General features: G+C 38.8%; 3 protein-coding genes across 5 annotated transcripts; 1 reads left to right on the top strand and 2 right to left on the bottom strand.

Annotated features, from left to right (window-relative positions):
- Window positions 1-36,015: 36,015 nt before the first annotated feature.
- On the bottom strand, window positions 36,016-150,122 carry RASA2 (RAS p21 protein activator 2; the record flags this gene model as incomplete). Of its 3 annotated transcripts, none has more annotated exons than XM_084231170.1 (24): window positions 36,016-36,046; window positions 37,541-37,730; window positions 38,080-38,183; window positions 38,824-39,032; window positions 39,685-39,767; window positions 51,078-51,190; window positions 51,990-52,063; window positions 56,011-56,088; window positions 56,797-56,880; window positions 61,294-61,400; window positions 63,535-63,658; window positions 64,317-64,391; window positions 64,814-64,928; window positions 65,613-65,761; window positions 66,352-66,508; window positions 73,917-74,018; window positions 74,948-75,024; window positions 79,065-79,137; window positions 81,062-81,145; window positions 94,994-95,070; window positions 105,238-105,332; window positions 120,136-120,239; window positions 125,183-125,300; window positions 149,990-150,122. In XM_084231170.1, 24 exons carry the CDS (start codon window positions 150,120-150,122, stop codon window positions 36,016-36,018), a joined length of 2,556 nt encoding a protein of 851 aa, XP_084087296.1. The 3 variants fall into 3 exon arrangements, with proteins under 3 accessions (XP_084087296.1, XP_084087297.1, XP_084087298.1); XM_084231171.1 differs by having other exon boundaries at window positions 51,081-51,190; XM_084231172.1 differs by having other exon boundaries at window positions 51,084-51,190.
- A 19,923-nt stretch (window positions 150,123-170,045) lies between these two features.
- On the top strand, window positions 170,046-170,261 carry LOC311169335 (SNRPN upstream reading frame protein-like; the record flags this gene model as incomplete). Its single annotated transcript, XM_084231169.1, has 1 exon — window positions 170,046-170,261. One exon carries the CDS (start codon window positions 170,046-170,048, stop codon window positions 170,259-170,261), a length of 216 nt encoding a protein of 71 aa, XP_084087295.1.
- A 13,385-nt stretch (window positions 170,262-183,646) lies between these two features.
- ZBTB38 (zinc finger and BTB domain containing 38) lies at window positions 183,647-201,206 on the bottom strand (the record flags this gene model as incomplete). The annotated part of the gene is made up of 5 exons (XM_084232614.1): window positions 183,647-183,860; window positions 187,944-188,179; window positions 188,371-188,502; window positions 193,444-193,491; window positions 197,628-201,206. 5 exons carry the CDS (start codon window positions 201,204-201,206, stop codon window positions 183,647-183,649), a joined length of 4,209 nt encoding a protein of 1,402 aa, XP_084088740.1.
- Between the last annotated feature and the right edge of the window lie 47,608 nt (window positions 201,207-248,814).

Below are 248,814 nucleotides of genomic sequence, written 5' to 3'. Positions count from 1 at the left end.
GGCGCTCCTCCGCCCTCCGCCCGCCCCGCCTGCGCCCCGCACTCACTGGGGCGCGCGGTGCCGCGTCCTGCGCCGGCGACTTCTCGCGTCCTCTGCACCTTGGAGACCGCAGCCCACGCGGCCGCAGCTCCGGGCGGAGACGGGAAGGGGTCAGTGACCTGCAGGAGGCCGGGGTGAGGGAGGGAGCAGAGCCGAGGGCTGGAAGAGGAGAAGATGGAGGCTGGAAATACTACAATTCTAGGGTCCCTGGGCTCTTCGGATGGGCTTTGAGGAATCCCAGTGTCCTCGCTGCGGGCAGCCAAAGGCGCTGCCAGAGCCGAGGTCTCGCAGAGGACTGAAGGTGGGGAAGGAGGACTCTCCCTGCCTTTGGACAGGCGTGACTTTCCAGTGAGCTTGCCCTCATGAGTCACTGCTCCTGGGTTATGTCTGCTTTATGCAGACTCTTTTTTGTTTCCCCTGCTGGGCCCTCCAGGCCTAGCTTTCCTGAGACATAACCAGAGAAAGACAGCGCTGGAGAAGTCTGGACTAGACTGAGAAATTATACTTACAGGTCACTGACTGGCTCAGAGCAGATGATTGGGAAGCAGAGAATGATCAGGAAAGCGAGCTTCCAAGAGGATCAGAGCGTGAGGGTGAGAAACTAGATGGAGTATCAGAGATGAGACTAGGAGTCCTTTTTGTGCATAGCGAACATGTTCATAAACAAACCCTATAGTAGTAGCAGGAATGGGTTCAGCTGAGAGAGACAGAAACAAATGGACACTGGCTGAAACAATACAGAAGTTTTTTTCCCTCTCATGCAAATGAAGTTCAGGGGTAGGCAGTCCAGAGTGCTCCAGAAGCTCCAGGATCATGAGGAGTCCAAGCTCTGTCTTTTTTATTAATCTGCCATCCTCAGTGTGTGACTTCTGCCTCTTGGCCCAAAGTGGTTGCTGAACTCCAGCCATTTTTGTTCCCATTTCAGAAAGAAGGAAGGAGAACTGGACAAAAAAGTGCATATTCTCTCCTTTTAAGGACTTATTCCAGAAACCACACCTGACAATTTAACTCAGGTTTCAGGGGCCAGACCTCTAGACATGATGACATCTAGCTGCAAGGAGCCTGGGAATAGTTTTATTCCAGGCAGGCATGTGCCCAGCTGAAAGTGGAAGCTTCTATTAGTTATAGAAGAAAGATGAATATTAGGAGGTAACTAGCAACCTGAGCCTCAGCAGCTACTACCTGCCAAGACCAAAGGCTGGCTGGCGTTTATAAATGCAGTATGAGTTCTTTCTACATTGACACTTGTAAGTCAGGGTAGCCTGGAGCTCATTTCACAGTGGCGATCATTTTAGATGTGACTCACTAGGCTGGATTTTTAGAGACTGGGCATGTGTTTGGTGCAAAGCTGGGAAACAAACCACTAATGACAAACAAAAAACGTATAGAAAGAATTTTTATTCCATATTTATTTTTAAAACCTAGCAAAGTAGGGGAAACTTCGTTGTCCCACAGGGGTTAAAATCTTAGTTCTACCAAGCTGTTGCCAGTCACTGCAGCATGCCTGGCCAGGGAGCTAAACCACGCGGTGCAGCAGACCTTTCCTGTCTCGCCAGTGTATTTCCTGTCTTGCCAGTGTATTTCCTGTCTCGCCTGTCTCAGCAGTGTATTTCAGTCAATCAGCCTGTTCTGCTCCCCACTCTGTCTCTGGTGGATCCTCTCACCCCCACACCTTTGACGTGTACCCCAGGTGTTCTATGCATAAATAAATAAATTTTTAAAAAACTAGCAAAGTAGTTGGGGAAAAGTCAGAACTTAGTGGGACTTCATTATCAGTATTTTGCAGTGCGATGGTGTTTGTGGCTTTGATTCTCAAACAGAAGGGCGGTGGTTGTGCTCTGGCCCTCAGGAGCAATGTCAGCCCTCCCCACTAGAGGGACTTTGCTCCCAGTGCGCTCTGACCAGCAGGACTCTTAAAAGGCTTGGAGGTGAATATGATTTTAGGGGAGGGGTGCAGTTCTGCTACAAGAGATACAGGAAATTATTCACCAGGGGGTTGGAAATCTGGGAGAACTCCTGAGGAGGAAGAAAAAGAAAGAAGAAAGAAATAGGGAGAGTAGAAATAGGAGGGAGGCGCTACAATGGAAGATGTGAGGACAGAGGGGCTGGATTACTGGTGTCACAAATAGATGCTCTTCTTTCTTCAAAAACCAGAGACTAATTCTTAATTTCTCGAGTACAGGTTTTCCTTGAGTGGACTTAGTGACTCACTTCTAACAAACAAAATATGGTGGAGGTGATGGTGTGGATTGGGTATGAAGGGACAGCCCGTGTCCTCCTTGCTCAAGCTCTGGGATCACTCCCTCCAGGAGAGGCCAGCTTCTGTGGTAGCCGGCTCTTGGGTGTTTCTGCTTTAAAAAATTATCCCCATGTATTTTCTGTCCTCAAAGTCAAGTTCTCTGTGTAAGTATTTGAAGAGAAAAGATCCAGAAACCTGATTGATCTGCCACCTTGAAGATCACCTTAAGAGACAGAGAGGCCTGAGGGCTGATCCAACATCTTACTGCTGTAGCTGCACAGCTTTTAGATCCTATTCAACCTGCCGAGCTGTTCCTTTTTCAGAGTCATCGATAACCATGCCCCCTTTTTCAAATATCTGTATTTTTAACGGAATCAGAGCAACTGAATTTGATACAAGTTCATAGTCATTTCCTTCAAGAATTGACTTCTTTTTGGGATTGAGATACCTGACAAGCAAAATCCTTACTCAGACCTCATCATGTAAGCAGCAGCCAATGGCTGCTTTATATTTCCCCACCATCTGTCAGCCCAAAGCCTCTTCCTCTTTCCAAGGAGATGAGTTCTGCATTGATGTGGTCAAGTTCCTCTGTGAGTTTCCTCTGGGGCCCTCCGTTCTAACTGCATCCTTCCAGAGAGAAATAGACATTTTCTGGAATGTTGTCATTCTGATTGCTAAGATTGGTCTTTTTTTCACCAGAGATGTGGCAAAGAGAACCCTCTGTTTCTTTCTTTAGGCTTCCCCAGCATCTTTCTTCCCATTTGCTCTTCCAGTCCTTCTAACCCCTTTATAGAAAATCTCCCTGTAGGCCCAGCAGACCTCTCCTGACTTGCCCGCTGCTTCCCTCAGCAGTGTATTTCAGTCAATCTGCCTGTTCTGTTCCCCACTCTGTCTCTGGTGAATCCTTTCACCCCCCACACCTCTAGCCTATACCCCAGTTCTTGCATGCATAAATAAATAAATCTTTTTTTTTTAAAAAAGAATCCCTCCTGTATTAAATTCCCTCTGTTTAAAACAACTCGAATATTTTAGTTTGTGTTAGTTATGAGTTTTAATGTAAGGAAATGTAATTCCCATAATTAAATTTTGAACATTACAGTTTATGGTAGTGATAATTAGATCATTTTCATTCTGGATTTTATTCAAGACAAGCCCAGGTTAAATAGTGTCATTAAGACCATTTCTGGGAGGGGCGGAGCAACATGGCGGTGAGGAGACGCTGCGAGTAAGATCTCCCATTAAAAAAAGTTAATAGGGAGGAAAAGCGGCAGGTCCCAGTGAGAACTGGGACACGGAAGGTAAACGGACGACTCCAGCAAACTGCCCGAAGAAGAAAGTTGCCATAAAAGAGGACCAGAAGGGAGGGAAGCGCAGAACCCTGCTCCCCTCCCCCGCCCACAGAGGCGGCACTCTCCGACCGGCAGAGAGGAGGGAAACAACAAACCAAAACGGCCAACAAGAAAAACAGACGCAGCAAGTGGGACTGTGAGTGGAAAGGAACTATTTCAGCCACCACACCCCGTGAACGGGAGCTGTGGAGAACCCTGCAGGATCCGCCACGGAGGTGAGCTCCAGGCAACATTAAAGAGAGCCCCGCCCCCCAGGAGGAGACCAGCACCAGCACACAGCCCCGGCCGCCCGGTAAGCTTGCGCAGAAAGCGGCGCGCTGATCCAGATGGGATCGCAGCTGCCCAGGTCCCCGCGCCTGTGACCTAGGCTTGCAGGGAGACCGCGGAGGCCCTCCCTGAGTGAGCAGGAACAAGGCGCCCAGGCAGGGAAGCGGGATTCAAAAGGCGCCATTCCCGCGCCACTGATCTGGGCTACAGCCCGCGTCCTGGAACTGAGGGCTTTGGAACTGAGACCCGGGGCACGAAATTAGGGGCGTGGGTTCCCCACGACGGTGGGGCACAAGGCAGACACAGCACCCCAAAGCCGTTGAGGTGTACCCTACCATCCCCGCTCTGCTCCCTGACCCACGGGGTGGAAAATCAGCTCCCCAAGGGCTCTAGGAGAGATCTCTGGCGCCACCTAGCGACTTGAAGCCAGCAGAGGCTCCTGAAGGAGCTAGTGGCCAGCTGGGGAGTTAGCCCACACTGGGCCCCTTCCGAACAAGTAGTCTGAGCCCACAGGGAGAGCGAGCACCCACAGCCGGGGCAGACCAGGTGCGCAGAAGACTGTGCCTGAGACCAGACGCGCAGGGAGTGTGTCCCACATCACCATTTTAGAACAGGGACATTTCTTCAGTAAAGACTACCTGCAGAAAGCTTCCTCAGGAGCCAGAGGTGAGCGGGGGAAGTTCGCCCACGCCAGACCCCCTCTGGCCTGCAGTCCAAGCCCAGAGGGGGAGCAGGAACCCACCGCCGGGGCAGACCAGGCGCACAGGGGAGTGTGTCCCCACATCGGCATTTTAGAACAGGGACCTTTCTCCAGTAAAGACTGCTTGAAACTGACAGATGACTCCTGGAGGAACCAGAGGGGAGCAGAGAAGCCCACCCAAGATGCCGGCCAGTCCCAACAACACAGTGTCCCAACGCATACGGCAAATTAGAAAACAGACAGTAGGGAGGAGAAGAACCACACACAACCTAGCAACTCTCCAGAGAAAAAGCACACCACAAAAAGAAAACCAGCCCCCAGATTGCAACGACAATAACTTGGAAGAATTTCTGAGCCTTCCAGAAAGAGAATTTAAAATTGCCGTGATTAAAAAAACTGACAGAAGTCATAAAGGAAAACAATGATAAGGGAAAAATAATCAACGATCAGAAGAATGCAATTGAGTCCCTAGAGAGGGAAAACAATGGTCAGAAGAAAGAAATTGAGTCCCTAAAGAGGGAAGTAAAAGAAATGCAGGAGATCAAAGAATTAATGGAAGAACTAAAGAATTCTGGGAAAAGCAATGAAAGCAGAATAGATGAAATGGAAGAACGAATAAGTAATCTTGAAGACACAGAAATAAAAAGAACCAAAACAGAAAAGGAAAGAGAAGTACGAAGGAAAAAGAACGAAGAAAGACTTCGGGAACTATCTGACTCCATGAGGAAAGGAAATATAAGAGTTATAGGAATACCAGAAGGAGAGGAGAGACATGTAGGAACAGAGAAAATATTCACGACGAAAGGAAAAATACAGCAAGACACATAATAGTAAAGCTCCCAAGAATCCAGGACAAGGAAAAAATAATGAAGCTGGCAAGAGGGAAGAAACAGATAACATTCAAAGGAAAACCAATCAGGCTGACATCAGACTTCTCCGAAGAAACACTACGGGCAAGGAGAGAGTGGAGAGACATAGTCAACAGACTCCAAGAAAACAGATGCCAACCAAGAATACTCTATCCCGCAAAGCTCTCCTTCCTCTTTGAAGAAAGAATATGGACCTTCCCAGACAAACAGAAACTCTGGAATTTCATTGCAACTAAACCCCCACTCCAAAAAATACTACAAGGAGTCCTAAAGCCAGAACCTCAGAGGGACGAATAACAATGAAAGAAGGCCAAAAAAAAAAAAAAGCTATTAAAAGAATAAATAATTAAAATCAAAGGAAAGACAATCACAATGGCAAATACAGATGCTAACATATCAATATTATCTCTAAATGTAAATGGACTAAACTCTTCAATAAAAAGACATAGAGTTGCAGCCTGGATTAAGAAACAAAACCCAACCTTTTGCTGTCTCCAGGAAACACATTTAGCTACAAAAGATAAAAATAGGCTCAAAGTTAAAGGATGGAAAACAATCCTACAAGCAAATGGACCAAAAAAGAAAGCAGGAACAGCTATACTTATATCAGATAAAACAGATTTCAAACTCAAAAAGATAAAAAGAGACCCCAATGGTCACTACATTATGATCAAGGGGACAATACTTCAAGAAGAAATAACACTCATTAACATATACTCACCAAATGAAGGAGCACCAAAATATATCAGACAACTGTTGTCCTCTCTGAAAACAGACATCGGAGAAAACACATACGTAGCGGGAGACTTCAACACACCACTATCAACAATGGATAGATCAACAAGACAAAAAATAAGTAAAGAAACCAAAGCTCTAAATAAGGACCTAGAGCAATTGGGCTTAACAGACATCTATAGAACACTAAACCCCAAAAAAACGGAGTACACATTTTTCTCAAGCGCACACGGATCATTCTCCAGGATCGATCACATACTGGGGCACAAGACAAACATCAACAGATACACCAAGATTGAAATCATATCAACCATCTTTTCTGACCATGAAGGCATCAAACTAGAAATAAACCATTAAAAGAAGGCAAGGAACTTTCCTACCTCATGGAGATTAAAAACCACACTACTGGAAGACCATTGGACTAATGAGGAGATCAAAGAAGAAATTAAAAAAATTTTTGAATTGAATGACAAGGAGGACACCAATATCCTAAATGTATGGGATGCAGCAAAAGCAGTAATAAGAGGAAAATATATAGCAATAGAAGCTCACATCAAGAAACAAGAAAGAACGCAAAGAAACAACCTAATCTCGAAGCTCAAAGATCTAGAAAAAGAACAACAAAAAAACCCCAAAACCAGTAGAAGAAAAGAAATAATAAAAAGCAAAGCAGAAATAAATGAAATTGAAACTAAAAAAACAATCCAAAAGATCAATGAAACCAAGAGCTGGTTCTTTGAAAAAATCAATAAAATAGACAAACCCCTAGCCAGGCTCACAAAGGAAAAAAGGGAGAAAGCACAAATAAACAGGATCATCAATGAAAGAGGAGAAATCACAACGGACACAGCAGAAATCAAAAGAATAATCAGTAACTACTATGAACAGTTATATGGAAACAAGTTTAACAATCTAGAGGAGATGGACAAATTCCTACAACTCTACAATCACCCAAAGCTAGATAAAGAAGAAATAGAACACCTAAACAGACCAATTACAATTAGCGAAATTGAAATGGTAATCAAAAACCTCCCCAAAAACAAAAGCCCAGGACCTGATGGATTTACAAATGAATTCTACCAAACATTCAGAGACGAATTAGTGCCTATCCTTCACAAACTCTTCCAAAAAATTGAGAAGGAAGGGACAATACCAAACATGTTCTATGAAGCCAACATTACACTAATACCAAAACCGAACAAGGACAACACAAAAAAGGAAAACTACAGGCCAATCTCCTTAATGAACACTGATGCAAAAATCCTCAATAAAATTTTAGCTATCAGAATCCAACAATGTATCCATAAGATAATTCACCACGACCAAGTAGGATTCATTCCAGGGGCACAAGGATGGTTTAACATCCGAAAATCAATCAACGTTATCCAACACATAAACAAAAAGAAATATAAAAACCATATGATAATATCAATAGATGCTGAGAAAGCTTTCGACAAAGTGCAACACCCATTCATGATAAAAGCCCTTGAAATTCTTGGGATACAAGGAACATACCTCAACATCATAAAGGCCATCTATGACAAGCCAACAGCCAGTATCATTCTCAATGGTGAAAAGCTGAAAGCAATTCCATTAAGATCTGGAACAAGACAAGGATGTCCACTCTCACCACTGCTTTTCAATATAATACTGGAAGTCCTAGCCAGAGCAATAAGACAAGAGAAAGACATCCAAGGAATCCAAATAGGAAAAGAAGAAGTCAAACTATCACTATTTGCAGACGATATGATATTATACATAGAGAACCCCAAAAACTCCACAGAAAAGCTAATTCAACTCATCAATCAGTTCAGTAAAGTGGCAGGATACAAAATCAACACGCAAAAGTCAGTAGCCTTCCTATACACAAACAATAAATCTGAAGAAGAAGAAATAAGAAAAAAATCCCTTTTGTTATTGAAACAAAAAAAATCAAATATTTGGGAATAAATCTAACAAAAGAGGTAAAGGACCTATACAAAGAAAACTATAAAACACTGATAAAAGAAATAGAAGAAGACACAAAGAAATGGAGAGACATCCCCTGCTCATGGATTGGAAGAATAAACATTATTAAAATGGCCATCCTTCCAAAAGCAATATACAGATTCAATGCTATTCCAATCAAAATTTCAATGTCATTCTTCAAAGAAATAGAACAATTATTGATGAAATTCATATGGAATCACAAAAAACCCCGAATAGCCAAAGCTCTCCTGAAAAAAAAAGAAGGGAATGGAGGCATCAGACTCCCAGACTTCAAACTATACTACAAAGCCATAATCATCAAAACTGCATGGTATTGGAACAAGAACAGACATACAGACCAATGGAATCGAATAGAAAATCCAGAAATAAACCCACAGATTTATGGTCAACTAATCTTTGACAAAGGAGCAAAGAATATGCATTGGAGCAAAGAAAGTTTGTTCAATAAATGGTGCTGGGAAAACTGGGTCGCTACATGCCAAAGAATGAAGCTTGACCACTACCTCACACCATACACAAAAATCAACTCAAAATGGATTAAAGAACTAGACATAAGACCTGAAACCATAAAATATATAGAAGGAAATATAGGCAAAACACTACGTGATTTGCACATCAAAGACATCTTTATAGACACATCACCCAAAGCAGTGATAGTGAAGGCAAAGATAAACAGCTGGGACTACATCAAATTAAAGAGCTTTTGCACAGCAAAAGAGACAATAACAAAAACAAAGAGAAACCCCACCGACTGGGAGAACATTTTTGCACCCAACACTAATGATAAAGGACTGATCACAAAAATCTGCAAAGAGCTGATGAGACTCAACAACAACAAAGAAAATAATCCAGTCAAAAAATGGGCAGAAGAGCTAAAAAGAAACTTCTCTGAAGAGGAAATGCAAATGGCCAACAGGCATATGAAAAAATGTTCAACATCACTTGCCATCAGGGAAATGCAAATCAAAACTACCATGAGATACCATCTTACACCAGTGAGAATGGCACATATTAAAAAAACTAGCAACAACAAATGCTGGCGAGGGTGTGGAGAAAAGGAACTCTTCTGCACTGTTGGTGGGAGTGCAAACTGGTCCAACCACTGTGGAGAGCTGTGTGGAGATTTCTGGACCTACTAAACATAGAGCTTTCATATGATCCAGCAATTCCACTCCTAGGTATTTACCCAAAGGACACAGAAACATCAATTCCAAAGAACACCTGCACCACTATGTTTATAGCAGCACTGTTTACAATAGCTAAGCTTTGGAAACAACCCAAATGCCCAAAAATAGATGACTGGATCAAGAAGATGTGGTACATATATACCATGGAATATTACTCAGCATTCAAAAAAGATAAACACATGCAATTTGCAGCAACATGGATGGCGCTGGAAGGGATCATGCTCAGCGAAATAAGCCAAAAAGAAAAAGAAAAATACCAGATGGTCTCACTCATAGCAGGAATCTAGAAAACTTAAATAAGGGACCAGGAAAATGAATATAAGAAAGTGAAAATCAAAATCAACAAAAAACTATGAACCAGAGACACTTTTAGGGGGGCGGGGGCGGGAGGGGAGGGATTGGGGTCAGAATGGGGGGGCTGCAATTGTATGGGGAATATAACAATAAAATTTATAAAAAAAAAAAAAAGACCATTTCTGGTGGGAAGCAAACAGAGCAGAAGTGTGACTCTTGCCAAAAAGGCACAGACCTTTAGTGTACATCACGGGGCCACGCTGCCCTGCCTGGCCCTTGGTCACTTCCTGCAGGCTCTGCCTACTTGTATGCACATGGCTTTTGCATTTCTTTTTTTTTTTTAATTTCTTTTTTTATTTATATCCTTTACATCACTGTGTAGTCCCTGTAAAATTCCCATGACCAGTTCACAAATGAACCTTCACCATAGTCCCTTGTGCTCTTCCCTCCCCTGTTTTGATCCCTTTCCCTCCTCCTCCTCCCTTGCAGAATGTCTCTTATTTATGGTTGCCTGCTAGGGGTTTTTTTTGTTTTTTGTTTTTGGCTTTTGCATTTCTGACCTTGCCTAGAGATGTTCTTGGTCTCTCCCTTCTATGCCCAGTGCAGAACCTTACATTTCTGTAATTTAGATCCTTAACCAGGAAGATAATAAAGCACCAGGAAGTGTAAGTGTGTAAATGTGTACGTTGGAACTTGTCTGGATCAAGATTTGTGTGCATCTGCCAGTGCAGATGTAGATGTTCCAAGCCAGGGATTGCAGAGTGAGAGTTAGAATGCTTTTTGTGCCAGAGGCAGAAAACTCAGCTAATGTGGCAGCGGTCAGCAGATATTTATTGCTCTTCTAATAAGAGGTAGTGAGAAGTCCCAGAATTGGTTTAGTGTCTCCACAAAGGAATTTTTCCCCCCATTCTGCCATCCACGTCTTTGTGGGGGGGGGGTGTTGAGGAGGAGGTTTTCTTCCCTGGTGGTGGTATTGTCAGCTGTTGCAGCTCAAAGCATCCTGTTCTCATTGGACATTGTACAGCAGAAAAGAAGGGAGCAGGGGCAAAACAAACCTCCAAAAATGTTTGTCCAGAAACCTTGGACCACCTCCTGTCTCATTTCACGGTTCAGAATGGAGCCACAAACCTGGGCATGTCAGTAGCAAAGAAGAGGGAGATGGGGTGATGGGCTCAGGGCATCCCTGGCTCGCCACGGTGTGCCTGGTGAATGATGCCATTCTCCAAGAAAGAGAGTACATGTACAACAAGGAGAGTACAAATAGCCAACACTGTCTGCACCAGGGAACCAAGATTTTCTACCAAAGGTGATTGATATAGTGTTGTTCATAAATATGAGAAAATTGAAATGATGTGGTTACAAAATTATAGTACATTTGCTTGATGAGGGAACTACTAGAACTAATAAGATGCAGAAATTGGCTTCCCATTAGGTTGGTCTGACTCCAAACTCACTGTGTCACTGGAGCTTGGTTTCAACAAAAGAATTGACAACAATAAGCAAAAACTTATGTTACTTAATAAAAAAAGCCATTGCATTGAAATGCCCACATTCTCTGAGCAGTAGGGTTAGCTGAGTGGAAGGGATTCCTGATAGCTTTATTCCACTTTTGAGAAATTAGTAGACTCTTCTGAAATTCTTTGCCTGATTCCTGCTGAGACACCAAAACAGCTAAAAGTTAAAACAACATCACTTTGTTTCCATGGATTCTGCCTACTTTACTGGGTCAGTCAAAATGTCATTAAAACACCTAACCCTTTCAAGCAAACCCAGGATATATGAAAATGACCACTAAAAGAAAGGCAATTATTGGATAATTTGGATAATAGTGATAGGATTGTCTAACAACAGTGGAAGATAATTTTGGAAATTAAAGGGAATTTAATTTTGGAAATTAAAGGGAATAGTGTTGCAAGTCATTGTCTCAGTGCTCCATCCTGGTGCTCCTGCCAATCCCAATCTGTAAGAACTGGTGGGCTCTGCAGGTTGCAAACCATATTGGCCTGTTACTTTTCTCAGGATACTTGGCTTCCACAAATGTATTACCCACCCCCCTCTCTTTTGGTTTTTCCATCAGGGAGCAAGAGAGGTGTAGAGAAAGAGCTGGATTCCAAATTAGTCGTTTTATTAATTGGTGGGTCTGGCTAACAGTTTGCTGGGAGAGGAAACAGTCCACCTTTCTTTGGGACTGTAAGGATTAGATATAAGATATCTAATGTTTAGACAGATCTCAAAATTTTTAATTTATTTTTCTCCCCACGTCGTGCTTATGTTTAATCAAAATAACCACAACATTTTTCTTGGGCTTTGCAAGCACCTTCACAAGAACACTCTATTTACTTTGTGAGAAGGTGCACAATGCAGCCTTCTTCACCTACTGGCCTGGGGAGGCACCGCCTTGCCTTGAGGATGAATGAATCTGCAGTTGTGTCTACCTGACCCTTCCACACTTCCACCACAATCTAAGTGCTGTAGAGATTCAGCTCTGCTTATCTGGGCTCATGTCTGTGGGGTGGCCTGAACAACAGCAACAAGAGCCACCAACACTACTATCTTGCCTTCTGTTTAATAAAGAAGCAAAAGTATGATACATGGGTGAGAGCTCAGAGTTCTGCAGTCTCTACAGGTGGTCTGTGATGACATCTGGCTTCAGACATCTAATCTTACCAATGTGGAAAGCCCTGTCAGGAAAACTACTCATTCTTCAAAACACAGCTCAAGAGTTTCCATTGCTCCACTGGGCCTACCCAACTTGCTCAGGTAGACCTAGTGTTTCTTTCCCCTCGGCTCTAGAACACTATAAACACCCTCATTATATTGGGATGACTGGATTTCAAACTCATGTGGGTTTACATGATATTTATAGCCTAATTTTTTAAATTATAAAATATTTTATATATACAATAGAACGTTATATGTATGTAATATATGTAAAAAGACATATAAGGTATAAATAAAGACAACATTAATAATATAAATATCTGTATAACCAACTTTCACTTAGATATAGAGGCTAGGATACCCTCTCATTTCACCTGGAATGGAATTGTGTGTGTGTCCTCAAGTCAACTTGGGGATAATTCATGCTTGTGTGATATTGAGTCTTTCTGTCAATCAACATTTATTTAGATCTCATGTCTGTGGCCAAGAACTCTCTAGTGGTTCACCAACCTCACTTCCCTATCCTTTGCTCATGATGGGAGTACATCTCCCAGCCCCCCTAGAAGCTGGTGTGGCCAACACGTGTTCTGAACAACAGAACAGAGCTAGGGTGGTACAGCAACTCCCAGCCTTGTCCTCCTCTGAGATCCTGTTCTTGTCTGCTCTTCCCCCGACTGTAGATTGGTGCAGGGAGTCAAGAAGAGTATTTTGAGACCCCCAAAATGAAACCACAACCTGGAAGAATCTTGGGTCCCCCAGTCCCTGAGTAGAAGTCTTTCCACTAAACACCTCCACTGAATTGTTGGATTGTTGGGAGACTAATTATTCTATTGAGCTATACCATTGAGAGTTTGTTAGAACCTTTTATACCAATGAATCTTTCAATTATATTTCCAATTTTCCTCCATAAATGTCTTGAGTGTCTTTTGTTAAATTTCCCCCTAGGTACATTATCTGATTTGTTGCTGTCCTATATTGTATTTTGTAAAAAAAAAAAACAAAAAAACAAACCATTGTTGCTGGAAAAGACAAATGCAATTAGTGTGTATGTCATCTGTGACAAGCAACCTTGATCAAATATCTAGTTAATTTTATTAGACTGTAGATTGTGGTTTTCTTTTTCTTTTTTTTAAGATTTATTTATTTATGTATACAAGAACTGGGGTGTAAGCCAGAGGTGTGGGAGGTGAGAGGATTTACCAGAGAGAGTGGGGAGTAGAAGAGGCAGACTGACTGAAATTCACTGCTGAGGGGAACAGCAGGCGAGGCAGGAGAGTTCTGCTGTGCCGTGTGGGTAGCTCCCTGGCTGGCTGGGGATTTGAACTTGTGCTGCAGTGGCTGACAATAGCTTGATAGCGCTTTCTTTAACCCCTGGGCCACCAGGGAGCCCTAGATTGTGGTTTTCTAAGTAGATTATCAACTAACTTACTGTCAGTTTGCTTTCTTCCTTTGCAACCTTTAAATCTTTTATTTTGTACTCTTTCTTGCATGTGCTAGCCCAGGACCACTCCTACAATAGAGAGTTATAAGACTAGGGTTTTTTTTAATATTCCTGTGACCTATTTTATAGCTGGAAATATGTACCTCTTAATCCACTTTATCCATTTTGTCCCCCTCCCCCTCAACCCTCCTCCCTTCTGATAGCCACCAATCTGTTCGTTCCACATATAAGTAAAATGATAGGGTGTTTGTCCTTCTCTTCTTTATTTTACTTAGCATGATATCCTCAAGGTCTATCCATGCTGTTGCAAATGGCAAGACTTCATTCTTTCATATGACTGTGTGGCATTTCATTGTATAGTTAATCCTGTGCAAACTAATGATATTTCAGCCAACTGTGGACTGAATATGCCATCATGGTCCTGATATATAACCTCGTAGTATAATAGAACATGCCATCTAAGTTGGTGTATGCATACTCTGTGATGTCCGCACAATGACTAAATTGTCTAACAATGTTCTTCTTGGGGCTGCATGATGATGGGGACTGCATCCCAATCATTAAGCAATGCGTGATTGTACGTATCACATCTTCTTTATCCATCCATTGATGAACACTTAGGTTGTTTCTATATATTCGCTTTTGTAAATAATGCTGCAATGAACATGGAGCTGGTTTGCATATATCTTTTTTAAATTAGGAATTTTCTTTTTCTTTCTTTTCTTTCTTTTATTATTTTTTTTTTTCATTTATACAAGAACCATGGTACAGGCCAGATGCACGGGAGGGTGAGAGGATTCGCCAGAGACAGAGCAGGGAACAGAACAGGCAGACTGACGAAATACACTGCTGAGGGGAGCAGTGGGAGAGCCAGGAGAGGCCTGCTTGCCATGTGGGTCGCTCCGAGGCTGATGGGGATCAAACCGGCACTGCAGAGACTGAGGACAGCTTCACAGCGTTGCGCTCAACCGCCTGCGGCTGGGGAACGAACCGGCAGCGCAGAGGCTGTGGGCAGCCTTGCAGCCCAGCTCTCAACCACTGGGCCACCAGGGGAGTCCCCCTAATTAGCATTTTCCTTGGATAGATACCCAGAAGCAGGAAAGCTGGATCATATAGTAGTTCTATTTTTAATTTTTCGAGGACACTCCATACTGTTCTTCATAGTGGCTATGCCAGTGTATGTTTTCACTAACAGTGGTCAAGTGTTGCTTTTTGTCCATATTCTCATCTGCACTTGTTTTTTGATAATAGCCACACTGACAAGTGTGAGGTGATACCTCATTGAGGATTTGATTTGCATCTTGATGATGGGTGATGCTCAATACCTTTTCATGTGGCTGGTAGCATTTCTTCTTTTCAATTGGATTGTTTCTTTGTGCTGTTTAGTTGTATGACTGATTTATATATCTTGGATTTTATCCCTTGTCAGACACATGATTTGGATCTGTCTTCTCCCATAGAGAAGGTTCCCTTTCATTTTGTTGGTGGTTTTCTTTGCTTTGCAGAACTTTTAATTAGATGCAGTTCCATTTATTTATGCTTAAAGTTTATTTATGTTTAAAGTTTACTTATTTATGTTCCATTTATTTATGTTTAAAGTTTTTTTTGTGTCCAGTTTTCTAAACTTATCTAGTTTTCCCAACATCTTTTATTGAAGATCGCTTAACTACAAATTTTAGGTTGGTTTGTTCTATTTATCTAAAAAAATGCCTTTGGAATTTTTTTTTTAAAGATTTATTTATGCATACAAGAACTGGGGTACAGGCCAGAGGAGCAGGAGTGAGAGGATTCACCAGAGGCAGAGTGGGGAACAGAACAGGCAGACTGACTGAAATACACTGCTGAAGGGAGCAGCGGGCGAGTCAGGAGAGGTCTGCTGTGCCATGTGGATAGCTCCACAGCTGGGGATTGAACTCATGCTGCAGTGACTGCGGATAGCTTCATAGATTGCATCTTAACCCCTGTGCCACCAGGAAGTCCCCACCTTTGGAATTTTAATAGGAATTATATTCAATCTGTAGATTACTTTGGATAGTACGCATATTTTGACTATACTATTTATTCCAATTCATGAGCATGGAATGGCTTTCTATGCTCATGGAAATACTTTATTTGTGTCTCCTTTAATTTTTTGCATTGATGTTTTAGTTTTCAGTGTACAGATCTTTCACTTCAAGTGATATTTATTGTTTTTGGTACAGTTTTTTTTTTTTTTTAAGATTTATTTATTTATGCATCCAAGACCTGGGGTACAGGCCAGAGGTTCGGGGGGTGGGGGAGTAAGAGGACTCACTAGAGACAGAGTGGGGAAGAGAACAGGCAGACTGACTGAAATACACTGCTGAGGGGAGCAGCAACTCAGGAGAGGTTTGCTGTGCCATGTGGATATTTCCATGGCTGGGAATTGAACTCGTGCTGCAGAGGTTCCAGATTGCTTCATAGTGCTGTGCTTAACCTCTTGTGCCACCAGGGAGGCCCTGTTTTTTGTACAGTTGAACATGGGTTTGTTTTACTAATTCCTCTTTCTGATATTTCATTGTTAGTGTATAAAGGTGCAATAGATTTTTGGATGTTGATTTTGTATTCTACAACTTTTTCTTTCTTTTTTTTTTTTTTTTAAAGATTTATTTATACAAGCACTGGGTACAGTCAGAAGCGTGGGAGGGTGAGAGAATTCACCAGAGCCAGAGCGAGGAGCAGAGCAGGCAGAAGGACCGAAGTACACTGCTGAGGGGAGCAGCGGGCGGCAGGAGAGGTCTGCGCGCCATGCGAGACCCTCCTCTGGTGGCCGGGGAGCAGCCGGGGATCCAACCGGCGCCACGGAGGCTGAGGGCAGCGCTCAACCACTGCGCCACCAGGGAGGCCCAATTCTACAACTTTTTAAATTCATTTATCAGTTCTCATAGTTTTAAAGTAGAGCCTAGTATTTTCTATATATAAAACATGTCATCTGCAAATAGTGACAGTTTTACTTCTTTCTCTCCAATTCAATGTCTTTTATTTCTCTTTGCTGACTAATTGCTCTGGCTAGGACTTCCAATATTATGTTCAATAAAAGCGGCAAGAGTGGGCTTCCTTGTCTTACTCCTGATCTTAGCGGGATGGTGGTCAGCTTTTCACCATTCAGTATGGGCAACTTTATTATGTAGCAGTATGTACCTTCAAAACCCATATTGGTTGAGAATTTTTTTTTAAAATAATAAATAAATGTTGAATTTTGTGAATTTTTTTTTGCCTCCATTGAAATGATCTTACAATTTTTAGTCTACCTTTCCTTGATGTGATGTATCTTGCTGATTGTTTTGTGACTGTTGAACAGTCCTTGCAACCCTGGAATTAATCCTTTTTGATCATGGGGTTGATAATTTTAATATATTGTTGAATTTGGCTTGCTAATATTTTATTGAGGATTTTTGCATCTATGTTCGTGTGAGATACTGATCTGTAATTTTCTTTTTTCCCAGTGCTTTTGTTTTGGTATCAATGTGATGCTGGTCTTGTTAAATGAGTTTGAAGTGTTACCTTCTCTTCAATTTTGTTAAAGTTTGAGAGGGAATAGGTATTAAATCTTCAAATATTTGGTAGAATTCTCCATTGAAGCAATCTAGTCTGGGATTTAATTTGGGGGGAAATTTTGGATTACTGATATAGTCTCTTACTACTAATTAATCTATTCAGATTTTCTACTTCCTCATGATTCACTCTTGGAAGATTGTATATTTCTAGACATTTATTCATTTCTTCTAGGTTGTTCAATTTGGTGGTATAAAATTGCTCATAGCAGTCTTCCATGAACATTTGTATTTCTGTGATATTGGTTGCAACTTCTCTTTAATATCCAATTTATTTATTTTTATACTCTCTTTCTTGGTGGCCTAGATAATTTTTTAGTTCTCATATGAATGTAATGACACTTCTTGACTAGATCTATTAAATGTTTAAGATGTCTACAGTCTTTCACCATTTCAGACAGTTTCAAAGAATAACCTCCTGCATATAGGAGTTCTGCATGTTATGTAAAAATATGATGTAAAAAATAATGAAAGTTGAGGGCCTCCCCTGGTGGTGCAGTGGGTTGAGCTCCATGCTGTGAAGCTGTTGCAGCCTCTGCAGCGCTGGTTTGATCCTGGCTGGCCAGCAAGGGGCCCACATGGCATAGCAGACCTCTTCTGTCGTGCCCACTGCTCCCTTCAGCAGTGTATTTTGTCAGTCTGCCTGTTCTGTTCCCTGCTCTGTCTCTGGTGAATCCTCTCACCCTCCCGCGAATCTGGCCTATACCCTGGTTTTGTATAAATAAATAATTCAGTATTAAAAAAAATGAAAGTGGAAGTGCTTACCTTTTTAATTTGGTTGACATTGCTAAATTGCCATATGTAGGCATATATTCCTCATAGCAATTTATTTATTTATTTATTTTATTTTTATATTCCCCATACAATTGCAACCCCCTTATTTTGACCCCAACCCCTCCTTTCCCCATCTCCCACCCCCCATAGAGTGTCTCTGGTTCATAGCTGTTTGTTCATTTTGTTATTTTCCTTCTTATAGTTATTCTTTTTCCTGGCCCCTTATTTAAGTTTTCTAGATTCCTGCTATGAGTGAGACCATCCGGTATTTTTCTTTTTCTTTCTGGCCTATTTCGCTGAGCATGATCCCTTCCAGCGCCATCCATGTTGCTGCAAATTGCATGTGTTTATCTTTTTTGATTGCTGAGTAATATTCCATGGTGTATATGTACCACACATTCTTGATCCAGTCTTCTATTTTTGGGCATTTGGGTTGTTTCCAAAGCTTAGCTCCTAATAGCAATTTCTAAAAGTAAGTATTTATTTACACTCTAGTTAATATTGTATAAAACTTTTTTATTGCCAAGCTGAGAGGTAAAAATTGGTATTTTTTGGATTTAATTTGAATTTTTATAACATTTAAGATTGAGCACTTTCTCGTGTGTAAAGAAAGTTGTAGTTGCCCTTCTGGGAGCCTATAGGTTGTGTGTATTCTTTGCTTATTCTTCTTTGCTTTTTTCTTGTTTTGGTTTTCATTTTTTATTTCTAGAAGTTCATTATATGTTAGAGGGAACACAATATTTATATTCTATGTAATTAGAAAAATTCTTGTCACATGTCATCTAGTCCCCCAAATGTGTACTATATTTAATTTTTTTTAATTACGAAAAAGGAACATTTAATCCAGGATTAAGATGACTAGGGAAAGCTTCCTGTAGGAGATGGTTATGCATTTATTTTTAACATTTATTTATTTTATTTATACATACAAGAACTAGGGTGTAGGCCAGAGGTTGGGGGGTGTGTGTGTGAGAGAGGATTCACCGGAGACAGAGTGGGGAACACAACAGGCAGACTGACTGAAATACACTGCTGAGGGAATCGAACACTGGCCAGGGATTGAACTCAAGCTGCAGTGGCTACCGATAGCTTCAGAGGTTGCATCTTAACCCCTTGTGCCAAAAGGGAGGCCCATATAAAATACTACTTTCAAATACATACAGTCATGCCTTTGAGGTTGGCTAACAGTAAATCTTGCCATTCATTGAGAAAAATTACTGTATCATGCAAAGGACTTTTACAGGTATCAGAACCTAGTTACCTTAAAAAACAAAGTCTAAACGAACAAGAGTGAGGGGGAAAGCCCAGAAAGATGAAAAAAAAAAAAAAAAGCAAAACGGCACATTTCTGAGCTGGCCATTGTGAGGCAGGTGTTTATCGCCAAGCGGATGGTGCCACTGAGGTGAAAGCAGTCAGGGAGGAGACCAGAGTTCACCTGGCAGCTCCCACTTGACTCCTTCTCTCAGGGGTCCATTTGAAGTCACCTGCACTTGCTGATTGATTGTGCAGGTTGACACTCACGGCAACCACCAGGAAAGCAGATCCCAGGCTCTGAAGCCAGTATTTCATCTGAGTCAGGTGCGGTGGAGGTACAGGACTTGGTGGGTTTTGGCATGATGGATGTTTATGAAGCCAAACTGGGAACTAGGGAAAGCTGAGAGGAGGAGACAGGAGTGTGAGCCAGCAACTGAGGGCCCAGGAGGCAGGTGAGAGGCACATGGAGTGCACAGATTTATAGATGTGTAGCCACTGGTGTACTAGTCTGTGTCTTTCAAATCTTCAGAACAGTTTAGCCAGTTTAGCCAGCTTCATTCCTCAGGGAAGCTTCAGGCCCCAGAGCAAGGGATGCCAAACTTTTTCCATAAAGAGGCAATCGTCTTCATTGAAACTACTCAACTTTGCCATGGCTGCCATTGATAATATGTAAATGAATGAATTTGGATGGGTTCCAAGATTTCTTTCTCTACGGACGCTGACAGTCAAATGTCATGTAATTTTCACGTATCAGAGAGATTATTTTTCTTTTAATTTTTTCCAAGTATTTAAAAATGTGCAGCATATAACTTAGCTACTATCAACAAAGCCAGAAAATAAACACCCTCAAACTTACAAATGCACCCACCATTTGCCCTAGGGTAGCCTTATCTCACTCTTGATGTCGGAGTGTGCCACAAAAGCCTGTATGATTCCAGTTCAGCCAGGAAAAAGAGGGGACTCTAGCAGAAATATAAGCAATTTCTCCAAGAAGCAGTCAGAAGTGCCAATCCATATTTTAACAAACTTCATTGGTGTGTTTTTGACATACAATAAACTGGACATCATTATGTGTGTAATTGGACAAGTTTTGATATTGCTCATGGAGTCACAATCAGGGTGATCCTATCTAGCAGCCCCCACATTTCCTTGTGTCTTCGTAACCCTCCCCACCGCCCTTACTGCCCCTCCCCCCCAATGCTTAGATGCTTCCTGTCATGGTGGATTAGTTGGTATTTTCTAGAATTTTATACAAATGAGCCACACAACATACTCCTTTTTTGCCTGACTTCTTTAACTCAAAATAGGCACTTAAAGATTCACTCATATTGTTGGTGTGTAATTCATCTCTTTAAGTTGCTGATTAATTTCCATTGTTTAGATAGGATCACAGTTTATCCATTTACCTTTTAATGGACATTTGGGTTGCTTCCCTCTTTTGACTGTTACAAATAACGCTTCCACAAACCTTCCCATGGAAGTGCAAGGTTTTGTGTGGCTATGTTTTTGTTTCTCCCAAACCAGTTTTTTAAAATCGCTGTTACCTCCACATGCCTATTGTGTCCAACCCTTTTCTCAAGAACACAGAGCCAGGGGATGCATTCCGTTTTAGGGTTAGACCCGTGTCAGCTGGGTTTCTCCCTATACCCTATCATCATGGGACATAGAATGCCTCCTTTTCTCTTATATTAAGTTCAAAAGCCTTATATGTCAGCAGGGTTTTTTAGTTAGAAGGTGTATGGTGGCCACATCAGGGATCTCCAGTTGTGGATTCTTCCCCAGGGTCTGACCCTAGATACAATCAAAGGCCTGAGTCTACCTGGCATCTCAGCAACCAAGCCTGATCTGAGCAATCAAGCCTGAGCCAAAGACCATGACATGACCCTGCCTTAACATTTAGTCTAGCAGTTGATTCTAACCACTGCATTCCTCAGGACCATGGCAGTGGGCTGCTTAATGCTTAACAAGATGGTTTTTTCCCAAGGATGCTGATAATATCCAGGCCTAATGAATAGCCAAGGGCCATTTTAAAAAGAAAACACAGAAAAGAGCAAGGAAGTTTATCGATAATCCTGTGACTAACTGCCCCTAGAAATGCTGGTTCTTCCCGGACTGAAGAAATCATGTCCTGGCATTCCTTCCTTAGATATATAGTCTTCCTTTACTCTAGGGTACTAACTGCCATTCTCCTGTGGTGATGCCACATAAAAACAAAGGGTTTCCTTTTTGGGAAACAATCCATGGTTCAGAGTTTGACTTTCTGAGCAGCCAGTGATATGACCCAGTAGGTCAGTAACACCATGGGCTGAGAAGCAAAGGGAAACTGAGGCTCGGAAAAAGCAGTATAATTTGACATTCTTGGGCACGGCACTTTCTATCAGCACTGCTTTCCCTCCATCACCACTGGCTGCAACTTGTATTTTATGGAGAAGCAAATGCCCTGAGTGATGTCACTTAAAAAACAAAGATTGACACCTTGCGGTCTTTAATTCCAAGGGAATGTCTGCATTATTTACCAATTGACTCCTCGATCCTCCTCAGGGACAGTGCTTTAGCCCCAGGGTTCTATAATCATGTTAGAAATATTTCCACTATCACGATGCTCATCCAAAAATAAATAAATATCAGCACCTTCACAGATGTTTCCTTATTTGCCAAAGGAGAAAGAAGATAAACACAGTTATTGTGACTCACAATATTTGTGTAAAAGGCACCACACTCGAGTCTTCCTGAGTACTCCCAACAATAATATTTTGGGAACTTTAATTTTTTTACCTCCGATGGCTTCAGGCCACTTTGATTTAGCTTGGGGCTTTTCCCCCAATATTAACACGGAAGGTAAGTCAGAAGAGTGTTGGGGATGATCTAGTGCTTCCAGGAATAGCCTTCTCCTTCAGCCATGGAGACCAGTGGCGTCCGGGAGAGCGCCATGGAGGCATCTGGCCACCATCTCACCAACCAGTGACTAACTCAGATCCTGGAAGTCTCTTTGATGTCCCCCCACCTCCCAGCTGTGTCTCAGAAGGTCTGGATTGGGGCCTGAACATTTGCATTTCTGCCAAGTTCCCAGGTGATGCTGATACTACCAGTCCTGGGACCTCACTTTGAGAACCACTAGTCTAATGTTCCTCTGTCTTTTCACAGCTCCCTAAAATATTGGCACACAGTTGCAGAATTGACTTGCAGAGGCATGAGAAGAGACACTTCCTTGGAAATTTGCACTTAAACAGGGATGCCCTTAAAAATCCCTTGTGAAATTTGCACCCAAGTATAGAGCAATAAGAAAGACCTTTTTGCTGGTTCTTAGGCAAGGGTTAAAGGAGAAAATCTCAAGGACTCAGGAGTTTGGCAACATTCTGGAAGGTACCCAGATCTGGTCACTTCCTGGACATCACTCTGCTTGGAGAAGTTTATTCTGGATCCTCAGTGTCTGCCTGAAACTTAGGGTGTCTGAACCCAGTTCACAGGACTAAGAGAGAACAGGGCCTTATCCTGAGACCTGAGCTTTTGGGCCTGAATCTTTCTGGACTGTTTGAGAGAGCATTTACCATCTCACTGGAAAGCTCTATCAGTGAACTAGGCCTATGCAACAAGTGTAACCTTGGGATGTTCAGTGAGCCTGAGACCTGGACCTGTGCAAGCAGACTTGACTGGTGGCTTCCCGAGGAGCTGAGGTAGACAGAGTGCAGAGAAGACTTCAGGCTCAATAGGGTAGGGGTGACTGAGACCCTGTGACAGCTCAGCTCAGTGCCCAGTGTCTGGCTCCAGCAGACAAGGCACCGTGCAGCTCTCAGGGCATGTGGAGGTTGACTTATAGGCTGCAGACCCTGGTGCTGCCTCCTGGACTGTCCTTGGACAGGAAAGAATGAGTGGGGGCATTCTCCTACTGGGAAGTGGAGCTAAGTCTGGGATACTGAAAGCAGATCATCCTCTCTGTTGCAAAAATTTAAAGGGACCCTGGACCTCTCCTCAGCTAACCTGGTACCTCATACTATGCCTATTCTTTTCTCCACGATAGGAACTTGGATTTGAGGACCTAGAGATTAGAAATCTTCCATGAAAAGTGCCATCCTTTACCTTTGACCAAATATTTTTGATTCCACACAACCTAATGAAGGAAGCAGGGGCCTTTGTTAGCAATTCAGAGGATTGGAGATTGTTGCTGGCGGAGAACTTGCTTTAAGCTGATGTGATAGCAAGGAAAGGAGCCAGGACACCTGATTCCCTTGTCCTGTCTGAGACACACCTACACCAGCCTGGATTTTGGATTTCATTGATGGAACATATAGGCAGAAAGTCTCCTCAGAGATGCTCAGGGGGCCAAGTCCTCACTTAGCCAGAGCTTACCCAGGGGGAAGGGACCTGAGCTGAAGCCGTGTCTGCTGAGGGGAGGAGTGGTCTGTAGCAGAGGGAAGCCTCTGGAAGGGCGGTTGGGCCCCCTTGGGCCTGCTTGTCAAAGTACCTTCCAGGGTCTGACAGTTGCTGAAGTGAAAGCCTACATCATCCCCAACATTCTCCTCACTTACCTTTGGTGTTAATACTGGGGGGAAAAGCCCAAGCTAAATCCAAGTGGCCTGGAGCCCTTAGAGAGTAAAAAATCTTGACTCCAATACAGCCCCTTCCCCCAGCTCTTCTCCACACCCCATTTACTGCAGGGATGAGAAACAAAAATCAGTGAATTTTGGCACTGTACTAACAGCGGTATAGAATTTAAGATATGCAAGTCACACAGCTTATGTCCCTCCTACGGTTTAGTTCTCTATTTGTAAGTTTTCACATATTTCTCAATATGCAAATAAAATGCTTGCAGAGTGATTAGATTTAAGCATTATGATCTCTTAACAAGTCTCTAATTCTAGACATTGAAGTAAAATAAAATGTGCTAAACATTGCAAAGAAGTAAGTAAATTGTAAATACGAGTAAGTTGTGAAAACTAATTTGAGATGGTAAAGACTTTGCTTCATTTTCTCACCACAAATTAAGCATTTTGGGTTTTCTTATAAACCACCACCCAAAACATGCAGTTGAGTCCTCACATGTTCATGACACTATTGATGGTTACAGGTTTTAATTTTTTCTATGTTCCCCATAATTATGATGAGAGGGGCTGGGGAGAGGCTTGCTGTATGAAATAAAGCCAGTACCCCAGACGTGGTGGAAATGCCTGGACCTGGCCTCATCTTCTTTGATCACTAGAAGGGCTGACATCACCCAAAATGTCCTCTGACATAACATGACTGTACGTCCCTCAGCTCCTAGTTTGAGTCCAAATAAGGATCATTTTCACACCATCTTCACTGCCAGCATCACTGTTTTCAGGCTTTTTTGTCTGTGAACTGCAAAAAGACAAACTGAAGCATATTAAAAGTTGGAGTAAAAACCTATTTGAATCAGGCAGTACCAAGCCAGAAATGGTTAGGAGTGCCCTGCTGACAGGAGCCAACGAGATTTTTTTTTAAAGATTTATTTATTTATACAAGCACTGGGTACAGTCAGAAGCACAGGAGGGTGAGAGAATTCACCAGAGTCAGAGCGGGGAACAGAACAGGCAGACTGAAGAAATACACTGCTGAGTGGAGCAGCAGGCGCAGCAGGAGAGGTCTGCGTGCCATGTGGGACCCTCGCCCGGTGGTCAGGGATCAAACCGGCGGTGTTGCACCACCAGGGGAGGCCCCCAGTGAGAGATTTTTAAAGGGAAAGGATAGAAGCAAAATAAAGAAGAGGACAATGATGACGATTTGTTCTACTCTGACTCCATAATACAGTTTGACTAGGTTTTAAGCAGATGAATAAACCAATGACTAGAAAAAATATTCTAAACTTTCATTTGCAGTGACTCTTCATGCTTAGCTTAAGCCTAAGGAGACTTTGCAGCAGACCTCAGAGCACAGCTTTTGGGCTGACTCCAGTGCTTTACCACACAGAGCACAAGGGGAGTCATGTGTTAGGATGATTGTTTAGTCGTTCCTTCATCCCACAGCATTTCTTGAGCCTACTATGTGCTCTTCTCACAGTCAGATGAATCCAAAGGTGACTGATTTGGTGTTCATTATACCCATGGTGATTTATTGAATAAGTGTTTTCGTTGCTCAAGTAGATTTTCTGGTTTCCCAGTTTTCCTATGCCACTCTTGTATCATGGTTACAGATTCTATACTTCCAGTTTCTTACTGTTTCACTTTAGTAAATCAAATTTTATTATTATTTGTTTACATAATTAGGTAATTTGGGGGGCACCTCTTTGCACTCAACATGCACGATTCACTCTTTGCCACCTCAGCTCCCGAGACACTGCCACTACACTCTCACCTGCTCTCCCGTGATCCCTGCACCTTCTCTCCTAAGACCTACCTCTCGTAACCACCCCGCTGTGTCCTCTCTACCACTTCAGGCCTCTCTACATGTGTGTGTATGGCCTCTCTATGTACCTGTGTGTGTATGAAAGAATTGGGTAAGGCAGGCCTGGACGCTTGGCCCCTATCACAAGGCGGCCTGGTACGCTTCGGTAGCCGTTGACTGTATGGCCATCCATGGTCTGAGGTGGTCTGGGAGTAGCTTGGAAATTATACCAAATTATACCAAGTACCTGCACAGAAAGTCCTCCCTGTATGGCCAACATGTCCCTTCCTGTTCACCATAAAAACTAATTACCCTTTGTCTTCCCTGGACCACGCTTCTCCTGTCATTGTCACATATCAATCATACTTGTTCATTGCTGACAATAAAAAGTGAGAGGGCTGCTCACTGGGCAGTAGAGTCTTGTCTCGCAAACCTGCTCCACGACTTCCCCTCAAACATGTCCCTGGGAGTCTGCTGGAGTGTTCCTGACCACTAGAGCCCATTTCTCTCAGAGGTTTACAGTTATATTTGTTGCATTTTGCTAGTTTGTTTTCTTTGGGTATTCATAACCCAAAACTATCCAGTAACTGCCTCTTACTTTCTGATTTATTTCACTGAGCTTATCACCCAATGTTCCATCCACATTGTTGAAAAACACATCATCTTTTGAAAAATTTGAGTGGTATTGTAAGGACATTCATTGTTGACTAAACTTAAAGCCTGGTTGACTATTTGTGATCATTGGTTTGTTTTGTAACCTTGAGGCATTCACAGGTTTAGATTTTGGTTGGTTTACCCAGGTTACCATGGCACTAGAGGCCCTTTCAGTCTAAGGGACCTCCTTTTCAAATTAATATCTAGGCAGAATATGCTGGGTTCTTTGTCTACACTAGCCTGTTTCATATAGAAATCATTAATCTCATTAATGGCCAGGACTCTCTTCTATTAATTCCTCAGATGATGGAAGGTGGATAATGCAATCTACAGGATTAAGGGAGCTAAATTGGCCCATGGTTGTATAGCACTGGGGTAGGGCCGGGAACATTCTATTAGGAAGGGTCCACTGAAGTAAATTATCTACACAAATAGATGGCACAGGGGTGGGATTAGGAGGTGGGGGCGGTAAGTGGAAAAGATGTTAGCTTTGTCTGGTATTGAACCTGTAGAAGAATCCTCAGATTACCCTGATCTAGTCTCCAGCTTGAACATGAGCAATCTGACAATGAATTAAACATGGATGTCACAGAGGCAAAGAGAACACCCAAAATTTTGAATATAAAAAGATGTACATCCAGACTTCATTGTCAAATTGTCAAAAAACAAAGATAATGAAAAACTTACATAGTAAGCAAGGAAAAAACAAATTACAAAGGTTCCCAAATTAGGATTTCCCAGAACTTCAGCCGAGACACTCTTCATACTCTTCATGCAAAAAGAGAGTGGAAGGAAGTGTTCACAATCCTATAAAACTAGAACTGCCACCATAGAATACTCTAACCTGCAAAATTACCAAGTATGAAGGTGAAATAAAGGTTTTCCCAGACATACAGAAGTTAATCAAGTTTATCACCACTAGACCTGTCCTTCAAGAAATACTGAAAGGAATACTTCTACACAAAAAAGAAACACAAATTCCTGAGCAAAATAATAGCACCATTGTTGCAACAAAATAAGATAAGCAAGAGCAAGGAGTCAACAGCAAACCTTTGAGTACTGAAGAAATGGACAGAACCAGTATAGTTAAATATCAGAGAACCGATACCAGCTCATAAAGAACTTAAGACATAGGAATTTAAGTAAAACCCCATGGTAACCACTATACGAAACTTGAAAATCAAGACCCACAAAGAAACAAAGAAATTGATACAGAAATACTAAGGAAAGCCATCCAGAAAGAGCAGAGAGAAAATAATAGAAACAACAGAAAAGTAAAACAATCAAATATCAAACACAAAATGACTGATGATAAATTGAAATAGTTCAATCATCACTGTAAATGTGACTAGTCTGAATTTACCAATAAAATACAGATTAACAATGCAGTGAATAAGTTTCAGCCACCGCTACTATGTTTGTAAGAGACCCATTTAAAACCAAAAGACAAAAACAAACTAAAAAGTTGGAGCAAGTTTATATATGCTAACAATTTAAAAAGAAAAGAAGACACTGCTATTCTCATATCAGACAAACTAGACTTTGAACAGAGACAAAGATGGATATTATATAGTGTCCAAGGGAAAAATTCACCAAGAAGATATAACTGTTATTAATATTTATGCACACAAGACAGGAGCACCTAGTTACACAAGGCAACTATTAGCATCTAAAACATATCAACATAAATAGTTGTTTTTTAAAAAAGATTTATTTATTTATGCATACAAGAGCTGGGGTACAGGCCAGAGATGCAGGGGGTGAGAGGATTCACCAGAGACAGAGTGGGGAGCAGAACAGGCGGATTGACTGAAATACACAGCTGAGGGGAGCAGCAGGCGAGTCGGGAGTGGTCTGCTGCGCCATGTGGGTAGCTCCCTGACTGGCCGGGGATTGAACTCATGCTGCAGAGGCTGCAGATTGCTTCATAGTGCGGTGCTTAACCCCTGGTGCCACCAGGGAGGCACAACATAAATAGTAATTATCATAGACACTAACATACCACTGACATGAAGGGGTAGATCATTCAGACAGAAAAATTAACAAAGAAATTAAAGGCCTTAAATGAAATGTTTAACAGATGGATTTAAAACAGATGGACAGTGAAAAGAGATTTCCATCCCAAAATAATAGAAAACACTTCTCTAGTGCACATGGAACTCTAGATCATATGCTAGGACATAAAACATGTCTCAGAAAATATATGAAAATAGAAATTATAGCAAGCATCCTCACAGACCATAATGCTATAAAACTAGAAAATAACCACAAAAAAGAACTGGAATAAACCAAAACATGTGGAAACTAAACAAAATGCTTCTGAACAACTCCTGGGTCAATGAAGAAATCAAAGAGCACAAAAAGTATCCAGAGACAAGTTACCAGACTCTTTGGGATGCTCTAAAAGCAATACTAGATGGGAAGTTTATAGCAATGAAGTCCCACTTAAAAAAAAACAAAAACAAAAACAAAGAAAAATCTCAAACAATCTAACTCTGCAGCTGAAGGAACTAGAAGAAGAACAAAAGCACCCAATGCCAGTAGAAGGAAAGGAATAAAAATCTGAGCAGAAATAATTGAAATAGAAAAAAAGTCCAAAAGGCCAGTGAAACCACAAGTTGGTTCTTTGAAAAAATAAACAAAATTAACAACCATGAGGTAAGCTTATAAAGAGCGAAAACACAAATAAATATAATCAGAAATGAAAGAGGTAACATTATAAAAGATACAGCAGAAATACATAGGATTATAAGGAACTATTACAAAAGTCTCTAGAAAAACTGGATGACCTAGGAGAAATGGGCAAATTTTAAGACTGATACAACTTCTCAAGAATGAATTAGGATGAAACAGACAGCTTAAAGAGTACAATCACAAGCTCTCGAACTAAAAGAGTAATAAAAAATTTCCCCAAGAACAAAAGGTCAGGACCAGATTGTTTTCTCCACCAAATTCAACCAAACCTTCAAAGATGATCTACTATCTATCTTATTACAACTCTTCAAAAAATCAGAGTGGGGGAATATCCCAGTACATTCTATGAGACCAACATTACCATGATACCAAAACAAAACAAAGGCAGTAGAAAAAAAGAAAATTACAGACCAATATCTGTGATGAACATAGATGCAAAAATCCTGAACAAAGTCCTAGCAAACCAAATACAGCAACATATCAAGAGAATTGTCCACCACCATCAAGTAGGCTTCATCCTAGAGAAACAAGGTTGTTTCAACATATGCAAATCAGTGTCATTCATCATATCTACTAAAAGGAAGTAAAAACGACACGGCCATCTCAACAGATGCCATACAAGATTTGACAAGATTCAACACCTATGTATGAGGGGAAAAAAAAAAAACACTCAATAAAATGGAAATAAATGGAATTTATCTAAACATTATAAAAGCAAAACCTGCAGCATATGTCCTACTCAATGGTGAAAAGCAAAGCTGAAAGCATTCAAACTATCAGGTACAAGACAAGGATGTCCACTAACAACATTACTATTCAACACAGTATTCTAAGTCCTACCTGAAGCAATTAAGCAAGAAAAAGACATAAAAGGAATCCAAATTGGAAAAGAAGTAAACTGTAGCTATTTTCAGATGACATGTTAATATACTTATAGAAAGCAAAAGAGTCTACCAAAAAAAACTAAGAAGTAATAATGAATACAGTAAAGTGACAGGATACAAAATAAGTACACAAAATCAGTTGCATTTCTATATACAATGTATCAAAAGAAAAGGAAATAAAGAATACAATCCCATTTACAATCATCCCAAAAAAGAATGAAATTCCTGGAAGTAAACCTAACAAATGAGGTACATGACTTGCATATGGAAAACAACAACACTCTGTTAAAGGAAATAAAAAATGACACATAGAAATGGAAAGATATTCCATGCACATGGACTGGAAGAATTAACATTATTAAAGAATTAACATTATTAAAATGGCCACATTACCCAAAGCAATTTGCAGATTCAATGCAATAGCTAATCAAAATACTGATGACTTTTTTCCAAGGAAATGGAACAATTATAAAATTTATATGGAACCACAATGGGCCGCAAATAGCTAAAGCAATCCTGAGAGGAAAAAAAAAATGGAGATATCAACTTCCTAACTTCAAACTATTATTATACAGCAAGCAACAACAATGACAACAGTATGTTTCTGGAACAAAACAGAAACTCAGACCAGTGAAGAATAATTAAAAGCCCAGAAATAAACCCACACAAAAATGGACAGCTAATCTTTGACAAAAAGAGCTATGACCATACAACGGAGAAAAAATAGCCACTTTAAAATAAACAGTGTAGGGAACCATGGATAGATACACACACAAAAATGAAATAAGATGCATACTTAACTCCATACACAAATATTAATTCAAAAGGTAATAAAGATGTGAATATAAGAACCAAAACCATATTGTACTTGAAAGAAAATAAAGGGGACATAATACATCTACCACAAAGATGTAATTGGGACTCAACTCCAAGGGCAAGGGAAACAAAAGCAAAAACACAAAACACACACACACACAAAAAAAAAAACAATTGGGACTAAAGGAAATTAAAAAGGGTTTTCAAAAGAAAACCATCACTAAAACCAAAAGGCAACATACAGAATTAGGAAAAAATATTGCACATCATACATCTGACAAGGGGCTTATCTTCAAAATGTACAAAGTTCTTACACAATCCAACAACAAAAAAACCAATCTGATCAAAAAATAGCAAAGGACCTAAATAGACACTCTTCTAAAAAAGACATTCAGAAAGACTAGACATGAAAAATTGTTCAACATCACTATTACAAGGGAAATGCCAATCAAAACCACAATGAGATGTCACATTAGCCCTGTGAGAATGGCCCATATAAAAAACAATGGAATCAAAAACGGTTGGCAAGGTTTTGGTGAAAAAGGAACTCTTACTCACTGTTGGTGGAAATACAAGTTGTTAGAGTCCCTGTGGAAAACGTTATGATTTCTTGGGAAAATAAAAATGGAAATTTTGTATAATCCAGCAATACCTCTATTAGATATTTCCCAAATATAATGAAAACTCTAATAAAAACTATTTATGCCTACATACATAACATCATTGTCCACAATCGCCAAACTATGGAATCAACCTAAGTGCCCTTCTACAACTGATAAAGTTGTGGAATATATACTCAATGGAATACTACAGTGAAGAAAGAATAAATAATGGCATCTGGGACAAAATGGATAAATCTTAAGCTGATTAAATACGTAAAAAATGAACGACAGCTATCAGTGGCATATATATAACCAAAAACATACACAGGCAAAATATAGCAGTAATAAATCTTGAACTCAGTGACAGAATATAATGGTTACCAGAGAGAACAGGTGGTTTGGTGTAGGGTGAATGGAGGTTATGCACATATGGAAGAGCAAAAATATAACCACAGAAATTAAAAAAAGTTTATATAGGCATAAGATTACAATGTAATAGCAAATGCTGTCACCAAACTAGAGTCAAAGGGCAAAGTGAAAGTCAAAGAATGAATCTTTAGGTTACAGAAGATGAAACCTTAGGAGAGGATGTATATGACAAATCAAGACCAAAAGTCTCTGAACACTGGTCAGTTTATTTTAAAGCCTGTCATGTCTGCCCAAGAGAGACTATTCTCCGAAGGGTCAGCAGTAGTCATTGACTTGGAGTAGGAGAAAATTCATACCAGCAGTTACACATTATGTCCTGCTTCTTAATCTTGTGTACACATAAAGGGACTGTTTGGCATCTGATATCTCTTTGATTTGGAATCACACAACATGGTAAGGGAAATCCAGCTAAAGTATGGCTCCCTCTATTCTTAAACAACCAGCATGTTTATATCATAGAACAGAACCCTATGTCTTTGATGTTTCTGACAAGTTCTGTTCTAATACTTGGGCCAATATGAGAGGTTTCTGGTATTGCAGTGAAAATTAGATCCTCTGAAATTCCATTTTATTTATCATAAACTCTTCTGGAGTCTTAGGGGTTAAGTTTTATGGAGGTTTACTTAGGAATGCTATGAGGGCTGCTTAGGCACTAATGGAGAAGGATTTTGATTCACTAGACAATTCAGCAAAATAGCACAAGGTCCACTAATAACATCCAGAAGGGAGCAATGAAGATCAAGTCACAGGTAGTCAAGTCTTCAGAAGTTAAAGAGGCTCTGATGTGGACTTTTCTGAGAAGAATAGAATGAGGGCTCTAAACTGTTTACCCAGATAGGAGTGGAACATGTTTTTGTATACTGGATGTGCCTGGCTCTAGGGAATGACAGACTCTTACATGGCATCTACTCACTGTAGGTCCTCAAAACAAGTCTGGTGAGTTAATAAAGACCACAATCCATCAAAAGATCAGCTTAGTTACATGCAAGAAAAGAACACCAAGCCTTTTCCAGGTTGCTTTATTCTTCTTTGTTACTGAGGAATTCTCACTTCTACTATTCCCTTACTAAGAAGCATGTTGCATTCATTTAATTTTTTATATTTTTAAATTTTTTTAACTTTTATATTCTCCATACAATTGCACCCCCCTTATTTTGACCCCATTCCCTCCTTTCCCTGCCCCCCTCCATAGTGTGTCTCTGGGTCATAGTTGTTTGTTGATTTTGATTTTTGCTTTCTTATAGTTATTCTTTTGCATTATTTTAAACAAGAAGAAATTCCTAGATTAGTTAAAAAAAAAAAAGGTCTCAGAATGGACAGACTTGTAATTTATTTCAGTTATTTCCAAGCGGCAGTTACAAAAGTTTTTAATTTTTATAATACTCTTGATAAGAAAATAAAATTTAAATAAAAATACATTCTCAACAATACAACATGGTTACACAAATTCACTACATTAAGTTTTGATAACTTAAAATTTCAAACTGGACAATGTAAAAACCAATATTTACTAGTACCAGGATGAGTCCCAAGTTAATAAAAATGGAAGCAGAAAACAGCAAGCCAAACTAGTAGTTTAACTCTAGAATGAGTCCTGTACATTTCACATTGTGTAAGATGCTGAAAATTTTCTTGTCTTCAGTTTTATTAGGGTGTACCATTAGAGCAAATTATAGGTGCTTTTACTTTAAAAAAAGTTTTCTAAAGCCATTGTGTGAGGGAATCTGCTAAATGAGAAAGACTTGGTTTTAAAAACAGAAACTCAAAATCCCCTGCGTCACCTATTTTTTTGTATAATAAGAAATAATAAGAAAAGCCTCGTATGATACTTAAACATTACCTGTGGTATTATAAACATATTTCTTTGGCAAATAAAATAGTTAAAATTTGAGAAATTATATTTCTGGGAGTAAAAATTTTGCTATTGCCCATCATTTTATTAAATGAATTATCAAAAAAACAATGCTAAGCAAAAAACGGAAACAACAAAAGTCACAGATGACTGTCATTTCAACTGATGGAAATGGCTAAAATAAAAAGAACTGGCATTTATGAGTTTCTCCATATTAAGCTTATCTTTCCCTCTTGGGGTTTTCAGGTTTTTAGGGAAAAGTAGTAAAAATCAAAGTATTCAAAAGGAAGGAGGAAGTATTCAAAATTCTAGGAGGAAGGCCCCTAGAAAAACCTGATTATCTTATGGTCATACTGACACAGACTGTTGTTTCAAAAGTCTTTCAAAGAAAATTAAACTTAATTTCACAATACTCCTTTTCGATGTGCTAAGTTGGTTAATTTTGGTCAAACTGGCAGTTTAAAAGTGTCAAAGTGAGAAAATAACTACATAAATAAACCCTTTCTTTAAATTCAGTTATGTACTCACACAGCATTAGTCCTCTTAGTAACGCAGTAATCTTTAAAAGCAATAGGGGATCTGATAGGAGAAAAATTATAAGAAGTCTTTCTTTTGCCTAAAAAAAAAAAAAGCCACCTAAGAGTAATGAGTGGTACCTGCAATGCTCCATATTCCTTTCCCTCTTAGAGGGAAATTTCAATCTTAATGAAATTGATGAAAAATTTACTTAATGGCTAAATTCTTTCACATTTGTAACTCTGTGTAGTTCATGGAATCTATAATGGTCATAAAATTTAAGACTCTTTCAAACGTGTCCTCAAAAATGGGCCAGGAATACTTATCAAACTGTAGACTAGGGTTGATTCTTGAATAAAATCAATTGATTTTACAAGTCATTTAAAGAAATACATTGTTCAGTTTTATTTATTTATGGAATAACTTTGGTTTTTAAAAATAATTACCTGATAATAATATAACTTAAAAATAATTACAAATAATATAATTGGTAAAGTTATCTTGAAATGTAGCTTATGCTGAGGGAAACAAAAGAACTACTAGGTAGACTTACATTAATAAGTCACAGTTTTAAACAGAAATATGTGTAAATACTCCAAGGTTCAAAGTACCACATTTAGAAAATGTTTTCAATTTAAAAAGATAAAATAAGAGTACCATAGTTTTTAATACTGATGAAGCAAAGTGTATCCCTCTTAACTTCAAGGTGGCAACTTGCTTCGAATGCCTATTTACAATGATAGTTTTTAGAATGAAAGTAATTACAGAAAAACAATATTCAAACAGTTGCTTGTCCAAATTCCATTTGGATAGCAGGCAAAAAGGAAACAGCAGTGAAATATAAACATTTTCAGGAAAGCACTATTTCTAGTCTTAAACACTGATCATTCAACTGATCATAGAGATTAGATACTATGGAGTATCTAAAATATAATCTGGCGGCCAGATTATTAAAGTGCGCCAAGTGACTGTTTTGCAGTTAGTTCTTAACCTCATGCTAGGAGGAAGGGGTCCTTATAGTGGCCCTTATAATAGCATGGAATAACAGGTGGAGTCAAGTGAGTTTCCTCCCACTTTCTTTCACTGTTTACTTTCTCTTCTTTTTCAAAAGAGATGTTCTTAGATGTCAAGAACTTTTAAATCAAGAAAGCGAGTACCTACTATTTAAAACAATAAAAATTTAGTGGTCTCAGTTTATTTCATCTGCCATCACTCATCCCAAATGTAAACAAGATGCACGCAATAGTACATGTTCCCTGATTCCTTCTACTGAGTTCTGTTTACATCTTTAAGTAGACAAAAGAATCTACCAACATTCAAGGATGCTTTTGGCAGTAGTTTGACAGCTTCTGTCATTCCTAATATAGTCTGCAATGACTAATGGACCAATAGGGAAAAAAAAAACGCTTTTCTTTTGCTGAAGAGGGTATAGATAAACTAAACAGGAAGCTCTGAATTATCATGGATTGGGATTTTCTAGGAAAACACAATGTTGGCAGTGTAGAGCAGGCACTAATGGTAGTGAAAAGTCCATAGAACATGGAGTGTTACAAGAAAAAATGGTTTCCTGCTATGAATTCTCCTTTTGTTACAAAGCTTCTTTAGGAAGATTTCTTTCTATTAAAAAGAAGTTGTAGAAACATGGCTTTTAACACATTCTCTAGTAATCCATCAAATTCTCTAGTAATACATCAATACCAGGATTCCCAAACAATTTCAATTATTAAATATTCAATACAATGTGAATACAGGTGACACTGAAGCCAATGTTCATTCTTAAATACTATTAACGAAATAGATTATGATTGAAAACTCCAACAAAAATATTTTCCAGTTCCTCTGAATCAATTGGTCAAACTCTAAGATGTTTTTCCAACAATTGGGTTTTCCCTAGAAATAAAAGAAAATCATTAAATGCCTGGCACTATTTGAGAAGCTACTAATGCAACAGTGAACAAAATAGGAAAAAACGCTTGCTCTCAGAGATCTTACACTCTGATAGAGGAGAAGTAAAATGAACAAATAAAATATTTAGTACAAGAGATTTGTATTTTTTAATAGAGAAAAAGCTGGAAAGGGGTGTACTGTATGTGGCTCAATGGGAAGGTACTATTTAAGATGGTTGGTCATGCATTAGCTAGGGACTCATATGGGAACTCCCTGGAGTTCTAAGAAAATGGAATCACTACATTGGAGGAGAACCAATTACACTAATGTAGAATGGACAGGCTCAGGATGTTTACAATAATCTTTCTAATGTATTGATCTACCCAGACAGAAGATGACTATTTATACCTGTGAAACAGATTTTTATTATTCATTAATCACAAAGACAATCCACATAATTTTTAAAGAAAATTAAAATGGTGGGGCAGGATTCAAAGTCTCCTCACTAATCAGTTGTATGATCTTGGGCAAGACAGTTAACTTCATTTCAGATTTTCTAGTTGCAAAATGGGCATGAAACCATGTTGGGCTGATGAGGAATCAATGAGAGAGTGTACATTACAGCAAAAACTTAACTGCTGGTTCAAGAACCATCCTCTCCCTATTGACTTTTGTGCAAACAAAACCTTGATTCTGTGCTAACTGGGCAGCTCTGTTATTTCAGAGGAAGAGCTGGAGGTAATTTAGACATGTTGTTTTTTTCTCTGAGCAAGGAAGAAACAGCTCTTTCTGCATCTGGATCATACTATGTAAAACTGTATAATCCACATGTGCCCCCATGAGGGGAGAAGCCTGAGGAAGACATAAATTATCTTGCCATGTTGAAATGCTGAATTAACCAACTATAGAAGCTGGGACTTAATTTGAGATAAGAAATGAATATTAATTTGTAATAAAAAATATTACAGATATTTCTTATTGTTTATGCCACTTCAATTGGGCCTTTCTGTTACTTGCTGCTAGTAAGCAATCTTAGTGATATGAGGAAAAGTACAGCGCCTGGTATAGAGTAAGCACCTAATATATGTTAGCAGTTGCTATTACTATTTACCATAGTATCTGAGATAGATCTAAAAAAATCAACTATAAAATGATCTTAGCACTTTTACTGGTGATATAGAAGATCTTACTGTAAAAACAACCCAAAACCAAAAAGCTACTAAGTACTCAATTCAATGAGTTACAATGAATTTAAGATCAAACAAGGTGGTAAAGTATGGCACCAACACAATGAAATGACACCAAAACTGAAAAAGGAAAAGAACACTGTGTGGGTGACCAAGGACAGATATACCTGCACAAGAGAAAGCTTCTGATTTGGGTCTTGAAAGGTGAAGCTAAGCAGGAGGCCTGGATTTCAGGTGTGAGTACAAAGTAGTTGAGGCCATCTCAAACTAAGTTTTAAAGTATGTTTAAAGTAGCTCTGAAAATACTTACTTGCTCCCATATTTTGCACTACTTGATCTTTTCTTCCTATACTTTTCATGAGGTTCATCTAGCTTCTCTATGGTGCTTTTTATTTGCTGAATTGTCTTAAAGGTTGTTACAGAATCCTCAATTACAAAGTTAGAATAATCATCAGGCTCTTTCTGTGGTCCTTGATAGACAGCTATAGTTCCACAAGCCTCTATAAGAAGCAGTAAAATTTTTGATTAGAAAACTAAATTGCAAAATGTAATTTGTAGCACAAATATGAATTTCTCAAGTGTCTCAAACTGAGGAGATGTCCTCTGGCAAAGCATACATAACTAAAATACATACATTTTATTAGTTATGATCATCACACTTAGGTAAAAAAAGTAGTATTTTTACCTCATCAAATCTATGGAAAAAACCCCTTCTGGGAGTCTGTTAGATGAATAACATTTTGGTAAACTTAGGAGTATTTTCAAATTTTAAGATAATGCCAAAGCAATACTTCAGGAATTGGTAATGAAGGATCATTGTTACAAAAAATACTTTAATTATATATTTACCTTCCATTTTTTGCAGCTTAAGTAAACTGAGGGTAAAAAGGGAATAAATTCTTTCTGTTTCTCTGTCTTCATCAATATCTATTTGGATATCGGCAGGGATACCTCTATGATAAAAATGAAATTAAAGACATTGGAATATTTTTACTTTGTTAACATGTGAAAGACTTCCGATGGTCTGAGACTAAAAATAGAACAACAGAATTTTGCAGAAAGAAATTCAGAATGGAATAAAATGAAGTCAAAGAGGTTTGGTTGTTACGTGACTAATCAAAGGGAAGGGAATTTTCAAGTGAAATCATTTTAACAGCCTGTATGGTTAATCACAAAAGTCATGGTTCCATACACAGAAAGAGAATGCTAAACTCTTCTTCCTTGATACCACGCTTAACATAGCATATCTAGTTACACATTGCTCCCTTTTTTTAACTTTTGCAACCATTATTTTTATCATTCCAGAAAGAAACCCTGTGTCCATTAGCACTCCTCATTCTGCTCTCTTTCCAGCTCCCCACCAACCAATAAGCTACTTTCTGTATTTATGGATTCACCTATTCTGAACATGTAATATAAAGGTTATATAGTAAAGGGCCTTTGTGGCTGGTTTCTTTCACTTAGCGTTATTTTCAGGGTTCATCTGTGATGTAGTATGTGTCAGTGTGTCATTCTACTTTATAACCAAGTAATACTGCATTGTATGGATAGATCACATTTGAAACGCTGCTTTTTATTCAGAAAAAAACTTACGCGGTACATGGCTTGCAGCCGAGAGTGTTTTCACTGGTTTCCTGACAGCAGAGCCAGTTTCCATTGAGATATGCAGAAGGATGATAAACACTGAGCCTGTTCTGATTGCATCGGCTCACCCTGCAGAGCACGTCTATCCATTCATTAGCTTCTACACAATTATTTGCCTGGACATACAGTGGTTTCTCCGTGTGTATTACTTGGAACATCTTCACAGGCAATTAAGATAAAAAAGTTAGAGAGACATTCTAAACATCAATGCACAGTATGAAATATAAATAGGTGCATAACAGAAATGGAGTGCATAACTGCTGCTCAGGTATCCTATGATTGTTATTTTTCAAATAAGTTAGTCCCAAGGACAATTTCAATCACACGGTATGAATCAGTAAAACAGAATGTAACTTTTAGAAGTCACAAATGTCTAAAGAAAAGGCTATCATATACATAGCACTATAGGAAGGTAAGTTGAGATGGAGGAAAATGTTTGAGCAAAGGCAAAGAAGTGGAAAATACCAAGAAAAAAGGAAATCATTTTAGTTGTTATTAGTATATGGTAAGTACAGAATGATAGCAGAAGATAAGGTTGTACAGAATGGTTGGGATTATATTATCTAATAGCTTGAGTGTCCCGTTGAGAAATTTGATAATAAGGAAGTAATGAGAAAGTACCTTTAACTTAATAGGCTAAGCAGAGTATATAAGGCATCAATAATAATGGACAATTTTAAAACACAGTTCTCATCAGCAATTTAGAAACAAAATTAATGATTAATGGCTAACAATAAAATAAACAACCACTTAAAATATTCAACTAAGTAACATGTAGTTTTAAAAGCTCTAAATAGTTATGTAACTTACATTTTTCTTGTTGAAAGAGCTCTCTTCCAGTTTTTCCACAGCAAGAATGTTTTTCACTGGAATTGTATAAATTGCATCTTTGCCTAAACAACAAAAGAGGCAGGAAAAAATTAACTTCAATCAGAATTATAAAGGTGAGAGGTTAACTGTGTAAGAGTTAAGCTCATCCTTGATGGTAGGAGTATAAATAACCTACAGATTCCAAATGGCACATATATAAAATTCTTGGTTTTATGGAACAGATGAATTTTCACTGTTTTCTGTATAATGACTTCCTCTTTACCTTTTCCATATGAAATTAAAATATTTTGAAGGAATAATACAGGGAAAAATTTTATCTCTATATAGAAAATAAAAATGTCATATTTTATAACTATATGGGGACCAAAAGAACCAATATACTTAGTAACAGAGGCCTACTTTTAAAACTTAGTAGAACATAAGTTTTCTTTCATGGAGTTATTACATGAGCAGTGAATCTGACTTACCAAAGTGGGTTTTTCTGCTTTTCTAATCTAGTATTTAATTAAGGCATTAACTCAAAACACTGATTTTATTTTTTTAAAAAGATTTATTTATTTATGCATACAAGAACTGGGATACAGGCCAGAGGTGTGTGTGTGGGGGAGGGTGAGAGGATTCACCAGAGACAGAGTGGGGAACAGAGCAGGCAGACTGACTGAAATACACTGCTGAAGGGAGGAGGGGGCGAGTCAGGAGAGGTCTGCTGCGCCATGTGGGTAGCTCCCTGGCTGGGGATGGAACTCGTGCTACAGTGGCTGCCGACAGCTTTATAGGTTGCTTCTTAACCCCTTGCGCCACCAGGGAGGCCCTCAAAACACTGATTTTAAATATGAGAATTGCTCACTACTTTCACATGTTGGCTAGCCAGCTGACTAGAGCTACCAAATTTACTCTGAGAGATATGAGAACAAAATAAAAAACTTTATTTGGTAGAATGAATCCTTACTCTAAGATTCTGGAAATTTGGTTAAGGAAAATTTAGCTAGCTAAAGCAGCTCCATATTAATATGGCACAAGTATATGATGCATTTCAACTAGGAATTTACTAGAGGGTAAATATATAAACTATTATCAAATACAATTATGGTTTCTGATCATTTTGTAATGATATTCTTAGAAAATTCAAAGCTTTCCCATTCCCTACCCTCTCAAATTTCCTTTTAGTTAAGATTTTAAGTTAGTCCATGGATTAATATTTTTGGTCAAAGACAATTATTTTGTTAATAAAGAGTTTCTGTACTAAACAGAGACGTTAACATAGAATATTTGCTAAGTCTATTTCCTGGTATAAAATAGAAAATAATTCAAGTAGAAATTTTTTTTTAAAAAGATAAAATCATTGCATTCTGTCATAAAACTGAATGTCTACTATATAATAGGCTCTATTTTAACCACTTACAAAACAGTAGTAAATAGAACATTAAGAGGCTCAAAATGCAGTTTACATTTAGGTCTAGAAACTGATAAAAGACAAATAGTAGAGGGAAAAATAACCCCAGGTGATATGATAGAAGGTAGACAGTAAATTAGATTGTTTGGGAAGGTTTTTCTGAGAAATTGATGTTTAAATTCAACAAATACAAATCAGATATACAGTGAAAATAAGAAAAGACTATCAGGAGTTTCCTGGAAGCAAACCAAACCACATTTATGGGGGTAGAGAGGGAATAAAATGAAGGGAGCCAAAGACGAAGCCACATGTAGGAAAAGACATCTATAAAAGTAGTAGTTAGAACTTCAAGCCATAGTCAGTGGACACACACAGCTGAAGGGGGATGCATTCAGACATGTATGAAGATGATTAATGGCTAAGCTGCATGTGTAACAACTGGGCCAATCAGGTCCTCATCCCCAACTCCTACTTGCAATAAGCAGCATCAAAAGAGGCATGTAGACTAAAGCAGTAAGGATGTGTTGTATTTGGCTGTAGAGCAGTGCTACTTCTCAGGTGGGTAGGTGCTGATTCTAGCGAGATAAGAAAGGCCAGAAGACCAACACCAGCATCCTTGCCCCACAGCAGCTTTTTCTGTACCTCCTTCACAACCATAGGCAGTAAACTACTGAACAACGAAGCAGGTCAATGAACTATAAAACTGAAAGATTAGCAAACGACCAAAAAACAGAAACAAAAATGACCACACAGATGGATGAGGGAAATCAACACTCTGACAGAGATACACATATAAGAAAGAGAGTAACATTTGAAGCAATCAAGGCAGAGGTGACATGTCTATTGATACTGATCTGCATGAGGTACCACAGAAATCCCAGAGAATTAAAATTTTGCAGGAGCTTCTATCTTTACGTATATGTTTAAATATACAAAGCATATTGCTATTACTTGTTCATTTCTGGACAAATTTTAGCACAACATATGTAGGGGAAGTATATCACTCCCAGGCACACATACTGTTGTAACGCCACTGGTGTTAGGGTGTAGGCCAGAAGTGCAGGGTTGTGAGAGGATTCACCAGAGACAGAGTGGGGATCAGAACAGTCAGATTGACTGAAATAAACTGCTGAGGGGAACAGTGGGCGAGGCAGGAGAGGTCTGCTGCACCATTTGGGTTAGCAACCTGGCTGGGCAGGGATCGAACTTGGGTGGTGCTGCAGTGGCTGTGGATAGCTTCATAGTCCTGCAACTTAACCCCTTGTGCTACCAGGGAGGCCCTACACTTAGAAATTTTAATATCTGTCCAAAAAAAAATTTTTGAAACAGAAAAGAATGAATGTTGAGGTAAAAATTACCGTTGAGAACATCCCATATTTGAAAGGATCCACTAAATGCTGAGCAGGATGGAAGAAAACAGACAATACCTAAATACCATCAGTAAAATAAAAGTACCTGAAGGTTTCAGAAAGTCCTAAGAGTTTCTATGGAGCAAAGTGAAGACTGGGAATCAGATGGACATCAAGATTCTTACCAGCAATAAGAGAAACTAGTGAACACCAGAGTAGTATCTTCAATGTTCTGAGGGAAAATGATTTAAACCCAATCTAGCTATCATTCAAGAATAGGGCTTAAAGTACTTTTTTTTTTAACTATCCAAGTCTTAGAAAATTTATCAGCCATAAAGCCTAACTGAAATAATTCAATGAGGAAGAACTGCGAAAGAAATAATGAATACAGGAAAAAGACAAATATGTTATTTAAGAAATAGTGCTAGGCAAAGAAATTAGAAAAACTGATGAGTACAAATAGAAAATCAGAACATAATATAAAAAAGGTAAAATAAACATGAGAATCTAATATTAAAATTCCGGTGACTTAGCGAGGTGCTAGCAAAAGAACTGAAAGCATGTTAATGTTTTTTCTCAGCTTGTAGACATTGACTGTAGACATTAAGATAAACACAGATGTGTATATCTGCCAATGATTTAAAAACAGAAAAAGAATACACAAATTCTCTTACTAGAGAGAACACAGTGCACTTGATTATTCCAAAAAGGTATTCCAGTAAAGTCAACTAAACAGGAAACACAAGGAAGTAATCACAATAAATGTGAACACATTAAATTTCCTTATTAAATAACTGGAACCCAGTTTCAATTAAAATCATTATTTCCTCAAAGTAAGTTAAACAGAATTTCCAAGTGATTCAACAATTCCATTCCTTGTATATACCTTTGAGAATTAAAAATATATGTTCATACAAAAAGTTGTAATGAATGAAAGTTCACAGCAGCATTAGTCATAATAGTCAAAAAGTGGAAACAGCTGATGAATATCCATCAGCTGATGAATGAATGTGATATCTATCCATACAATCGGATATTATTCAGCCATAAAAGTACCAATACATGATCAAGGATGAATTTTGAAAACATTATGCTAAGTGAAAGAAGCCAGCTAAGTGAAAGGTTATACTGCAGTTCCCAATTTACATCAAATGTTCATAGAAACAGCAAGATTAGTAGCTGCCAGGTGCTAGAAGAATGGAGAAATAGGGAGTGACGTAGTAGATACAGGGTTTCTTTTTTTGAGTGATGAAAACTTATTGGAATTAGTGATAATTGTACAACTTCATGAATATAATGAAAATCAAGAAATTATATACTTTAAAAGAGTGAACTTAATGATATGTGAATTGTATCTCCATCAAGAAAAACTACCATCTCAAGAAAAATAGAAGTCTAGTTACATATGACCCCAGGGGACACAGGTGAAATTAAATAACTGTCACTCCATTTGTTGATAATAGTGTTAGAGGTTGAGCAATTACATTCCTCAGAAAACAAGTGTAAAACTCGGCAAATTAATAAAAGTAGTCACTTCAGGGCACTGGAAACCAAAGGTAGGTAAAAATATGAGACAGGCTTACTCATGAAAAACTGCTACAGTTCTACAGCATAGGGTAATAACTGAGCTTTTGGTCTTCCTGGGATGTTTCCATCTCCGCTAGTTCTGAGGGTCAAACTTCAAAGTTTTGTTGACAGAAGCTACAGATTTGGTTTCAGGGTGAGATTTCAGACATAAAAGAGCTATAGAAAGATCAAGATAAGGGGACCTTGGGCCTCCCCTGGTGGTGCAGCGGTTGAGCGCTGGGCTGCGAAGCTGCCCGCAGCTTCTGCAGCACCAGTTCGATTCCCGGCTGCCGGCGAGGGTCCCACATGGCGCGACAGACCTCTCCTGCCATGCCCGCTGCTCCCCTCAGCAGTGTATTTCTTCATCAGTCTGCCTGTTCTGTTCCCCACTCTGGCTCTGGTGAATTCTCTCATCCTCCCGCGCTTCTGACTGTACCCAGTGCTTGTATAAACAAATAAATAAATCTTCAAAAAAAAAAAAAAAAAAAAAGATAAGGGGACCTCCCCTGGTGGCGCAGCGGTTGAATGCTGGGCTGTGAAGCTGCCGGCACCTCTCCTCTGCAGCGCAGGTTCGATCCCCCACCACCGGCAAGTGTTTCACATGGCACGCAAACCTCTCCTGCTGCGCCTGCTGCTCCACTCAGCAGTGTACTTCATCCATCTGCCTGTTCTGTTCCCCGTTCTGGCTCTGGTGAATTCTCTCACCCTCCTGCGCTCTGCCTGTATCCAGTGCTTGTATAAAATAAATAAATAAATCTTTTCTTTCTTTTTTTTTTTTTTTCAAAAAAAGAAAGATCACGATAAAGAACTCTCTACATCCCTGAGTGTGACAAAAGCCTGGGAAGATTCATGAATTTGTGGTGTTTTTGATATGTGTTCCTTAATTTATCTACAGTTCAAGCAATAGAGGCTGGAAGTCTTATTGGCTTAAGGTACTTGAACTCTCTGCTCAAATCACTGGTTGATTACTAAACCAAGCAAGTTCAGGAAAGACCCTAGAAAGCTAGCTACATTTAGGTTAAAAAACATAAGCAAAGACATCAGCAGCTATACACTAACCAAAAAAGCAAGCATGAGCATAAGCAATTTGAATCTAGACAAGATTTCAGAAGTAACAAACAGAACCCCAGGTAATACATTGCCAGGTCACTACAATACATTATTTGCAATATTCGGATTTTAACTAAAAAATAAAATGTGGAAAGAAAAAGGAGAGTATGATCCATAATTGAGAAAAAGAAGTCACTTGAACTCACTCTGTGTGAGCTGAGATGTCTAATTTATTACCAACCATAGACTTCAAAAGTAGCTACTCATGTATGTTCAAACAATTCAAGGAAAACATGCTAATAGCCTTCACAAATTCACAAATATGATAATGTATCGTTTAAAACAGCCTCTTGAAAAATTTGTTCAATATGGGATCCCAAAAGTGGAAGCTTTAAAAAGAAACAAGTGGAAAATCTAGAGCCTAAAACTATGATCAGTAAAATGAAAATTTCAGCATATGAGCTGAAGAGAAAACTTGAAATAGTAAAAGAGGAAGTGAACTTAAATAGAAATGACCTAATCTAAAGACCAGAGGGGAAAAAAATAAAAAAAAAAATAATGAAGAGAGATATGTGAGACAATATCAAGCATGTGAGGATAGCATAATTGGAATGCTAGGACAGAAAAGAGGCAGGAAAAAAGTATCTGCATAAGTAAAAAAATTGTCAAATTTGGCAAAAACATTAGCTTATGGTTTAAAGAAACTCAGTAAATTCCTGCCTCTTGAAAAATTCCAATTGCCAGGTAATACATTTTATGCTTGTTATAATAACAAAAAAAGAAAAAGGAGTGGAAATAAAAATGGGAAAAATATAGGACCATTTTTATTATAATAAAATACAATTTATCTTTAAAAAAATGTTTAATGCTTTTAATGTTCTAAGAAATACCTGCATACTCCATGGTTACAAAGACATTTTTTCTCATGCCAAATTACATTTCTGTACAACATGAAGTGAGTGATACTCATTTTCCTTTCATGTTTATCCATTTGTTCCAGCAAGTCTTTTCTTTCACTATTTGCCTTGACCACTTAAAGCAACTTGTGTATGTGTCTTCCTGGGCTCTTCTTTGTTGACTGCTCTTTAACTCTTAAGCAAAACTACAGTTTTGAATACTGTTTACATGTGTTACCTATGAATATTTGTTTTGAAAACTGTAGCTTTATTGTAAGTCTTAAAATTAGTCTTTCAACTTTGTTCTACCTTTTCAACATCATTTTCATTTTTAATTAAGTCCTTTGCTTTTCTAGCCACATAAATTTTAGAGTCAAGTTATCAGTTAAAAAAAAAGACTTGTTAAGATTTGGAGTAGGACTGTGCTAAGAGCAAGATGAATTTGAGAAGAGGTATCTCAAAAATATTGATCAAATTCACAAATACGATAATGTATCTTTTAAATGGATTCTCATCCCAGCAATATTTTGTACTTTTCAGTGCAGAGGTCTTGTACTTCTTTTGTTAAAGTCATTTTTAGTATTTTAAGGTTATTTTGGAGGAGCTGCTATTGTAAATGTTATTATTTAAAAATTTTTGTTTTCTGTTTGCTTTGTATATATGAATCTAGTATAGATTTGTATATATGAATCTTGTATTCCAAGGCATTGCTGAATTCACTGTTTTGAAGATTTCTCCCTCTTCCCCCTCTCTTTCTCCCTCCTTCTCCCTCCCATTATTTCCCCCTTTCCTGTTTTAGTTATCAAAAAAAAAAAAAAAAAGTGCAGAGCCTATTTGTGAAAATATAAACTGGTAATAAAACCAAGTCAACTTATGTGTTAAGATTTTTTTCATTAATTCAAAAGGATACCTGCACCCCTGTTAAACTGTAGCACTATTTACAATAGATAAGCTATGGAAACAACCCAAATGCCCCCAAATAGATGACTAGATCAAGAAGATGTGATAGATATACACAGTGGAATATTACTCAGCAATCAAAAAAAGATAAACTCATGCCATTCACAGCAAAATGGATGGAGCTAGAAGGGATCATGCTCAGTGAAATAAGCCAGAAAGTAAAAGAAAAATACCAGATGGTTTCACTTATCGGAGAGGAATGTAGAGGATCCAAATAAGGGAAGAGGGGGAAAAAAGCTATAATAAAGTGAAAATCAAAATCAACAAGCAACTATAAACCAGAGACATTCTGCAGTGGGGGGAGAAGGGAGTAGGATGGGTGGGAAGAGCACAAGGGACTATGGCGATGGTTCACGGGTGAATTAGTGGTGGGAATTTCACGGGGACTGTAACTGAGATGAGAAAGCATACACTGTTAAAAAAAAGAACAATGTAAAAAATATGTAAAAGAAAAAAAAAACTTAAAAGAATTCCAATGTTGCTACTCCAAAAAAAAAAATTTATATATTTTTTAAGATTTATTTATTCATGCATACAAGAACTGGGGTGTATGCCAGAGGTGTGGGGGTTCGGTGAGAGGATTCACCAGACAAGAGTGGGAGCAGAACAGGCAGAAATACTGCTGAGGGGAGCAATGGGCGAGACAAGAGAGGTCTGCTGCACCATGTGGGTTGCTCCCTGGCTGGCTAGGGATCGAACTCATGCTGCAATGGCTGGCGATAGCTTGATAGTCCTGTCTACCAAGGATGCCCCAAGATTTATTTTCAAAACACCATGAAAGTTTCTTTTCTTTTCTTTTTTTTTTTAAGATTTATTTATTTATGCATACAAGAACTGGGGTATAGGCCAGAGATGCGGGGGGTGAGAGGATCCACCAAAGACAGAGTGGGGAACAGAACAGGTAGACTGACTGAAATACACTGCTGAGGGGAGCAGTGGGTGAGACAGAAGAGGTTTGCCTTGACATGTAGGTTGCTCCCTGGCTGGCCGGGAATCAAACTTGTGCTGCAGAAGCTGTGGATTGCTTCGTAGTGCAGTGCTTTAACCCCTTGCGCCACCAGGGAGGCCCCGAAAGTTTCTTTTAGATACAGGTTTATTAGCTAGTTTATTTGACATATGGAATTGTGTAAGCTGTGCACACACCTGTGTAACAGGTCTCCCCAAAGTAGATAATATCTAATCAAGTTTGGAGAACATAGAATGGAATTTCAAAGATAATTTTGTTAAATTTTAGTATGCTTGGTGAAAGTGCTAGCAACCTAGCTTTGGTTGTTAAAAGCAATTCATATAACATATTTGGAAGACATGGTGCTCTTTGAAGAGCACCATTTATTAAAAACACGTACTAAGTTCCTTAATATAAGGAAGTTCCTTAATATAAGTTCCTTAATATAAGTAGTAAAAACATGTCTCCTACCACTGAGGATCTTAAAGGTTAAGGGAAAAGACCAAAGTAACGACCAATGAGTATGACAGAAGTTATCACCAAGGTGTTAAAGAAACATAGCAAGAGAATACTGAATTATTAACAGTCAGGAGCTTATAAACGACTCCCATAAGAGCTGACATTTAATTTGGTGCTTAAGGAACAAAAATTACAGGGATAGAGAAGGAAAGAAAGGGATTTCTAGGTAGAGTATATGCAAAAGCATGAATATAAAGGAGCACAAGTTAAAGGAGCTACAAGAGATAGTGAAGGAAGCAACATATGAAGATGCAAAATGACGATGAGGTTGGGTGAGACTGGAAGAAACTGGAAAATCAATAACTGACTCAAGCATACAACTAGAATTTTATTTTGTGGAAAATGTCTATATTTCAGTATAGCTGTTCAGAATTAATCACAAACACTGGCCCCTAAAAAACTGTAAAAGCAATGATGACTGAGAGCTGACTGAGGGACATATGATACTCATATGCAATAAGCTTATTTCGTGTAATGAAGATTAGTTACTTATTAACAATTACCTAAGTAGACATCAAAAATATTTGAGAAAAACCCTCAAGATGGAGAAAATTCCAGTAAACTGGCAAAAGACCATAGCATTTGATTTTAAGTGATAGAAACACTTGATTCAGAATACTAGTGTCCAGCAAGAGGACAGAGTGAGACTCAATTATTTAGAGCTATATTACAAAAACTGTGCAAGGCACTCTTTCAAACACCAGAAGTAACACAGTAAATAAAGCAAGAGTCTATTTAATTAGTAGTCTTGGCTATCCAAAAAATACTAAGGAAACAAGAAGTATGCAAAACATTTGCAGAACGACCAGACTCTAGAGCCCATGCATCTTCAAAATCTCTTAATCTTATGTACAATTTTAACAAACATAGTACCTGCATCCTCACTAATAGTACATTAGCAGTAAGTAAAATGGAGGTGGGTTGACAGGGGTGGGAATGAGATATTACTTTATTCATTGACAGCATAAAAAATTTACAGTGACAGCCTGAACATAAAGAGGGTAGAGAAAAACTGTATAAAGCAAACAAAGGAACACAAAAAAGCACAGCAGTCCAAGGCATTTAGCTAAGGAATAAACAACTGAACACAACCATAGCAGTTCTGAACACATTATTAAATCAGCACACTATATAATAATTACTATTATCAATGCCAGCCCGAGTCATCTAGAAAATGTTAACTTACGTTCAATGAACTCTTTTTTAGAAGGCAGGGAAGCATGTAACACATTTTGGAAAAATCCATCAAAATAGTTAAAATAGAAAGCATATATGCTTAAAACTGTAGGCTTTGGTAAACAATCTCAAAACTTCATACAAAAATAGAGCTTATTCTTTTAAACATGTTAAATTTCTTAAGGACTGAAAACAACATTGCTTCCACTGTATCTCTATTATATTTGGAACAGCTTATTTCTAAATTCTTCCAGATTTTTATACTCATAAGATCACGGGATAAGACAGAGTTATTGAGAACTGTGGAAGGACTTTGGGTCTATAAACTCTGAAAATTGCATGTAAAATTTTGTGTCTAAGTTTGTATGTACATTTTTCTGGAGGATAAGGTCCAAAGTTATCATGTGATTCTTTTTTTAAAAAAAGATTTATTTATTTATGCATACAAGAACTGGGGTGTAGACCAGAGTTGTGGAGGGCAAAAGGATTCCTCAGAGAGAGTGGGGAGCAGAACAGGCAGATCTGCTGAAATACACCACTGATGGGAACAGCGGGCAAGACAGGAGAGGTCTGCTGCGCCACATGGGTTGCTCCCTGGCAGGCCGGGGATCGAACCTGTGTTGCAGTGGCTGGGGATAGCTTCAAAGCTATCCCCTGCACCACCAGGGAGGCCCATCATCTAATTCTTAAGTCTTAACCCAAAATAAGACCCCAGAATATCAATGTAAAGATCTCTCTCTTTAGCAAAGACTGGTAACAAACAAACAAATATGTAATACCTGAATGTATCCTGTTGCTTGTTTTTTGTTTAAAAAAGATTTATTTATTTATGCATACAAGAACTGGGGCACAGGCCAGAGGCATGGAGGGGAGGCGTGAGGAGATTTACCAGAGTGGGGAACAGAACAGGCAGACTGACTGAAATACACTGCTGAGAGAAGCAGCGGGCAAGACAGGAGAGGTCTGCTGCGCATGTGGGTAGCTCCGTGGCCAGATAGCTTCATAGGTTGTGTCTTAACCCCTTGCGCCACCAGGGAGACCCCGTTGCTTGTTTTTTAATGATTCTTGCCTCAAGCAATGATTTTGATTCTGTGAACACCTTTGGATCCTGACTGACCACTTTGAATAAAAAGAATCCCCTGTACTGGACCTGTGAGCTAGATACTAAACTCTTGCTAAGGTACCAAAAGCTAATAAAATTCAGCTGATATCACATTACCCCAAAGGAACAAACTTAAATAAGTTCAAGAAAACAGAGCATACTGTAGAAAAACAATTTTTAATAACATAATGTGTAACAAGACTAATGTATAACAAAAAATAGTTTATATGGTTATATTCTTATTATAAAATTATAAAATTAATAAAATAAATTATAAAATATTATATTCTTTGTATGCATCACTGTAGGAAAATAAACTACAGTATTAGTAAAAAGACTCACCAGAGCAACATTAAGCAGCAAAAAATAGTTTCACTGAAAACCAGGAAAAGACCCCACAAAAAAGAATAAACACAACTACCTGGCTGTTTGTGGTAGGTGAGTTCTCTGCTTGTTAAGCAGAACCACCGTTTCTTGAAATTCTTTTTTCCAATCCGAGTTCTTCCCTGAGCTCTTTTATACATCTCACTGTCAAAACAACAGATATAAGCATTTAGCTAGAAATGTTAAAACCATTAATCCAAAAAAAGAATAGTCCTTAATTTTGAGTGAAATGAATAGTTGTAGAAGATTATGTTAATTATATTAAAATGCCTTTGCCATCTATGACTCTTTGCATTTATTTTGCCCATACTAAGGGAATATCTTTTTTTTTTTTTAATTTAAAGAGCAGGTTTATTAGAAAAGGGATAGGATAGCAAAATACACTTGCATAAACACAAGCGGGCAGGAAGAGCTGCCCTGTAGGAAGAGATTTGCTAAGAGGCCTGTATGGTTGCAGGTTGGCGGCCTTGAGAGGAGCAACCTCCGCTGAGGGAGGTCAGTGATGGGAAGCCCCGGCATGGTACAGGCAGAAAGGCTGCTGCCCTGCAGAAGGAGAGAGTTGGTGAAAAGCAGCACCTGTATAGTCACAGGTGGGCAGTGGGAGTGCTGCTAGGAATAGTTTTTAATTAATTTAATATTTGTAACTGTGCTGTCCAGAAGAAAAAGAGCCAAGTAAATGAAATTCCTCTGTAACTTCCAACAATACTACTACTTTAAGACTGAATAGTGCTGTTACCTTTTCAAAGTACTCTAATGACCATAATCTCATTATATTCGCAAGCTTATAGGACAGTGAGGTTAACTTGCCTGATTGATGTTACTTAGGCAGTTCCAGAACAGAACAAAACCCCGTATTTCCTCACTCCAGACACATGCTCTTCATACTTACTTAATGTCTATACTGAAACATGACTTTAATTCATGCCTAATTTCATTAAATTACCCTTCTTTCAGGTGCACAGGTTCACTTGTACCACTGGACTCTTTAGTTTCAGTAGATGAAATTTCATCCAAGAACTAAATGGAGAAATGGAGAAACAGTATACTTTGTGATAAGGGACATCATAAATTCAGTTTATCTTAAATGTCACTGATAATATTGTGAAGTTCTTCATTATTAAAGAACACATGTAACTAATTTATAAAGGATAACACATTTAACTGTAGATGAGTCTCCATAGATGAGTCATTCTAAAAAGACTGTTCTTCAGTTATTTAAAATACAGACTTTATTTCTCTGTGGAAATAATTCAATTCATAACCCCTAAATGCAATTCTGAAATCCATAAATCTCTGAATACAGAGCTCTAGAGAAAGTTTTGTCTTTCATTTACAATAAACTTTTTTACAGGTATAGCATAACCTGAACTGGCATAAGGCAATTTATAGTGTCTGTATTTATCCTACTTAATGTGAGTATTCATACATTGTACATGTCACATAAACAGTGTGCTTGATTGTTGGATGCTACCTCAGGCCCCACTGGGAGTATTCCATAATATATAGCATATATCTGTAACTTTTCAAATTTCTGAAAAACTGAATTCTGGAATACTCCTGGTCCCTAAGATTTTAATGTAGGTTGTGAACCTACATTATAGGACAGGGTACTATGGCTTGGTCGCCAAATTCAACTAGCAGTCTGTTTTTTGTAAGGCCCATGAGTTAAGAATAGCTTTTATATTTTTAAATGTTGTAAGAACAAAAAAAGAATATGTAGCACAGTCCTCAATGGCCAGGATAGTTTAAAACACTTACTCACTGATACTTCACTGAAAAGAGTTGCTGACTTCTATTACATATCACTGACTTGAACCCTAAGATACAGTCTACCACAGTTATGGCTGAAGTGTAATTGGGTTCCCTGGAATAACCTGGAAACCTAATCACCACTTAGGAACTTTCATAGAAAATGTGGGAATGTGCCACTCCTAGGTATTTACCCAAAGGACACAGAAACATCAATTCCAAAGAACACCTGCACCCCTATGTTTATAGCAGCACTGTTTACAATAGCTAAGCTTTGGAAACAACCCAAATGCCCAAAAATAGATGACTGGATCAAGAAGATGTGGTACATATATACCATGGAATATTACTCAGCATTCAAAAAAGATAAACACATGCAATTTGCAGCAACATGGATGGCGCTGGAAGGGATCATGCTCAGCGAAATAAGCCAAAAAGAAAAAGAAAAATACCGGATGGTCTCACTCATAGCAGGAATCTAGAAAACTTAAATAAGGGACCAGGAAAATGAATATAAGAAAGTGAAAATCAAAATCAACAAAAAACTATGAACCAGAGACACTTTTAGGGGGGCGGGGGCGGGAGGGGAGGGATTGGGGTCAGAATGGGGGGGCTGCAATTGTATGGGGAATATAACAATAAAATTTATAAAAAAAAAAAAAAGAAAAGAAAATGTGGGAATGTGGTCCCTCAAGAAAATCTGAAATAACCATCACACTAGGGAGGAGCAATCTAGCTTCATGAGCAATCTAGCTTCTAGCTTCTAACCTCAACTGGTCAAGAGCTTCCTGGCATGTGGATGTCTCTTCAAATTAGTAGTTCAAGGAATAATTCTTGTTCTTAGAGAGGAAACCTATTTTGCTCCATAGATGATTGTATTTCTTTAGTCCTTGCTATTTCCTTTATAACTGTCTACACTGTTTGGTTTAGGACTTAAAAAAAATTACACACCAAAACAAAGCACTTTCCAACAAGGATGGTGTTGAGGTACCAGTGTCTGATCTAAAGTACAATTTGTGGGAACAACCATTTTCTCCTAAGATTGATTGCAGATTGCCCACCCAAACCCACACTGTGGGGTTCCCCAATGGAATGTTTACTTGTAGATTGCCAGAAGGAAGTCTTGGTAAGTGAAAGAATAAGAACAATGTTTCTTTTTGCATTATATGTGATGATACAGAACAAGTATTTAAGGAAACTGAAGAAACATCTTAGTAAAAAATGACCAGAAGAACCATCCAATAATGGAGTATAATGGTTACTTGAATATTTTATTTCTTACTATTTTCCTTAAGGCATCGATTTGACAAGTATTTACTGCTTATTTATGATAAATATAACATTTGTTGTTTATTTTATTTATAACGAACTATGGGATAAATATAGTTATATAGAATGAAAGAAAAATCAATAACTAAAACAGACTATATGGAGGGTAAATGTAGGTCCTAGTTTGCTCAGGGCAAACTTATTCCAGTGTTCTCAATAGTACTCCAGAAAGAGTAAAAACACTCTTGCTAAGTGGCATGTTTGGACACTAAAACTTATTATGGTCACCCTGTTGATAGACCAATTCAGGTTATCCTTCTTAAACTCTGTGAGAATAGTATAGGATGCAGAAGTTATAATCTATTTTCTTCTGGAGCAGCTGTCATTGTAGAGTACTACTACAAAATGAGAAATGATCTTCATAATAAGCTTTTGAGGTTTCTAGCACTGCTCATATCCAGACTTAGCTAATAAACTATAAAGAAAACCAGTACATTAGAGCAAAATATCTTATGTCTATTTAAGACTCTAAAATCAAATCTAAAGACAGTAAACATAATATGGTTGATAGGCCATGAGAATGTGAGTGGGTGACTCAGAGCAGAATAGGAATGGAGAAACTCCTGGCACACTAATCTTTACTCCATTGACATTTTCAATTCCACATTCTGATTATATCAAGGAAAGAAAAATCAGATGCTACCACAGTCTAGGTTATAAAAAATGGAAAAACAATACCAGACAAAAGACAGAACACTACAATCTTGCCAGTGAAAGTCTGCCTACACTAGCCCAAAAATGTTTCAACTATGTCCTAAAAATAAAAGGACAGCTTTTTCTTCCCCTATTCTTTTGAAAGACTTTCTCCTCAAAAGCTTTCAATGGTTACTTAAAATTTTGGATGAAGTCGCACTATTCTACACCAAAAAACTTCAACGGGCTTTAATTTTTTAAATCATTTTCATTTATTGAGTCCTTAAAAAAAAGCAAAGACAAATACTTCAATAAAATATATTGTGGAAATCAACTGAATCATGCTACAAAAACTCAATGAAATCTCTAAAATTTGGTCTTGTTAATTTGAATTAAGTTATAATTGTGATGATAAGATACAGTATTTTCTTCAAGCCAAGTTTAGATGTAATTCAAAATAATTTTTATTTAAAGTTTTAGGGTTTTACAATAATGCTACATTTTGTTTAGGAAGATTTAGAACTAAAGAGTCAAGTTAAAGATCTTTGCAAAACATTCTTAACTTCTAAGTATAGTGATTTTCACATATGCTAGGCCTCGTATTAGTATAGTACATACTGTAAATTTTTATTCATTTGAACTTACAGTAACTCTCTTCAGGTTATTACCATAAACTCTCATTATTTATATGATGATCAATAATTCATATATTCTTTTATTATGGGCAATTAAGTGCACATTATATGAAAAAATTCCAAGTGGCACCATACTAAGTTTTTTCCGTTAGAGCATAGGTTCACAATTTTGTCCTTCAGGGGACAATTGGCAATACTTGGAAACTTTTAGTGGTCAAAACTGAGGCATACTACTGGCATCTAATTGATAGATGCTAGGGATGCTGCTAAACAGTCTATAGTCTATCAGACAGCCTCTCACAATCAAACTGCAACCAAATTGTCAATGATGCCAGTGTTAAGAAACCCCAATCCTAGATATTTATAATTTGTGTGACTAAGACACTGGCAATAGCAGCTATTGCCAAAACTCATTTAGGTATTTTCACAGCTAAAAAAGCTCCCATGGTATGGTAGAGAAGAAAAAGGAGGGAAAAAGACAACCTGTTACTATCTGATGGAAAGTTTAACATTACTGTATTTTTTTAAACAGGGGATTGACTGCAATAAATAATAAGAATGCTATTTACCCAATACTATATAAGAAATGCTACTGGTTCCAGAATAAAACAATCATACCTTTTTAACTGCTGTAATATATCCTTCTTCTTGAAACATTTTGAAAAATTCACACATGAATGTCTCTTTGAAACTTGACTGAGGGGAAAAAAAAACACAGGATTTTAATATATTTAATAGAGAAATAAGAATATAATGGACTGTATTTTTAAGTTGAGGATTAGGCCTAAAAGGATTCAATTATATATTTCAATACAGCTATAGGGCCTGCAGATTTCTCGCAACAGTTCTTAGATGATTATGGCACAGATATTTAGAAGGCTTTTACATCTTTTTTTTTTTTAAGATTTATTTATTTATGCATATAAGAACTGGGGTACAGGCCAGAAGTGTGTGTGTGTGGGGGCGGCGGGGAGTGAGAGGATTCACCAGAGACAGAGTAGAGAACAAAACAGGTATATCTACTGAAATACACTGCTGAGGGGAGCAGTAAGTGAGACAGGAGAGGTCTGTTGCGCCATGTGGGTAGCTCCTTGGCTGGCCGGGGATTGAACTAGTGCTGCAGAGGCTGTGGATAGCTTTATAGTGCGATGCTTAACCCCTTGCACCACCAGGGAGGCTCTTAGAAGGCTTTTACATCTGCTTACTGGACTCTCTCCCTTGTGACTAAGAAACAACAATCTATCTAAAAAGATAGTTATTGTATGTGTGTATATAACTGTGTGTGTGTGTGTCTGTTTTTATCGAGCTTTGTTTTGAATCAGGAAAGGAGTGAGCAAGAAGAGATTTATAGGGTATAACAATACTTAGAAGTGTGAATATCAAACAAAAACTGTAAAGACTTACCTTGCTTTTGGACAGGCTCCCCCAGCTTCCCAACGTTTGAATGGTTTTTGAGATGAGAGTTAATGTCCTAATTGTCTGTGCATCCTAGAAAAAGAGTAAAGAAACAAAACTATTAAGTTTTCAAAAAATAGAATTTGTATAAAAAGTAAAGTCAGATGAATGGATACATTGCTCTAAAACAGTGATTCAAAAATATTCACTCAGGGGCCTCCCCTGGTGGCACAGCGGTTGAGCGCTGGGCTGCAAGGCTGCCCACAGCTTCTGCAGTGCCGGTTGGTTCCCTGGCCGCCGCGAGGGTCCCACAAAAAAAAAAAAAAATCACTCAGGGCTTCCCCAGTGGCACAGTGGGTTGAGGGCAGCGCTGTGAAGCTGTCTGCAACCTCTGATTCCCACATGACCCAGCAGACCTCTCCTGTCTCGCCCCCTGCTCCCTTTAGCAGTGCTTTCGCTCCATCTGCCTGTTCTGCTCCCAGCTCTGACTCTGGTGAATCCTCTCACCCTCCCACGCCTCTGGCCTGTACCCCAGCTCTTGTATAAATAAATAAACCTTTAAAAAAAATTCATTCAAACAACCAATGTACATTTAAAAAATCTAACTAAAGGTAGGCATGACTCACTGTATTCAGTATTGAAGAGACTAAAGATACATATAATTGATAATTCCTTCCAAAGTAATTATATTTAATAACATGTTACTTTGGAAACCCATGACTTAATTAATATTATATATAAGTTGTTTTTACACATGGCAGCTTGCGTCACCTACACAAACTGTATTCATTTTTAGAATGTCAATGTCTACTTTTTTATACCTTATAACCTAAAATGGCAGTTTCCAAATATGCTGTATTCAACCCACCTCCAAATAAATCCAATAATTTATATGACTTCTGTAATCAACCCTTTTCACCATGGAAGCAAATATCTAAATCCAACTTAGGAAATGAGAATTCACCCAGTTTATATAGGATCTTAGTAGAGACTAATCATTTAGGTCTATTACCCAAGGCATTTTTTAGGTATACTAGAAAATATAAATAAAACTGACATTTAAAATAAGTCCTCGCTCCTTTTTTTAAATTGAGATATAATTGATATTCGTGAACAGATTTTAAATGCTGAAATGAGTTTTCACCAATTCAACATTTATATAGCCAATTTCCCTATTGATATAGAACGTCTTTTTTTGTGTTGGGGGTTCAAATAAATAGTATCTTCCATCAAAAGACAAACTCAAGAAAATTTAGATGCAGAAATGATGTAGTTTAGTTTTTAATTGAAATTACTTAATACTTTAATATCCTCACATTGAAAAAAGGCAGTTAACATGAAGGAAAAAAGATACCAGGAAAAAAAAGGATAATCTTGGATATGGTCATTATGATACACCTTTGAAAAGAGTTACACACCTTAATTAAGACTATTCAGAAAACATTTTAGCTAGAACATCCAGGATCACATTATATGTATAAAAGGTCCCTACAATTCTCTGACTTTAAAGAGTATCAAATTCTTAATAATATGCTAAAAAACAGAATTTGAACTGAATTTCACCAAGATTTTCTTGTTCAATTTGGTTTTAAAATCAGCATTTAGGTCACTATTCCCTGAGGGGAAAAGCACATTTTATACAATTTTAGCATATCAGAGGTTTGGTTACATCTTCACTGTTATTTGACAATCACGTCACTTAGCTACTGCGGATCCCCTGCTATACTCTATATACAAGCTATTCTAATCACTCCCCTGCTGTCATCTAAGATCATAATTTTTCACAGATGTCCAGTACCCTAAACATCTGGCACGCAGTAAAAGCCTGGCATAGGCATAAAGTAGATGGTATCTTCTTTCAAAGAAGGAACTGGTTCTTTCCTCTAATGTTTACCCTATCACATTTTCTTTTATGGACATTCACTCTGAATCCTCCAGGATTACTGATCTGATATCCTTCTTTTTTTAATTTCTCCCTTTCTGTTGGTCTTGTATCTTCTATTTAAACCACATATAGGCTTCCCCATTTTGAAAGGCTCATCATTTGACAGTCTCCCTCTCTGGGCTATACTTATCAAACATTTACTGAGCATCTATCTACTTTTCCTTGAAACTCTTCCATGACCTTGGAACACTCAAATTTGAAAAAATATCCAGCCCCTGCTCCTAAGGTATTAACAGTCACATGCAGAAGACTATAAACAGATGATTATACAACACGACAAATGCCATGACAGAGAGAAGCAGACAGTGCTATATGCACACATAAGAGAGATACCTAACCCAGACTGAAGGGTTAGAAAAGTCTATCATGGCTGAGTTTTAAAAGGAGTGCTCAATGGGAAAATAGAGGATATAGTAAGAAGGAAGTTACAGTCTTTTTTGTTTGTCATCATGAAACTTGTCAAAAAGAATGGTCAATCATGTTAATGTTAACATAACCCATATTTTAATTAGTTTTTAAAAGTAATTCATTCAAGTGTGCATGCACACATGTGTGTACATGCTTGAATTTTCCTAGCCCTCCCAGCAGCAGGGCAAGCACAATTTTGACATATTACCTAGGTAAAACTGCACTGACCTATTCTTCAGTCTTCTGCAATCTGATTTTCTTCTCCACAAAAACTGGCTTCTCAAAATTCAAAGAACTTCTAAAAGTAAATTCCAACAGCCTTTTAATTGATTCTTTCCCCCAACTACCCTGTAATTTTCAACACTGGTCTTGACAATTGATAATGTCATCACCCCCAAGTCACTGGGATTGGTTTTTGTTCTCAATTTCTAGTGTAAGAATTGTCTATACATCTTACATAATATTAATCAGATGCTAATTTTAGATTTAAGCATATATTGGGTTGTTGGAAAAGTCACGGCCTATTAAAAAATGTATCATGACTTTTCTGACAACCCAATAGCTTTAGATAATCCATCTTACATATTTGCTCTGTTTTCCCTAATTAGTACAAAAGATTCTTAAAAAGAAGGCATATGGTTACATTTAAAAGCAAACAATACACATATAATAGTCTGAGCAGTCCACCTGGCATACTGATTGGAAAAAATGACCTAAAATACAGAGTTTGTATTAGAAGGACTTTATTGCAACATCTTTTACAGGAAAATGCAGATCTAACTCTAACTACAAGGGTCACAGGCTCGGAGGTAGGAGTTCTGTTTATGCCCAGAATGCTGCTACCAAGCTTTTGCTGCCAGAGTGCTATACAGCATGTGAACAAAAGAACACTGGCCCACTCACTGCTGTACTATTCACAGACCATTTGTCCTTTGGCAAGAAAGGATGTACTGCTACCACAGAAGTGTGGTTCTAATTCAGTTCTCAAAGTTAAATGGGAGGGTAATGTCACACAGCTGTCAAGAGGAGGCGTGGCCTTCAGAGCCTACATCCAACTGTAGAACCCATGCAGCTTCCCTACATTGAATTAGGCGGTGATTTTCCTAAGGGCAGGGAGAATCTTCCTCAACACTGCTTTCTTCAGTGCTGAGCACAGTGTTTGATACATTGTGGTGCTCAAACACCTGTCTGCATGAGAGGCAGGGTGGAGCAGAGGTAAGCTCACAAACTGTAAAGACTGAATGAATCAGAATCCTGGCTTAATTCAATTCAAATTGATTAAGATTTAATCATAATTTCTCAGCTATAACTTTGGAAAATTCCTAAATTGTGATTTCCTTATCTGTAAATAGGAATGACAATAATAAAATTTACCTCATGGGATCACTGGTTAGACTAAAAAATATAAAATACTAAGAACAAAGCCCAGTACAAAGTAAGCACTAAATGTTGACTATTATGTTATACAAATCAGCAACAAAAGCAATTAGATAAGATTATAAAGTATATGGGTAACAAAAGATAAAAAGTCAGCAAAAAAAGTCAGCAAAAATATATGAGAAGGTAACAGAAACAGCAAAACTGAGTCTTAAAATGTTAAGAAATAAGTAAATCTATGCAGTGCAGATTCAACTACAGTAATTAAATAGGACTTCAGAACAAAATGATTATATGCTTTTTAAAAATATTTAAATCTCACCATATGTACAATATTATCTTAGGTGAAGAAAAGGCAAAAATAGATACACCAAACAAATTATACTTCAGTAAAAGTTTACATCTTTCAGAAAAAAGCCTCTTTAAATTTCTGTGAGATTTAAAAATATCTGCTATGTTAAACCTATAATAAAAAAAGAAACTTTTATGGAAATTTACAAACAACAGCAAAAGGAAAATGTAATGAATCCTTTTTGTATTTTTTACCATTTATCAATATTTTATTACTCTTGTGTAATATCTTTTAACTACAATTTTAAAAAATAGAATTTGCAGCCTTTTGAAAAACTGAAATGGCACCAAAAAATTCCCAGTAAATTTAACTATCGGCTATCAGACAATACTGCAAAATGAAAGTGGCTTGTTGCTTTATCCTTTCTTCATTGTAATAAAAATAAATAAAAGTGGAATAAAGTTTTGAGAAGAACAACACTTACTGGATGATGAGGTCGCAAATGAAAAGTATGAGGTGAGACTACGGCTACAGCAAAGAAACGAAGAAACACAAAGCTGCTCACTGCAGAATACTGAACATGAGGGTCATCTGCAGGAAAAAATGGTGAAATGTCATGCACAAAAACACTGAATTAAAACACACTGATGACAAAGTAAAAAAATATTGAAAAAACATGTAAACTAAATAGGAGGTCTATATAATTTGTCTAGTAAAGATTGAGCAGATGCAGTCATAGCAATGACTGACTAAATTAAAAGGGAAAATCCTATGTCTAAAAATCATCCGAAAGAAATAATAAAGAAAATGAAAAGCAAAACTGCTGGGTTTTCAGAAATATTTTAATTTGGAAATATACTTCTCATTTGCAATAACACTTTTGAAATTACAACAGAAAATAAAAGTGGCACCTAGCATTAGCTAGTGGTAATACACAACATTTTAAGGTAGGAAATTGTTTCAGTTTTATGATATTTCAATTTCCCCCTCAAAAATCTTGGTAACATCAAAGGTGATACAATAAAGAAATTAGGCAGAAATCTTTATTCTTAAAATTTTATCAATATTCCACAAAAAATACTAGTGGCTGGTAGACAACTTGTGACTCTGATCATGTTATCTAAAACTTTCATTTCACACTGGAGTCAACATTTAACCCAACAATCTGATGCTGGAGAAGCAGGTGATAAGGGAAAGAATGTCTGAATTTGGCTTGAATTTCATCTCTTTTGTTATTCAAGTCATTCACTGGGGTAGTCATCAGCAAGTCATTTAACTAGCAGTTTTTTGTATGATATGCTTCCTATTCATGGTATCCCATACCCTCCATGATCTTCCCAGGTAGTAAGAAGCATAAATGAGAAAATACAAAAATACTTTATCACAACCAAACTATCACTACAATAGTGATGAGGACAAGAAGACAAACTAACAAAGTCAACAAAAGATAGTTTGCTTTTATAAAAAATCAAAAGAGGTTTTAGATCATTTAGATAAATAGGAATTAAACAGTTAATGTATGCTTAAGGCCAAGATCACTGGGTAGAATACAATGATTAGTGTCTGCCTTGCAGTAGGCCACATCCAGGTCTGAGGACTTCTTTGTCTCTGGCCAAAGCAGGGACAATGGGCAAGTAACTTTTCTAAGCCAATTTATTGTCCACTTCATGCTGTTATCAGACAGGAGATAATGCAGGTTAGCATTGTGCCTGTACATAATTATTCAATGTGGTTATCATGACCTAACACACTATTTAGAAACATAATTTCAGTCATTATTTCATGTCTTTCCCCCTCATTTTGTTACAAAGACTAGATTCAGTGTATTTATTTGAAGTTAACTGTTTGTCTTTACTAAAAGTAACAAAAACATCTAGGTCTGAATTTAACTACATGTTAGTTCCATCACTTTAATACTGGGTAAATTAGTGAAGGGTGAGACAATTTACATACATGGGCATGCATACACATGCACAAACATGGTAAAATAGTAGAATCTCTTCAGAAAGTCACAAATAAGGTTACAGTTTCACACAGCTGGGAACAAACTGATAATTTAAGAGCTTACCTCCTTGTACCCTCCCCCCACCCCATTATAGACAGATCTGGAAAGACAGCTACGGCAAGTTTACTTATTAAATATACATTTAATTAGAATAATTCTGAGATTAACAATCAGAGATAGCAACACTTAATTTTATGAAATATTTTCAAGGAAAGCCTTTATATAGCTACTCTCGCAAAATTAAATTCTATATATGCAACAGAGATGTTTCTAATGCCTTACACCATTTCTGTAAAAACTTTTCACCACCAAAACCTTTCTATGCCCAAACTTCAAATACGGTCAGCTTGTATAGAAAAATTTTCACTATTTAAATGCATACAAGTAGAAATGTAGAAGTATACAAATAACAACTGTTCTTGTTTATTATATTTAACAATCTTATAAGCACATGGTATAAATGTTTACTTATATGATACAGGTCTAAATTTTTACCTTTTTAAAAATAATGATGATTTTCAATTGCTCTTTGTATAAAGCTGCCATTGTACTAGAATATGTTTTGAGATTATAAGAAAATAAATGTTTCATGAAAAGGTCAGAATTACTTTGAGAACCTAAAGATTACCTATATGCATTAAATATTTCACAGAAATCAAAATACAAGAAATATTAAATACAGAAAAAGAAAAGGTATGTTTTAATAAACAAGGTACTTACTAGGAAATCTCTGAGTAGCCATCTGCCTTAGCGAGTAAAAGATATCACACATTACAGTGGGGCAGCTCATACTTGATTTTACAATAGTACTGAATAACTTGTCTACATAGTAGCGCAGATTCTCCTGTAGGATTTTGGAGGTAAATATTAAGATGCTGACATCATCAATAGCCTTTATGGAAAAATTGCAATGAAAATGAGATCTATTACATCGTCACTATCAGTATTCTAAAGGCTTGCACCCCGTCTCCAAACTCATTCAGGTACAAGAGCATTTATATTCTGACCTAAATTTAACAGATGGGTTTTAGACTAGCTTGATATAAGAGGTGAATATATGGAATAAACTTCACAAGAAGCAACAGAAAATAAGACAAAAAGAAAACAGGGAAATAATTCAAATATGCAGGAACATGGGCATCAATGACCCTAAAACTCATTGTTTCTCCAGAGCCAACTAAGAGTATAAACTGATCAAATCATTTTGCAACAGCTTGACCAACCTGACCCCAATGGAATGGCCAGAATGGGAGATGTAATTGGAGATAGCCTTAATCCATTATTGTTACTACAGCAAAAAACACACACAAAAACACAGTGAAACTCAATGAGAAAATAACATTCTAAAAACTAGACACAGGAAATGCTACAAGTAGAATGGACATTATGTAAAGAATAAAAAGCACTGATTCCCTCCATGTAACACTATTACAACATAAATGGGAGATAGTTACATCATTAAGGCCAATTTTAATGCCATTATACTGATAACAAGGACTTACCTTATTATTCTCTACATTATCTCCCTCTTTTAATTTAATAGGATCGATTTCACAGGATTTAGAAGAGTCACATATCTGGAAAGTAGATTAACCTTTTATTTAAATTCCAATTCTTAAAAAATTGGCTAAGTAAAAAATATTATTGTTCTGATGATACAATCATAAAAATGAAAACTGTAATGAAGTTTAAAACCTCCAGAGATAAAATATGCAATATCCCCAAAGAACTACATTAAAAAAAAAGGATTCTTACATATTTGAAATTCTAGCTAAAATAGAAATGTACAAACAAAGAAATAATTATGTGTAACATATTACAATGTACCCTTTGAGCAAAAATCCACTGATGGATAAGTTGTTTATTCTACTTCTAATGTGTTTAGCCTTATTCCTTTAGTAATATATGAATGCATGTATCATTCCAGTCAATAGATCACTTGAATAGAGATGCTACAGTAAAGTCACATAAGCAATCATATCAGAGGTATATACTGTACCTCATCTAGAATAGGTTTTAATGTTACTTTCAGGTAGTGCCCTCCCACTATTTTCATCATCTCATCCAAACAACGGGTAGCCAAGGAATTTCCTCTAAAAATTGTGTTTGCATCTCTGAAATATAAAAATAAATAAGGTGAAACCAAGTGCAGTAAACAAAGACTGTGAAATCAATTACTGATATTTAACTTTGGTCATATTTTTAGTAATTTTTATGATGCATTTAAAAGATTGCTGCCATTAGGATTTTCAAAAATAGCAAAATTACACTCAAAATAAGTTGTAGGGGGAAAAAAGCATATTTATGAACTATAAAACTAGGCTCTGTGTGTGTGTGTGTGTGTGTGTGTGTGTGTGAGAGAGAGAGAGAGAGAGAGAGAGAGAGAGAGGGTATATGTGTACAATGGGCATGTCAGACCATGACAAGGAATGGGAAGCCATGTGATTGCTTTTTATAATGTCATGCATGTACATGTAAGGATGACACATACTGCATATGGAAAAAAACCTTCTGACTTGGTGTTTCATTTGTGACCATTGAAAAGCAAAGATTAGTAAAAGGAAATTTTGACAGTGAGCTAGAAAAAATAATCTTTAACTTTATTGTTGGTGGACACTGTTTGCTAACTTACAAAATTCTTATATTACTTGCCAAGTAACAAATTTTTCAGACTATTTCACAATAAAGCTGCTCAACACAAAGGAACGGTGATTATAAAACAAACTGGCAAACTAGGGTTCAATTTCAACAATACATAGGTAATACTGAATAAAATATAAAAAAAATATAACTCTTACTGTGTATCCTTCAAGTCTAATTCAGCCACTGCTGTGGCAAAAGGAACAAGTTTATCATGGTGTAGCAGCAGTCGCACAAGAGGCAAGACAGCATCATTTTTATCTCTACATATTTCACCCAAAATATAAGCAGCTGAGGCAGAGATTGGCTAGAATAAAAAAGGCAGAAAGCATAAAATTAAGGGAACATGATTAAATGTTCAATCCCTAACCTGAAAAAGAAACTCAAATATGTTCACTATAACTGTTGCATAGAAGAATATTTAATTTTATAATTTTTATCAGAAATGAAATTGTGAATACATATTGGAATCACAGTTTTCTGGTTCAGGTAAATTAAACATAGCTATGTATTTGCTGTTTTAATAAAATTTGATACTCTGAAATCTTTTCCTCATCATTAACTGAGGTTTTTTTTTTTAAAGATTTACTTATTCATGCATACAAGAACCGGGGTGCAGGCCAGATGTGCGGGAAGGTGAGAGGATTCACCAGAGACAGAGTGGGAAACAGAACAGGCAGACTGACCAAAATACACTGCTGAAGGGAGCAGCGGGCACAACAGGAGAGGTCTGCCATGTTATGCGGGATTCTCTCTGGCCAGCAGGGATCGAACCCATGCTGCAGAGGCCGCGGACAGCTTCACAGCACTGTGCTCAACTGCCTGCGCAAGCAGGGGAGGCCCATTAACAGAGTTATTTTAAGTCTTTTCATCAAACACTTAAGATTTTTAAAGTACCTGGACATCTGGTGATTTTAGCAGCAATGTTTTCAAAGGAACATAGTACTCTGAGGGAAGCACATAGTCTTCTGTATAACAAATATTTAACCGAAGAGACCCCAGGTCATCAGTTTTAGATGACTTGTTTCCATTGTCTCTTGGCTGTAGCAAGTACCTAAAGTAAAAAATACAATCATACAATCATTACCAAGTTATGGTAATGGGCATCCAAGCCAGGGAGGTAAGTGAACAACTAAGTGGTTATGAAAAATGAAACCAAAGAACTCAATTTAATACTTAAGGTTAGGACACTTTCAAAGTACCAGACTATTAAACTTAAGAGGCTTTTTATTAAATAAAAAAGTATAGCTATAAAAAATTAAGATCTCAAAGAAAGAGGATTAGCTTTAAAGGTTGGATAAAAAAAGTAAAATATTTAAAATCCAACTTAATTTAAGAAAGATATATGTAGTTGTAAGTAAAGACAGAAAATACACATATAAAGAGGCAGCTTTACATATTCAAGAAAAGAGAAATGCCTAAAAATCAAGGGAAGTTTATAAAATCCAAACCAGAAATCTGAAAGTTATAAGACTTATTATGGAAATTTAAAAATACATATAAAAGTAAAGACAGTAGTATACTGAAACCTCATGAACTTATCACCTAGCTCCTGTAATTATCAATACAGGTCTATTCTTATTTCAGTCATACCTCTATTTATCCCTTGCATTATTTTTTTCCCCAAAGATTTATTTATTCATGCATACAAGAGCTGGGGTATAGGCCAGAGATGAGGGGGGTGGGTGCGAGGACTCACCAGAGACAGAGTGGGGAACAGAACAGGCAGATTGACTGAAATACACTGCTGAGGGGAGTAGCAGGAGAGACAGGAGAGGTTTGCTTTGCCATGTGGGTTTTTCCCTGGCCGGCCAGGGATCGAACTCATGCTGCAGAGGCTGTGGATTGCTTCACAGTGCTGTGCTTAACCCCTTGCCCCACCAGGGAGACCCACCCCTTGCATTATTTTAAAGCCATGGCAGGTGTCGGAATTTCATCTATAAATATTTCAGCAGATATATAACTATATATAACTGGAATGTATACGTAGTTATTTACAATATATACTTACAAATATATACTTGAAGACAAACACCATCCAGAATTTTCCTTTAATCTATAAAGCCCCCCATTCCCTAAGAAATCAGGTAGTTTGTCCTATAGAATTTTCACATTGGGGGTTGTGTTAACGTCTATCTCCATAATGGCATTTAATATGTTCCTTTGTATTTTGGATAGTTAGATGCAGAGGCTTGGTTAGATTAATATTTGATATTACAGCAAGAACATTTCATTGACAGTGTTGTATAGTTCTACTAAGAGGCACTAATACCTGATTGTTTCTTTTTGTGATATTGGCAGTCACTGCTTAATCATTAATCTTCATCATTACGCAAAATGGTAATTCTACAATTCTATCATTTCACCTTCACTTACTAGCTACGAAATGATAGTTCTACAATTCTATCATTTCTCCTCCATTTATTAGCTAGAATGTTCTTTATAAAGTCAGTAGTTTGGGTATTTACTTTTGATATTTATCATGTATGACTTTCCCTAACAGACTAACTTGTTTGAAAACAGAAGAGTGGAAGGAGGTTTAATAAGATTTTTATTACTTTGGGAAACATGATAAAAATATAAATTAGAACCAGAGAATTTAAGCAAAATTTAAATGATGAGGGGATGGTAATAGAGGGAAAAGAAATTACATAGAAATTGCATTGCTACTCCCAAAAGGAGATTTTCTGTCTTGGAACAACAACCTTTAGAACTTCTGCTCTCTGATTTGAGATACAATGGTTTAAAGTTCTGTGCAAGGAAATAACTGGAAATAAACCTATTAGCAAAGGTGACTCAGAAGTACCTCTAAGGGAAGTATAGTTGGCTGATCCAGAAAAGGGCATTACTTTGGTTAATTTCCTACAGTCTTTTTTTGAATGCTGAGTAATATTCCATTGTGTATATGCACCACATCTTCTTGATCCAGTCATCTATTTTTGGGCATTTGGGTTGTTTCCAAAGCTTAGCTATTGTAAATAGTGCTGCTATAAACATAGGGGTGCAGGTCAGCATTCAAAAAAGATAAACACATGCAATTTGCAGCAACATGGATGGAGCTGGAAGGGATCATGCTCAGCGAAATAAGCCAGAAAGAAAAAGAAAAATACCGGATGGTCTCACTCATAGCAGGAATCTAGAAAACCTAAATAAGAGACCAGGAAAAAGAATAGCTATAAGAAAGACAAAATCAAAATCAACAAACAACTATGAACCAGAGACATACTATGGGGGAGGCGGGGAAAGGAGGAAATGGGGTCAAAATAAGGGGACTGCAATTGAATGGGGAATATAAAAATAAAATTAAAAAAAAATCCCTACAATCAGTGTATTCTCTAGTCTCACAAATTTAGATACATAGTTTTATCAGCATAACTAAAAGTGAACCTGAATTACAATAACCAGGCAGAGACTAGTGTATTTAAAATAGAAGACAAATCACTAAATTTATGAAAAGAAAAAACAGTAGTCAAGTGGCAAAGATATATGCACTATTTTGTCACTGACAAGTTTTATTAGGGAAACGTTCATTCAGAAAAGTGATTAACAATTAAGAATTCCATCATTACCCTCATATCTCAATATTTATCACTTGGTTTCAACAATTATCATCACTTTCCATAGTGTTTCATCTACATCCCTCACTTTGACTAATACATTTTTTTTTACCTGTTAATAGAATTTTAAAATCTGTTTAACTAATATTTTACCTATTGGTAAGCTATTACAATGTCAAATTATAAAAAGGCACTCTGGTGAATATAGACACACAGAGTTCTAAGTGGTCTTAAGAATCTCCCATCTAAGACAATAGTGTTACAAGGAAACAATAATGTTTCTACAGCAGAATCCCTTACCCTTGATTATGTTCGAGTAGGAAGGACCCATGTGCCTCCTTGGGATGTTTTTTTATTTAGATTAATCTTCCGTGTCTAGTTTCATTAGTTTTCCATATATGGTAGAATAAAATCAGTTGAATTATGTTTACAACCTGGTTCTGCCTCCCCATCCATCTTAAAACAGTGTCCCAAACTAGTCAGATTTACAGTGTGTTTTGGATTGTTCTATAGGAATTTTAGTCAGAAAGCAACTTTCCCTTATCTTCAAATTAGTAAGGGATAAAGTATACATTCTCTCTCTGTTACTCTTATAAATTACAAAATATCAGCCAAAATAGGTCTACAATCCTGGCATGGAAGGATTAGGTCAGTGCTAAGCCAGTTACTGATTTTTATGGATACAAGGTGTTAGGATGGTTTGGATTCTACAAATTTTCCTTGACTTTGAGGCCTTTCTTTTTCCTTGAATATTTAAAGCTGCCTTTGTTTTTACATACATATTTTGTCTTATCCACATAATCCTTCACATAACAATTAAGGAACATTTTGATTTTCTTTCTAATAATATTTTTATAAGTAAGAGCATTCAAATCTTTGCTGACAGCTTAAAACAAAGTATTTTTTTAATTTTAATTTTTGAGTTAAAATTTTTATACCAAAGTAGAAATTGTTATAGTACACTTCTTAAGAGCACAGATTTTGGAGTCAGAGCTTGTCCAGCTGTGTGACCTTAGGCAAATCACTGCATCTTTGTGCTTGTTTCCTTATCTGTTAAATAAGTAGTAATAGTATCTGATTTAATTGTTAATCTTAAAATATCCTCAAAGAGACTATATAGTACTTAACTTACTTGGCCTAGTACATAGTAAACACTATGTAAATATAACTATGACACATTGTTTATATAATTTTGTAAATATTATTTATTATTTTAAAATTTGGTTACAAAGGCTCAGTTTAAACTATCTGAAGGATCCCTTGTGAATTAAGTAATTTTAATTAGAGATAAAATAAAAAATCCTTAAGGTTTATTAAATGAGGGTAATCTGGTGTGCCTAAGATTTAGAAATACAAAAGAAATCAAGTATATTTTCTTCAGTTTTTGAACGATGTCTGTTAGCATGAAAGAATATGAAATGGAAATAGAGAAATTATTAACTAAATTTAACATTAGCTGCTCTATACATACTTTTCTCATTTATGAGTAGAGGCATAAAAGTAATCCACATGTTCTCAAGAATCAGCAGTTTTGATAGCCTTTTACTAGAAAAAAATTATTATTTGAAAAAATTTAACCACAAGATTTGTATAATTACAATTGTGCTAGGCAGACAAAGATTATAATCATTTGTACACAATGTTACAGAGGCTGGAAAGGAGCTTTTCTCAAAGGCAGCTCTACTACTATTTAAAGGTTATTTCTGGCTCCAGAAATATTATAATTCAGTTCCAAAAATGCATCAATAGATATTTACTAAAGTTAAGGACCACAATTAGCCAACTAGAAAACCAATTCATCTCAAATAAAATATTATTTTAGTTTTAAATATATGTAAAGTGCTTATGTAGGGGAAAAAAAAATCAACCACTTGTTTTAATTACCATTTATTTACTTAGAGCTTTATATTTATCTTCTTCGATTGATGTCTAGTTTTACATTACAGATCATTGTGTGTGGGGAGAATTATTGTACCAATTTGTATTATATATTCACACAAAAGTTTTACACACATTAAGTTCTCTGACATTGACTGTAGAAATGAGACTGAACTAGATTATCTCTAAGGCTTTCTTTACTTACAACATTCCAAACAATGGAATACTGTCCAAAAAGAAAAAAGTGGAAATTCTCTATGTATTGATGTTAAATAATAGTGATGACAGCACAACTATTAAGAATGAGAGCACTGAGGTATACTCAGAGTCATAGAACTTGTGGCTTACTGGATAAAATACATTTCATCTCTAACAACATTAGAAAGCAACTACTTGTATTATTACATCCATTTTTTTTTTAAAGATTTATTTTTATACAAGAACCACGTTACAGGCCAGATGCTCGGGAGGGTGAGAGAATTCACAGGAGACAGAAGAGGTCTGCTGCGCCATGTGGGATTCTAGCCGGCCGGCCGGCCGGGATTAAACCTGCGGACAGAGGCTGCGGACAGCTTCACAGTGTGGCGCTCAACCACCTGCGCCACCAGGGAGGCCCCTGTAGTATATCTATTTTATAGTCAAAAAAAGCAAAGACAAACAGGTGGTGTAACTTGTCCCGGGTCACACAGGTAGTTAATGGCAGCAGTGGGATTTGAACCAAGGCAGTTTGGTTCCAGAGTCCATACTATTAATCACCATCTAGTCAACAAATACTTACTGAAGTTCTACTAACCATTAAAAGAAAAAAACAAGTTGTGGAGCAGGATACAGTATGTGTACATGTGTGAAGAAGAGAAAAGAAGAACACACACAAGCGCGCATACACACAAAATTTGCCTACATATACCTAAAATAATCCAGAAACTCAAAACAGTAAGTGCCTCAAAAGAGAGAAAAGGATTAGCAGAGGGATAGGCATATGAAACAGATTTTTACCTTTTGACCTGTGAACCATGTGAGTATATTACTAATTTAAAAAAATAAAAGTCTATTATCTACAAAGATTAAAGCTAAAGCTAGTTAATATTAGCAATAACAAGCTAATCCAAACATTTAACAGATATTCCAGAATAAAGAATACACATCATTACTAAGGAATCCAAGAAAGGAATGGGAAAATGACTGGGTTGTTATAATTTGAGAACAAAATTAAATTGGAACCATTAAAAATCTGTTTTCAGGAAGACTACAATAGACAAATACTAGGTATAAATTGTGTGAAAAAGAAAAGCAAATTGAGGTTTTTCAAACAACAGAATTATATTACTGAAAATTATTCTTTTCTGATATCAAGATTAGAAAGAATATGACTAAAATCCTGAAGGTTAATACAGATTTTTCTCAAGTTTCATGTAGTTACCATGAATCCCACAAGGGGATGCTACAGCTCTATAAATGACAAAGGCGGCAAAGAGTTTAATTTCTGACTTAAAAGGAAATGACATTCATGTTTTTTATTTTTTTATATATGTAAGTATAAATGAATTAACAGATGTTTCTATTTCATACTATAAATGTTAGCACTTATATAAATATTTGGCACATTACTTTAAAATATTTTAAAATACTACCAACAAAAGAAAATATAGGAATAAAATTAATTTCTGTTAATGTATTTACATTCTGCCAAAGTAGCTGGATCATTCTGCCAAAATTGGAGGGCCTGTCTGAAGACAGTCTTACTTAAAATACAGGGCATGCAGCACATTTGAGTTCACTTTGAGGGGACCTGAGAAGCACAACTGATTTTATATTTTGTATGGAGTAGCATGGAATATAATTTAAGATCTGATGAACTGAGTTTAGAAATTTTTATTTTAAAATGTATGCTACTTTTACAAAGGTAGAAAAGACACTAGAGGGTTAGAATGTGTGTTTCGTGAGAATGTGTGTGTGTTGGGGGGAGGTGAAAGGCCTCAAATGTTCATCAATTTGTCATCATTACTAAATTTAGTTATAATCTTAGATATATATTTGCAAGGGATAAAAAATTTTGAGAGTCTAAAAAAATTAGCCTACAGGGTAGGATAACTGCTTGAGGATAGCTGAGTCCAAAGTGAATGTCAGTGGGGCCAATCAGGAGAGGCAGCCTCACTTCAGGCAAATGAGACTAATGCCCAGTAAGTAATATCAAATAACTCAGTTTCAACTCCTCTGCCAGGCAACTGAAACAGAGATCCAAAAAAATGGGACTAAAAATGCAAATGAGAAAGGCTGAAACTCAAGGGTAGCATGACAGCTGGCCACTGGGCAATCTATGGGAAGGGACAGGATATACATGCTTTTAAGTGCTAGAAACAGAAAAAAAAAGTTTTACAGTGATTCTGTTTGGGAAACTAACATCAATCTAATACCTGAACACTAAATTCAATGTCAATTTAATGTCACCTTTGCTGTCATGAAAAAGGTAAAACAATATTGCAGCCATGAGTGAGTGACCAGCACTCCGGAAAAGTATATTAACTGAATCAGCTTAACAACATCTAATAGACATTTAGAGAATAACATCAGGGCTATCCACAATGCATTTCAATGGGGTGTGGTGTGTTTATTGCTTAGATCCCATAAATAGCTTATTCCCTACAATAAACCCTTTGCTTCTCAAATGTCCACAGTTACCATGACCATTAAGATAACTCCTGAAATGCAAATGCTGATTTGTGATCACGCCTCTTCTCAAATGAGCAACTCTTACATAAAAGTTTTTAATGTAATTTCTCCTTAGAGATAAGATTTAGTTTTTGAATAGAAAAATATTCAGAGAGAATTCAGATGTTATATCTCAGTACTATATCAAAATGTACTTACATTTCTGTAATAGTAACGACCAAATGAATTAAATGTTAATGACTTTGGTTTGTGTCATTGCAAATTTAAAATGTGCTTATAGTAAGCATTTATTTGCATGTACAGGGTATTAGAGGTGATGATTTACTATGGCATTCACTAGAATGTTTGTTTTCTTACCAGGCTTGATGAGAAGAATCATTTCTTAAGACATTCACAGGAACCTTAATCTCACCTAGGAAAACATCTTGGACCAGGTTTCCATTGTTCCACAAATCAATCCTGAAAATTTAAAACTGATTTTATATTTTGCAAACATTTTAAGAAAACATACATTGCCAACAGCTTTAACTACTGTGATGTGTATTATAACAGTAATCTTACATGCTTAAGAGATGCCAGCATTATCATATACCTCACTATCTAAACTAAGAAAGCAAAATACTGCACAGAAAGTAACTATTTTAAATAGTCTAAAAGAAAGCACTTAAGTTTCTTACAGAGACTATTTTAACCGGTAGCATTAAGGACTACAGAGTTACTCTGTTGACTCTGAGAGAAGAAACCAACACAAGACTATAGTTTCTTTCTCAATTAGAACCAGTTAATAAGTAATAGATAGGTGATTTTAGAAAATACATTACCTGATCATTCCAAACATGTGATTAATACACCCTTTAGATAAACACACCGTTAACACCACACCTACACATGCATTTATAAAACTTACCCTCCCAAACAATACATATATTTAAGACCTAGGAAATAGCACAAACTTCAAACACATGCACCTGTTTGTTGAATCATCTTACAGGACTTCTTACCTCACTGAAATTTCTGTTAGACAGCAGATATGTTAAGAAGAATAAAGAAATTATTTCTAATTTGCTAATACATAATACTTTTCTACACATTCTCTGTATCCATTATGTTATGATTCAGAAATTTAAGTAACAAAGTAGTGAAAAATTTAAAAATAATAAAATAGGGGTGGAAAACATCTTTGTTTATAAAATAAATATACTATTTTTGCAAAGAAGTCAGATTTTGAAAAGATAACTTAGATTTAAATTAGATACACTTTTTCTAAGAGTCATCAGCCAACTTGCTAAACACATTCCTATTAAGCTTTGTTCAACCTTTTCCAGTTAAATTTAGGATTTTCTTTTGGCACAGAAAAAAGCAATTGTATAAAACCCCAAGAAACATACCTAATTTCTAGTTTTTCAATGTCCTCCTCTTCTACCTGGAACTGGGACTTTCTGCTATAACTACTGGGTCTGGATACCTATAAATAAAGTATTTTAATAAAAAAATTTCTTTAAATATTTTCTCCTATGTGAAATTAAAACAACCATCATCCCTAAAAATGTTCAGCTGTGGCTAAAAACACAGGAAAATGTGTAGGTAATATTCTACCCAATACAAAATAGCAAAGGAATTAGTAGGGAGGTAAGAATAAAATGGTATTAAAAAAAAATACTTGCATCCATACCATTTCTTAGCAATGCAATATAAAGCAACAAATAAGATTCTATGGTTGATATGTAATCTGTGTGACTCAGACTAAAAGTGTTATATTTCAATGATGCTACACATGCTAAGAAGTTTTTGAAGACTTTCCCACATTTCTCAAGATACAAACAATCCCCACTCTACATTCCCTCCTCACATTTTTACTGAAAATGTCAAGACCACTGGCAGGAACATCCTGAGCTACCACAGTCTACCTGAATATGTCCATTTGCACACAGACCTTTCAATTTACTGTTCTCTTATTCTCTTTTACAAGTTGACTTCACCCACACATAGTACACCATCAACATGTAGTAAGCGTACGACCTATTTTAATTATGGCTTTCTTTACCAGCTTGTTCACTTACGCAAGTCTAAGAAAAATTCTTTTAAATTCTGGTCTTCCTATATTTTTCCTTTCACAGACAGATTAGCCTCCAGCCTCCAGCTCCTCACCATGCACTCAAATTAGAATCTGGCTTTCTCAGAAATAGCTCATAATCCTAAAAACCCTCTCTCAATAATCAAGTCTGATGAATTCTTAGTTCTCACCTTCCTAATCTATCTGAACCAGTGATCATATAACTATACTTCCCTTCCCCAGAAACATTCTTTTCTTTAAGTTTTTTCTCTTTGCTTCTTCCTCTGGCACATCTTGTTTCTCAGAACTTGCAAATACGGATTTTCTCTAGGGTTTTTATATTTTCCTTTAGATTTTGCTGCACAGTGCTATGAAGTTTACAAATTGCTTTCACATCCATTATCTCCTTTGTTCATCAGAACACTGTTCGGAAGCAGGCAGGGCTAGATTTATTATCCTCATCTCAAAAATGAGGAAACTGAAGTACAGAAAATGAGTGAGATGATCAAAGCTGAATGCATAGTAAGTGGTAGAACTGAGCTTCTTTTTACTTTCTTCCTTTATCATATACCTTTACTCCCTTGGTTTTCTTGTCTTCCTGTAAGCAAATACTGAGTACATATCTACAACCATTACCATTTTAAGTTTCTGTCATAAACTGCCTATTAGAGGATTTTACAACTCAGAATTCAAGCTTGTTATGTCCCAAAATGAAGTACTTATCTTTTTCCTCTTCTTAACTTTTCTATTTTTCAAGATTTGAACATCTGACGCCTCTTTTTTTCTATAACCAATTCGCTATCTTGTCCTTTGCAGTTTCTTTCTTATCTATCCCTTTTTATCTCTATAAAGCTCCCTTGAATCAGATCCACCCAACTTTTTTTTTTTACATACCTAAACTACCATAGTTTCTTGATCTCTGTTCTCTCTCTAAGCCATCTGGCCCACAGATGATTGTTAATTCCTCCCAAAACACTGTGTTGCTCTTATCACTTACAGGCTCAAAAACATTCAATGGCTAACATTTAAGCAACTCAGTCAGGCACTCAAGGTCTATCATTAGTTGGTCTTAACTCTGTTTTATAGCCTTAGTTCTATTATCTCTTTGTGTAAACCTTCTAATCAAATTTCTACTTGCTATTCTTTGCACATAACTTTTTGCTTTTAGACATGTCACCAAGTCTCTTATCAAAATGTTCATTCTCTAATATTCTCCTTTCTCTAACTTAACTCAGGTAGTGCAGAATGCAGTTAATCTTGCTAATGTCTGTGTTTTGCTGCTTCATGCATGCATCTGTGTATGTTTTTGAATCTATTCTAGTTAAAGGATAAGGACTGAACCTTATTGTTATAAGGTTAACACAATGTTTTCTGGATGTTTCAAAGTCTAATAGGTACACTTGGATAAAGCAAGCAGGTGACTTTCAAATGAGTAACCTGTTTGCTACAAGGTGCCTTTTCTTCATTTTCTCCAAGTTAAATATAACAGCCATTAATAATGTAGAATAAACGAACTAAGTTCTTAGCCAGGAAATAGAAAAGTCTCATGCTGGTATATTTCTTTTGTTTTTCTTTCTCCTTTGCCTCCATCCCCACAATTCTTCCCATTTCATCCAAAGTTAGATAAAGAAGAAACGGAACACCTAAACAGACCAATTACAAGCAGTGAAATTGAAAGAGTAATCAAAACTCACATGAAAAACAAAAGTCCAGGCACCAGATGGTTTCACAAATGAATTCTACCAAATGTTGAGAAATGAACTAATCCCTATCTTACACAAACTCTTTCAAAAAATTGAGAAGGAAGGAATACTACCAAATACATTTTATGAAGCTAACATTATACTAATACCAAAACCAAACAAGGACAACACACAAAAAGAAAACTACAGGTCAATCTCTCTAATGAACACTGATGCAAAAATCCTCAACAAAATCTTAGCCAACAGAATCCCACAATGCCTCAAAAAGATAATACACCATGACCAAGTGGGATTTATTCCAGGAACACAAGGATGGCCATTCAAAAATCAATTAATGTTATCCAACACATTAACAAAAAGAAAAATAAATAAAAGAAGCCATATGATCATATCAATAGATGCTGAGAAAGCATCCAACAAAGTTCAATATCCATTTATGATGAAGGCCCTTGAAAATCTTGGGACAGAAGGAACATATCTTAACATAATCAAAGCCATATACGACAAACCCACAACCAATATTATCCTCAACGGTGAAAAGCTGAAATTCTTTCTCTTAAGATCTGGAAAGCAAGGATGTCCACTCTTACCATTGCTTTGCAATATAATACTGGAAGTCCTAGCCAGAGCAGTAAGACAAGAGAAAGACATAGAAGGAATCAAAATAAGGAAAGATGTAAAACTATCACTATTTGCAGATGATGTAATAATATACACAGAGAATCCTAAAAACTTCACAGAAACCCTAATCAAAATTATAGACTTCCTATATGCAAACAATCAATCTGAAGAAGAAATTAAGAAAACCATTTCAATTTTGAGACATATTTTTAACCTCTATTACTTTATTACTTTATTAAAGTAATAACCAGGCATGGTGAGATGTGACCCTCACTGTTCACTTTTAAATATCAAGAAAAACACCCATAAAGAAGAAAAAGCAGACTCTAACTCCCTTTTTTCAAATCTTCTTTTCATGTTATTCACAACTGTAACATTCTGTATGGTTAGAATAGAGTTTCTACCCTCTTTCAGAATAAAGTTCATTTTTTCCCTGTTGCTTTCAAGTAATGTGAAAAAAAGAATTTCTTTAACAAACGCTCCACAGTAAAGAAATCCAAAGCACTGTATCTGGGGCAAAGTCAAGGCAGCCGAAAGTCTCTATGAAAAAAAAATGCATATGTTCAGAGTAGAGAAAATTGGGCTAAAAAGTAACTTTTATATTAAGGCCTTATAAAATAGTTACTTAGTTTCAAAGCTCACTTTTGGGCCTCATACAACTTTACCAATTAGACAGGGCTGCCTCTATTTTCTCTTAAAAAAAAAAAAATCACCCTTCATAAGATAAGAAACTTGAGTTTCCCATTTAGAGATTTATTCAAAGTTAACTGGAACTAGAACTCAGATCTACCAAGGGCTAGCGTATTTATTACACCAGTGGTTTCAAACTGTACTGTGCAGAAGAGACTGGTGGCCACCATGTGTAAGGGAGGAGGATGTGATACTGAGGATGACTGGGGAATGGTGTGGCCCTAGACTGCCTCACCTCCAAATTAATCACAAATCTGCCTTTATTTGTTTTATTTACTGGACCTCCACTGCATTACACCATGATTCTACTTTCAGGAGAAAAACAGTTAAATAATTTCAAAAAATGATCATTATGGCCATAGTTTCAAGAAATAATTCAACCAGCACTCAGTATTAACGACTCCATGTTAATATTTATATAAAACAAAAAAAAGTTACCTCAAAATAAAAGGTTTCATTAAACTGCGGGTTGCTTGTTTTCTTCTTTACTTTTGTCTTCTTTTGGTCATTCCTGTTCCAATGTGGTAGAGTTTTACCTTGTAGAACTTAATAGTACACAATTATAAAACATGCTATTTCCAACCAGGGAGACTGACCTCTGTTAACTGTTAAGATGACTCAGGGAAGACTGTAGTGTTAAATATCACTTGAGGAAAAAAATTAAGTTATCTCTAAAATTCAAAGCATACACAAATTCTGTATATTCTATGTATGCCAAGATTGTATTATTCTCTCTATGGCTATAATAGATTGACTGTCAAGCTTTCTTCAGGTTTTTTTTTTCCTTCAAATAATATATTCTATTATATCAGCAACTCAGAATAAATGGCAGAAGGAAAACAATGAGATTTAGAGTACTTTTATTTATGTTGAAAAGTACCCGAAGAATACAAAAAGCATCCTTAACTTGGACTGCAAAACAACAGTGACTTTTTAGAAAACTTTTTATTGTGAAATAATTAGATTCAGGAGGCTGCAAGGAAATGTACAGGGAAGCTCAATGCAGCCTTTCCTCAGACTTCCCCAATGTTAACCTCTTATACAACTATATTATAATATATAAAAAACAATAGTGACTTTTTATTTTTTTTAAAGATTCATTTTATTTATTTATGCATACAAGAACTGGGGTGTAGGCCAGAGGTGCCAGGGGTGGCAGGTGGTGGTGGTGAGAGAATTCACCAGAGACAGAGTGGGGAGCAGAATAGGTGGATCTACTGAAATACACTGCTGAGGGGAGCAGCAGGGCAGACAGGAGAGGTCTACTGCGCCATGTGGGTTATCTCCCAGGTTGGGGATAGAACTCATGCCCCAGTGGCTGACTATAGTTTGATAGTGCTGAGACTTTAACTGCTAAGGAACCAGGGAGGCCCAATAATGACTTTTTAAAACAAGAATTCATATTCCAAATAGTTTCTATCTGTATATACAAAACAATTTCACTAAAGAATCTGTGTTTCAGGTATTGATTATAAACAAAAACAAAACAGCTCTACTAGGCTAAACATTTTTAACATGCAAAACTAAATCCCTCTGACAGTGTAAAAGTTAAAGGACTGAATATCTGCTTTTAAATTTAAAACCATCTGTAATAATAATAATAATACACTATTGTTTGAGTACCCTATGAGTACCAGTCATGGTTCTAAGTACTTTATATACATATAAACAAACATATTTTTCAACGTACTTATTGATTACTTTGTAAAAAAGTAAGAATAACTAGAGAGTATGGGATTAGTGAGAAAGGGTATGCATTTGTGTGTGTCTAATTAGAAAGAATCTTGTGCTTTTTGTTTCCTGATTTTAAATCTTTAAGTTGTAGACTAATTTCAGATTAGTCAGGCTCTGAAAGAGACCATAAGGAAGTTGTAAAATACAAAATATTACAAAGTGTTATAGGTTTTTATATAAATAATTTAAATCAATGATATGGCACATTTACCATGTGTGGTATTTCAACAGTTTGGCTAAAGCTTGGAATTCTCTTCTGTTGAGCACAGATCCCATGAGGTGAAAAGGCATTTTCAGTGGTCCACTGCTTTCCAAATATAAATATGGGAACTGACTTGTTATTCTGAGCTAGCATTTATGAACACAGGATTTTACCTTTATAAAATCTAAGACATTTGAAAAGTAGGAAGGCTGATGGTAAGTGCAGAAGGCCAAGTTCATGTTTTAAAGTACATCTTAATACTATAAAACAGGTTGTTCACCACAATCTAAGAGTGCAGATTTAAAATAGCACCCATTTTCTTTCTGTAAAAATAGAACTTGGTTGTTTGTAAGTATATGAACTGAATAAAGATTTTGCTTTCAAATCATTTATTACTATGTATTATAAAGAGCTATTTCATATTTCTTCTTAGAACCTTAATTTTGTAACTCTTAAATAAAACTTTAAAACTTAAAAATCTAACAATAATAAACATTACCTAGAAGGGCCCACTAGAGAAACTGTTGCATAAGGATCACAGCTTTGCCCATTTATGAGAGGCAATCCATGGCATGCCTTGATGCTAAGGAAGAATAAAAGAAAATTAACATACTCAAGTTAAAAATAAGCACTATTTTTAAACACAAATTAATATATTTAAAAAATTTAATTGTTTCCCATATGCCTGCAATTATACTGACCCCAATATATTTATGTGTTTACTTGTTTGCTAATATGCTATATTTTCAAACTATGACGAAAGTGGATTGCCACAATCAGTACTGAGACTACTAAATGATATTTAACACAACACTCCCACTACATAGTCAACAAGGTACATTTTGTGGTTTGATTTTACATCAAAACTGCTGTGGCTTTTAAAAAGTAAAAGAAAATGGTGTGAACCTTAAAGGAGAAACTACAAACCAACTCAGATCTATGGCATCATATCCTCTGCTAAAGCATGAATGAGAAACAAGGAAACAATTGTGGTTTCTACTTAAAATCTGATTCATAGAGAATAATTCTGTAATCTTTTATTCTGATTCTCAGTAATAACTCCATCATTCTACAGATTATGTTTGAAACCATAAAAAACTAAAGTCAGCTAATTAACTCCATGGAGTAGAGTCATTGGAATTTACAGAGAACACAGAATTTGACTTAATGATCTTCTCAAATTTTTTCACTAAATATTACTGAGTTCACAAATTTAGATTAATATGTAAGGATCTGCATTTTCTAATTTGTATTTTGCTGGAAATATTCTTTGTTAAAGATGTAGGCTACTGAACAATATCCTTATTTGTCTCCACAAACCACAGATCATATATGTGAGCACAAGTGTGTGTTGCTGAGTAAAGATATGACAGTATGACTCATTTCTATTAAGCTGGGTATTAAAAATCAAATTTAAAAAATTTCTGAAAGTAACTAAAGTAAGTACAGGACAAGAAAAAAATTTCCAGTTATTAATGTTAGGCTTAGATACAGTCAAATTTTCCCACTATATATACTGTTTGATACTTGTATTTCTCGGATTAACTCTCAAAATGACAGCTAATTTATAAGCATTTACAGTTTACTAATTTTTTTCATAAAAATGCATCTAATTCTCGTAATTGTCTTTCTTTTTAAAAAATATTTATTTATTTTATTTATACAAGCACTGGGTACAGTCAGAAGCACGGGAGGGTGAGCGAATTCACCACAGCCAGAGCAGGGAGCAGAGCAGGCAGAAGGACCGAAGTACACTGCTGAGGGGAGAAGCGGGCAGCAGGACAGGTCTGAGCGCAATGTGGGACCCTCCTCCGGTGGCCAGGGAGTAGCAGGGGATGGAACTGGCGCTGCAGAAGCTGCGGGCAGCTTTGCAACCCAGCACTCAACCACTGCATCACTGGCGAGGCCCTCTTATAATTGTCTTTTAAGCTCAAAAAGGTTATGTGAGATAGTGACAAAAAGGCTAAATAGGCAATACAATTTGTGAGAATTAGGTCCAGACTCAACTTGTACTTTCTTATTTTTTTTTTTTAAATCCAGCATCATTATACTTTCCTACTGTGCCTGAAGATATGCTGTATTACTCTCCATGCAATACCAAATTAACCTCATACAAACACTAATTATAAGAAGTCTTAACTACTGAAATTTACTATAATTTTATGAAGCTCGAAAAATTTAGACAACTCAGTTCAGTATAACGAAAGTTCATGTGAATACCCCCAAACCAAAACAAGATTCCCATAAGCCAAAAGTCTGCATCTATAAAAATCATTAGTTATTAATTTTCAAATGTTAAGGCACTTTAAAAATTGGACTTTCTGATAGAACTGTTATTTATTTGCTGCACATTTATGAAAGTTTACCTTCCTAATTGCCTAGAATACCACTATTCTTGGAATCCATGTGCCAAGCAATTTCACATGTGAGCCATAGATGAGCATAAAATAAACATGGAAAATAATCTTACTATATGAAATTGTGTCATATTATGTTTACATATGATATGTAAAGCATTTTATATTAAAACTTTTTTTAGAAATTACAAACTTACTTAGTCAAAACTTGTTGAATAGAAATTTTTCTCTAATGTTTATTTAATAAAAAAAACTTCTACATATAGTCAAGATGGAGTAAATGGAGTGGCTTTTACCCCCCCCCCCACAAAGAATCAAAACAAATGCAGAAAATCAGTAGCAATAGTAGCAATCAGACATTAAAAATAGGGGAGAGGGCATCCAAATAGGAAAGGAAGAAGCAAAATTGTCACTATTTGCATATGATAGGATTTTATGCACATAAACCCTAAGGACTCCATAAAAAATCTATTAGAAATAATAAACAAATACCAGTAAAGTTATAGACTACAAAATCAATATGCAAAAATCAACTATTTTCCATATATAATAAACCAGTATAAAGAGAAATTAAAGAAACAACCCTATTTATAACTGCAACAAAAAAGAATAAAATATTTTAGGACTAAATTTAATCAAGGAGATAAAAGACCTATACACTGAAAAATGTGAAAACAGTACTGAAAGAAATTGAAGAAAAAAAATAAATCAATAAAAGGAAAAGATATCCTGTGATCATGGACTAGAATCAACACTGCTAAAATGGTCATTTTAACAAAGCAAAATATTCTTCTCCAAAGAGGAAATATAGATGGCCAGTAGGCACATGAAAAAGTGTTCCATGTCTTTTATTTTTTGGGGAAATACAAATCAAAGCCACGAGATATCACTTGACACCTGTGATGTCTATTATAAAAAAGGCAAGAAACAACAAGTGTTGGTGAGGATGCAGGGAAAAGGAAATGTAAATTGGTAAGTTAATATGGAAAACAATATGGAAAGTCCTCAAAAAATTAACAATAGAAAATGCTCTTCCTGAATGATGTAATCCAGCTATTACATTACATTTATCTGAAGAATAAAAAAATCCTAATTTGAGATGTATGCACCCCCATCCCATGTTCATCGCCACATTATTCACAATAGCCAAGGGTTGGAAACAACCTAAGTGCTCAATGATGGATGAGTGGATAAAGATGATGTATATGTACTTAATGTGTCTGTGTGTAAATATATATATATATATATATATATATATGATGAATCCTGTCATTTGCAACATGGATGGACTTAGAAGGTATTATGCTAAGTGAAATAAGTTAGAGGAAGACAAATACATGACTTCACTTATATGTTGTTGATAAAGAAGCAAAACAAAAAATACTCTTAGACTACAAGAACAAAATACTGGTTACCAGAAGGGAAGGGGAAAGGAAGATGAGTAAACTGGGTAAAAGATGTCAACTGTGTGGTGGTGGATGGAAACTGTACTTTTGGTGATGAACTCAATGTACCACACACAGATGTTGACATAAAAATCTGCATACCTGAAACCTATATACTGTTATAAACCAATGTTACTGCAACAAAAATAAATATTTTAAAAAGAAAAAAACATAGGGAACAATTACTGAAGCCCACAAATAGCTAACATGAGGTGTCACTAACTACAGTAGTAAACCTGGAACACGGATGTTGCCTCAGTAGTGGGAAAGCGTAGCCCCAGACTAACAGCTACTCTTAATTTACCTAACAAAGCTTAAAGGCAAACCATAAAAGAATCAAGCTGTTTCCAAGTAACTGAGTTCTCAAGCATATTCATAATACAAAAACACCCAGCAACCTTGGAATTGTCTAGCACCCAATAAAAAATAGGAATGCAAAGACTCAAGAAAATATGCCCAAACAAATCAGTAGTAACAGAACCAGAAACTATACGAATGATAGAAGAGAATGACATTAAAAGACTTGTTTTCATTATGTCTCTCATGTTTGACAGACATAGAGGACATTAAAAACTGAGTCTATGGATGAAAAACACAAGCTCTTACATGAAAAAGAGTGGGATAACAGGAGATTAGATATGACAAAAAAAATTAGTAAATACAAAGAGCATAGTGATGAAGAGTTCATACAGTAATGTTTCAATTACAGTCTAGTTAAAAATCCTAGACAGGTATAAACCAAACATAAGAAAACATTAACGGTAAAGATCTCAAGACTAAGGAAAGACACCACAGTATATTCTTGACCTTTATACTTTTTTTTTTAATTAGTTGTTTTTTTTTTTTTTAAAGATTTATTTATTTTACACAAGATCTGGGGCACAGGCCAGAGGCTTCACCAGAGACAGAGCGGGAAGCAGAATAGGCAGATGACCGAAATACACTGCTGAGGGGAGCAGCAGGCGCAACAGGAGAGGTCTGCCATGCTATGTGGGAATCTCCCTGGTCGGCCAAGAATCGAACCCACGCTGCAGAGTTTGTGGACAGCTTCACAGCGCTGCGCTCAACCCACTAAGCCACCGGGGAGGCCCACTTTATACTTTATATACCCCAGACTGAGTACTGGAGAAGCTACCAACCCAGTGACACCAGTGGACATAGACAAAAAATGCCCTAAATAAAAGCCAGTTCTCTCTAGCCAAAGGACCAGGAAACAGAGCTTAAAGGCAGAAACCTTTAGATAGTAACCATCTAATCCAATAAAACACAATGAAAAACTAGTGGCTGCACCCTCCCCCCTTACCCCAACAAAGGCTGAAGGTTGAGAAAAGAGTCCCACCTTCTACCTGTTAAAGGCTGTAAGAATCCCTGATGTCAGAAGAGACCACATGGGAAGTCTAGATGTCCATCCCCACCTAGGAGCAATGAGACCCTCCTCGCCCTTCATGTCAGGGTAGTTAGCGTCAGAGAAGGGTGAGTGGGAAGGCAAAACTTTCACCACCTACCGGGGGTAATTAACTCCTAAATGTGTCACTGGCAGTCACATGGTGCAACAATGATGCACTTCTTCTTATCCCAGAGAGGTGACAGGAGAGGACAGTGAGGAGCCTGAACTCCCCAGTCCCATAAAAAACAAACAAGAACTCTTGTCATTCCTCCCTCAGGGGTATCAACACAGGGTAAGTCAGGACCTGGGCTTTTACCTCTACTTGACATAAATAAATAGGCACTTCTCTTTCCCTACCAGCAGTGTCAGGGAGACTGGTTAAAAGATTTAAGTAAGATTCAGAATCTCTAATACAATTCCCAAAATATCTAGACTACAACTGAAAACCCCTTATTGTACCCCCCCAAAAAATCTTCAACTTAAATGAGAAAAGACAATAGATAACATGGATGCTGTAATTATCTGACAAGGATATGAAAGCAGTCATCATAGAAATGATTCAATGAGCAATTATAAACTTGTTTTAAATAAATGGGGAAAAAAGAACACTTCAGCAAAATAAAAAGGTCTCTCCAAAGAAATAAAAGATATAAAGAAGAAGCAAATGGACACTTTAGAACTGAAAAGCATAATAACCAAAATAAAAAAAAAACTTGATAGGTTCAACAGCAGAATGGAGAAGACAGGAAAGAATTAGTGAACTCAGAGACAAAACAACAGCAATTACCCCATATGAACAAGAGGGAAACAGACTGAGATGGAAAAGAGGCAGAGCCTCAGAGACTTTTGTTACTATAACAAAAGATCAAAGACCTATATCACTGGAGTCTAAAAAGGAAAGGAAGAAGATGGCAGAACTGATAAAGTTTTAAAAGAAATGGCTGAAAACTTATAAACACAGAGTATCAAAAAGCTCAGTAACTACCAAACAGAATATATCTTTGTTGAACTAAGACACAAAAACTAAAACTAAAAAAATTTTTTTAAAGGAGCCAGGGAAAAATAGTACCTTACTCATAAGGGAAAAGCAAATTTATTTTCAAACTGATTTATAACATGAACTTTTTTTTTATTGCCTCCCCCAAATCACCTGTGCCCTTATACCTTTATTTGCCTCTGTGACCCATTTCATCCATCCTTTCTCCTATTCCCTCTGGTAACCATTATCATCTTTTTCTTTTTTTTTTTTTTTATAACATTTTAGATTGGATTTTTTAATTGTATCAACAGAAGACTTAGAAAGAACTTTGAATAGTTAATCTTTTAAAAAAAATTCTAAATTAGTTTATTTTCTTGTATCAGCTGTCCATTTTTGTAAGGTAACTGATTTCCCCCCTCAGATATGTCCCTGTAGTTCTCCTTCCACCATATCACCCATGAACCATCACCATAGTACCATTATCTTCATTTTTGCTATTAATAGTTCAAATTTTGTTTCTTTTATTATTTGTGTGTAACTGGTTTTTTGGTATTTATGTTCTGTAGGTAAGTGAAACTATCTGATACATTTCACTTTTTGGTTGATTTTATTCAATATGATCACCTCAAGGTAGCATTTTTTTACCAAATGCCACCACTTCACCTTTCTTCACAGATGTGTAATATTCCATTGAATATATGTTGCACAGTTTCCTCTATCCATTTATCTTTTGCAGGGCTCTTGGGGTGGATCTATGACTTGGCAACTGTAAACAGTGCTGCTATGGCGATAGGTGTAGGTGGATCTTTTCATGTTAAAATTTTCATGTATTTGGATAAATAGCTAACAGCAGTATTGCTGGGTCAAATGGAATTTCCATTTTTATTTTCTTGAGACATCACCATACCATTTTCACAGGGGTTGTACCAGCTTGCATTCCCACCAACAATGGACGGGAGTTCCTTATTTACTGCAACCTCTCCAATATCTGTTAATTCTGTTCTTTTTCATATGGACCTCTCACAGGTGTGAGGTGGTATCTCAGTGTGGTATTAATTTGCCTTTCTTTTACACTAAGTGATTTTGAACAAACATTTTTTCATATGTCTATAGGCCATCTGAATGTTTTCTTTAGAGATGTGTCTGCTGAGATCCTTTGCCTATTTTTTTATTGGGTCACTTGTTTGTTGTTGGATTGTGTAAGTACTTTATAAATTTTGGAGATAAATCCCTTATCAGATGTATGGTATATAAACATTTTTTCTCTTTCTGTAGGTTGTCTTTTTGTTTTTGTGATGGTTTCTTTTGAGGTGCAAAAGCTTTAAGTTTGATAAGAGTTGCACTTGCTTATTTTTGCTTGTTTCCCTTGCTGCTGGGATTGCATTCCAAATACATCCTTGTGGTTGTTGTCTTATAGTGTGTTCCCCCCGTAATTTTCTTTCAAATACTTTATGGTTTTAGTTCTTATGTGTAAATCTTTAATCCATTTTGAATGAATTTTCATGTATGATGTTAACTATGGTCTTGCTTTCTTTTTTTGCACATGGCTATCCATGTTTCCCAGCACCATTTTTTAAAAAAAGGCTATCTTTTCCCCATCATGTGGTCTTAATTTCTTTATTGAATATTATCTGTTCATATTAATATGTATCTGTCTCTGGGTTTTCAGATCTATTCCTTGGTCTGAATTTCTGGTTTTGTTCTGATACCATACTGTATTGTTTGAAGTCACGAAGTGTGATGCCTCCATTTTTCTTTTAGTTCAAGATTGTTTTAGCTATTTGGGGAGTCCTTTTATGGTTCCATATAAATTTGGTAATTGTTCTATTTCTTAAATAAAATCATTGGTATTTTAATAGGTATTGCATTAACTCTGTATCCTAAGGCCAATTTAACTGTGGTAAGGCCAATTTAATTATGAAATTCTTCCTACCCAGGAGCATGGGACATCTTAACATTTTCTTTGTGTTTTATTTTATTTCCTTTAACAGAGTTTCATTGTTTTCATTAAGTCCTTCCTTCACTGGCTTAGTTAGGTTAATCCTAGGTATTTTATTCTTTTTGGCATGACTGTCAATGGAACTGTAGTCCTTATTTCCCTTTCTTCTGATACATTGTTCATACTACAGAAATGCCACTGATTTTTGTGTATACCTTACTGTAGTCACTTATTATTTCTAGAAGTTTTTTTGTAGAGTCTTTTGGTTTCTCTGAGTATATCAGCATGTCATCTGTGAAAAGTGAGTTTCACTTCTTTTTCAATCTAGGTTTCTTTTATGTCCTTTTGTCTAATTGCTTTAGCTAGGACTTCCAGGATTACGATATTTACAGTGGTTACAGTGGACATCCCTGTTATCATTCCTGATCTTTGTGGAAATGCTTTCAGCTTTTCACCATTGAGAATAATATTGGCTTTAAGTTTGTCATACATGGTTTTTGTAATATTTACTATGTTCCATTTATTCCCCTTTTTTTGGAGGGTTATCATCATAAATGGATGTTGGATCTTGGTCAAATGCTTTTCTGGCATCTATTGAGTTGATCACGTGATTTTTGTCTTCCTATTTGCTGATCTGATGGATGACATTAATCGATTTACATGTGTTGAATCAGACTTCCATCTCTGGGATGAAGCCTACTTGATTGTGGTAGACAGTTCTCTTGATATGTTGTATTTGGTTTGCTAGATTTTGGTGAGAATTTTTGTATCTACGTTCATCAGAGATACTGGCTATAATTTTCTTTTTTTATACTGTCTTCATTTGGTTTGGGGACCAGGGTAAGTTGGTCTCATAGAATGTACTGAGGAGATTTATTCCCTCTTCAATTTTTTTAAAGAGTGTTTTTAAAATAGGTACAAGACCTACTTTATAGGTTTGGTAGAATTTACTGGTGAAGCCATCTGGTGCTGGGTTTTTATTCTTGGGGAGACTTTATATTACTCTTTCAATCTGAACACTTGTGATTGGACTGTTTAAGCCATCTACTTCATCCTGGTTCAGTCTTGGGAGGTTAGAATTTGCCCATTTCTTCAAGGTTGTCCAGTTTGTTTGCATAGTCTTTAATAAAATATTCTATGATCATATGTCTTTCCATAGTATCTGCTGTAATTTCATCGCTTTCATTTCAGATTCTATTAATTTCGGTTTTCTCTCTTCTTTAAAAGCATAGCTAATGGCTTGTGGACTTTATTTTCTCACAGAACCAATTCTTGGTTTCATTTATCTTTTGCACTGTTTTTGTTTTCTATTTCATTTATTTCTGCTCTAATTTTATTATTTCTTGCCTTCTACTGGTTTTGGGGTGCTTTTGTTGTTCTCCTAGTTTCTTCAACTGCAGTGTTAGACTGTTAAATTGGGATCTCTCTTGTTTTATTATGTGGGCCTGTATTGCTATGAGCTTCCCACCAGAACTGTTTTTAAAGCATCCCACAGGGTCTTCATTTTCACTAGTCCCTAGATATCTTTTCATATCTTAATTTGATTTCCTCATTGACCCAAGGGCTTCTTCACATATTTTGGTTTCAGCATTCCTTTTGTGGTTAATTTCTAGCTTTATATAGCACTGTGGTCTGTGAAAACACTTCATATAATTTCTATTTTCATATACTTCTGAGACTTGTTTTATGTCCTAGTATGTAATCTATTCTTGAAAATGTTCCGTGCATACTGGAGAAGAAAGTATACTCGTTTTTAGGATAGAAAACTTTGTAAATATCGAGTAAATCCATCTGATCTAATACTTCATTTAAGAATTTTTATTTGTTAATTTTCTGTGTAGATAATCTATTTCTTTGTATCAGTGGTGTGTTGAAATCTCTGACAACTGTATTTTTGTTGATATATTGTTTTAGGTGTGTTAATAGTTGCTTTATATAACTAGGTGCGCCTATATTCAGAGCATATATATATATATTAATAATTTATCTCTCCTTCGTGAGTTGTTCCATTGATGATTATATAGTATCTATCTTTGTCTGAAAACCTTTTTAGTTGAAAGTCTAGCTTATTGAATATAAGAATAGCAGTTCCTAGTTCACTCTCTGAGTTATTAACATGCATTTCAGACTGTTACTTTATTCCAGACTGTTACTTTTAGTTTGTTTTTATGTTTTGATTTTAAATGGGTCTCTTGTAAACAAAGTACTAATGGCTGGAATTTTGTCACCCACATTGTTGGCCTATGTCTTTCTTTCGGTGAATTCAGACCATTCATAGTTAGGATGATTATTGATATGAACTGTTAAATTTTCAGTCATTTTGTTTTTGATTTTTTTCTTTTTCTGCCGTTTCTTTCTACTCTTTCTGTATGGCTTTCCTTGGTATTTCTATCAATGTCTTTGCTTCTTCATCTGTGGGTGTCTATTCTGGATTTTTGGTTAATGGTTGCCATGGGGTTTTACTTGAATTTCTATGTTTTGGGTCCTTTATGAGCTGGTATTTGTTCTCTGACTTTGTACTGGTTCTAGCCATTTCTACCTCCCCCTTAGTATTTGCTGATGTTGACTATTAGTGTTCTTGCTCTTGTTACTGGTATTACATTGCTCTTGTCATTCTGCTAAGGTGTTTGTGACTTCAGATTTTCTTTCCTTGTGGAAAAACTCCTTTTAGTGTTACTAGAAGAATGGGTCTAGTGGTAGCCAAGACCATTAGTTTCTGTTTGTCTGAGAAAAACTTTATTATTCCTTCATATTTAGTAATTTTGCAGGATAGAGAAGTCTTGGCTGAGAGTTCTACACTTTCAGGACTGTGAATATTTTCTTCCAGTCTCTTCTTGCTTGGAGTGCATCTAGACTGAAATCCAGAAAAATTGTAATTTGGAAGCTCTTATTATTTTTTCCTCTTGCTTCCTGTAAAATTTTATCTTTGATTTTTGATAGCCTGACAGTAATGTGTCTTTTTCATCTAAGAATTTAGGTATTCTCTCTGCTTGATAGACTTCCATATTTAATTCATTCTGTAGGTTTGGTACATTCTCATTTATGACATTTTTTTTTTTTTTTTTTTTTTTTTAGATTTTTTTTTTTAAATAGAGGCATGTTTTATTTATTTATTTGTTTGTTTGTTTGTTTATACATGCACTGGGTACAGTCAGAAGCGCGGGAGGGTGAGAGAATTCACCAGAGGCAGAGTGGGGAGCAGAGCAGGCAGAAGGACCGAAGTACACTGCTGAGGGGAGCAGCGGGCGGCAGGAGAGGTCTGCGCACCATGTGGAACCCTCCTCTGGTGGCCGGGGAGCAGCCGGGGATCGAACCTGCGTCGCAGAGGCCGCGGGCAGCTTAGCAACCCTGCGCTCAACCGCTGCGCCACCGGGGAGGCCCTCATTTATGACATTTTAAAATAGGTTTTCTAGTCCTATTTCTTTTTCTTCCCCTTCTGGGAAAGTTTCCTCTTCTAGCTGAATCCAACTTTTTTTTGTAGTTTCCTCATTTTTCCTTTGTCTTGAGAGTGTTCTTCTTTTAAACGAGTAATTTGTTTGAGTCTTCTACAGCTGAACTCCTGCAGTTTTGATGTTATTTAAAGCACTAAGTTTGTATGTATTTCATTCAGAGTTTCTTTTAATGATCTTTTCATAAATTTAATCTCTTTAGTGAAGTACTCTCTTTGTTCCTGGATCTCCTTCTGAGGTCTTGAGTCTGCCTGCCTGCCTTTGAGTGACTTTCCTGTATCTCATTTAATTTTTTTTAAAAGATTTATTTTATTTATTTATACAAGCACTGGGCACAGTTAGAAGCGCGGGAGGGTGAGAGAATTCACCAGAGCCAGAGGAGAGAGCAGAGCAGGAAGACTGACGTGGTACACTGCTGAGGGGAGTAGCGGGTGGCAGGAGAGGTCTGCGCGCCATGTGGGACCCTCGCCCAGCAGCCGGGGATCGAACCGGCACTTTAGAGGCTGCGGGCAGCCTCGCCACCCAGTGCTCAACCGCTGTGCCACGGGGGAGGCCCTCTCATTAAATATTTTTCATATTGTTCTGAAGTCATTTTTGGATAGTTTCTCTATTTCTGTCTCCTTTATACTTTCGTCCTGGGACTTATGTCCTTTTCATTTTGTGAAGCATCTTGCTTTCTAGGTATGTATATTGCCTGATTTATTGTTATTTATGTGTGTTGTGGGGGGGCTGGGTCACCGGGGATTTGTTCTCGTCTTAGTTTACCTTGATGTGAGGTAGAGGAAGGTGTCTGGGTTTTAATATTCAATCTTTTTTGAGGAGTGACAGTCACCTTTACCTGCTGTTTTTGTTCCAAAGTAAGCCTTATTCTGTGCTTAGGTTGTCTTCACCTCCCTGTCTGTTGTTCCTTTCTTCCAGGGATTGTGATCTATTGGGCTTCCCATCGGGCATCCCAGTGGGAAGGGCAATATATGGATCTCTAGGCTCACATTCTGGGAATAACCTGCACTTGGCTTAAAGGCAGCACTGTGTGTGTAGCAGGCACATGTATGCCCACTTAACACTATGGCTGCCCACAAGTGGCCACTGCTGCTCTGCCTTGCCGCTCTGCCGTTGCTGTAGGTACAGCTTCTGCAGGGTCGAGAAGTATACACACTGTCAGTTTGCCTTTTCAAAGGATTTGTGAGTTCACTCTAAAGTTCTTTCTGGGGCCTCCCCGGTGGCGCAGCGTTTGAATGCTGGGTTGCAAAGCTGCCCGCAGCCTCTGCAGTGCTGGTTCTATCACCGGCTGCTCCCCAGCCACCGGAGGAGGGTCCCACATGGCACGCAGACCTCTCCTGCCACCCGCTGCTCCCCTCAGCAATGTGCTTCGGTCCTTCTGTCTGCTCTGCTCCCCGCTCTGGCTCTGGTGAATTCTCTCACCCTCCTGCACTTCTGACTGTACCCAGTGCTTGTAAAAATAAATTAAATAAATAAATAAATCTTAAAAAAAGAAAAATAAAGTTCTTCTTTCTGGTGTAGAGCTTTTTATGGAGTCCAGCCTGGCTCCACCTGGCTTTTTTTTTTTTTTTAATCTCTTTCAGGAGAGGTGAGGATGGAAGCTTTGGGGTAAAACAATTTGAGTGACAGTAGTTTTCTCATGAAAAACCACAGGTAAATCAAAAGGAACATTTTTCATGGGCTGGAAAAAAAAGCAGTCAACCCAAAATTCTACATTCAGTGAAACTACTCTTAAGAATGAAGTAATCAAGAAATTCTCAGATGAAGGAAAACAAAAAGAATTTCACCAGCAGACCCACCCTCAAAAGATAGCAAGAGAAAATTCCCTTAACATAAAGAAAGTGACAAAAGAAGGAATATTTAACAGAAAGGAAAAAAAACAAATACAGAAAGAGAAAAATTATGGGTAAACACAATAAACTTAAGACTTTTTGCTTTGGATGGCTGAAGCAAAACTTTCAACACTGAGGTGGTTCTCAAATTATGTAAGATAATTATAAGACAAACAGAGGGCTCTGATTTTAAAAAGGTAAGGTTTCTATCTTTATTCTAACTGGTAAAATGTCAACACGAGTAGACTAAGGTAAGTCATTCATGTACAGTGTAAATCTAAAGAAGCACTAAAAAAAATTATACAGCAATAAACTGTAGGGAAACAGTACAGAAAAAATAGAATTCTGAAGAATGTTCAATCAACAGAAAAAGAGAAAGAAAAATGGAAGACAAAAAAAGTAAAATGGCAGATTAAAGCTGTATCAATATATTAACAATCACATTAAAAGTATAACGTATAAATTCACTGAACAGAAGAGAGAGTTTGGCAGAGTGAATGAAAACATAGCCTCCAACTGAGAAGGGAGTAGAGGAGGAAACTACCTCTGGGATATTCAGATATCAGTTAGGACAAAGATAGGAAAAACATTCAGAAATGGAATATGTTGGCTATTCAGTAATTTGTTGATAATACAGAGGAAGAGTTTGGTTTGTAGGGAAGCAGTAGAGGACTGGCCTAAAACATATTTCTAGAACAGCTAGTAAATTAAGTTTTAGCACCAACATCCTAATGCTGTGCTCTGTGGTGTCAAGGTTTGTAGAGGCCATCCACTAGGAAGCCTTTCCAACATCAATGATCCTGTAACACCCCACTGACTGTATCTATCATTCAAAACACATTCAGTAAATATTGGTTGGATAAATTTATAATTCATCATAACCTGAGATTATATTTAAGAAAATAAACTGGAAATCAACTTAATAAAAGAATGGCATAGCAGTTTCATTTCTCTAATAATAAAATAATAAGTTGGTGTAAAATTCAAAGAACACAAAATAGAGAATTATTTCTAGCTGATTTTGGTAAAAGAAATATGCTTACTGTACTACAAGCTGTTGGCACACGGTTCCATTCTCTGTTATGAGTTCATTCAGTTTTAATTCAAGGTGAACTTTACCCTATAAAGACAAAATTACAAACAGTTGTTTATTTTACTGGCAATTAATGGCACGCACTTTTTAAAATGGTACCCATATTTACCCACTAACTAAACATCAATGATTCCTAGCACACAGCTTTGTCCACACTAACAATAATTACTTGTTAAATTTAAATTTATTACTTGCTAAATGACTAATCAATAACATAAATCAAAAATCTGTTAGTACTCAAATGCATACATCAAACATAGTATTCAAATCTAAGGATTTTATACCCAGTTCAATAAAATATTTATGTATCTCAATTATCACAAATTAGAAAGGTAACACATGCTTTAGGAAATTTGAAATAAAAGCAATTTGTAAAACACAGAAAGCTTTTTTCAGAAAAGACAAACCATCAATGAGGACAAAGGTACTATCATTAAAAAACAGAGAAAGCATACATTTCTAAATCGATTAAGCCAAAACTAAGAGCTTAAAAGCTAATTTTTCATCAAGTCAGATTTACTGGATATCTACTATGTTTTAGAAGGCATTCTGGGAGTGGACACAACTCTACAAATGTATAAGACATAGTCATTGCTTACGAAACACAATGTAGTTGAGGAGACAATAAACAAGAGCATTGATGAAAAAATGGTATACTGAAAATAAAGGAGTATTTAATTAAAAAGTCATTAAGTAGATTAAAATGTTTTCAGTAGTATAAATTAAGGCAAATTATCAACTTCTCAAGAAACAAAGATGCAGTAACAATATATCTAGAGCTTGATGTTTCTACTCTGCCACTGGTGATGAACAATTCTAAACTGGTTGTGAGCAATTCTGAATTGGTTAAGAAAGAATGTTGCATTACCTCCACCCAACTGACAAGACAAATTCCCACGGTGCCTAGTGGAGATTTCAGGGGTGTGATGTCTAGGGGCTGATGACATAAGTAATTTCATCAGAGGCAGGAAAGTTCATTACCTAGTCACTGTTCCTTTTTGGAGGAACTCTTTCAGACATTCTTTCACAAAAAATCTAAACATTGTATCTGCCTTACTACTTTATTGTGGATTTGTTATACAAGAATGGATGAGATTCACTAACTATAATGTTCAGGGTTAGCTAGAGAGTTAATGATGAGCAATAAATATTGATGGATCTCAACACAAAAACTTGCACAAGAAAGCTAAGCTCTAAAGAAACAAAGGCATCAGAAAACTAGCAGGTAGGTGGAACTGGAACTAAATTAAGCAAGTCTTCCACTAAAAACCTAAGGACAAATATTTATAAACCCATATATAATTTATAACATGGTCTTTTGTTAGTTCTGTATTTAATATTCACAGCCCCTATTATTCAAGAGTGACTCTGAAGATCCATGACATGTGGTCATTTGACTTTCACTGTACTAAAATTTTGAATCACGTTTGTTATGTCAGCACATGTGTTTCCCTTGTCTAGTGAGTGAACCTAGACAACTGCATCAAAGTAGTTTTACTATTTTAACATATATACATTTTATGGTAGAAATTGCATGCTAACAAGGCACTTCCAATTGTCCCTCAGGAAATGTCTAGGATCTACTCTATTCTAAAACAATAAAAACATTAAAATAGAAAAAAAAACTTTCTAACAATTGATTCGCAACTAAAAATCATAGCACTGCATCAAGTCAAACCTAGAAATAAAAAGTACATTTAATGGAATTCTACTAGGAATCATTATTGTTGAGTCAGAGCCTACCTAATATGTTCATTACTCCCACTGACTGTTTAACAGAACATTCCTTTAGTATTAGTCAACAATCATGTAATTGTGAATTAACCAGGTAAAGAAAAGAGTGGGGACAGCGCGGGTAGTCACAAGACACATACTATTAGAGTGAAACACAAAAATTAAAATACATTATCAGTTAAATTAAGGAAACTATAGTCTCTAAACTGCAAAACACTATCATTATATACTTTAACACGGAAAGATGTACATGATACTTAGTAAAAGAAATAAGGTACAAAATAGGGTTTGTGAGATAATGTTAATTTGTAAAAATAAAACATACACACTATATACACTTGCTTGTGTATATATGTGTCTACCAAACTTAGAAGTTACCTTTGGTTGGTAGTATTTCAGTTTTTCTTCTTGCATATCTATATTTTTAAAGTTTCTACTACTATGTGTACTGCTTTCAGTAAAGAAGAATGAACAAAAGTTTTAAAAATTATTTGAAGCTGCTTTTTAGTTTGAGAATCATATCTGCAAACATTTTAGAAAAATTATTCAGCATTACTGATTATCCACACAAAAGTTCAGTTTTACTTTTATCTGTCAACATTTTATAGATTTGAATTGTTGCAAAACAACTTTTATTGTTTTGTTTTTGTTTTTGGAGAGGGCAGTTAAGAGCTCAGCAAAATATTTCCTAGTCTTCCTTGAGGTAAGGGATAGGTGCCTAAGGATACTCATATGCTACAGTTCTGGCCAATTGATGTAGGTAGAACTTGCTGGTGGGACATCTGGAGAAGCTTGTTGATTGAAAAGGACTGCCTAACTTCAGCACTAGTCTCAGAGACTGAGAAACTTAATCTAAGCTTTCCACACTAGGCAGATAAAAACTAGAGCCCAGAGCTCAGAGGCAGAACGGTCCTGGTAAAATTTAGGCTTTCTGTTCGAACACGTATAGAATTATGCCTGAGGAGTAAGAATGAACTTCATAGAACAGCCTTTACAAAGAATGAAACCTAGCCTGGAATCAGTCAAATTCCTATCTGGATTAAGATGTCAGCCACTAGCCTAACCACATGCCAAAAGCAAAAATAAATCCTCTCTGGAGGAAGGAAAAAATAGCCAGAAACTCAATTTCTAAAATATTTCATATTTCAATGTTCAGCAATCCATCAAAAATGAAGCATGACAGAAGACCAAACACATACAAAGTTGACAAAAACAGAGGATTTATAGGGGACGCAGATGTTGGAATTAGAACTGACAGAAATTAAAACAGCTATTTAGATAAATTGAGACAGAAAACAAAAAACCTAGCAAATAATTGGGAAACAAACAAAAAAAGAATCAAATGAAAAAATCAGAATAAAATAACCAAAATGAAGATGTGTTTAATAGCAGATTGACTACAGCTAAAAAGAGGATTAGTGAAATGGGAGCTAAATTACTCAGTAGAAAATATCCACAATGAAATAACAGAGAGCATGAGACAGTAAAATAGTCTATTCACGTACTTAAAGTCCCAGAAGAGAGGAGAAAGAAAGACAAGTAAAGAATAGAAGAGATAAATGCCTGGAATTTTCCAAACTGATGAAAACAGAGGTAGACTTAGAAAACCTTTAAACAATCAACTAGAAGAAATAAAAAGAAAACCATACATAGGCAAGCCATAGTATAACAGCTTAAAACAGAAAACAGAGAAAACTCTAAAAGCAACATTAAAAAAAAAAAAAACAAAGAAACCTAAAGAAAAGTTAACAATAATACTCAGAGAAGTAACTATGTTTAATGATAAACATGATGTGATTTGTTCCACAACTGCTTTCTTATGATTCAACTTCCTATAAGACAAAAAGTCTATCTTTTACACACTTCAGAAAATGTTGTAAAGTTAGGTATCCAACACTGCATTAGCTGTTTTAAAAATAAACCAAATTCTCACACGGTATAGTCTACACATTCCACAATTTGATTATGTGAAGCTGTCATATGTAATTACTTCACATTAATTGTAGGCAAATTTGGGAACATATTCTGGTACTGTCTGAAGATTTAATATTTTATATGCTAACTTTATTTCAGTTATTTGAAAATTTTTGCAGAAAATCTGATCATTTTAATCTTATGTATATTCTTGGTGCCATACAAAGATGTCATGTAAATTTTTTCATACATACAGCTTGGCAAACTCAGATGAATATAGGTATGGAGGCAAAACACAATGCATACACTTAAAAAGCCTCAAGTCTAGATATTTTATTAATTTTAATCACAAAATACTAAATTTAATAACCATTCCACAAAAAAGACTCAGTCCGTTTCAACTGGTGCAAAGTTTTCTTCATATGAGAGGGAAGAAATTCCAACTTCTAGATTTCTGATGAGTGTTTTCATTTATACCAGTAAATCTGTAATCATTTGACTGTCAGATGAAACACAAAATTAACATTTACTTAATATCTCTTTAATTATGGACAGATTTGTTTTCTCCTTAAAGAAGTACTCATCATGATATAGAAATGTTCATTTCTTTGTTATTCCATTAAGAATAAAGTTTTTAAAACTCAACCCGCAACAATGAAATAAACCTTTACACTATATCTTAGTAATGTGAAAAAAAATATGGCTGGGAAAACTGGAGAACTACATGCAGAAAAATGAAACTAACCACTCTCACACCATACACAAAAGTTAACTCAAAACATATTTAAAAGGCCTCTTGGTAAGACTGAAAACCATAATATATATAGAGGAAAACATAGGTAAAATACTCTAAAACACTGGCTTTAGGGATGTCTTTGGGAACTTGACTCCAACAGCAAGGAAAACAAAAATGAAAACAAATGAATGGGACTAAATCAAGCTAAAAAGTTTCTGTACAGCAAAAAGAACTATTATTAAAATAAAAAGACACACTACTGAATGGGAAAAAGTATTCATACATTATATATCAGACAAAGGTAAATATTTAAGATCTACAAAGAATTCATAATACTCAACCAAAAGAAAACAAAGAATCCAGTCAAAAAATGGGTAGAAGAGCTAAAAAAGACACTTCTCCACAGAAGACAGATGACAAATAGGCACATGAAAAATGTTCAACATCATTTATCTTCAGGGGAATGCAAATCAAAACCACGATGAAATACCACCTTACTTCAGTGAGGTAAAACAAAAAACAAAAAGCAGAAACAGAAATAAATGTTGGAAAGGGTGTATAGAGAAAAAGGAGCAATGTTAATGGGAATGCAGACTGGTCCATCTCTTACAGAAAAGAGTATGGAGGTTCCTCCAAATATTAAAATAGATTTACCATCGAACAGCAATTTTACTCCTAAGTATCTATCCAAATAATACAAAATCATTAATTCAAAGGGATACACACACTCCTATGTCCACTGCAGCATATTTACAATAGCTAAGTTATAGAAACAACCAAAATGCCCACTGACACAGCAGTGGATTAAAAAGATGTGGTATATATGCACAGTGGACTACTCCTCAGCTATTTAAAAAAATGAACCCTTATGACTTGTGGCAGCATGGATGGAATCAGAGGGGATTGTGCTAAGTGAAGAAAGAAAGAAGGAGAAATACAAATACTGGATGATTCACTCAGATGTAGAATACAGAGGGGAAAAAGTAATCAACTAATGTAAAACAAACACTAGAAATATGAGTATAGAACTGAGGGTAGTAGTAGAGGAGGAAGGGTTGAGAGTAGTTACAAAGGTGGGGGGGTCCAATGGCCTAAGGTCCAATGGACTATGGATGCTTTGATGGTGAGGGTGGTGTAGAAACATACATGTGAGGTGTGAACCTATTCACCTAAATCATACACAGTGTTGTAGAACAATGTTACCTCAATAAAGAAAAATGAAAACAAAAAATTTTCTAATGAAAAAACTATGCATGTATTATTAGCTATAATCACTATCATATTTAAATAAATATGAAAAATTTAAATACAAAAAAAAAAAAAACCTATGAAACAATCAATAACTTGACCCAGAAATTCAAGATAAGCTTGTTGGTAAAGACTTATTAACTAAGTAATTACATCAGAAGGATGTGACTGACAGTGCATCTGGATTTACTGCCTGTACAAGTTGTATGAGACAAACACCCTTAATTAATGAGAACACCAACTTCTAATGAGATTTGGTTTGAACAGTCTTTAAAAAAGGCGTTCTCTTTATCATAGCATCCAATAAATAGAGGAAAAAATAAATAGTTTGTAGTGAGTTCCAGAATCAAATAGCTAACAGCATGGCCACTAAAAGAGAATTTATAGAAAGAGACGCCTTTACATGGCAAAGAACATGAAGAAAGAACAGCAAGTGAAGTAGGATAATAATGAGAACCAGAAACTAGGGATGGGAGTGGTTTACAGTCTCAAAAGCTACAAAAAAGTAATGGGGACTGAAAAATAACCATTAGACTAATGAAACAGTGTAATGGGTAACATTTGAGATAATTGTGTTCTCCTGACCCATGATAGGGTCTAAAGGAGATTAGAGTGGGTTGAGAAAAAAATGGTTCAACCCAGGATGAAAACCTACAAAACAGTCAAAAATAAGAAAAAGCAAGTAAAGAAAAATTAGAAAAAGCAAGTATTTCAAGAATTTATGAAATATTACTAATAATACCTTGACATTTGAAAACTGAAAACAGTAAATGCAACTTAAGACAAAAGAATCTGGGAAATCCTTCACGGTAATAAGTTAAGAGTTCTTAGCAACTTTTTGACTCTTTTGGTGTAAGATCCATTTTACTATTTAGAATCTTTCAATTTGAGGGTTTAATTATATTCTGCATGTTATTTCCCTAGAACTTCAGAAATAAAGAGATATCCTATTTAGCTAAGTTTTCATTTCATAGATGTAGTTCCTGAGATAATAAAAGTTCAGCAACTAGTTTGGGTATAATACCAATAAGTGGTAGAGCTAGGACGTCAAACATCTCCTGTGAAGTAGAAATACCAGTCATTTCTTCTATGCAAACCCACTTCTTCAGGAACATGACTTCACAAAGACTAGAAATGAGCTAGCTATCTACAGTGATTTTATTCACAATCCTATCAATTAGTCTACAGTGGACATAATGACTCAAGTTTGGCCAAATTCTCTAACTTGGGGCAGAGACTGAGTCAGATCTTAGAGTGAGGGGACAATCTGTCATGTATATGCAAAGGCTAATGTGACATTTTTCAAGCTATCAATAAGAGATCACAGTGGATTTACAGAGAGAGGAAAGAAATAGAGATACTTGTCTCATAAGACATACAAAAAGAATTCAACAGGATCTCATCGTTAAATAAAATTTGATTCTTTCCCTTTCACTTTACAAAGCGAATAGTTATTAAAATGAGAAAGATAAATGAATCCGTGAGACTCAGCTCCTACATGTCTCTAGTGGTATCTATTTCTGCAGAGTGGAAGACTATATTTTGAAAATAAAGTAGGTATTTTTTGTTCACAATGGCCTCAAAGGCAAGTCAATTATTTAATATAGTAGTCAACTAAAAACAAATCACACACCCAATACTTTAAAGAACTTTATGAGAAATTAAAGTCTTTTCAAATATAATTTTGATTGTATTAACTGTGTCTAATCTGTTACAGTAAGAACCTGACCTCTACTTAAGACGAACTTCTCCACAAATGCCTGCCAACTTTCTCTCACTGACTACACTGAACTTCCTGGAATTAAACACTCCAAGATATTGCCTAGAACTTTTTAATGCCCCCTCCCTATTTATTTGAGGCAATTTGAATAGACTTCTGTCCCTTATATTGAAATGTTCCCTAAGTGATTCTCCTAATAACCTTCTTTGGAGCCTATTTATGACCAACAGTACAGAAAAGTGAAATGCAGTAAAGCACTGTGGTTATTACGAGCTTTAGAATCAGACCAGACCTCTACTGGCATCATGATTCCATCATTAAGTAGTTCTGTTACTTTGGAGATATCATTAACTTCTATGAGTCCATTTTCCTCATTTGTAAAACGGAGGTAACACTACGTACTTCCTAATGCTGTTCTGAAGACTAAATGAGATTGTGTATAATAAGCACTTAGTACTGTGTTTGGTATATACTGTTGTGATTACTAAAAGAAATTACTAAAGGATGAGTTCCTGCACAACTCTGTCTCACAACTTTCTTCTATGGCTCTATCAATGGATCATATTTTTATAAAATTGATGCAAGTCAACAAATTCATTAATAAAATAAGATTTGTATGAACCATGAGCTGCTTTTCCATCTTTCTTAGACTTACAAAATTAATTTAATATTCCGAGATCAGTTCTGGGTCCAAACAACAATATTCTCAATGGTACCATATATCTCTCCCATCCCCTAAATTTTTTCTTCTAAAATGTATTTTAAATAATGAGAACTTACTAATTAATGAAGATCACTTAAGACAAAACAGCTATAAAGGTCAATAAATCATGGTCATGAAAATAAAATCATAGCAAAAAAAATTAAAAGCTGACATATATATAAGTAAATCCTGTTTCCAGAATGATCATGTTTAGAGATGTTTAAAAATATCATTAAATAAAAGTGTATTACCCAATACTGATATCTAATACCATCTCTAAGAATTATATAAAAAATATTCTATATAGATTTTTACTATATAAGAGCTGGGCCCCTATTAGCAAATTTACATCAACCATAAGAAAAGAAAGGACTTAATAAACTTCATTTTTAAAAATCCTTAAATTTCATTTTAGGCCAAATTCTCAAAGTCTATTTTTAACTTGCTTTTTATTTAAACTATTAAAAAGAAAATCTGGTACTTTAAAATTTTTGTATCTTCCTTTTGGTAAAGGCTTATCAGGGAAACGGTTGCCTAACAGGCAATATTTTACATTTGTACAGTATTTCAGCTTTCAAAGTACCCTTAAAGGTATTTCACTAAATTCTCACAATGCTTCGAGTCAAACAAGGCAATTTTTATTTCCATTTTGTAGTAATCAAATTCAAGGTCAGTAAAGTAATAATATGAAAACTAGGATCTAAATTTTCTAACTTCTAGTTTAAAAATCTTTCTACTTCATCAAAATACCTCTGATCAGATCATTTACCACACTGTATAACTGAGCTCTGAATAACAGTTATCACCAAATGGTAAGAAAAGAACATATAAAATAGGTTAGAATGAGTAAAATAGGAAAAGTTTCAATTATATTTTGTACATTAAAATGGGCCTTGGAGAATTTATCAAAAGAATGCTTGAGAGGTTATGAGGAAATAGAGTCACAGGAACTCGTTTTGCAAATATCAGTGGGCGTGTGTGCACTTTTTCTCATCTTAAACTTCTGTTTGAGTCACGCTGGCAAATTACAATTTCATTTAGAGAGGAAGAATTCTACTTGCAGTTGTGCTCTCGAGAAATGGTTTTACAATCCTTACCCTATTTTATAAATTAAAAAAAGGTTATAAAAAGAGGATTCCCTTTGGATTGAAATAACAATTTCTAAGAGCAAATCAGACTTTTCAGAAACAAATAGAAACTTAAACTACATGGTTAAACATACATCTTCAGTCACACACAGAATCTGTAAGACCTGTTATTTGGGCAAGTGGAAAGAAGAGCTTTATAAAGAATAATGATATCCTTTTAAAAAAAAGAAAGGTGAACAACAGGAAGGGTGGGTGTGGGAATGAAGGCTCTGCAGTGGTGGGTTCAGGCATGATTCGAATGAATAATCTTTTCCAAGTCTAGTTTATTAGAGAGTAAACAGAGTATCCTGATCAGAACAGATGAAATCACAGGACTCTAGGGAGTCTTCTCCAAAATAAGAATTAATAAAATATATTTTTTCCTTTAAAGCCTTGTCCCCACTTTAAAAAGCAAGTAATAATTTGCTACTACAATTCAAGCAAAAAAAGGAAAAAAAGTGCCCTCTAATAAATATACCCTCCCAAGCTCATATATATGTGTTCATACATACATACATTATTGTTAAATTTATGTAGCAAAGACTTTTTGTTCCAGCTATGTATTTTTTTTTTTAAATTGTGTTCTTTCTTTTTTTTTTAAGATTTATTTATTTATTTATACAAGCACTGGGTACAATCAGAAGCGCGGGAGGGTGAGAGAATTCACCAGAGCCAGAGCGGGGAGCAGAGCAGGCAGAAGGACCGAAGTACACTGCTGAGGGGAGCAGCGGGCGGCAGGAGAGGTCTGCGCGCCATGTGGGACCCTCGCCCGGCGGCCAGGGATCGAACCGGCGCTGCAGAGGCTTCGGGCAGCCTCGCAACCCAGCGCTCAACCTCTGCGCCACCGGGGAGGCCCTCCAGCTATGTATTATCCAAAGTTCTATAATATTTAATGTCAAAATTTTAAAAAAGATGTAATAAGCTCTAGCTATCTGAATTAGTATAGTTATTTTGCTTTCACCCGTTTTCTGTGTGTGATAATCGCTAATATTACTTAAAACTTAATATTTACCTGAACCTCTGAATTGCAATCAACAGGCTGTAGTGAAAACCAAGTTTCTTTGCCACTGTGGTTACACAAGTCTTCTTTTTTAATGGCTACTTTTCCTAAAGGAAATAAATAAAACAATATGAAGAAACATATTTTGTAAAATCAAGGCACTGTTTTAATACACTGTAGAAAATATTTAAAATAATTTGTAGCTGCTGACATTAAAAAAATCTGCTTTTATAACCATTTTTCTATATTCTAAAGAATGACAGACTCATTTCCCCTTGTGCCTTGGGAGAATCTTCTCTGGATGATTCTGAATCAGGAGATTAGACAAAAAGTCAGTTTAAATGAAAATGCATTTTTAAAATACTTATCCAGATTCACATTTTCATTCAAAGTATATTCAGTGTCAAAAGCAATGTACAATGATAATGCAAACTAACCCTTACAGTTCCTTAAGGCTATGAATAAATCATATGTTCGGAGTAGATATTTGCATTTAAGAGTTCATGGGTTCTAGTTAAGAGAAAAAGTAAAACAGGAGGTATCACTAATAATATTGAAAACTGACCTGAAAATTATGGGATATTAAAACAACTATTTTATTTCAGTTTGCTTTTATCAAAACACTTCAAATGCTGTTTATGTTGCTTCAATGCATATGAAAAAAAAAATCAAGGCAGTTCTCTGAAGAGTTTCCATCTCTCAGAGATACAGTACAATGAACAAAGTAGAGAGGAAGGAACAGAAATGTTCTTATTATAATGAAGTACTTGCCATGTTGGTACAAAGCATTTCCTTCCTCAATTCAAGTTTTAAGAAGTAGACACAGTTTTGCATATGACTGACAAATTAATCCAAGATTCTACACAAAAGCTTCAACAAAGAATACATATCAAAACAGCTTTATTTTATCAAACAAGAATTCTCATTAAGTGCCCTAATTATACTTTACCCTTTTATTTATAACCAACCTTAATCTTATAGTTCAATGTTTAAAAACATTAAGAAAAAAGTAAAGAAAGTTTCCTATCAAGGTAAGTCCTTTTCCACTTGTCTATCAAATGGAAAGGAAAGGCAGACAAGAAAAACAAAGCTATCTTTAAATTTTTTTTTTTCAGTTTTTTTTTTTAAAGAAGTGGGGTATAGGCCAGAGTTGTGGGGGGTGAGAAGACCCACCAGAGAGAGTGGGGAGCAGAACAGGCAGATATACCAAAATACACTGCTGAGGGGAGCAGCGGGCAAGACAGGAGAGCTTTGCCGTGCCATGTAGGTATCTCCCTGGCCGGCTGGGGATCGAACCCACACCACAAAGGCCGCGGACAGCCTCACAGCGCTGTTCTCAAACCCCTGCACCACAAGGGAGGCCCATCTTTACATTTTTAAATGGAAATAGACAATGATGATGGTTCACAACTCTGTAATAATCACTGCAAAGTGCTCTATGAAGGGTATGTAAATTGCACCTCAATAAAGCTGTTATTTTAAAACCTTAACCATATTAAAATTCTTGATAAAATTATCTTCCTTTTCATTACTTAGAATTCAAATTACAAAGATTACCTAAATGTGTGTAATTTTATTTTTTTTTAAGATTTATTTATGCATACAAGGACTGGGGGACAGCCCAGAGGTGTGGGGTGGGGGAAGAGGATTCACCACAGACAGAGCGGGGAACAGAACAGGCAGAATGACTGAAATATACTGCTGAGGGGAGCAGTGGGAGAGACAGGAGAGGTCTGCTGCACCATGTGGGTTAGCTCCCTGGCTGGCCGGGGATCAAACTCATTCTTAAGTAGCTGTGGACAGCTTCTTAGGTTGTGTCTTAACCCCTTGCACCACCAAGGAGGCCCAATATGTGTAATTTTAAAGAAAACATTAAAATACAGAGATAGACATACATTTTCATTACAACAGGAGCTGTATTAAAATACAACCCAAATAAGAACTATAGAAACTGCATCTATCAACATATAAAGCTTAAAACATGTAAAATGAAAAAATTTATAAATTGGAGAAGCCCAGTCACATTGCTGCATGCAAGGATAGCTCCAGGGAAGGGCCCAGCTATTTTACAGACCATCTGGTGAGTGCCCTGAGTAGAGGGACAGAGACTCTACCCCAACAGAACCTAAAAACACAGACACAGAGCAGCTTTTCTTCCTATCAGATAAAGAATTCAAAACTGCCATATTAAGAAAATCAAAGAATCAGAACGATACAAAGAAAACTCAGAAAAACAGGTATGAGAAAACTCAGAAAAGGTAAAGAATGCTATCAGAAACACAATCAGTAAACAGAAGATTAAGATCAAAACTTTAATAATGGAACTGTAAGATGTAAAAAGAGCAATGGAGGATATAAAAAATTCTGGAGAAAGCCATGGAAACAGTCTAAATGGAAGAATGAATCAATAATTTCAAAGATGCAGATATGAAAAGAACCAAGATAGAACAAGAGAGATACAAGGAAAAAGAATGAAGACCACTTTAAGAATTATCTGAGATCACGAGTAAAGGAAATAAAAGAATCATAGTAATCTGAGAAGGAGAAGAGAGAAGGGAGCTGAAAAACTAAGGAAATAATTGAAGAACATTTTTCAAACTTGAAGAAGAAAATGGACACAGAAATGCAGGAAGCTAAGCAGATACCAAAACACCTAAATAAAAGGAGATCTACAGCAAGACACAGCAATAAAGCTTCCAAGAGTCCAAGACAAAGAAAAATAATGAAGTTGACAAGGGGGAAAAAATGGATAATCTGTTAAGGAACACTGATAAGGCTAACATTAGACTTCTTTGAAGAAACACTATGGGCAAGAAAAGAATGGAGTGACCTATTCAAAATACCCCAAGATAAAAAAAAAAAGCCAGCAAAGATTACTTTATCCTGCAACACTCTCCTTAAATGAGTGAGAAATAAGGACGTTCTCAGACAAATAAAATCTTTGGGAATTTATAACCATTAAACTCACCTCTCTCCTCCGAAGAAATTTTAAAAGGAGCTATAGGATTTAAACCAAAGAGAGCAATGAACATGAAGAATTGAACACAGAACTAAATAGAACCACAAAACTAGGAACAAAATGGCAGTAACAGACTTCTACATATCAATAATCATTCTAAATGTCAATGGACTATTCTGAGTACACCAATAAAAAGACACATAAAAATAGAAGTATTATGTTGGAGTAGGAAACAGAATCCAACCTTCCGCTGCCTCCAGGGAACACACCTATGTTGCAAAGATAAACAACAGACTCCAGGTAAAGGATTGGAAAGCAATTCTACAAGCAAATGGCATCGAAAAGAAGATAGTGAATACTATATTTATATCAGATTTAGACTTAACAAGAGACAGAGATAATTAAGGGGACAAGTAGGAAGACATAACACTCATCAATATATACTCACCAAATGAGGGAGCACCAAAATACATTAGAGAATTGGGGCCTCCCTGGTGGTGCAAGGGGTTAAGACGCAGCACTATGAAGCTAGAGTTTGATTCCCAGCCTGGGACGTGACCCACATGGTACAGCAGACCTCTCCTGTCTCGCCCACTGCTCCCCTCAGCAGTGTATTTTAGTATCTTCCTGTTCTGCTTCCCACTCTGTTTCTGGTGAATCCTCTCACCCCCACAATCTCTGGCCTGTACCCCAGTTCTTGTATGCATAAATAAATAAATCTTTTTAAAAACACATTAAACAATTACTATCAAATCTGAAAACAGACAATGGAAAAAACACATAGGTGGCAGGAGATTTCAACAGCAGTGACAACAGAAAAAACACAAGCACACAATTGCCTGAAACTATGATCTAGACCACATGAGCCTAACAGACATTTATAGGGTACTAAACTAAAAAACAAACAAACAAAAAAAACCCCACACCAGAAAACTGAGTACACATTTTTCTCAAGTACACATGGATCCTTCTCTACTACTGACCACATACTGGGTCACAAGACATATGTCCATGAAGATTGAAATCAGACTAAGTACCTTCTCTGACAATAAAGGTATCAAACTAGAAATCAACTACAAAAAGCAAGCAAACAAATCCTCCAATACATGGAGACTGAAAAACATACTACTGAAAAGCCACTGGATTAATGAGGAACTCAAAGAAGAAATCAAAAAATTCCTTGAGACAAATGATATTGAGGACACAACCTTCCAGAACATATGGGACACAGAAAAAGTAATAGGAGCAGGAAAGCATCTAACAATGTAGGCTCACATCAAGAAATAACTCAAAGAAACAACGTAATCTCTCATCTTGAGAAACTAGAATAACCAAAAAACCAAAAGCCAGTAGAAAGGAGGAAAGAATAAAAATTAAAGCAGAAATACACTGAACAGAAGTCAAAAAGATAGCCCAAAAGATCAATGAGACCAAAAGCTTGTTCTTTAAAACAATAAACAAAATAGGCAAACCTCTAGCTAGGTTCACAAAGAAAGAGGGAGAAAACTCAAATAAATAGGAACATAAATGAAAGAGGAAAAATTACAACAGACACAGCAGAAATCCAGAAGTTAACAAGCAGGTACTATGAACATTTATATGCAAACAAGTTCAATAATCCAGATGAGATGGAAAAATTATTAGAATTATACAATCACCCAAGGCTGAATAAGGAAGAAATGGAAAACCCGAAGAAACCAATTACAAGAATCAAAATTGGAACAATAATCAAAACTCTTCCCAAAAAAACAAAGGCACAGGACCAGATGGTTTCATAAGCGAGTTCTACCAAACATTCAAAGATGAACTAATACCAATCCTGCTCAAATTCTTTCAAAAAACTGAGAAGAAGGAATATTTCCAAATACATTTTATGAGGTCAATATCACTCTTAACACCAACATCACACAGACTTCAGGTGATGACCCTTAGTCTACTACTTCCAGGATTTCTTGTTTTATACATAGTTTATAATATAAATGTGCATGCACACATTTGTATATATGTAAAATATACAAATGTCACTAATGCAAGCCCCAACTTAAAAACACAGATGTTAAAATTCTCAATAAAATCTTATCAAACAAAATCCAACAATGCATTAAAAGGATTATGCAACATGGACAAGTAGGATTTATACCAGGGACACAAGGATAGTTCAATATCTAAAAATCAATCTACATAATTTACCACATCAACAAAGATAAATGACATTGATTATATTAACATATGCCGAGAGAGTGCAACATCCTTTTATGATGAAAGTTCTTGAAAACCTTTGAATAAAAAGAATACATCGTAACAAAATAAAAGTCACATAGGATAAACTCACAGTTAACCTCATTCTCAATGGTGAGAAAATGAAAGCCTTTCTACTAAGAAACAGTACAAGACACGGATGTCCACTCTCACCATTACTATTCAATATAATACTAGATGGCCTAGCTAGAACAATTAAGCAAGAAAAAGACATAAAAGGAATACAAAATAAGAAAGAAGATATCATTATTTGCAGATATTATAATATAAAGAACCCTTAAAATTCCACAGGAAAACCAATTAAAATAAACCACTTCAATAAAATGACAGGTTACAAAATCAATTCACAAAAATCAGCTGCCTTCCTATATGCAAACAATCAGCCTGAAAAGGAGGAAATTAAGAAAACTATTCCATTTACAATTGTGCCAAAAAAAAATTAAATGACCGGGAATAAATCTAACAAAGGAAGTGAAGGACCTATACAAGGAAAATTATAAAACATTGTTAAAAGAAATAGAAGACACAAAGAGAAAGGCATTCCCTGCTCATGGATTGGAATTATCAACATTATCAAAATGGCCATCCTATCCAAAGCAATTTACAGATTCAGTGCAATTCCAATAAAAATCTTTATGGCATTCTTCAAAGAAAAGGAATATTGTTGGGCCTCCCTTGTGGCACAAGGGTTAAGATGCAACCTATGAAACTATCGGCAGCCATTGCAGCATGAGTTCGAACCCTGGCCAGGGAGCTACCCACATGGCGCAGCAGACCTCTCCTGTCTCACTTGCTGCTCCCCTCAGCAGTGTATTTCAGTCACTCTGCCTGTTCTGTTCCCCACTCTATCTCTGGTGAATCCTCTCCCCTCTCACCCTCCCGACACCTCTGGCCTCACCCACCCCCCTGACACCCCAGTTCTTGTATGCATAAATAAATCTTTAAGAAAAAAAGGAATATTGCTGAGTAGTCAAAGCTCTGCTGACTAATAAGGGGAAGAACAGGTGTATTACACTTTCAGACATCAAATTATAAGTCTTATGTTTTGAGAAACACTCACCTCCCCCTTTAAGAATCTTAGTATCTATGTATCTTTGTGTCCACCCCCCAGAAAAATAAAAAAAATATGACCTAGCATATAATTTTCAGAGAGTTTACTCACCATCCAGAAACTCACTGGTAGACTTCAGGTGATGACCCTTATTCTACTACTTCCAGGATTTCTTGTTTTATACATAGTTTATAATATAAATGTGCATGCACACATTTGTATATATGTAAATTATACAAATATCATTAATGTAAGCCCCAACTTAAAAAGAGATCTTTTTTGGCTGTTGTCTCAGATATTCATTAACTCGTTCAACAAATAATCATAATGTCTTAAATGATTTGATTTCCAGATTCCCCTAACCAAAGTCTATTTAACCAAAATTCTAAAAACTACAGCAGTAATCTACCTGTTCTATTTATCACTCACAACTCAGAGCACTGGAAATACTTCTTTGCCACAAGTGCCTTCACATAAGAGAATCCTTTCTTAGTTCATAAATAAATCCTAGAAGCAAGTATTCTCTCCTCCTAGTTCATATCGCACAATCCAAAGTACTCATTGTTCTGAAAGATCTGAATGATTCTGGTCTTCTGAAAGACAAACCCTTCTGTGTCTAGTTGCATAAGAATCCATTTTAAATTGCAAAAAAGCTATACTTTTATGGCCAGCTTTTATTCTTATCAAGTTCCTTTTGAGATGTTAGTTTTGAAATGCAAAGATTTAGTTGAATGAGACTAGTTAGCCTGAAGAAGCAAGGAAAAGCAGACGATGCCAAGAAGTCTGAGAAACGTACATAAAAACCACCAAGGAAAATGAAGAAAAACACTTGAAGTCATTAGGTATTAAAATACCTATAATGTGTCCAGTACTTTATTAGGCAATATAAATGGAAAAGAAGTAAGTCCTCATTCCTAGGAAATAAAACTGGATAGAGAGGGTAAGGAGGAGGGAGAGAAAGGGTGAAAGGAAGAAACTGAATAAATGAAAGAGAACAAGGTGGGAGGATAAACTGGAAGGAAATATGGAGGACAACTTCCTGAAATACAAATAAATCAAAAAATTCTCATTATTTGTTGTTCTGAGCTCTCCTTAAACTGATCAGATGGCAGGTATTAATCATAAGGGGCAGCCAGCCAGATACAGTATGAAGAGCACTAAACTGGGGGGGGGGGGGGGGGGGAAGGCCAACATTTACTAAACATCTAAACCAGCTGTACACACTTTTGCATATTTTCTGTGTAACAATCTTGCGGGCAAAGGATATATAATCACCATCTTATAGATGAGGAAAGCTGAAAGACATTTAAAAACCTGTCCACTGACAAGTGTTAAAGTCAAATCTTGAAACTCTGGTCCATGTTCCTTCACACAGACACGAACTCCATAGTCTAGTGCCAATTCTACTATTTACAAGCGGTGTGATTTTGGGTGATTTATTTAAACTCTACATCTCTGATTAAAAACAACTTTTAGCTCTAATGATCTTTAAAAATGGATTCTGTGCCTCTAAAGGTCCCAAAGGTTGTTTTAGTTTAGTGTTTGCTATTTTAAATGAAGTCAACTCATTATTTCACTAGCCGTGAAGTCATTAACTTCAAAAAAAAAAAAAAATTCACACCCAGTAACAAGTTACTCAATCCTTGTGAAGGTACTATTTCATTTCCTTTCTATCCTGACAAACTCAAAAAGAGTTTAGACCCAATGTTTACACTCATACCAACACCATATGCTATATTAGTTTCTTAAAGTGACACAGGAAAACACAAAAATAAATGAAGGAAATGTGGGCACAGAAACCAACTTTGTTGATCCATAGGTGAAAAAAAAGGAGTATTCTGAGCTTTCCAGCATTGCATCTAAGCATCATTTTCTTGCCATCTGTAAATACTATGTTGTATTTGGGTCTTATTTTTAGATACAATATAGCTTAGAAATTTCATCTTCTTAGTCCTGTTCTCACTTGAATACTAGTAGAAATTGCTGAAAGGGTAGCTAAAAGCAGTGATAAGTGTGACTGACTATTCAAGATGAAATAGGACCAGAGAGTCAACAATAGTAATTCAGTCAATGGTAACACTTTCACACCTTAGTGTCTGGGATTTAGTTGGATACACTTTGATCTCTGTGGCAAACCAGACTAGGATATTAATGGTTTCCAATAAATCATGTTTTCTTGGTTTATGATATTGTGCGGTTCCCTCCAGCACTGACTTGAGTTTAAGCACATCATTTTCTTTTGCCAGTGAAATACTAGCAAATGTGATGTAAGCAGAGGCTTAAAAAACACCTGTGCATCAGAGCTTACTCTCCTGGAATCCTGGAGAAGGAGGTTGAGATAATAGTACTAGCCACCAGGCAATATGAGTTAGATCAGTCTTTCAGGTAACTGCAAGACGAACCATTAGGTTGAGCCTGGCCCAAAATGACATCTCGTAGGATCTTGAGCAAATAATAATTGTTGAATGAAGCCACTAAACAGTGGGATGGCTTATAATGTACCAATAGATAACTGATATAGTTTCTATGCAAACAGATACCAAAGTGTAGTCTTAGGCAATTTTTAAAGAATAGGTTTGACTTTTTTTTTTAATGATTTATTTAGTTATTTATACAAGCACTGGGTACAGTCAGAAGCGTGGGGATGGTGAGAGAATTCACCAGAGCCAGAGCAGGGAGCAGAGCAGGCAGAAGGACTGAAGTACACTGCTGAGGGGAGCAGCGGGTGGCAGGAGAGGTCTGGTGGCCTGGGAGCAGCTGGGGATTGAACCCGCACTGCAGAGGCTGTAGGCAGCTTCGCAATCCAGGGCTCAACCGCTGCACCACCGGGGAGGCCCAAGATAGGTTTGACTTTTTGAAAGTTAAATGCTAGCAAAAATGACAATTCAGAGTTGGAAAAGAAGTTATCTTAAACCTAGCTTTATCTTATAGATGAGCCAGGCCTAAGGAGGTAAAGTGGCTTATTTAAGGTCACACAGTTAGTGAGTCATAACTGGACTTTAGATCTCTAATATCCTAATTTCATTCTGTACCAAGGGGAAAGGAAAGAAAAAAGCTTTCACTATATTTTAGGATATTCACCCTTTTAGTAGTTTGAGCCTAGATTTCCCTGAAAACTAAATTAACTAGAAAATACACATTAGGAGGTTTAGGAGGTAAAATACATTTTTTTAATGTTAATACTACAGGATCCTCATTGGAAAGTTTTTCTTTTTAAGGAAAGACACTATACCTTAAAACAATATATCATATAGTAAAAGACTCTTAAAGACTTAATTTTACAATTTCCTATCATTTTGTACATGGTTCCTAGGTATCAAATTGAGTTTTTGTACTAACTATTCCTCACAAATAGAAGTGCTTAATACAAAAAAATTAAGCCCATATTGAAACAGTTATTACTTCTGGGAAGGGGAATGGAGGTTGTTAGTGGTCAGAATTAGCAAATCATCTGCAATATAATTCAATATTTTTATTTTTATATAAATCATTTTTTTTTAAGATTGATTTATTTATACAAGAACTAGGGAACAGGTCAGAGGAGCGGAAGGGTAAGAGAATTCACCAGAGACAGAGTGGGGAGCAGAACAGGCAGACAGACCAAAGACACTGCTGAGGGGAGCAGTGAGCAAGGCAGGAGAGGTCTGCCGCTCCATGTGGATTTCTCCCTGGCCGGGCCAGGAACCGAACCCACACTGCAGAGGCCGTGGACAGCCTCATAGAGTGGCACACTCAATCTGCTGCACCACAGGGGAGGCCCTATTCAATATTTTTAAATATTCATTTATTATCTGTAATATAATTCAATTTTTCTTCAAAAAAGAAAAATATTCACATATCACTTATACAACTAAAACTAAACAGCAAGTTCTTAAAGCTATCCTTTCAGATCTTCTTAAATTTGAAAGATGAGTCTTCCAACTCCAGTTCAAATTTCATTTCTACAAAATATTATGGTCCTGTTTAATCAGCAATTGGGCAACAAAATCTGTAATTGAGAGAACTAAATTTCCAGTAGCTCAAAATGAAAAAACCAACAACAAAAAACCAACAACCCAATCTATGAGTTTATGACAAAAGAAAATACGTTAAACTAAACTACATCAATGTAAAAATTTGTAAGTGAAAACATCATCTTTCAACTTTAAATTAAGGGTAAGTACACAGTATATTTGCTTTAATAATAATTCATATGCATAAAAGAAAAAATTATCTTTTAATAATAAACTTGTTTAAGAAAAAAATATTCTTACACCAAGTTATAGCTTTCTAATACCACTCCACAGAGACTTTTTACTTGAAATAAGATTAATTTTTACGTTAAAAATAAACAAAGACAAAATAAAAGCTACTTTTGGAAAACATAATTTAGAACCTTAACTAAAAGCCTTTTCAAGAGACATTATGTGAAGACTATAATGTTTATTGTAAACAAAGTGAAAAATACAAAACATTTTCTTAAAATGATATAAAGGTCAAAGTTACACATTCCTCTCAAGAGTCACTAATAATTACCAACAGCCTCTATCCAGTCCTTACCCTTTTTCTCTCTGGCTGTTGACATTAGACCTGCCTTCTGCCATATTAATCTCCCCTATCTCTCTTCTTATCTTCCTGATAAGTCTAATCAATCTGAAGCCTCCCAGAAACCTCATTTTCCCCAGCAATCCTCTTTATCTGCTCCAGGGCAATTTCCTACATTCAGCAGAAGCTTCAAGTATTACTTAATGTTAATGGCTCTCAAATTCACATCTCCAACTTTTTTTTCTTTAAGCTTCAGATCTGTATTTCCAACAGTCAACCAATGTGCCCATCAAGATGTTCCCCAGGTAATACAAGCAGTAATACAAGTTTGACTTGTTTGAAACCAAAGTCATCTTCTCTCCTTCCCATCCCCTACTTAAAATGCTCCTGCTATGTTTTTCCTGCAAATGACAGCCATAGAAACAAGATCATTTTTTAAAAAAATATATTTATTTATATATATTTTACATCATTTTGTTCATTTTTGTACAATTTTTGCTTTCTCCTCTCAGGTGTAGTCCCTGAAGAGTTCCCACCATTAATTCACCCATGCACCATCACCACAGTCCCTTGTGCTCTCCCTCTCCTGTTCTGATGCCTCTCCTCCCCCTCCCCTGCATAATGTCTCTAATATACAGAAGCCTGTTAATTTTATTTTGTTTTCCTGATCCCTTATTAGGTTCCCCTATATTCCTTCTATAAGAGAAACCATCCAATATGGTTTCTTTTTCCTTCTGATTTATTTCACTGAGCATAATCCCTTCCAGCTCCAACCAAGTTGCTGTGAATGGCATGGGTTTATCTTTTTTTGACTGCTAAATAGTATTCCACTGTGTATATATACACATCACATTTTGATCCAGTCATCTATTTTTGGGCATTTGGGTTGAGAAATAAGACCATTTTTAACCCTTTCCTTACTCACTTTCCCTTTATCCCCTTAGTCCCTAAATCCTAGTTGAAGATACTCATAAAGTGCAGTCCCTCATCTACACTTCATTGGTACTGTCCTATTTATCTCATTTGATAACAGCCTCTTATTGGTCTTCCTGCCTTTAATCTCTCTCTAGTCTAGACCATAAACTATAGGTTACATATTTAAAGCATACATGTATCAATACTTTAAAATGTATACATATTAAGTTATATATAATGATAGTTACATATAATTATATATACACTTTAAATATGCACTGAGTCTGTATTTTTGAAGTTACAGCTGCAGATCACAGGAAATTGTTAAACTATAAAAATACATACACATATATAGTTATATATAACTTTTAAAAGGTTCCTCATTCTTAAAAGACTCAATATTACTATCTACAGGATAAAGTCCAAATTCCTCAGCACAGTTTCTAGGCTACATCACAACCTGACCCTAACTTTATTCCCAGCTTCACCTTCTAGCACCATCCTCCAAAGTAATCTATACACATACTCCAGCAGATAAACCACAAACATGATTCACTTTTTCTCCTTGGCTTCTGCCAATTGCTATCATTTTGAAACTTCCTTTTGCGATCTTGATAGTCCCTGTTAATCCTCCACTAAACAAAATGATCTCTTCTCCCTCCTATGCTCCCACGTACTCTATCCATACCTCTGGCATAGACCCTATAATATTATGTTAGCAGTGGAGTACAAGTCTGTTTCCTGAAAGGCTTTGGGTAGTCTGAGTCTTAATATTCCAATACTCTGTTTGTCACACATAAATGTTTGTAAATGCTTGTTTAATTGAATTGAGGATCCACAATTAAGGGTTTGCTAGAAAGAGAAAAGCCTGCATATAAATTAAGAAGTTTGAAGAAGAAACACAACTAGGAAATATAATGTCACTAAACTGTCTTTTCCTTGGCTTTTGACAAGTTGAATAAACAATTAAGAGAGTCAAATGACACAGATGAGGACTGAATACTAAGAAAATACCTTTTGTGACAGTGAAAAAGTATTTGTGTATGTAGCTGACAAAAATAAACACAATTAATAAATAAGGATGCATATGAATAAAAGAACTCCAGCCAAAAGAAAAATAAGCAAAAGAATGAAAAACTGATTCACAGAAGAAAAATTGAAAACACTAATAAATATGAAAAATTTCTGAAATTCACTGATTATCAGAATATATTGATCATACGATCCAGCAACCCTTCTTGTAAGTATCTAATTCAAGAATACAGAAACACTAATTTGAAGGAATATATGAACCCCTATTTAGCACTATTTACGATAGCCAAGCTATGGAAATAACCTTCATGCCCAATAGCAGATGAGTGGATAAAGATGTGGCATATATACACAATGGAATACCACTTAGCTACCAAAAAAGATGAAATCTTGCCATTTGAGACAACGTGGGTAGACAGAACTGGAGGGGATTATGCTTAGTAAAATAAGTCAGAAGGAAAAAGACAAATACCAGATGGTTTTACTTGCATGTGAAATACAAAAAACACAAAGGAACCGACAAAACCAAGTCAAAAAAAATCAGAAAAAAACTGACTGTAGAACTGAAGCTTTTAGAAGCAGAAGATGCAGGTTGGGAACAAAAGGAGAATGGTGCTCAGCGGATTATGGTGAAAGATTTTTGGTAGTGGATGTGCTGTAAGTTATATTTGGAGAAGTATAAACTTACAACCCTAAAACATATAGTGCTATAAATTAATATTACCTCGATAAAAATTAATAAAAAGAAAAGCTACAAAATAAAATATTTTTTACCTAGCGAAATGTAAACAGTATAATATTTCTGGGGGCTAATGTAAAAATGTATAAATAAGAAATGTATATATATATATTTTTCAATACTCTGACTCAGTATTTTTATTTCTAGGAATTTACCCTAATAAAATCACATGCAAAAATTTATGCAAATACAGATTTATAGCAATACCATTTAAAGTATCAAAAATCTGAAAAACTGTTTAATAAAGTAGTTAAAATAATACAGTTTCTATAAAGGATATTATATAATAGGTTTTTTTTGAAAAATAATGACATGGGGAAAGGATCATTATATGCTATTAACTGAAAAAGGTAAAAAACTGAATAGCACAATAAATAATATAAAGGCATGGAATAAGGAATAGGAAGGAATATACAAACTATAAACTGCAGCTATTCCTGTGCAGTTACTACCAATCACTAACGACATATAACAGAAGAAATTTTTCAATTGAAGAATGTAATGTCTCTGAAAGGTTACTTATTTGCTCTAAAATGATTTTGGTAAACCTCAAAGGTCTGTTAGAAAAATGCAGAAGTCATGTTATAGAGATTTTAAAAAAATAAATGGTAAGCAGAAGAAAGAGATAGGCTATTTGTTAAAGAGCAAAGGAGAAAAGAATGAGATAGTCAGAGGACAAAGTCAAAGCTTAGTTATATATACTATATGAGACAAGCATATTTCAACTCAGAAGAGATGAAGATGATGAAATTTAGGACAGTGAAAGAGGAAAAAAGATACATGTAAATTTACAGATCTCAACCTGTGTCAAAATAGAAAGACAATGGTGCAATGTCCAAGAAAATGACACATCTATGGCCAGCTGACATTGTTTTAGTCCATGTCCATAGATCATACCCCAGTCTCAGATAGTTATTTAAGAAATAGTGTTACTGGTCACCAATACAACCAGAGAGAAAACATATGACTAAATTAAGTGAATTATTACTTCTATTAAAGAAAATTTTTAAAAAGATGTTCTTTGGGGAAGATCAATAGTGTGACCTTTTTATAAAATATTCTTTTAACCGCTCAACAAATACTTACATTTACTAACTGTAAGGCACTCTGTGATAGTCTCTGCCCTCATAAATATCATATTCAACTGGAGAATATAGGTATTAAACAAAGAACTGATGAACAAGCATAATGAGTACTACAGCAAGTACTAATCAGGTACTATTGAAACATACAATGCCATGAACTAGGACCAGTCATGACACTTCCCTGAGGTAAGCATACAAATAAAAATCAGATCCAAAAATGAACATGAACTCTAGAGAAAAGAAGTGCTGAACATGTATTATTCTGTTGTCTTCAACTTTTATACTTAGAGAAAGAATGAATACAAGAACTGGCATTGTGATTAAAGATAATTATGATAATACATACCTATACGAAGGTCTCTTTGTAAAACATTCTTATCATAAACATAGAAAGACAAATACTGGAAAGCTCTTGGAATCTCAAAGTAAAATTCTTCACTGAAAAATGGGCTGGAGAAAAAAGGGGGAAAATGCATTAAATTTAGATTCAATAGTGTTCTCAAATGATTATCATTTTAATAAAACAAAGGCTAAAACACCATAGAGAATAGCTTCAAAGGCTCCAAAATACCCTTCTATGCTGTTTCAGTGAAACACTATGCAAACCAAGCCGAACTCTTGAGAGGATCTCAAGTGCTAGGCTGAGTTCTGACCAAACAGTTTCTCAGGAGTCTATGGACTGAAGACCCATTAATTGTCTGGGGTCATGCTTGCCTAAGGTGAACACAAATGAAAGCTGAGGACAGTGCAATTCACACCACAAGTGTGTCAGACATAAGTAAAGCTGTATTAATTACCATAATGCCTAAAATAGGCATTGCTACATAAAATCCTACTTTAAAAGTATATATATAAATTAGCATTTTTAATCAACTTTACTGAAGTATAAATTACATATACTGAAATCCAATTTAAAGTAGAGAGGTTAATGACTTTTGATAGTTATATACCTCTGTAGTCTTCAATCCAATCAACTCACAGTAACTTTTCTTTTTCCCCATGAAGTTCCCTTTTGTTCCTCCAGTTATCCCATCACACTGCCATAGCCAAACAATGATCTGATTTCTGTCACTATAGATCTGTTCTAGAATTTCATATAAATGGAATCAAATAGCACATATTCTTGCATCCAGCCTTTTCACTCAGCTTAATGTCTAAGATTTTTTTCATTGTGCTGTGTAAATCAGTAGTCTATTTTCTATAATTTTTGCTTAATATTCCATTGTATGCTCCACGATCTATTCTCATTGTGATACCATTTGAGTTGTTTCTAGTTTAGGCTATTAAAAATAGAGTTACTATGAATATTGTTTTATCCAAGGCATTTTTCTGGATATAAACGTTCAATTTTGTGAGATTATCTAAACATAAATTTTCAATTTATAAGAAATGGTCACACTGGTTACACTCACAAGATCTTGCATGACTTTATGTAAACTTCAACAATATCAATGCCCTTCTAGGTGAAACCTAAAGCTTTTTGGTCTGTCCTCATATAAACACCTGAGTATTCATGAAATATTAGTACTTTTAGACTTAGAATGTATCTAAATTTGAAATTTCTCAAAGCATTTTTGGCATACTAATTTTTGAAAATGTGTTTTCAACAGCTTTAAACAAAAGTGCCCTGTTTACATTTACGTCCATTCTCCAATGCCCTCTCGTTATAATCAGCAGTCATCCTCTCCCTTTACTGACTTTAGTGAACTCAGGCCATTTCAGTAGCTTTGTAGATGTAATCTCCTTTAACATTCATTACAGCTCTTGGGGAAATACTAAGTGGTAGTGCAGAGACTCAGGAACAGTTGGGGTTATTTCAGAGGCAGAGTTTGAAGGCAAGAGGGCAAGTTTTAAGGACTCTTGATTCCAGGTGTTGTTATTCTGTTAAGCCTGGACAGTTTAACTTCCCTTCAGACATCAACAGGATTGCACCATTTTTTATTCTTATCACAATATATGAGAGCTTCAGTTGCTGCACATCACTGTCAACTTAGGCTATTAACAGTTTTTTAAAAATTAGTTGATGAATAAATTAGACACCTCTGTAATCACTATCCCAATCAAGATATAGTATATTTCTGTCTCTTCACAAAATCCCCTTGTGCCATCACCCCCTGAATACTGTCAGAGGAAGGTGATCTGCTTTCTGTAATGATACATTATGTTCAAGAATCCATAGGAACAGAAATGGTTTTAAATTTTTATTTTCCAAGATGATCATTAACACTGAATATGTTTTCACATGCTTCTTGATCATTCCTAATCTTCTTTCATGAAATATCAGTTTGGGTCTTTTCCACATATCTTAAATGAGTTGTCTGTCATTTTAGTTTTCTTTTTTTTTTTAATTAATTCTTGATACAAGTTCCTTATCTCAGTAATTTCTCCCAGCTATGGCTTGCCATTTCATTTTCTTGACAGAATCTGAAGAGCAGACAAATTTAATTTTGGTGAACTCCAGTTTATCAACACTAATCCTCTTTTATGACTAGTGCTTTCTGCATTGCATTTGATTTTCTCTGAAGAAACATCTTCTAAGTTCACTTTAAGAACTTAACTTGGTATTTAAATAAATTTAAGTTTTGATATTTAAATAAGATAAAGACATGAATCTCTGAAATGCTAGTGAAGATATTTTTGTTTTTCCTGAGAATGTTTAGTTTAAAGGACATAAGGTACTTTTTAAATGCCACAATATGCCTACTGGACAATGGTGGAGGATTATGGGTGCCATGGTATAGTGGGTGTGGTGTGGTAATATATATCTGAAGGGGTGTGATCCTATACATCTGAATCATGTACAATGTTGTAAACCAATATTACTGCAATAAAAAATAATAATAAAATAAAATGCAATCTCTTCAGGATGTCAAAACTAAAAGAGAAGCTAAAATGCACAGTGAAATACTCTTAAAAATGTCATTTCTGACCTTGCTCAGAAAATAGCTGACTCAACTTTTAGTTGCTTTTTAGTTGTTGTAACACCTGGTCAACTTCTGTCAATATATTTTTCACTTCAAATATAACCAAAATTAACTTCTGAAGTTGGTCTGGCAAAATAGTCTTCCAATTATTTTCAACTAATAAAAAGTAGGCAAAGACATAGCATGTTTTATTTTCCTTTGCATCACTTTATAAACAATTACAAAATGGAGAATTTCCTTTATATATCACATATCCAACATTCAAATATTATTTTTAAAATACATTCTAAAGCCAGTAAGAATATGAGAATTATTCCTTAAGTCCTTGGTATCACTGTGTCATCATAATCTAAACATCCTAAATCCCCATCTTTATACTGCAAGTTAATTATCAGCTAATCCATTTGAAGAAAAATTTTCAACAAGGTCAGGAAAGAGTAATGACTAGATTAATACAATTTTTAAAACAACACTCCATTGTTACCACTGACTTATGATTCTGCATATGACTCCTGAGGAAATTCCTGGTGTGGGAAAGAAAAGAACCAGGAAGATGCAGTGTTGTAGTTATTAAATTTGCTTATATACTTCCTAGAAACATTTGTAATCAAGACTTAAGAATTATTGCTTCCATATGGGATTCCTATTTACCTACTATGAAAACTATATCAGACAAACTATAAAAACTATAATGCCCAGAAGATCTCAAATACCTACTGACTTTTTCGTAACAGTTTATCAAAATATACACAAGGGTAGAAAACAGTGAAATAAAAGCAAGGTGTGGGAAGGGTTTATACTATGAATTTTTCTTCCATTCCACAAGGAAAAATACTAGAGTTCACACATAATCCAAGAAGCACCTAGTCTAAGTATTCCGAAATTAGCCAAGGTGACCACTGCAAGTCTTAAAATATCTTCCAAGTTCTATGCATCTAGATAAATAATTTAAGAAGGAAAAGAAAACTGGTTTCATCATTTTCCCCAATACAAATATATGGAAAGCCAAAGATTTTTTTTTTTAAAGTAGGCTAGTTTGAGTTACTTATTTACAAGACTACATATTAGGAACAGTAAGTATTCAATTTCTGAACAATTAGAGTTCATTTTGCATATCACTGATTATGTTATATGGAATCTGTGTACATTAAGTAACAAATTGAGATTTACATAGTTTCAGGTCCCTAATCTCAGTTTTGCTTCTAACTTCCTTTTATTAGATGCACAGATTATTCAGTCTCTTGGTGATTCAGTTTCATCATTTATAACATATAAATAATAGCAGAAATCTAATACAAGGACAAGGTGATTTATGACTCAAGCTGTAAAGTGCCTTTTTCCAAATCTTTTTGGGTTTTTAAAGAATTTTCAGTTTTTTACAATGCCTTTTTCTAGGAAGAACTCAAAAGACATTCAAAATAATAAATACTGAAAATGAAGACATAAAGGTGAAAATTTCAGAGAAAAAAAGACAAGTATAAAGGAAAAAAATCTGAAAAAGAACATTAAATAACCAGACACCTGACATACAATTCATCCACCACATGCTCATTCCAAGAACTCTCATGCCCTTGCTCGTATCTCTGAACATCCTTCCAGTATAGTTCTAGACTGGAATTATGTCCACAAACAACATTACAGGGCAGAGGTGGCACATTCCAACTTTATGAACTAGAATTTACATGATACTCTCAAATTGCTATGACACTGTCAAAAAGATGAAAAATCTAGCTAAAATAAAAGTTCATTCCTTTACAATGCACTACTCAGTTAATGACTTACAAACTTTAAGAAGCAATTTATTCTCCAAGAAATAATTATGCCCTTCAATTTAAACTGTTGAAATAAATGGACAAAACTTATTCTAGAGAACAACTGAAGATATGTGACAGGTGTTTTCAAAAACTTGAATGTCATGTGAAAAATGGATTAAACTTGTTCTCCAGCAATCCAAGGGATGGGTTTAGGAACTACTAAGAGGAAAACACCGTTTGAGGCAATGAAGAATCACCAGAAAGCAAGCATTATGCTTCTCTTATTCTCATGTATGTGTGAACAAATAGTACCCAGCAAGTTCTTGGCATGAAGTAAATTCTCATTTTGATAGACTCTAATCAACTACATGTAAGAGATTTCTAAGAGTCAGAATAGTTACAAGACTGAATAGGCTGCTTAGGAAACAATGAACTCCTTTCTTGGTCACTGGAATATTATTAAGTAATTGCCGGAAGACAATTTGTCAAAGATAACTGTCAGAAGGAACCAAGCTTAAGGCACTTAGTCCAATTCAATAAATATGAGGGCTCATTCAGACTCTGAGATTCTGTAATTTTAAAGATAAATTTAAAATGTAAAAGAAAAGCAATTATTGCACATAACAGTCTTCTTGATTACACTCTAGAAAATGTATAAGATTTATTAATCAATATATATCATATGGATGACAATTTATCAATATTTTTCACAAACCTTAAAGATTTTTCAACAACTTGGGTACGATAAACTTCTTCCTGGTCCAAATTTATGGTGCAGAAACAATCTCTCATTTTGTTGGGTCCAAGATACGGCAATAAGTTTTTTGCTTCACCTATTGGCATAAAAGTTGAAGTCAGAGTTGAGTATCACCAGTTGCTTCATGCTAAGTCATATATATATATAGGATGAATTCAATTTTTAAAAAAGGTAAGTACATAAACACACAGGGGGAAAAAAGGTGGATCAACTTGATTTAAAGGAGAGACTAAAAGGAGGAGCTATATGTAAAGGATGGTGTGTGAGGTGATACTATATCACTGTAAAAAGAGCAATTCCTCCACTCATATTCTCCATCCCTTCCTATTAGTGCCACCTCAAGGACCTGACTCCACAATTAATTCCTCCTTCCTATACCATCATTAAATTTTTTCTCCAGTGGATCATTTCCATAAACACATAAATATGCTTTGGCATTTCCAATTTTAGAAAACTGCAGAAAGAAAAAAACCTCCCTTGACTTCACCAATTTGATACTACTCCATTTCTAGATTTCCTTTCACAGTAAAACTTCTCAAAAGCATCATCTGTTTGCCTTTAATTTCTCACCTTCCATTCATTCTTCAATTTTTCCAATTAGTTTCTAACTATATGAAGCTGCTCTAGCCAGCTTCTAGACTGCCAGATTCTTTACCCTATCCTCATCATACCTGACATAGGGGAACTATTTAACATAAGTAAATATTCACTCAGCTCCTTAAACTGCCGTCTTCACTTCCTCAACACATTTCTGGCTTTCCTCCACATCAGTGACCCACTGCTGCCTTCTCTCTCTCTAGATCTCTAAATGTTGAGATGCTTCAGGGCTCATTACTGGACTTTCTCTTCTTTCACTATGCAAACTCCTATAGTATATCATGCTAATACTGACAGCACTCCGATCTGCATTTCCCAGTCTGATCTCCCTCCTCAACACTAGAAGTGAATTATTCAATTACTTCCTTGGATACCCAGCAGGCATCTCAAATTTTAACAAGTCCCAGACAAACCATCTGATTTCTTTCTTTAAAACATGCTTTCCCCCCAAGTCTGTCACTGCCTTTTCCTCATTTTTCACTGTTCTTCCACTAACCCCATCCCTAGATCCAATCTATCAATAAACCTAGCAGACCTCTAAAATAAATACCCAATCCAATCACTCCTCCTCACCTTCACTGGTATCCCCCTACAATCTAGTGTCCCATCAAGCAGTGTGATCTTATAAGCATATTAATCAGGTCACTTACTCCCCTCCTTTCTCCACAACTCCATTTTACTTAGAATAAAATATGGTCTACAAAGTCCTATTAAACTGTATTCTCCACTCTGACTTCAGTTTCTCTCATTCTCCTGTGTTCAACCTCTTTCCATTCGTCAATCAAATCACCATTGTTCAAGTTTGGGACCTCTGGATGCATCTAACCCTGCATCTCCACAAAGCTGGCTTTCTCTTAACATTCAGGTCTCAACTCAAATGTCACTTCTTCAGAGAAACCTTCAACTTATCTATCAAAAGTAGATGATCTGGTTACCCTCTTCTATTTGTTTGTTTTCTTCTTAGCAAGTGTAACTACCTGAAACTATTAATTTTTACTTAAGTGTTTATTTTCCAGTTTTCCTACTCTTGAAGCATGAAAACTTACTCCCCAAGACCTAAAATAATGACTGTTATACAGTAGACACTTGAGAAATATTTGTTGAATGAATATTGAAGCTGTAAATCTAGTGTTGAAATTCCTGTGAGATACTCAGGGGCCAAAAGAACACACAAGTGTGTGGACTAAAATGAGACACCAATGTACTAAATTAGGAAAGCAAGACAGTTAGCATGAGGGAAAAAGCATTGTCTTAAGACTCATAAAACCAAGGTTCCTATCTTAGCTTTGCTTCTAAGTCACTTCAGACAAATCACAGAAGGGTAGCTTTTCTGATGAAAGTTTGGGCTGGATAAACTCAAGTCTCTTATCAACTTAAAAAAACTAAAGGTCATTTAAACCAATGTTTTAAACAAGTCTTTCAAAAACCTAAGAAACACCTATGAAAAACAATAAACAAATTATTTTTTAATTAAAATAAGAAAACCAATGAAAAAGCACCAGTAAGATACTCATTTTAGGTTTGTCATTAAGAGATTAGAAAAAAATTTAATACTTGAACAAACTAAGCACAACTTAAGTTCATCTCAAGTCAGAATCAAGGAATCCAGCCTTTTAAATGACACCAAAATTGCCTAACAGGAGTTGACCTTTGAAATGAACCAGTTTATTAACTGGAAAAATATTTGATTTTGTATCCATCCTTTCTCCTCTTCTTCAAAAGATTACATCTCCCTCTTCTTATCCAAAGCTCATCTTAACTCATCAATCTACCCATGCTCTCTCTATTTCATTTCCTCCTCCTTACTCCTACCAGGGTACTCCCCATCTATTCTATATGCAAGCTTCTCCCTTAGTCTCTCCTTTGACATCTCCCCTCTGTATAATCCAGGTGTTTGGTTTTTTGGTTTTTTTTTTTTTTTGGTAACCCCAAATCCAATGAGGTCACCATATAGGGCCTGAAATATAAACAACATTGGAATTATCATAATAAACACATTCCATATCAGTGGGGGAATTTGCAACACTAAATCACTGCCCTTGAATATTTGCTGTTTCAGTTACATAAAAGAAGTTTGAGAAAACTACACTGTCTGAACGTACACATATTCCAACCTCTTCAAATGGATACAATGGGGCTTATTTTCTCTGCAGAATCCAATAAGTTTTACTTTTTTTTTTTAAGATTTATTTATTTATGTACACAAGAACTGGGGTACAGGCCAGAGGTGGAGGGGTGAAAGGATTCACCAGAGACAGAGTGGGGTAGAGAACAGGCAGATCGACCAAAATACACTGCTGAGGGGAGCAGCGGGCAAGTGAGAAGAGGTTTACTGTGCCACGTGGGTAGCTCCCTGGCCAGCCAGGGATCAAACTCATGCTGCAGTGGCTATGGATAGCTTCATAGGTTGCATCTTAACCCCCCACGCCACCAGGGAGACCCTAGTTTTACATTATTAGAGAGTTACTTTGGCTAAGTAAAACTTAAGTTCTGTGTAATATATAAAACGTATTCAACATCACTTCTTATTAAAAAAAAAAAGCAGTTACTACATGTACTCTTTGAATAGATCTCACTAACATTTAAATAAATTACACTGAAAGTAAATTCTTACAATTTATGACTAGCTCACAAATGTTGATTAAGTCAGTTATCTGTACTTTAAACTGTAACTTCAAACAACAGTAGTACTTAATTGTCATTTTATAAACAACATAAGTCAATGAACTGGAACTTTATAAAAAATTATCAAAGATAAAGTAGCTAATAGATAACTAATAAAAATAATGTTGCATCTAATATAGCTCTAAGAGGAAAGATTATTTTAGTAGTACACACTTTATTATTAACTTTACAAGAAAAGACAAAAGTGAGGAAGGCTATACTGTCTTGCATGAGGTTATTTGTGTAGAGCTTCACTAGTTCCAGTAAATTATAGTATATAAAATAAGCAAAGGCAATTGGTCAAAAAATTCTACTGCCCCTTAAAAACAAACACTAAATTCAACATATAGGTGGAACACCAATATAGGTATTTTCTCAACAACAACAAAAACAAAAAACCACAAATACTTAAAAGCTTTGCAACATTTCTGATAGTGTAATTTACCATTTAGCTACAGTCCATTTGATGATGACTAATTTGTATAGAATCAGGGAATATATCTGTGGGAGATATGGTGCATTAGTGTTCATCATCCATTTCAAGATATATCAGATATATCAGACTGCCCGTACCATATAAACTAGAAGGCTAAAAACTCCATTTCCCAACCTCTCTTGCAGTTAGGACTGTGATTATAAAGATCCACAAATCAAATATATTCACTAGAAATTTGGAAGGCATTTAGGTTGCCTTTATTATCAAGCACTATCATGGAAAAGACCAAGTTTTCTGCAGCATTTGCAGTAGTCTTGGTGTCTAGTCACAGATTTCACAGTATCAAGAAGGGCACAGGCATCCATCCATCTGTCATACAGGTTGTGGCAGGTGTGATTTGGCTCTAGGGTCAGGAGCAATGACAATGGCTTACTAAACAAGGCAGCTGCTTGTCTATGGCCATTTCCTAATAGTGGCAAGATTCTTGATTATCGCAGAGCTGGCAAGCTCTAAGACAAAAAGCTGAAAGTTAGTTTCCCAATTCTACAGGCACCATTCTGATCCTAAAAGAGGTAGTAAGTATCTCTCATGGTGGTCCAGCTGCAATGAGGTTTTCAAATGTCACACCTGAAGTCAACCTACAATCTGTTTTTTCAGTCTCTCCAACAATATCATAAGCTTAAGATCATTTATTAAATCTCTTTCTTCTTAAACTAGAGTTGATTCTGTAACCTAATCTTGACTCGTATTATTATTTGTATATTCCTTATTTCTAATAAATTACAAAGTCCCATCTCACATTACTGGTCATCAGAGTTTGGTGTATCTGTCAGCTAGATGTGGCTTTCTGGATGAAACAGACTCAGCAGTTATAAAGCAACTTCTCACTGGAAACTGCTTTTACTGTTCCATCAGATAACCAGTTAAATAGCATAGCCTACTTATTAGAAGGTGAATGTTTCAACTTGGGAAACAGAGGCAAATGACTCTCTTTTCTCTGTACTGTTGCATGTGCCTTTAGGGAAAACATCTCTTCATTTCTACCTTAGCATTTGGATGTGGTTTTAAAACTATGCTCAATAACATGGTATGATGTTTTAGTGGATTTGGAAGTGCCAACCTCAGCATTTAAAACATGTGCACCATTTGGGGTACCTCTATCTGATCCCTAAATTTACATATATTTTGACCCTGAAGTATTAAAATTAAAGTATTCAAGATATTCAATACACTCCTGAGAAATATACTTGAGCAAGTCAATTTGAAAAATGGAAATGATTTTCTCATTCATTTAAATAGAAAGGAAGAAATGTTTTTGGCTCATTCTTCATTTTAAAAAGTCTGTGCAACATGGAAAGGCACATCTCTCTCCTCCAATGGCAGATGGACTGGCCCTACATCAGGTAGTATAGATCTGTTTAAACTGACAACTGTCACTATTTCCTTCAACAATGAATCAAAATGAGAAGGCATAATACTGGCAAAACAACTGTTCTACTAGGAAGAAAGGAGACTAGTTTTCAACCACTAATATCTTTTTATTCTCTAACAACACCCTTTCCTGTTGAATTCATAACTGGTACTCCTTAGGAACTTTTCTAGTCCACGTTATGACTTAACAACACAATTGTTAACTAAATAGAAAAAAAAATCTTCCCTTTACTAAAACAAGGATATTCAGAGGTGAACAAATTAATCCTTTACCAACCATTTCCTCTCCCTCACATGTGTACTGCGAATATGCTAAAAACAACAAAAAAGCTAAGAACACCTTGGCACGACACACCAGTGATTTTGTTCAGCCATAAAATGAAACCGAAATGAAACTGCCTCTTGCCCATTAATGACACTAATTGCCTCTCTGCATCATACATATTTTGTAACTATGTATCTATATAGACATACATCTTACATAAAATGCTGTTTTAGCTTTGACCCCTATATTTTATATTGTTGCCGTTTACCTTTCTAACATGTAAACATACATATCACTCCTTTCTCAAAAACCTTCAATGGCTACCAATGGCCACCTCCAGGTTGAAATCTAAAATTCCATAGTCTGGTTATAAAATGATCTAGAGTCATTAATATGAGTTTAGCCTCATCTACTTAATCTTTAGTCTAAGTTATGTTCCAGCAGGGCTGCATTCTCTCATGCCTCTGCACATCTGCAGTGCAATTTTCTTTTTTCTTTCTTTTTTTTTTTAATTTAAATAATAAATTTTATTTTTATATTCCCCCATACAATTGCAAACCCCCCATTCTGACCCCAATCCCTCCCCTCCCGCCCCCCACCCCCCAAAAAGTGTCTCTGGTTCATAGTTTTTTGTTGATTTTGATTTTCACTTTCTTATATTCATTTTCCTGGTCCCTTATTTAAGTTTTCTAGATTCCTGCTATAAGTGAGACCATCCGGTATTTTTCTTTTTCTTTTTGGCTTATTTCGCTGAGCATGATCCCTTCCAACGCCATCCATGTTGCTGCAAATTGCATGTGTTTATCTTTTTTGAATGCTGAGTAATATTCCATGGTATATATGTACCACATCTTCTTGATCCAGTCATCTATTTTTGGGCATTTGGGCTGTTTCCAAAGCTTAGCTATTGTAAATAGTGCTGCTATAAACATAGGGGTGCAGGTGTTCTTTGGAATTGATGTTTCTGTGTCCTTTGGGTAAATACCTAGGAGTGGAATTGCTGGATCATATGGAAGCTCTATGTTTAGTAGGTCCAGAAATCTCCACACAGCTTTCCACAGTGGTTGGACCAGTTTGCACTCCCACCAACAGTGCAGAGGAGTTCCTTTTTCTCCACACTCTCGCCAACATTTGTTGTTGCTAGTTTTTTTAATATGTGCAATTTTCAATGTACAGAATGGCCTTACCTGCTTTTACTTTTCCTTCAAAATGCTCTGCTTAACAGCATCTTTATAAAGTCTCCTCCAATTCCGGTAATCACATCATTCTTTCCTCTATTTTCCTACCGTATCTTATATGTACTTCTATTATAACAAGCAAATTGTTCTGCACTTGTTGCATTTAATTCAACATTTATTAAGTACCTACAATATGCCAAACACTTTTCTAAAGACTGGGGATATAACAATGAATAAAATAGGTCTCTGCCCACATGCAATTACTGTACAATCTACACAGGGGAGATAAACATAACAAACCCTTAAATAAGTATATAGTATTTATTGCCATGGAATAAAATAATTTATTACTATGGGAGAAAACAAAGTAGGGGAAGAAAGTTAGGGAGTGCCAGGCCTAGAAGGTAGAGAGAGGGTGGAGAGTAATGCTATTTTATATAATCAGGCAAGTATTTCTATTAAGATATTTGAGAAGATAACTGAAGAAAGTCAATGCAGACATGAGCCAGGTAGATTATCTGGGGAAAGATATGGATAGACTGAAAAAATAAAATATGCAAAGGCCCTGAGAATGTCAATTTGTCACACTGAAAGAATAGCAAGGCCAGGTTAGCTATAAAACAGTAAGAAAAATGGGGAGAGGAAAAAAATGGCAAGATATAAGGTAGGGGTAGGGAAGGAAGCAAGTTAAATAGGGCCTTTTAGGACAAAGTCTTACGCTTTTTGGAATGAAATGGGAGCTGTTTGAAGGATTTTGAACAGAAGAATGGTTTGATTTAACTTTTAGAAGACTTGCGGCACAAGGCAAAGGAGACTGGATTACAGGCTATTACAATAATCTTGATTAGATATAACTTTGCAGGGTGGTGGGGGCACAAGGGGGGTGGATAGTCCCAGCATGCAGAGTAGTGGCATATATTTTTAAGACAGAATCAATTGGATTTTTGATATTTTTATGTGTGTGTGAGAGCAAAAGGTATCAAGGATGACTTTTATAAGTTTCAGCCTGAGCTGAAAATAGATGCCATTTCCAGGAAGCAATCTCTCTTTCACGAAAGATCTAGAATTTCTAATGGACATATTAACTCTGAGATGCCTATTAGATGTCAAGAGGGCACAGAAATCCTACCTGGAGATAAAATTTGAGAATTAGCAAATAATTAATATTCATAAAACCATGGGCCTCCCCTGGTGGCACAGCGGTTGAGCACTGGGCTGCGAAGCTGCCCACAGTCTCTGCAGTGCCAGTTTAATCCCCGGCCGCCGGCAAGGGTCCCACATGGTGCGCAGAACTCTCCTGCCATGTCCACTGCTCCCCTTAGCAGTGTATTTAGTCAGTCTGCCTGTTCTGTTCCCTGCTCTGGCTCTGGTGAATTTTCTCACTCTCCCGTGCTTCTGACTGTACCCAGTGCTTGTATAAATAAATAAATAAACAAATAAACAAACAAACAAATAAATAAATCTTTTTCAAAAAATAAATGTCAGTGCAAAATTATTTAAAAAAAAAAAAATCCCAAAAGACCACACATGATCACAAAGTATGAAAAGAAAAGAAAAATATTTGAAAGCTGAGTCTCAGCATTTTCCATCATTTTGACTTAGTAAAGATGAGCAGGAACCAGCAAAGGAGACAGCTATTTTGTCTCTTCACTGAACTATAAACTTCTTAAGGGAATGGGCTAAATCTTAGCACAATGCTTGGCTAATAGTAGATAATGAAATATCTACTAAATAAGTATGAGTATGTGGTTACAACTTCAGCATGGGCAAAAAAGAGGTTCTAATGTCACATCATAAATGATAAAACTGTAATATAAACTTCTTATTTCTAGTTGATGCAAAGTTCATGTATGCAAACTGCCCCAAGGGCTTAAAAAACAGGAAAAAAAATAGAAGCTCCTGTATACAGTTACATAAAGCACTAAATATAAGAATATTTAGGGTGTTGACACATTGACATTATACTGAAAATAAATGAGCCAATGCCTAAATTCAAATTTTTTACTGAGTGCCTACTGATATGTTAGGGATAAAATAGGAAGAAAAATAGACAAAACTTTGTGTTTTCATTGAGCAAACACAGATGGACATTTTGACCATAAAAGAGTAAAAATATATAGCATGTTATGGTGGTGAGTGATAAACAGGAATGGGCACCACTCCTGAAGGAAGTGGGTAACGGCTCCTGAAGGAAGAGAAGAGACAGGTAAATATTTTATAGAAAACAGTAGCTTTTAGCCATTGTGAAAAAGTAAAGTTTTTTAAAACAGAAAATAAACACCATTGGGAATCAAAACTGCTAAGTTAAATTAACAGAAACGCAAAGATGACCAAGGTCAACTGCTCTGTGTACAAGTGCAATGATCACTAGATAGTAAATACAGAACATATATAAATTTTAGCTAGAACAAAAATTTCAAATATCAGGTTACTGGGAAGAGATTCTGGTGTAATGCTTTTGAGCACATATGTAAGTATGCACATACGTATACTTATGTGTCCATTTTGGGGGACGAGGTGTTGTGTGCCTGCATTTATACCTGTGGGGTGTGTGTGTTTCTATGTATCCTGAAGGAGGACATTTCTGGGATAAGAAAAGATAAATATTTTTCAAGTAGTACGATGCTCCATGACAGTATTAAATTCTTATTTTTTCAGACATCTCATTTGCTATATATAACAACATTGTGAGGTAAGCACTACTGTGTCCTTTTATAAATTAAAAACAAAAATTCAGTTACATAGTTGGCTTGGTGATTTGACAGAAATCAAGCTCCAGAGGCTATATGGTCTATCCATTTTATTCTTAATGTCTTTCCATTCTGAACACAATAGTGTTGAAAGGAAAAACCAGCCATTCAATTCTGAAGTTTAGGATATCTTAAGCGAAAAACCAGCCATTCAATTCTGAAGTTTAGGATATCTTAAGCGATCATATTAGCCCAAGTCTATTTCAAAGGATACCTTAAGTACAAGATAAAAGCTAACAAAGATTCCAGGGGGATTAACCCCCAAGAGAAACTACTAAGGGCTAAGGTCATTGAGAAGACGATCCTAAGATAAAGATCATTTGGGTCAGAGGAAAGCTAAATCATAACAGCTACCAGTCAAGAAATAAATTAGTACATACAATACACATAGATGTTTTAACCAGACTTTATATACATTATTTCAGTTAATCCACATAATAACTCTTCCAAGTAATTTTTCCCCCCAAATTGCTGGTGAGGGCTAACATTACAGGAGTAAGGTACAACATAAACAAATTCTGGAGGTAGAACAAAAGGAGCACCTTCAAGGAAGCAGTGAATAAATACAAAACAGCTAAAGTATATAGAGACTAAAAAGAAATAACGGATAAGATTTTGTAAAGAAGGGTGCAAGCAGACAAGGGGTTTTAACTTTATTGGGTAGACAAGAAGAGTCACTAAAAGTTTTAGAACTATGCCTCAGCTTATTATTCTGACAGTTTCAAAGCCTATGAAATGGGCAAGAGGAGGAAAAGAAAAAAAGGAAGAGATACTACAGAGATAGACCTCACAGAATTTGAGCTCATAAAATCAGATTATGATGTTCTAATAAGAGGAATATCAAACAGATTAGAACTTTACAGGAGGAAATATAAAAATATGCACACTTTACAATTTGCATTCACAGCAAAAAAGTGAAGGATGAATCAAATGTATATACAAAAATATAATAACTTTTGGTGTTGACAAGTTTAAAGAAAGATTAAAATGCTGCTATGACAAGGCTATATACTATTGACATATCCCAGGCCTTTCAAATTTTCTTATAAAGTTTAATTTCAATTTTTGTAATGAAAGATACACAAAATTCTGAAACACATGAGTATGGTACAGTATCATTATTTAAATTCATTTTGAAGACAGAGATCTGAATTTCAACATAACCTTTGTCTTAAACACCTGTTATGTCTTTAGTTTCAACCTCCTATATAAAAAGAGGTAACTACTATATAATGCTTCAGGATTACTGTGAGCATTAAGAAAGGTAAAATACTTGCCACAATGCTGGAAACAAAGTAAAAAGTAAACAGTACATATTACTACCCTTCCTTGGTTGGAGATTGCTAAAAATTGGTACCTGCACACAAAATTCCCTTCACCAAAGTCATTAGATTCTAATCAAAATCAGTGTGCAATTTAACAACTGGATACACCACAGAAATTCATTTTTTAATGAAATTTTTGTTATAGAAGTTAATATAGGAACTATATGGCCCCTGTATAAATCAAGTTCCATATCTGTAAAAATGAGGGCTCTGAATTACATTAGAGGACACAAATTGGAGGTCTGCACATAAGCTGGCCAGAAATTAATTTTTTTGGCTTAAATAGTGTTTTTTCCTAAATGTGGCCAACATCTAAGAACTGGGGGAGTTAGTAATAAAAAAAAAGGTCCATATTTCCAGTTTTTGTTTAATAATCAAAGACATGGCAATATGGTTCTGAGTAGAAATTACAGAGGCATAACCTTACTAAATTACAACAATTACAAAACCCACCTGATTTTACTTCATTATGCCTGCTCTTCTTAGACTAGAGTAAGCAAATTTTTTAACTAGCTAATCTTCTAGGTTTCCCATTCTCTAAAGTTCCAAGAGACAAAAAACCTGAAATTTAAAAAGCACATCGTAACACTATTTCAAATGTTTTTAGATATTTATATCTATTTCCAGTTCAATCTGATAAATACTATAAGAACTGGACATATATTTTTATTAAACTATCAATGAAATTATGAAAATACACTTGAGTTTCACTACTAATTACGTTACAGCCTGCACTTAACTGAGTGCAAGGAGGAGTGCAAAGACACACCAACACACCTATGCAAACACACAGCAGTATACCAAGTCACTCTATCTTTGTAAGAACACAAAAGCTATTATTCACAATTTATATAAGAGAAAGCTGTGGCTCAGAAAGTAAGGTGATTAGTAGAAAAGTAGCAGAAACTGTGCTTTCAACATACTATACTATCAATTATCATTTATTTGATTTTCTATATACCTATCATAACACACTTTGTATAGGATAAAGAAACCTTCCTTACACAAGAGTTCTCTCTTGTTCATTTATTTTTCTATTTCTCAGTGGAAAAAGGAAGGGGGCTGCTATAATCACACAACTTTCCAAAGTCTCATTAAGATTGCACCATGTGTTATTTATTTACCCAGAGGACACAGAAACATCAATTCCAAAGAGCACCTGCACCCCTATGTTTATAGCAGCACTATTTACAACAGCTAAGCTATGGAAACAACCCAAATGCCCAAAAATAGATGACTGGATCAAGAAGATGTGGTACATATACACCATGGAATATTAACCAGCAATCAAAAAGGATAAACTCATGCAAATTGCAGCAATATGGATGGAGTTGGAAGGGATCATGCTCAGCGAAATAAGCCAAAAAGAAAAAGAAAAATACAGGATGGTCTCACTCATAGCAGGAATCTAGAAAACCTAAATAGGGACCTAAATAGGAAAAAGACTAATTATCAACAAGCAACTATAAAACGGGAGGAGGGGGAGGAAGGAGGGATTAAGGGATTAAGGTCAAAATAAGAGGGGTGGGAACTGTATGGGGAATATAACCAAGATGAAAATGTATACATTGTGCAAAAATGAAAAATGATGTAAAAATATATAAAAGAAAATAAAAAAGTATAAATAAGATTAAAAAAATTGTACCATGAGTACAATTACAAGAAGGGAGGAGGTACCTAAGAACTTCTGAAGAAAAAAAAGTTATGCAACTGTTATTTATCTCTTTAGTTGCCACCTTGAAAGCATCACTGGAAAGTTATGTCTTTGTTGTTATTTAGTGAGAGAGTGAGAAATGGCACCAGTAGGCATAGATTATTGCTGGAATATTCACTTAAAGTAGGAATTTACAACGTATAATCTAACATGATCAGGTATCTAGACTGTCAATTTTTCTTACTCCCAGTAAATGGTTAAAAAGTTACCTTTAATAATATATAATTGAAGATTCTAAAATCCCACTCAACTGGTAATGTTGAAAAATCAACATAGTAAATAATTCCTATTAGAAATCTGGTCTAAGAACAATGAACTAGATATTAACCTGGGACATGGAGGTTAAACAAGTACAGAATAATTAAGTTGCACTGCATTGCATTCCTACTCTACTATGTGAAAAAGTGCTCCACAGATCATCAAGGTACCTAAAAACAAGGTAACAAGATAATATCAATGAGCAAGCACTTGAGTAGACAAAGGACTCCAGGAGTCCAGCATAGTTTTTCCGTGGTTAGCCTTGCTGTGGTACATAAGTGACTATTTTGTCTAGACATACAATTCTTGACAAGGCATAAAGTCAAAGTTAAAGCATAACTCCATGGGAAATCTCCAAAAAATGTCCTACTATTTTAAGATGCGACTCCTTAGCAGGAACGTCTGCAGAACGTAATTTGGGGTCAGGTGTTTCACGCAAGTCACATGCATAATAACTATTACACAGTTATCTATACTGCTATCATATTAATCACCTCTGACTGAAGCTTAGTCTAGAACAAGAAGTTAGGAAACTACTGTACATGAAAAGGCAAGTTTCGCAAGGTATTGCCAGGAAGCGTCCATGGGTTTTATACATACGTCACCAACAAGATCTTCCTGTGGTTTGCCTTGCCCACTTCCGGTTTCAGTTTTGAACATGTGCTGGTCCCTAAGCTTCCTGACCCCTTCTCAAGTAGCAAACCAAACTCTGGTAGGAATTTCTTCCAGGACAGACCTGTGGGTCCTCTGGCCACATGAAGCTTAGATAACCAAGAGAGTCAGTATGGCAAGCAAATGAAACTCCCAAATAAAAGGTAGCTGAACTAGGGACAACATGACCAGAACACACAGGCTATGGCTACAATTTTCTGGTAATGGCATCCAGGGAGACAAAATGGAACTCATTAGGAGCAGGTGTTTAAAGAAAAAATAAAAGTGGCACCTAGATATAAAGACGTAGCACCCACACATGTGTGCACAGATGTATGCATCTGCCCGCCTGCACGTGCGTGTGTGTGTGTTTTTTAGAATGATTCACAAGTACATTCACAAGTACAGATAAACCCAGGTGAGCAGAGTGCAGGCAGGCAGAAAAAGTAACATTTTTGTTAATTCCTCAAAACGATACTAGAGATAAATTTTTACAGAATTAGAACTTTCAATTTTACTGAATAGACATTAGCCTGTAACCAATTTAAGGATAATTATCACCTTTTGAATAAAGAAATGTGGTCACTGTCCCTTCCAATATTATCTGAGAGGCGGCTTGGTAGTTAAAAAAATCTGAAAATCAGCACTCACCCTTAAAATCCTGAACAAATAACCTGCCAACTTTTCTTTTGCTATACCAGAAATAATAACAACTTTCTTCATTACACTGAATTGAATTAAATAATTTGCAAAGTATTAGCATAGTACCTGGTAAAGGACAAATACTCAATACTTCCCCACCAAGGAAATTTATATAAAATAGAAATTCAAAACTAAAGGTTCTGCACTATTCATAACTGCTGTATTCTTTTTAAAGATTTATTTATTTATGCATACAAGAGCTGGGGTACAGGCCAGAGATGCGGTGGGGAGGTGGGTGAGAGGATTCACTAGAGACAGAGCAGGGAACAGAACAGGCAGACTGACTGAAATACACTGCTGAGGGGAGCAGCGGGCGAAACAGGAGAGGTCTGCCGCACCATGTGGGTTGCTCCCTGGCTGGCTGGGGATTGAACTTGTGCTGCAGAGGCTGTGGAATGCTTCATAGTGCAGTGCTTAACCCCTTGCGCTACCAGGGAGGCCCCACAACTGCTGTTTTTTAAAGGATCAAAATTATTCTACATCTTTTTACCACATTCCCCTGAAACAAAACATTGCATTTTTAAAGTCAGTTTTGAAAATAAGCAATTGGTTAAAATAGGCAAGGCATATGGGAACTCGCTGTATCATTCTCACAAATTTTGTTTGAAATTATTATCAAAAGTTACCAAAAAAACCTGACAGAAAAATTGACTTTATTTCTATATGCACTCAAATTATCACCAAACTTTTAACATTTAGTTGCACTGATTTTTTGTAGGATAGTAAGGAAAAGTTAAGAGCAAGACAGAGGCTCAGTCGAAGACTAATATTGTATCAATTTCAGGTATACAAATAGTATTTTTGATAACATGGATAATACATAAATATAATCTGTAGGAAAATAAACCACTATAAATAAAGCTAATTCGCTTTGTCCACCTTGAGGTAAACAATGTACGTCTTTTCAAACCACTTCCTATGCATTTCCCCATACATGTGTAGAAAACAAAAAATACATAGAAAACATACAACACATACTTCACTTAATAATTTGCCTTTTTTACTCAACAATGTCTTGAAAGTCTTTCGTATCATAGAAGTACTTCATTCTTTTTAGCTGGTATAGAGTATGTATTGATATATGAAGCTTTTATTGTTTAACCATTTTCTACAGATGAACACTTAAATCACTTTGTCCTTTTGTTTTAACAAAAATGTTTACAATAGTAAACATCTTTGTACATCCTCTTCTGCAAGTGTACAAGTGACTCTGTAGGGGAGGTATGTAGAAGCAGAAATGCATAAAGTACGCTTAAATTTCTTACAGATATTGCCAAATGCTCTCTAGCAATGCTATATCAATTTGAATTCACAGCAATATTGAGGAAAGTCTCTGGTCCCTACACCCTCACCAAATACTGAAATTAACAAATTTTTCTTTTTTCCCCCCACATACTAGTGATATTTTTAAAATGTGTATTTCCTCGACTGATTTTGAGTCAACCATACTGGTATATGTTCTTATGTGTACTGTACCTCTACTCATATTCTATTTTTTTCTAATGGCCTTTTCCTTTTTTTTAATTTATAAAAAAGAATATTTTTAGGTAGGCATCTGTATTTATTAGTGAAATTATTATGTCATATAGCTTCATATCAACATAAACAAATATGAAGAGTTGAGCTGATATTTTGGGGTTAAGTGCAAAGTTTACCTAGTAATATTACATTGGTTCCTCTCATGACAATTTGTTTTAATTTTTTATATATTGGACACCAACAAATAGGTAGTATAACATAGTAGGTTGAGAAAAACAGGATGGAGTCGAGCTAGTCTGCCCAGTTTAAATGACAGCTCTCCCACTCACTAGTTATCTAATTGGTCAAGTTACTTGGTTATTATGCCTCAGTGTCCTCATCTTAAAGGGTGGATAATAACTGTACTTACGTGAGTTACTGTTAGTATTAAAGTACTAAATTCATATAAAGTGCTTTAATGTGCCTGGCACAGAATAAGTGCTTCTCTCTCTTTTTTTTTTTGAGGGGGGGGGTAGGATATGCTGCAAATAGGTTCAGTCTTTCATTTTTTAACTCCTGCTTATAAGTCTTCACTTTTCCTTGTATAGTTCTTTTTCCATCTCTTTTAAAATCAGACATTATATAAGCAGATGAAACCAACAACAATCTGCCTTCATTGACTCTCACAATCAACTTATCAACCTAAGCATATAAACTTTTAAGTCTTTGCACTAAAAATAAGCTACCTTCTGCACTGCACAAAACATTCCCACAAACCAGCAAGAAGACTGATAATCCAGTAGAATAAAAAGAATGAAGGAAAAAAAACAGGGAAGTTCACCCCCCCAAAAAAAAAAAATATGCAGAGGTTTTCAAGTTCATTTAGAAGAAGTGCAAATTAAAACTACAAATTAGATGTTCCTTTTCATCTCACAGACCAGCAAAGATCAAGAAGTTCTAAAATACACACTCCATAGGTGTGAAGAAATAGGCATCCATTCATTGCTGGTGGGAGCACAAACTGCTATAGTCTCCATAAAAAGCAATTTGGGGGGCCTCCCCGTTGGCGCAGCGGTTGAACGCTGGGTTGTGAAGCTGCCCGCAGCCTCTGCAGTGCTGGTTGGATCCTGGCCACCACCAGAGGAGGGTCCCACATGGCAAGCAGACCTCTCCTGCCACCCACTGCTCCCCTCAGCAGTGTACTTCCGTCAGTCTGCCTGCTCTGCTCCCCACTCTGGCTCTGGTGAATTCTCTCACCCTCCTGCGCTTCTGACTGTACCCAGTGCTTTTATAAATAAATAAAAATAAATCTTTAAAAAAAAAAAAAAAGCAATTTGGTATTGTCTTTCCAAAATAAAAATGCACATATTCAATTCATCAACTTTTAACATCTAAGAATTTATCCTACACATGGACACATGTACTCCTATTAAAAATGATAAACATAAAAGGTCATTTATTGCAGTAATGTTTGTAGTAGCAAAGATTGGAAACAACCAAACTGACCATCAGCAAGAACTGGTTAAATAAATTCTGGTATACATAGGTGATGCAGTATTATGTAGCTATAAAAAAAATGAGGCAGCTTCCTATACATGTGGATAAAGATCTTCAACCTACTATTGCTAAGCTTTAAAAAGCAGATGCAAATAAAATAAAGTGGACAATTTACATGTTGCTGAGAGAGATTAGTATTTACACATTTATGTCTGTAAATGCTTAAATAATCTGTAAGGAAACACAAGAAACTTGTAATGTTTGTTTCTGTAGAGGGAATGGCTAGGGAACAAGAGAAGTAAACTTACTTTTCTTTTTTTTTTTCTTTTTTTTTTCTTTTTTTTTTTAAGATTTTCTGAATTTTTTTTTTAAGATTTATTTATTTATTTATTTATTTATACAAGCACTGGGTACAGTCAGAAGCGCGGGAGGGTGAGAGAATTCACCAGAGCCAGAGCAGGGAGCAGAGCAGGCAGAAGGACCGAAGTACACTGCTGAGGGGAGCAGCGGGCGGCAGGAGAGGTCTGCGCGCCATGTGGGACCCTCCTCCGGTGGCAGGGGAGCAGCCGGGGATAGAACCGGTGCAGCAGAGGCTGCGGGCAGCTTCACAACCCAGTGCTCAACCGCTGCGCCACCGGGGAGGCCCAAGTAAACTTACTTTTCAATGTCTACCTTTTAAATTTTATACCAGGTATTAGAATAACCTATTCAAATGAATAAAATAAAGCTTTTGAAAATTAAGCAAACAAATGTAAACTTCACTATGATCATACCAAACTTTCTACTGGTATCTTTTAAATAGTCATGCATAGCAGGATAACAACTTTCAGGTTGTTTGTGAATATTCTGTTCAACTGGCAAACACAGATGTTTACTACTATAGCTGCCCCTGTGAACTTTTAAACCTACAGATGTCTCAGTACATCACCAGACATTCTGATTTAGTAGTTCTGCAGTAGAGCCTGTGCATCAGAATTTTTTAAGATAACACTGATGGGCAGCCAAGACTGAAAACAGCTAAATTAATGCACGCTGTAAGTAGGTAAACATCTAGGCTCAATCTCCACCTAAGTCACAACCACAGTCTCATCACTAATCCTAACAACTCCACAAAGTTCCTAAGAAGGAAGGTACAGAGGAGAGTGTCTAAGATGGCACACCGAAAATCTATGAATACTTCTGGTTCTATCACCAGATAGGGAGTATAATCTGTATATAATGAAGGCAATACAACTGCAACATTCATCAGAATGAATTCACCCTGCAGAGCATTTTTGAAAGATTTTTGATAGTAATGGCCCAGCGCACAACACCGATCGAACTGTTCCAACAACTGCGTAATAGATAGTTTTCAATGAGCATCAACTTCATTTATAAAGCGAAGATCCAGAACAAGACATGTTCTCCACCTTCCAGCAATAAACTTCTATAATTCTCTAAGAATACAGGTGTCTTAAAACAACTACTGCCTACTAGAAATTTTAGGATAAACTAGTAAGGATCTTTTTGATATCATTCACAGGATAGGCTCAATTTACAGCCCAGTGGGTGAGTGCCCTAACAAACACTATTACCTATCATGTACCGTTGAATAAATTAAAGGTCACAGGGAAAAAAAAATTAGAATTCAATCTTAGATAAATATTTTCAAGCAAATGGACAAAGTAGGTATGTATTTGAAAATATATTTATGCATTAAAATAAAAGCATCTGATGTACTGCCTTAAGGAAAATGGTGCAAGTTAGAAAGCAATAATCAAAGAAGGGATATTGAAAACAACATCCAAACCTCTCCTTTTACAAGTAAGAAAATAAGAAACTCAGCAAAGTTAAAGAATCTGCCCAAAAGTCATCCTGTCACTAATGAGATTCTTAGAACCAAGTTCACAGTGATAAATTTGTGAATTATAGTTCACGGATGTTTGCATTTGCTTTGGCATTAAGGTATTTTAACCTAGCTAGGGATTTTTGATGATTAAAATGACATACAAAACTATATACATATCAAAGTAATTTCTTAAGATAAATTGTTTCTTAATTTAATTTACATTATGTCTACCCTGCAAAACTTTGTTGGCAGCTCTAAAAAGAGCACAGAAATTCATTAGTAGATAAAACATATAATCTGGTATTATTATCAAACAACAGTATAAAGCATATTAACAAGGAAATAGGATTAACATCTATGATTAAAGGATAAAACCATAGTTTTATTCCAGCTACATTAGTTCTACACTCTCTTAAGAGGACTATTCAGAGTTCTAAGTTAAAAAAAAAAAAAAAAAAAACAGCTCTATGAACTCATTGAGGTTTACCTCCTGTCTTCCTCAGAGCAAATGATTAGCAGACTGCTCTGTGAACTTTCACAAAGAACCCTTTTCTCTAATTTCTATCCATCTGAAAGATGGATTCTTTCTCCATGCTAAATCACTCATCATCTCATTTCACATTTTCACAATAACGAATTCTTAGCATGAACAAACCCTTTCTAAATCCTTCTTTTTCTATTATTCTATTTAATAACTTATCTCATTTCAAGTATCTGGTAAGAATGAATTCTTGGCATGAATGAACTTTAATCTCCCTCCACATGCTGCATCATCAATAAAATGCTTTGATACATATTTTATTACAAAAAATTCAAACTTGCCATGACAAATGACAAAAACATTTAATGTGTACATTTAATTATGAAGTTTTTCTTTTCTGGGCTCAGAACCAATTAGTAACAATATTTATGGAATATGGTCAGGTATCATTATTAAAATCCCCTAATAATAACCAATCAGAGCATTTAGAAAAATGTAATCCTTTTCCTAACGAGGCAACTTCGGCATTAGTTCAAACCTAAGCTCAGTTAGCACTATGATTTTGAAAAAAGATGAACACCCTGCCACATGCCCACGTAGTTTTTTCTTAATAATACTATCATCTTCTTGTTTGTTTAGCCGTAAAATTAAAAAGCATTTTCGTATCAAGTATCTCAGATCCTCAGGATAACAATGAGGCAGGGCATTTTCTACAGGCCTATTCAGATCTAGGCATAGAGAAGACACTGGGATAGTTTAAAAAAAAAAAAGAAAAGAATGAACACTACCTTGGAAGATCTCACCATCTAATGGTGGAAATAGGTAAAATATGTTTATGAAATATGCTCTAATAAGGAAATAGACATATAATTCTGATTCCTCAGCAATAGGAAAGCCTAATACCTTTTCCCTGGCAGTGTGGATGGTGGTACCCCAAAGGCGGGTCTGGTCTGGAGATCATTTGGAGTGGGCTTTTGAAAGATGAGTAGGAGTTCCCTGACATAAATATGGGGTGGAAGAAAGAAAAAAGACACACCTAAGCAAAGGGAACAATATGCACAAAATGGCTAGTGATGAAGCATTATTCCCATTTTAAAGATGAGGAAGATAACCTCAAAGCTAAGTGAACTACTTTAAGTTACATGAATAATAATTAACAATGTACGAAACTAAGACTACAGGTCTTTTGATTTTAATCAGCTTTGTATACCAGGAAATGCCAGTACATGTTGGACAACATCAGACAAAGATTAGTTTTTATATCCTACTCCATTCCTCCTTTGAGATGGTCCATGTCTGATCCAGCTCCTAGGGGTATTAGAGAAATGATTGGAGAAGAGGATTTATTTAATCTTTTTTTTTAAAGATTTATTTATTTATACAAGCACTGGGAACAGTCAGAGGCACAGGAGGGTGAGAAAATTCACCAGAGCCAGAGCGGGGAGCAGAACAGGCAGAGTGACGAAGTACACTGCTGAAGGGAGCAGCGGGCGGCAGGAGAGGTCTGCGTGCCACGTGGGACCCTCGCCCGGTGGCCGGGGATCCAACCGGCGCTGTAGAGGCTGCGGGCAGCCTTGCAACCCAGCGCTCAACTGCTGCGCCACCGGGGAGGCCCAGATTTATTTAATCCTAATATGATTTTGTGAGAAAGGTGTTTTTACTATTCCCATTTTACACAGGGGACTACAAAGGCACACACAGGTTCACAAAAGCTAGAGATTAAATTAAGACTCAAGTCTGGGCCTCCCCGGTGGCGCAGCGGTTGAGCGCTGGGTTGCGAAGCTGCCCGCAGCCTCTGCGGCGCAGGTTCGATCCCCGGCTGCTCCCCGGCCACCGGAGGAGGGTCCCATGTGGCGCGCAGACCTCTCCTGCCGCCCGCTGCTCCCCTCAGCAGTGTACTTCGGTCCTTCTGCCTGCTCTGCTCCCTGCTCTGGCTCTGGTGAATTCTCTCACCCTCCCGCATTTCTGACTGTACCCAGTGCATGTATAAACAAACAAACAAATAAATAAATAAAATACGTGCCTCTTTAAAAAAAAAAAAAAGACTCAAGTCTGGATTACTAACCTGGCAAAGACTCTATAAACTCAAGCACTTAACCATACATCCCACAGATAATACTATGCCACTAGCACTAGGTTATTCCTTGTCTGAAGACATCAGAGAAACCAGGTGAGTTCTGGAACACATCACGGTTTCAACAGATCTCAAACTACCAATATCTCAATATTCACACAAATCTTCAGATTTGGTTCTCTTATCAATCTGATCTCCCTGGAGCAAGTAAACCCTGGCATGAGCTCTTTCAGCAACATTTTTACGACTTAATTTAACTGGATGAGAGTAAACTTCACTAGAAGTAACCACAAGGGAAGTCATTACAAAATAACAATATGAAGCCTAAGGTATAAAGGAGAAAGCCCAACTCCCTGCATTTGCTTATGTGTGTAGGGATGGTATTTTGGGGGTTGAGGGCCATGCAAAAGTGCTTCAGGTATACTAGCATACCTGCTATTCAGTGCACAGGAGTTCACACCAAAGGATGGCATCTGAACTACATCCTTATTTTCCCTTATCAAGAGTTCACAAGACAATTCCAGTATGTCCAACAATCAAACATGCCTCTTGAATATAATTAAGGAAGACCATTAACTGTCATGGTTTACTGGCACACTAAAATGACCTCAAGGTTGGGGATCAGTATGTAAGACAAAATATTGTCGATAACACTGGATTTGTTGCAGCCTCCCTGGTGGCCTAGGGGTTAAGTCTTAGTGCTATCACCACTATGGACTATACCCCAGTTCTTCCATGCTAAATAAATAAATCTTAAAAAAAAAAAAAACAACCAAACCCACTGGATTTGTTAATATCAGTTATTTTAAACTGACCACAAAATAGTTTTTCAAACGAATAATTCACCTTGTGAAGTATATGGGAAAATTAGTAAATACTGAGATGAAACCCCTAAAGAAGGGATTTGTGGAGCATTATCTCTGAAACTTTAAAGGGTACTTAAAACAATCCATTCTTTCTCTCTCTCTCTCTTTTTTTTTTTTTCCTAGAGATGATTTGGAGTTGAAAGTACTTCCTAAGTCCAGGAAAAAAGATGTTTCCTTTCAGGTTCACTTTCAGCCTTATGGATCTCTAATTCTCCAGATCAGAGCCTCTTAGAATCAGCAGCTTGGAATCTGCCTGCTCATCTCCAGGCTAGTGGGCACTACCAGGCTTTCCTCCCAGATCTCCCAGTACTAGGAAAGTGAAGCTGACATGGTTACCCCTTCCCCACCCCCAAGCTGCTTAATATCTTCATTGTCAGAACCACTATCTTCCCATTTCTGGGACCAGCTAATGATTCTTCTAAACTTCCCCCCACCCTGCAAAATCCACAAGTTGGTTTCAGAGAAACAGAAAACAACATCTCTTCACAGTTTTGAAGGTCAAGTAGCTCTGGATTACACCAGCCAAAAGGAGGGCAAAGTGGAGAGGAAGGCAGGAGAGGGAGTTTCATATATAACTCATATTTTGTTATGAAGCAGACACTCCACAACCTGATCTATCAGTTGAGCAACTCAAAAAGCAAGAAACGGAGATAACAACTGCAATATTTCAACTATAGCTAAAACAATAACATTTCCAGCAACTGGATGATCAATCTCCAAGCTTGGATAGTGGGGTTGCTCTAAGCCATAGAAACAAAGTTTTTGTTTTATTTGTAGGCTCAAGTTTCACTCACAGTGATATCTCTACTATGATATCTTTGCCAAGAAGCAGGTGAAAGTGCAGGGCAACTAAGTCCTACTGGAAACAGCCCAACCCTAACTCTCCATTCCAAGTTATGCATACATAGTCCCACGGTATAACCTGCAGCTATGTAAATCAGTACCTAGTATCAAGTGACACTAAAATAAAAAGTGGTAAAATTTTGGAAAACTGGATCAAAGCAGGAACTCTGACTCATTTATAGTGTTCCCAAAAATTAATTATATGCATATTAAGTGTATGACTTAATCTGATTTCTGAGAAGATTTTCTACCTAGCAGGTAACGTCAATGTTGGGAACTTAGACAAGATCTACTTCTCTGGTGTTATTTTCCAGGTTTTAAAAACTATTCTTTCTTAAGGGCACAGGACAACTTCTGGGAATAAAAAGGTAAGAAAATTGAAGATGTTTGCTTCTGAAGTTTAATAAAATCCTAAACACTTGAAAGGGGGTGGAGGGCAACTTGAAAACAGCGAAGTGGAAGAAATCGAAGCTCAATTAACATTTCTATTCAGGGAAAGGACAAGTTTACATCCTGTGTAGAAAAGCCATTTTACTGCAACATGGTTTCCTTTATACGAAGTAAAAAGTATTCCTCATAACTGTTATTTACAAGAAACATGCAGCATGCTTCCAATCTGAGGATACTGAATAAAGATTATGAGGTTATTTTTTGACAAAACCAAAAATTAGTTTTACTGCTTATCTTAACAAACAGTGGGGATGGGGGGAGGAGGAAGGCTCTTCTCTGATTAAACTATTGTGGGGGGAAAAATTAGCGATCTGATACCAAAGGATCATTTAAAAAATAGATGTCGAAATGACAGCGCAAATGGTCAATCCATAGTAATGCTCAGAGCTCCGAGCCCCCCCCCCAAAAAAAAATTTGTATTAAGTCAACTACCACCCTTCGCCCACAAAAGTAACAATTAAATAAATGCAAGAGAAGGAGAGGAATTAAGTGGGTTAGAGTGCGGGCTAGATGACTGTTTTGAGACCTGCTCACAGGAAGCCACTACATCCTGCCGGGTCCCGGGCAGTCAGCCTGTCTCTCAGTTCAGGTCCCGCCGCAGCGAGGTGGGGCGAGCACAGGTGTCCGGCGCCGGCCCCTCCCGGCGCGCCCGCTCGAAAACACCGCGCGCGGCCCCGCTCGAGCCCGCGGGGCCTGCTTCCTGCCGCTCAGGGCGCCTTTTTCAACCTCTCCAGGGCGCGTGAGCCCAGGAAACGGGCAGCCCCCTCCGTCCGCGCCATCCCACTTCCCCGCCCGCCGCCACCCCCCCGCCGCGGCCGCGCCTCCCCGTAATTACCGCCCGGCTCCCGCCGCGGGGAGGCTCCCCGGCGTCCGCAGCCGCCCGGAGGCCTGGTCCGCGGGCGGCCGGAAACTCCTCACGCCTCGGGCCCACGCCCCCCGCCCGCGCCCCGGCGCCCCGGCGTCCAGGCCGCGCCCCACAGCCCGGCCCTCGCGGCGGCGCTGCCCTCCGGCCCCTCGCGCAGGCAAACGCCCCGCCGTCCACTCCCCGCCGGCGCCGGCAGCCCCAGCCCACGCCGCCCCGTCCGGGCGCCGCCTCCCCTCACACACCCCCCTCCCGCCCCCTCCGCGCGGTCCCTCCGCGGGCGCCCGGCCCGGCCCAGGCCCCGCTCTGGGCCCCTCAGCGTCCCGCGGTCCCGGCCCGGCGCGGCGCCGCCACCCCCGCGCGCCCGCCGCCCCCTCAGCCCCGCGCCGCCGCCGCCGCCAACGGGGTTGTCCCCTCAGCCCGGCCCCAGCTTACAGATCTTGCCCCGCAGGCTCTGCAGCACTCGGACCTCGCAACTGCCCTCGCACCCAGCCCCGGGCTCTGCCGTCGCAGTCGTCGCCGGCGCCTCGGGAGAAGCCGCCGCCGCAGCAGGCGCCGCCGCCGCCATGGTGCTGCCCGGCCCGTGCCGCAGCCCCGCCGCCTGCGTAGCCCGGCGAGGCGGAGCCCGGCTGCGGCCTGGGCGAGGGCGAGCCGCGCGCCTGGCCCCGCCCCCAGCCCCGCCGGCTCGCCCCGCCCCGCCCCGCCCCGCCGCGGCCCCGCCCTCGCCCCACCCGGGGCCCCGCGGGCGCCGCCCTCCCGCCCCCGAGCCCGGCCCGGGCCCCCGCGGCGCGCGAAGCTCTCCGGGCTTTCCTGCTCTTTGCCCCGGGAGAGCCGGGCGCTACCCCAGGGTGCTCCCAGTGTGGCTCTGAGTAGCCGTGAAACCCCGCTGAGAGAAATCTCCCCCTGGCTCGCCCAGATTCTGAAATCCTTCTGGTCAGCCCCCCCCCATCGAGCGGACCTCCACAGCCCTTAAAGCTCAAGGGAACTCCCTGTGGAAAGAAAATAAAATGAAACTTGACGGTTGAACCGCAAAACTACCTTATTCAAAAGGACCCTAGAGGTGCGTTAGAAACTCCCCCAATATTAGCCACATGTTCCCTACCTCCAGCCACACAGTGCACACAAAGCCTCACTTTTAGGTAAGAATACTGTTCGCAAAAGCTGGTTCGAAGAAAAGGCCGTGGTTCTCCATCACAACATGAGTGAAGCCCCCGATACCCTCCCAGAGAGAAATTCTGAAGCCTTTGCTTCTGCTCTGTATTTCAGAAATAGAGCAAAGAAGGGTTGGATCTCACCCACCTCCCCCCGCAAGACTTCTTAAGAAGCTGATGGACACTGAGAAATTGGTGTATCTGTGACTAGTCGTTAGATTTATTTCAAGGGAACTCTTTACAGTGAGTAAACTGCATGAATAATACCCTGGTATGTGATGAGAAAGATGATTTCCTGGTCTTGAGGTTGTTGACTGCAACTGCCCTTAAGAAGGCAGAAACTGTGACTTAACAGGGCAGGGTAGTTCTTTTGCAGGGCAACATGGGAATCCGTCTGTCAACAAGTAGTTTTTGAGGGTCGGACTTAGTGATAGCCTGAATGTCCAGGTAAAAAGCAACCCAGCCCTCCTACAGCTCAGTCTAGGGGAGGCATAGTAAAGGAGAGAGGCATTGGGAGAAAAGAACTGAGGTGAGGAAACTGGGGGTTCAGGGAAGGTCTTCCTGGGAAATGGACCTGAGGGGGGAGACAGAAGCATGCCGACAGTGGAGATCACTTGTGCAAAGGGCAGAAGACGGCCTTAATAGGTGTCAGTCGCTGTGGAGTGATGCCTTTGTGTGTGTTCTGCTTGACCATTTTATAACTTACACATGTTGGAGAAAGTGTAACTCACTTCTTACAAACATTTTGCTGCCATTTCAGGCGGTAAGTCCAAAGCTTAATTCCCCAACTTCCTTTCCAAATTTGAAGTTCACAGCATTATTCAGTTATCTGGGCTAGAATTTTTTACTATAATCCTTGGTCCCCATGCTGTTTTTAGTTGATACATCTTTTTGACTGCTGAATTTTTTTTTTAAAGATTTATTTATTTATGCATACAAAAACTGGAGTACAGGCCCGAGGTGCGGGGGTGGTGAGAGGATTCACCAGAGACAGAACAGGGAACAGAACAGACAGATTGACTGAAATACACTGCTGAGGGGAGCAGCGGGCGAAACAAGAGAGGTCTGCTGCGCCATGTGGGTATCTCCCTGGTAGGGGATCGAGCTTGTGCTGCAGTGGCTGTCGATAGCTTCAAAGTGCTGAGACTTAACCCCTTGCGCCAGCAGGGAGGCCCTGACTGCTGAATTTTTTTCTCTTTCCCTTCCCATTCCTTGTCATTGTCCTTGTTAAAACCATCCTTATTTGAATAGTGTCAAAAATGTTGGGGTTTTGTGTGTTTTTTTTTTTATAAACCCACAAGCTTATGAGACAGGCAGACTTGGATTGCAGCCTGATTCTAGCACTTTACAAGTGTGACATTTGGTTGAGTTAACCCTTCTGAACTTGTTTTTTCAACAGTATACTTACTTTTCCTTCTTCAAAGAGTTATTATAAGGATTAAATAATCCCTGAGAACATTTGTGTGAAGCATCTAGTGGAATGCTGGGCATGTAGTAGGATTAACTCAGGAAATGTTGCCTCCTGCTTTTATAATCCATCCCCATCCCTCCCACTCCTCCTACGCACCACTTAATCTTGCTCAGCAAAAACTGGAGTCTGTCACTTATCAACTCAAAAGAACATCAATGGCTCATTCATCCCTTCAAAAGGCCAGCAAGCTACACTCTCAGTCATGAAGAAGCTAGAAATGACTAAAGAATAAAGTTCCAAGTTCTCAGCCAAGCTTTCAGCGTTGGAACTGGACCAAGCCTACCTTGCTCTTATCTCTGGTCAGCCACACGGAAACTCTATTCCCAGCAGCCTGACTGTTGAGCTTGGGCCTCTTCACTAACAGTGGGGCCTCATCTGTCTTTCTCTCAAACACAGAGGCTTTTATTTGTACACATTTGTGGTATTGTGCATCATTAACTGTTTTCTACTTGAAATTATATGTGTCTGTGCACTTGTTTATCTCTTTTCCTCGATTTTTTTCCTTAACCCCCCCCTCAATAAATATCTATTGAATGAGTTGATTGGATCATGTTAATTCCCCTCACTCCACAGAGTTGAAGTTTTCTTCTTTTGAAAATTCTGATTTATATTTATTATTCTTTCTCCTACCTGCCCAAATGTTTAAAAGAAAAATGGGAAACTTAAATAACATCTTCTAATTTGAAACAAAAAGCTAGTTTTCTAAAGGCTTGCTCCTTCCTTTAAATTATCCATATGTGTATCAGGTTCTCCTAACATCCCTTCTTTTTCACTAGCTTAACCACAAGTCTGTAACTACATTAATAAATACTAGAGGCATGAAAACATTTTTACCTGAAGTGACCCTTCACTTTTTTTCCTTACAGGCAGTCTTCTTATTACAGACTTCAGAATGATACTGTCTACAAAAACCTAGAAACTCCATTTTTTTCTTGATCTGAAGCCATTCCTAATTACTCTAGCTCTAATAAACATTTAGGGACATTAATAATCTTTTACTAAGACTGGCCTGCTTTGCAAAGATCTTTAGCAGACTCAATGTTTCCTTAATGTGAAATAATTAGAAAATAAAAACTACATAAAAACTACAACTATAAGAAGGCTGTTAAATCTCCCTTTACAGCTTTTGCATTTTGTTTTTAATTCATCTAGAGTTCCTCTCATTTCTTCATAATGTTTAGTAACTCAAACAATATTGCATCATGCACAAACTTGCACTTTACTTCCTTCCTCAAATTATTCATGAATGTGTTTAAAGGATATCATTCCTTTCTTTACCCCTTTACGTTCCGATGAGGAACCACTTACTACTCTGTCTTTTCCGATTTCTTCACTAGTTTTTAACCCATTCAGTTATTTTTACCTATACACTGACTTGCTTCATAGTGGCTGAGGCAGGAAAACTGCATTGCCTTTTAATAAGTTAAGTCCTGTAAATGGAAACTAATTCTAGAAAAGTTTTGAGTCAGCACCCACCAGCCTATAACATGGTGATATAGGGGTGTCTCCTGGTCCTGGGTTATTTTTTACCTTCTTTCAGGTAAATCAGAAGAAGAAAAATATGCTTGCTTTTTAATATTTAAGTGTAGGTCATTTTCATAGGGCCATACAATCATAGGCAGAACTATTTCCGGTGGAATGGTGGGAAGACAGTTCCTTTGGTCCCTGACAATGTGATTTCCCCATTCATCACTTCAGAGTACCACTTGTATATTAAGCATTATGCAATTACAGTGTACAAATAGCCTCTAAATCGATCAGCATTTTTCTTTTTTCTTTTTCTTTTTTTTTTTTTAAAGATTTATTTATTCACACATACAAGAACCGGGATACAGGTCAGATGTGCGGGAGGGTGAGAGGATTCACCAGACGCAGAGTGGAGACAGAACAGGCAGACTGAGTGAAACACACTGCTGAGGGGAGCAGCAGGTGAGACAGGAGAGGTCTGCCTCGCCATGTGGGATTCTCGCCAGCCGGCCGGAATCAAACCCACACTGCAAAGGCTTCGGATAGCCTCACAGTGCTGCACTCAACCACCTGCGCCACCAGGGGAGACCCTAGCGTTTTTCTTTTTGATAAAGTTGGAAAGCTAGAAGGTGAGGGAAGGTTTTAAATACTCAGAATATGTTGCTGAATACTCCAAATATACTTTTAAAAATATGCCTCAAGATCAGACAGGACCATCCCCAGGATGTGACTAAAAATACAGGCAAATTTTTCTCCTAAAGTCTCCAGTTCCTCTGTTGACAATATTTTCACATTGCTAAGCTCTTGGAGTTGGATATTAAAGGCCCACATGTTGGAGCAGGGAAAAATCTATGCTCTAAGACTGGACTGAATTCAGCTGTTCCTCAGCATCCCTCACCACGGTGGTATGTTCATGTCATCTCCTCTGCACTTTTCAGTCTGATAAGCAACGGGTCTGAAGAGAAAACTGGAAAAGTCCGAACATCCTACACTTGTTTCTTCTACTCTTTGCTCAGGAAGTTTTTGCCTTCTTCTGGGCATATTTGTCCACTCATCATGAGCACTGGAGATACATTTCATCCGGTTGATGAGAACCAAGTCAGAGGACCTGCGGTCCTGGCCCAGCTGATTTTCATGCTGTGCATACATAGCTAGTCTCCTGAGCCCGAGGACCCTGTCTTTCACCTGCTTGGCACACATTGGAATTTCTACCTCAGTGGTCAGCAAAGGAGAAAGGGGCTGGAGACCCATCTGGCTGCACTCAGGACACACTAGACATGGACATGTCACCCCCTAACTCCCTCCTCAGTGCCATGGGACAACAATGGAGTGCTGATCGGGTAAATGATGCCTTTGAGTTCTTCTAGTCTCTGAGACAAGAGAAAGGAGACTTGGGTGGAATTAGAAAGAAACTGGCTATAATGTTGGTCCAAAGGCCCTTGCAGCAAAGCTCGGGCAGGGAAAACATCAATGAAGAGAAAGACTCAGCAATGCAAGTCCAAGGGGAACTTCTTTATAAAGTATCTTTAAATTCTGGCAAAACATAGGAACTAATAGTACCATGTATTGAGCATTTTCTCTGTGCCAGACTCTTCACGTGGACCTGAAGAGACTGACAGTATCATTGTTTATTGATGCTGCTGCTGTTATTCCCATTTTATAGATGCCTCTGAGCACAGAGAGGGTGAAAGACTTCTACAGGTAAGACAGCTAATGCATTGAAGAGTTGAACTGCTGCTGCCTGGGTATGGTGCTCACACCCTCCAGTGCACCCTAGAAAGTTCTGTTGCCCACTGGGCATTTTTACCAGTGGTGATAGGATGAGGGAGCCCGGTTCTCAGATGCAGTCACTCCAGAGAGTGAGAGTAATTTCTGTGTAGCTTCCAAGGTATTTGCAGGTAAAAAAACTGGTTGGGGGTTTAGTTTCAAAGCAACAGCAAGCTGGCTCCAGAAGAGAAACAAAGGAGAACCTTCTTTTTTTTTTTTTTAAAGATTTTTATTTATTTATTCATACAAGCACTGGGTACAGTCAGAAGCGCAGGAGGGTGAAAGAAATCACCAGAACCAGAGGGGAGAGCAGAGCAGGCAGACTGACGAAGTACACTGCTGAGGGGAGCAGCGGGCATGGCAGAAGAGGTCTGCCCACCATGTGTGACCCTCGCTGGCGGCCAAGGATGGAACAGGTGCTGCAGAGGCTGCGGGCAGCTTCGCAGCCCAGCGCTCAACCTCTGTGCCACTGGGGAAGCCCCAAAGGAGAATCTTTGTTGAGCAGAGAAGGACACAGGTTGGTCTTGGAGACAAAAAGGACTTCAGAAGGAGGGGACCTGGTGGGAGGAGGAAGGCAACTCGGAGGAGGAGGAGCCAAATGCCCACATCAGCCATTTTATTGCATATACAGAATTCTGTGGGTACAAGACAATATCTTTCAGTCTCCTTGCCCTTTTTCCCTGCTCTGGGACCACTTCTCTCCCAGCCCTAAGTGAAATTGCAAATAGACTCTACTGCTTGCTCAGTCACTTTTAGTTACCAAAAAAGCCTAATGTCAGGAATGTAAGTGTTCAGTTCAGAATAAAATCAGAACTTCTCATTTCAAAGTTTCAAAGTTAAGCTTTCCCTTTTACCCCTTTAAGTTCTTTCAAATCTATCTTCCTCCCCATTTCCACCACTGCTGCTTAGCTCAGCCACTCATCATCTTTCCCCTGAGTTACTGAGACACTGGCTACGTAGGCTTTCTACTTCCTGTCTGCTCCTCTCCCCACCCTACCGACTTTGCCACCAGGGTTGTCCCAGTCTGAGAGGTTTCCAGGGAAAGAGGGAAGAAGAGATTGACTTTTTGCCCTTTCCCTGGTTTCCTTCTGGAATACGTGGAAGAGGAGATGGGAGGAAAGACAGTCTGAGAGGACCAGCCCTGGCGTAACCTGGTGTTGCTGTTCATTGAGCCTCATGAAGCTCTGAGCAGACAATTTTTTTCATGGGCCTCTTAGTTGGGCACCACAGAAACTCTCTGTTCTAAACCTCATCTCTGGCCATGTCTCCTCCAGCTAGCAGCTGCCAACTCCAAGAATTTGACCCCCAGACTTCCTCAGCCCTCTCCGCTGGTGAACCATCTGGCACCTTCCACTTTGGATGAAGCCCTTCAAGTGATGTCTCTAAGCCAATCCCTCCCAGGAACAGTGTGCACTCTTTATTAAAGTTTCACCAATTGTCCCAATAATGATCTTAGTGAAAGGGCAGCTCCCTCTTCTCTCACTCCTGCTCTTGCTTTCGTCTTCTGCCATCTTAGGGCAGTAGCCTCAATCTCTTGCCTTTAGATTGCTCAAGTCAATAACAATCCAGAGACCCCCCAGGTACTCTAAGGGGTCCCTTATGAGTCATTTTCTTATCTTGCTGAAAGAGGAAACATCCTCCTTGACTTTGCCCACAAGAAGGGGTCTGGAGAAATGTCAGAGCACAATAACAACCACTCCTTCTAGACTTTGCCACCTCTTCCTGTTATCAGTCAGAGTACAGAGACAGCTAATGCTGGCCTACATAACCGGTACCTTGCTGATCCTGCATAGGACATATGGTGTCTTATATTAGGACATAAGGAGGCACCCATGATCCTGTCCTGTCACCCCAGGGAAGGTGAGAAGGGAGAAGGTAAAGCTGCCATTCAGTATCCCCTAGACAACAACAACAAAAAAATAATGGGTCTTAAAGGAGCTTGGCTAGGGAATGCCTTCTAGCTCTTGGGAGTGAGTAGTCCAGAGAGCCTCTTTAACATCCTGAAAGAGGGCTGAGGTGAAGACAATGATGAGGTGGGACACTGAGGTGGAACACTTGACAAAGGTGGAACACTGAGACTGACCCAGGAGTGCATCAAACCGGAGGCTCTTCCTGCTTGCCTGCTGATTGCAGGGGAAGCTGCGCCCTCCAGCAGGGCCTAGGGGGGAAGCTGCGCCCTCCAGCAGGGCCTAGGTGCAGGAGACACCCATTCCTAGCTCATGGAGCCTTGGATTCTGAGTGACTGGCTGTTCCTGGGGAAAGCAGAGTGATGGCCTTGTCTTGTGTGTGTCTTCTAGAGAAACTGAAAGATGAGGCTTACAAAAGTGCATGGAGGGATAGTGAAGATGAGATCACCTGAAACCAAAAGATAAATTCACCAGTGTTCACTCCAGGAATGGAAGATGAATGCCAAACTTTATTCAAAATAACTCTGGTAACTGCAAGCACCTACAACTAATTTGTCAAGCCCCCAAATATATTCATTTTTAAAAATGTTATCTTTTATTTTACATTTATATATATACCCTTTACTCAATTCTTAATAAAATTTAAAAATATTTGCTCATTTGCTTTGCCCTCCTGTACTCCCATTTCTTCTGGAAACATTTGAGAATATGTGGTACCCCCTAAGTACTTCATCTTATATTTCCTAAAAACAAGAGTTCTCTTACATGACCTAGTGCAATTATCAAAACCAGGAATTTAATATTCATACAATATAGTAGTTAATCTATAGGTTTGATTAAAATTTCACCAACCTGTCCCAATAATGATCTTTATAAAAAAGAAAAATTCTGGATCATGGATTGCATTCAGCTGTTGTATCTTTACTTTCCTTTAATCTGGAACAGTTCCTCAGTTTTTCCTTGTCTTTCACAAACACACTAGTATTGATGAGTGGAGGCCAGTTATTTTATAAAATATCACTCAATATGTATTATGCATTTTTGCAATTCTGAGTTCCTCTCAGTACATCCTTTCAGATGACTCAGGGTGGACACCTATCCCATCACTGGTGACTTTCTTCCACTTGTGGCTAAGGTAGTGTCTTCCAGATTTGTCTCTTAAAGCCACTATATTCCCATTTAACTAATAAACTGTCTTGTGGGGTGATGTTTGAGATTTTATAAAAGTGAGGTTTTACAGAAAGTTATTTTCTCTCCAAACATCTTCCTCTTCCCATATTCTGTTGGGATACCTTCATCTATCCAACTACCTAGGCCAGAAGGGAGCTAAATAACCAAACAGGCCTTTCATGTTAAATAACCAATCCCTGTAGATTCTGCCCCTTTAATGTCTTTCAAATCTATCTTCCTCCCCATTTTCACCACCGCTGCTTAGCTCATCCACTCATCATCTTTCCCGTGAGTTGTTGAGACACCGCCTACATAGACTTTCTACTTCCTGTCTGTTTTTCTTCCCACACTACCCACTTTGCCACCAGAGTTGTCTTTGAAAAATGTAAATCTGCATTTTCCTACCTAAAAACCTTTAACAAAGAAGTTGCACATTGCAGGTTTTTAGGCAGTGATGGAACCCAGATGACACATATACTAAACTCTGTTTTAGTCAGCGCGAACTGCCATAACAAAATATTACACATTGAGTAACAGAAATTTATTTTCTCATGGTTCCGGAAACTAGATGCCCACGATTAAGGTTCTGATTGACTCAGATTCTGGTGAAAGCTCTCTTCCTGCATTTAAAGGTGCCGTCTCACTATATTTCCATACGTGAAGAGAACAAGTTCTCTATCAGATCAGGGCCCTTCTCTTATCACCTCATTTAATATTAATTACAGCTTTGAAGTTTCTATCTCCAAATATATTCACACTGGGAGTTATAGTTTCTGCATATGGATTTTAGGAGGACACAAAAATTCAGCCCATAACAACCTCCCATCCCTCCCTTTCTCATACCCTCACACACTGCTGGTTAATTACTATAGTTTCCTTCTGATTTTGAATAAGTCTCAGAACAATGTGTCCAGCCTTTTCAAAACCAAGTTTTTCTTGAAGTTGAGACACACACATGTAACTAAGTTTTCCCCAGGAAATTACAACCACGAAAGACTTCCATTCAGAGAGAAATACGAGGAAGAATAAGACATTACTGGTGAAGATGGCAAGACAGTAGAAAGACCTAAGGCAGTAGAGGTAGAGCAACCATATTCTGTGCAGACCACAGGATTATGTTTTGACTTACATGTGGCTGAGGTATTGTTCCTGAATAAAAACTTTCTGGGCCTCCCCGGTGGCGCAGAGGGTTGAGCTCAGCGCTGTGAAGCTGTCCGCAGCCTATGCAGCGCGGGTTTGATTCCCAGCCGGTCAGGGAGATATCCACATGGCGGGGCACCCTCTCCTGTCTCTCCTGTTGCTCCCCTCAGCAGTGCTTTCAGTCCGTCAGCCTGTTCTCCCTGCTCTGTCTCTGGTAAATCCTCTCACCCACCCACGCCTTTGGCCTGTACCCCAGCTCTTGTATAAATAAAATAAATCTTAAAAAAAAAAAAAGCTTTCCAATTTGACTCTGTGACTCTCCTAGAGATTCTTAGTACCTTAGTACCTCCGCTACCTTAATGCTTTAATTAGCCATACTCCAGCTGATGTCTTTGTCTAAGATTCCCTTCCCAACCTTACACTATCTCCCAGCTTATCAGTTAGGCAAGGCAGCTTTTGGGCTCAAGTAACAAAAAAGTTTTCAGGAAATGGTTTAAACAATTGCAGTTTATTTTGTTCATAAAAATAACTCTGAGACCTCCAAAAATTAAAACCAGAATCACTGTATGACCCAAATGAATTGAAAGCAGGGTCTTGAAGAGATTTGTACACCCATGTTCATAGTAATATTAGTCACAATCTTCAACTAGCAGAGCAACATGAGACCAATGACAGATGAACAGGTATACAAACGTGGCACATCCATACAATGGAATATTAGTTAGCCTTTAAAGAAAAGAAATTATGACCCAGAATACAACATGACTGAACCTTGAGAAAGTTATGCTAAGTGAAATAAGCCAGTCATGAAAAGACAGTGTATGTTTCCACTTACTTGAGGTACCTACAGTAGTTGATTCCATAGAGACAGAAAGAGGTGGTCATTGCCAAGGGCAAAGGGGAGAGAGTTATTGTTTGATGAGTATGGGGATTCAGTTTGGTGAGATAAGTAGTTCTGGAACACAAAAATAGTAATTTGAAAGGAAACCTGCACTCCTGTATTCATTGCAACACTATTGACAACAATCTAGATATGGAAACACCACAGTGCCCAAAAAACAGATGAGTAGACCAAGAAGACATGGTACATCTACACAACAGAATACTTGTCAGCCATCAATAAAAATAAATTCTTGTTATTTGTGGCAACATGGATGGATCTGGAAGGGATTATCTTAAGCAAAATTGCCAGAAGGAGAGAGATAAATACTTAATGGTGTCATTTATATGTGGAATTTCTGGAACTCAGACAAAGGGTCAGTCAAAGACAAACATTAAAGCTAATTCTTGAAAGTTGACCATAGATCTGAAGCATGAAGGAAAGGGAGGGAGGAGAAGGAGTGAAGAGCACAATGGACTATGGTGGGGGACTCTGGGTGATTTGGTGGTGGGAGAGCAATGGTGACCACACCTGAGGGGAGACAATATATACTTTCATAATACAAACAAGAATGTAAAACAATGGTATTTCATTAAACAACAACAAAAAGGTAGTTCTGGAGCTGGATAGTGGTGATGAATGCACAACAATAAGAATGCACTTAATACCACCAAATTGTACACTTAAAAAAGGTAAGGTGCCAAATATCATGACATAAATTTAACCACAGTAAAAAAAAATGGGGGAACGAAAGTATTTAGGTATATAGCCTCAGAGATGATTGATTAATTAGCTCAACAATGGCAATCGGGGCTTAAGTTTTCTGCAGTTCTTTTGGCATTAGCCTCATGGTCACCAACCACTGCTACAGTTCGAAACATCTCAACATCCAATAGCTGGAAAGAGAATTTTCTTCTAAAACTCTTTCCAAATAGCTTTTCTAGTGGTCGCCATCCCTACCACCACCACCACCACCACCACCACCACCACCACAACCACACTCCCATCCACCCTGACCAGATATCTCTATCCTTTAAGTCTCATTCACCATCAGGATAAATGTATAAGCATTTCACCCTAACAACATTAACCATCCTGGGCCTGGAAATAGAGTCGCTGTCCCAAGGGCATTCAGACAGAGCTGCCTGAGACCTGGGACCTGAACAAAATTAGTGTTCTTATATGAGATAGAAAGGGGAGCAAAAGCTATAGACTAGAAAGTTAATTCTGATTGCCATACCAACATACCTACTTATTTTTTAATAATAAGTTCAACTGAACATTTCATTACATGTAATACTTGACACTCAGTATCTGGTTTGCCCCGTGGAAATGGCCTCTTCTTTCTTTGTGTCACTATACTACCTTGCCAATTTGTACAATTACTGTAATGATTATAACATGTGTTTGTTTGCTGTATGTAAGATTCTTTTTTTTTTTAAGATTTATTTATTTATGCATACAAGAGCTTTATGCACATAAGCCAGAGGTCTGAGAGGTGAGAGGATTCACCAGAGACAGAGTGGGGAGCAGAACAGGCAGACTAACCAAAATACACTGCTTAGGGGAGCAGCGGGAGAGACAGGAGAGGTCTGCTTCGCCATGTGGGTTGCTCCCTGGCGGGCCAGGAATCACACTTGTGCTGCAGAAGCTTCAGATTGCTTCATAGTGTGGTACCCAACACCTTGTGCCACCAGGGAGGCCCTGTATGTAAGATTCTTAAAGGTTAGACATATTTTATTTGTCTTTGCCTCTCTAGTACATAAAAACATGGAAGGCACTTACTAGAAGTTTGATGAATGATGAATGAATGAATGAGCAAATGAATGAAATGACCTCCTCAGAGAAGCTGTTAATAAAATGAGCTCAGAATTCTGACTTTAAAAACCCCAAAGGAAACCAGGGTAGACCACATAACCATGCTGGGCTGAGGCCCTCCTTTGCAGGAAGCTTAGATGCAGAGAAAAAGCAACATGTCAGAAGTCAGATGAGGAAAGAGAAAGGGAAGGGCCAGGTTCTGGGGTTTGCAATCCTCCCTCTGGGTTGGAGCTGTGTATGTCACAAGCAGCTCATTTAGGCAGAGATAGCCAAGGAGAGAAGCTCATGGGTTATGAACTTTGTCTAGTAGTGAGCTAGATCTAAACATTTTTCAGCTTTTTCTGTGGGTTGCAGAAGCTGGAAAAACTGATTTCAAAGTTGCAAGTTATTGTCACACTTGCTATTATGATCAGATCTCCAAGAGCCAGGTAGCCTGTGGCTACACATGAGTCCTGTTTAACATCGTAACCCAAAGCTCTTGATCTCACCTCCGCCTTCCATCTAACCAGTTAACTCTTCTTCTCCCAGATGATTTATTTACAGGGGTCAGTTAGATTCACCATTGGCAGAGTGGGGTGGGGAGGTGGCTGTGTTGGGCGTGTCATTTTCTTCCTCTCCTTCCCTGGCTTTCCTTTGCCACCATATCTATGCAGGAGGTGGCTTGAGGGACTTGCCACTTTATGTGGTGCCTGCTGTAAGAAAACCAAGGTCCATCCCTGAGCCTAAAGAGCTATTGGCAATGCTGATGAAAATTATTCTCTTCCCCATTTCAGGATGTAAAGAAGCACTGCCTAAACACTGCTCAGAATCTCTCCTAAAATGACCTCTCAACTTCCTTTTCTCATCTCTTTCCCCATCAGGCCTCTAACTAGTCTCAGATGCCAAATTGGAAACAAGAGACTTTTATATTATGGTTAATTCAACAGATACTGCTAACCTCCTCCCTTGCTGCCTCCACTGCAGAGGTCAGTAAAGCTAAATAATATTGCTTCAGCCTCCCTGGGAGCTAGGACTATTTGTATGACCCAAAAAGACATGAGGCATCCTCTCTGGGCTATTAGAGGGCTTTTTTTTTTTCCTTTCCTGGTAGAAGGGACAGATGAGGCTGCCATCCACACTTTGTCCCTGTGGGCCATGCCTCCTTCCTTCACTGAATACAGATCTAGTGCCTGGGACTAGAGCAGCCATCTGTGACCATGGCAAACAGGTCAAGAGAATCTTTGTCCTTGATATATTCAAGCCTCTTCCCTAGCTCTGGGTTATGTTCCTCCAGCCTTCTTGTTATGAGAGAGAAATAACTAGATGCCTATTTATTAAAGCCACAGTGTGTTAGTTATTGAAACTGAAAGCCTGCTCTTAGCCGTTACCAGTTTAACTTTTGCACATGAAGTGCTGATACTATGAAACCTTCTCTTGTAGTCCAAGCTGTTCATTCATAAATTGCCTGATAGGCAGTGCTCTGGACGCATCACTTAGTGGCCATCCATGCCTGTCATTTGCTGCTCCCGGAGGATGGCAGCAGGTGCCAAGGTAGTGGAGGTATCTGAAGGCAGTTACTTCTGCTGGCATCAGGGTTCAGACCAGGCCTGGGGCATTCTCCCTCTGGCACTGTGGCCTGTGTCTGGATTTTGATCTGCTCCTACAGAGAAAGGTAGAAGTTAGGGGCAGTTTAGGACTCTATCCTGACCTTTATGGTTGAAGGGGAGATGCCTAAATTGACCTCCCCAGGCCAGACATATTGAGCGTGTTCTCCTAGGATAGTTCTTTTGTTGTAGCTATAAATTGTGTTTTATCTAGTTCTGAAAGTCTGGCATTTATTTCCTAAAGCTGTTTCTCCTAGAGGAAAAAAAAAAAAAAACACCAAAGAAATAGAACATATTGCTAAGTTGGTGGCTTATTGGAAATAATTATATCAAAATGGCCACCAAAATGTAAAATCTTTAGATTACTGTGTTGTGTTGCTGTTTCGAACCAAGTAAGGTGGTTCTTAGAAGTGGATTCTCGGACTGCCTGTGCAGAGATGGAGCTAGGACCTGAGTAGTAGTTAGGGCTCATAGAGAGGGGTCAGGGGAAGCAGAGTCAAACTCCAAAAGGCACTTAGGTCAGCATTCGGATGGAAGGTCAAATGTGTTACCATCCCTCAATGCCTGTACCCAAAATAATCCTGTAGTAGATGTCTTTTCTGCTCAACATGAAACAGTTATTCGTACCTCAGTGAAAGTGTCAGGGGGAATAAATGGGAAGAGAACTAGATTCTGAGGATTCTCTAGAGTGAGCAAAAAAAAGGAGCATCACAATGGCTGCCCATCCTGATCATGTATGGAATATAATAGCTATTTTATTTGGTGTGTTAGCTGTATATTTTTATATTGAGAATAAAAATATAAAAGTTTTAAATCCTTTAAACTTTAAAGATTTTTAGGAACCTGAATTACATAATTTGGCTGATATTATTATATGTTGTTAGTATTAGTTAAGAATTAATATCATAGGGCCTCCCCGGTGGCGCAGCGGTTGAGCGCTGGGTTGCGAAGCTGTCCACAGCCTTTGCAGCGCTGGTTCGATCCCCGGATGCTCCCCGGCCACCGGAGGAGGGTCCCACATGGCGCGCAGACCTCTCCTGCCGCCGGCTGCTCCCCTCAGCAGTGTACTTCGGTCCTCCTGCCTGCTCTGCTCCCCGCTCTGGCTCGGGTGAATTCTCTCACCCTCCTGTGCTTCTGACTGTACCCAGTGCTTGTATAAATAAATCTTTGGAAAAAAAAAAAAGACAAAATACCAGTAAGGAAATTAAAAAAAAAAAAGAATTAATATCATAAACTTGAAATAAAATTGTTTAAGATTTTTAAAAAACCCTGTCTCTTTTATTTAATCTTTGGGAAGAGAAGATGTAAGGAAATAACTGCCTCTTCCTTTTTCTACATCAGCCTTTCTAAGCCGTGGTGCTGTTGACATTTTGGCCAGGATAATTCTTTACTTTGGAGGGGTTATGCATTGAAGGGTGTTTAGCAGCCTCTGACCTCAACCTACTAGGTGCCACTACCATCTCCCAGTTGTGATGATCAAAAATGTTTCTAGGGCCTCCCTGGTGGCGCAAAAAGTTTAGACACAACCTATGAAGCTGTCCGCAGCCACTGCAGCACGAGTTCGATCCCTGGGCAGGGAGTTACCCACATGGCACAGCAGACCTCTCCTGACTCGCCCACTATTCCCCTCAGCAGTGAATTTCAGTCAGTTTGCCTGTTCTGTTTCCCACTCTGTCTCTGGTGAATCCTCTCACTCCCCATACCTTTGGCCTTGTATGCATGAATAAATAAATAAAAACCCCAGTTCTTGTATGCATGAATAAATAAATCTTTTTTTCAAAAAAAGAATCTACTCATAAGTCTTCTACTTCTTTCCCTCTCCTATATCCCTGATTCTGCATTGAAAATCCCAAAGATCTGGTCTGGACTCTCCAAGCTCTTCTCCACAGTTGGGTGTGGGTGGATGGGAGGAACTGAGCAGGCTGAGCAGCACCAAATTTAGCAGTGGGGAGGAGGATGGGAAAGCTGGCAATGCTCACACATGTGAAGGGTTGCGGAATTTTTCACCCTGCTCATAAATGTGCAAAGACGATGCAGCATATTCATTTCTCAAAAATTGTTCTTATCTTCCTTCCAAGCCTCCAAATAGTGAATAGAGGGGAAAATATTTTGCAACAATTTAAATAGACATGTTAGGTAAATGGTCCATCTCTTTAGGTAAAAAGTACTTAGTTGCTTAGATATGGCAGTCTCTTTAATTATTGTAAAATAAGCTTATCGATAATAACATACTTTACTCCCAATATTTGATATTACAAACTGTAAGGTCTTTGAGATATGCAGGGATTGTATATGTAACTGGCATAAACCCTGTTATTTACTCTAGGAATCTGACTGTGGGACTGAGATTGTGAGAGGAGGAAGGGGGTAAACATGGGGAGGAACACACTGTGCTGTAGTGGGGGACAACGCTGGTGCCTTGGTGGTGGGTGTGGGGTGGTGCATCTGAGGAGGTGTCACCCCACGCCTCTGAATCACATACAGTGTTATAAGCCAGTTGCCTCGATTAAACAAACAAATAAGCCCCATTTTTTCAGCCTTCTGAACTGGTTTTTGTGATTTCCCCACCCAAAAAGTTGCTATGCACCTAATAAATGGAGAAATAACAGGGACAAAAGCTGTATCTCTTTATAATCTACACATTTTCCACAGAAGTCACATATTTTAAGGAGTTTCTTATAAAGGGTTTTCACTGGAGTGTGCAGGTCCTCATTGCTGGTCACCTGTTTATACTGTGAACAGCTTCTCCAGGGCACCTCAGGGTCCTGCGATCTGGGAGGCAGATAGCAGTTGCTACCAAGGGCACCTGCTTTTCCCCCTTATGCCACTGCAGATAGCAACCATGGTTGCTTGGCTCTGCCTTCCTCCTCCGCATTCTCCTTTTCTATCTTTTTTGAGGAGGTGTCTGGGATTGGGGGGAGTTGTGACCAATGGACCCCTATAGGGACAGAGGGAAGATGGGATCCTCAAGGCCATGCAGCATCCTGTACATTTCTGCTGATTTCTATTGTGGGTATCTGGGCACTCCCTGGATTGCTCTGTGAGCACCTGTCGTTGAGGCTGTCCTTGCAGTCCCTGCGGTCTGGTTCCTCCTGGCTCCTCCTGCTGTGTCCTTCATGACTCAAGCTCTGCTCTGGCTGCTGCTGAACATCCCACACCCTCCATCTGCCTCTTGCCTAGAATGTCTATCCACACTCACTGTGGACTCACCTTTCCCTCCTGATGACCAATGCACGCAAGTCTGTTGGTTTTCAGCTCAGCTACTTTCCAGATCTAATCTCTGGAGCAGGGAGGAACTCCTTGGTCAAATTTATTCCAGACTGGTCCTGAGGGCAGCTCAGAAAAATTACATTCTTTCTCTGTCCCTGAAAAATCAGGCTGTACTATTGAGTTAAACCTTGATGTAACGGTGCCCAGGGCAGTGCCAGCCAGCCTTCAAGATGAGATCTTCTCAGAGTCCTGAAGATGAAATGTTTAGAAGCCCTTAAGCTTCTCTCTGCCTAATTAACAAATCTTCCCATTTTGGGTGGAATCAGAAGGGAAACTAGAATCACTCAGACGGTCTAATAGGACTGATAGGGTGGGTGTTCTGCTTTCTCTTCTAGTCCACTCCAAGACTACCCTTATAAAACTCAGTGATCCCATTGGCTTTTGATATGCCAAGAGAGATTTGAAGGAATCCAAGATATAAATCTAGGAGATAAAGGAATCTTTCCCTCTCTGATCAGCCTAGCTTTTGAGATCATTTTGCTGAAAAACCCTCCTTGTGGGGCCTCCCTGGTGGCGCAAGGGGTTGAGACACAATCTATGAAGCTGTCCACAGCCACTGCAGCACAAGTTCGATCCCCAACCAGGGAGCTACCCACATGGCACAGCAGTCGTCTCCTGCCTCGCCTGCTGCTCCCCTCAGCAGTGTATTTCAGTCATTCTTCCTGTTCTGTTCCCCACTTTGTCTCTGGTGAATCCTCTCACCACCCACCATCCCCCGCCTCTGGTCTGTACCCAGTTCTTGTATGCATAAATAAATAAATCTTAAAAAAAAAAACAAAACCCTCCTTGTAACTGACTCTTAACCTCCCTAGGACAAATGGAAACTTCTGCACATATGGTGGGAAGGTCAGCATAAGGAAATATAAAAGAAAGCAGCAGAGTCAGGTATTTCAAAACAAGGTTGTCACCATGCTATATGCTGAACATTTTTCTACCACGTGTCAGGTTCTAATGTGGTTGTTCCGTAAAGGCCTAAAAGGCTGGGACCGCAGCCCTGTGGGTAGACCGCGTCTGTCCAGTGAATGGCCAGAAGAACATGTTGGTCCTCAGACAGGAAACCAGAGCTCTGAGGGTAAATCTTAACAGAGAGGAGAAAGGGCTCTTCGCCATCTTCAAACTCTCCTGGCCTAGACTCACAGGGACCTCAGGACTGTGACCGTCTTCTCAGGTGAAGGTGAATTTCCTTTACCAACTGCAGTCAGGCTGGGGCCTTTCAAGAGAGTCTTCATTGTAGCCTGTGCTTTCTTGACTCAATAATTCAAAAGATGTTATCTAATAAAACATTTTTAATGGTAGGGAAGCATTCAACTTTTTATTTTGCCAAGCAAATACATTTAAAACAAAGCTATTTAAACTAAGATATGGAGGGCCTCCCCAGTGGCGCAGCGGTTGAGCGCTGGGTTGCGAAGCTGCCCGCGGCCTCTGCGGCGCCGGTTAGATCCCCGGCTGCTCCCCGGCCACCAGAGGAGGGTCCCACATGGCGCACAGACCTCTCCTGCCTCCCGCTGCTCCCCTCAGCAGTGTACCTCGGTCCTTCTGCTTGTTCTGCTCCCCACTCTGGCTCTGGTGAATTCTCTCACCCTCCCACGCTTCTGACTGTACCCAGTGCATGTATAAACAAAACAAACAAACAAATAAAAAAATAAACATGCCTCTTAAAAAAATAAAAAAAATAAATAAACTAAGATATGGAAACAACCCAAATGCCCAAAAACAGATGACTGGATCAAGAAAATGTGGTACATATACACAATGGAATATTACTCAGCAATCAAAAAGGTAAACACATACAGTTTGCAGCAACATGGATGGAGCTAGAAGGAATCATGCTCAGGGAAATAAGTCAAAAAGAAAAAGAAAAACAAATATACTGGATGGTCTCACTCATAGCAGGAATTTAGAAAACCTAAATAAGAGACCAGAAAAAAGACTAATCAATGCAAAATAATAATCAAAATCAACAAGCAGCTATAAACCAGAGACACACTGGGGGGGATTAGAGAGGGGCAGGGAGAGGAAGAACTGGAGTCAAAATAAGGGGGGGGGTGCAATTGTATGAGGAATATAACCAAAATGAAAATGCATACATTGTACAAAGATGAAAAATGATGTAAGAATTATATAAAATAAAATATTAAAAAAACAAAGCTATTTATCACCAATATTAATTTTTTTAAAGATTTATTTTAATTTTATTTATATAAGAACTGGGGTAAAGGCCAGATGTGCGGGAGGGTGAGAGGATTCACCAGAGACAGAGTGGGGAACAGAACAGGCAGACTGACTGAAACACACTGCTAAGGGGAGCAGGGGGCGAGACAGGAGAGGTCGGACGGGCCGTGCGGGTTGCTCTGCAGCTGGCGGGGATCGAACCGGCACTGCAGAGGCTGCAGACAGCTTCACAGCGCTGTGCTCAACTGCCTGCGCCACCAGGAAGGCCCCTAATTTTTTTTTTTAAAGTAATACTTGTATTACTTGTAATACTTCACTAGTTAGTAATTTTGTTTTAAGGAAGGTATCATTTACTGACAAGAGAGAAAACCACTTCAGATGCCTAGAATGGCATGGAGCAAAGTGTGGGGCAAAAGCAGGGAAGGGAGACAGGTAACGTCCGGTCCAAGGGTGGCAGTTGCCCCTCTTTGCCTATGGGATTTGTCAGGGGACCAGTCGGAGGCAGGTTGAATGGAAGTTCCAGTATCATAGAAAATCTTGAATTATATGGGTAAAAAATAGAATGAGCAATAACTTCGTGTGAGTCAGCGCTTCTGTTTCACGAGAAGGGAATTGACATAAAGAAAAGCATTGGAAGGTGCGAGTGTCCTCGGGAGATGCCTGATGCGCTCTTCTGAGGGGCGGCCAGCGGCGCGATGGAGCGGGCCAGGGACCGCTTACACCTGAGATGGACAACTGAACAGCACGTACCGGAGGTGGAAGTCCAAGTCAAACGCAGAAGGACCGCCTCTCTGAGCAACCAAGGGTGTCAGCTGTACCCAAGGCGATCTCAGCTGCAGCAAGTACTTGTGGTGGATTTCCAGGAGGAACTGAGACAGGCATTCTTAGCTGAGACACCAAGAGGTGGTTAAAGCAGTATTGGAAGATCAAGGTAGCTGATTCCAGGGAAAAACAAGTGTATTTGAATCAGCCAAAAATGTAATAAAGATACTATCCATGATTTTTCAAAAAAAAAAAAAAAAGAAAAAAAAAGAAAAAGAAAAGCATTGGAAATTTAAGTTGTAGGTTCCATGCAGCCTCTGATGGAATTACTGCATTTGAAGGAGAGCCATAGAGGAGAGAAAGTGTGGAGCCTGTCAGACTCTGATCAAGTGTGCATTTGGTGGGAGATGAATAGGGCTCTTTCCCTGTGTCTGTTGGTTATTGTGTCCATAAGTCAGTGCAGCCGGGAGAGGGAGTGATTTTAAGGAGTGCCACTGATATTCCTAATGCCTTCAAGTAAGACAGCAGTGAGTCTCACAGCGCCACCCCTTCACTCCCTGGCAGGTTTCTAGGACTGAGGGGCAGAGCAGGGCCAGCTGGGGGACTTTAAAGACCCAACAGGCTGCCTGCTCTCCTGGCTGACTTCCCATCTGCCACTAAGAGGGCTCTTTTCTCTGCTGGCTCCCTCCCCTAGACTGCATGGACCCCAGTCTCAGCTGAGCAGAAGCTCTCTGGGGATTGATAGATGACATCTATGGATGTGCTGGTCAAGATATTTTCTTTTCCTACTCTCTTTCCCCTTTCTCCCTTGTCCTAGTTCCCTGTGTACAGATACCCTTTCAGTTTCCCTCTGCGTGTGTGTGAGTGTATTTGGGTTGTATGTTGCATTCTGAAGCGTGGGGGTGAGGATCTACTAACCAGTCATCCCCTTTCTTCTGGGTTTGGCCCGTGTCCTTAGCAGCTATGCACAGGGTAGTTTTGTTTTGTTTTGTTTTGTTTTTTAACATTTTAGACAATTCCTATCTCATTCCATGAAGAAATTAGGCATAGTTATGCAGGTTTTCTGTCCTAACTTGTCTGTGCTGTTGTGTAACTTGTGCTTTTCTTTTGGGTGACTAATTATGGTTTAATGTGAGCATTTCAGTAATGTCTCTTTCCTCCACTAAATCACAAGGTCTGTAAGAACAGGATCCACTTATTTTCTCCAGCATCAACATGGAATCCAATATAAAAGGTACTCAATAAAATAGTTATTGACTGAATAAAATGTGTGAATGATAAATTAATTTACTCCTAGGAAGAATGACTGAAATTATCTTCATCTAGTATATCTTACTAAGTGTCTTTCTGTATGTGGTCTTGTGTTATGTTTTGTGACAGAGTGAGGTTCTTGAAGGTCACAATCAAAGACAAATAATGGATCCCATGATCACTGTTACAGGAAGTGGTCTTCGTGGTTCTTGGCAGCTTCCTTCCTTCCCAGTCAATGCTCAGGAGGCAGGGTGCCAGTATAGTGCCACCTGTTGCAAAAGACAGAAAATGCAGCTTTTTGCACCATCATCTCTATAAACAACCGGCTCAAGTGTCATTTAACTTTTGCTGATTGAGGATCTTCTCTGGCAATTTAAGATTTTTACATTTTTTTGTTTAGCTTCATTTCCTCAACTAAACATACTGTACTTTAACTCTTTCTCTATTAAATAGCAACTTTGTTTAATACTAGTTTCTACATTTCAGGAAAAGGAATTTATATTATATTGTAGCAGAAGTCCTGTTACACAAAAGTTGTCAGGGAATGGAACAGTTATTAGAACTATCTTACAAATGATGCCTGGTCACTTGAAGCTACTGATATTTGTGATAGAAATACAATCTATATTAATGATGTGGCACAAAGCCTGAATAAAGATTGAAAAGAAACTTCAAGAACATGCAGTTCTTCAATCATTATTTAAACATCTTTTTTTTTTTTTTTGCACCAGAAGAACATGAACATAGTAGTTAATGGAATCTAGACTGGAGATGTTACTAATTATGCATTATAGGGATACATATATTTTATATCAAACACATGCATACCTTGACTTATTTGTTCATTTTAGGAAAAATGCTTATTGACTCAAATGATGTTGCTTTCCCATTGTCTCTTGTCGGTGGTTTTATGTCAATGTTAAAGTGGAATTTTTGGCTTGCTGGTCTCTACTTCTGAACAGATTTCTAAACTGTTTTTAAAATCTTGTGTTTTGGCATTTAATATTTTATCTTTTCTTTCCTTTCCTGGTTCTCTATCAGCAGTGAAATCTCCTTATGGTACTTTTATTTGGGGAGGTGGGAGAAGGAGAATGTTTTCATATTGATTTCATACAACAAGTTTGTATGTGATGTGCTGATATTTTCTTCTCCCTCTGTAGAACTTTGTGGTATTTTCATTATATAGAAATTGTCAATATATATGGATCCATACTCAAGCTTTTCCTTTGTCTTAGTTTGTATCATTATATTAGTGCTCAGAACATCTTTATGTCCAAAGATCAATGTGTACTTAGTTTCTTTGAACTGTACTCTTCAGTTTATTTGAAATTTACTTTGGTGTTGTTTGCAACAAGCTTCACACATTTCTCCCATATAGGTGATATCTCAAGACCATTTGTTTATTTTATTTTATTTTTTAAAGATTTATTTATTTATGCATACAAGAGCTGGGATACAGGCCAGAGATATAGGGGTGGGTGGGAGGGACGGTTAGAGAATTCACCGGAGACAGAGTGGGGAACAGAACAGAGAGATTGAAGTACACTGCTGAGGGGAGCAGCAGGTGAGTCAGGAGAGGTCTGCTGCACCATGTGGCTGCAGACAGCTCTGTAGGTTGTGTCTTAACCCCTTATGCCACCAGGGAGGCCCTCAACACCATTTGTGTAATAGGTCATTTGCTTTTCATTGTGTTCCTTTACTATAAACGATGTAATCTTATATGTGAATATCAATTTTATGACTTTCATTTCTTTTCCCTTAAGCAACTTGTCAGTTTTGGTGCCAATAATATTTTTCATCACATTTGAATCACATAATTACTTAATGTCTTTCATATTTAAGCCTTCTTCATTACTATTTCCCTTGAAAATTTCTTACTTGTTCTTGTTTGCTTTTTCTTCCAGATGAAATATTAAAGTCATTTACCAGTTCCCAAAATACAGATATTAGAATTCTGATTTACTCATTTACTTCCTATTCAACAAATATTTATTGAGAATTGCTATGAAGTTAATAAATGACCAAATAATAATGGTGCCAACATTCATAAGTGTACATTTCTTACATTTGTAAGGCACTTTAAATGTTCAAAAGGGTCTCTCTTTTCTATCAAGGAGTTTCAGAATACTTGAACACAAGGCAGTTAAGGCGGATATAAAGAGGGGAAGCATCTCTTCCTTGTCAATCAGGAGGGAGACAGGCTGCTTGAAGACAAATAGGATTCACAATCTCTTTAATTAAAGTCAGAAAATTAAGAATTATATAAGAAGTTGAAACAGAAACTGGAAAACGGGACACATGGACTTAGAAAATCCCCAACTGTGTAGGCACCAAGTTGGCCTCAACGAAGTACATCCTGGGTCCTGGTTTCACAGATCATGGATCGTACATTGTACCTGGGTTGGATGACTGCCTTTGCAGGCCTGGGAAGATGGTGACAAGAATTTGGTCATGATAAAGTGAACTACCACAATTCAAAACTGGAGTTAAATGTAAGCTTTACAATCATCATCATTTGTGAGTGTATGTTATCTATGTTGTTGGAAAATTAAAAGATTTTCACTAGAAACTCTCAAGATAATAATTAAGCTTCTGAACATATTTTGAATGTTAGGTGAATTTGATTTATTATGTCTGTAATCTTTATTTAGTATATTTATCACTTTTTGATGAGTAGTGAGATTTTGTTTCTTAAACTTCTAACTCTGTGAGACAACTGAAATGTCTGAGTTGACCCAATATTAAATTTGTAAGTATTTAGAATATTTAAGGGAATTTAGCTATGTTAGTTCATATGAATTGTTTGTTTAGAAGAAAATAATCTTTTAAATTTACAAGTTAATGGAATGTTAGTTTCAAGAAGAAAGAAAATGATTAGTCTTACTTTTTTACATAATATAGTGGTACATATATTTTTAAAAAAGATTTATTTATTTATGCATACATGAACTGGGGTGTAAGCCAGAGGTGTGGGGTGTGTGAAAGGATTCACCAGAGACAGAGTGGGGAGCAGAACAAGCAGATCTACTGAAATACACTGCTGAGGGGAGCAGCAGGGGAGACAGGAGAGGTCTGCTGAGCCATTGGGTTGCTCCCTGGTGAGGCAGAGATCAAGCTCATGCTGAAGTAGCTGTTGATAACTTGATAGCGCTGTCTTTAACCCTTAGGGCATCAGGGAAGACTGGTACATATATTTTGAATGTATATATTTATGAATAAAATAGTCATATTTATAGGTTGACTTTAAGTTAACATTTTAACTTAAATTTAGATGAACTGAATATGATTCAAGTATGTAAATAAATGCATATCTTTAATTTGATGTCCAGTATCTACCATGGACATAGAAAACTCGGTAGTAAGATGACCAATCCATTACAGTTTTTCTCAGGACTCTTGGTTTTACAGATAAATGTCCCACATCTTGGAAAACTTGGTAAGCTGGAATGATCGGTCACTATTACAGCCAGACCACCCCTAGTCTTCACAATAGCCCTGTAGCAACCTGGTGTGAAATTTGGGTGCAAGGTTAGAATTCCATGAACAGAGGCAGGGGAATGAACATGAGTTGGCCAGGGCTATCGAATGGTTATGTTCTCCTTCTTGCCACATCACTTTTCTACTTAATTTGATTGGTTGATTTATTTCTGAGGTCAGCCTCTCCACTTCCCACCCATCTGAGAACTTGGTTTCTTTTTATTTTTTTAATTAAAAATAATTATATCGGGCCTGCTTGGTGGCGCAAGGGATTAAGCACTGCATTATGGAGCAATCCACAGCCTCTGCAACACTAGTTCCATCCCCTGCCGGCCAAGGAGCTACCCACATGACGCAGCAGACCTCTCCTCTGTCACCTGCTGCTCCCCTCAGCAGTGTATTTCAGTCAGTCTGCCTGTTCTGTTCCCCACTCTGTCTCTGGTGAATCCTCTCACCCCCAAGCCCCCAGCATCTCTGGCCTGCACCCCAGTTCTTGTATGCATAGGTAAATAAATCTTATAAAAATATTGAAGTACCATTGGTTTATATCATTGTTAGTATTTGGAAAGTTTAGGGTCTCCCCCTTCAGGTGTAGTTACCTTAACACACCCACCATCAAAGCACCCATAGTTCTTCACCATCATCTATTGTATTCTGTCCCCACTTGTTTTTTATTTTTATTTTGATTTTTTAAAGATTTTTTTGTTTATTTATACAAGCACTGGGTACAGTCAGAAACGCGGGAGGGTGAGAGAATTGACCAGAGGCAGAGCAAGGAGAAGAACAGGCAGACCAACGAAATACACCTCTGAGGGGAGCAGTGGGCAGCAGGAGAGGTCTGCATACCATGAGGGACCCTCCCCCGGTGGCCGGGAATGGAAACGCTGAGGCAGAGGCTGCGGGCAGCTTCGCAGCCCAGTGCCCAAACGCTGCACCACCAGGGAGGCCCATGTCCCCACTTTGTTCTTACCCCTCCCCCACCTTCCTTCTGGATGCCTGCATTTTATGGTCAGCTTGCAAAGGTTAGTATTTAAGTTTGACTTTATCTGATCCTTGGTTTGTTTTCTCTATATTCCACAGATAAGTCACCCCATCCAATATTATCTCTCTCCTTCTGGCTTATTTTACATAGCACAATCCCTTCTAGCTCCATCCATATTGTGGCAAATGACAAGTGTATTTCTTTTTTGATTGCTGAGTAGCATTCCATTGTGTAGATATACCACATGTTCTTGATCCACTCATCTGTTTTAGGGCACTTAGTTTGTTTCCTTAGCTTGGCTGTTGTAAATAGTGCTGCAATAAACCTGGGAGTACAAGTTTCCTTTCAAATTAGTGTTTTTGTGTCCTTTGGGTAGATACCTATGAATGAAATTACTGGGTCATTTGGCAGATCCATATTTAGTCTTTTGAGAAATCTCCATACTGTTTCCCCTATGGGCAGGGCAAGTCTCCATTCCCATTAGTAGCGTACAAAGGTTCATTTTACTCCACATCCTTGTCAACACTTATTTCTGGTCTTTTTGATGTGGGCCATTCTCACAGGTGTGAGGTGGTATCTCATTGTGGTTTTGATTTACATTTCCCTGATGATAGTGATGATGAACATTTTTTTCACGTGCCTATTGGCCTTTTGTATGTCTTTTTTGGAGAAGTAGCTTCTTTTTAGAATGAATGAGATCTTTTCTCACCTGGAGTTACCTTGGCCTTGAGCTTACTTCAGCAGTGACTTTACACATTCCTGTGTAGATATTCAATGAGTTTGCCTTGACCTTTGCATGATGAGCAGAAATAGAGGTTATAGAATTTTCCAAGGTATGGATTACTGTGCATATTTTAAAAATCATTTTGCTCAATATTTAAAATATATTACAAATTACAGTTCATTATTTATTAACAGCTTTACTGTAGAAAAATTCACACACCACACGATTCACTCATTTATAGTGTATATTTCACTGGTTTTGGTATATTCACAGATTTCTACCACCATCATCACAGTTGATTTTATGTATTTTCCTTACCCCCAAAAGAAACTTCATGCCCATTAAATGTCATTTCCATTTCCCCGTAACCAGCTCTAGGCAATCACTAATCTACTTTCCATCTCTGCAGATTTGTCTGTTCTGGACAATTATATAAACAGAGTCATTCAATATGCGATCTTCTGTGTCTGGCTTCTTTCATTTAGCATCATGCTTTTCAAGATTGATCCATGTTGCTGCATGTATTACTACTTCATTCCTTTATATGACTGCATAATATTCTACAGTGTGGATACACCACATTTTATTTATCCTTTCACCAGTTGATGGGCATGTGGATTGTTAACACTTTTGGGCTTTTATGAATAATGCTGTGTGAGCACTTGTTTACAGGTCTATGTATAGACATATACTTTCATTTCTCTTAGGTATGTATCTAGGAGTGGAATTGCTGGGTCATACAGTAACTCTTTAATCTTTTGAGGAACTACCAGACTGTTTTCAAAGGATATTTTAGATTGCCACCAGCAGTGCACAAGGATCCCAGTTTCTCTCCATGCTCTCCAACATTTGTTGTGGTCTTTTGATTTATAGCCACTTTAGTGATTGTGAAGTTATATCTTATTGTGGTTTTGATTTGCATTTCTCTGATGATTAATGTTTGAGCATCTTTTCATGTGCTTATTATCCATTTATTTATTTACTTTGGAAAAGTGTCTACTTAGGTCCTTTGTCCATTTTTACATTGGGCTATTTGTCTTTTTATTATTGATCTATAATTGTGCTGTATATATCCTAGATGTAAATCATATATCAAGTACATGATTTTCAAGTGTTTGCTACCATTCTGAGGGCTCTCTTTTCATTTTCTTGATGATATCCTTTGAAGCACAAAAGTTGTAGTATTTGACATATAATTCATTTTTATATGCATAGATTTTGTTTTATAAAATATTTTATATTTGTTTTATAAAATATTTTATATTTATTCAGATTTTATATTTTATAATACATGCATTTTTAAATATAAAAATGATTTAAGTATCTAGAGTTTTTACATACTTTTTTTTTTTAAAGATTTATTTATTTATTTATACAAGCACTGGGTACAGTCAGAAGCGTGGGAGGGTGAGAGAATTCACCAGAGCCTGAGCTGGGAGCAGAACAGGCAGATGGATGAAGTACACTGCTGAAGGGAGCAGCGGGGCAGCAGGAGAGGTCTGCGTGCCATGTGGGACCCTTGCCTGGTGGCCGGGGATCAAGCCAGTGCTGCAGAGGCTGCGGGCAGCTTCACAACCCAGGGCTCAACCACTGCGCCACCAGGGAGGCCCTACATACATTCTTAGTGACAGAAAATCTATTAAACAAGGTGTTAACCTAGCTCAAACTCCATCGAAGAAGAGAAGCATTTTACATTTGGGATGATCACTTTTAAAAGTTGGAGGAGGGTGAGGTGGGACTGAGGGTTGGATTTTATCCACGTGAATGACAGTATTAACATAACATGAACACTAAATGTGAGAAATGTGAGTGTTTGCGATTTGAAAATATTTTTCCCTTGTGAGGGTTAAGCCCATAAAACACCATGAAAAGCTTTTAGACAACTGGGAAGGGAGGAATTCATAGTTCTACTTGCAGATAACATAAAAAGGATTTGGCGAGTTCTTTAAATTCACTCTCAGTGAAATTTGTTTTTCTTGGGACTGGACACTAGATGTCTCGGTTACATGGAGTCTGCAATGAAAGCAACAGGAATTTACAAAAAGGGAAAAAAAGATTGGTGCAGAAACATGAACTACACAGTTTTATATAGTGTAACTTTTTCTTTGGGATACTAGAATTTAATTTCAATGAAATGTTCCTTGAAACCACACTAGTATATCCTTAAACCTTATTAAAACTCATAGAAACTTCAGTACTGTACTGTAACTTACAGGATAAGGAATTAAAAAGAAAGATATTTAGAGACTTTTTCATAAGATTTAGATGACAGTGGAATTAGAAGTCAGCAGAGAATTGAGAAATTACCAGCTTCCTATATTAGTCTCTAGAAAAAGCTACTCCTGTTGAGTAATTTATGTAAAAGTAGAAAGTGCTCCTGAAAAGACATATATTGTATATGTGACAAGTTTCATGAGGAGCGAGAAGCACTGATTTTTTTAATACTGAAATCACAGCATTTATGCACCAAAATGTCATTCAAATCCCTTCCATCGGGTCTTGTTTCCCTCTAGCCTCTACGGGGAGCTCAATAATCTTCTTGTAGAGGAAGAGCTCAAGAACAGATGGACTTCTTATAGCCACCATGCAACTTACATTTCTAATAATGAAAAGTAAAATAAATGCATATCTATTAAACTATAAAATGTTTGTCTATGTACCCCTGAAATTATCTAGCATCTCTAGTATGACATATAGCCTGTTCTTGGGGGGAGGGGGCTCTTAACTAGTTCAGTGATATGTAGAGACAAGGACAAAGGATGACAGTAGAAGCAGAGCATGGAAGAGGGTAGAAAAGGGGCCAAGGAGCACAGTGCAATGATCAATTCCCAGCAGATACCTATTCTTTCACCCAGTTGGTACCATGGTCTCCTCCCAATCTTGGGAGGGAGAGAAAAGCGGGGCACCCTGTGGATCCAGGTTTATCCTTGGAGGTGGGTTAATCACAACAGGTACAACTCATACACTGGCTCTCTGACCCTGTCCATTCCCTCCCACCACACACACACACACACACACACACACACTTCCTTTATTCTAGGGTAACCTTGGTCCTGCCTCCTTAACTGTGCAGAAGGGGTGGAAATAAGAGGCTGATTGTTAGTACATGAGCTTCTTAGGTGACATTTTTGGTACTTCCTGGGAAATCACCCCTTGCCCTCAACCTCTGGCCCCCCAGTCTCATTATCCACCCCCACATGCCTCTCTCACAGGGCCGTCTATCCAGGCTGCTGTGGGTGTGCTCTGGAGGTGGAGCTAGCAAGGGAAGTTGAGGGGGACACAATTCTGTTCCCATGTTGCTGAGCGTCACTGAGAAGAAACAAATGAAGACTGTTCGGCAAGGCCACACAATAAGCTGCTTTCTCCCGGAGCCATGACCTTTACCCAGGAAGGGGCCCAGCACACTTACCGAGTCTCCGCACTTGCTGGAGAGAATCCGCAGTAAACAGAGTAAGAAGGCCCTCATTGTCACCAAGGAGCTCCAGAAGCCATCTGAGCTTTCAACACAAAGTGCTTGGTTGCCTGGTCAATACTGTCATCCAATTTTGCTCTGGAAATGGATTATTTAATGTAAAAAAAATTATTTAGTTGAATTTGGATTGGCCTGGATGATAGCCAATAATTGCCAATGTGGCCATGTTGGTTACTTACTTTTTTTTTAAAAAAATATTTATTTATTTATGCATACAAGAACTGGGGACAGGCCAGAGGTGTGGGGGGTGAGAGGATTCTCCAGAGACAGAGAGGGGAACAGAACAGGCAGACTGACTGAAATACACTGCTGAGGGGAGCAGAAGGCGAGAAAGGAGAGGTCTACTACGCCATGTGGGTCAACGCCCTGGCCGGGGACTGAACTAGTGCTGCAGTGACTGCAGATAGCTTCATAGTACTGTGCCCTAACCCCTTGTGCCACTGGGGAGGCCCATGGTTACTTACTTTTAATTCATGTCTCCTTCTGTGCTCAGAGTGTTGGTTTTGTACAGTTGTTGGTGACCATAAGCCAAGTCCCAGAGGATCACCTTTATTGTGGCCATGTCTTCCTTCGAGGTCAGGGATTGCTCTAAATTGTAAACTCTGAGGGCCTTTGTGGAAGAGCGAAAGTCCCATCTTGCTGCCCTTTCTTCTTGCTTTTAGACATCTCTAAGGCCCTGATGCTTGGACTGGCTTTGGACCATCATCTGACTATGAGGGTAGATATCATACACAGAGTTTACTGATGGGAATAAAGGACGGGCTCCTTGTCAATACAACTGAACTTCAGAATGGGCTAGTTTGGGACTTCTTGTTAAGTTGATTTTTCTGTGGATTGCAGTCCAAAGCGTCTCTACTGATAGACATCCTTTCCCCCAACTGATCTAACATTATCAGGTATAAATCAACCTCTGAGCCAACAAATTATAAACAAGCTGGTCTTGTTATGGCTGAAGGCAAGATGCTGGACTCCAGAGGATTTCAAGGATTGTGCAGTTACACTACAGAGGAGTTTGAAATTGATTGGAACAATAAGCACTAAGTTGGACGGTCATAGAATTCTCTTTCTTATCAAGACAACAGCGTGCTTACCTCAGAAATGGATTTCTTCTTTGTTTAGTTTTTTTTTTCATTCCCTGAAGGGTTTGGAACTGTGATCCATCCAGTAAATATCTATTAAACTATTTCCATATGTGCATTTGACAGTGTGTTGGTGATTGGCTTGCTACTTCCCCCAAGCCAGATGCAGAGTGCACTGTGACATGTGGTAGCAGTGCTGTGGGCCAAGGGCTGTGGGCTCTTTGGTCAATAGCCTCTTGTCCTATAGCTGGACTCTTCTGAAGTCAGTGTCCCAGTGTCCTTGGGGGAGCTCAGTCTAACATGAACTTATCCAGTGCCACCCATGCAAGGTCAATGCATTAAATATGGAGTAAAAGATATACTGTAGTCACCATACTGGTGCCATTGAATCAGACATGCAGAACAAACAGTCACTTGATAGATGAAGACATAGACCTAGAGAAAACAAATCACTTGTTTTACAGATGATAAAAAGAGCAAAAAGGAACAGAAAAAAAGAAATCAGTGACCCTACATACACTTCATCATCCTAAAAGAAAGAGAGGCAGGACTTTGAACAAAGGGAAAAAATCAGTGATACTTGACACATTTTAAATGAGTAATCACAGAAATGATGCAATTAAATTTTCATCTTGTTTTCTGCTAGAAACTCTTCTAAATCTTAAGTTGAAGTTTCAACTTCAATTTCAACAACATGCTTCTGAATGTGAGTGTGTTAATTTTTGCAGTTGAGTTGCGGTAGGTATGCTGGTAACTCTGTGCTGATCTCAGAGCTCAGATTTATACCTTTGAATTGTTGGCGAATACTGTGGGGTCAGGAACGGTCACACAGGTTCAGAATGGTCTGGATGTTTGTAAGGTAACAAGCTCCAGGGGGCCTTTTGAGCCTGAGAAGCTTGCCTTGGCCAAGTGGCATTCTCTCAGATCAATACAAGGAATCCAAAGGGTCTCAGATGTCATACGTGGCCCAGAGAATGCCTACTGCAGGTCTCCACCAGGCAGGCCCAGGAGCACACTGCTACTCAGCACAGGGATTTCTTGGGCTCACTGAAAACCCAGGAGTAGAATTCACTTCAGATGGTTCTGGAATCAGGGCTCAAATGCCATCAGGACTCAATTCCCTCCACATTGAGTTTCCTCCACTAAGCTAGTCATAATCTCGGGATTGCCAAGGTAGCCCCACTCAGTTCTAGGTGTTCCTCCATGCTGGCAAGAAGGAGGCAGTATCTCTGGATTCTGTTCCTCTTCTGCTCCAAGCAGCCATGGGAGAGATATGCCTATTCTCTTATAGTGTTCCCAGGAGGAAGTCTCATCAGCTCTGAGGGGGTCACATGCACATTGCTGAGTCAATCACCACGACCACGGAAATGCGAGGTATTGATTAACGAAGGCCTAGATCTCGAGTTGCTGCTTCTTCTTTTTTTAAATAAACACTTGCTATTTATTTATTTATGCAAACAAGAGCTGGGGTACAGGCCAGAGATGTGGGGGGTGAGAGGACTCACCAGAGACAGAGTGGGGAAGAGAACAGGCTGACTGACTGAAGTGCACTGCTAAGGGGAGCAGCAGGTGGGACAGGAGAGGTCTGCTGTGCCATGTGGGTTTCTCCCTGGTCAGCCAGGGATTAAACTCATGCTGCAGAGGCTGTGGATTGCTTTGTAGTGCTGTGCTTAACCCCTTGGCCATCAGGGAGGCCTCTTGTGCTTCCTTTTTAGAGCTCTTCCCAAACAGATAGACAGCTTCCTTCCCACGTGATTTCCTGCTACCAGCGTGGCTTTGTACTTCCTTCTGGTTTCACAGGACTATAATAACTCTGTTGCCTGGTAGCTGCCTGGATGGGGAAAAGGAAGTTAGAATGCTCACCTGGCTTTGAAACCAGGAGTATCTTAGTTGTGGCCAGAGTATGAGGTGGGTGCTGCCATGAAGCAAATTTAATGGTTTTTAGTTGCCTATTCTTCCCATAGGTGCAGTTTCTCCCCCTCCGTCCTTAATGGGTAGCTTCCCTCTGCTGTATCTCTTGGCTCTCCTGTGGCCACCAGGGAATGCCAGTAAGTTGGTCCCTTGTATGCAGCTATTTCCACGGCTTGACCCACAGGTGGTTTCTTTGTCCAGGGTCGACAGGCACCTGTTCTTTTCATCCTTTTCTTTGGGTTATATCACTCTATGCCATACACAGCAACTGTCCTTATTCTGTAGGGTATCTGCATGTTATCTCAGGTCAGTGTGTGCATGTGTGTGTGTGTGGTGGGGTCATGTTCCAATAATCTGGAAAATAAGCAGGTGTCACTATTTATAGAATGGGCTACACTCGGTCAACTACAATTCAAAGTTGAAGCAGAACCAGATGTTCTGTGTCTCAAGTCATTGTGTGTCTGATTCGGAGTATTAATTCAACGTTATATTGGAAATCCTTAAAATTGGGATATCAAAGGGTAGATGCTATTGAGAGATATGCTGACAGCGTACATACCTGTAGGTAGTGACATTTATTTATTTATTTCCTGACATTTATTTATTTATTTCCTTCAATAAGCTAAGCAGGGAGCACGTTATTTGAGAGGGACCTGAAGGGTGACAGGCACAGACTTGGAAGCGAGGTCCGGCCCACGGCGGTCTTCCAGCTGGAACACCAGCGCCCTCTGCTGGCAAGACTTTCCTGACTGGTTCTCCTGGTCTGTGTCTGGTTCCGAGTTCTTCAGAGATGAGATGTTGCTCAAGGGTAGGCTGAGCTTGCAGGCTCCGACTTTTACCAGGGGTTGGAAGCTACAGCAGACAAGAGTTTTAGCGTATATCTTTCCCCATTTCCACGAATTTTCTCTCAAATGCAGATAGCTTGTTTACATGACTCACTTTCCAGATGTAAAGATGCTTTCCTTCAAAAACACTTTTCCTCAAAAAGAACATCTTCAAAACGAAGTTTCACATGAACTAGTTTATGAAATTTTGTAAAAACAACATGTTTGCAGTTTGACAAAGTAAGGTGAAAATACTGTGTCAAAGTAAGTTCCCTTTTTCATATGGAAGGGTCAGGGGATGATAAACCCCCTGCCCCCCAAATCACATGTTTCTCCTGGCTACATTGCATTCCCCCCGCCACACGTATATGTGAAATGCTGTTGTTAAATGAGGCCTGGGCCCCCCTCTCAGTCGGGCACCCCTGTAATGGAAAACTCGGTTAGAGCAGAGTTGAAGCCTCCTTGAAGTTCTTCAGGGTCACACTGATGCAATTACAAACTAAGTAGCTTATGTCTGTGAGGGACCACATGGTGGATACTTGTGGGCCCCTCCCCGCCCACCTGCCTTCTCTGGTTATCCCTGTTAGCCCTCAGGATTGGGTGTCTGCAGCCATCGGGGGCTCTGACCCTTTAGCCAGAGTCAACAGGACCAGGAGTCAGTGACCAAGGGAGGGTGGGGTAGGTGGAAATCAAATTGTCTTTTTTAGAAATTGGCAAGTAGGACACAGAGACAGTGAGTCTCTGATGAACACGTTTCCTGTGAGGTCTAGATCTCCAGCTGGCATGACACTGTAGGTCAGGAGACGCAGAGGAGGCTGGTCAGTGCAGAAGAATAAAGGGGACATGAGAGGGATGCAGAGATGTGGAGAGAAGTTTCTGCCTCTTGGTTCCAACTTATATCCATCCTCCCCTTAGGTTCTATATTAAGCTCTTATTTCTGTCCCACATCCTGCTTTATTTAAATGACAAAAGACTCCTAAGAAGGATGCACTACTCTTTAGTCTGCACTTACTACAAAGCAGAAACTTTTGCCTGAGAACTTAGAATTAAATTATGTTGATCCAGGGCCTCCTTGGTGGTGCAAGGGGTTAAGCACAGCACTGTGAAGCTGTCCACAGTCTCTGCAGCACAAGTTCAATCCTCGGCTGGCCAGGAAGGTGACTGACCCACGTGGCGCAGCAGACCTCTCCTGTCTTGCCCGCTGCTCCCCTCAGCAGTGTACTTCAGTCAATCCGCCTGTTCTGTTCCCCACTCTGTCTCTGGTGAATCTTTTTATTCCCCACACCTCTGGGGAATCCCAGTTCTTGTATGCATAAATAAATCTTTTTAAAAATGCATGAATAAGCAAAAGATTGGTTAGAGATTCATACAATGGCATACTATGCAGCCATTAAAAGTATAAGAGCAGACCTCCCTGGTAGTGCAGTGGTAAAGATAGTGCTATCAAGCTACTGCCAGCCACTAAAGCACAAGTTCAATCCCGGCCGGCCAGGGAGCGACCCACATGGCACAGCAGACCTCTCCTGTCTCCTCCTCCTCCGCTGCTCCCCTCAGCAGTGTATTTCAGTGGATCTGCCTGTTTTGCTCCCCACTCTCTTTGGTGAATCCTCTCACCCCTCCACCTCTGGCTTACATGTATAAATAAATCTTAAAAAAAAATAAAAGAATAAGAGCAACAGGTCCATGTCACACCAAGGAAAGTTCTCCATGATATGTTATTGAACGAAGTATTGAATTCTGTATGTAGTATGCTCTCCTTTGCATAAAAAGAACTAAAAATATATAAGTTTACAGACACATATACACATATGCTTGGATATGTGTAGGGATTCTCCAGAGGTGGGACAGCATGTTACTCCAGAGAGAAACCTGGAGGCAGAACCAGAGGGAAACTTTTTTCCAAACAGGTGTGCCCTGTTTGGAAAAAAAAAATTTTTTTAACCATGTACACATACTAGCACTTTTAAAAAATACATGACACATAAGCACACACAAGTGCATCAGCCTGCTTTACATGATCATTAAGTAGAGATAAGCCATTTCCCTTAACCAGGAGTTTCTGGAAATAAGAGGAGAAAAAGATTCATTAATGTCCACACAGCTTGCAACATGATCGGTGTTTATTCTAGTGGGTTTGCATGATCAGATGAAGGCAGTGGGAAGTGAAGGCTCGGAGGCCAGATGGGGCTCAGTTCCGGGGGAAGAAGTGAAACCGGCAGGGGCGTGCTCTGAACGCCCCAAGTCCAGCAAGTTGTGGCTGAGGCCCAGGAACTGCCAAAAACCATGCTCTCATTTCCTGTGTGGATTTTAGTCACTCAAAACAGTGAAGTCCTTAGACTTGGGATTTTCTGCCTCTGTTGAATGATAAAAACAATCTTTTCTCCAGGTTCTTCTAAGGAATAAAGATGAAAGACATGGTCCAGTGCCTGGCTCAGTTATTTTTAGCTGAATGCAGCATGTTTTGTAGTCATTTTGATTGACTTTTCTTCAGCTGTCCTACAGGGAGGTGCATCCCCTATACTACTGGAGATTATGGGTGTCCACGGAGGTGCTAGGGGTTCTAGGTTTGAATTCAGATGCTGTTGTTTAGAGGAAGCTATCATTACAAGTGCCTGCTCTTGTGTGTGTGTGTGTGTGTGTGTGTGTGTGTCATTCAGCATGGGCATGTTTGCTATCAGTTGGAGAGCATCAGACTAAAGTCAACACAGAGGAAAGCAGAGTTCAAAGAAAAGCAAGTCACAGGAGAAAAGAACTGAGAGAGAAAGAGGGAAGGAAGGAGGGAGGGAGGGAGGGAGAAAGAGAAGGAGAAATGAGAGAGGATAATTTTCCATGAGCCCTTGGATCCAGTCTGCTTCAAAGTCAATTAGTCTTCGTGTGGCAGTTGAGAAGATCCTGACTTGGTTTCCTTGTTCTGTGTTGAGCTGTAGAGACGCAGTGTTTGAGAAACTGGGTCACATCCTTCCCACCCATCCAGTCACCTCATCTGAAGGCTGAGGGTGGGGCTGAGAATTAAGGGAGTGAGGAGTGACTTTTCCTTCTAAGGAAAAGTCAGGTGCTTGCAACATAAAGATAGAAAAGGATTCAGCAGGAGAATCTGTAACTGCCCTCCACACTTAGCAGGACAGATGGGGGTGTGGAGGGAGGGGGGAGGTTGGGAAGATATGGACCCGCCATCACTTATTCTATGAATGCCTTGTGAGGACAGCTGGAAGCTGCATGGTGAGCTGGCTTCCCCAGGAGTTTCTGCAGAGAAATGACAGTAGAGGGAGTCTTTGTGAAACAGTAGGGCTCTGGAGATGGGGTCCACATTGTCCACATTGATTGGCCAGCTAAGATTTGCATAGCCAGGCTAGATGTCCATGTGGCCTAGAAACGTCCTCACTGCACAGGAGCAAGGATTGGAAAGTCGACAGTGCCATTAGTGGCTTCAGACTTTAATTGGTCACTCAGTTCTACTTCTGACCTGTCTGCTGACACCTCTTCCCTTTGCAGAGAGCCTCACCTTAGGGTAACCAAACGTTCCTGCTTTTCCCAAAACCATCTCTGTTCAGCACTGAAAGTTCTGCATCTGGAAAACCCCTCAGTCATGAGGGTTGGTCACCCGGAATGGAGAATCAGCGCTCTTAGTAGATGAGAATTGTGCTGAGGCTGGAGACATAGAGCTAAATAAGTCAGCTCTGGACCCAGCCCAGAGGAGCTCTGGTCTGATAGCAAAGGTAGAATTGAAACTTGAAACTGGATTATTCTGGAGAGATGCGGTGGGATGGAGGCAAAGGCATGAAGCCTGAGGGGCTGTCTCACATTGCAAGGAAGAAGCTTTTGAGAGGCTTTTGGACTAAATATTGAGAAATGATTATGTCTGTGGATGGGGGTGAGATGGGGGGGAACAGACATTTCAATATGGCCAGGAGCTTGTACACACACATGGTGTGATGAAAAGGCAAAATCTGGGAGAGTGGTGACAGCTTTTCTCCCATGATATTTGCAGGGTCAAAGGCAAGAATACAGATGGAGGCCTATATATCATGTGTCTAAATATTTAAGTTCTAAATTAGGCTAACAAGCTCTTAATTGGACATGATCTATTATTCCCTTCCTTTGACAAGCACACCTTCCCAGAATCTGGAAAGCTAGGTTTGAATATAGAATTCTCAGCCTCTGTGGTGTGCCAGGCTGGAATGAGATGTCATGACAAGAGCTGGGCCAGGTCTTCTCGTCCCTTCCGAGCCGCAGCTGCTCCTTCTCACACTGCTGGGGACTCATGCACACACATGTGGACCCTGAAATGACATCACAGACTTTGTCTGCCTCCCCTGAAAACAGCTGTCCTTTGCCCATCCCTGGGACCTAGGGAGTGAGCAGCAGGGAGGATACCTGAGCAGGTCCTGGCAGAAGGCAGGGAATTCTCAGCTGCTGAGTACTCAGACTGTGATCTGGAGGGTGACACAGACTTTGGGAGGTAATGCTCTTGGTGGCCCTGCAGAGTCTTTGCCCCCTGGGGAGGGAGACCTCAGAGAGGAGGTTTCTGGCCTGGATACGAGGATGACACAGTGTGGGGAGGCCTTCCCAGGGCCTGGAATGTAGTCATCCTCATCGTGAGCAATAGCAAAGGAGACTGGTTCAAGGGGAGAGATGACAAAATAGCGGCCCCCAATTCTTACCTTTGGTCTCTAGGGGAGAAAGATCAGATACAATGGTGTGGAATTTGAAACACCTGGGAGATGGTCTGTGGCTCTTCCCAGGCAACACCGACTTCAGGCATCTCTGGGTCCATGGGCGGGACCTAGCTTTTTAGCCCAGTAAAACCAAAAAGCTAGAAATGAACAGAACTGAAGTCATACACTTTATTAGGCTATCAGAGTCTGTGAGAGAAACTGGCCACTTGGAGATGAGTCAGCTTCTCTCTGCCTATACCCCTCAGTGCACAACATTTTGAAATAGAGATATCATTTCCTGGTCCTTCCATTAGAGGGAAAAGATCATTTATAAAGAAAGAGAAGACCCAGACTTCAGGGCTATGCAAACTGCAGGATCACTGAGGGAGCTCGAAGATACTTCCTGAGACAGCTCTGACCTCAGGTTCTAACTCCCTGATCCAGCCAGAGGCCCCTCCACATCTGACTTTTGAGTAGTCCACTAAAGCTTCAGATTCTCTCTCTCTCTCTCTCTCTCTCTCTCTCTCTCTCTCTCTCTCTCTCTCTCTCTCTCTCTCTCTCACACACACACACACACACACACACACACACTTCCATTCTCTCCTGACTGGAGAGAGGCAAGCAAGAATATGAAGTTTTCTTGGCCCACAGAAAACCATATTTTTCACCCCAATATAAAAAAAGCCTTGTTTAGATAGTCCTTGAAATTTGATCCAACGTGTATTCTCTTTCTTTCCATTCAAAGTATTTTTAGACTATCTTCCTCTCTCTCAAACCCCTGAGAGACAAACCCAGGAGTGCTTGGTTCGACTTGGAGTAAGTAAGTAAGCATTGCCTAGCCCCCCAGCTGTCCTAGGAGAGGCTGTACTGTGCTGCTGGGGTCTAGACCCTTTCACTTCTCCAAGAGGCTACCAAACTCACCTTGGCTGCCTCAGAGATGCTGCTTCTTTGCATAGCAGCTGCATGACCTTGAGGAAGTTATTTAGCTTTCCTGTGCCTTGGTTTTTCCATTGGGAATTATCCCCGTAGCAACTTGTCTCTAAAAGCACCTGTCACCAGTTCCTTCCCTCCCTGTCTGGGCCTGCCACTCCTGCTCTGAGATGTCTCATCTGAGCTGGGCTATGGCTGCTTGATATCCAGTGCAGTCAAGGCTTTAGAGGACTCCAGCCCCACCACCCTCTGACTCCCACTGCGTGAGAGGCCCTGCTCAGCAGATCATAGAACCATGTGAAATTATAACAAATGATTGTTTTAAGTCACTAAGTTTTGTGGCACTGCAGAGAAGATAACGGCACGAAGCCTTGAGGAGCACAATAATGAAGGCTACCTCAGTCTTCACATGATGTCAAATGAGTTAATGTTTATTAGCCGCTGAAAACAGTGTCTAGTAATGCTGCTTGCCACAGAAGAACATGTTAAATTAAAAAAAAAAAAAAGAAAAAAGACTGACCTAGGACTCTGAGGGTATTGGAGTCCAAGCTGACAAATTCTCATTTTGAGGAAAGCAAGCAAGAAGTTGCTGCTGACTCAGTCCCTGGTTTTCCAGAAAATAAGCATAGTCAATATGGAGTCAGCTGATGATGGTGAAAACAGTATCCTGAGAACAATAAGCCTTAAGGTGGTCCTGTCTGTCTGGCCTGGGCAAGGCCCCCAACTTCTGTATGTCTTCCCACAGCTTTCAAATAAAGAAAGTCATCAATGTCACTATAACAGAACTGTTGGGAGGGACATACAAGAAAATATTCGTGAAAGAGCTTTGAGGAGCATAGATCCCACTGGCTTTCACTGAGAACGATTCATTATGACCCCTCCATTTGTGTGGGTCTCTCAGACATGACATCTGTACTTCCTTAAATTAATCCCAGGCTCCATATTTTTTGGCCACAGTTTCTCACCAATACTCTCAACTCAGCTCTTCGACTTCTTGTATCCCACCTCATACGGCAGACTCCTTGTCCACACTTATAACTTTCTTTTTCTCCCCTTCATAACTCAGCTTCTTGAAACTAGAGTCCTGACTCACTGCCTTTGCCACCATTCCCTGTATCTGCTCCTGGCTTCCACCTGCACCTCCAAACTGCAGTGACTCTTGCCGAGATCACCCACTGAGTCACTGGAGCAGGTTAGTTCCAGCTCTTGAGAACTGATTGGGTGCTTCTCCACGCAGGTCCATGTTTGTGACATCATGTTGGTAACTTCAGGCACCATGGCAGGAGTATTTACAGCACAGAAATTGGCAAACACTGTAAAGCAGTGCTTTACCCCTGTCCAAAGAGCTGCTGGCTAAAGGTGTATGAGCAGACCTCTGCCAGTGACCTTCTAGCTATTGAGGGCAAAAAGACACTTTCCAGATTTTTCTTACTTGGCTTCATCTTCAGTGGGCTTCCTTTCCTTCAATTTTTCCTCCTACTTTTCTGGTCACCTCTCTGCTTTAGTCTCTTCCATAAGCTTTTATTTAACTCATTTTTCAACTACAGGTGTTTTCTGGCATTGTCTTCTTTCTCTGTATAAACTTCATAGAGGACATTTTGTATTCTTATCATTTCAACAATTCTGTAAACAATTCTTAACCCTTCCCTATTCCTCACGTTTTATACCAATTCAGTGTCAAGTCCTGCTAATTTCATCTCTTACATAGCTGGCAAATTCTTCTCCTCGCCATCTTCACCGCCAATACATAATCCAAGCCACTATCACCTCCATCCTGGACCACTGCAATGGCATCCTCACTGCTCTCCATGTGGTTATTAATGTCATCTGAGCCAGTCTCTGCATTTAGGCCACAGTGAATTTTACACAACACGAAACGGATGAATATCTCTCTTCTTGTCCCACCCTACTTTAACCCATTCAATGACTTTCTGTTTCTCTTAGTATAAGATCCAAATCCTTAGCACAAACAGGAAAGCCCTGCATGTTATGGCTCTGTCCTCCAGTGTCAGCTCAAATCTTATAGTCTGGCCACCTCTGGCTTCCTATAGACTGTGTTCACTCGGGAAACAGACTTAATGCAGACACTGTTCCCTCCATCTGGAAACCCTCCCCCTTTCAAGTCTTACTCATGGCTAGCCTCAGCTCAAAAATTACTTTCAAGGATGACTGCCCTAGAATCTCCAGATTAGGTGGGGTTTCCCCATTAGATGTCCTTAGAGTATCATACAGCTCTTCTTCACAGAAATTATCCCAGTTGTAACTATTTAGCTGTGTGTGTTCCTTCCTAAGAACATAAACTCCAGGGCTATATTTTGTCTCTTCTTATATTTTTAGTACATAAGTCAAATATGTTTTCAATGCAAGAAATATGCCTTTCAGATCTGTCCCTGCAGTCTCTCTTCTGAATGTCTGATCTAATTGTCTGCTGGCGATTTTACCCAATTGTTCAGTTCCGCATCTTGGAGTCATCCCTGATTCCTATATTTTCCTCACCTCCTGGGACCTTAGCCAGTCCTAAATCTGATCTGATGCATCTCCAAGTATATCCACCGGCTCAGCCAGACAGCATGTGCCTTCTGTTGGAAAAACAGAACCTACCTAGGCGGCTGTCTTGCTACTTCCCAGGCTATGAGAGTCTCTTCAGGATCAACAATGTAATTTATTAAAAAATAAATTGCAAAGGGGAAAAAAAAAGAGATCAAAGGTAAACCTATAGATTAAAAGACATTTAGTTATATCAACCAATTACCGTTGTGTGAGGTTTTATTTAGATTCTGATTTAAATTGTAACAAAATGATCATAAGACAATCATAAATTTTAACTGATGGATATAAGGAACTATTGATTTTTGAGATGTGATGATGATATATTTAAACATTTTTAGAAATGCACAGTGAAATATTTACTGATGAAATATGATGTCTGGAATCTGTTTCAAAACAATAGAGAGAAGCAAGGAAGTGGGTGAAGGTCTAAATAAAGTTTTCTATAAATTGTTGTAGTTGGATGGTGGGTACACTGGGGTTCATTATCCTACTCTTTTACATGTTTGAAAATTTTCCTTTAAAAGATTTTTTAAAATATCCAGAATGTGACCTATTTTTACTATTTTCACTACTCCCAACCTTGTCCAAGCCCTGAGATCTCTCACCTGGACTGCACCAGCCTCCTGACTCCACTCACCCTACCCTTGCCTTGTCCTGCCTTTTCTTCACTACACTGCAGTGAGTGACCCTTAGACACAATAGATTTCTTCTCTGTATAAACCCTGTATCAGCTTCTCATCTCGCTTGTATCTTGTGGTACATCACTGTCTTTACCTCCTAACATTGTCCCTCATCTGCTTCCTCGTCACCCATCTGCCATTGGGATAGAAGCATTCTCTGACAAGGTCCAAGATGCCCTGGCTATATCTTCGTTGCCTCTCTTGGCTAACCACCTCCACCCCAAGTCCCAAGCTCTTGAGGACAATCCACACTCATCCATGGTTCCATTGTTTTTGCCACTCTACCTGGACCTGCCCCCACTGGGAAGTCCAGACTCTGTTAGCCCCTGTTCAGTGCCTTTCTCTACTTTGGTTCTGAGCCTCTAAAAGCCTAGGCCTTTGTTTTGCAACTATCTACTGTCTCATTGATCTCCTCTACACACTTAAGTTTCACAAAGGCGCAGATTCCTCCTATATCTGTAACCCTAACCTTGATAAAATGACGGCCTTTCAAAATGAAGCACATTTGAATAAATTAATTAAAACTTTATGTAAGCATTAGTATCATTTAAGTACCTTTCAGTCTGTACAGGCCAAATTTTAACAGGAGTAACATAACTCTATAACTACATGGTATTCATAACTTTTAAAATTATTGAAAAATGTGCTTGACTTCTTAGCAAAAGCCTAAACAGATCTGTTGTCTTCAAAGTCAAACTGTAATAATAATAAAAAATGTAATCATATTTCTGTTATCAGTTCTTCCATTAGTAAATTTGGTGTTTAGATTTAAAAATTGCACCCCAAGTCAACTCACCTGTTCACTAATAGTCTTGCTTGAAGAATCAGGGTCAAAGGGCGCATACTGGGGAGGGGGGAAGAGGTTTAAGGGGGCTGCTCCCTTATGAAGGGAGATCAACAGATGGCCAGGATTTGGGAAGGGCAAGGTGAAGAGTTCTCAAGTATAGCGGAAACAGAAGTGGCAGAATTGTGGCCTCTGCAATGAGGAACTGACGGAGGCAGAGGGAGTTGAAGGAGCGCAATCAATGGGCGATGAGAAAAAGAGGAAAGTGAGCAATAGGGATGAAAAATCTGGGGAAATAAAAAGAATATGTACAAACAGGATTGCCTCGCATAATTTTTTTTATGCTTTTAATAGTTACTTTCTCAATTGTTACAAGTTCTTTCATTATTAGATCTTTTGCTGTGTTAGATAGTGAAGTTAGCGGATAGCAGTTACCATTTTTTTTGGGGGGGGAATTGGTTTGGATTGCTCTTCCAATACACAACTGATGCTACCTGCCAGCCATTAGGAGGACTGGAAATTTGAGTTCTTTCCCCTGTATCAGTGATGGATGGTGCTGCTGAATGTGCCACTCCCTTTCCTGTTACCAGTGGTCATCTTGTAACTAACTGCATGCATCTGAAGATAATTAGTTAAGGTTTGGAGACAGTCTGATGAATTGGATCTATTTTCTTTATGTGAAAAATCACTGGTTTCTAATAGCATCATTATTTCTACTTCATATTCTTAAGAGTATACAAACTCTTCAGAATTGACATTAAGGGCAATTTAGCAATTTCCCAAGATATAAGAGAAGCCAAATGCCCTTAAGAGTGAGGTCTAAGTAAATCAGTGGTGAATCTGGGGAGGCGAGACTAACACGCCTTCTCTGTTAAGCTGGCTCCACAGCTGTCATCGTCACAACCACGATCCTATAAAGCTGCATTACTTTCTCATGTCTCTCTCTTCACTCTCTATTCAGTTTACATTAAGCATTTTTGCCTTAGGCACGAGAAGGAACAAAAACATGGAGGCAGGCAATCTGGCATTGGAATGCTGGCTCTGCCTGCCTGTGGTACCTTCTCAGTTGCTGTTACGTGTGGATAATGAAGTCTACTTCCCAGGGTTGTTTGGGGAAGGACTGAATGACAACGGCCCCATGTAAAGTACTTTGCCAAATACCTGGGACTCAGTAAGTGTAACTTGTTTCCTCCAGATGGGTGGAGCAGAATGCTTCCAGTACTCCCTGATTGATGATAAGCTCTAAATCATAAGAACATGTTAATCGCTGCTTTTGTTTTTTTCAATATCATATTCCATTTGAGCCCTAAGAACATAAGTAGATACCATGGAATGCAACAAGAAATAGAAACACACCGAACGAATAATATGTGAAACAATGCTGTGACTCACACAGATGGAATAGCTGCTTGGCTGCACAAAAGAATTAACATTAAAACATTTAAAAAGAGACTTTACATAGGAATAAGCTATTTTAATCAAGCAAAAACAAATTTATAGTCATTATTTCTAAAAATAAAATTAGACTTTCCAACCCTTAACATCTGCATTTAATAATATCTTCTAACCAAAATACAGATGCTAAAACAGCAAATTACAATGTATCTTGTACAGCATACAGTATGTTCACTGCTTACACTTACTTGAATTCTAGTTGGTCATTATGTACTCAATGCATACTTAAACATCACTCATAATAAAATTTTCACAATTAACAAAAAGTGTGACAAGGCTGTCTTAAAACGGCTCTGCTATAAATTGTATAGAATATACAGAATTACAAAGTCAAGTATTTTTTTTATCAAAATATACACCCCTCCCTGAAACTAACACAAGCTATCAACATTTTAAACGAATGATACAATTATAGAAAATATTTGCAAAATTATTTTTTCATGTATAAATATTCTGCCATATTTACTTTGGTCTAGAATTATCAGCATACAAGTCCACTTAAAAAATATCCACATGTAAGGGCTGGGAGACATCACTACATGTAATAATTTTATATCTGAAGTTCCCCCAAATCAAACATGATTAAAATACACAATAAATTCTCCTTGATTTGTAATTCTAATTGAGATAAACAAATTAGTAGATCACAGGATTGTTTAGTCAAGATCTTAATTATCAATTCAAAAATGGTCTTCGTAAGCCCTTTGTGACTATCTCTTTAACAAAACTCAAATGAATAGTGCAGGTATACATATATACAATGTATAAAATAAAGTTGAATTTGCTTGCATGTCCCCATTTTCCTCTATTATATAATACTGTAAGTAAAAGTAGATGAACAAAAGATAAATGCAGATACATATTGGGGTTATTTAACAGCAAAGTACTACAGTATAAAAAGGTCAGCTTTAATCAAGTCCTTTTCTGAACATTTAAATGCTTTCTTGCCCACCCAAATTCATATTAAGTCTTCCTTATGGAGACATCGCCACACTTGGAGAGAGAAACTGGAGTTCTTTGAGCTACTTCTTCATAACGATAACCTAGCAACCATGGATAACCTTGGGTTTCCATCTATCAAATCTCATAAATATTAATGATGGCAGCTCATCTTTAAACTGGTTCTGGATTCTGCCCATGCCAGTGATCAAAGGGCAGGACTGTTTTCTCTCTCCTGCCTATTCTGACAGTTTAAAAAGAACCATGAGTTCCCAGGAACCTAGTTCACATGATAGAATATCCTACAGGACAATTAGACTCTGAGGGCAATGTTGACAGTGTGGGTCAGTGTAAAAGGACATTAAAAAACTTAAGTGGGTTTTAGCAAGGGAGCTAGATGTCTGCAAACATGAAGACAAGGCTTTGTGGATATGTTTCTGAGCCCCAAAAGTAAGGGCTAAAGCCTTGTCATTCTATATTCTATGTCCTGATGCCCCCAAAACAAAGCAAGGAATAACATCGTTCCTCTTGCCCATTCAAACCATTAAAAGGCAGGGTTGGGGGTGCTTCTGTGGCCTTCTTCTTTTGTACTAGTATGTACTCGTGGGCTGCGTCATCTCCAAGAAGGTTAACAATTGTAGGGATTAGGCTTTCTCTCACTTTCAAGTCCCTTGGAATTTACCTCTATGTGCGTGCCTTACACTAAATTTCCTGGATACTCCTTTAGTGGAACGGGAGGCTAGGTTTCACTTGAAGCCTAGCCTGGTTAAGTCTGTCTGGACTAGACCTCCACATCCACAGCCTTGGGATGGATGGAAGAAGACTGCAGGGAGCTTCAGAAGAATTTGACCTGTCTTCATTTTCAAAGGGGAGGTCATTACAAAGTAATACACACACAGGAAATCACAGGTAAATTCTGGGAAGGCTTTCCCCATAGATAAGGCATGACCTAGGTTTTCAGTGACTTGAGTAGATCAGTTATAACAACAACTCAGCCATAACTTCAAGAGAACAGCATTCCATCTACGAGGGTACACATGCTCTTAAGTCATATTCAAAATGTTTTCTACTGATTTTTACATCAGTCCTTCTTATTTGCAGATCTATTGCTCATCATTAAAATTCTCTACAGGGGAAATGGACAGTTAAAAGTTATAGTGATTTATATATGTATTTTACAAGGTCTGTGTTGCAGAAAAGTAGTTCTAGATAACGCATGGATATCCTACTTAGGTTACTCATTTCACACATATTTTCAGCTATATTAAGTATTTCATATGTATCCATTAATTGAAACAATTTTAATAGTGCAGAGCTGGATGGGTATAATGACTATCATAGCTCATTCACCTTTTAACATATTTATGAAGATGACATTTTCATGATATCTGACCCTTATTTTCTCCAGTGACTAAAGACAGTTCAGCAGCCAGTTCCTATTAGCACTTACTAGAAAATTTTAAATTAGACAAAAATTAAACTTTTTTCACTGGCAGAAATACCACAGCTAAGAACTTCATAAACTTTCACAAGATACTTGGGATAATGGAAGATTCAGCCATTTTGTTTTTGTGCACTTTACATTAATGAAACTAATGCTACACCCCAAAGTAGATATTAGGATTTTTTTTTCTGGAACTTTCACAAATGAAATTTTCTTTTTACATTTCACTCCTTCATGACTTAATGTGAACAAAACTAAACTAAAAACAAAAGAAAACAAAACAACAACAAAAAACCCAAACCAAACCCACCAACTTCTATTTTTTGAAGATTTTTCTAAGTCTCACCACTCAACGCACATTTTCAACAATGGTTTGTACATTATCCTTTTGGTCATTGTCTTCTGAATCAATGAAATGTGGATTCTCCTGGGGACTCGAGTTTTCGTGGCACATTTCACCTTCTGTTTTCTCCCGCTGAGTTGGGCTTTTGAATAAGTGTTTCTTCTGGTGCATTCCAAGGGCAGCAGCTGTTTTGCAAATTTTGGGGCACTGGAAGCAGGCGTAGCCCTTCCCATTATGCTCCCGAATATGTCTCTGCTCATGATTCCTTTTCGTGGAGAGATATAAAAAACTCTGAAAGCAGAACTGACAGTGGTAACGCTTTTCGCCAGTGTGGATTCTCTCGTGGATTTTGAGGGTCTCATTCAAGGTGAACGCCTTGTTGCAATACTGACAGATGAACTCCTTCACACCCAGGTGGATGCGTTCGTGTTTCTGTAAGTTTCCTTGCACAGAAAAGCACCGCCCGCAGGTCTTGCACTGGTATGGCTTCTCGCCAGTGTGGCACCTCATGTGCATCTTGAGTGTGGAGGGGCTCTGGAACTGCTTGGCGCAGAGCTCACACGCGTATGGCCTGGCAGTGAGATGCCGGTGGGGCCTTCCTTGGCTCCCGGCCCCTGAGGCCTTTTCTCCATCGCACAGTTCACACTGCAATTTGGGCATCTCTTTGTTTTCTTCTTCCTCAAAGGCCTTCTCCTGAGGGGCCTTCCCCACAGCGCAGTCCAGTTCTGCCGGGTATTTACACTTACTGTCCCGGCTCTTACTTTCGTGTTCTTTCCTCCAGTTGACTTTCCTCATTTTTCTCAACTGTCTGGATTTCTTTTTGGGTTTGTAGTTATAATAAGGGCGCCAGGGCTTGTCACTGGAATCCTGGTCACTTGCCTCATCGAACATTTCACTCATCTCCACACATTCAGATTGGCAGAGCCCAAGCGGGCTGTCTCTGTGGGTTTCCAGGTCGCTCTCTTGTGGCACAGTCTCCTCCTGCACTTGATACTTGGGTCTCCTCCCTCTCTTATAGAACAATTTAGAGCCCAGGATATGCCTTTTCACAATGGCTTCATTCCCGATCTTCACAGTTATTTGGCAAAGGGGCGCGACGTTGCTATTTGTGGAGGTTCCGGGCAGAGCTGGCTTTGCAATGTAGGTTTCAATTTTACTAGTTTCTTTAACAGTATTTGTACTTTTGCTCAACGACCCTCCAGGATCAGCAACGTATTTCGACTCCTCTGGTGTCTCTCCCCTGTTACTTGGTGTGGTTTTCTTTTTCTCCTTAATGCCTTTGGGTCTGCTCACTACTCGACCTACTTTGTCTGGCTCAGGTTTGCTGTCATCTTTCAGGGGTGGACTGACCGTCGGCTCTGTGGGGGCTCTGTGGTTGCCGCTGGTCATGGCAGCGACAGTGTTGCTGTGCATTATCACGGATGAAAACTGGCTACTGTGCACGATGACCGAGGGTGCTGAGCCACTGTAACTGATCACAGAGGCAGAGTTCTCACCGCCGTTACCCAAAGACAAAGCAGGCACATCTCCTGCCGGGGGGTCAGAACTGACAGCGTTTTCAGTGGAAGCAACAGACACCTCAGTTGAATAAAAGTTATTGTCAAGATCCATTTTCAGTGTCTCTTCTCCCCATTTGGTACCTTCTGCGTTTGGTACATTGGCAGGAGTGGGTATGTCCTGACAGGCAGAGGTTTCCAATGGGATGGCTGGACTGTTGGTCAGTGTGCTCACACTGTCTTGGAAATTCAGTGTTGGTAACTCAGAGCTGCGAGGAGTCTGAATAACATAGGTACCCGGAGCAGACTCGCTCATCTGACCGTTTTCTCGAGCATTTTCATAAGAAGAATTTCGATAGCTCTTATAAGGCGCCCTCTTGCATTTCATTGGCAGAAGCCTATATAGTTTATATGGATAGACACTAGGCTTCAAGCCTCCATTTGCCGTTTTTTTACTGATGGAAAGTCTATGATCTATGGCATGGAAAGACTTCTGATGGTTTTTGAGTATATAATAGGTCATGAAAGTCTCAAGGCAGAAAATGCACTGATACCGCCTTTCTCCTGTATGCCAAATTTCATGTCTTGTCCTGTATTCAGCCAACGCAAATACTTTGTTGCAGTAATGGCAAGGATATGTTCTTCTCCATGAGTGGACATTTGCATGTCTTCGGAGGCTGGACAAAGTCACGTAACTACGTTTGCATACAACGCAACTGTAGAGCATCTGCCCATTAACAAATTTAACCATGTGGTCTGTTTCTGGCAAGGTACTTCCGGTACTGGAAAATTCACCAATCCTATTTTCAGATAATAAAGACTCTGGACTGGTGAATGCACCTCCATTCTGTCCAATGGTAGGATAGTTTTCCAAAAAGCGCTGATTTCCTCCTGGAATGGGCATGTGACTTGACCTCATACAGATCTGCTCGTGACGATCCAACCTGTTCAGGGTGCTGAATTGTTTGTTGCAGTACTTGCACACCAACGGCTCCTGTGTTGGCTTGTGAAGCTGCATGTGAGCATTGAGCAAAGCACTACTGTCAAAGGATTTAGAACAACAGCTACAGTTGTAAACGAGAGGAGGAACCTCCACGGCTGGTGGCCCGGGGGAGTCAGAGGACTTATTTTCATCTTCCCTGGGAAGATGGACCTCCCCTTCATTGTTGGGAGGTCTGGAACAAGAAAGGTCTGCAGCTGGCTCGGGACTTTTCTCTTGATTAGTCTCTAAGTTGGTTACTGGAGGAGGTGGTATATTTTCTGCACTTGAATCAGAATCCTGGGGAGCGGAGAGTGTCTTTGGCTTTCGGCAGGTTTTCGGTTTTGCTGCAAGAGTTTCACAATTTTCTTTCCCTGTTTTAGCAGGTGTACTGCTGTCTTGCTCACGCACTGGCTGACTTCTGTAAGCCTCGGTCACCGAAGAGACAGCATAGGAGTGTTCTGCGAGGGTCCGGACGGGCTCCGCCTCATGGCAGACGTCTGTCCGCTCTAGGCAGAGGCTTGAGGTTCTCATGGAATCAGAGACCTTTTTGAAGCTTGCCCTCAAGTCCAGCGGAGAAAACATATTATTACTATTTTCCGTTTCAATGATGGAAAATGCATTTGTGATCCTTGGCCCATTAGTGATGGCTGGTTCTTCGTGCCTTTTTTCATTTTTTTCTTCTTTGACCACTCCCTTTTCAGTAATGCAGAATACATAGGGACCTGGGGAATTGGAGAAGTTGCGATCGGTGAGATCTTCCAAAAAGGATATTCCCAGCTTCTTTCCTGCAGCTGCAAGATCAGTGACCGTTTCCTGTCTCTTGACGACAACTGTGGAGCTGTAGATATAATTAAGGATTTCTGTAAACACTTCAGCTTTGAGATCATCCAGTTCCAGGACATGGCTGGAAATACAGATTGTATGGCTCCAAAAGATATTTTTGAAATACAGGCTTGAAGCAGCCAGGACATTACTGTGGGCTTTAAATTTGGTGTCTTCCACGATGATAGTGACATCACATAAAATGCCCCTAATGCGCTGCTCATTCAAGATGGAGAGCACTGTGTCACTGTGAAAGTCGTCCTTGAGGTCCCTGGAAAGGGACATGACTGTCATCTGAAACAAAAAGAAAGAAATGGTCAGACACCTTTCTACATGTAGCTTTTTTATTAGTAGGCTATTTTTAATTTCTTTGAAAAACTTTGTATGAAAATAGAGGTTTTTTTTTTTAAAGATTTATTTATTTGTGCATAGAAGAACTGGGGTGCAGATCAGAGGTATTGAGGGGGTAAGAGGATTCACAAGAGACAGAGTGGGGAGCAGAACAGGCAGATCTACTGAAATACACTGCTGAGGGGAGCAGCGGGTGAGACAGGAGAGGTCTGCTGCGCCATCTCTGGATTAGCTCCCTGGCTGGGAATGGAACTGGGAATGGAACTGAGGCCCTGGTGGTGACAGTGCTGAGACTTAACCACATCGCCACCAGGAAGGCCCCTGAAAATATAGGCTTTTTTCTCACTCTGTGGTTGCTCCCAAGACTTGAAGTCAACATTAGAAGCTAAATCATTATTTCACTCCAGTCTGCTTCTCATGCCATTGCTAATAGTTGTTATAGTTGGACATCCTCCCAGAATTCTTAGTTCTTCTTTTTCCAGTATTATAGTTATATCCATATGGGCCTGAATTTGTAGGGAGGAAGATCCGCCTTCCTCTAAATGTAAAGGGTCATTATCACTCAAGGCTGCTGCACTGAACTGAAAGTTGGGCAATGCCGTGATCCTGTCACCAGTCTCCTTCCTATTGTCAAAATAGCCTTGATGGTCTGATCCGAACACTGTTCATGAGACAGGAAAATGACTTAAAGAGGTTTTTCCCTAAGTAAGCAGTGCCTATATGTAAAGGCATTGTTTGCTCAGAGAAGCAGCTGGAAAGATAGTAGCCTACGGTATGGCTGAGAGGTCTCTTCAGGGAGTCTCAGCCTGTGTGACCCAGTCCCAGCACAAGGGTTACCCTGCTGTCTGGGCCAGGGGCCCTTTTGTGGACTCATCTCATTCTTCCTCTGATTTCCCCTTCATTTTGGCCCAAGCCAACTAGGGTTTTCAAAAAGAACTCTGAGGTAACGAGGCAAACAAAAATGAAACGAAACATGAAGGAAAGAAGGTTTCTGAGTTTACAATACTCAGCCTTGTCAGATTTCTAAATTAGCACAATTGAAAGGCAGAGTAGCTCTTATTTTGTTTGAGGATCTTATCTCATTCTTCTCAGAGGCCATTCTTGCTATTCTATCTCCATATGTAGAATATTTACAGAGGCCAGGGCATATGGACTGGGGATGACCAGAGCATGCCAAATTATAGTCTAGTGAGGGATAGTCAAAAGCAGCAGCTTTCATATTTATCCTCAATAGGATATACTTGGTACACAGTGATCAAAGATACAAATGAAATTAAAATTTACCCTAAGTATGCATGATGCAGTCTGTATTTCTTTCCTTTAAAAAATGCTAACAGCAAGTGAAACTATTTTCATTATACAACAATATATCACCCCTCCAGTTAAAAAACAGAAACAAAAAAAACCCTGTTGGGGGCCTTCCTGGGGTTGGAATGCAACCTATGAAGCAATCCGCAACCACTGCAGCATGAATTCGATCCCCGGCCAGGGAGCAACCCACATGGTGCAGCAGACCTCTCCTGCTGCTCCCCTCAGCAGTGTGTCAGTCAATCTGCCTGTTCTGTTCCCTGCTCTGTCTCTGGTGAATCCTCTCACCCTCCACACCTCTGGCCTGTACCCCAGTTCTTATATGCATAAATAAATCTTTTAAAAAAAGGAAGCCAAAAAAACCCCTCTTGTCAAAGGACATACTAACCAGCTATTCATCCATACTCTCTATCCCTTATCAAGTGACATCCAGAAAGACTTATGGCTTGATATTACCTTAACTTCTAGTGACAATGTTCTCCTTTACCTAAGGAGTCAGATTATAAGCCCCAATTACTTCTGTGGGATTCTGATTCTTCTTTAAGAAAGTTGGGTCAGTATCTTCCTAGCTGTAGAGCATACTATTTAACTCATGGCATTTATTTATCTAGAAAGACCAAATGGTCACATAAAGAATCTATTTTTACCTTTCTCTAATGCTACTCTAAGCTGTGCTCATTATATTATTTAGCATCCTTTATATAAGAATCCATTTGATAAATTCTTTTATCCCATTCAGCCATTAGAAAAGAGTACTTCTCCTATCAATTCTCCAATTCAGGTAAGAGCAACATACTTACCATGTTTCTTTTAATTTTTGAGACTTATCGCCACTTATCATCACTGTTAGCCTGAGTTGCTGGTGTGACTACTATCTCACTTTATTCAACCTCAGTTCTATTCTTTTTATCCTGCTTTAAATTGCACTTCCACATCTTTTTCCAGAAGTGCAGAATAAATAAAAATGCAATTAGATGAAATGGAATCTTCGTGGCATCCTCTTGCCTATGAAGGGAGAATGGGACACCCTGAACAGACCACAGGAGCCTGTTCCACTGGGTCCAACATCAGTGACGTACTTTGTTGGATCCTTTTTGCTTTCCTGGAAGACTCTCTGTTCTGGGCTCCAGTAGAACCCACCTTTTCTCCTGGTCTGTGTATTTTTTTCCTGTTTGGTTTCTTTGAAGCCCATATATTATTTCAGTTCTTTATCTGGCCTGACTGGATAGTCTCAGGCCTGGCAAAAAACATGCTATCTGATTCCAAAGAGGTGGCTCCATCTTGGCTTAGTTCTTTGCTGGGGTCACCTATTTTTCCCTCCCACCTCAAAATTGCAGCTTCTTCCAAACACTCCACAGCACTCCGGCCCTCCCTCTAGGATCTATCTCCAATTAGGAATAAAGTATTTCACATTAAGTAATACATTCTTTAGGGCATCAGATTAAAGCCCTTCTTTTGTAGGGTCCTCTGATTCTTTTCTTATGTTTTTCAGTTAGGATATTTAGCCAAAGACTAACAGCTAAAACTTAATAATTAATATTTTGGCCATACTAACAGAGTAACATATAAAATAGGAAATACCACAAATCCAGAAAACATCCAAATAGCATTTCAAATGACTTTGAAAATTCTAAGTATGATATCTTCCAAGGGAACTATATCCTTGTGTTGCAGTAATCCCTTAAGAATCATAGTTTTAAGTATCACCTTGATTTGTCTTCTAGGTACCCACACAAAAAGCTGCATTCTCATATCAATTTTCCTCCAGCAAATATGTCACCATATTAGAAGCTAGAGTTACCAAGGAGAGTCTCTGCTCTCAAGGAGCTCAGAGTCTCTGAGAAGAAAGAGAACTATCAATAATGGACTCTGTCAAAGTAGGCCTTACACTCAAGGTATGTACACGTGTCAGAAGATGAAGTGACAATTTACAGGGACCCTGGAATGCTTGACATTGATGAATAAATGAAATAGGTGTGTGTGAAGGGCATTCAAAGCAAAAGGTATACCATAAGCAAAACAAACCAGAAATGCTAAAAGGGTACTCTGTAGTTGGGTCTGTGTGGAGCTAGGAGAGGGGGTATGCATGCTCTGTCCCAGTGTCCTCAGCTGTGCGGGCACATGGCAGGTCTCAGCACTATGTGTTGAATGAGACAGGCTGAGAAAGGAGGAGTTAGACCACAGAATAAAGGACTCTAGAGGACTCCCCACAGTAAATTTTATACTGCCGGTAAGAGGGACCCACTGAGTCATAATCAGATTTGAATTTAAAAAATTACTCAGTGGGTTCCCTCTTACAGGCAGTATAAAATTTACTGTGGGGAGTCTTCTAGAGTCCTTTATGCTGTGGTCTGAAGAAGATGTGGTACATATACACAATGGAATATTACTCAGCAATCAAAAAAGGTAAACTCATGCAATTTGCAGCAACATGGATGGAGCTGGAAGGGATCATGCTCAGCGAAAAAAGCCAGAAAGAAAAAGAAAAATACGGGATGGTCTCACTCATAGTAGGAATTTAGAAGACCTAAATAAGGGACCAGGAAAAAGACTAATTATAATAAAGAAAAAATCAAAATCAACAAGCAACTATAAACCAGAGACACAGTACAGGGGGGAGGAGGGGAGTAGAAGAGGGATTAGGATCAAAATAAGGGGGGGTGGGAATTGTATGGGGAATATAACCAAAATGAAAATGCATGCATTGTGCAAAAATAAAAAATGATGTAAGAATCAAACAAAATAATTAAATTAAAAAATAAAAAATTACTCAGGCTGCAGTGTGCTGGAATGATCAGAGGGGGGCAAGCTGGCTTCTGGCTGTGGTCCTGGGCCAGGGGAGAAATAGCTCAGCTCCCAGACATGGTGAGAGTAGGAATGGAATCTGAACTCCAAATTTATTTTTATCCTGTCACCAATATTTATATTGGTTCACGGCATTAGGCTAAATGCTATAGGAAGACAAAAGTTTCTGCTTCCTTGAACAAAAAAATGCTTACTAAATACTGACTGTATGCTTTTGGGACAAAAGTCCCCAAACCTGGCAATGCATTACAATTACCAGGGAAGCTTTCAAACAGTACAGATTTATAGATCCCCACCTAATATTCTGATTTAGAACTGTTAAGATGAGACCCTGGAATCTATGTGTATTTTTACACTTCTATTTATTTAGTCATAATGAATGAATCCATTCCTTATTCTATTTTTCAGGTCTGACACTAAAATACTAAAATTGGTGCTGTAAGAGAAAGGAATAATTCTGCCTCAAAGGCTTATGGTGTCACAGGGAAACAAGAGATGGTTATGAAATGCTGCAAAGCAAAGCCACCCAGAGAATGGATGGCTTGAGGCACACTGGAAGGAGGCTGTGGGGTCTGGAGAGTAGCTCAGGAGTGGGCGTGCAAGAAGCCAGAGGAAGAGGCCAACAAGGCCATGAGGGAGGAAGTGACCTTTACTGATCTGGACCGAAAGAACCTAGCTCTGCAGACATGGACAAAGGAAGGGACTGTCAGAAGGAGGCACAGAGTAAGTTCCTGCCCTCAAACAACTTATCATCTAGGAGTAAATATAACAGTTTGAAACAAAGGCTCCACATCTGCAAATGCAAATTGAAAAAGCAATGAGAGTTGTAGAAGAGGCAAGGTCAAGTCTTCAGATGCCTGTACCCACCCCCACCCCCACCTCCTTTTGTAATAAACAGCCTCCAGGTCATAATCACCTGGTGACTGCAGAAAGTGCCACAGCTTTTACAGTCATATTCTATATTTCCAAAGTGCAAGAAAGAAACAAGGTCCAAGTCTGTAGTCCAGAGGGGAACCCTGTTTGTCTGTCTTGCAAAGGTGGTTTAATCCATATGGTTTTTAGAACCATGTTTTTGAAAAGCTGTCAGATTTAACTAAAAATGAATAAATCTCTTCATGAAAAATAGAAAGACAAGGCAACACAGGTTGCTGGCTGCCAGGCAGGAAGGGTGCTGTGTAACTGTGTCCCTGGGTCCTGTGACCTACATGCACATGCCACCTGCCCAAGCACTCGCCAGTTACCAGGCGACTGCTCTCAGCAACGTGACCCACCAGGCGCCATTAGCCAGTTTGGTTTCTGTAACTAAGAAGAATAAGTTAAATAACCTTGGACCCACAGGTGTTATCAGACACATATACTTCAATCATATCCCCCAAATTAAAATTAAGACTTAAAAAATGTGTGTGTGAGGGGCCTCCCTCGTGGCGCAAGGGGTTAAGTCTCAGCACTATGAAGCTATCCTCAGCCACTGCAGCACAAATTCGATGCCCAGCCAGGGAGATAATCCACATGGTGCAGCAGACCTCTCCTGTCTCGCCTGCTGCTCCCCTCAGTACTGTATTTCAATCTGCCTGTTCTCTTCCCCACTCTGTCTCTGGTGAATCCTCTCACCCCTGCACCTGAGGCCTGTACCCCAGCAATTGTATGCATAAATAAATAATCTTTAAAAAATGTTTGTGTATGCCTGGGGGTGTGGGGGCAGTTATTCTCTCCAAAAGCTGCATCCTTTGACATAAAAAGATAAAAGGCTCTCCTCCACTGTATTTCTTTACAGAGAGTTACACAAACAGAAGCCTCAGGAGCTCCTGCCAGTGGAAAGTCCACAAGGGATTTCAGAAAAAGAAATATAAAATAGAAAGGGATTTAATTTACATGTAACTTTCCAAAATGTTTTCTAAAAAGCAAACTTCATGCAATAAATTCACTATTCTCAGTAGTATTACCAAAATGGAAAAGGCTGAAAAAATGTTGTAGCTGCAAAAATATAGATGAGCTAATATTTTTTAAAAAGTAAATAATTTACTAATAATTTGAAAAAAGTAAAGAGATAACCATGGTCATCTAATTTATGACTGTTTTCTCCAGTTTGTAATTTAGCCATAAGAGCTTTTGTCATATACCTTATAAATACCAGATGTACATATTTACAAGTTTGTACACTAAATGGATGTCTAATGTAAATATATCTTATAAGGACATAAGGGTGAACGTATAATTATAATTAGACAGCTCAAATAGGGCACTGGACATAGAAAGAGGTACAACTTAATAACTATGTCAGACAAACAGGTGCACACTGGAATCTATACCCCAGTAAATAAGGATGAATGGTCATCCTCTCTATCTTTATATAACAAAACACAAACCTTTATAAGTTAAATATGAAATTCTATATTATAGAGTAATGTAAGCATGTGTATATTTACATAAGGCATACATTATAAGTATATAAAATGATTTTAAGAATTTTATAAATATATGATTAACATACTTTATAATGGATACCTTACATAAATGTCACTTGTTAATTAGCAAGGAATCATTTGCTGCTTTTGTCTTCTGGTATATGCCAACTTTACATAATATATAAACACATGATACAAAGATGAGCACTTAAAGATAGTCTTGATGATTAAAATTACTTTTCTTCACCTGTGTTAGAGTTAACTAGCTTTAATAAAATAAATATATGCTTATGGTAAAATACTCAAACAGAAGTATAACAAGGTACAAAGCAGAAGACCCGTTTTGCTCCTCAGCCTCCCTACCTCCACATCAACACACCCCAGCACATACACTCCTAGCACTGGGGACCTCTTTTTATAACTTTGGAAGATTTCTACATGCCATCTGAAGAAAGCTTTAGGAGAAAATTGCATTTTCTCTTGAGGTTCTCCTTAAAGCCTCTTAGCCCCTGGTTCCTCTGCCTGGCAATTTCTTATCCTTATGCATCCCAGGAGACAACGCAGGCAGGCAGCCTCCCTCCTCGGAAATTTCTAGTTTTTGGTTCCTACCTTAGTAGATCATGTAATATTATGCATTTGTTCACATTTTTCCCTTTATGTTCCCTGAGTATAAGGATATCCAAATCATCTCTTGTGGGGTACAATGTGTAGTTAATGATACTGACAATGGGGAGAGGCCCTGGTGCCTCAGACTGTGAGTAGCAAACAGTTTCATTTACAGATTGTGCTTAGAAAGGTTCCTGATTTAAAACTTTAGAGGTTAAACCTAATTGAACTCAAATTCTTATCTGGATAGAGCAAATTTACTAAGAAAATACAAATTAATTCCAGTCCATTTTTTTTCTGTTTCCTTCTAATCTGGCTGTTCTCAAAGTGTGCTTCATGGATCTTGGGGTATCCAGCTGGATTATGAGGTCAAAACTATTTTCATAATAACATTATTATGTCATTTGTCTTTTTTACTATGTTGACGCCTGTAGTAATGGAGTAAAAGCAATGGTGAGCAAAATTGCTGATACCTTTCTGGCTATCAAGCCAGTAATACTCAGATGAGTCAAGTTGATTAATTAATTTTATTAAATAGTGATCCTTGAAGATACATCTTTTTACTGTTCTGTGTGTAAGATTGGAGGTATACACAAAACACCTCTGGTGTAGACAGAAAAACTGTCGAATGCCCTGGGCGGGTGTTTGAGTTGTGAGTTAAACTAGTCAATTTTTCTATCATGGAACACCACTTTACTTGAAAGAATGACAAACTACGGTGATTCAGAAGTAGGTATCCTGTCCAACAATGTCTTGAAAATGAACTTAAACTGGCTGTCGTTTTGTTGTCAGTAATAAAATTCAACTTTCAAGCAAAAATTAGAATTCTGGAAAACCTGTATCTTCTACCAGGAGCATAAAACTTCTCAATATCTAATTTTTCTATTGAGGCTCGTGGTGATGGTAATGAAAGTAATTTTTTTGACACTGAACAATAACTTTAGAGGATATACATAGCTCAGTGAACCTATATTTTCCAAGTGAGTACTATATGTTATTAAAAAAATTATGCAAGGGTCAGAATGGGGGGTTTGCAATTGTATGGGGGAATATAAAAATAAAAAATTTATTATTTAAAAAAAATTATGCATGGGCTTATAGGTACAAGACCAGTGGATTGAAATGTAACAAAATACAGAAAGTTCTCCATACAGTTTTGGATTCCATGTAGCAACTGACCTTTAAGTAGCTATAATTTGTTAAGTTTTGGTGTGGTATTAAAGAATATCTGCCATTCTTTATTAGTGGACTGACTGAAAAACTGAAAAAAGCTATTTTTTTAAACAAAGTCTCCCTTTTCCAACTGCTTTTTTGGGTATGGTTGGATTTCCTTTACATACTTCAAGTAAAACAACATATGACAACTGAATCCAGGGCCGATACGAAAGCCCAGCTTTACTTTAGGCTCAAATATTTAAAATACTTGCCAAAACGTAAAACAATTCCCTTCTTGCTTTAAAAGTCTATTTCTTGCTTTAAAAGTCATTTTTTAAACAAAATGTTATTTTATCATGCAAGTGAGTTTATCATATTTATTTTTCATAAGTTAATAGTTTTTAAAATCCCAGTTTAAAATTTTGAATATGGTCAATATGGATAGATTTAACTCAGATAAACAAAAGCTTTTTGGGTCTTTGATGATTTGTAAGACTGTCAGGGAGTTTTGAGTTTTATAGGTTAGTTACTCTAACCTGTAAGAAAATGTTCAAAATAATTGTTAAATAAACTATTTAAAAACTATTACTCAACAGAATAAACTGTGTATAAGCCTTAAAGACACAGTGAATGCAAGCGTGGAAAGATCAAAGCTGAAATCCCCAAAAGACAGACACCAAGGGATAGAGAAACAGAGATACACAGACAGACACACCCACCCAGACAGAGAGAAACCAGACATAGGTCCCTACTAAGTGGAATGTTTCTATGAAACGTTTCCTAAGCTGCCATGGTATAAAGTGAATACCATTAATTTATACGGAAATATTTTTGAGCATTCTAAGCCTCCTACAATAACCAAATAACACATAAAACCTAAAATGACATCAGCACGTAGTAAAAGTTGGAATGCTATGATAAATGCACAGCCTGGGGAAGGAGGTTGGTGTGCCACTGTCTCTGCTCAGGGAGTGAATGGCATCTAGAACCGCTGCTACAAAACAAATGCTAAATGCAGTTTTCTTTTCTTTTTTTTTAAACCTTTTGTTGTAAAAGTTAAAATCCTCTTCAGATTTCAGTTAGTGGAAACAGGTACAATGGATGCCTTTCTTAAAAGTCAAGTGTCTTACCTTGAGCTTTCAAAAAAAGTGCAGGCTATCTGCACAGACTATAGCTGTCTTAAATTTTCCAGGCTCAAAGTGATTTATTAACTAGCTCTTGAGTTTCAGCAAGGCTGAAACACTGGGTGGACAATAGCCCTTTTTACACTATATTCAGGTGAAATTTGTTCCTTGATTTGCAGGGCTGCCAACTGTAATATGTTTATACGATCAACCACCGTATGCATCCTTGCCTTCCACATCTCAAAGGTTAACTTAACAGTTTTCTGTTTGTCCACATGATTCCATCCATTCATCTATTAAATCAGTCCCCCCATCCCCAATTATATCCCTGATACTGCTTTTAGGCATTGGTTCATTCATTCTGGGAATGAACTGGAAAAATAAAAGAAATAATCCTTGGCAATGATCTGACCAACAGATTCCAGTATTTCCAGCTTAATTAAATCTTCCCTCCCCCCGGGGCCTCCCTGGTGGCACCTGGCACTGCACTATGAAGCTGTCCGCAGCCTCTGCAGCGCGGGTTCGATCCTGGCTGGCTGGTGAGAATCCCACATGGTGAAGCAGACCTCTCCTGCTGCCCGCTGCTCCTCTCAGCAATGTACTTCGGTCCTTCTGCCTGTTCTGTTCCCCACTCTGTCTCTGGTGAATCCTCTCACTCTCCCCCGCATCTGGCCTGTACCCCGGTTCTTGTATAAAATAAATAAATCTCTTTAAAAAAAAAAAAAAAACTTCTCTCTCCCAATTAGTTCAGGCAACTTTACTAACACACATAGAAGTCAACAGCTGAAAATGAGAGTTCCCATCTAAATGTGCTAACGTTGGAAAAACAGTCTTGAAAAAACTCTTTATTAACCAACATTTCTATTATGTAGAACTTTTTAGGGCTTAATAAAATTCACTGTACTTTTATGAGTAAATCTTTAAGACATGACGAATGGAGAGTGAAATAACTCTACTCGGTCTACATTCTTCGTGAGAAGTCGAAGTCTCTCACTCAGTACCGCTCTCCCCACCAGACTGAGCCCCATTTTCCTAAATGTCCTCATCAGAGGAAAAGGCGACGAGCCCTCTTGTAGCGCCTACACCACACCTAATACACATTAACAAAACAAACGACAGGACAACTTTCTCAACTCTGTCCACTGCGTGTCGTCTATAAAAAGAAACTTAGACATAAAACGGAACTAAAAAAAGCACGCGCCGCATTAGGATACTGACCTGGACTTCTGCAAAAGTCAACCTCTCAGTCCATTATGGACCAGTTTGTGGCCCCTATGGAAATGGAATCTACCGCATGGATCTGCTATTCCCCTCAGAGAGCTTTCTGACAAAGGCTACTGCTTCTGGGGTTCAGCTCCACCATCTCACACACATCTCTGGAGGACATTTTCTCATAGTCATGTTGGGTGACTACGTCAGATCTCCTCACGTGATGGGGCGTTAGAAACACACACATCGGATCTCAAAAACAGATTACAAAACAGAAGCCCTTTATAGAGTTCAGCTGTGTCTAGGAAAAGGAAAATCCTCTTGATTTGCTTTCTAAACGCAGCCCTAAAGGGGCAGAGAAGAGCTGTATTTCTAAGGTTTTACTGCACAGAAGCGATTAGATTGGAGGAGGCATAGTATGACACCGGGGAGTTTGTTTTTTCAACTGGAATTCGGGTTGGTCAAAAGGCTAGCATCAGGAAGTTGCTAGAGTGCATTCATTCAGCAGAGGAGGTTGGTTTGAACAACTTTACCTGAATATATTACTTTGCAAAGGTAAACATCCAGTCTCTAGGCTTGTAGTTGCGTGCAAACAGATTGTGAGAACGAGTATTATCAGATTCACGAATGATGCAATATGCCCAGTTAAATATTTTAGATTGCTTGTTTGGAAAGATGAAAGGGGGGAAAGGTCCTTGGTTTCTTTTTTTTTTTTTTTTCCTTTTTGAAGCACAACAGCATTTCAGGGTAGCCCATGAACCTGGGTTCATCTCAGGATCAAGCTTGCCCGGGCACCTGCTTGCTTAAGAAACCTGGCAAACAGGCTGAGAGAGTCTATCTGTGAAGCCCTCGAGTGCTGTGTCTGTTTCGTGTCTCAACCAAATTCCACCGACACTCAGCAGTTTTAGTGTGAATGCTGTGGGCACCAAGGACCAAGTTACCAAAATGACCAGGACCGGGCTCCTATTCCCCAGTTCTTCTCAGTTTAGGGGCTGAGTTTATCATCATGAATTGTTTTCAAAAACCAAATACAGCTTTCTGGCAAACCTAGAAGGTCAGCAGGTTGAATGGCCCTGCTCTTCTCAGCTCGCTGCCTCCTCTCTGGGAGGGCAGAGGGAAATACATTCTGAACAAGACTGATCTGCCAGCTAGTAGCAAGGACGCATCATCTTAAAATGGACAGAGCCGAACTGCTGCTTTGGCATTAAACTAAGTCCATCTCACCATTGTACCCTCACCCTCCACCCCCAGCGCCCCCTGCACCCTGACTTTCTGGAGACTTCCACAAGACAATGAACCACAGTATACTGGTTCTTTCCAAACAAACCAGAAATGGACAGAGAAAGTAAACAAAATAATTCACATAAAAAGCACCCAGTGCACTGCTTGGCACACAGTAGGGGCTCCATGCATGTTAGCAGGCATCAGTTTGAGACCTGACTCTGTCCTACCCCATTCATGGCTCTGGAGAATAGCTTACCCAGACCTCTCTACATGCAGTGCATAGGAAAGTCTTTTAAAAACACAAGCAAGATCAAGTTAAGCCCTGCTTAAAGCCTTTCAGGAGCTTGCCCTGATGTTAGGATAAAATCCAGACCCTTCACTGTCACCTGCAAAGCCCTGCCCTGCCTGTGGGTTCCCTCCACTGTCTCCAGATTTGCTCCTTCTGGTCTGCTTCCTGCGCACCACAGAGGCCTCCACCTGCCAAGCCTCTCCCCACCCTGAGGCCTGGGACATGTTGAAGGCACTGCCCAAGGCTAGCTCACTTTCAGGCTTCCGGCCCAGCTCAAGTGTCACTTGAGGCACCATTCTGTCCTCTAGTCACTCCCACCATTCCTTGCCTTACATCTCCTGGGCTGTCTCCTTCATACTAGTTACCCCCACCTGCAATTATCACATGTATCTGCCTGCTTGCTCACTGCCCACTCTGCCAGCCAGAAAGTGAACCCAGGAGAGAAAGGCTCTCATTCATTCTGTTCACTGTTACATCCCCAGGCCCCAGCACTGGGCAGGCTCTCAGGAAATATTTGTTGAATGCATTCATGACTGTCACATAAAACATGGACTAGGTTCATCTTGTTTAAAAAGTGATCTAGGGCCTCCCCGGAGGCGCAGCAGTTGAGTGCTGGGTTGCGAGGCTGCCTGCAGCCTCTGCAGTGGCGGTTCGATCCCTGGCCGCCAGGTGAGGGTCCCACAAGGCGCACAGACCTCTCCTGCCGCCCGCTGCTTCCCTTAGCAGTGTACTTCGTCGGTCTGCCTGTTCTGTTCCCCACTCTGGCTCTGGTGAATTCTGTCACCCTCCCGCGTTTCTGACTGTACCCAATGCTTGTATGAATAAATAAATCTTTAAAAAAATAAATAAATAAAAAGTTATAAAGTGATGTACCCGTCTCTCCTGAACGCCTGGTCAAGTACCTGCTCTGCTCTTTTCTTTTCCACACATTTGTAACATTCCAGTATACTACATGGTTTCAATCTTTGATTTTCTTCTCTGATCTTTTTCAAGCACCCAGAACAGCCTGGCAGGTAGGTCCTCAAGGAATATTCATTTAAATGAATAATCTGTATTATAAATAGACCTGTTTGTAAGTCAGCATTATGGATAAGCACCATGAAAACTGTCAATTGTAACTTTCATTGTTTGAACTTTCCCAATAAAGTATGAATAAAACTGCATTTATCTGATATATTTCAGGTGGTGCAGCACTTCATGTATTATTTTAATCCCCTTCACAGTCTGGGGAGGTGGGCATGTAAAATGGAGCTACTCACAAGGTAAGATGAATGAAATCATCAGTGCTAGGCTGATATTGTGCCCACAGCACTGATGTGGTAACTGAGGCCAGACACATGCCTGACTACGGCAGAGCTGTAACTTCTGGCAATGGCACAGTGCTTGGTCCTCTGCACCCTGCAGCCTCATGTGCTCGAGCACTCCGAGCGGCAGTGAAGCCAGGGTAGGGGACTTGCTCTATCCTGCACAAAATGAGCCCAAGGTGCAGGCATGTTGCACAAGATCACCACTGCAGAAGAGACAGCAGGAACAGACTGAGGCTGAGATTCAGGGCTGCTGGAGGTAGCCAGGGGGTCACATGCTGAGAAGCTACTGAGAGACGCCGCCTGTGCTAAAGCAGAATGTTCCAAGGAGGTCCCCAAGAAGAGCAGCTGAGGACCTGAGTAAGGGGAAGCAGGCCCCTGATGCGGGGCAGCCTGAGCATTTCGAGATGGGCCTCGGGTCTGTACCTGAGTATGATGTCATCTCAGGGATCATGAGCACCATGCTGAGAGCTAGCCAGTCAAGATACAACACAAGGCCAGTGGTATGAAGGGAATACTGGGGGAGGAGAATTTCCAGGTCATGGGGGAACAACTTTGTGTATGAGCTTTCTCTGTGACAGAGGGACAAATATCCTGGGTAACACAGAGCTGAAACATGGTGAAACTCTTCATGGCTGGCTACCCCACAGCAGCAGTGTTTTCAAGGTGGCACCTGAACAGTCACAGTATCTGTGCTCAGATGTTGCTCAGTGTGGGGAGATCCGGTCTGGGCAGGTGTGCTTTTGCATCCTGCTGAAAACTGATGAGCCATGTTATGCACATGAGCTGGCCCACAAGGTAAAGGCCAACACCAAGGCCTTTACCCTATATCCACATGTTGCTAAGCTTAAAGTTTTAGAATTAAATAAAAAGTTGGGCCTCCCTGGTGGTGCAGGCAGTTGAGCACAGCGCTGTGAAGCTGTCTGCAGCCTCTGCAATGAGGGTTCGATCCTGGCTGGCAGCGGGGACACCCACATGGTGCAGCAGACTTCTGACTCACCCACCGCTCCCCTCAGCAGTGCATTTCAGTCAGTCTTCCTGTTCTGTTCCCTTCTGTCTCTGGTGAGTTCTCTCACCCTCCCACACATCTGGCCTGTACCCCAGTTCTTGTATGCATGAATAAATAAATCTTTAAAAAAAAAAGTTGAGTTTTAAAAATTTGTTGCCAATTCATTCAAACACTCAGGAGACAGAGCCCAAGCCACTCCCAAGGCAGGATTTGCTGATCTGAAGTGACACATCAAGGAGATGCTGTTTCATTTGTCTTTCCTCCCCCAGCATGGATACTTAGACAGCCTCTCATTACCCACCTGAGTATGATGTCATCTCAGGGATCATGAGCACCATGCTGAGAGCTAGCCAGTCAAGATACAACACAAGGCCAGTGGTATGAAGGGAATACTGGGGGAGGAGAATTTCCAGGTCATGGGGGAACAACTTTGTGTATGAGCTTTCTCTGTGACAGAGGGACAAATATCCTGGGTAACACAGACCTGAAACATGGTGAAACTCTAAATGCAAATTCCAGTATAATTTCCAAAGGTTCTCATTTCCTGTCACTGTAACCTACAAGAGCCTGCCTTCTCTTCCTTGAATGAGCCTAGGATCTTCCCACCTCAGGGCCTTTGCACATGCTGCTTATACAGCCTAGGCTGTCCTCTGAGTCCAGACAGCAACCTACCCTGATGTCTAATAGTGCCATCTGCCCCATCAGGTCTATCTGTTATGTACTCTCAGCATATGTCCCCCCCACCACAGTATTTGTTACAACTGTAATTTAGATTTGAGGTGTGCCTTTACCACAAGAGAACAAACTGAGAGCTAAAACTATTTACCATAGTCTCCCAGCTCCCAGCACAGTACTTGACACAAAATAGGTGCTCATAAACATTTATTAAGTAAAAGCAAAACCAAAAAGCACTCAAACACTAAGTTTTCTCAAGCCCCTTGTACCTGGTACTACAATCAGATCCAGTGGTTAGGTCCATATGAACTGCCTTGCTATTTGTCACCTAGCCTAAAAGGAGGTTGAATATGAAAAAGTCAAGAAGGCTGTTCTGATGTGTAAGAGACAAAAAAGAACCCAAATCAACACTGTTGGCCTAAGCTGATCTGGATAAAAGGGGGCAGGGCCGTCCACTGTCCAGAGTCATTAATGCTCAAACAAGTTAAGACATTGAGACAGAGCTTTGGAACACTGAAATATTGCTTATTACTACTGCTTTGGCTCAGCAGAAGGACGGGAATCCTTCAAACTCTACTGATATGCTTTGTTCTGTAGAGACAGCCGGCCTGAAGTGGAATTGCTACTGCTTAACCCCACAGCATCAAACTGAAACTTAATTTAAAAAGTGTTTTGGCTCTCCCAGAAATGGAATCTTAAATTAGTCAATCAGGAATGACCTGATCAGCGTTAGTTAGGTAACCTGGTAATGTGCCTGACAGACCACCCCCCTTACCCTGCCATCCCCTAAAGGCAAGTAACCTGCTAATAACCAGGTTATTTTGCCTAGCATCACTGACTTGTTTGCGTTCTCTTCTGCTTAGGATCCCTTGCCTCATTAGCTCTTAGGGGATTTTTTTCCACCTGCTACAGTAGACTGGATGCTGTGGACTCTGGAACTGCTGAATAAAGCCAATGAGGTCCTTAAAATTTCCTCAGTTGAATTTTATTCTTGAACAGTTTGAACTCCAGGGAGCTTGCTTTTGTCTCTGGAGTGCTTGGACTGAATTGGCAACAAAGTTTAAAAAATAAAGATCTCTTTTTAAACACTGAAATCCAGGTTGGTGACCTCTGTGTAAGGCCTTGGTGCTGGGTGTCCATATAACAACTTTGCATCTGCAGGCTGTCCTCCCTCCAAACACTTGTCTGGTTTCCACTCTACTTTTTCAATTCTCTCCCAGTCTCCACACTTAGCCTCTGTTCACAAGAAACTAATCTGGAGAAGATGCAAGCCTGTGGCCCGCTTTGGTCACAGGACTGTGGGTGCTTGGGTGCCGGGAGCCACTCTATATACCATCGCGCTTCCCCCATTAGACAGTCAACAGTTAGATGGAAAAGGAATTGGAGCTTGCTGTGTTGCTAAGTCTGCCCACTCTGCTTTCTGTGTGTCATGGACTAAATAGCTTCAGGAGGGTCGTTTAGATAAATTCTCCAAGCAATTCCTGGCTCTGAGGGTAGGCAGCTCTCTTACAAACACCGCATCCAGGCAGAATTCTTCACTGGCAGCACCTTTTTCAAGGCTGTGCTTTGAGATGACTTTACATTTGAAGGTGTCAGCCTAGCCCAGTTCAGTCCACAGTGCCCCGTCCACAAGATGGTGCTGAATCCACACAAAGAAATGCTCCTGGGCCCTGAGCAACTCCTAATCCAGTTTCTCAACCTTTCTCGAAATGGTTTTGAAAATGAATGAGCACTGCTGCGAAATAAACAGACACTGGTTGTTTTAGACAACACAAAAGCAAAGAGAGCATGCTTCTTAGTGGGCATGTACTCTGAACGCATTCATTTGCCACAAGTGATTCGAGAGATTCTTCAGATAGGGGTGGAGACCATCCATCCAGTGCAGAACTTCCTCCTTAGCTGAGCAACAGAGGGGACCTCAACCGTAACCTCTGCCACACAACAGCCCTTTCAAGATTTACTCTGCATGTCCCTTTCCTAAGCTACACATCTCCAATTCCTTTGGTTATTCCCTACAAAGAGGATCTTGTACGCAAATCAACTTTAATTCAACCCTCTCATTTTAGGTATGAGAAAACTATAAAACAGAGCAAATAATAACTCTGAGGGCGTTGGGAGGATTAAATGAGAGCCCGTGAGCACTCAGCAAGCAGACGGCAAATAGCAAGTGCTTGATAGTTAAGTTTATTTATAGTCTACAGACTTTTATTTTTGACTTGGATTCTCCTTCCTTCCCTTTTCTTCTTCCTCCTTGGCTTCCAAACTTCCAGAGTTGTTTTTATTTTTGTTAACTTATAGTGAACAAATATTTATTCAAGTAAAATTTAATCATGTTCATTTGGTCAATCATCTCCTGTTGGAATATTTTAGAATGTCAATTTCTATCTTAAAAAATATACACACTGAGTCCTCAAATATTTCACACTGGTTCCTCATTCCAGAAACTGTCAGGTAGGGTCAGGATGGTGTTATCTGTGACAAAAGGAGTAACTATAGGAATGTGATCATTCTTCTGCATACAGATCATATTTCAAGATCTCAATTGTTATACTGATGACAACTTGGAAAATATTTTTCAATCTAGAGCAAAAAAGACAAAGCCTTGGTTTCATCTTTAAAGAGGAAGGAGACTGAATCCACACTATCAGGAAGTGAGCCTGTGAGGCGCAGCTCTGGCCATGTTAACACATTATTATGCCTGGGACCAAGACACTGGAGACTGCAGGGTAAGTGAGCTCTTACATTGAGATCTGGAAAATTTCAGAGTTGCTGAAAACAGATTTGGAATAACCTAAAAGTGAAAGAACAAGATATCAAGCCCCCCCACCTGCCCGCCCCGCCCAGAGCTGATCGTGGTCGCTGGCTGGTCTTTGCTTACAGGTAAAATCAATGCAAACCCATAATCTGTTATATTCTCTCAGCTCTATTGTTTCAGTAAGCACAGCCAGACTCCAATTCTGATACCCTTCTCATTCCTTCATCCCAAACTAGCTCAGGACACTTGCTTTACTGGGGCTTACACCCAGCATCCTTGGCCCTGACCCCACCAGGGAGTTCAGTCTGCAGTTATTTCAGAGTTCATATCTGCTCACCCAGCAGACTTACCACCATCCCCCTCCTGACTTTCCCTATAGGCCAAAAAGACACCACCCAGCCTTGCTCCTGTTAAGCCCTGTACCATTCTCAAATCACTTTCATATATACCACCTCATTTAATTTTTTGCGATACCTACCCCTGTAAGCTATTCAAAGATGAAAACACCAAGACTCAGAAAAATCAAAGCACATCATTTATAATTGGCAATGTTGTGATTTTAACCCTGATCTTATTATTTTGGGCTTAGAATGCTTTTTTTTTTTCATATTTAAAAGGCAGGCTGTATGTGTGTAATTTCAAATATAATCCACCTGCTCATTTTTTGATTCACATATTTAATGGTTTTGTTTGCTTCATACCATGCTTCACGTCTAACATATATTTGACATTCAAGAAACTAAATATATCATTAGTTACCAATAAAACTCATCTTTCCTGATCATTCTGCACCCCAGGAAGGCACTACTGACCAGGTGACCATGTAGCTTCTCTACCATCTCATGTTACCTAATAAAATAGTGTTTTATTTAATTTATTCTATAAAATGTGAATGATACCGGAGATGATCATTGTGACAGCCAATTGTGGCAATGAAGAGAAAGACCTTAGCTAACAGGTGTTCAATTAATAATATTACACACTACTAATAAAACTTGACCACATTCACTAAAACCAAGGAGTTTTGTTTTCTTAACAAGTGTATTCTGAGGCTTAAGGAAGCACTGGTTCCATTATTCAGAGAGTCATAAAAACTACTTCATCCCTTTGGCCTTACTAATTAGTCCCTTATCTCTTTTCTCATCTAGCAACTTCTGGGAAGCCACTGTCCACAACAGAGGAGATAGACACACCGACAGAGCACTGCTGTGATGGTTGAAGTACTCTGATGCATGTCCCGCGACTCTGCGGAGGCAGTGAGTTTGGGGAAGGAGATGCAGGGAAAGAAGGCTGGAGCCAAATCTTGAAAGATAGGAAACGTTTGTTTGGATCCAAGAGCAGGGGGAAGTATTCTGTTGTCCGGCAGAGGCTGAGCAAAGGTAGGGAGGCAGCAAAGAGAATGATGCACTGGTATTCTGGGGATGGTGATGAGGTGGCATGAGGTGGGATGAGGTGGGAAGGCTGCTGTGCAGGGTGTCAGCTGGCTCTGGGGAGAGGGGAGAGAGGCTGATAGGGACCTGGCCCCGAACAGTGTCACTGTCAACAGTGTCGCGATGAGTTTGGATTTTATTCTTTAGACAAATTTCTCAACCCTGAGCTTCATACTGGAATCATCTATGAGAACCTTGAAAAATAACAACACACAGGCTCCAATTGGGGATTCTGATTTATTTGGATGCCAGATATTGGGATTTTGTTTTTAACACTCTCCAAGTGATTCTAATATGCAGCCTGGAAAATGGTGAGTCATTTAAGGGACTTTAAGCAGGAATCACTCCATAAATTTGCAGACCAGTCCTTCTAGGAGCAGTTTAGTGGGGAGGATATGTGGAAAGAAGACAAGGAGAAAGTGTGGGTGAAAGGAAAGATTTGAAAATTATTTGCGTACAAGAATCAACAAACTGGAAATTGGAGGAGGGAGAAGGAAGTATGAAGGGTGACATGCCAGTTTATTGCTAGATGTGCCATTAGCAGATAGGGAACTAAAAAGCAGGTTTGGGGGTGGGGATAATGGAGTCTGTGAGCTCTTTGAGGAGCCTGGGGAAGTGCAGGTGGCACCTCAATCAGGAGGCATCCAAAATGCACTTCATTGCTGACAGGTGAGCTGCGGCGCAGATTCCGAGGTGCAGCGCCCTGACACATAGGAGGCAGGCGTGGGCATTGCCCAAGGAAAGTAAAGTGGATGAAAAGCACTAGAAGGAGCTTGAGGAAAACCAATACTGAAGGTGTAGTGGATGTATCAGAACAACCAGGAAGCCCCTATTAAAAATTTAGTTTCTTGATGTACTCTGGAATGACTGAGTCAGAATAGTCAGGAGAAGCTGACTTTTAAGAGGTTTCCAGGTGCTGCTGAAGTAAGGCAAGGTCTGTACTATTGTAACAAAGTGCCACAAACTTGATGCCTTAAAACAACAGACACTTACTCTCTCACAGTTTTGGAGGCTAGAAGTCCAAAATCAACAGCTCTCTGAAGGCTCTAGGAGGAGAAAGAAGACTTCCTTGTCTCATCCAGCTTCTGCTGGCTCCAGGCATTCCCTGACTTGTGGCTTCCTAGTTCTAATCTCGCCTTCATCTTCACAAGGCTTTTTCTCCTCTATGTGTCCTCTGTTTCTCTTATAAGGAAACTTGTCATTGGATTTAGGGCCCACCCCATAATCCAGAATGAACTCATCTCAAGATTTTTAATTAACTTATATCTGCAAATTAACTTACATTTCCAAATAAAGTCACATTTATAGCTTCAGATATGCAGATATATCTATTGGTCGGGGATGTGGTAGGGTAGGGAGGAGTAAACAGCATTTAACCCACTACAGACACCATGGCAGTAATTTGTTTGGATGAAAGGGAGAAAGGGCTGAGATGCAGAATTCTAAACTAAATTCCCTGACAGTAGTAGGAAGAGGAGGAGGAAGAGAGAGCCATTTCAGGGACTACTAGGATCTCCAGTTGCATTTTCAAGTCTTGGCAATTGGAGATTGTGATCCTAGGCCACTCATGTGATCCTAGGCCACTCGGTCTCTAGGACACCAGACCACCTGAAACTACTACACAGAACAGAAAAAAATCACCCAATCATAAATTAACAAAACACTGGGCCAAGTCACCCTCAAAACAGAGATGGGAGCTCTGAAGGGCTTAAAAACAAAGTTAATTCACTTTCTAAACTAATTTGACAAGAAGCTAGGGTTTCATTTCTATCAAACTGTAGCCATTTTTCCCTCACCACCCTAGTGGCTTCCAGTCCAGATGGTATGTTACCATGGCAGCATGGAACTGGTTCTTTCTTTCTTTTAAAGGGTTTCCTTAGAAGCAGGCAACACTCAAGTTCACCAGCACTAATAAAGGTTTGGCTTTACTTCCCCTCTTGCGACCCATCAGGTCCCCAAATCTTCACTGAGAGAGGATGATCACTGCTCATTTCACATTGGTGCATGTTCCACCATTCAAGTCCTACATTAAAATTATTTATTATCAGTTCTCTGGAGCACAAAGGCTTTCTGTCTTCAACATAGTAATTTCCTTTCTTGACAACATGGTTTTTCATGCTAGAAGGCCAGTGTAGGGTGGGGGAAGAGGGGAGTGTGGAAAGGAACAGGTGCCATCTTAAGATTCAAGTCACAGCCATGCCGGGGGACCACAGCCTTCACAATCAGATTCCCATCATACCGTATGACCTAAAAGACACAACTTCCAGGCCGTGCCCCCATGACTATCTCCAAACACTTCCCTGCTAGCAAGTCCACAAGGACCAACCTCTATGCAATCTGTCTTGTGTCTTGTCAGAGCATCTAGAATAAGGCCTCCTAAATATCAATGCACCATTCCTCTGGGGATCTTGTAAAGGGCACTGTTTTTCAGGGTGGTTATGTATGTATGGTCTTCATTATGTCAAGGTGGAGATGGCTGCGGTACACAACCAGGTTGAAGGCTTAAGGGAACCATGTTTCCTTACCTGCTGGTAAAGTGACAATAGGTACAACAGTGTTGGTGAGGGAATGACAACCAAAACTAATACTTACTGAGTATACTTTCTACATGCCAGGCCTGTGCTACACACATTATGACTCAATCAGCACCAAAGAGAGGAGGAAGATGGGAGTGAAGAGATATTTAGAAAAAGAGAAGGCATTATAAATTCTATGCTATGCTGGAGATCAACTGAGTGTCAACAGAGAAACAGGACAGTTCTCACATTGTCTCAGTCTAGCATTTGTCAGAAGTTGGAAATTGCTTGATATTCCAGAAGGCATTCCTGGGTCAGTAGGTACAGACCACAGGCCAGGTATATCGAGATATCCCACCACCTGGGGTCACTCAGATTAGCCTCTGCAGGCCTAGCTCCAGTCAACTGCGTGGGAGTGGCATGCCCAGAATAGGAGGGCAATCCCTTGGTGGGTCCTTCCTGTACCATCCTGAGACAGGCACACTGAGTATTGGGGAGCTTCATCAAGACTCCATGTCTGAAGCCTCTCCAGATATCCTTGGACACACATGTCATGTTCTGCAAATCACTTTGCCTATATGAAACGGACATAATTTACATTCAAAGTGGCTCCTGTATTTTCTGTGACATGGGGAAGGTTCAATGGCCCTGGTTTTTCATGGGCTGGGTCTTGGAGAACTTCTAGTTAGTGCCCTGCAGGAAAAGACTAGGCTGACTACCAATGAGGTAATCAGACTGGTGGATCGAGTCAGATGGTACAGCTCTGTGATCGGTGTGCAAAATTGCCATTCTTAGGCTGAGTTCAGCCTACAGACCTGTTACCTTCAGCCTCCCAGTATTTAAAAAATTCTTAATGCCTTCCAGCTTACCACACTGAATATTCATACTATCTTTTTTGCCCCTGTATCTGAATTTTAGACCCTAATGTATAAATAACATATATGTTATTACATATAAAATGTATAATCTTTAAATATATAAATCATTTATAAATTTTGTTCTGCCTGCATCATTTCAATTTCTAGACAATAATTCATTGTATTCCTCACGTTTGAATGCTGAAGATAGCAGTATTCAGGCTTTTAAAACTACCAAACTATTTCATTTTAATGAAGGTAAGTGGTAAGATGCCTTAACATGAAGTATAAGTGGGTCACATAATCTTTCTTCTGGATCCCTCCAGTTTGTTCATTCCCATGTGGAGAAATTTTAATATATAAACTTTAGGGTTGAAGCGGCAAATATCAAGCTCACTATTTTGTTCTAAGAGTCACTTTAATTACAGGGTCTGCGCAAGTTTTGAGAAAGAGATTACTCTTAATCAGTAATCCACAAATTCAGACTCACACTCCCAGAGACATCCAGGTCTCCTTCAAAAAAGAGGGCTCATTATTTACCTTGAGCCAGCGATATGAGGGATGCAATAACTGCTGAGAACGCACAGATCTTTATCAGAAGCTCCTTCTTAGGACTGAGTATTCTGAGTTGCTATCATGCTCCATCACTGCATCACATAAGTAACCACAATTCTAAAATCTACATCACGGAAATGGAGCCTGGACTACTTGGTAGTTAGGGCTTCACACAATGGGGTCAACATAATAAAGTATATTCACCAAGATCACAAAAGTCCTCTGAGAATTTTCAAGAACTGCTCACGGGAATAATGCTGGTCGAACCCCAGGAAGTGAATGTCTGCTCTGGAGACGTTGGGGTGGGGAGTGGTGCACAGCTGATCCCTTGGGTCTGGAGGGCAATCTAAATGTCTTTTGTGCTTGTGGGGGTGGAATCCTGGACAAACGCTGCTGACCTCCTGCCCGGTTCTGCCATGCCTCCCCCTGCACCATCCACAGACAGCCCCACATTTGCAGTGGCTTCTCACCGGGTTCTTGATACACAAAGCCCATGTGCTGAGGTCACTCTTATAATCCTATGTTCTCAGATATCTGAGTCCACGTGCACACTCCTCCTGTACACACGTTTCCTGCTCCCGTTTTCCACTATGTCTCCTCCCATGTTTCCATAGTTTTCCTTCCACCTCCCATTTTTCCAGTTTGAGGCCACTGCTGGAAAAAACTCCAATCTCTGGAGGGAGCCCAAACATGGTAGCACAGACCTCTGAGGCCACATGGAATTGTGAAAGTCATCTCTTCTGGGGTTTAGGGGATGCAGGTAACTGGCAGAGCTGCCAAGCAAGACCATGTTAGGATGGAGGTGCAGTGGAGACACAGAGCTTTTGTACTGCAGAAATGCTACAAAAACTTTGGTCACACAAATGGATACAGAATGGTTTCCACAAAAGAAAACAGACTTGGAAAAAATGTTGGAGGGGATATTAAAGGAATGAAGTTCCAGCTAGCTTTTTACCAATTTTACCCCAAAATAAGTATAATTAAAACTGAACAGAGGTTTCTGGGAGTAGTCATGTATCCAAATAGATCCCCTTGTCTGCCTGCTTTAGAGTGAAATTATAGGGGGAGGGGCAAAGGGCAATTAAGAATCAATAAGGTATCTACATTTTAAAAAGTAAAATTCCCAAAACAAACCGAAACCCAGTACAGATGAAAACCCACAATAAGCTGTTTAGAAAAATTATGCTTTAAATATACTGATCTAAAAACATCTAAAGAACAGGCTGTTCTGTGGAACAGCTCGAGTTTCTGCTTGTGCTTTCATTTTAGAAAACAAATGCCCATAGACTCCACAGTGGGAGGAGTTTCACACAGGGATTCAAATTCACAGAAAATGGCCACCCGGTTTTAGAAATCTGAACACAACAAACAGGCCCTCAAGGGACCTTCTGGAATTCAGGGCACTTACCTTTCACAAGAGTAATTGTCTAGAGACAGATAGAACCTCCCCACCCCCCAGTAACATAAATCATGGCCTCCAAAGTATTTGTTTTGCTCAACACCACGGTGACTAATCACCCGACTTTTATTATTTTCCCCGATGAAGAGAAAAATAGGATATTTTTAATGTAAGATAGCTGCTAGGATGGAGGTAAGACTCCCATTTAAATTTCATAGGAGGAAAAAGGCGCTCAGAAAGTATTTCCTAAAATAGAGATAAGCGCAAATCATTTTATCAGAAACTCTTTATCACAAAATAGAAAGTCCTAAAATAGATCATTTTAACATGGCACAAAACTCGATTGATTTTCTGAAAAATGTCAAAACCAAGTAAGAATATGACATATACGATAGAACAGGGTAAAAAACTGACTTGGTAGTGTTTATTCATTTAGGGAAAATCGTGTATCTCAGGAAATATACGGTGCTTCTGTGCAAAAAGTCAACTTACAGTGTGCACTAAGGAAACGCCAGCATTACCAGTCCTTGACAAGAACAATTTTAAAGGTCAGGTTTTTTTTTTACCCTATTTAGCACAGCACTCAGGGTAGGCCAGTTCTCTAATGTCTGAGTAAAGCCCCATTTGGGGCTTCGTTGCTCTGGCGCGTCATTGCTTTTTCCATCTACCTCAGTGCCTTCTGCTCCCTTAAAGGAGTCTCCAGTCTGTCCCTGCCCTTAAAGCAAAGCGGAACTTGCATCAGCCCCAGAGAAGGTCAGAACTCACGCCAGTACGGCTCAGCAACGGGCACCCAGGAAGTGGGGGTGATCTTGGCTACTATAACACAGTAAACTACTTCCACCCATGAGCATGAAAATAAAACACTGACACTGTGAGAAATCTTGTTCTTTGAGTTCATGTTCGGGGTTACGAGACCAGAATGAATAAGCTATAAGCAGGGATGGACCTGAATGCTGAGTAAATTTTAAAAAACGGAAATCCTCACTTTGCTCTAGGAACAAATCAATGTTCTAGTAGAACTAAACTGAAATCTCCATGCCTATGTGAAAATGCATATGTTTAGGGAGCCTGTGATTCTGAACATGAGTCTCTTCTGCTTGGCAAGATAATAAATTCAGCTTTGCTTTCACTGCATCAGGGTCTTATTATCTAATTGTAATCAACTCTACAAATAGTCAGAAGTTGTTCTAACACACAGACAGGAAGAATAACACAAACAAAACAGAGCCTGGAAACAAAATCCAAACCACGATGTAGGAAATGACAGCTCAAATCTTGTCTATTAGACAGGCCTGTCTTCATGGTTACTGAACTAAGCCCAGGATGCCCCTGTAGAACTTAAAGCCACTTCATTTCTAATGAAAGTGCACCCTAAAATGAAGACATGCATGGTGGTGGCCAACAAAATGGGAGTACAAGCTGGGTATTCCTCTTTAGACACCTTGAGAAAAGGTTTGATGCCTCTCAAAATTACCGTATAACTTCATGTTAATTTAAATAACAGGAAAAGGCTTTAAAATACAGCAGTTTTCTGCCTCTCCCAATTAATAAAAAAGTCTTCTTGACTACCCTAACTGGCAAAAATCCAAGTGCTCGGTTGGGCCTGCAGTTAACATCATGGTGTCCTCCTGCATGTCAGTCACAAGTCCAGCAGTCCCTGAGATCAGCTCTCTCCCACAGAACAGCTTCAGCCCTTCTTTTGAGCTTTGCTTGTTGAATCCCACCTCCTGCTCTCCTCACAACCTGCCTTAAGGTAGGGCCTACTTGTTTCAGCACAGAGCTAGTACTCTGCATTCTCTTTCCTAGTTTGCCCCTAACTGGGTGACCCTGAATTAGTCCTGTGATTTCCCTGGACTCCCATCTCCTAGCCTGAATGTGAAAATATTGGGTTAGTTTATTTCTAAGGTTCTTTCTCAACATCAAATTCAAAAACCAAGATTTCCTCTCTCCCTCCCATTTTGTCGCCTTCTGATTGAGTCCCAGGTAGTCTCAATCTTCCCATAAAAGTCCTCACATTCTCCAGAGCTATATCCATGGACTTTCCTAAAAAATGTATCGGGTAAAGACAAAACCTGAAGCCTGGTTACTACTAGCATATCTATGAGGACAGTCATAGAGCTTTGAAATCGAGAATACAGGAAACCTCTAACATGAAGTTAACCTCTGCCCCTCTTTCCATCTGCCTGTCCCAGCAACTCTGCTCTTCTGCTGGAGAGGAAACAGAATTGCTGTACCTTAGAGCTGGAGGGAACCTTAGTCATCACCGAGCCAAATCTTCTCTGATTACATGTGAGGAAACCAAGCCAGCAAAGTTCCTTGACCTTCTTCCCCAAGGTTGCACAGTGGGTCATGGGGAACAAGTTCCAGGCCTACTGTTTGGTTGTTCGCTGTATGGTCTTTTTATCTACCTAGCCCCCCAACATTCCCCCAGGCTTCCTTTGTGGGGCTCTGGGGTCTTTCCCTCACCTACTGCAAACTCCCTCAGGGCATCAGAGGATATCTACAAATATTTACTGAGCACCTTCTGAGCAATCCCCCAAGGAATGCTTAAACTTCAACTGGTATAGTTACTCAGGGAACATTTAGCCCAGCACAGGGACAGTGACAACTCTAGTAAAACACACACTGACTGCTCAGTGCACACATCCATTGGTGTTTTCACTCTAAAAGCCTGCAGCAGCACCTGGATGGCAGATATGACTGAGTGGGGGAGCTAGGGTCCCAGGAGTTGGGGGTGTGTCTGGATCTGGTAGCCAGCACATGGATGATATCTGTTGAACAAATTACTTCTGCATGTTACTTCTGCTCCCCTTGTTTCTTGTCCAAAATTCTGAGGCTACAGTGATATTAAGGAGAAGAGACTAAGTCTTGAAGCTAACTTCAGGAACAATGATCCATTTCATGCTTTCAGAATGTAGCTGGGGAAACAACATGGGGTGTGGAGAGAAGAAGCCTGAGGTCAGACAGATCCCAGGGTGTGAAAATCTCATTTTTACATCAGCCACAGTACTGAGTTTCTCTGCTTCAATTTTCACCACACCAGGTTATTTTGAGGTTCTAATGAGATGACTGAGATAATGCACATGCACATAAGGTACAGAATTCACTCTGTGAGAGTCAGTTCTGTCTTCTCCCCTCAGGGGTTATGGGTATAAACAGAAATTATGTTTTTAGGCAAGGCTCCAGGTGATTAGCAACCTCCTCCCAAAGAAGCAAACCATCAATGGAATGTCAACAATGTTATAAAAATGACTCATGATGGTCTTAATAAATATATTCCCGTTAAGTCATCCAATTTTAAAATTATGTTCTGGGATCATAATTCACAAGGCAAATATGTTTGATATTCTCTACACATAGCACAGACATCAAACATGTATGTCTATCTCAGTTCTTTTTGTAAGCAGAGGAGAGAGCTAGGATTAGAGCAAGGAAAAAAGGATAAATTAGTTTTTCATTTACAAAATGAGGTTGGGATAGGTGAACAATATGAACTAGCCTAAAAATGATATAACTCTAAGATGCAAACAACAGGGGAAATATAATTCTGTTTCCTCTCCAACAGAAAAGCAGAGCTGTTGGGACAAGCCAATGGGAAGCGGAGCAGAGGTTAAATGAACCACATGCTGAGGTCTTCCGGGATCCCAATTTCAAAGCTCTTTGTTTATCAACCAGAAGTCAGATGCATCAAAACATTTTAATGGCACAACTGTGCAACACTGTACTATTAAATATATTATTGACAACAACATTTAAAATATAGGATGGTTTTACAAACTTGGGCATAGTGACAGGGTGTCACCACTTACTCCACTAGAAAAACAAGCTGATTTGCGAACTGCACATCGCCTGGTTACTGCTACAGATATACAGCAGATGGACATAGTGGGAAGCAATAATACCGCCAGTCCTTGACTCTCTGGGATTCACTTGTTTTTTACCTTATAACAAATACGAGCCACACAAATATGAAACTAACACAAATATGAAACTATTAAGCATAAACATGTCTCTGAAACTGGATTTGAAATCAGCATATCAAGTCTCAGAATTATCCCTTCTTCTCTTTCTAAAAATTGGCATTTGTTAATCTGCCTCTCATAGAAGTGCTTGTTTAAGATGAAGATTCCCAGGTGTCCCACCCCAAATCTACTGAAATAGAATTTCTGGGCCAGGGGCCTGAGAACCTACATTTTAATAGATTCCCCAGGTGGATTCTTTTTATTTATTTATTTATTTATTTATTTATTTATTTATTTATTTATTTATTTTTGGGCAGGGAGCTTATTATCAGATAAGGAGAAGGACAGGAAAAGCTCTCTGAACAGAAGGGGGTCCTGAGTAGGTAGCCTCTCAGATACATTCTTACCCATACATTGCCAAGCAATTTATGGTATGCTCCTCTCTTAATAAAATTAACACCTTAAAATGAGTTGCAAAAATAAGGCTTTGTATATATATATATAGATGCACACACTATGTAGAAATTTACATATCTATACAAGGTTGCAAGGGGAAGGGACTAAACACATATTGCCTACTATTTTATAGGTCCCAATCCAATTATAATTACTCAATCTTCAAACTAATTTTATTTGAGTTATGAATGGAAAAAGTTGGAAAGAGGGTAACTTTTCTGAAGTCACAAGCCTGGAGAATGGCCCAGTGAGGTTGTGAAACTAGATTGATCTGACCCCAGTCTTTTCATTCCATTGTACTTAGTTCACATGCCCATGAAAATACACACATAGGCATGCGTGTGCGTGCACATGCACACACACACCCACACACAAACACACAAACTCAAGTCATACAATAGCTATATGGTAAAAGCAAAATAATTAGGTATTTTTAGAAACATGAAGCAAGAACAATTTAGTTTTTAAAGAACTCATTCTTCAATGGATATTCTTTGGTTGGTCTGCTGAGAACAGAATGAAGGGTATGACTACTATCAAAACCACATTTAACAGTCTGAATTTTAGAAATCAGAAGTGTGTTGGGGGCTCGCTAGGGTCAAATTTAAAAGTGATTCTTGATATGTGCAAGCTACTAAGTTTTGCAAATGAAACCATTTAATATTCATCCTACAAGTGGTATTATCTTACAAAGAAAAACTCCAACAAATGTGTGATCTCGCACTTGTCAATCCAATGGCCTTCCTGGGCCTCAGCCCTCCCATCTGACACTCTAAGCTCCTTCTACTGGGAAACCCCCTGCTGCTGGCTTCTGGAATCAAGTTCCCTTGTGGTTCGTCTTTGCTCTCTTGCCAGATTTCTTGTTAGGACCTTCCAAGACCCTTTTCTGTTTCTTATAAAGCTCTACCCTCAACATTTGCCTCGCTACATGCTCTCTCTGCAAAATTTCTTCTTCCTCCTCTTCACTTTTTCTTATACCTGAATGATGCCCAAACTGGCCTAGACCTGGCATTCTTCTGGAGCACAAAGTCCCCTCTGTCTGGGGGACATCATAGAACAACACTTCAAATCTGGCACCTCTAAAGTACTGCTCCTCACTTCCTTTCAAGTCTCCTACACAGGAACCACTGCTCTGGAAACCTGAGTTAGCCTTAGCTGATCTTTCCCTGATCGTTCCCTATGGGGATGTCAGGTTGTGTCATCTCTTTCCTTTGCTTCTGTCCCTTTTCCATTTTACCATCACCATTTCAGGCCTTTCCCTCCCTTTTCCTTGCTGGACTGTGGTGGTCTTCTAAGGGTGGCCCTGTCTGGTTTCTGCTCTGCTTTTCTCCTAATCTCCCTTAACTCCTATGCATAACCACGACACCCCCCTGTTCAAGTATCTCCACTGACTCCTATTGGTCATTCAGAGTTCCTAGCTTGGCAGTGAAGACAATTCATTTGGCCCCAAATGTTCTCCAGATTTACTTCCCACTCAATGTCTATTTAGACCAGTTCTAACTGGATTGGACTCACAAACTTTCCCTGAATATACTCCAGGTTTTCTCTTTCCCCCCTCTATTTCTCCTATCTCAAATATCTTCTCCCCTCTCTTCTATTGAAATTCCATATCGAACAAGGTCTTGCTTAAATGTTTTTTCTCAAGAAAGAAATCCCTTTACTTCTAAAGGTAAAAGGATTCTTCCTCGTCAAAGTACTATAATATATTTTTGGCATTTACCACATGATTATTTCTGCATATTTTATTTCCTCACCTATATAAACAGGTCTGAGAGGGAAGGGGTCACATCTTTTTTTGGTGAATCCTCCATTCTCTCTAGCACAATGTCATATTCCTGTAGGTATTCAATAAATATTTGCTATTTATAGAACTCCTAAAAGTTTACAAAGCACGTTCACATGTCTGTTCTATTTGGAGCTTACATTTATGACAAATAGCATTTAAGACTTAGAATCTGATTTCTGTTGCTTAACGCAATTATTAGAACTTCTCTAACTTTGTACCTTGTAAATTAACATATCTCTTACACTGCTTTTCTTTTGAACACTCACTGTCCTCTATGGCTTATGGAGCTAACTGAAGAGAGCATTTTGAGTCAAACAAAGCCGCCATGCCATGCCAAACTGCTTTTTTCTTGCTTATAGGTTGAGTGTAGAAACAAAAGGCCTCTATGCATAGGTAATGGCAAAATAAAAATTTTAAAGAGAAGAAATTCCCTTCTGAAGACTTTAAGATTAAAAAAAGATTTTTCTACATACCCAGTTGGAATTCTACTTATGAGTCAATTCCCAATATTATTGGAACTGAGAGCATGTTAACAATAGAAAAGTTTTTAACAGCTGAACAAATGAATCCTTGCTAAAAGACTGAACATGACTAACATGATAAAAACCAAAATAATCTGTTTGGTTCTTTACATCCAAGGGCCTTGTAGGTGTTCAGTAATATTTGTTGAACGAGAAAAGAAATGAATGAATCTAGAGAAGGCCTTATTATTGCTTCTAAATTGAATGTATAAGCTTTCATTGATGGACAGAAGTATAAGTTAAATTGGGGAAAAAAAAGAAAAAATTCATTAAAGATCAAGAACTTGGATACATCGGCTACTTGGGTCTCTTCCTGTGACAGGTCCCATTCTGACTGATGGAGAAGCAGATGAAGGAGAGAGGGGTGAATATCAGGCAACTGACCAGGTCACTTCTGAATTGAAATTGCAGCTTCTCAAGGGTAAGTACTTTGCCATGAACTCTGTGTTCCTAGCACTGTGCTCTGCATGCAGAATGTGCAATGTGGTGAGACACAAAGCTGCCCCTGGCCCCTCTGTATTTTCAGATTTCAATCCTTCACATCTATTCTTCCTTACCTCCCAGGGGTGCTGCAATTACATAAAAATACAGTACTTAAAATCCTTAACACACTGCCTTGCACACACACACAAAAGTGCTTGATAAATGGTAGTTGTTATTATCACTGTCTGAGATTACGTATATACCTCAATGGTAGACTAGTGTGCTGGGCTGTGAGTACTTGTTTGCACAAACTGCAAGTACATGGGGTGGGCTCATCACACTTGTAAACTCAGTACCTCGCTTAGTGCTCGTCCCACGGTGAGCCTGAAGTTGGCCACATGATTGAGTAATTGAGATTCAAGTTCCAGTCCTGCCTCTACCCCTGCCCACTAGGTCGCCCAAAGAGTCATTCAGACTCTCTGGATCTCAGTGACACCTGTGGGCTCTTCCAGCCCAGAGGAGCTAAAGATCTAGGAAGAAACTTATACGAGCTCCGGCGACAGAAAACTGGCAGACTGAAAAGAGAAACCAATTGTCCCGAAGTTCTGCTCACTCAGTCCCTCCTTCATTATAGGGGCTTCCTTATCATGTCTCCTTAATAGCAGTTCATTTAAATGTCACTGTCACTTTGTCATCCCCAAACCTGGTGGGTTGCTAGCACAAATCATGTGCCTCTTGGCTCAGTCCCTCAGAAAAGCTACTTTCTATTTCATGTAGACTATGGAGAGACACACATTTAGTTACCTCAGTTAGAACAGAACAGCCTTAACAGAGTTAGTTTTTCATGCTTTGGAAGAAATCACTTGGAAATTCTTGGTTCTGAGTCCTCCATCTCCTCCACATCAAGATCTAGGAAAAAAAAGAAAAGAAAAGAAAAGAAAGAGCTGTGTCTCATGACTAGCTGCCAGGATTTGATGTTTTAGCAACAATAGTAGATGCAATTAGCAAGCGTATGGGACATCTACTCTAAGTCGAGCACTGAGCAAAATGCCACGGGTGACCTCCTGTCCTCTTCATAATACCCCTCAGGTGCAGAAGACATTCCCCCATTTTACAGCTACACAGAAAGAGGCTCTGAGAGGTCATGGCAACTGTTCAAGGTCACACAGCTAGTATATGTTAGAGCTAGGATATAAACACAGGTTCAACTGACTCCAAAGCTCCAATTATTAATCTGTAAATCTGCGTCTTTAAAATTTATGGCGATGACCCACTGTAATTGCATTATACATACTGAGACCCCCAAATCTCAAAACAAGGCTTACTCTTACTATGCAAAATGCACTGATATTTTCTGCTCTATTCTTTTCTATATTGCATCATATATCTTTAAGAAAAAGTTATGGTAGCAACCCACTAAACTGATTCTACAATGTTCATTAGAACATTAGGGTCTCTACTCTTGTTGGGAAAACACTACACTTAGATATAGTACTTCACTAGAAGTTTCTCTGAAACCACAGACGAAATCCTCCTGTGCACTTTAATCATGAAAATCTGACCAAACAGTTGAGCATCATAATTAGAAGAAAAGTCTTAACCTTTAAAATATGTATAAGGCACCCGAATACCTATCATCAACAATACCTTTATGGGATAACCAATTATGGCTAAAGTCCAGAATGGAACAATCACTTACCTACAGCAGAACTGGAGTTATAAAGTGGAACCACGGACTGCCTAAAATCTCAGGTGTTTTATTACCTACCCTGCAAAGAAGTGGCTAACAGAGGGCGGTTGTGTTGTACCAACAGAGCAGACCTAACTACTGCAGAAGTAGGAGGCTGAGATTGCAAACCCCCGGGGGCAGGGCCCTGCCTTTGCACGTCCCATTCAATTCCAAGGGCTTGGTGCAGAACCAAGGAAATCATCAGGTTCCGGAAGGGTCAGGACTGGGGTCCAAGTCACTATCTTGGGAAGGGGACGCACCGGTGTCACGCAGTTCCGAAGCCCGCTAGACCTGAGCCCGCACGGCCCGAGCCCTCGGGTGCGCATTTCTCCCCAGCCACCCCCCCCGCCCCGCCCCCGCCCTCGCCCTCCAGCACAGTCGGGTTCCCGGATCACTAGATGCGACGCAACCTGCCCCGACGCTGCAGTCGAACGCCCCCTGCCCCGCCAGGCCCGGGCCCCGCAGTCGGGGCACCTGCGGGCGCAGGGTTCCTGCAGCAGCTCGGCTTTCCAGCGCCAGCGGAGCTCACAGCGCTGCGCGAATGTTCCAGCCAGGTTTCCAGGCTCCCTCCTGGAGAGAGGGGTCAGGCTGGCGGCGCCCCGGGCTCTGCACCCGCAGGCCGTGCCTCGCCCACCCAGCCCCGCACACAGACCCTGCGAACGCACTTACGGGGTTCGACTCCGGCGCCAGTGCGTTCCCCCGGGGGTCCATGGCGCTTCCGGACCCGCGAGTCCAGCCGCTGCGCCGCACAGCACCGCCCAGAAAATGGACGCCGGCGGCTCGGCTCTGCCGGCCTGGCCCGCCCCCGGCGCGGGGCAGAGGACGCGGCCCGTCCGAAAGAGGTCGGCCGACCCCCAGCTCGCTGCCCCGGACGCTGGGGACCACGCCGCGCCCAGGACCAGGCCTCGGGAAGGCAGCGGCCGGACCCGGGGTGGGGGTGGGGGGCGCGCAAGGCCCCAGACCCTACCTGGGTGCGACGGGGGTGGGGGCGGGGAACCCACGACGGCCCCGCCAGGCCCCAAATCCCACTGAGAGGGCAGTGGCCTCCGCTTTCACCTTCTCCCAGGAGAACAGAATTCGGAACCTGCAGGAAGACCAACCCAGTTAGGGGTCTACAGAGCCTACAGAGTAACGAACAGCAAGGCCGGGCCCCAAAAGGGCCCCTGGGTTTCAGATCCAGATTCCAGACAGTTTCCAAACCCTGCACATTCGAGGGAGGCAGCGTTCAGATAAAGTAAAGCAGTTTTAACTGAATCAAATTCTCAGCAATGGGGTGTCACCTGCGCTTTCCCATGCCTGTCAGCAGCGGCCTAGACTGATTTTCTGAACATGTTATAAAAGCTATTTTATGCAAAATACCTAGTCCTCCTTTTTTAAATGAAGAACACGGCCTGCTAGGATCTATCTTCCAAGAATCATTGAAAAAGTATTTACTGTGTCCTGCCACAAACTCGCTGTATGGCTCTAACAGAGCCTAGTGCACTAACACAAAGCTTTTGTCTGCTTGTTTTAAAAATAGAAGTTCTCTGTGTTTTGATAGTATGATTCTTATATTAAAATTTACTTCAGAAAAGATTCACTCCCGGGCTATAATGTAGAAGGGTTAAAAAGTCTGTCTTTGACTTACATCCTGTTTTTAGCCTGCAATACAGTGTTTGCAATCCTGCTCCCCAGTTCCTGGCTTTTTAAAATGTGATTAATTTCAATGAATAAAGTAGATTCCAACATTAAACACAAAATCAGTAAAACATTTTAAATAATCCAGGAAAAATATATTGACTTGAAGTCACATTAAAGAATCATGTGATTTCAAAATCAAGGCAGGGTTTTGAAGGCTGGCAGGTTGGTGACATGCAGGCGCATGTCCACTAGCAGTTCCCAACTGCATCAAAGCCAAAACAGCCTTTATTCTTTCTCCATAGGCCACATGTTTAGAAAGATCTATCCCACTAAATTGCATTTATTAACTAATGACTCATCTTCCCACTTAAAAAAACAACAGCCTGCATGTTTTTGTATATGTAACTGCCAATCGGAGGGTCTTACAAAAACTGAGCTAACCCATCATTAAATATGGATTCCAACCTAAAGAAATTTGTGGTCTAACTTCAAGTTTATGTGTTTTTACTGGGGCTTTTAGAAACTGAAAATCACTTGGAGACTTTTCAAGAAAATTGAGGCACATGGATTAGGAGGCCTGGTCAGAAGGTGCCAGAATGAGGCAGTGCTCACTCTCTGTGCTTCCCTGAGAGTGGGAAGGGGGAGGTGGCAGAGCAAGGCAATTTGGTCTTGGGACTCTGCCTGCCTGGGTATAAAGCCCAGCTTTGTCACTTGGAAGGCCACTCACTGTGTAACTGTAAGCAAGTAATTTAACCTCCGCAAGCTTGGGCTTCCTCATCTCCCTAAAATGGGGCTAATTTTTACCGTAAACATTTTGATAATGAAGTAGATAATAGAGATGAAGCGCCTACAGTAGTGACTAGTACACCATAAGAATTCTGTAAGTGTAAGCTGTTGTGGCTGTTAGTGTTAAAAGTCTAATACTCAGAGCAAATCCCTAACATCCAAACACTGAGAATCGGCCACTGTGTGTAAAGCAACTTTTATACCCTAGAAATTTTCCATGGGTAAGCTGCCAGGGTCACATGGTGAGTGACATGAAGGGATTTAAACACAGGTCTGACTCCACAGTCCATTTTCTGTGCTGCTAACATGTTCCAGGTGGTACCTTGATCAGACGCTGTCAACAGCTTGTTAAGGGTGAAATCGGCTCTAGCTGTCCTAAGAGGCTTAGCAAGTGAATGGCTCCTTACATGCGCTTGGGACTTCACAAACAGTGGCATTTCTTTCTCATTAGAGCCAAATGTTTCTCCAGAAGTGAGTAGATTTCCCCAAATTGTTATTAAGAACTAAAATATCATGGCAACAGTTTTAAACACCACAGCCTAAAACTTACATAATCAGCCCGTCCTTCAAAATTTTCCACCCTTCCTCATAACCAGTCGCAGATTCTCTCTCTTAATCATTCTACTGAGCATGGGGAACTATCTGGAAATTTCCAGAAATGTTCCAACTTGTCATAATTTTATTCTTTTCCGTAATTTTATTCTTTTTAAAAACAACTAAATGTGATATGTTTTTCTGTAACTTTTTGATACTTTTCATTTCAATACATTTGTAAATCAGGAGAAAAATCCTAACCTTTCAAAGATTGTTTCCTCTCTTAAATTTCTATTAGTACACAGCAGCCTCTTGATCTTTTTCTGGTGGCCTTACCTAGGAGGTGTTCCTCATTTCCTACCTCATGTTGCTACCTCATGTCGTTTAATCCCCACATGATTTCTATTACACGACAAGGACCTGCTTGAGCTGTCTGATTCTGGGCTGTTGGATTACTTAAATTTTACTGTCCCCCACTTTCTTTCTTTTTAAGGTTTCGATATTATCTTTAATATATAGACTAATTTTGTTTCCTTTGTTTCCCACCACAACTTAGAATCTCATTTTGCCTCCTATACTTGCAGCATTTTGGTAATTTCTCGTTTTACTTTCCGTTCTCCCTCATCCTGGGCAATCACCAAATTCTATCACTTGGCCTCCCCTATTATGACTGTTACCTCTTTCTAGTGAAGCCATCAAGCATTTTAAGAAAGTCCCTATCCAAATCATTTTCTCTACATCTCTGAAAGGCCTCTTGTGATGCTTTGTGGAGAAGCCTGCTAAAGCCCCCAAAGAGGTGATAGGGGTGTACACTTTCAATTCCCTGGGCAGGCAGGAAGTAATGTGAACTGGGACCTACAGGATAGTCATATTCCATCTAAATGAGTAGTGGAGGTGGTCAGTACCCTGCCCCAGACCAGTGGCTACTAGGTGGGAAGGCCAGGTCTGTTGAATTTTTAAATAAAGCCCAAATCAGGATTTCTATATAAAATCTATGAAATGCTGAATACTTAAAAAAAGAATCTGAATCTGATCAAGTCTCTACCTATAACTACCAATTTATTTCAGGTTGTGGGAAACTCTAATGTCAAACTGTTTTTTGTGGGTTTTTTTTTTTACATCAAACTGTTTTACAATTTTTTTTTAGACCAATAGCAAGGATGATAGAGAGGCAAGGAAAACTAAAGATAAATGGAAAATTAAGGGAATAGTAACTGCAATCTGTGGACCTTATTTGAAATGATACTTGAGACAATTTTTTTTATGATCAAACTGGGCAAATTTGGGGCCTCCCTGGTGGCACACGGGGTTAAGACGCAACATATGAAGCTATCCGCAGCCACTGCAGCACAAGTTCGATCTCCAGCCAGGGAGCAACTCATATTGTGCAGCAGACCTCTCCTGACTAGGCCAATGCTCCCCTCAGTAGTGTATTTCAATCAGTCTGCCTGTTCTGTTCCCTGCTCTGTCTCTGGTGAATCCTCTCACCGCTGCCCCCCACCCCCATACCTCTGGCCTGTACCTGGGTTCTTGTATGCATAAGTAAATAAATCTCAAAAAAAAATACAACTGGGCAAATTTGAATACTGGCCTTGATAGTTGATGTCATTAAAGAATTATTAATTATGGGCCTCCCCGGTGGCGCAGCGGTTGACTGCTGGGCTGCGAAGCTGCCCGCAGCCTCTGTAGCACCGGTTCGATCCCCGGCTGCCAGCGAGAGTCCCACATGGTGTGGCAGACCTCTCCTGATGCCCGCTGCTCCCCTCAGCAGTGTACTTTGTCACTCTGCCTGTTCTACTCTCCGCACACCTCTGACTGTACCCAGTGCTTGTATAAATAAGTAAATAAATAAATAAATAAAATCTTAAAAAAAAAAAAAAAAGAATGGAACAGAACCACTAAAAAAAGAAAGAATTATTCATTATATTTTGTTGTTTTTTTTTTTCCCTTTCTCGGTAATCCACATATTTAAAATACATATGTATAGTTCATATTTAAAAATCTTTTACTTAGAAATACTTCAAAGTTATAGGAAAGTTGTAGAAAAAATAGTACCAAAAAACCTTCCTATATATGCTCCACACATATCTACCTATCTAGCACTTTTTTCCCTGAACTATTTGTAAGTTGCAAAAATTATTCTTTTGTTACCACTAAGCACTCAGCATTTATTTCCTAAAAAAGGGGGCATCTCTTAGTTTCCTTATCTTTTAGAGAATCATACTAAAATACTGAGCTAAAATCATGTGCTATCTGGGATTTGCTTCAAAATAATACAGAAGAGGATTTATATGAAAGGAGATTGGCCAGAAGTTGAGAAGTCAAGAAGCTGGATAATGGCTACATGGGGGGGCTCATTAAAGTAAGCTTTCTATACTCTCCATATGCTTAGTCTTTTCAAGAGAAAATTTTAAAAGGTTATGTTAATGATATTATGTGAATTAAAAAATACAAAATTGTCTACAAAATATTAACTATTACAGAAATACATGCCAAAAAGTTAACATTCCAAATTATTTCACAATAAATATTACTTTCATAATTAGAAGAAAAATGTAATACAATATAAGAGAATTAAAACTATTGTTAGGGGGCCTCCCCGGTGGCGCAGCGGTTGAGCGCTGGGTTGCAAAGCTGCCCGCAGCCTCTGCAGCACCGGTTTGATCCCCAGCTGCTCCCAGGCCACCAGGGGAGGGTCCCACATGGCCCACAGACCTCTCCTGCCACCCGCTGCTCCCCCCAGCAGTGTACTTTGGTCTCTCTGCCTGCTCTGCTCCCTGCTCTGGCTCTGGTGAATTCTCTCACCCTCCCTGCACTTCTGACTGTGCCCAGTGCTTGTATAAATAAATAAATAAATAAATGTTAAAAAAAAAATAAAACTATTGTTAAGGCCTCCCTTGTGGTGCGGGTGTTAAAGACAGCACTATCAAGCTATCACCAGCCACTGCAGCACGAGTTCGATCCCCGGCCAGGGAGCTACCCACAGGATGCAGCGGACCTCTCCTGCCTTGCCTGCTGCTCCCCTCAGCAGTGTATTTCCCTATGGAATACACTGCCTGTTCTGCTCCCCACTCTCTCTGGTGAATCCTCTCACGCCCTGCACCTCTGACTTACACCCCAGTTCTTGTATGCATAAATAAATCTTTAAAAAAAAAACAAAAGTATTGTTAAAAGTCAAATAAACCATATATGTGATCTGGACTGGTCAATGCACCCCTAGTGTGAAGATTTTAATTTAGGAAGTAGATCCACAAAACAACAGTGAAGTATCACCTCATTCCTGTGAGAATGGCCTATATCAAAAAGAACAGAAAGAATGTAAAGAAAAAGGAATTCTCATAAATTATTGGTGGGAAAGCAAGTTGGTGCAGCCTCTATGGAAAATGGTATGTGATTTCTTAAGAAAACAAACATGAAATCCTGTGTGATCCATATGAACCTCTGCCAGGTATTTACCCCAAAAAATGTGAAAACTCTAATACAAAGAGACTTACGTACTCTGATGTTATTAGCAGCAATGTCCACAATCGGCAAGTCATGGAAACAACTTAAGGGCCCACCAACAGATGAACAGATGAAGAATTTGTGGAATAATATACTCAATGGAATATTAGACAGCTCTTAAAAAAATGAAATAGTGGCATTTGGGACAAAATGGATGGACCTGGAGGTGATTAAGTTAAGTGAAATAAGTCAAAAGTGAAAGACAGCTATCACTCATCCATGGACTATAAATAACCAAAAAACATACACAGGCAAAATATACGAGAAACAAATCCTTAGGTTTAGTGAAAGAATTTACTGGTTACCAGGGAAGAGGAAGGAGGGGAGGGAGGAAAATGAAGTATTGACACAATGGTTTGGTGGAGGGTGAGTGGAACATATGCACATGTAGAGTAGTCAAAATGTAACCCCCAAATTAAAATAAATTAAAAAAAATAGAACCACAAACAATGGTCTATGGGCCAAATTTGGCCTGTCACCTGTTTTGTATAACCTACAAGTTGAGAATGTGTTTTTTATTTTTAAATGATTAAAAAAAAAGAAGAATACTTCATAAGATGAAATTCAATATCAGTGTCTATATATGAAGTTTTACTGGGACACAGTCACAATCATTCCTTTTTTCTATATATGTATTATTATTATTATATTTGACATTATGTATTATTATATTTTAGATTCCAGAAATAAAAAAACTTGTGGAAATTTATTTTCTTCATTGTTCTATTAATGCAATATCCTCAGTTTTACCTCAATTCACAAAACCTAGTATTTTTACTATTTGGTCTTTTACAAAAAATAATTGCCAAGTCCTGGTTTAGACTGGGCATTCCCTATAACTTTAAAGCTGTTTGGTTTAGCAGAAAAAGCACTGAACAGGAGTCAAGCCTGACCCTTAGCTCTGACCTGGCTAAGTAACAAATTCTCTAGGCCTCAGGTCCCTCAATGATATATAATAAAATGGGTCCAAGGTACATACACACAGCAACTGAAATCTGTGGCCCACGTTCTCATGAGAGCTAAGCAAGAAAAACAGGGGTGAAGGCAACACTAAGTGCTGATAAACCAGCCAGGTTTGGTTCACCTCAAGACAAAGGCATTTAAACATTCGAGATATACAGTGAGGATGGCTCAAAAGGCATTCAGACCACGGGCTGGATAGACTGGTGAGGAACAAAGAAGGGGAGGCAGTGGGAGCTCCAAAGGCAGAGCAGTGGGCCTACCCCGGAACATGGCTTTGGGAAAGAGTTTCTAAAATCCACAGCTTACAGTAGGTATTTAGGGTCTCTCGCCAGTCTGAGCTTTGTAGACATGGTCACAGCACATGTAAAAAGTTCATTTCTTTTCAAGTTTCATCCAGAACTGGTAGAGTGATATGAGGGCTTGGGGACCCTCTAGCATCCTTAGCATGTTTAATAGGAATGGGAGACTTCCTAGGACTGTGATAAATTGCCTTCAAAGACTTCAATCTGTAGGCTCTTCCTAATAGCCAACATTGGACAGTTAAGCAGTAAGGTCAACATTATGACAGAAGCCTGGCAGAACATCACAGCACCCAGCCTTCATGCAGCAAGCCTGCGGCCTGCATTTCAGGGGTGCCCCCCAGCCTCCTCCAAACTCTTTCTCCCCCACGGACCTTTCATCCTTCACTTTGGTGCTGGCACAGCAGCATCTCCTTTTGTTCACCCTGCCCACCCCTTAACTGCTCCCTTTGTTCTCGCTCTCTCAAAATTCGCACCCGCCTGCTTGCAGCCCTCTCAGTCTACACTCACCCTCTCCATTTTGTGTCCAGATGACCACCCCTTTCTTTCCCATATATGTCCCCCAGTCTCCTGTGTTTCTGAGAGACTCTTTCAAGGGTGCAGCTCCTTTCTCTCCCTACTACAGGTTCCCCCTTTTCCCTTCCACAGTTAAAGAAACTAGAGGAAAGGGAGAAAAAAATGGCAAGGGCACTGCCCTTCTGGGATTTAACCACATTCTCAGCTGGTGGCTTTTGTTTTCTCGTCTCACTGACTTGTAAGGCCCTCGGGGCAGAGGCTCGGCGTCATGCTCCGCGCTGGGGAAGATGGAGAGGATGGTTGGGCCTTAATTAGAGCAAGGCCTCAGACAGGGTAGAAGATTTTAGCAGGCAAAAACAAAGGGAATTTCAAAATGTCTATTTGTTAGCAATGACCATAGGGGTAAGAAAAAGGTTTATTTTATTATACAAAGAAAATCATGAAAGTTCTCGCTGCTTTTTATGAACACAGAAAGAATATTTACTCTGGCATATTAAAAACAAAAAAACAGTACCAGAAAACAAACTTCCTCCACAGGCTAAATATAGTGAGTGTAGACGCAAATGTTAGTCTTGAACCCCAAGCAAATAATAGCTGCAGAAGCAAAGAAGCCATAAAGGGAAAGATGCAAAATGAGCTACAAGATCAAAAGAGCAATTTTCTGGTCAATGAGACATTTAGGCCATGTCAGAGCCATGCTGGGATCACCTAACAAAGACAAGTGCTTTGGCAACTGGTCTTTGATTTACCTGCTGCCCAGAAAGCCTTCTGCAGAACAGCAGGCAGGGTGACCCCCGATGTCAGTCAGGGAAGGTAAAAAAGCAAAAGCATCTTGCCGGCATCACAGATTCAAAATTTTGCATTCAAGGACTTCTCAACTTAACATCTGCTCATGAATGTGAAAGATTGGCAGCCATTATCAGGGTCACCTGGCAATGCAGGCAGACCAGCTTGGAGCAGGGCAGTCAGATATATGGTGACTGATTAGGAGCCAAGACATCCTGGGATGGTGATGAGGATGAGACACGGAGTCCCAGCAGAGAACCCTCCTGGCCATCAGCTGAGATGCCCCCAAACTGAAGGCTAGGCTTCAGGGAACAGTATAAAAGGCCACAGAGAGAAGAGCATGTCATTCATTCCTTTCTGGAACAGAGGGGCACACCACCGCAACTACCCCCACAATATGCTGGCCTTGTGTCAGAACCTGGGCCGGAGTTTCAGAGTTTACCATCGTATTCCATTCTGCCTGGCTTGTGGTGGTGTCACACAAATGCTTAAAGAGGTGAGCTGAATTGTTAAAGTTTCCCTCCCCTCTGATGTGCAATATCCTACTACTATAAAGGACTAGGAGATTCCTCATGCAGCGATGTTTCACAGCCAGTCAAAACTAAATAAAGTATATGGAACTCAGCCAGGTCATCTCTAACTTGTGATAAGCGAAGCTCACTAGATCATGAATCAATGTGAGAAGGTGCTTCTGAAACATTTAGAAGGCTTCAAAGGGCCTTATAGTTTAGAACTTACATAGCAAACCTATGTCTTTGTTCTTGGACCTTCATCAACAGACCAATCTAAAAAGCAAAAAGGAGTTATGGTTCTTCACACGAATTTTCTAGGATCTCCTGGTATTCTAGGGGTTAAGTCTCAGAGCTATCACCCCTACGGCCTGAGTTTGATCCCCGGCCAGGGAGCTAACCCACATATGGCACAGCAGACCTCTCCTGTCTCACCCACTGCTTCACTTAGCAGTGCATTTCAGTAAATCTGCCCACTCTGTTCTACACTCTGTCTCTGACAAATCCCCTCACCCCCCTGCACCGCTGACCTATACCCCAGTTCTTCTACACACATACACTCACAATTTCTAGCATTATTTGTTCGCATATCACTTCATGTGGTAAAATCTTTAGAAAAACACCAACAAGCAAATAAGTCTGCAGAGCTGAGTTGTTTAGCATTCAAAGACAAAGGCAATTTATTGCAGAGATGTGACAGACTTTTCCAGCATTTGCCTTTGAAAACAAATTAAAGGAAATAACTATTTCAATGTTTCGCCATGAGTTTAAATTCTAGTGCCCTTTTGAAAAATAAAACAAGACTTCCAAGAAATTTCCATGCTTTGAGAAGCTCTTCTGCCATGGATTTCATGGGTTGGTGCTGAATCTGTGCCAAAATTTCATAGGACTATAATTTCATAGGACTATAATGTCCAGAGAGTCACTGCTCCTTTTGTAGGCAATTTCTTTGTAGGGATGGGGTCAAAAGCAATGGCTCCACTGGCACCAAGTCCCGAGAATTTTACAAAAACCAGCCATGGGGGCTTGGCCTACCCTCTCACTGCAGGGGAAGCTCCCTAAGTAAGGATCAACCCATCAGATCTTCACTTGGTTGGCTCCATCTCACTGTATGGATCTCCACTCAATGCCACCTCCTCTGCTAGACTTTCCTGGACAACCACCCCAGTGTGGTTCCCTTCCTCCCAGCATGTCGCCCCTGCTTTTTAAAATTTAGTTTCATTTTTCATCTTTGTATTTGTCTTCCCTCATCAATTTTTACACGTTTATTTTTCCCTTCCTCTTCTGCCACCCCAACACAGTAGAGAAAGACGGGTCTCTCTTGTTCATGACTTTATTTCCATCCTCTGGAACTTGCCTAGCATATAGTAGGTGCTCAATAAATGTGTTGAATGTTTAATTACCAAGAAAGCTGTTAACAATAGCTTTTCTCTGGCACATATTAAAAAAACTAGCAACAACAAATGTTGGCGAGGGTGTGGAGAAAAAGGAACTCTTCTGCACTGTTGGTGGGAGTGCAAACTGGTCCAACCACTGTGGAAAGCTGTGTGGAGATTTCTGGACCTACTAAACATAGAGCTTCCATATGATCCAGCAATTCCACTCCTAGGTATTTACCCAAAGGACACAGAAACATCAATTCCAAAGAACACCTGCACCCCTATGTTTATAGCAGCACTGTTTACAATAGCTAAGCTTTGGAAACAACCCAAATGCCCAAAAATAGATGACTGGATCAAGAAGATGTGGTACATATATACCATGGAATATTACTCAGCATTCAAAAAAGATAAACACATGCAATTTGCAGCAACATGGATGGCGCTGGAAGGGATCATGCTCAGCGAAATAAGCCAAAAAGAAAAAGAAAAATACCGGATGGTCTCACTCATAGCAGGAATCTAGAAAACTTAAATAAGGGACCAGGAAAATGAATAACTATAAGAAAGTGAAAATCAAAATCAACAAAAAACTATGAACCAGAGACACTTTTAGGGGGGCGGGGGCGGGAGGGGAGGGATTGGGGTCAGAATGGGGGGGCTGCAATTGTATGGGGAATATAACAATAAAATTTATTAAAAAAAAAAAAAGAAAGTGAAAATCAAAATCAACAAAAAACTATGAACCAGAGACACTTTTTGGGGGGTGGGGGGCGGGAGGGGAAGGATTGGGGTCAGAATGGGGCGTTTGCAATTGTATGGGGGAATATAAAAATAAAATTTATTATTTAAAAAAAATAATAAAATGTAAGGCACAATGTGTTAATCCATAAAAAAAAACAAAACAAACAAAAAAAAAAACAATAGCTTTTCTCTTAGAAGGGAGCCGTTAGCATGAACCATATGGTACCAGGAGTGCAAAGGTTTGACTTAACACTAAAGAGAAACATGCTAGCTTCTGTAGCAAATTCTTCCCATCATATCACCCAGTTGTAAGAAATGACCTACCATTCAAGCCATGGAGGAATCCACGATAGATCAACATCACTGTAGCAGCAAAAAAATGCAATCTTGGTAACTGCTCTGACTAAAAACCTTAGGAAAATGTACATACTGTTTTCCAAAGGGGGAAAAAAAAGAGTCGAGAATTTTATACCATAAATCATTCAAGCAAAAAAACCACAGATGTGCCCATTTGGTGAAAACAAAATAATTGTTTCTACATTCTTCCTGTCACACCTGCTCTGGCCTGCCCAGAAACTTCTTAGCCAAAAAGTGCAAATGGGTTAAGCATAGCTTTTCTAAGCAATAAGAAGGGGTAACTGCCATCTTCTATAATCGATGAGAAGTGTTTCTGGCTAATCTAGGAAATCCAATAGTAATAGCAAGTGGGTAAGTTTAGAAAAGCTTTATGCCTTATAAACATTTCCAGGAAATATGAAGACAAAGCATTAAGGTGAAACAGCAAAGTAATAAATTATGATTATTCTTCCATTCACTGGTCTACTTATCAGAATGGCAATGGTACAATATATTTCCCCATTGTCTTATTTGGCTTCAAGCTCTTGGATTGTGTTTAAAAGACTTTTAGGAGAGACCAAGTGCAACATGAGTCAATAATGTCACAAAAAATCATTAGGTATGAAAATCTACATGATGACACAACCATGCTTGAGTTAAGAACAAAAGGGCTGAAATGTTATAGAGAAAAAAATACACTGTTGAATCTATCAGGCATTCATTTTTTATGGTAAAACAATTCCCTTGCATGTATCCATCTTATCTTGTAATTAAGATTCAAATGGATTCAAAATGATTAATTTGTACTGGCCTATCAAAATAGAAGACATTGTAGTTGTAATCTTTCTGAATAGCAATAGTGTTTTAATTACAAATGCCTGGCTCATTATTTGTTCGAGAGCGAATGACAATTAGCTTGATCCTACTGCAACTGTTAATGCTACTGGTACTAAAATAAATAGGCAAGACTGAATTAGGTTTCTGACATTTCCCTTCAGTTTACGATTTTCTGATTGATGCTATATTCAAAATGTACTTAGTCATTTTAAGTCACAGGCAGGAAGGAAAATGGCTTCCGAACAGCCCGGCAAAAAAAAAAAAAAAAAAAAAAAGAGGTGTTGCAGGAAGGCTATTTCATGGCAAGCCTCAAAAATGAAATCACTATGAGATGGATCATGTTCTGACATAATTGAACCAGAGAAAGACTCCAAGCAAAATATTTAAATTGGCCTCAAAACAACACAATAACAACAACAACAACAATAACAACAACAACATTACAGTGAGTGCTTTGGAATATTAGAAACTGCTAGAATAAAGTAACTATTTACACAGATGGTTCTGAATATCAATGTTCTGCACATCAGACCAAACCTCAGGGAGCTTTCAAGTTTGGCAATATCTTCTTAACACACGTATGAAGTTCTGTCCATAAAGGCTCAATGGGCACCTATCAGTGGTAGGGGAGTGGGCTTGGGCTTGGGCTTGGGTCCTTCTCTGCAAGATCTCTGAGGTACCAATGGAGGGGTGGGGAAAACAAGAGCATAAGCATTTCCTGATTTTCAGAATTTCTGAAACACCTTTTGTTTCAGTGGCGCTGGTGAACTCGTGATAATGAAACTACACCTTTGTACACAAACCTTGACCAGCATTCTGGAGCAGATGACAAAGAAAACCTAATTTTGAAAGTACCGAGCACAAAGGAGGAAGAAAAAAAGCCCTCACTGTGCAAGCTTTCTCTATATGGGTAGCAACATGGCTTAATTTTTAAGGCTTGACGACCGCATTAAAAAATGTCTAAAGCCAGTTCAGACTCTAAGTGAGAGGAAAAAAGAAATGTAAAATTTTCATTACATATTTATTTCTTTTTTAAAGAAAAAGGCAATCTTTTGCCTATCTGTTTTTGCATTTTTAAGTAAGATGTGGTTGCCAAGGAAACAGGTTCTGGTCCAGTCTTAATTTGAAACTAAAATATATTTGAGAAGTTAAGCTCAAAGAGCTCATGAAATTATTTTGAAAAGTGCCAGCATTTGGTGCTTATAGAACCACAGCTGTAGGGTCTGCAATGAACCA

Source organism: Talpa europaea (genome assembly GCF_964194135.1).
Source record: "Talpa europaea genome assembly, chromosome: 4".
Lineage (NCBI taxonomy): Eukaryota > Metazoa > Chordata > Mammalia > Eulipotyphla > Talpidae > Talpa > Talpa europaea.
This window is presented reverse-complemented; position numbering and strand designations above follow the sequence as displayed.